Genomic DNA, 288358 nt, shown 5'->3' with positions numbered 1-288358 from the left:
AACAAATGCAAGATATAACATGGGCTATCTCCGCAAGGAGACATCAGATCAGCAAAACGCATGGTTTTTTGGTCTTCGGGGAGGTTGGGGAACATGAATACGTGTTTGTTTTTCGAATTTGCGCTCTATCTGCAAAGGGCACTTTTCTTGCTAAAAGCAGTTTTTCCTAACAAATGCAAGATATAACATGGGCTATCTCCGCAAGGAGACATCAGATCTGCATAACTCATGGTTTTTTTGTCTTCGGTGAGCCGGGGGAACATGAATATGTGTTTGTTTTTCGAATTTGAGCTCTATCTGCAAAGAGCACTTTTCTTGCTAAAAGCAGTTTTTCCTAACAAATGCAAGATATAACAAGGGCTATCTCCGCAAGGAGACATCAGAACTGCAAAACGCATGGTTTTTTTGTCTTCGGGGAGGTTGGGGAACATGAATACGTGTTTGTTTTTCGAATTTGAGCTCTATCTGCAAAGGGCACTTTTCTTGCTAAAAGCAGTTTTTCCTAACAAATGCAAGATATAACATGGGCTATCTCCGCAAGGAGACATCAGATCTGCATAACTCATGGTTTTTTTGTCTTCGGTGAGCCGGGGGAACATGAATATGTGTTTGTTTTTCGAATTTGAGCTCTATCTGCAAAGAGCACTTTTCTTGCTAAAAGCAGTTTTTCCTAACAAATGCAAGATATAACATGGGCTATCTCCGCAAGGAGACATCAGAACTGCAAAACGCATGGTTTTTTTGTCTTCGGGGAGGTTGGGGAACATGAATATGTGTTTGTTTTTCGAATTTGAGCTCTATCTGCAAAGGGCACTTTTCTTTCTAAAAGCAGTTTTTCCTAACAAATGCAAGATATAACATGGGCTATCTCCGCAAGGAGACATCAGATCTGCATAACTCATGGTTTTTTTGTCTTCGGGGAGGTTGGGGAACATGAATACGTGTTTGTTTTTCGAATTTGAGCTCTATCTGCAAAGGGCACTTTTCTTGCTAAAAGCAGTTTTTCCTAACAAATGCAAGATATAACATGGGCTATCTCCGCAAGGAGACATCAGATCTGCATAACTCATGGTTTTTTTGTCTTCGGTGAGCCGGGGGAACATGAATATGTGTTTGTTTTTCGAATTTGAGCTCTATCTGCAAAGAGCACTTTTCTTGCTAAAAGCAGTTTTTCCTAACAAATGCAAGATATAACATGGGCTATCTCCGCAAGGAGACATCAGAACTGCAAAACGCATGGTTTTTTTGTCTTCGGGGAGGTTGGGGAACATGAATATGTGTTTGTTTTTCGAATTTGAGCTCTATCTGCAAAGGGCACTTTTCTTTCTAAAAGCAGTTTTTCCTAACAAATGCAAGATATAACATGGGCTATCTCCGCAAGGAGACATCAGATCTGCATAACTCATGGTTTTTTGGTCTTCGGTGAGCCGGGGGAACATGAATATGTGTTTGTTTTTCGAATTTGAGCTCTATCTGCAATGGGCACTTTTCATGCTATAAACAGTTTTTCCTAACAAATGCAAGATATAACATGGGCTATCTCCGCAAGGAGACATCAGATCTGCCTAACTCATGGTTTTTTTGTCTTCGGTGAGCCGGGGGAACATGAATATGTGTTTGTTTTTCGAATTTGAGCTCTATCTGCAAAGAGCACTTTTCTTGCTAAAAGCAGTTTTTCCTAACAAATGCAAGATATAACATGGGCTATCTCCGCAAGGAGACATCAGATCTGCAAAACGCATGGTTTTTTGGTCTTCGGGGAGGTTGGGGAACATGAATACGTGTTTGTTTTTCGAATTTGAGCTCTATCTGCAAAGGGCACTTTTCTTGCTAAAAGCAGTTTTTCCTAACAAATGCAAGATATAACATGGGCTATCTCCGCAAGGAGACATCAGATCTGCATAACTCATGGTTTTTTTGTATTCGGTGAGCCGGGGGAACATGAATATGTGTTTGTTTTTCGAATTTGAGCTCTATCTGCAATGGGCACTTTTCTTGCTAAAAGCAGTTTTTCCTAACAAATGCAAGATATAACATGGGCTATCTCCGCAAGGAGACATCAGATCTGCATAACTCATGGTTTTTTTGTCTTCGGTGAGCCGGGGGAACATGAATATGTGTTTGTTTTTCGAATTTGAGCTCTATCTGCAAAGAGCACTTTTCTTGCTAAAAGCAGTTTTTCCTAACAAATGCAAGATATAACAAGGGCTATCTCCGCAAGGAGACATCAGAACTGCAAAACGCATGGTTTTTTTGTCTTCGGGGAGGTTGGGGAACATGAATATGTGTTTGTTTTTCGAATTTGAGCTCTATCTGCAAAGGGCACTTTTCTTTCTAAAAGCAGTTTTTCCTAACAAATGCAAGATATAACATGGGCTATCTCCGCAAGGAGACATCAGATCTGCATAACTCATGGTTTTTTGGTCTTCGGTGAGCCGGGGGAACATGAATATGTGTTTGTTTTTCGAATTTGAGCTCTATCTGCAATGGGCACTTTTCATGCTATAAACAGTTTTTCCTAACAAATGCAAGATATAACATGGGCTATCTCCGCAAGGAGACATCAGATCTGCCTAACTCATGGTTTTTTTGTCTTCGGTGAGCCGGGGGAACATGAATATGTGTTTGTTTTTCGAATTTGAGCTCTATCTGCAAAGAGCACTTTTCTTGCTAAAAGCAGTTTTTCCTAACAAATGCAAGATATAACATGGGCTATCTCCGCAAGGAGACATCAGATCTGCAAAACGCATGGTTTTTTGGTCTTCGGGGAGGTTGGGGAACATGAATACGTGTTTGTTTTTCGAATTTGAGCTCTATCTGCAAAGGGCACTTTTCTTGCTAAAAGCAGTTTTTCCTAACAAATGCAAGATATAACATGGGCTATCTCCGCAAGGAGACATCAGATCTGCATAACTCATGGTTTTTTTGTCTTCGGGGAGGTTGGGGAACATGAATACGTGTTTGTTTTTCGAATTTGAGCTCTATCTGCAAAGGGCACTTTTCTTGCTAAAAGCAGTTTTTCCTAACAAATGCAAGATATAACATGGGCTATCTCCGCAAGGAGACATCAGATCTGCATAACTCATGGTTTTTTTGTCTTCGGTGAGCCGGGGGAACATGAATACGTGTTTGTTTTTCGAATTTGAGCTCTATCTGCAAAGGGCACTTTTCTTGCTAAAAGCAGTTTTTCCTAACAAATGCAAGATATAACATGGGCTATCTCCGCAAGGAGACATCAGATCTGCATAACTCATGGTTTTTTTGTCTTCGGGGAGGTTGGGGAACATGAATACGTGTTTGTTTTTCGAATTTGAGCTCTATCTGCAAAGGGCACTTTTCTTGCTAAAAGCAGTTTTTCCTAACAAATGCAAGATATAACATGGGCTATCTCCGCAAGGAGACATCAGATCTGCATAACTCATGGTTTTTTTGTCTTCGGTGAGCCGGGGGAACATGAATATGTGTTTGTTTTTCGAATTTGAGCTCTATCTGCAAAGAGCACTTTTCTTGCTAAAAGCAGTTTTTCCTAACAAATGCAAGATATAACATGGGCTATCTCCGCAAGGAGACATCAGAACTGCAAAACGCATGGTTTTTTTGTCTTCGGGGAGGTTGGGGAACATGAATATGTGTTTGTTTTTCGAATTTGAGCTCTATCTGCAAAGGGCACTTTTCTTTCTAAAAGCAGTTTTTCCTAACAAATGCAAGATATAACATGGGCTATCTCCGCAAGGAGACATCAGATCTGCATAACTCATGGTTTTTTGGTCTTCGGTGAGCCGGGGGAACATGAATATGTGTTTGTTTTTCGAATTTGAGCTCTATCTGCAATGGGCACTTTTCATGCTATAAACAGTTTTTCCTAACAAATGCAAGATATAACATGGGCTATCTCCGCAAGGAGACATCAGATCTGCCTAACTCATGGTTTTTTTGTCTTCGGTGAGCCGGGGGAACATGAATATGTGTTTGTTTTTCGAATTTGAGCTCTATCTGCAAAGAGCACTTTTCTTGCTAAAAGCAGTTTTTCCTAACAAATGCAAGATATAACATGGGCTATCTCCGCAAGGAGACATCAGATCTGCAAAACGCATGGTTTTTTGGTCTTCGGGGAGGTTGGGGAACATGAATACGTGTTTGTTTTTCGAATTTGAGCTCTATCTGCAAAGGGCACTTTTCTTGCTAAAAGCAGTTTTTCCTAACAAATGCAAGATATAACATGGGCTATCTCCGCAAGGAGACATCAGATCTGCATAACTCATGGTTTTTTTGTCTTCGGGGAGGTTGGGGAACATGAATACGTGTTTGTTTTTCGAATTTGAGCTCTATCTGCAAAGGGCACTTTTCTTGCTAAAAGCAGTTTTTCCTAACAAATGCAAGATATAACATGGGCTATCTCCGCAAGGAGACATCAGATCTGCATAACTCATGGTTTTTTTGTCTTTGGTGAGCCGGGGGAACATGAATACGTGTTTGTTTTTCGAATTTGAGCTCTATCTGCAAAGGGCACTTTTCTTGCTAAAAGCAGTTTTTCCTAACAAATGCAAGATATAACATGGGCTATCTCCGCAAGGAGACATCAGATCTGCATAACTCATGGTTTTTTTGTCTTCGGGGAGGTTGGGGAACATGAATACGTGTTTGTTTTTCGAATTTGAGCTCTATCTGCAAAGGGCACTTTTCTTGCTAAAAGCAGTTTTTCCTAACAAATGCAAGATATAACATGGGCTATCTCCGCAAGGAGACATCAGATCTGCATAACTCATGGTTTTTTTGTCTTCGGTGAGCCGGGGGAACATGAATATGTGTTTGTTTTTCGAATTTGAGCTCTATCTGCAAAGAGCACTTTTCTTGCTAAAAGCAGTTTTTCCTAACAAATGCAAGATATAACATGGGCTATCTCCGCAAGGAGACATCAGAACTGCAAAACGCATGGTTTTTTTGTCTTCGGGGAGGTTGGGGAACATGAATATGTGTTTGTTTTTCGAATTTGAGCTCTATCTGCAAAGGGCACTTTTCTTTCTAAAAGCAGTTTTTCCTAACAAATGCAAGATATAACAAGGGCTATCTCCGCAAGGAGACATCAGATCTGCATAACTCATGGTTTTTTTGTCTTCGGTGAGCCGGGGGAACATGAATATGTGTTTGTTTTTCGAATTTGAGCTCTATCTGCAAAGAGCACTTTTCTTGCTAAAAGCAGTTTTTCCTAACAAATGCAAGATATAACATGGGCTATCTCCGCAAGGAGACATCAGAACTGCAAAACGCATGGTTTTTTTGTCTTCGGGGAGGTTGGGGAACATGAATATGTGTTTGTTTTTCGAATTTGAGCTCTATCTGCAAAGGGCACTTTTCTTTCTAAAAGCAGTTTTTCCTAACAAATGCAAGATATAACATGGGCTATCTCCGCAAGGAGACATCAGATCTGCATAACTCATGGTTTTTTGGTCTTCGGTGAGCCGGGGGAACATGAATATGTGTTTGTTTTTCGAATTTGAGCTCTATCTGCAATGGGCACTTTTCATGCTATAAACAGTTTTTCCTAACAAATGCAAGATATAACATGGGCTATCTCCGCAAGGAGACATCAGATCTGCCTAACTCATGGTTTTTTTGTCTTCGGTGAGCCGGGGGAACATGAATATGTGTTTGTTTTTCGAATTTGAGCTCTATCTGCAAAGAGCACTTTTCTTGCTAAAAGCAGTTTTTCCTAACAAATGCAAGATATAACATGGGCTATCTCCGCAAGGAGACATCAGATCAGCAAAACGCATGGTTTTTTGGTCTTCGGGGAGGTTGGGGAACATGAATACGTGTTTGTTTTTCGAATTTGCGCTCTATCTGCAAAGGGCACTTTTCTTGCTAAAAGCAGTTTTTCCTAACAAATGCAAGATATAACATGGGCTATCTCCGCAAGGAGACATCAGATCTGCATAACTCATGGTTTTTTGGTCTTCGGTGAGCCGGGGGAACATGAATATGTGTTTGTTTTTCGAATTTGAGCTCTATCTGCAATGGGCACTTTTCATGCTATAAACAGTTTTTCCTAACAAATGCAAGATATAACATGGGCTATCTCCGCAAGGAGACATCAGATCTGCCTAACTCATGGTTTTTTTGTCTTCGGTGAGCCGGGGGAACATGAATATGTGTTTGTTTTTCGAATTTGAGCTCTATCTGCAAAGAGCACTTTTCTTGCTAAAAGCAGTTTTTCCTAACAAATGCAAGATATAACATGGGCTATCTCCGCAAGGAGACATCAGATCTGCAAAACGCATGGTTTTTTGGTCTTCGGGGAGGTTGGGGAACATGAATACGTGTTTGTTTTTCGAATTTGAGCTCTATCTGCAAAGGGCACTTTTCTTGCTAAAAGCAGTTTTTCCTAACAAATGCAAGATATAACATGGGCTATCTCCGCAAGGAGACATCAGATCTGCATAACTCATGGTTTTTTTGTCTTCGGTGAGCCGGGGGAACATGAATATGTGTTTGTTTTTCGAATTTGAGCTCTATCTGCAAAGAGCACTTTTCTTGCTAAAAGCAGTTTTTCCTAACAAATGCAAGATATAACATGGGCTATCTCCGCAAGGAGACATCAGAACTGCAAAACGCATGTTTTTTTTGTCTTCGGGGAGGTTGGGGAACATGAATATGTGTTTGTTTTTCGAATTTGAGCTCTATCTGCAAAGGGCACTTTTCTTTCTAAAAGCAGTTTTTCCTAACAAATGCAAGATATAACATGGGCTATCTCCGCAAGGAGACATCAGATCTGCATAACTCATGGTTTTTTGGTCTTCGGTGAGCCGGGGGAACATGAATATGTGTTTGTTTTTCGAATTTGAGCTCTATCTGCAATGGGCACTTTTCATGCTATAAACAGTTTTTCCTAACAAATGCAAGATATAACATGGGCTATCTCCGCAAGGAGACATCAGATCTGCCTAACTCATGGTTTTTTTGTCTTCGGTGAGCCGGGGGAACATGAATATGTGTTTGTTTTTCGAATTTGAGCTCTATCTGCAAAGAGCACTTTTCTTGCTAAAAGCAGTTTTTCCTAACAAATGCAAGATATAACATGGGCTATCTCCGCAAGGAGACATCAGATCTGCAAAACGCATGGTTTTTTGGTCTTCGGGGAGGTTGGGGAACATGAATACGTGTTTGTTTTTCGAATTTGAGCTCTATCTGCAAAGGGCACTTTTCTTGCTAAAAGCAGTTTTTCCTAACAAATGCAAGATATAACATGGGCTATCTCCGCAAGGAGACATCAGATCTGCATAACTCATGGTTTTTTTGTATTCGGTGAGCCGGGGGAACATGAATATGTGTTTGTTTTTCGAATTTGAGCTCTATCTGCAATGGGCACTTTTCTTGCTAAAAGCAGTTTTTCCTAACAAATGCAAGATATAACATGGGCTATCTCCGCAAGGAGACATCAGATCTGCATAACTCATGGTTTTTTTGTCTTCGGTGAGCCGGGGGAACATGAATATGTGTTTGTTTTTCGAATTTGAGCTCTATCTGCAAAGAGCACTTTTCTTGCTAAAAGCAGTTTTTCCTAACAAATGCAAGATATAACAAGGGCTATCTCCGCAAGGAGACATCAGAACTGCAAAACGCATGGTTTTTTTGTCTTCGGGGAGGTTGGGGAACATGAATATGTGTTTGTTTTTCGAATTTGAGCTCTATCTGCAAAGGGCACTTTTCTTTCTAAAAGCAGTTTTTCCTAACAAATGCAAGATATAACATGGGCTATCTCCGCAAGGAGACATCAGATCTGCATAACTCATGGTTTTTTGGTCTTCGGTGAGCCGGGGGAACATGAATATGTGTTTGTTTTTCGAATTTGAGCTCTATCTGCAATGGGCACTTTTCATGCTATAAACAGTTTTTCCTAACAAATGCAAGATATAACATGGGCTATCTCCGCAAGGAGACATCAGATCTGCCTAACTCATGGTTTTTTTGTCTTCGGTGAGCCGGGGGAACATGAATATGTGTTTGTTTTTCGAATTTGAGCTCTATCTGCAAAGAGCACTTTTCTTGCTAAAAGCAGTTTTTCCTAACAAATGCAAGATATAACATGGGCTATCTCCGCAAGGAGACATCAGATCTGCAAAACGCATGGTTTTTTGGTCTTCGGGGAGGTTGGGGAACATGAATACGTGTTTGTTTTTCGAATTTGAGCTCTATCTGCAAAGGGCACTTTTCTTGCTAAAAGCAGTTTTTCCTAACAAATGCAAGATATAACATGGGCTATCTCCGCAAGGAGACATCAGATCTGCATAACTCATGGTTTTTTTGTCTTCGGGGAGGTTGGGGAACATGAATACGTGTTTGTTTTTCGAATTTGAGCTCTATCTGCAAAGGGCACTTTTCTTGCTAAAAGCAGTTTTTCCTAACAAATGCAAGATATAACATGGGCTATCTCCGCAAGGAGACATCAGATCTGCATAACTCATGGTTTTTTTGTCTTCGGTGAGCCGGGGGAACATGAATACGTGTTTGTTTTTCGAATTTGAGCTCTATCTGCAAAGGGCACTTTTCTTGCTAAAAGCAGTTTTTCCTAACAAATGCAAGATATAACATGGGCTATCTCCGCAAGGAGACATCAGATCTGCATAACTCATGGTTTTTTTGTCTTCGGGGAGGTTGGGGAACATGAATACGTGTTTGTTTTTCGAATTTGAGCTCTATCTGCAAAGGGCACTTTTCTTGCTAAAAGCAGTTTTTCCTAACAAATGCAAGATATAACATGGGCTATCTCCGCAAGGAGACATCAGATCTGCATAACTCATGGTTTTTTTGTCTTCGGTGAGCCGGGGGAACATGAATATGTGTTTGTTTTTCGAATTTGAGCTCTATCTGCAAAGAGCACTTTTCTTGCTAAAAGCAGTTTTTCCTAACAAATGCAAGATATAACATGGGCTATCTCCGCAAGGAGACATCAGAACTGCAAAACGCATGGTTTTTTTGTCTTCGGGGAGGTTGGGGAACATGAATATGTGTTTGTTTTTCGAATTTGAGCTCTATCTGCAAAGGGCACTTTTCTTTCTAAAAGCAGTTTTTCCTAACAAATGCAAGATATAACATGGGCTATCTCCGCAAGGAGACATCAGATCTGCATAACTCATGGTTTTTTGGTCTTCGGTGAGCCGGGGGAACATGAATATGTGTTTGTTTTTCGAATTTGAGCTCTATCTGCAATGGGCACTTTTCATGCTATAAACAGTTTTTCCTAACAAATGCAAGATATAACATGGGCTATCTCCGCAAGGAGACATCAGATCTGCCTAACTCATGGTTTTTTTGTCTTCGGTGAGCCGGGGGAACATGAATATGTGTTTGTTTTTCGAATTTGAGCTCTATCTGCAAAGAGCACTTTTCTTGCTAAAAGCAGTTTTTCCTAACAAATGCAAGATATAACATGGGCTATCTCCGCAAGGAGACATCAGATCTGCAAAACGCATGGTTTTTTGGTCTTCGGGGAGGTTGGGGAACATGAATACGTGTTTGTTTTTCGAATTTGAGCTCTATCTGCAAAGGGCACTTTTCTTGCTAAAAGCAGTTTTTCCTAACAAATGCAAGATATAACATGGGCTATCTCCGCAAGGAGACATCAGATCTGCATAACTCATGGTTTTTTTGTCTTCGGGGAGGTTGGGGAACATGAATACGTGTTTGTTTTTCGAATTTGAGCTCTATCTGCAAAGGGCACTTTTCTTGCTAAAAGCAGTTTTTCCTAACAAATGCAAGATATAACATGGGCTATCTCCGCAAGGAGACATCAGATCTGCATAACTCATGGTTTTTTTGTCTTCGGTGAGCCGGGGGAACATGAATACGTGTTTGTTTTTCGAATTTGAGCTCTATCTGCAAAGGGCACTTTTCTTGCTAAAAGCAGTTTTTCCTAACAAATGCAAGATATAACATGGGCTATCTCCGCAAGGAGACATCAGATCTGCATAACTCATGGTTTTTTTGTCTTCGGGGAGGTTGGGGAACATGAATACGTGTTTGTTTTTCGAATTTGAGCTCTATCTGCAAAGGGCACTTTTCTTGCTAAAAGCAGTTTTTCCTAACAAATGCAAGATATAACATGGGCTATCTCCGCAAGGAGACATCAGATCTGCATAACTCATGGTTTTTTTGTCTTCGGTGAGCCGGGGGAACATGAATATGTGTTTGTTTTTCGAATTTGAGCTCTATCTGCAAAGAGCACTTTTCTTGCTAAAAGCAGTTTTTCCTAACAAATGCAAGATATAACATGGGCTATCTCCGCAAGGAGACATCAGAACTGCAAAACGCATGGTTTTTTTGTCTTCGGGGAGGTTGGGGAACATGAATATGTGTTTGTTTTTCGAATTTGAGCTCTATCTGCAAAGGGCACTTTTCTTTCTAAAAGCAGTTTTTCCTAACAAATGCAAGATATAACAAGGGCTATCTCCGCAAGGAGACATCAGATCTGCATAACTCATGGTTTTTTTGTCTTCGGTGAGCCGGGGGAACATGAATATGTGTTTGTTTTTCGAATTTGAGCTCTATCTGCAAAGAGCACTTTTCTTGCTAAAAGCAGTTTTTCCTAACAAATGCAAGATATAACATGGGCTATCTCCGCAAGGAGACATCAGAACTGCAAAACGCATGGTTTTTTTGTCTTCGGGGAGGTTGGGGAACATGAATATGTGTTTGTTTTTCGAATTTGAGCTCTATCTGCAAAGGGCACTTTTCTTTCTAAAAGCAGTTTTTCCTAACAAATGCAAGATATAACATGGGCTATCTCCGCAAGGAGACATCAGATCTGCATAACTCATGGTTTTTTGGTCTTCGGTGAGCCGGGGGAACATGAATATGTGTTTGTTTTTCGAATTTGAGCTCTATCTGCAATGGGCACTTTTCATGCTATAAACAGTTTTTCCTAACAAATGCAAGATATAACATGGGCTATCTCCGCAAGGAGACATCAGATCTGCCTAACTCATGGTTTTTTTGTCTTCGGTGAGCCGGGGGAACATGAATATGTGTTTGTTTTTCGAATTTGAGCTCTATCTGCAAAGAGCACTTTTCTTGCTAAAAGCAGTTTTTCCTAACAAATGCAAGATATAACATGGGCTATCTCCGCAAGGAGACATCAGATCAGCAAAACGCATGGTTTTTTGGTCTTCGGGGAGGTTGGGGAACATGAATACGTGTTTGTTTTTCGAATTTGCGCTCTATCTGCAAAGGGCACTTTTCTTGCTAAAAGCAGTTTTTCCTAACAAATGCAAGATATAACATGGGCTATCTCCGCAAGGAGACATCAGAACTGCAAAACGCATGGTTTTTTTGTCTTCGGGGAGGTTGGGGAACATGAATATGTGTTTGTTTTTCGAATTTGAGCTCTATCTGCAAAGGGCACTTTTCTTTCTAAAAGCAGTTTTTCCTAACAAATGCAAGATATAACATGGGCTATCTCCGCAAGGAGACATCAGATCTGCATAACTCATGGTTTTTTGGTCTTCGGTGAGCCGGGGGAACATGAATATGTGTTTGTTTTTCGAATTTGAGCTCTATCTGCAATGGGCACTTTTCATGCTATAAACAGTTTTTCCTAACAAATGCAAGATATAACATGGGCTATCTCCGCAAGGAGACATCAGATCTGCCTAACTCATGGTTTTTTTGTCTTCGGTGAGCCGGGGGAACATGAATATGTGTTTGTTTTTCGAATTTGAGCTCTATCTGCAAAGAGCACTTTTCTTGCTAAAAGCAGTTTTTCCTAACAAATGCAAGATATAACATGGGCTATCTCCGCAAGGAGACATCAGATCAGCAAAACGCATGGTTTTTTGGTCTTCGGGGAGGTTGGGGAACATGAATACGTGTTTGTTTTTCGAATTTGCGCTCTATCTGCAAAGGGCACTTTTCTTGCTAAAAGCAGTTTTTCCTAACAAATGCAAGATATAACATGGGCTATCTCCGCAAGGAGACATCAGATCTGCATAACTCATGGTTTTTTGGTCTTCGGTGAGCCGGGGGAACATGAATATGTGTTTGTTTTTCGAATTTGAGCTCTATCTGCAATGGGCACTTTTCATGCTATAAACAGTTTTTCCTAACAAATGCAAGATATAACATGGGCTATCTCCGCAAGGAGACATCAGATCTGCCTAACTCATGGTTTTTTTGTCTTCGGTGAGCCGGGGGAACATGAATATGTGTTTGTTTTTCGAATTTGAGCTCTATCTGCAAAGAGCACTTTTCTTGCTAAAAGCAGTTTTTCCTAACAAATGCAAGATATAACATGGGCTATCTCCGCAAGGAGACATCAGATCTGCAAAACGCATGGTTTTTTGGTCTTCGGGGAGGTTGAGGAACATGAATACGTGTTTGTTTTTCGAATTTGAGCTCTATCTGCAAAGGGCACTTTTCTTGCTAAAAGCAGTTTTTCCTAACAAATGCAAGATATAACATGGGCTATCTCCGCAAGGAGACATCAGATCTGCATAACTCATGGTTTTTTTGTCTTCGGGGAGGTTGGGGAACATGAATACGTGTTTGTTTTTCGAATTTGAGCTCTATCTGCAAAGGGCACTTTTCTTGCTAAAAGCAGTTTTTCCTAACAAATGCAAGATATAACATGGGCTATCTCCGCAAGGAGACATCAGATCTGCATAACTCATGGTTTTTTTGTCTTCGGTGAGCCGGGGGAACATGAATACGTGTTTGTTTTTCGAATTTGAGCTCTATCTGCAAAGGGCACTTTTCTTGCTAAAAGCAGTTTTTCCTAACAAATGCAAGATATAACATGGGCTATCTCCGCAAGGAGACATCAGATCTGCATAACTCATGGTTTTTTTGTCTTCGGGGAGGTTGGGGAACATGAATACGTGTTTGTTTTTCGAATTTGAGCTCTATCTGCAAAGGGCACTTTTCTTGCTAAAAGCAGTTTTTCCTAACAAATGCAAGATATAACATGGGCTATCTCCGCAAGGAGACATCAGATCTGCATAACTCATGGTTTTTTTGTCTTCGGTGAGCCGGGGGAACATGAATATGTGTTTGTTTTTCGAATTTGAGCTCTATCTGCAAAGAGCACTTTTCTTGCTAAAAGCAGTTTTTCCTAACAAATGCAAGATATAACATGGGCTATCTCCGCAAGGAGACATCAGAACTGCAAAACGCATGGTTTTTTTGTCTTCGGGGAGGTTGGGGAACATGAATATGTGTTTGTTTTTCGAATTTGAGCTCTATCTGCAAAGGGCACTTTTCTTTCTAAAAGCAGTTTTTCCTAACAAATGCAAGATATAACAAGGGCTATCTCCGCAAGGAGACATCAGATCTGCATAACTCATGGTTTTTTTGTCTTCGGTGAGCCGGGGGAACATGAATATGTGTTTGTTTTTCGAATTTGAGCTCTATCTGCAAAGAGCACTTTTCTTGCTAAAAGCAGTTTTTCCTAACAAATGCAAGATATAACATGGGCTATCTCCGCAAGGAGACATCAGAACTGCAAAACGCATGGTTTTTTTGTCTTCGGGGAGGTTGGGGAACATGAATATGTGTTTGTTTTTCGAATTTGAGCTCTATCTGCAAAGGGCACTTTTCTTTCTAAAAGCAGTTTTTCCTAACAAATGCAAGATATAACATGGGCTATCTCCGCAAGGAGACATCAGATCTGCATAACTCATGGTTTTTTGGTCTTCGGTGAGCCGGGGGAACATGAATATGTGTTTGTTTTTCGAATTTGAGCTCTATCTGCAATGGGCACTTTTCATGCTATAAACAGTTTTTCCTAACAAATGCAAGATATAACATGGGCTATCTCCGCAAGGAGACATCAGATCTGCCTAACTCATGGTTTTTTTGTCTTCGGTGAGCCGGGGGAACATGAATATGTGTTTGTTTTTCGAATTTGAGCTCTATCTGCAAAGAGCACTTTTCTTGCTAAAAGCAGTTTTTCCTAACAAATGCAAGATATAACATGGGCTATCTCCGCAAGGAGACATCAGATCAGCAAAACGCATGGTTTTTTGGTCTTCGGGGAGGTTGGGGAACATGAATACGTGTTTGTTTTTCGAATTTGCGCTCTATCTGCAAAGGGCACTTTTCTTGCTAAAAGCAGTTTTTCCTAACAAATGCAAGATATAACATGGGCTATCTCCGCAAGGAGACATCAGATCTGCATAACTCATGGTTTTTTGGTCTTCGGTGAGCCGGGGGAACATGAATATGTGTTTGTTTTTCGAATTTGAGCTCTATCTGCAATGGGCACTTTTCATGCTATAAACAGTTTTTCCTAACAAATGCAAGATATAACATGGGCTATCTCCGCAAGGAGACATCAGATCTGCCTAACTCATGGTTTTTTTGTCTTCGGTGAGCCGGGGGAACATGAATATGTGTTTGTTTTTCGAATTTGAGCTCTATCTGCAAAGAGCACTTTTCTTGCTAAAAGCAGTTTTTCCTAACAAATGCAAGATATAACATGGGCTATCTCCGCAAGGAGACATCAGATCTGCAAAACGCATGGTTTTTTGGTCTTCGGGGAGGTTGGGGAACATGAATACGTGTTTGTTTTTCGAATTTGAGCTCTATCTGCAAAGGGCACTTTTCTTGCTAAAAGCAGTTTTTCCTAACAAATGCAAGATATAACATGGGCTATCTCCGCAAGGAGACATCAGATCTGCATAACTCATGGTTTTTTTGTCTTCGGGGAGGTTGGGGAACATGAATACGTGTTTGTTTTTCGAATTTGAGCTCTATCTGCAAACGGCACTTTTCTTGCTAAAAGCAGTTTTTCCTAACAAATGCAAGATATAACATGGGCTATCTCCGCAAGGAGACATCAGATCTGCATAACTCATGGTTTTTTTGTCTTCGGTGAGCCGGGGGAACATGAATACGTGTTTGTTTTTCGAATTTGAGCTCTATCTGCAAAGGGCACTTTTCTTGCTAAAAGCAGTTTTTCCTAACAAATGCAAGATATAACATGGGCTATCTCCGCAAGGAGACATCAGATCTGCATAACTCATGGTTTTTTTGTCTTCGGGGAGGTTGGGGAACATGAATACGTGTTTGTTTTTCGAATTTGAGCTCTATCTGCAAAGGGCACTTTTCTTGCTAAAAGCAGTTTTTCCTAACAAATGCAAGATATAACATGGGCTATCTCCGCAAGGAGACATCAGATCTGCATAACTCATGGTTTTTTTGTCTTCGGTGAGCCGGGGGAACATGAATATGTGTTTGTTTTTCGAATTTGAGCTCTATCTGCAAAGAGCACTTTTCTTGCTAAAAGCAGTTTTTCCTAACAAATGCAAGATATAACATGGGCTATCTCCGCAAGGAGACATCAGAACTGCAAAACGCATGGTTTTTTTGTCTTCGGGGAGGTTGGGGAACATGAATATGTGTTTGTTTTTCGAATTTGAGCTCTATCTGCAAAGGGCACTTTTCTTTCTAAAAGCAGTTTTTCCTAACAAATGCAAGATATAACATGGGCTATCTCCGCAAGGAGACATCAGATCTGCATAACTCATGGTTTTTTGGTCTTCGGTGAGCCGGGGGAACATGAATATGTGTTTGTTTTTCGAATTTGAGCTCTATCTGCAATGGGCACTTTTCATGCTATAAACAGTTTTTCCTAACAAATGCAAGATATAACATGGGCTATCTCCGCAAGGAGACATCAGATCTGCCTAACTCATGGTTTTTTTGTCTTCGGTGAGCCGGGGGAACATGAATATGTGTTTGTTTTTCGAATTTGAGCTCTATCTGCAAAGAGCACTTTTCTTGCTAAAAGCAGTTTTTCCTAACAAATGCAAGATATAACATGGGCTATCTCCGCAAGGAGACATCAGATCTGCAAAACGCATGGTTTTTTGGTCTTCGGGGAGGTTGGGGAACATGAATACGTGTTTGTTTTTCGAATTTGCGCTCTATCTGCAAAGGGCACTTTTCTTGCTAAAAGCAGTTTTTCCTAACAAATGCAAGATATAACATGGGCTATCTCCGCAAGGAGACATCAGATCTGCATAACTCATGGTTTTTTTGTCTTCGGTGAGCCGGGGGAACATGAATATGTGTTTGTTTTTCGAATTTGAGCTCTATCTGCAATGGGCACTTTTCTTGCTAAAAGCAGTTTTTCCTAACAAATGCAAGATATAACATGGGCTATCTCCGCAAGGAGACATCAGATCTGCATAACTCATGGTTTTTTTGTCTTCGGTGAGCCGGGGGAACATGAATATGTGTTTGTTTTTCGAATTTGAGCTCTATCTGCAAAGAGCACTTTTCTTGCTAAAAGCAGTTTTTCCTAACAAATGCAAGATATAACATGGGCTATCTCCGCAAGGAGACATCAGAACTGCAAAACGCATGGTTTTTTTGTCTTCGGGGAGGTTGGGGAACATGAATATGTGTTTGTTTTTCGAATTTGAGCTCTATCTGCAAAGGGCACTTTTCTTTCTAAAAGCAGTTTTTCCTAACAAATGCAAGATATAACATGGGCTATCTCCGCAAGGAGACATCAGATCTGCATAACTCATGGTTTTTTGGTCTTCGGTGAGCCGGGGGAACATGAATATGTGTTTGTTTTTCGAATTTGAGCTCTATCTGCAATGGGCACTTTTCATGCTATAAACAGTTTTTCCTAACAAATGCAAGATATAACATGGGCTATCTCCGCAAGGAGACATCAGATCTGCCTAACTCATGGTTTTTTTGTCTTCGGGGAGGTTGGGGAACATGAATACGTGTTTGTTTTTCGAATTTGAGCTCTATCTGCAAAGGGCACTTTTCTTGCTAAAAGCAGTTTTTCCTAACAAATGCAAGATATAACATGGGCTATCTCCGCAAGGAGACATCAGATCTGCATAACTCATGGTTTTTTTGTCTTCGGGGAGGTTGGGGAACATGAATACGTGTTTGTTTTTCGAATTTGAGCTCTATCTGCAAAGGGCACTTTTCTTGCTAAAAGCAGTTTTTCCTAACAAATGCAAGATATAACATGGGCTATCTCCGCAAGGAGACATCAGATCTGCATAACTCATGGTTTTTTTGTCTTCGGTGAGCCGGGGGAACATGAATATGTGTTTGTTTTTCGAATTTGAGCTCTATCTGCAATGGGCACTTTTCTTGCTAAAAGCAGTTTTTCCTAACAAATGCAAGATATAACATGGGCTATCTCCGCAAGGAGACATCAGATCTGCATAACTCATGGTTTTTTTGTCTTCGGTGAGCCGGGGGAACATGAATATGTGTTTGTTTTTCGAATTTGAGCTCTATCTGCAAAGAGCACTTTTCTTGCTAAAAGCAGTTTTTCCTAACAAATGCAAGATATAACATGGGCTATCTCCGCAAGGAGACATCAGAACTGCAAAACGCATGGTTTTTTTGTCTTCGGGGAGGTTGGGGAACATGAATATGTGTTTGTTTTTCGAATTTGAGCTCTATCTGCAAAGGGCACTTTTCTTTCTAAAAGCAGTTTTTCCTAACAAATGCAAGATATAACATGGGCTATCTCCGCAAGGAGACATCAGATCTGCATAACTCATGGTTTTTTGGTCTTCGGTGAGCCGGGGGAACATGAATATGTGTTTGTTTTTCGAATTTGAGCTCTATCTGCAATGGGCACTTTTCATGCTATAAACAGTTTTTCCTAACAAATGCAAGATATAACATGGGCTATCTCCGCAAGGAGACATCAGATCTGCATAACTCATGGTTTTTTTGTCTTCGGTGAGCCGGGGGAACATGAATATGTGTTTGTTTTTCGAATTTGAGCTCTATCTGCAATGGGCACTTTTCTTGCTAAAAGCAGTTTTTCCTAACAAATGCAAGATATAACATGGGCTATCTCCGCAAGGAGACATCAGATCTGCATAACTCATGGTTTTTTTGTCTTCGGTGAGCCGGGGGAACATGAATATGTGTTTGTTTTTCGAATTTGAGCTCTATCTGCAATGGGCACTTTTCTTGCTAAAAGCAGTTTTTCCTAACAAATGCAAGATATAACATGGGCTATCTCCGCAAGGAGACATCAGATCTGCATAACTCATGGTTTTTTTGTCTTCGGTGAGCCGGGGGAACATGAATATGTGTTTGTTTTTCGAATTTGAGCTCTATCTGCAAAGAGCACTTTTCTTGCTAAAAGCAGTTTTTCCTAACAAATGCAAGATATAACATGGGCTATCTCCGCAAGGAGACATCAGAACTGCAAAATGCATGGTTTTTTTGTCTTCGGGGAGGTTGGGGAACATGAATATGTGTTTGTTTTTCGAATTTGAGCTCTATCTGCAAAGGGCACTTTTCTTTCTAAAAGCAGTTTTTCCTAACAAATGCAAGATATAACATGGGCTATCTCCGCAAGGAGACATCAGAACTGCAAAACGCATGGTTTTTTTGTCTTCGGGGAGGTTGGGGAACATGAATATGTGTTTGTTTTTCGAATTTGAGCTCTATCTGCAATGGGCACTTTTCATGCTATAAACAGTTTTTCCTAACAAATGCAAGATATAACATGGGCTATCTCCGCAAGGAGACATCAGATCTGCCTAACTCATGGTTTTTTTGTCTTCGGTGAGCCGGGGGAACATGAATATGTGTTTGTTTTTCGAATTTGAGCTCTATCTGCAAAGAGCACTTTTCTTGCTAAAAGCAGTTTTTCCTAACAAATGCAAGATATAACATGGGCTATCTCCGCAAGGAGACATCAGATCTGCAAAACGCATGGTTTTTTGGTCTTCGGGGAGGTTGGGGAACATGAATACGTGTTTGTTTTTCGAATTTGAGCTCTATCTGCAAAGGGCACTTTTCTTGCTAAAAGCAGTTTTTCCTAACAAATGCAAGATATAACATGGGCTATCTCCGCAAGGAGACATCAGATCTTCATAACTCATGGTTTTTTTGTCTTCGGGGAGGTTGGGGAACATGAATACGTGTTTGTTTTTCGAATTTGAGCTCTATCTGCAAAGGGCACTTTTCTTGCTAAAAGCAGTTTTTCCTAACAAATGCAAGATATAACATGGGCTATCTCCGCAAGGAGACATCAGATCTGCATAACTCATGGTTTTTTTGTCTTCGGTGAGCCGGGGGAACATGAATATGTGTTTGTTTTTCGAATTTGAGCTCTATCTGCAAAGAGCACTTTTCTTGCTAAAAGCAGTTTTTCCTAACAAATGCAAGATATAACATGGGCTATCTCCGCAAGGAGACATCAGAACTGCAAAACGCATGGTTTTTTTGTCTTCGGGGAGGTTGGGGAACATGAATATGTGTTTGTTTTTCGAATTTGAGCTCTATCTGCAAAGGGCACTTTTCTTTCTAAAAGCAGTTTTTCCTAACAAATGCAAGATATAACATGGGCTATCTCCGCAAGGAGACATCAGATCTGCATAACTCATGGTTTTTTGGTCTTCGGTGAGCCGGGGGAACATGAATATGTGTTTGTTTTTCGAATTTGAGCTCTATCTGCAATGGGCACTTTTCATGCTATAAACAGTTTTTCCTAACAAATGCAAGATATAACATGGGCTATCTCCGCAAGGAGACATCAGATCTGCCTAACTCATGGTTTTTTTGTCTTCGGTGAGCCGGGGGAACATGAATATGTGTTTGTTTTTCGAATTTGAGCTCTATCTGCAAAGAGCACTTTTCTTGCTAAAAGCAGTTTTTCCTAACAAATGCAAGATATAACATGGGCTATCTCCGCAAGGAGACATCAGATCTGCAAAACGCATGGTTTTTTGGTCTTCGGGGAGGTTGGGGAACATGAATACGTGTTTGTTTTTCGAATTTGAGCTCTATCTGCAAAGGGCACTTTTCTTGCTAAAAGCAGTTTTTCCTAACAAATGCAAGATATAACATGGGCTATCTCCGCAAGGAGACATCAGATCTGCATAACTCATGGTTTTTTTGTCTTCGGTGAGGCGGGGGAACATGAATATGTGTTTGTTTTTCGAATTTGAGCTCTATCTGCAAAGAGCACTTTTCTTGCTAAAAGCAGTTTTTCCTAACAAATGCAAGATATAACATGGGCTATCTCCGCAAGGAGACATCAGAACTGCAAAACGCATGGTTTTTTTGTCTTCGGGGAGGTTGGGGAACATGAATATGTGTTTGTTTTTCGAATTTGAGCTCTATCTGCAAAGGGCACTTTTCTTTCTAAAAGCAGTTTTTCCTAACAAATGCAAGATATAACAAGGGCTATCTCCGCAAGGAGACATCAGATCTGCATAACTCATGGTTTTTTTGTCTTCGGTGAGCCGGGGGAACATGAATATGTGTTTGTTTTTCGAATTTGAGCTCTATCTGCAAAGAGCACTTTTCTTGCTAAAAGCAGTTTTTCCTAACAAATGCAAGATATAACATGGGCTATCTCCGCAAGGAGACATCAGAACTGCAAAACGCATGGTTTTTTTGTCTTCGGGGAGGTTGGGGAACATGAATATGTGTTTGTTTTTCGAATTTGAGCTCTATCTGCAAAGGGCACTTTTCTTTCTAAAAGCAGTTTTTCCTAACAAATGCAAGATATAACATGGGCTATCTCCGCAAGGAGACATCAGATCTGCATAACTCATGGTTTTTTGGTCTTCGGTGAGCCGGGGGAACATGAATATGTGTTTGTTTTTCGAATTTGAGCTCTATCTGCAATGGGCACTTTTCATGCTATAAACAGTTTTTCCTAACAAATGCAAGATATAACATGGGCTATCTCCGCAAGGAGACATCAGATCTGCCTAACTCATGGTTTTTTTGTCTTCGGTGAGCCGGGGGAACATGAATATGTGTTTGTTTTTCGAATTTGAGCTCTATCTGCAAAGAGCACTTTTCTTGCTAAAAGCAGTTTTTCCTAACAAATGCAAGATATAACATGGGCTATCTCCGCAAGGAGACATCAGATCAGCAAAACGCATGGTTTTTTGGTCTTCGGGGAGGTTGGGGAACATGAATACGTGTTTGTTTTTCGAATTTGCGCTCTATCTGCAAAGGGCACTTTTCTTGCTAAAAGCAGTTTTTCCTAACAAATGCAAGATATAACATGGGCTATCTCCGCAAGGAGACATCAGAACTGCAAAACGCATGGTTTTTTTGTCTTCGGGGAGGTTGGGGAACATGAATATGTGTTTGTTTTTCGAATTTGAGCTCTATCTGCAAAGGGCACTTTTCTTTCTAAAAGCAGTTTTTCCTAACAAATGCAAGATATAACATGGGCTATCTCCGCAAGGAGACATCAGATCTGCATAACTCATGGTTTTTTGGTCTTCGGTGAGCCGGGGGAACATGAATATGTGTTTGTTTTTCGAATTTGAGCTCTATCTGCAATGGGCACTTTTCATGCTATAAACAGTTTTTCCTAACAAATGCAAGATATAACATGGGCTATCTCCGCAAGGAGACATCAGATCTGCCTAACTCATGGTTTTTTTGTCTTCGGTGAGCCGGGGGAACATGAATATGTGTTTGTTTTTCGAATTTGAGCTCTATCTGCAAAGAGCACTTTTCTTGCTAAAAGCAGTTTTTCCTAACAAATGCAAGATATAACATGGGCTATCTCCGCAAGGAGACATCAGATCAGCAAAACGCATAGTTTTTTGGTCTTCGGGGAGGTTGGGGAACATGAATACGTGTTTGTTTTTCGAATTTGCGCTCTATCTGCAAAGGGCACTTTTCTTGCTAAAAGCAGTTTTTCCTAACAAATGCAAGATATAACATGGGCTATCTCCGCAAGGAGACATCAGATCTGCATAACTCATGGTTTTTTGGTCTTCGGTGAGCCGGGGGAACATGAATATGTGTTTGTTTTTCGAATTTGAGCTCTATCTGCAATGGGCACTTTTCATGCTATAAACAGTTTTTCCTAACAAATGCAAGATATAACATGGGCTATCTCCGCAAGGAGACATCAGATCTGCCTAACTCATGGTTTTTTTGTCTTCGGTGAGCCGGGGGAACATGAATATGTGTTTGTTTTTCGAATTTGAGCTCTATCTGCAAAGAGCACTTTTCTTGCTAAAAGCAGTTTTTCCTAACAAATGCAAGATATAACATGGGCTATCTCCGCAAGGAGACATCAGATCTGCCTAACTCATGGTTTTTTTGTCTTCGGTGAGCCGGGGGAACATGAATATGTGTTTGTTTTTCGAATTTGAGCTCTATCTGCAAAGAGCACTTTTCTTGCTAAAAGCAGTTTTTCCTAACAAATGCAAGATATAACATGGGCTATCTCCGCAAGGAGACATCAGATCTGCATAACTCATGGTTTTTTTGTCTTCGGTGAGCCGGGGGAACATGAATACGTGTTTGTTTTTCGAATTTGAGCTCTATCTGCAAAGGGCACTTTTCTTGCTAAAAGCAGTTTTTCCTAACAAATGCAAGATATAACATGGGCTATCTCCGCAAGGAGACATCAGATCTGCATAACTCATGGTTTTTTTGTCTTCGGGGAGGTTGGGGAACATGAATACGTGTTTGTTTTTCGAATTTGAGCTCTATCTGCAAAGGGCACTTTTCTTGCTAAAAGCAGTTTTTCCTAACAAATGCAAGATATAACATGGGCTATCTCCGCAAGGAGACATCAGATCTGCATAACTCATGGTTTTTTTGTCTTCGGTGAGCCGGGGGAACATGAATATGTGTTTGTTTTTCGAATTTGAGCTCTATCTGCAAAGAGCACTTTTCTTGCTAAAAGCAGTTTTTCCTAACAAATGCAAGATATAACATGGGCTATCTCCGCAAGGAGACATCAGAACTGCAAAACGCATGGTTTTTTTGTCTTCGGGGAGGTTGGGGAACATGAATATGTGTTTGTTTTTCGAATTTGAGCTCTATCTGCAAAGGGCACTTTTCTTTCTAAAAGCAGTTTTTCCTAACAAATGCAAGATATAACAAGGGCTATCTCCGCAAGGAGACATCAGATCTGCATAACTCATGGTTTTTTTGTCTTCGGTGAGCCGGGGGAACATGAATATGTGTTTGTTTTTCGAATTTGAGCTCTATCTGCAAAGAGCACTTTTCTTGCTAAAAGCAGTTTTTCCTAACAAATGCAAGATATAACATGGGCTATCTCCGCAAGGAGACATCAGAACTGCAAAACGCATGGTTTTTTTGTCTTCGGGGAGGTTGGGGAACATGAATATGTGTTTGTTTTTCGAATTTGAGCTCTATCTGCAAAGGGCACTTTTCTTTCTAAAAGCAGTTTTTCCTAACAAATGCAAGATATAACATGGGCTATCTCCGCAAGGAGACATCAGATCTGCATAACTCATGGTTTTTTGGTCTTCGGTGAGCCGGGGGAACATGAATATGTGTTTGTTTTTCGAATTTGAGCTCTATCTGCAATGGGCACTTTTCATGCTATAAACAGTTTTTCCTAACAAATGCAAGATATAACATGGGCTATCTCCGCAAGGAGACATCAGATCTGCCTAACTCATGGTTTTTTTGTCTTCGGTGAGCCGGGGGAACATGAATATGTGTTTGTTTTTCGAATTTGAGCTCTATCTGCAAAGAGCACTTTTCTTGCTAAAAGCAGTTTTTCCTAACAAATGCAAGATATAACATGGGCTATCTCCGCAAGGAGACATCAGATCAGCAAAACGCATGGTTTTTTGGTCTTCGGGGAGGTTGGGGAACATGAATACGTGTTTGTTTTTCGAATTTGCGCTCTATCTGCAAAGGGCACTTTTCTTGCTAAAAGCAGTTTTTCCTAACAAATGCAAGATATAACATGGGCTATCTCCGCAAGGAGACATCAGATCTGCATAACTCATGGTTTTTTGGTCTTCGGTGAGCCGGGGGAACATGAATATGTGTTTGTTTTTCGAATTTGAGCTCTATCTGCAATGGGCACTTTTCATGCTATAAACAGTTTTTCCTAACAAATGCAAGATATAACATGGGCTATCTCCGCAAGGAGACATCAGATCTGCCTAACTCATGGTTTTTTTGTCTTCGGTGAGCCGGGGGAACATGAATATGTGTTTGTTTTTCGAATTTGAGCTCTATCTGCAAAGAGCACTTTTCTTGCTAAAAGCAGTTTTTCCTAACAAATGCAAGATATAACATGGGCTATCTCCGCAAGGAGACATCAGATCTGCAAAACGCATGGTTTTTTGGTCTTCGGGGAGGTTGGGGAACATGAATACGTGTTTGTTTTTCGAATTTGAGCTCTATCTGCAAAGGGCACTTTTCTTGCTAAAAGCAGTTTTTCCTAACAAATGCAAGATATAACATGGGCTATCTCCGCAAGGAGACATCAGATCTGCATAACTCATGGTTTTTTTGTCTTCGGGGAGGTTGGGGAACATGAATACGTGTTTGTTTTTCGAATTTGAGCTCTATCTGCAAAGGGCACTTTTCTTGCTAAAAGCAGTTTTTCCTAACAAATGCAAGATATAACATGGGCTATCTCCGCAAGGAGACATCAGATCTGCATAACTCATGGTTTTTTTGTCTTCGGTGAGCCGGGGGAACATGAATACGTGTTTGTTTTTCGAATTTGAGCTCTATCTGCAAAGGGCACTTTTCTTGCTAAAAGCAGTTTTTCCTAACAAATGCAAGATATAACATGGGCTATCTCCGCAAGGAGACATCAGATCTGCATAACTCATGGTTTTTTTGTCTTCGGGGAGGTTGGGGAACATGAATACGTGTTTGTTTTTCGAATTTGAGCTCTATCTGCAAAGGGCACTTTTCTTGCTAAAAGCAGTTTTTCCTAACAAATGCAAGATATAACATGGGCTATCTCCGCAAGGAGACATCAGATCTGCATAACTCATGGTTTTTTTGTCTTCGGTGAGCCGGGGGAACATGAATATGTGTTTGTTTTTCGAATTTGAGCTCTATCTGCAAAGAGCACTTTTCTTGCTAAAAGCAGTTTTTCCTAACAAATGCAAGATATAACATGGGCTATCTCCGCAAGGAGACATCAGAACTGCAAAACGCATGGTTTTTTTGTCTTCGGGGAGGTTGGGGAACATGAATATGTGTTTGTTTTTCGAATTTGAGCTCTATCTGCAAAGGGCACTTTTCTTTCTAAAAGCAGTTTTTCCTAACAAATGCAAGATATAACATGGGCTATCTCCGCAAGGAGACATCAGATCTGCATAACTCATGGTTTTTTGGTCTTCGGTGAGCCGGGGGAACATGAATATGTGTTTGTTTTTCGAATTTGAGCTCTATCTGCAATGGGCACTTTTCATGCTATAAACAGTTTTTCCTAACAAATGCAAGATATAACATGGGCTATCTCCGCAAGGAGACATCAGATCTGCCTAACTCATGGTTTTTTTGTCTTCGGTGAGCCGGGGGAACATGAATATGTGTTTGTTTTTCGAATTTGAGCTCTATCTGCAAAGAGCACTTTTCTTGCTAAAAGCAGTTTTTCCTAACAAATGCAAGATATAACATGGGCTATCTCCGCAAGGAGACATCAGATCTGCAAAACGCATGGTTTTTTGGTCTTCGGGGAGGTTGGGGAACATGAATACGTGTTTGTTTTTCGAATTTGCGCTCTATCTGCAAAGGGCACTTTTCTTGCTAAAAGCAGTTTTTCCTAACAAATGCAAGATATAACATGGGCTATCTCCGCAAGGAGACATCAGATCTGCATAACTCATGGTTTTTTTGTCTTCGGTGAGCCGGGGGAACATGAATATGTGTTTGTTTTTCGAATTTGAGCTCTATCTGCAATGGGCACTTTTCTTGCTAAAAGCAGTTTTTCCTAACAAATGCAAGATATAACATGGGCTATCTCCGCAAGGAGACATCAGATCTGCATAACTCATGGTTTTTTTGTCTTCGGTGAGCCGGGGGAACATGAATATGTGTTTGTTTTTCGAATTTGAGCTCTATCTGCAAAGAGCACTTTTCTTGCTAAAAGCAGTTTTTCCTAACAAATGCAAGATATAACATGGGCTATCTCCGCAAGGAGACATCAGAACTGCAAAACGCATGGTTTTTTTGTCTTCGGGGAGGTTGGGGAACATGAATATGTGTTTGTTTTTCGAATTTGAGCTCTATCTGCAAAGGGCACTTTTCTTTCTAAAAGCAGTTTTTCCTAACAAATGCAAGATATAACATGGGCTATCTCCGCAAGGAGACATCAGATCTGCATAACTCATGGTTTTTTGGTCTTCGGTGAGCCGGGGGAACATGAATATGTGTTTGTTTTTCGAATTTGAGCTCTATCTGCAATGGGCACTTTTCATGCTATAAACAGTTTTTCCTAACAAATGCAAGATATAACATGGGCTATCTCCGCAAGGAGACATCAGATCTGCCTAACTCATGGTGTTTTTGTCTTCGGGGAGGTTGGGGAACATGAATACGTGTTTGTTTTTCGAATTTGAGCTCTATCTGCAAAGGGCACTTTTCTTGCTAAAAGCAGTTTTTCCTAACAAATGCAAGATATAACATGGGCTATCTCCGCAAGGAGACATCAGATCTGCATAACTCATGGTTTTTTTGTCTTCGGGGAGGTTGGGGAACATGAATACGTGTTTGTTTTTCGAATTTGAGCTCTATCTGCAAAGGGCACTTTTCTTGCTAAAAGCAGTTTTTCCTAACAAATGCAAGATATAACATGGGCTATCTCCGCAAGGAGACATCAGATCTGCATAACTCATGGTTTTTTTGTCTTCGGTGAGCCGGGGGAACATGAATATGTGTTTGTTTTTCGAATTTGAGCTCTATCTGCAATGGGCACTTTTCTTGCTAAAAGCAGTTTTTCCTAACAAATGCAAGATATAACATGGGCTATCTCCGCAAGGAGACATCAGATCTGCATAACTCATGGTTTTTTTGTCTTCGGTGAGCCGGGGGAACATGAATATGTGTTTGTTTTTCGAATTTGAGCTCTATCTGCAAAGAGCACTTTTCTTGCTAAAAGCAGTTTTTCCTAACAAATGCAAGATATAACATGGGCTATCTCCGCAAGGAGACATCAGAACTGCAAAACGCATGGTTTTTTTGTCTTCGGGGAGGTTGGGGAACATGAATATGTGTTTGTTTTTCGAATTTGAGCTCTATCTGCAAAGGGCACTTTTCTTTCTAAAAGCAGTTTTTCCTAACAAATGCAAGATATAACATGGGCTATCTCCGCAAGGAGACATCAGATCTGCATAACTCATGGTTTTTTGGTCTTCGGTGAGCCGGGGGAACATGAATATGTGTTTGTTTTTCGAATTTGAGCTCTATCTGCAATGGGCACTTTTCATGCTATAAACAGTTTTTCCTAACAAATGCAAGATATAACATGGGCTATCTCCGCAAGGAGACATCAGATCTGCATAACTCATGGTTTTTTTGTCTTCGGTGAGCCGGGGGAACATGAATATGTGTTTGTTTTTCGAATTTGAGCTCTATCTGCAATGGGCACTTTTCTTGCTAAAAGCAGTTTTTCCTAACAAATGCAAGATATAACATGGGCTATCTCCGCAAGGAGACATCAGATCTGCATAACTCATGGTTTTTTTGTCTTCGGTGAGCCGGGGGAACATGAATATGTGTTTGTTTTTCGAATTTGAGCTCTATCTGCAAAGAGCACTTTTCTTGCTAAAAGCAGTTTTTCCTAACAAATGCAAGATATAACATGGGCTATCTCCGCAAGGAGACATCAGAACTGCAAAATGCATGGTTTTTTTGTCTTCGGGGAGGTTGGGGAACATGAATATGTGTTTGTTTTTCGAATTTGAGCTCTATCTGCAAAGGGCACTTTTCTTTCTAAAAGCAGTTTTTCCTAACAAATGCAAGATATAACATGGGCTATCTCCGCAAGGAGACATCAGAACTGCAAAACGCATGGTTTTTTTGTCTTCGGGGAGGTTGGGGAACATGAATATGTGTTTGTTTTTCGAATTTGAGCTCTATCTGCAATGGGCACTTTTCATGCTATAAACACTTTTTCCTAACAAATGCAAGATATAACATGGGCTATCTCCGCAAGGAGACATCAGATCTGCCTAACTCATGGTTTTTTTGTCTTCGGTGAGCCGGGGGAACATGAATATGTGTTTGTTTTTCGAATTTGAGCTCTATCTGCAAAGAGCACTTTTCTTGCTAAAAGCAGTTTTTCCTAACAAATGCAAGATATAACATGGGCTATCTCCGCAAGGAGACATCAGATCTGCAAAACGCATGGTTTTTTGGTCTTCGGGGAGGTTGGGGAACATGAATACGTGTTTGTTTTTCGAATTTGAGCTCTATCTGCAAAGGGCACTTTTCTTGCTAAAAGCAGTTTTTCCTAACAAATGCAAGATATAACATGGGCTATCTCCGCAAGGAGACATCAGATCTTCATAACTCATGGTTTTTTTGTCTTCGGGGAGGTTGGGGAACATGAATACGTGTTTGTTTTTCGAATTTGAGCTCTATCTGCAAAGGGCACTTTTCTTGCTAAAAGCAGTTTTTCCTAACAAATGCAAGATATAACATGGGCTATCTCCGCAAGGAGACATCAGATCTGCATAACTCATGGTTTTTTTGTCTTCGGTGAGCCGGGGGAACATGAATATGTGTTTGTTTTTCGAATTTGAGCTCTATCTGCAAAGAGCACTTTTCTTGCTAAAAGCAGTTTTTCCTAACAAATGCAAGATATAACATGGGCTATCTCCGCAAGGAGACATCAGAACTGCAAAACGCATGGTTTTTTTGTCTTCGGGGAGGTTGGGGAACATGAATATGTGTTTGTTTTTCGAATTTGAGCTCTATCTGCAAAGGGCACTTTTCTTTCTAAAAGCAGTTTTTCCTAACAAATGCAAGATATAACATGGGCTATCTCCGCAAGGAGACATCAGATCTGCATAACTCATGGTTTTTTGGTCTTCGGTGAGCCGGGGGAACATGAATATGTGTTTGTTTTTCGAATTTGAGCTCTATCTGCAATGGGCACTTTTCATGCTATAAACAGTTTTTCCTAACAAATGCAAGATATAACATGGGCTATCTCCGCAAGGAGACATCAGATCTGCCTAACTCATGGTTTTTTTGTCTTCGGTGAGCCGGGGGAACATGAATATGTGTTTGTTTTTCGAATTTGAGCTCTATCTGCAAAGAGCACTTTTCTTGCTAAAAGCAGTTTTTCCTAACAAATGCAAGATATAACATGGGCTATCTCCGCAAGGAGACATCAGATCTGCAAAACGCATGGTTTTTTGGTCTTCGGGGAGGTTGGGGAACATGAATACGTGTTTGTTTTTCGAATTTGAGCTCTATCTGCAAAGGGCACTTTTCTTGCTAAAAGCAGTTTTTCCTAACAAATGCAAGATATAACATGGGCTATCTCCGCAAGGAGACATCAGATCTGCATAACTCATGGTTTTTTTGTCTTCGGTGAGCCGGGGGAACATGAATATGTGTTTGTTTTTCGAATTTGAGCTCTATCTGCAATGGGCACTTTTCTTGCTAAAAGCAGTTTTTCCTAACAAATGCAAGATATAACATGGGCTATCTCCGCAAGGAGACATCAGATCTGCATAACTCATGGTTTTTTTGTCTTCGGTGAGCCGGGGGAACATGAATATGTGTTTGTTTTTCGAATTTGAGCTCTATCTGCAAAGAGCACTTTTCTTGCTAAAAGCAGTTTTTCCTAACAAATGCAAGATATAACATGGGCTATCTCCGCAAGGAGACATCAGATCTGCAAAACGCATGGTTTTTTGGTCTTCGGGGAGGTTGGGGAACATGAATACGTGTTTGTTTTTCGAATTTGAGCTCTATCTGCAAAGGGCACTTTTCTTGCTAAAAGCAGTTTTTCCTAACAAATGCAAGATATAACATGGGCTATCTCCGCAAGGAGACATCAGATCTGCATAACTCATGGTTTTTTTGTCTTCGGTGAGCCGGGGGAACATGAATATGTGTTTGTTTTTCGAATTTGAGCTCTATCTGCAATGGGCACTTTTCTTGCTAAAAGCAGTTTTTCCTAACAAATGCAAGATATAACATGGGCTATCTCCGCAAGGAGACATCAGATCTGCATAACTCATGGTTTTTTTGTCTTCGGTGAGCCGGGGGAACATGAATATGTGTTTGTTTTTCGAATTTGAGCTCTATCTGCAAAGAGCACTTTTCTTGCTAAAAGCAGTTTTTCCTAACAAATGCAAGATATAACATGGGCTATCTCCGCAAGGAGACATCAGAACTGCAAAACGCATGGTTTTTTTGTCTTCGGGGAGGTTGGGGAACATGAATATGTGTTTGTTTTTCGAATTTGAGCTCTATCTGCAATGGGCACTTTTCATGCTATAAACAGTTTTTCCTAACAAATGCAAGATATAACATGGGCTATCTCCGCAAGGAGACATCAGATCTGCCTAACTCATGGTTTTTTTGTCTTCGGTGAGCCGGGGGAACATGAATATGTGTTTGTTTTTCGAATTTGAGCTCTATCTGCAAAGAGCACTTTTCTTGCTAAAAGCAGTTTTTCCTAACAAATGCAAGATATAACATGGGCTATCTCCGCAAGGAGACATCAGATCTGCAAAACGCATGGTTTTTTGGTCTTCGGGGAGGTTGGGGAACATGAATACGTGTTTGTTTTTCGAATTTGAGCTCTATCTGCAAAGGGCACTTTTCTTGCTAAAAGCAGTTTTTCCTAACAAATGCAAGATATAACATGGGCTATCTCCGCAAGGAGACATCAGATCTGCATAACTCATGGTTTTTTTGTCTTCGGGGAGGTTGGGGAACATGAATACGTGTTTGTTTTTCGAATTTGAGCTCTATCTGCAAAGGGCACTTTTCTTGCTAAAAGCAGTTTTTCCTAACAAATGCAAGATATAACATGGGCTATCTCCGCAAGGAGACATCAGATCTGCATAACTCATGGTTTTTTTGTCTTCGGTGAGCCGGGGGAACATGAATATGTGTTTGTTTTTCGAATTTGAGCTCTATCTGCAAAGAGCACTTTTCTTGCTAAAAGCAGTTTTTCCTAACAAATGCAAGATATAACATGGGCTATCTCCGCAAGGAGACATCAGAACTGCAAAACGCATGGTTTTTTTGTCTTCGGGGAGGTTGGGGAACATGAATATGTGTTTGTTTTTCGAATTTGAGCTCTATCTGCAAAGGGCACTTTTCTTTCTAAAAGCAGTTTTTCCTAACAAATGCAAGATATAACATGGGCTATCTCCGCAAGGAGACATCAGATCTGCATAACTCATGGTTTTTTGGTCTTCGGTGAGCCGGGGGAACATGAATATGTGTTTGTTTTTCGAATTTGAGCTCTATCTGCAATGGGCACTTTTCATGCTATAAACAGTTTTTCCTAACAAATGCAAGATATAACATGGGCTATCTCCGCAAGGAGACATCAGATCTGCCTAACTCATGGTTTTTTTGTCTTCGGTGAGCCGGGGGAACATGAATATGTGTTTGTTTTTCGAATTTGAGCTCTATCTGCAAAGAGCACTTTTCTTGCTAAAAGCAGTTTTTCCTAACAAATGCAAGATATAACATGGGCTATCTCCGCAAGGAGACATCAGATCTGCAAAACGCATGGTTTTTTGGTCTTCGGGGAGGTTGGGGAACATGAATACGTGTTTGTTTTTCGAATTTGAGCTCTATCTGCAAAGGGCACTTTTCTTGCTAAAAGCAGTTTTTCCTAACAAATGCAAGATATAACATGGGCTATCTCCGCAAGGAGACATCAGATCTGCATAACTCATGGTTTTTTTGTCTTCGGTGAGCCGGGGGAACATGAATATGTGTTTGTTTTTCGAATTTGAGCTCTATCTGCAATGGGCACTTTTCTTGCTAAAAGCAGTTTTTCCTAACAAATGCAAGATATAACATGGGCTATCTCCGCAAGGAGACATCAGATCTGCATAACTCATGGTTTTTTTGTCTTCGGTGAGCCGGGGGAACATGAATATGTGTTTGTTTTTCGAATTTGAGCTCTATCTGCAAAGAGCACTTTTCTTGCTAAAAGCAGTTTTTCCTAACAAATGCAAGATATAACATGGGCTATCTCCGCAAGGAGACATCAGATCTGCAAAACGCATGGTTTTTTGGTCTTCGGGGAGGTTGGGGAACATGAATACGTGTTTGTTTTTCGAATTTGAGCTCTATCTGCAAAGGGCACTTTTCTTGCTAAAAGCAGTTTTTCCTAACAAATGCAAGATATAACATGGGCTATCTCCGCAAGGAGACATCAGATCTGCATAACTCATGGTTTTTTTGTCTTCGGTGAGCCGGGGGAACATGAATATGTGTTTGTTTTTCGAATTTGAGCTCTATCTGCAATGGGCACTTTTCTTGCTAAAAGCAGTTTTTCCTAACAAATGCAAGATATAACATGGGCTATCTCCGCAAGGAGACATCAGATCTGCATAACTCATGGTTTTTTTGTCTTCGGTGAGCCGGGGGAACATGAATATGTGTTTGTTTTTCGAATTTGAGCTCTATCTGCAAAGAGCACTTTTCTTGCTAAAAGCAGTTTTTCCTAACAAATGCAAGATATAACATGGGCTATCTCCGCAAGGAGACATCAGAACTGCAAAACGCATGGTTTTTTTGTCTTCGGGGAGGTTGGGGAACATGAATATGTGTTTGTTTTTCGAATTTGAGCTCTATCTGCAATGGGCACTTTTCATGCTATAAACAGTTTTTCCTAACAAATGCAAGATATAACATGGGCTATCTCCGCAAGGAGACATCAGATCTGCCTAACTCATGGTTTTTTTGTCTTCGGTGAGCCGGGGGAACATGAATATGTGTTTGTTTTTCGAATTTGAGCTCTATCTGCAAAGAGCACTTTTCTTGCTAAAAGCAGTTTTTCCTAACAAATGCAAGATATAACATGGGCTATCTCCGCAAGGAGACATCAGATCTGCAAAACGCATGGTTTTTTGGTCTTCGGGGAGGTTGGGGAACATGAATACGTGTTTGTTTTTCGAATTTGAGCTCTATCTGCAAAGGGCACTTTTCTTGCTAAAAGCAGTTTTTCCTAACAAATGCAAGATATAACATGGGCTATCTCCGCAAGGAGACATCAGATCTGCATAACTCATGGTTTTTTTGTCTTCGGGGAGGTTGGGGAACATGAATACGTGTTTGTTTTTCGAATTTGAGCTCTATCTGCAAAGGGCACTTTTCTTGCTAAAAGCAGTTTTTCCTAACAAATGCAAGATATAACATGGGCTATCTCCGCAAGGAGACATCAGATCTGCATAACTCATGGTTTTTTTGTCTTCGGTGAGCCGGGGGAACATGAATATGTGTTTGTTTTTCGAATTTGAGCTCTATCTGCAAAGAGCACTTTTCTTGCTAAAAGCAGTTTTTCCTAACAAATGCAAGATATAACATGGGCTATCTCCGCAAGGAGACATCAGAACTGCAAAACGCATGGTTTTTTTGTCTTCGGGGAGGTTGGGGAACATGAATATGTGTTTGTTTTTCGAATTTGAGCTCTATCTGCAAAGGGCACTTTTCTTTCTAAAAGCAGTTTTTCCTAACAAATGCAAGATATAACATGGGCTATCTCCGCAAGGAGACATCAGATCTGCATAACTCATGGTTTTTTGGTCTTCGGTGAGCCGGGGGAACATGAATATGTGTTTGTTTTTCGAATTTGAGCTCTATCTGCAATGGGCACTTTTCATGCTATAAACAGTTTTTCCTAACAAATGCAAGATATAACATGGGCTATCTCCGCAAGGAGACATCAGATCTGCCTAACTCATGGTTTTTTTGTCTTCGGTGAGCCGGGGGAACATGAATATGTGTTTGTTTTTCGAATTTGAGCTCTATCTGCAAAGAGCACTTTTCTTGCTAAAAGCAGTTTTTCCTAACAAATGCAAGATATAACATGGGCTATCTCCGCAAGGAGACATCAGATCTGCAAAACGCATGGTTTTTTGGTCTTCGGGGAGGTTGGGGAACATGAATACATGTTTGTTTTTCGAATTTGAGCTCTATCTGCAAAGGGCACTTTTCTTGCTAAAAGCAGTTTTTCCTAACAAATGCAAGATATAACATGGGCTATCTCCGCAAGGAGACATCAGATCTGCATAACTCATGGTTTTTTTGTCTTCGGTGAGCCGGGGGAACATGAATATGTGTTTGTTTTTCGAATTTGAGCTCTATCTGCAATGGGCACTTTTCTTGCTAAAAGCAGTTTTTCCTAACAAATGCAAGATATAACATGGGCTATCTCCGCAAGGAGACATCAGATCTGCATAACTCATGGTTTTTTTGTCTTCGGTGAGCCGGGGGAACATGAATATGTGTTTGTTTTTCGAATTTGAGCTCTATCTGCAAAGAGCACTTTTCTTGCTAAAAGCAGTTTTTCCTAACAAATGCAAGATATAACATGGGCTATCTCCGCAAGGAGACATCAGAACTGCAAAACGCATGGTTTTTTTGTCTTCGGGGAGGTTGGGGAACATGAATATGTGTTTGTTTTTCGAATTTGAGCTCTATCTGCAAAGGGCACTTTTCTTTCTAAAAGCAGTTTTTCCTAACAAATGCAAGATATAACATGGGCTATCTCCGCAAGGAGACATCAGAACTGCAAAACGCATGGTTTTTTTTGTCTTCGGGGAGGTTGGGGAACATGAATACGTGTTTGTTTTTCGAATTTGAGCTCTATCTGCAAAGGGCACTTTTCTTGCTAAAAGAATTTTTTCCTAACAAATGCAAGATATAACATGGGCTATCTCCGCAAGGAGACATCAGATCTGCATAACTCATGGTTTTTTCGTCTTCGGTGAGCCGGGGGAACATGAATATGTGTTTGTTTTTCGAATTTGAGCTCTATCTGCAAAGAGCACTTTTCTTGCTAAAAGCAGTTTTTCCTAACAAATGCAAGATATAACATGGGCTATCTCCGCAAGGAGACATCAGAACTGCAAAACGCATGGTTTTTTTGTCTTCGGGGAGGTTGGGGAACATGAATATGTGTTTGTTTTTCGAATTTGAGCTCTATCTGCAAAGGGCACTTTTCTTTCTAAAAGCAGTTTTTCCTAACAAATGCAAGATATAACATGGGCTATCTCCGCAAGGAGACATCAGATCTGCATAACTCATGGTTTTTTGGTCTTCGGTGAGCCGGGGGAACATGAATATGTGTTTGTTTTTCGAATTTGAGCTCTATCTGCAATGGGCACTTTTCATGCTATAAACAGTTTTTCCTAACAAATGCAAGATATAACATGGGCTATCTCCGCAAGGAGACATCAGATCTGCCTAACTCATGGTTTTTTTGTCTTCGGTGAGCCGGGGGAACATGAATATGTGTTTGTTTTTCGAATTTGAGCTCTATCTGCAAAGAGCACTTTTCTTGCTAAAAGCAGTTTTTCCTAACAAATGCAAGATATAACATGGGCTATCTCCGCAAGGAGACATCAGATCTGCAAAACGCATGGTTTTTTGGTCTTCGGGGAGGTTGGGGAACATGAATACGTGTTTGTTTTTCGAATTTGAGCTCTATCTGCAAAGGGCACTTTTCTTGCTAAAAGCAGTTTTTCCTAACAAATGCAAGATATAACATGGGCTATCTCCGCAAGGAGACATCAGATCTGCATAACTCATGGTTTTTTGGTCCGGTGAGCCGGGGGAACATGAATATGTGTTTGTTTTTCGAATTTGAGCAATATCTGCAATGGGCACTTTTCTTGCTAAAAGCAGTTTTTCCTAACAAATGCAAGATATAACATGGGCTATCTCCGCAAGGAGACATCAGATCTGCATAACTCATGGTTTTTTTGTCTTCGGTGAGCCGGGGGAACATGAATACGTGTTTGTTTTTCGAATTTGAGCTCTATCTGCAAAGGGCACTTTTCTTGCTAAAAGCAGTTTTTCCTAACAAATGCAAGATATAACATGGGCTATCTCCGCAAGGAGACATCAGATCTGCAAAACGCATGGTTTTTTGGTCTTCGGGGAGGTTGGGGAACATGAATATGTGTTTGTTTTTCGAATTTGAGCTCTATCTGCAATGGGCACTTTTCTTGCTAAAAGCAGTTTTTCCTAACAAATGCAAGATATAACATGGGCTATCTCCGCAAGGAGACATCAGATCTGCATAACTCATGGTTTTTTTGTCTTCGGTGAGCCGGGGGAACATGAATACGTGTTTGTTTTTCGAATTTGAGCTCTATCTGCAAAGGGCACTTTTCTTGCTAAAAGCAGTTTTTCCTAACAAATGCAAGATATAACATGGGCTATCTCCGCAAGGAGACATCAGATCTGCAAAACGCATGGTTTTTTGGTCTTCGGGGAGGTTGGGGAACATGAATACGTGTTTGTTTTTCGAATTTGAGCTCTATCTGCAAAGGGCACTTTTCTTGCTAAAAGCAGTTTTTCCTAACAAATGCAAGATATAACATGGGCTATCTCCGCAAGGAGACATCAGATCTGCATAACTCATGGTTTTTTTGTCTTCGGGGAGGTTGGGGAACATGAATACGTGTTTGTTTTTCGAATTTGAGCTCTATCTGCAAAGGGCACTTTTCTTGCTAAAAGCAGTTTTTCCTAACAAATGCAAGATATAACATGGGCTATCTCCGCAAGGAGACATCAGATCTGCATAACTCATGGTTTTTTTGTCTTCGGTGAGCCGGGGGAACATGAATATGTGTTTGTTTTTCGAATTTGAGCTCTATCTGCAAAGAGCACTTTTCTTGCTAAAAGCAGTTTTTCCTAACAAATGCAAGATATAACATGGGCTATCTCCGCAAGGAGACATCAGAACTGCAAAACGCATGGTTTTTTTTGTCTTCGGGGAGGTTGGGGAACATGAATATGTGTTTGTTTTTCGAATTTGAGCTCTATCTGCAAAGGGCACTTTTCTTTCTAAAAGCAGTTTTTCCTAACAAATGCAAGATATAACATGGGCTATCTCCGCAAGGAGACATCAGATCTGCATAACTCATGGTTTTTTGGTCTTCGGTGAGCCGGGGGAACATGAATATGTGTTTGTTTTTCGAATTTGAGCTCTATCTGCAATGGGCACTTTTCATGCTATAAACAGTTTTTCCTAACAAATGCAAGATATAACATGGGCTATCTCCGCAAGGAGACATCAGATCTGCCTAACTCATGGTTTTTTTGTCTTCGGTGAGCCGGGGGAACATGAATATGTGTTTGTTTTTCGAATTTGAGCTCTATCTGCAAAGAGCACTTTTCTTGCTAAAAGCAGTTTTTCCTAACAAATGCAAGATATAACATGGGCTATCTCCGCAAGGAGACATCAGATCTGCAAAACGCATGGTTTTTTGGTCTTCGGGGAGGTTGGGGAACATGAATACGTGTTTGTTTTTCGAATTTGAGCTCTATCTGCAAAGGGCACTTTTCTTGCTAAAAGCAGTTTTTCCTAACAAATGCAAGATATAACATGGGCTATCTCCGCAAGGAGACATCAGATCTGCATAACTCATGGTTTTTTTGTCTTTGGTGAGCCGGGGGAACATGAATATGTGTTTGTTTTTCGAATTTGAGCTCTATCTGCAATGGGCACTTTTCTTGCTAAAAGCAGTTTTTCCTAACAAATGCAAGATATAACATGGGCTATCTCCGCAAGGAGACATCAGATCTGCATAACTCATGGTTTTTTTGTCTTCGGTGAGCCGGGGGAACATGAATATGTGTTTGTTTTTCGAATTTGAGCTCTATCTGCAAAGAGCACTTTTCTTGCTAAAAGCAGTTTTTCCTAACAAATGCAAGATATAACATGGGCTATCTCCGCAAGGAGACATCAGAACTGCAAAACGCATGGTTTTTTTGTCTTCGGGGAGGTTGGGGAACATGAATATGTGTTTGTTTTTCGAATTTGAGCTCTATCTGCAAAGGGCACTTTTCTTTCTAAAAGCAGTTTTTCCTAACAAATGCAAGATATAACATGGGCTATCTCCGCAAGGAGACATCAGAACTGCAAAACGCATGGTTTTTTTTGTCTTCGGGGAGGTTGGGGAACATGAATACGTGTTTGTTTTTCGAATTTGAGCTCTATCTGCAAAGGGCACTTTTCTTGCTAAAAGCAGTTTTTCCTAACAAATGCAAGATATAACATGGGCTATCTCCGCAAGGAGACATCAGATCTGCATAACTCATGGTTTTTTCGTCTTCGGTGAGCCGGGGGAACATGAATATGTGTTTGTTTTTCGAATTTGAGCTCTATCTGCAAAGAGCACTTTTCTTGCTAAAAGCAGTTTTTCCTAACAAATGCAAGATATAACATGGGCTATCTCCGCAAGGAGACATCAGAACTGCAAAACGCATGGTTTTTTTGTCTTCGGGGAGGTTGGGGAACATGAATATGTGTTTGTTTTTCGAATTTGAGCTCTATCTGCAAAGGGCACTTTTCTTTCTAAAAGCAGTTTTTCCTAACAAATGCAAGATATAACATGGGCTATCTCCGCAAGGAGACATCAGATCTGCATAACTCATGGTTTTTTGGTCTTCGGTGAGCCGGGGGAACATGAATATGTGTTTGTTTTTCGAATTTGAGCTCTATCTGCAATGGGCACTTTTCATGCTATAAACAGTTTTTCCTAACAAATGCAAGATATAACATGGGCTATCTCCGCAAGGAGACATCAGATCTGCCTAACTCATGGTTTTTTTGTCTTCGGTGAGCCGGGGGAACATGAATATGTGTTTGTTTTTCGAATTTGAGCTCTATCTGCAAAGAGCACTTTTCTTGCTAAAAGCAGTTTTTCCTAACAAATGCAAGATATAACATGGGCTATCTCCGCAAGGAGACATCAGATCTGCAAAACGCATGGTTTTTTGGTCTTCGGGGAGGTTGGGGAACATGAATACGTGTTTGTTTTTCGAATTTGAGCTCTATCTGCAAAGGGCACTTTTCTTGCTAAAAGCAGTTTTTCCTAACAAATGCAAGATATAACATGGGCTATCTCCGCAAGGAGACATCAGATCTGCATAACTCATGGTTTTTTTGTCTTTGGTGAGCCGGGGGAACATGAATATGTGTTTGTTTTTCGAATTTGAGCTCTATCTGCAATGGGCACTTTTCTTGCTAAAAGCAGTTTTTCCTAACAAATGCAAGATATAACATGGGCTATCTCCGCAAGGAGACATCAGATCTGCATAACTCATGGTTTTTTTGTCTTCGGTGAGCCGGGGGAACATGAATATGTGTTTGTTTTTCGAATTTGAGCTCTATCTGCAAAGAGCACTTTTCTTGCTAAAAGCAGTTTTTCCTAACAAATGCAAGATATAACATGGGCTATCTCCGCAAGGAGACATCAGAACTGCAAAACGCATGGTTTTTTTGTCTTCGGGGAGGTTGGGGAACATGAATATGTGTTTGTTTTTCGAATTTGAGCTCTATCTGCAAAGGGCACTTTTCTTTCTAAAAGCAGTTTTTCCTAACAAATGCAAGATATAACATGGGCTATCTCCGCAAGGAGACATCAGAACTGCAAAACGCATGGTTTTTTTTGTCTTCGGGGAGGTTGGGGAACATGAATACGTGTTTGTTTTTCGAATTTGAGCTCTATCTGCAAAGGGCACTTTTCTTGCTAAAAGCAGTTTTTCCTAACAAATGCAAGATATAACATGGGCTATCTCCGCAAGGAGACATCAGATCTGCATAACTCATGGTTTTTTCGTCTTCGGTGAGCCGGGGGAACATGAATATGTGTTTGTTTTTCGAATTTGAGCTCTATCTGCAAAGAGCACTTTTCTTGCTAAAAGCAGTTTTTCCTAACAAATGCAAGATATAACATGGGCTATCTCCGCAAGGAGACATCAGAACTGCAAAACGCATGGTTTTTTTGTCTTCGGGGAGGTTGGGGAACATGAATATGTGTTTGTTTTTCGAATTTGAGCTCTATCTGCAAAGGGCACTTTTCTTTCTAAAAGCAGTTTTTCCTAACAAATGCAAGATATAACATGGGCTATCTCCGCAAGGAGACATCAGATCTGCATAACTCATGGTTTTTTGGTCTTCGGTGAGCCGGGGGAACATGAATATGTGTTTGTTTTTCGAATTTGAGCTCTATCTGCAATGGGCACTTTTCATGCTATAAACAGTTTTTCCTAACAAATGCAAGATATAACATGGGCTATCTCCGCAAGGAGACATCAGATCTGCCTAACTCATGGTTTTTTTGTCTTCGGTGAGCCGGGGGAACATGAATATGTGTTTGTTTTTCGAATTTGAGCTCTATCTGCAAAGAGCACTTTTCTTGCTAAAAGCAGTTTTTCCTAACAAATGCAAGATATAACATGGGCTATCTCCGCAAGGAGACATCAGATCTGCAAAACGCATGGTTTTTTGGTCTTCGGGGAGGTTGGGGAACATGAATACGTGTTTGTTTTTCGAATTTGAGCTCTATCTGCAAAGGGCACTTTTCTTGCTAAAAGCAGTTTTTCCTAACAAATGCAAGATATAACATGGGCTATCTCCGCAAGGAGACATCAGATCTGCATAACTCATGGTTTTTTGGTCCGGTGAGCCGGGGGAACATGAATATGTGTTTGTTTTTCGAATTTGAGCAATATCTGCAATGGGCACTTTTCTTGCTAAAAGCAGTTTTTCCTAACAAATGCAAGATATAACATGGGCTATCTCCGCAAGGAGACATCAGATCTGCATAACTCATGGTTTTTTTGTCTTCGGTGAGCCGGGGGAACATGAATACGTGTTTGTTTTTCGAATTTGAGCTCTATCTGCAAAGGGCACTTTTCTTGCTAAAAGCAGTTTTTCCTAACAAATGCAAGATATAACATGGGCTATCTCCGCAAGGAGACATCAGATCTGCAAAACGCATGGTTTTTTGGTCTTCGGGGAGGTTGGGGAACATGAATATGTGTTTGTTTTTCGAATTTGAGCTCTATCTGCAATGGGCACTTTTCTTGCTAAAAGCAGTTTTTCCTAACAAATGCAAGATATAACATGGGCTATCTCCGCAAGGAGACATCAGATCTGCATAACTCATGGTTTTTTTGTCTTCGGTGAGCCGGGGGAACATGAATACGTGTTTGTTTTTCGAATTTGAGCTCTATCTGCAAAGGGCACTTTTCTTGCTAAAAGCAGTTTTTCCTAACAAATGCAAGATATAACATGGGCTATCTCCGCAAGGAGACATCAGATCTGCAAAACGCATGGTTTTTTGGTCTTCGGGGAGGTTGGGGAACATGAATACGTGTTTGTTTTTCGAATTTGAGCTCTATCTGCAAACGGCACTTTTCTTGCTAAAAGCAGTTTTTCCTAACAAATGCAAGATATAACATGGGCTATCTCCGCAAGGAGACATCAGATCTGCATAACTCATGGTTTTTTTGTCTTCGGGGAGGTTGGGGAACATGAATACGTGTTTGTTTTTCGAATTTGAGCTCTATCTGCAAAGGGCACTTTTCTTGCTAAAAGCAGTTTTTCCTAACAAATGCAAGATATAACATGGGCTATCTCCGCAAGGAGACATCAGATCTGCATAACTCATGGTTTTTTTGTCTTCGGTGAGCCGGGGGAACATGAATATGTGTTTGTTTTTCGAATTTGAGCTCTATCTGCAAAGAGCACTTTTCTTGCTAAAAGCAGTTTTTCCTAACAAATGCAAGATATAACATGGGCTATCTCCGCAAGGAGACATCAGAACTGCAAAACGCATGGTTTTTTTGTCTTCGGGGAGGTTGGGGAACATGAATATGTGTTTGTTTTTCGAATTTGAGCTCTATCTGCAAAGGGCACTTTTCTTTCTAAAAGCAGTTTTTCCTAACAAATGCAAGATATAACATGGGCTATCTCCGCAAGGAGACATCAGATCTGCATAACTCATGGTTTTTTGGTCTTCGGTGAGCCGGGGGAACATGAATATGTGTTTGTTTTTCGAATTTGAGCTCTATCTGCAATGGGCACTTTTCATGCTATAAACAGTTTTTCCTAACAAATGCAAGATATAACATGGGCTATCTCCGCAAGGAGACATCAGATCTGCCTAACTCATGGTTTTTTTGTCTTCGGTGAGCTGGGGGAACATGAATATGTGTTTGTTTTTCGAATTTGAGCTCTATCTGCAAAGAGCACTTTTCTTGCTAAAAGCAGTTTTTCCTAACAAATGCAAGATATAACATTGGCTATCTCCGCAAGGAGACATCAGATCTGCAAAACGCATGGTTTTTTGGTCTTCGGGGAGGTTGGGGAACATGAATACGCGTTTGTTTTTCGAATTTGAGCTCTATCTGCAAAGGGCACTTTTCTTGCTAAAAGCAGTTTTTCCTAACAAATGCAAGATATAACATGGGCTATCTCCGCAAGGAGACATCAGATCTGCATAACTCATGGTTTTTTTGTCTTCGGTGAGCCGGGGGAACATGAATACGTGTTTGTTTTTCGAATTTGAGCTCTATCTGCAAAGGGCACTTTTCTTGCTAAAAGCAGTTTTTCCTAACAAATGCAAGATATAATATGGGCTATCTCCGCAAGGAGACATCAGATCTGCATAACTCATGGTTTTTTGGTCTTCGGTGAGCCGGGGGAACATGAATATGTGTTTGTTTTTCGAATTTGAGCTCTATCTGCAAAGGGCACTTTTCTTGCTAAAAGCAGTTTTTCCTAACAAATGCAAGATATAACATGGGCTATCTCCGCAAGGAGACATCAGATCTGCATAACTCATGGTTTTTTGGTCTTCGGGGAGGTTGGGGAACATGAATACGTGTTTGTTTTTCGAATTTGAGCTCTATCTGCAATGGGCACTTTTCTTGCTAAAAGCAGTTTTTCCTAACAAATGCAAGATATAACATGGGCTATCTCCGCAAGGAGACATCAGATCTGCATAACTCATGGTTTTTTTGTCTTCGGTGAGCCGGGGGAACATGAATACGTGTTTGTTTTTCGAATTTGAGCTCTATCTGCAAAGGGCACTTTTCTTGCTAAAAGCAGTTTTTCCTAACAAATGCAAGATATAACATGGGCTATCTCCGCAAGGAGACATCAGATCTGCAAAACGCATGGTTTTTTGGTCTTCGGGGAGGTTGGGGAACATGAATATGTGTTTGTTTTTCGAATTTGAGCTCTATCTGCAATGGGCACTTTTCTTGCTAAAAGCAGTTTTTCCTAACAAATGCAAGATATAACATGGGCTATCTCCGCAAGGAGACATCAGATCTGCATAACTCATGGTTTTTTTGTCTTCGGTGAGCCGGGGGAACATGAATACGTGTTTGTTTTTCGAATTTGAGCTCTATCTGCAGAGGGCACTTTTCTTGCTAAAAGCAGTTTTTCCTAACAAATGCAAGATATAACATGGGCTATCTCCGCAAGGAGACATCAGATCTGCATAACTCATGGTTTTTTGGTCCGGTGAGCTGGGGGAACATGAATATGTGTTTGTTTTTCGAATTTGAGCTCTATCTGCAAAGGGCACTTTTCTTGCTAAAAGCAGTTTTTCCTAACAAATGCAAGATATAACATGGGCTATCTCCGCAAGGAGACATCAGATCTGCATAACTCATGGTTTTTTGGTCTTCGGTGAGCCGGGGGAACATGAATATGTGTTTGTTTTTCGAATTTGAGCAATATCTGCAATGGGCACTTTTCTTGCTAAAAGCAGTTTTTCCTAACAAATGCAAGATATAACATGGGCTATCTCCGCAAGGAGACATCAGATCTGCATAACTCATGGTTTTTTTGTCTTCGGTGAGCCGGGGGAACATGAATACGTGTTTGTTTTTCGAATTTGAGCTCTATCTGCAAAGGGCACTTTTCTTGCTAAAAGCAGTTTTTCCTAACAAATGCAAGATATAACATGGGCTATCTCCGCAAGGAGACATCAGATCTGCAAAACGCATGGTTTTTTGGTCTTCGGGGAGGTTGGGGAACATGAATATGTGTTTGTTTTTCGAATTTGAGCTCTATCTGCAATGGGCACTTTTCTTGCTAAAAGCAGTTTTTCCTAACAAATGCAAGATATAACATGGGCTATCTCCGCAAGGAGACATCAGATCTGCAAAACGCATGGTTTTTTGGTCTTCGGGGAGGTTGGGGAACATGAATATGTGTTTGTTTTTCGAATTTGAGCTCTATCTGCAATGGGCACTTTTCTTGCTAAAAGCAGTTTTTCCTAACAAATGCAAGATATAACATGGGCTATCTCCGCAAGGAGACATCAGATCTGCATAACTCATGGTTTTTTTGTCTTCGGTGAGCCGGGGGAACATGAATACGTGTTTGTTTTTCGAATTTGAGCTCTATCTGCAAAGGGCACTTTTCTTGCTAAAAGCAGTTTTTCCTAACAAATGCAAGATATAACATGGGCTATCTCCGCAAGGAGACATCAGATCTGCAAAACGCATGGTTTTTTGGTCTTCGGGGAGGTTGGGGAACATGAATACGTGTTTGTTTTTCGAATTTGAGCTCTATCTGCAAACGGCACTTTTCTTGCTAAAAGCAGTTTTTCCTAACAAATGCAAGATATAACATGGGCTATCTCCGCAAGGAGACATCAGATCTGCATAACTCATGGTTTTTTTGTCTTCGGGGAGGTTGGGGAACATGAATACGTGTTTGTTTTTCGAATTTGAGCTCTATCTGCAAAGGGCACTTTTCTTGCTAAAAGCAGTTTTTCCTAACAAATGCAAGATATAACATGGGCTATCTCCGCAAGGAGACATCAGATCTGCATAACTCATGGTTTTTTTGTCTTCGGTGAGCCGGGGGAACATGAATATGTGTTTGTTTTTCGAATTTGAGCTCTATCTGCAAAGAGCACTTTTCTTGCTAAAAGCAGTTTTTCCTAACAAATGCAAGATATAACATGGGCTATCTCCGCAAGGAGACATCAGAACTGCAAAACGCATGGTTTTTTTGTCTTCGGGGAGGTTGGGGAACATGAATATGTGTTTGTTTTTCGAATTTGAGCTCTATCTGCAAAGGGCACTTTTCTTTCTAAAAGCAGTTTTTCCTAACAAATGCAAGATATAACATGGGCTATCTCCGCAAGGAGACATCAGATCTGCATAACTCATGGTTTTTTGGTCTTCGGTGAGCCGGGGGAACATGAATATGTGTTTGTTTTTCGAATTTGAGCTCTATCTGCAATGGGCACTTTTCATGCTATAAACAGTTTTTCCTAACAAATGCAAGATATAACATGGGCTATCTCCGCAAGGAGACATCAGATCTGCCTAACTCATGGTTTTTTTGTCTTCGGTGAGCCGGGGGAACATGAATATGTGTTTGTTTTTCGAATTTGAGCTCTATCTGCAAAGAGCACTTTTCTTGCTAAAAGCAGTTTTTCCTAACAAATGCAAGATATAACATTGGCTATCTCCGCAAGGAGACATCAGATCTGCAAAACGCATGGTTTTTTGGTCTTCGGGGAGGTTGGGGAACATGAATACGTGTTTGTTTTTCGAATTTGAGCTCTATCTGCAAAGGGCACTTTTCTTGCTAAAAGCAGTTTTTCCTAACAAATGCAAGATATAACATGGGCTATCTCCGCAAGGAGACATCAGATCTGCATAACTCATGGTTTTTTTGTCTTCGGTGAGCCGGGGGAACATGAATACGTGTTTGTTTTTCAAATTTGAGCTCTATCTGCAAAGGGCACTTTTCTTGCTAAAAGCAGTTTTTCCTAACAAATGCAAGATATAATATGGGCTATCTCCGCAAGGAGACATCAGATCTGCATAACTCATGGTTTTTTGGTCTTCGGTGAGCCGGGGGAACATGAATATGTGTTTGTTTTTCGAATTTGAGCTCTATCTGCAAAGGGCACTTTTCTTGCTAAAAGCAGTTTTTCCTAACAAATGCAAGATATAACATGGGCTATCTCCGCAAGGAGACATCAGATCTGCATAACTCATGGTTTTTTGGTCTTCGGGGAGGTTGGGGAACATGAATACGTGTTTGTTTTTCGAATTTGAGCTCTATCTGCAATGGGCACTTTTCTTGCTAAAAGCAGTTTTTCCTAACAAATGCAAGATATAACATGGGCTATCTCCGCAAGGAGACATCAGATCTGCATAACTCATGGTTTTTTTGTCTTCGGTGAGCCGGGGGAACATGAATACGTGTTTGTTTTTCGAATTTGAGCTCTATCTGCAAAGGGCACTTTTCTTGCTAAAAGCAGTTTTTCCTAACAAATGCAAGATATAACATGGGCTATCTCCGCAAGGAGACATCAGATCTGCAAAACGCATGGTTTTTTGGTCTTCGGGGAGGTTGGGGAACATGAATATGTGTTTGTTTTTCGAATTTGAGCTCTATCTGCAATGGGCACTTTTCTTGCTAAAAGCAGTTTTTCCTAACAAATGCAAGATATAACATGGGCTATCTCCGCAAGGAGACATCAGATCTGCATAACTCATGGTTTTTTTGTCTTCGGTGAGCCGGGGGAACATGAATACGTGTTTGTTTTTCGAATTTGAGCTCTATCTGCAAAGGGCACTTTTCTTGCTAAAAGCAGTTTTTCCTAACAAATGCAAGATATAACATGGGCTATCTCCGCAAGGAGACATCAGATCTGCATAACTCATGGTTTTTTGGTCCGGTGAGCTGGGGGAACATGAATATGTGTTTGTTTTTCGAATTTGAGCTCTATCTGCAAAGGGCACTTTTCTTGCTAAAAGCAGTTTTTCCTAACAAATGCAAGATATAACATGGGCTATCTCCGCAAGGAGACATCAGATCTGCATAACTCATGGTTTTTTGGTCTTCGGTGAGCCGGGGGAACATGAATATGTGTTTGTTTTTCGAATTTGAGCAATATCTGCAATGGGCACTTTTCTTGCTAAAAGCAGTTTTTCCTAACAAATGCAAGATATAACATGGGCTATCTCCGCAAGGAGACATCAGATCTGCATAACTCATGGTTTTTTTGTCTTCGGTGAGCCGGGGGAACATGAATACGTGTTTGTTTTTCGAATTTGAGCTCTATCTGCAAAGGGCACTTTTCTTGCTAAAAGCAGTTTTTCCTAACAAATGCAAGATATAACATGGGCTATCTCCGCAAGGAGACATCAGATCTGCAAAACGCATGGTTTTTTGGTCTTCGGGGAGGTTGGGGAACATGAATATGTGTTTGTTTTTCGAATTTGAGCTCTATCTGCAATGGGCACTTTTCTTGCTAAAAGCAGTTTTTCCTAACAAATGCAAGATATAACATGGGCTATCTCCGCAAGGAGACATCAGATCTGCATAACTCATGGTTTTTTTGTCTTCGGTGAGCCGGGGGAACATGAATACGTGTTTGTTTTTCGAATTTGAGCTCTATCTGCAAAGGGCACTTTTCTTGCTAAAAGCAGTTTTTCCTAACAAATGCAAGATATAACATGGGCTATCTCCGCAAGGAGACATCAGATCTGCAAAACGCATGGTTTTTTGGTCTTCGGGGAGGTTGGGGAACATGAATACGTGTTTGTTTTTCGAATTTGAGCTCTATCTGCAAAGGGCACTTTTCTTGCTAAAAGTTTTTCCTAACAAATGCAAGATATAACATGGGCTATCTCCGCAAGGAGACATCAGATCTGCATAACTCATGGTTTTTTTGTCTTCGGTGAGCCGGGGGAACATGAATACGTGTTTGTTTTTCGAATTTGAGCTCTATCTGCAAAGGGCACTTTTCTTGCTAAAAGCAGTTTTTCCTAACAAATGCAAGATATAACATGGGCTATCTCCGCAAGGAGACATCAGATCTGCATAACTCATGGTTTTTTTGTCTTCGGTGAGCCGGGGGAACATGAATACGTGTTTGTTTTTCGAATTTGAGCTCTATCTGCAAAGGGCACTTTTCTTGCTAAAAGCAGTTTTTCCTAACAAATGCAAGATATAACATGGGCTATCTCCGCAAGGAGACATCAGATCTGCATAACTCATGGTTTTTTGGTCTTCGGTGAGCCGGGGGAACATGAATATGTGTTTGTTTTTCGAATTTGAGCTCTATCTGCAAAGGGCACTTTTCTTGCTAAAAGCAGTTTTTCCTAACAAATGCAAGATATAACATGGGCTATCTCCGCAAGGAGACATCAGATCTGCCTAACTCATGGTTTTTTTGTCTTCGGTGAGCCGGGGGAACATGAATACGTGTTTGTTTTTCGAATTTGAGCTCTATCTGCAAAGGGCACTTTTCTTGCTAAAAGCAGTTTTTCCTAACAAATGCAAGATATAACATGGGCTATCTCCGCAAGGAGACATCAGATCTGCATAACTCATGGTTTTTTTGTCTTCGGTGAGCCGGGGGAACATGAATATGTGTTTGTTTTTCGAATTTGAGCTCTATCTGCAATGGGCACTTTTCATGCTATAAACAGTTTTTCCTAACAAATGCAAGATATAACATGGGCTATCTCCGCAAGGAGACATCAGATCTGCCTAACTCATGGTTTTTTTGTCTTCGGTGAGCCGGGGGAACATGAATATGTGTTTGTTTTTCGAATTTGAGCTCTATCTGCAAAGAGCACTTTTCTTGCTAAAAGCAGTTTTTCCTAACAAATGCAAGATATAACATGGGCTATCTCCGCAAGGAGACATCAGATCTGCAAAACGCATGGTTTTTTGGTCTTCGGGGAGGTTGGGGAACATGAATACGTGTTTGTTTTTCGAATTTGAGCTCTATCTGCAAAGGGCACTTTTCTTGCTAAAAGCAGTTTTTCCTAACAAATGCAAGATATAACATGGGCTATCTCCGCAAGGAGACATCAGATCTGCATAACTCATGGTTTTTTTGTCTTCGGTGAGCCGGGGGAACATGAATATGTGTTTGTTTTTCGAATTTGAGCTCTATCTGCAATGGGCACTTTTCTTGCTAAAAGCAGTTTTTCCTAACAAATGCAAGATATAACATGGGCTATCTCCGCAAGGAGACATCAGATCTGCATAACTCATGGTTTTTTGTCTTCGATGAGCCGGGGGAACATGAATATGTGTTTGTTTTTCGAATTTGAGCTCTATCTGCAAAGAGCACTTTTCTTGCTAAAAGCAGTTTTTCCTAACAAATGCAAGATATAACATGGGCTATCTCCGCAAGGAGACATCAGATCTGCATAACTCATGGTTTTTTTGTCTTCGGGGAGGTTGGGGAACATGAATACGTGTTTGTTTTTCGAATTTGAGCTCTATCTGCAAAGGGCACTTTTCTTGCTAAAAGCAGTTTTTCCTAACAAATGCAAGATATAACATGGGCTATCTCCGCAAGGAGACATCAGATCTGCATAACTCATGGTTTTTTTGTCTTCGGTGAGCCGGGGGAACATGAATATGTGTTTGTTTTTCGAATTTGAGCTCTATCTGCAATGGGCACTTTTCATGCTATAAACAGTTTTTCCTAACAAATGCAAGATATAACATGGGCTATCTCCGCAAGGAGACATCAGATCTGCCTAACTCATGGTTTTTTTGTCTTCGGTGAGCCGGGGGAACATGAATATGTGTTTGTTTTTCGAATTTGAGCTCTATCTGCAAAGAGCACTTTTCTTGCTAAAAGCAGTTTTTCCTAACAAATGCAAGATATAACATGGGCTATCTCCGCAAGGAGACATCAGATCTGCAAAACGCATGGTTTTTTGGTCTTCGGGGAGGTTGGGGAACATGAATACGTGTTTGTTTTTCGAATTTGAGCTCTATCTGCAAAGGGCACTTTTCTTGCTAAAAGCAGTTTTTCCTAACAAATGCAAGATATAACATGGGCTATCTCCGCAAGGAGACATCAGATCTGCATAACTCATGGTTTTTTTGTCTTCGGTGAGCCGGGGGAACATGAATATGTGTTTGTTTTTCGAATTTGAGCTCTATCTGCAATGGGCACTTTTCTTGCTAAAAGCAGTTTTTCCTAACAAATGCAAGATATAACATGGGCTATCTCCGCAAGGAGACATCAGATCTGCATAACTCATGGTTTTTTTGTCTTCGGTGAGCCGGGGGAACATGAATATGTGTTTGTTTTTCGAATTTGAGCTCTATCTGCAAAGAGCACTTTTCTTGCTAAAAGCAGTTTTTCCTAACAAATGCAAGATATAACATGGGCTATCTCCGCAAGGAGACATCAGAACTGCAAAACGCATGGTTTTTTTGTCTTCGGGGAGGTTGGGGAACATGAATATGTGTTTGTTTTTCGAATTTGAGCTCTATCTGCAATGGGCACTTTTCATGCTATAAACAGTTTTTCCTAACAAATGCAAGATATAACATGGGCTATCTCCGCAAGGAGACATCAGATCTGCCTAACTCATGGTTTTTTTGTCTTCGGTGAGCCGGGGGAACATGAATATGTGTTTGTTTTTCGAATTTGAGCTCTATCTGCAAAGAGCACTTTTCTTGCTAAAAGCAGTTTTTCCTAACAAATGCAAGATATAACATGGGCTATCTCCGCAAGGAGACATCAGATCTGCAAAACGCATGGTTTTTTGGTCTTCGGGGAGGTTGGGGAACATGAATACGTGTTTGTTTTTCGAATTTGAGCTCTATCTGCAAAGGGCACTTTTCTTGCTAAAAGCAGTTTTTCCTAACAAATGCAAGATATAACATGGGCTATCTCCGCAAGGAGACATCAGATCTGCATAACTCATGGTTTTTTTGTCTTCGGGGAGGTTGGGGAACATGAATACGTGTTTGTTTTTCGAATTTGAGCTCTATCTGCAAAGGGCACTTTTCTTGCTAAAAGCAGTTTTTCCTAACAAATGCAAGATATAACATGGGCTATCTCCGCAAGGAGACATCAGATCTGCATAACTCATGGTTTTTTTGTCTTCGGTGAGCCGGGGGAACATGAATATGTGTTTGTTTTTCGAATTTGAGCTCTATCTGCAAAGAGCACTTTTCTTGCTAAAAGCAGTTTTTCCTAACAAATGCAAGATATAACATGGGCTATCTCCGCAAGGAGACATCAGAACTGCAAAACGCATGGTTTTTTTGTCTTCGGGGAGGTTGGGGAACATGAATATGTGTTTGTTTTTCGAATTTGAGCTCTATCTGCAAAGGGCACTTTTCTTTCTAAAAGCAGTTTTTCCTAACAAATGCAAGATATAACATGGGCTATCTCCGCAAGGAGACATCAGATCTGCATAACTCATGGTTTTTTGGTCTTCGGTGAGCCGGGGGAACATGAATATGTGTTTGTTTTTCGAATTTGAGCTCTATCTGCAATGGGCACTTTTCATGCTATAAACAGTTTTTCCTAACAAATGCAAGATATAACATGGGCTATCTCCGCAAGGAGACATCAGATCTGCCTAACTCATGGTTTTTTTGTCTTCGGTGAGCCGGGGGAACATGAATATGTGTTTGTTTTTCGAATTTGAGCTCTATCTGCAAAGAGCACTTTTCTTGCTAAAAGCAGTTTTTCCTAACAAATGCAAGATATAACATGGGCTATCTCTGCAAGGAGACATCAGATCTGCAAAACGCATGGTTTTTTGGTCTTCGGGGAGGTTGGGGAACATGAATACGTGTTTGTTTTTCGAATTTGAGCTCTATCTGCAAAGGGCACTTTTCTTGCTAAAAGCAGTTTTTCCTAACAAATGCAAGATATAACATGGGCTATCTCCGCAAGGAGACATCAGATCTGCATAACTCATGGTTTTTTTGTCTTCGGTGAGCCGGGGGAACATGAATATGTGTTTGTTTTTCGAATTTGAGCTCTATCTGCAAAGAGCACTTTTCTTGCTAAAAGCAGTTTTTCCTAACAAATGCAAGATATAACATGGGCTATCTCCGCAAGGAGACATCAGAACTGCAAAACGCATGGTTTTTTTGTCTTCGGGGAGGTTGGGGAACATGAATATGTGTTTGTTTTTCGAATTTGAGCTCTATCTGCAATGGGCACTTTTCATGCTATAAACAGTTTTTCCTAACAAATGCAAGATATAACATGGGCTATCTCCGCAAGGAGACATCAGATCTGCCTAACTCATGGTTTTTTTGTCTTCGGTGAGCCGGGGGAACATGAATATGTGTTTGTTTTTCGAATTTGAGCTCTATCTGCAAAGAGCACTTTTCTTGCTAAAAGCAGTTTTTCCTAACAAATGCAAGATATAACATGGGCTATCTCCGCAAGGAGACATCAGATCTGCAAAACGCATGGTTTTTTGGTCTTCGGGGAGGTTGGGGAACATGAATACGTGTTTGTTTTTCGAATTTGAGCTCTATCTGCAAAGGGCACTTTTCTTGCTAAAAGCAGTTTTTCCTAACAAATGCAAGATATAACATGGGCTATCTCCGCAAGGAGACATCAGATCTGCATAACTCATGGTTTTTTTGTCTTCGGGGAGGTTGGGGAACATGAATACGTGTTTGTTTTTCGAATTTGAGCTCTATCTGCAAAGGGCACTTTTCTTGCTAAAAGCAGTTTTTCCTAACAAATGCAAGATATAACATGGGCTATCTCCGCAAGGAGACATCAGATCTGCATAACTCATGGTTTTTTTGTCTTCGGTGAGCCGGGGGAACATGAATATGTGTTTGTTTTTCGAATTTGAGCTCTATCTGCAAAGAGCACTTTTCTTGCTAAAAGCAGTTTTTCCTAACAAATGCAAGATATAACATGGGCTATCTCCGCAAGGAGACATCAGAACTGCAAAACGCATGGTTTTTTTGTCTTCGGGGAGGTTGGGGAACATGAATATGTGTTTGTTTTTCGAATTTGAGCTCTATCTGCAATGGGCACTTTTCATGCTATAAACAGTTTTTCCTAACAAATGCAAGATATAACATGGGCTATCTCCGCAAGGAGACATCAGATCTGCCTAACTCATGGTTTTTTTGTCTTCGGTGAGCCGGGGGAACATGAATATGTGTTTGTTTTTCGAATTTGAGCTCTATCTGCAAAGAGCACTTTTCTTGCTAAAAGCAGTTTTTCCTAACAAATGCAAGATATAACATGGGCTATCTCCGCAAGGAGACATCAGATCTGCAAAACGCATGGTTTTTTGGTCTTCGGGGAGGTTGGGGAACATGAATACGTGTTTGTTTTTCGAATTTGAGCTCTATCTGCAAAGGGCACTTTTCTTGCTAAAAGCAGTTTTTCCTAACAAATGCAAGATATAACATGGGCTATCTCTGCAAGGAGACATCAGATCTGCATAACTCATGGTTTTTTTGTCTTCGGTGAGCCGGGGGAACATGAATATGTGTTTGTTTTTCGAATTTGAGCTCTATCTGCAATGGGCACTTTTCTTGCTAAAAGCAGTTTTTCCTAACAAATGCAAGATATAACATGGGCTATCTCCGCAAGGAGACATCAGATCTGCATAACTCATGGTTTTTTTGTCTTCGGTGAGCCGGGGGAACATGAATATGTGTTTGTTTTTCGAATTTGAGCTCTATCTGCAAAGAGCACTTTTCTTGCTAAAAGCAGTTTTTCCTAACAAATGCAAGATATAACATGGGCTATCTCCGCAAGGAGACATCAGAACTGCAAAACGCATGGTTTTTTTGTCTTCGGGGAGGTTGGGGAACATGAATATGTGTTTGTTTTTCGAATTTGAGCTCTATCTGCAAAGGGCACTTTTCTTTCTAAAAGCAGTTTTTCCTAACAAATGCAAGATATAACATGGGCTATCTCCGCAAGGAGACATCAGAACTGCAAAACGCATGGTTTTTTTTGTCTTCGGGGAGTTTGGGGAACATGAATACGTGTTTGTTTTTCGAATTTGAGCTCTATCTGCAAAGGGCACTTTTCTTGCTAAAAGCAGTTTTTCCTAACAAATGCAAGATATAACATGGGCTATCTCCGCAAGGAGACATCAGATCTGCATAACTCATGGTTTTTTTGTCTTCGGTGAGCCGGGGGAACATGAATATGTGTTTGTTTTTCGAATTTGAGCTCTATCTGCAAAGAGCACTTTTCTTGCTAAAAGCAGTTTTTCCTAACAAATGCAAGATATAACATGGGCTATCTCCGCAAGGAGACATCAGAACTGCAAAACGCATGGTTTTTTTGTCTTCGGGGAGGTTGGGGAACATGAATATGTGTTTGTTTTTCGAATTTGAGCTCTATCTGCAAAGGGCACTTTTCTTTCTAAAAGCAGTTTTTCCTAACAAATGCAAGATATAACATGGGCTATCTCCGCAAGGAGACATCAGAACTGCAAAACGCATGGTTTTTTTTGTCTTCGGGGAGTTTGGGGAACATGAATACGTGTTTGTTTTTCGAATTTGAGCTCTATCTGCAAAGGGCACTTTTCTTGCTAAAAGCAGTTTTTCCTAACAAATGCAAGATATAACATGGGCTATCTCCGCAAGGAGACATCAGATCTGCATAACTCATGGTTTTTTTGTCTTCGGTGAGCCGGGGGAACATGAATATGTGTTTGTTTTTCGAATTTGAGCTCTATCTGCAAAGAGCACTTTTCTTGCTAAAAGCAGTTTTTCCTAACAAATGCAAGATATAACATGGGCTATCTCCGCAAGGAGACATCAGAACTGCAAAACGCATGGTTTTTTTGTCTTCGGGGAGGTTGGGGAACATGAATATGTGTTTGTTTTTCGAATTTGAGCTCTATCTGCAAAGGGCACTTTTCTTTCTAAAAGCAGTTTTTCCTAACAAATGCAAGATATAACATGGGCTATCTCCGCAAGGAGACATCAGATCTGCATAACTCATGGTTTTTTGGTCTTCGGTGAGCCGGGGGAACATGAATATGTGTTTGTTTTTCGAATTTGAGCTCTATCTGCAATGGGCACTTTTCATGCTATAAACAGTTTTTCCTAACAAATGCAAGATATAACATGGGCTATCTCCGCAAGGAGACATCAGATCTGCATAACTCATGGTTTTTTTGTCTTCGGTGAGCCGGGGGAACATGAATATGTGTTTGTTTTTCGAATTTGAGCTCTATCTGCAATGGGCACTTTTCTTGCTAAAAGCAGTTTTTCCTAACAAATGCAAGATATAACATGGGCTATCTCCGCAAGGAGACATCAGATCTGCATAACTCATGGTTTTTTTGTCTTCGGTGAGCCGGGGGAACATGAATACGTGTTTGTTTTTCGAATTTGAGCTCTATCTGCAAAGGGCACTTTTCTTGCTAAAAGCAGTTTTTCCTAACAAATGCAAGATATAACATGGGCTATCTCCGCAAGGAGACATCAGATCTGCAAAACGCATGGTTTTTTGGTCTTCGGGGAGGTTGGGGAACATGAATATGTGTTTGTTTTTCGAATTTGAGCTCTATCTGCAATGGGCACTTTTCTTGCTAAAAGCAGTTTTTCCTAACAAATGCAAGATATAACATGGGCTATCTCCGCAAGGAGACATCAGATCTGCATAACTCATGGTTTTTTTGTCTTCGGTGAGCCGGGGGAACATGAATACGTGTTTGTTTTTCGAATTTGAGCTCTATCTGCAAAGGGCACTTTTCTTGCTAAAAGCAGTTTTTCCTAACAAATGCAAGATATAACATGGGCTATCTCCGCAAGGAGACATCAGATCTGCAAAACGCATGGTTTTTTGGTCTTCGGGGAGGTTGGGGAACATGAATACGTGTTTGTTTTTCGAATTTGAGCTCTATCTGCAAACGGCACTTTTCTTGCTAAAAGCAGTTTTTCCTAACAAATGCAAGATATAACATGGGCTATCTCCGCAAGGAGACATCAGATCTGCATAACTCATGGTTTTTTTGTCTTCGGGGAGGTTGGGGAACATGAATACGTGTTTGTTTTTCGAATTTGAGCTCTATCTGCAAAGGGCACTTTTCTTGCTAAAAGCAGTTTTTCCTAACAAATGCAAGATATAACATGGGCTATCTCCGCAAGGAGACATCAGATCTGCATAACTCATGGTTTTTTTGTCTTCGGTGAGCCGGGGGAACATGAATATGTGTTTGTTTTTCGAATTTGAGCTCTATCTGCAAAGAGCACTTTTCTTGCTAAAAGCAGTTTTTCCTAACAAATGCAAGATATAACATGGGCTATCTCCGCAAGGAGACATCAGAACTGCAAAACGCATGGTTTTTTTGTCTTCGGGGAGATTGGGGAACATGAATATGTGTTTGTTTTTCGAATTTGAGCTCTATCTGCAAAGGGCACTTTTCTTTCTAAAAGCAGTTTTTCCTAACAAATGCAAGATATAACATGGGCTATCTCCGCAAGGAGACATCAGATCTGCATAACTCATGGTTTTTTGGTCTTCGGTGAGCCGGGGGAACATGAATATGTGTTTGTTTTTCGAATTTGAGCTCTATCTGCAATGGGCACTTTTCATGCTATAAACAGTTTTTCCTAACAAATGCAAGATATAACATGGGCTATCTCCGCAAGGAGACATCAGATCTGCCTAACTCATGGTTTTTTTGTCTTCGGTGAGCCGGGGGAACATGAATATGTGTTTGTTTTTCGAATTTGAGCTCTATCTGCAAAGAGCACTTTTCTTGCTAAAAGCAGTTTTTCCTAACAAATGCAAGATATAACATTGGCTATCTCCGCAAGGAGACATCAGATCTGCAAAACGCATGGTTTTTTGGTCTTCGGGGAGGTTGGGGAACATGAATACGTGTTTGTTTTTCGAATTTGAGCTCTATCTGCAAAGGGCACTTTTCTTGCTAAAAGCAGTTTTTCCTAACAAATGCAAGATATAACATGGGCTATCTCCGCAAGGAGACATCAGATCTGCATAACTCATGGTTTTTTTGTCTTCGGTGAGCCGGGGGAACATGAATACGTGTTTGTTTTTCGAATTTGAGCTCTATCTGCAAAGGGCACTTTTCTTGCTAAAAGCAGTTTTTCCTAACAAATGCAAGATATAATATGGGCTATCTCCGCAAGGAGACATCAGATCTGCATAACTCATGGTTTTTTGGTCTTCGGTGAGCCGGGGGAACATGAATATGTGTTTGTTTTTCGAATTTGAGCTCTATCTGCAAAGGGCACTTTTCTTGCTAAAAGCAGTTTTTCCTAACAAATGCAAGATATAACATGGGCTATCTCCGCAAGGAGACATCAGATCTGCATAACTCATGGTTTTTTGGTCTTCGGGGAGGTTGGGGAACATGAATACGTGTTTGTTTTTCGAATTTGAGCTCTATCTGCAATGGGCACTTTTCTTGCTAAAAGCAGTTTTTCCTAACAAATGCAAGATATAACATGGGCTATCTCCGCAAGGAGACATCAGATCTGCATAACTCATGGTTTTTTGGTCCGGTGAGCTGGGGGAACATGAATATGTGTTTGTTTTTCGAATTTGAGCTCTATCTGCAAAGGGCACTTTTCTTGCTAAAAGCAGTTTTTCCTAACAAATGCAAGATATAACATGGGCTATCTCCGCAAGGAGACATCAGATCTGCATAACTCATGGTTTTTTGGTCTTCGGTGAGCCGGGGGAACATGAATATGTGTTTGTTTTTCGAATTTGAGCAATATCTGCAATGGGCACTTTTCTTGCTAAAAGCAGTTTTTCCTAACAAATGCAAGATATAACATGGGCTATCTCCGCAAGGAGACATCAGATCTGCATAACTCATGGTTTTTTTGTCTTCGGTGAGCCGGGGGAACATGAATACGTGTTTGTTTTTCGAATTTGAGCTCTATCTGCAAAGGGCACTTTTCTTGCTAAAAGCAGTTTTTCCTAACAAATGCAAGATATAACATGGGCTATCTCCGCAAGGAGACATCAGATCTGCAAAACGCATGATTTTTTTGGTCTTCGGGGAGGTTGGGGAACATGAATATGTGTTTGTTTTTCGAATTTGAGCTCTATCTGCAATGGGCACTTTTCTTGCTAAAAGCAGTTTTTCCTAACAAATGCAAGATATAACATGGGCTATCTCCGCAAGGAGACATCAGATCTGCATAACTCATGGTTTTTTTGTCTTCGGTGAGCCGGGGGAACATGAATACGTGTTTGTTTTTCGAATTTGAGCTCTATCTGCAAAGGGCACTTTTCTTGCTAAAAGCAGTTTTTCCTAACAAATGCAAGATATAACATGGGCTATCTCCGCAAGGAGACATCAGATCTGCAAAACGCATGGTTTTTTGGTCTTCGGGGAGGTTGGGGAACATGAATACGTGTTTGTTTTTCGAATTTGAGCTCTATCTGCAAAGGGCACTTTTCTTGCTAAAAGCAGTTTTTCCTAACAAATGCAAGATATAACATGGGCTATCTCCGCAAGGAGACATCAGATCTGCATAACTCATGGTTTTTTTGTCTTCGGTGAGCCGGGGGAACATGAATACGTGTTTGTTTTTCGAATTTGAGCTCTATCTGCAAAGGGCACTTTTCTTGCTAAAAGCAGTTTTTCCTAACAAATGCAAGATATAACATGGGCTATCTCCGCAAGGAGACATCAGATCTGCATAACTCATGGTTTTTTTGTCTTCGGTGAGCCGGGGGAACATGAATACGTGTTTGTTTTTCGAATTTGAGCTCTATCTGCAAAGGGCACTTTTCTTGCTAAAAGCAGTTTTTCCTAACAAATGCAAGATATAACATGGGCTATCTCCGCAAGGAGACATCAGATCTGCATAACTCATGGTTTTTTTGTCTTCGGGGAGGTTGGGGAACATGAATACGTGTTTGTTTTTCGAATTTGAGCTCTATCTGCAAAGGGCACTTTTCTTGCTAAAAGCAGTTTTTCCTAACAAATGCAAGATATAACATGGGCTATCTCCGCAAGGAGACATCAGATCTGCATAACTCATGGTTTTTTTGTCTTCGGTGAGCCGGGGGAACATGAATATGTGTTTGTTTTTCGAATTTGAGCTCTATCTGCAAAGAGCACTTTTCTTGCTAAAAGCAGTTTTTCCTAACAAATGCAAGATATAACATGGGCTATCTCCGCAAGGAGACATCAGATCTGCAAAACGCATGGTTTTTTGGTCTTCGGGGAGGTTGGGGAACATGAATACGTGTTTGTTTTTCGAATTTGAGCTCTATCTGCAAAGGGCACTTTTCTTGCTAAAAGCAGTTTTTCCTAACAAATGCAAGATATAACATGGGCTATCTCCGCAAGGAGACATCAGATCTGCATAACTCATGGTTTTTTTGTCTTCGGGGAGGTTGGGGAACATGAATACGTGTTTGTTTTTCGAATTTGAGCTCTATCTGCAAAGGGCACTTTTCTTGCTAAAAGCAGTTTTTCCTAACAAATGCAAGATATAACATGGGCTATCTCCGCAAGGAGACATCAGATCTGCATAACTCATGGTTTTTTTGTCTTCGGTGAGCCGGGGGAACATGAATACGTGTTTGTTTTTCGAATTTGAGCTCTATCTGCAAAGGGCACTTTTCTTGCTAAAAGCAGTTTTTCCTAACAAATGCAAGATATAACATGGGCTATCTCCGCAAGGAGACATCAGATCTGCATAACTCATGGTTTTTTTGTCTTCGGGGAGGTTGGGGAACATGAATACGTGTTTGTTTTTCGAATTTGAGCTCTATCTGCAAAGGGCACTTTTCTTGCTAAAAGCAGTTTTTCCTAACAAATGCAAGATATAACATGGGCTATCTCCGCAAGGAGACATCAGATCTGCATAACTCATGGTTTTTTTGTCTTCGGTGAGCCGGGGGAACATGAATATGTGTTTGTTTTTCGAATTTGAGCTCTATCTGCAAAGAGCACTTTTCTTGCTAAAAGCAGTTTTTCCTAACAAATGCAAGATATAACATGGGCTATCTCCGCAAGGAGACATCAGAACTGCAAAACGCATGGTTTTTTTGTCTTCGGGGAGGTTGGGGAACATGAATACGTGTTTGTTTTTCGAATTTGAGCTCTATCTGCAAAGGGCACTTTTCTTGCTAAAAGCAGTTTTTCCTAACAAATGCAAGATATAACAAGGGCTATCTCCGCAAGGAGACATCAGATCTGCAAAACGCATGGTTTTTTGGTCTTCGGGGAGGTTGGGGAACATGAATACGTGTTTGTTTTTCGAATTTGAGCTCTATCTGCAAAGGGCACTTTTCTTGCTAAAAGCAGTTTTTCCTAACAAATGCAAGATATAACATGGGCTATCTCCGCAAGGAGACATCAGATCTGCATAACTCATGGTTTTTTTTGTCTTCGGGGAGGTTGGGGAACATGAATACGTGTTTGTTTTTCGAATTTGAGCTCTATCTGCAAAGGGCACTTTTCTTGCTAAAAGCAGTTTTTCCTAACAAATGCAAGATATAACATGGGCTATCTCCGCAAGGAGACATCAGATCTGCATAACTCATGGTTTTTTTGTCTTCGGTGAGCCGGGGGAACATGAATATGTGTTTGTTTTTCGAATTTGAGCTCTATCTGCAAAGAGCACTTTTCTTGCTAAAAGCAGTTTTTCCTAACAAATGCAAGATATAACATGGGCTATCTCCGCAAGGAGACATCAGAACTGCAAAACGCATGGTTTTTTTGTCTTCGGGGAGGTTGGGGAACATGAATATGTGTTTGTTTTTCGAATTTGAGCTCTATCTGCAAAGGGCACTTTTCTTGCTAAAAGCAGTTTTTCCTAACAAATGCAAGATATAACATGGGCTATCTCCGCAAGGAGACATCAGATCTGCATAACGCATGGTTTTTTGGTCTTCGGTGAGCCGGGGGAACATGAATATGTGTTTGTTTTTCGAATTTGAGCTCTATCTGCAATGGGCACTTTTCTTGCTAAAAGCAGTTTTTCCTAACAAATGCAAGATATAACATGGGCTATCTCCGCAAGGAGACATCAGATCTGCATAACTCATGGTTTTTTTGTCTTCGGTGAGCCGGGGGAACATGAATACGTGTTTGTTTTTCGAATTTGAGCTCTATCTGCAAAGGGCACTTTTCTTGCTAAAAGCAGTTTTTCCTAACAAATGCAAGATATAACATGGGCTATCTCCGCAAGGAGACATCAGATCTGCAAAATGCATGGTTTTTTGGTCTTCGGGGAGGTTGGGGAACATGAATACGTGTTTGTTTTTCGAATTTGAGCTCTATCTGCAAAGGGCACTTTTCTTGCTAAAAGCAGTTTTTCCTAACAAATGCAAGATATAACATGGGCTATCTCCGCAAGGAGACATCAGATCTGCATAACTCATGGTTTTTTTGTCTTCGGTGAGCCGGGGGAACATGAATATGTGTTTGTTTTTCGAATTTGAGCTCTATCTGCAAAGAGCACTTTTCTTGCTAAAAGCAGTTTTTCCTAACAAATGCAAGATATAACATGGGCTATCTCCGCAAGGAGACATCAGAACTGCAAAACGCATGGTTTTTTTGTCTTCGGGGAGGTTGGGGAACATGAATATGTGTTTGTTTTTCGAATTTGAGCTCTATCTGCAAAGGGCACTTTTCTTTCTAAAAGCAGTTTTTCCTAACAAATGCAAGATATAACATGGGCTATCTCCGCAAGGAGACATCAGATCTGCATAACTCATGGTTTTTTGGTCTTCGGTGAGCCGGGGGAACATGAATATGTGTTTGTTTTTCGAATTTGAGCTCTATCTGCAATGGGCACTTTTCTTGCTAAAAGCAGTTTTTCCTAACAAATGCAAGATATAACATGGGCTATCTCCGCAAGGAGACATCAGATCTGCATAACTCATGGTTTTTTTGTCTTCGGTGAGCCGGGGGAACATGAATACGTGTTTGTTTTTCGAATTTGAGCTCTATCTGCAAAGGGCACTTTTCTTGCTAAAAGCAGTTTTTCCTAACAAATGCAAGATATAACATGGGCTATCTCCGCAAGGAGACATCAGATCTGCAAAACGCATGGTTTTTTGGTCTTCGGGGAGGTTGGGGAACATGAATACGTGTTTGTTTTTCGAATTTGAGCTCTATCTGCAAAGGGCACTTTTCTTGCTAAAAGCAGTTTTTCCTAACAAATGCAAGATATAACATGGGCTATCTCCGCAAGGAGACATCAGATCTGCATAACTCATGGTTTTTTTGTCTTCGGGGAGGTTGGGGAACATGAATACGTGTTTGTTTTTCGAATTTGAGCTCTATCTGCAAAGGGCACTTTTCTTGCTAAAAGCAGTTTTTCCTAACAAATGCAAGATATAACATGGGCTATCTCCGCAAGGAGACATCAGATCTGCATAACTCATGGTTTTTTTGTCTTCGGTGAGCCGGGGGAACATGAATATGTGTTTGTTTTTCGAATTTGAGCTCTATCTGCAAAGAGCACTTTTCTTGCTAAAAGCAGTTTTTCCTAACAAATGCAAGATATAACATGGGCTATCTCCGCAAGGAGACATCAGAACTGCAAAACGCATGGTTTTTTTGTCTTCGGGGAGGTTGGGGAACATGAATATGTGTTTGTTTTTCGAATTTGAGCTCTATCTGCAAAGGGCACTTTTCTTTCTAAAAGCAGTTTTTCCTAACAAATGCAAGATATAACATGGGCTATCTCCGCAAGGAGACATCAGATCTGCATAACTCATGGTTTTTTGGTCTTCGGTGAGCCGGGGGAACATGAATATGTGTTTGTTTTTCGAATTTGAGCTCTATCTGCAATGGGCACTTTTCATGCTATAAACAGTTTTTCCTAACAAATGCAAGATATAACATGGGCTATCTCCGCAAGGAGACATCAGATCTGCCTAACTCATGGTTTTTTTGTCTTCGGTGAGCCGGGGGAACATGAATATGTGTTTGTTTTTCGAATTTGAGCTCTATCTCCAAAGAGCACTTTTCTTGCTAAAAGCAGTTTTTCCTAACAAATGCAAGATATAACATGGGCTATCTCCGCAAGGAGACATCAGATCTGCAAAACGCATGGTTTTTTGGTCTTCGGGGAGGTTGGGGAACATGAATACGTGTTTGTTTTTCGAATTTGAGCTCTATCTGCAAAGGGCACTTTTCTTGCTAAAAGCAGTTTTTCCTAACAAATGCAAGATATAACATGGGCTATCTCCGCAAGGAGACATCAGATCTGCATAACTCATGGTTTTTTTGTCTTCGGGGAGGTTGGGGAACATGAATACGTGTTTGTTTTTCGAATTTGAGCTCTATCTGCAAAGGGCACTTTTCTTGCTAAAAGCAGTTTTTCCTAACAAATGCAAGATATAACATGGGCTATCTCCGCAAGGAGACATCAGATCTGCATAACTCATGGTTTTTTTGTCTTCGGTGAGCCGGGGGAACATGAATACGTGTTTGTTTTTCGAATTTGAGCTCTATCTGCAAAGGGCACTTTTCTTGCTAAAAGCAGTTTTTCCTAACAAATGCAAGATATAACATGGGCTATCTCCGCAAGGAGACATCAGATCTGCATAACTCATGGTTTTTTTGTCTTCGGGGAGGTTGGGGAACATGAATATGTGTTTGTTTTTCGAATTTGAGCTCTATCTGCAAAGAGCACTTTTCTTGCTAAAAGCAGTTTTTCCTAACAAATGCAAGATATAACATGGGCTATCTCCGCAAGGAGACATCAGATCTGCAAAACGCATGGTTTTTTGGTCTTCGGGGAGGTTGGGGAACATGAATACGTGTTTGTTTTTCGAATTTGAGCTCTATCTGCAAAGGGCACTTTTCTTGCTAAAAGCAGTTTTTCCTAACAAATGCAAGATATAACATGGGCTATCTCCGCAAGGAGACATCAGATCTGCATAACTCATGGTTTTTTTGTCTTCGGGGAGGTTGGGGAACATGAATACGTGTTTGTTTTTCGAATTTGAGCTCTATCTGCAAAGGGCACTTTTCTTGCTAAAAGCAGTTTTTCCTAACAAATGCAAGATATAACATGGGCTATCTCCGCAAGGAGACATCAGATCTTCATAACTCATGGTTTTTTTGTCTTCGGTGAGCCGGGGGAACATGAATACGTGTTTGTTTTTCGAATTTGAGCTCTATCTGCAAAGGGCACTTTTCTTGCTAAAAGCAGTTTTTCCTAACAAATGCAAGATATAACATGGGCTATCTCCGCAAGGAGACATCAGATCTGCATAACTCATGGTTTTTTTGTCTTCGGGGAGGTTGGGGAACATGAATATGTGTTTGTTTTTCGAATTTGAGCTCTATCTGCAAAGAGCACTTTTCTTGCTAAAAGCAGTTTTTCCTAACAAATGCAAGATATAACATGGGCTATCTCCGCAAGGAGACATCAGATCTGCAAAACGCATGGTTTTTTGGTCTTCGGGGAGGTTGGGGAACATGAATACGTGTTTGTTTTTCGAATTTGAGCTCTATCTGCAAAGGGCACTTTTCTTGCTAAAAGCAGTTTTTCCTAACAAATGCAAGATATAACATGGGCTATCTCCGCAAGGAGACATCAGATCTGCATAACTCATGGTTTTTTTGTCTTCGGGGAGGTTGGGGAACATGAATACGTGTTTGTTTTTCGAATTTGAGCTCTATCTGCAAAGGGCACTTTTCTTGCTAAAAGCAGTTTTTCCTAACAAATGCAAGATATAACATGGGCTATCTCCGCAAGGAGACATCAGATCTGCATAACTCATGGTTTTTTTGTCTTCGGTGAGCCGGGGGAACATGAATACGTGTTTGTTTTTCGAATTTGAGCTCTATCTGCAAAGGGCACTTTTCTTGCTAAAAGCAGTTTTTCCTAACAAATGCAAGATATAACATGGGCTATCTCCGCAAGGAGACATCAGATCTGCATAACTCATGGTTTTTTTGTCTTCGGGGAGGTTGGGGAACATGAATACGTGTTTGTTTTTCGAATTTGAGCTCTATCTGCAAAGGGCACTTTTCTTGCTAAAAGCAGTTTTTCCTAACAAATGCAAGATATAACATGGGCTATCTCCGCAAGGAGACATCAGATCTGCATAACTCATGGTTTTTTTGTCTTCGGTGAGCCGGGGGAACATGAATATGTGTTTGTTTTTCGAATTTGAGCTCTATCTGCAAAGAGCACTTTTCTTGCTAAAAGCAGTTTTTCCTAACAAATGCAAGATATAACATGGGCTATCTCCGCAAGGAGACATCAGAACTGCAAAACGCATGGTTTTTTTGTCTTCGGGGAGGTTGGGGAACATGAATACGTGTTTGTTTTTCGAATTTGAGCTCTATCTGCAAAGGGCACTTTTCTTGCTAAAAGCAGTTTTTCCTAACAAATGCAAGATATAACAAGGGCTATCTCCGCAAGGAGACATCAGATCTGCAAAACGCATGGTTTTTTGGTCTTCGGGGAGGTTGGGGAACATGAATACGTGTTTGTTTTTCGAATTTGAGCTCTATCTGCAAAGGGCACTTTTCTTGCTAAAAGCAGTTTTTCCTAACAAATGCAAGATATAACATGGGCTATCTCCGCAAGGAGACATCAGATCTGCACAACTCATGGTTTTTTTGTCTTCGGGGAGGTTGGGGAACATGAATACGTGTTTGTTTTTCGAATTTGAGCTCTATCTGCAAAGGGCACTTTTCTTGCTAAAAGCAGTTTTTCCTAACAAATGCAAGATATAACATGGGCTATCTCCGCAAGGAGACATCAGATCTGCATAACTCATGGTTTTTTTGTCTTCGGTGAGCCGGGGGAACATGAATATGTGTTTGTTTTTCGAATTTGAGCTCTATCTGCAAAGAGCACTTTTCTTGCTAAAAGCAGTTTTTCCTAACAAATGCAAGATATAACATGGGCTATCTCCGCAAGGAGACATCAGAACTGCAAAACGCATGGTTTTTTTGTCTTCGGGGAGGTTGGGGAACATGAATATGTGTTTGTTTTTCGAATTTGAGCTCTATCTGCAAAGGGCACTTTTCTTGCTAAAAGCAGTTTTTCCTAACAAATGCAAGATATAACATGGGCTATCTCCGCAAGGAGACATCAGATCTGCATAACGCATGGTTTTTTGGTCTTCGGTGAGCCGGGGGAACATGAATATGTGTTTGTTTTTCGAATTTGAGCTCTATCTGCAATGGGCACTTTTCTTGCTAAAAGCAGTTTTTCCTAACAAATGCAAGATATAACATGGGCTATCTCCACAAGGAGACATCAGATCTGCATAACTCATGGTTTTTTTGTCTTCGGTGAGCCGGGGGAACATGAATACGTGTTTGTTTTTCGAATTTGAGCTCTATCTGCAAAGGGCACTTTTCTTGCTAAAAGCAGTTTTTCCTAACAAATGCAAGATATAACATGGGCTATCTCCGCAAGGAGACATCAGATCTGCAAAACGCATGGTTTTTTGGTCTTCGGGGAGGTTGGGGAACATGAATACGTGTTTGTTTTTCGAATTTGAGCTCTATCTGCAAAGGGCACTTTTCTTGCTAAAAGCAGTTTTTCCTAACAAATGCAAGATATAACATGGGCTATCTCCGCAAGGAGACATCAGATCTGCATAACTCATGGTTTTTTTGTCTTCGGTGAGCCGGGGGAACATGAATATGTGTTTGTTTTTCGAATTTGAGCTCTATCTGCAAAGAGCACTTTTCTTGCTAAAAGCAGTTTTTCCTAACAAATGCAAGATATAACATGGGCTATCTCCGCAAGGAGACATCAGAACTGCAAAACGCATGGTTTTTTTGTCTTCGGGGAGGTTGGGGAACATGAATATGTGTTTGTTTTTCGAATTTGAGCTCTATCTGCAAAGGGCACTTTTCTTTCTAAAAGCAGTTTTTCCTAACAAATGCAAGATATAACATGGGCTATCTCCGCAAGGAGACATCAGATCTGCATAACTCATGGTTTTTTGGTCTTCGGTGAGCCGGGGGAACATGAATATGTGTTTGTTTTTCGAATTTGAGCTCTATCTGCAATGGGCACTTTTCTTGCTAAAAGCAGTTTTTCCTAACAAATGCAAGATATAACATGGGCTATCTCCGCAAGGAGACATCAGATCTGCATAACTCATGGTTTTTTTGTCTTCGGTGAGCCGGGGGAACATGAATACGTGTTTGTTTTTCGAATTTGAGCTCTATCTGCAAAGGGCACTTTTCTTGCTAAAAGCAGTTTTTCCTAACAAATGCAAGATATAACATGGGCTATCTCCGCAAGGAGACATCAGATCTGCAAAACGCATGGTTTTTTGGTCTTCGGGGAGGTTGGGGAACATGAATACGTGTTTGTTTTTCGAATTTGAGCTCTATCTGCAAAGGGCACTTTTCTTGCTAAAAGCAGTTTTTCCTAACAAATGCAAGATATAACATGGGCTATCTCCGCAAGGAGACATCAGATCTGCATAACTCATGGTTTTTTTGTCTTCGGGGAGGTTGGGGAACACGAATACGTGTTTGTTTTTCGAATTTGAGCTCTATCTGCAAAGGGCACTTTTCTTGCTAAAAGCAGTTTTTCCTAACAAATGCAAGATATAACATGGGCTATCTCCGCAAGGAGACATCAGATCTGCATAACTCATGGTTTTTTTGTCTTCGGTGAGCCGGGGGAACATGAATATGTGTTTGTTTTTCGAATTTGAGCTCTATCTGCAAAGAGCACTTTTCTTGCTAAAAGCAGTTTTTCCTAACAAATGCAAGATATAACATGGGCTATCTCCGCAAGGAGACATCAGAACTGCAAAACGCATGGTTTTTTTGTCTTCGGGGAGGTTGGGGAACATGAATATGTGTTTGTTTTTCGAATTTGAGCTCTATCTGCAAAGGGCACTTTTCTTTCTAAAAGCAGTTTTTCCTAACAAATGCAAGATATAACATGGGCTATCTCCGCAAGGAGACATCAGATCTGCATAACTCATGGTTTTTTGGTCTTCGGTGAGCCGGGGGAACATGAATATGTGTTTGTTTTTCGAATTTGAGCTCTATCTGCAATGGGCACTTTTCATGCTATAAACAGTTTTTCCTAACAAATGCAAGATATAACATGGGCTATCTCCGCAAGGAGACATCAGATCTGCCTAACTCATGGTTTTTTTGTCTTCGGTGAGCCGGGGGAACATGAATATGTGTTTGTTTTTCGAATTTGAGCTCTATCTGCAAAGAGCACTTTTCTTGCTAAAAGCAGTTTTTCCTAACAAATGCAAGATATAACATGGGCTATCTCCGCAAGGAGACATCAGATCTGCAAAACGCATGGTTTTTTGGTCTTCGGGGAGGTTGGGGAACATGAATACGTGTTTGTTTTTCGAATTTGAGCTCTATCTGCAAAGGGCACTTTTCTTGCTAAAAGCAGTTTTTCCTAACAAATGCAAGATATAACATGGGCTATCTCCGCAAGGAGACATCAGATCTGCATAACTCATGGTTTTTTTGTCTTCGGTGAGCCGGGGGAACATGAATATGTGTTTGTTTTTCGAATTTGAGCTCTATCTGCAATGGGCACTTTTCTTGCTAAAAGCAGTTTTTCCTAACAAATGCAAGATATAACATGGGCTATCTCCGCAAGGAGACATCAGATCTGCATAACTCATGGTTTTTTTGTCTTCGGTGAGCCGGGGGAACATGAATATGTGTTTGTTTTTCGAATTTGAGCTCTATCTGCAAAGAGCACTTTTCTTGCTAAAAGCAGTTTTTCCTAACAAATGCAAGATATAACAAGGGCTATCTCCGCAAGGAGACATCAGAACTGCAAAACGCATGGTTTTTTTGTCTTCGGGGAGGTTGGGGAACATGAATATGTGTTTGTTTTTCGAATTTGAGCTCTATCTGCAAAGGGCACTTTTCTTTCTAAAAGCAGTTTTTCCTAACAAATGCAAGATATAACATGGGCTATCTCCGCAAGGAGACATCAGATCTGCATAACTCATGGTTTTTTTGTCTTCGGGGAGGTTGGGGAACATGAATACGTGTTTGTTTTTCGAATTTGAGCTCTATCTGCAAAGGGCACTTTTCTTGCTAAAAGCAGTTTTTCCTAACAAATGCAAGATATAACATGGGCTATCTCCGCAAGGAGACATCAGATCTGCATAACTCATGGTTTTTTTGTCTTCGGTGAGCCGGGGGAACATGAATATGTGTTTGTTTTTCGAATTTGAGCTCTATCTGCAAAGAGCACTTTTCTTGCTAAAAGCAGTTTTTCCTAACAAATGCAAGATATAACATGGGCTATCTCCGCAAGGAGACATCAGAACTGCAAAACGCATGGTTTTTTTGTCTTCGGGGAGGTTGGGGAACATGAATATGTGTTTGTTTTTCGAATTTGAGCTCTATCTGCAAAGGGCACTTTTCTTTCTAAAAGCAGTTTTTCCTAACAAATGCAAGATATAACATGGGCTATCTCCGCAAGGAGACATCAGATCTGCATAACTCATGGTTTTTTGGTCTTCGGTGAGCCGGGGGAACATGAATATGTGTTTGTTTTTCGAATCTGAGCTCTATCTGCAATGGGCACTTTTCATGCTATAAACAGTTTTTCCTAACAAATGCAAGATATAACATGGGCTATCTCCGCAAGGAGACATCAGATCTGCCTAACTCATGGTTTTTTTGTCTTCGGTGAGCCGGGGGAACATGAATATGTGTTTGTTTTTCGAATTTGAGCTCTATCTGCAAAGAGCACTTTTCTTGCTAAAAGCAGTTTTTCCTAACAAATGCAAGATATAACATGGGCTATCTCCGCAAGGAGACATCAGATCTGCAAAACGCATGGTTTTTTGGTCTTCGGGGAGGTTGGGGAACATGAATACGTGTTTGTTTTTCGAATTTGAGCTCTATCTGCAAAGGGCACTTTTCTTGCTAAAAGCAGTTTTTCCTAACAAATGCAAGATATAACATGGGCTATCTCCGCAAGGAGACATCAGATCTGCATAACTCATGGTTTTTTTGTATTCGGTGAGCCGGGGGAACATGAATATGTGTTTGTTTTTCGAATTTGAGCTCTATCTGCAATGGGCACTTTTCTTGCTAAAAGCAGTTTTTCCTAACAAATGCAAGATATAACATGGGCTATCTCCGCAAGGAGACATCAGATCTGCATAACTCATGGTTTTTTTGTCTTCGGTGAGCCGGGGGAACATGAATATGTGTTTGTTTTTCGAATTTGAGCTCTATCTGCAAAGAGCACTTTTCTTGCTAAAAGCAGTTTTTCCTAACAAATGCAAGATATAACAAGGGCTATCTCCGCAAGGAGACATCAGAACTGCAAAACGCATGGTTTTTTTGTCTTCGGGGAGGTTGGGGAACATGAATATGTGTTTGTTTTTCGAATTTGAGCTCTATCTGCAAAGGGCACTTTTCTTTCTAAAAGCAGTTTTTCCTAACAAATGCAAGATATAACATGGGCTATCTCCGCAAGGAGACATCAGATCTGCATAACTCATGGTTTTTTGGTCTTCGGTGAGCCGGGGGAACATGAATATGTGTTTGTTTTTCGAATTTGAGCTCTATCTGCAATGGGCACTTTTCATGCTATAAACAGTTTTTCCTAACAAATGCAAGATATAACATGGGCTATCTCCGCAAGGAGACATCAGATCTGCCTAACTCATGGTTTTTTTGTCTTCGGTGAGCCGGGGGAACATGAATATGTGTTTGTTTTTCGAATTTGAGCTCTATCTGCAAAGAGCACTTTTCTTGCTAAAAGCAGTTTTTCCTAACAAATGCAAGATATAACATGGGCTATCTCCGCAAGGAGACATCAGATCTGCAAAACGCATGGTTTTTTGGTCTTCGGGGAGGTTGGGGAACATGAATACGTGTTTGTTTTTCGAATTTGAGCTCTATCTGCAAAGGGCACTTTTCTTGCTAAAAGCAGTTTTTCCTAACAAATGCAAGATATAACATGGGCTATCTCCGCAAGGAGACATCAGATCTGCATAACTCATGGTTTTTTTGTCTTCGGGGAGGTTGGGGAACATGAATACGTGTTTGTTTTTCGAATTTGAGCTCTATCTGCAAAGGGCACTTTTCTTGCTAAAAGCAGTTTTTCCTAACAAATGCAAGATATAACATGGGCTATCTCCGCAAGGAGACATCAGATCTGCATAACTCATGGTTTTTTTGTCTTCGGTGAGCCGGGGGAACATGAATACGTGTTTGTTTTTCGAATTTGAGCTCTATCTGCAAAGGGCACTTTTCTTGCTAAAAGCAGTTTTTCCTAACAAATGCAAGATATAACATGGGCTATCTCCGCAAGGAGACATCAGATCTGCATAACTCATGGTTTTTTGGTCTTCGGTGAGCCGGGGGAACATGAATATGTGTTTGTTTTTCGAATTTGAGCTCTATCTGCAATGGGCACTTTTCATGCTATAAACAGTTTTTCCTAACAAATGCAAGATATAACATGGGCTATCTCCGCAAGGAGACATCAGATCTGCCTAACTCATGGTTTTTTTGTCTTCGGTGAGCCGGGGGAACATGAATATGTGTTTGTTTTTCGAATTTGAGCTCTATCTGCAAAGAGCACTTTTCTTGCTAAAAGCAGTTTTTCCTAACAAATGCAAGATATAACATGGGCTATCTCCGCAAGGAGACATCAGATCTGCAAAACGCATGGTTTTTTGGTCTTCGGGGAGGTTGGGGAACATGAATACGTGTTTGTTTTTCGAATTTGAGCTCTATCTGCAAAGGGCACTTTTCTTGCTAAAAGCAGTTTTTCCTAACAAATGCAAGATATAACATGGGCTATCTCCGCAAGGAGACATCAGATCTGCATAACTCATGGTTTTTTTGTCTTCGGGGAGGTTGGGGAACATGAATACGTGTTTGTTTTTCGAATTTGAGCTCTATCTGCAAAGGGCACTTTTCTTGCTAAAAGCAGTTTTTCCTAACAAATGCAAGATATAACATGGGCTATCTCCGCAAGGAGACATCAGATCTGCATAACTCATGGTTTTTTTGTCTTCGGTGAGCCGGGGGAACATGAATACGTGTTTGTTTTTCGAATTTGAGCTCTATCTGCAAAGGGCACTTTTCTTGCTAAAAGCAGTTTTTCCTAACAAATGCAAGATATAACATGGGCTATCTCCGCAAGGAGACATCAGATCTGCATAACTCATGGTTTTTTTGTCTTCGGGGAGGTTGGGGAACATGAATACGTGTTTGTTTTTCGAATTTGAGCTCTATCTGCAAAGGGCACTTTTCTTGCTAAAAGCAGTTTTTCCTAACAAATGCAAGATATAACATGGGCTATCTCCGCAAGGAGACATCAGATCTGCATAACTCATGGTTTTTTTGTCTTCGGTGAGCCGGGGGAACATGAATATGTGTTTGTTTTTCGAATTTGAGCTCTATCTGCAAAGAGCACTTTTCTTGCTAAAAGCAGTTTTTCCTAACAAATGCAAGATATAACATGGGCTATCTCCGCAAGGAGACATCAGAACTGCAAAACGCATGGTTTTTTTGTCTTCGGGGAGGTTGGGGAACATGAATATGTGTTTGTTTTTCGAATTTGAGCTCTATCTGCAAAGGGCACTTTTCTTTCTAAAAGCAGTTTTTCCTAACAAATGCAAGATATAACAAGGGCTATCTCCGCAAGGAGACATCAGATCTGCATAACTCATGGTTTTTTTGTCTTCGGTGAGCCGGGGGAACATGAATATGTGTTTGTTTTTCGAATTTGAGCTCTATCTGCAAAGAGCACTTTTCTTGCTAAAAGCAGTTTTTCCTAACAAATGCAAGATATAACATGGGCTATCTCCGCAAGGAGACATCAGAACTGCAAAACGCATGGTTTTTTTGTCTTCGGGGAGGTTGGGGAACATGAATATGTGTTTGTTTTTCGAATTTGAGCTCTATCTGCAAAGGGCACTTTTCTTTCTAAAAGCAGTTTTTCCTAACAAATGCAAGATATAACATGGGCTATCTCCGCAAGGAGACATCAGATCTGCATAACTCATGGTTTTTTGGTCTTCGGTGAGCCGGGGGAACATGAATATGTGTTTGTTTTTCGAATTTGAGCTCTATCTGCAAAGAGCACTTTTCTTGCTAAAAGCAGTTTTTCCTAACAAATGCAAGATATAACATGGGCTATCTCCGCAAGGAGACATCAGATCTGCAAAACGCATGGTTTTTTGGTCTTCGGGGAGGTTGGGGAACATGAATACGTGTTTGTTTTTCGAATTTGAGCTCTATCTGCAAAGGGCACTTTTCTTGCTAAAAGCAGTTTTTCCTAACAAATGCAAGATATAACATGGGCTATCTCCGCAAGGAGACATCAGATCTGCATAACTCATGGTTTTTTTGTCTTCGGTGAGCCGGGGGAACATGAATATGTGTTTGTTTTTCGAATTTGAGCTCTATCTGCAAAGGGCACTTTTCTTTCTAAAAGCAGTTTTTCCTAACAAATGCAAGATATAACATGGGCTATCTCCGCAAGGAGACATCAGATCTGCATAACTCATGGTTTTTTGGTCTTCGGTGAGCCGGGGGAACATGAATATGTGTTTGTTTTTCGAATTTGAGCTCTATCTGCAATGGGCACTTTTCATGCTATAAACAGTTTTTCCTAACAAATGCAAGATATAACATGGGCTATCTCCGCAAGGAGACATCAGATCTGCCTAACTCATGGTTTTTTTGTCTTCGGTGAGCCGGGGGAACATGAATATGTGTTTGTTTTTCGAATTTGAGCTCTATCTGCAATGGGCACCTTTCTTGCTAAAAGCAGTTTTTCCTAACAAATGCAAGATATAACATGGGCTATCTCCGCAAGGAGACATCAGATCTGCATAACTCATGGTTTTTTTGTCTTCGGTGAGCCGGGGGAACATGAATACGTGTTTGTTTTTCGAATTTGAGCTCTATCTGCAAAGGGCACTTTTCTTGCTAAAAGCAGTTTTTCCTAACAAATGCAAGATATAACATGGGCTATCTCCGCAAGGAGACATCAGATCTGCATAACTCATGGTTTTTTTGTCTTCGGGGAGGTTGGGGAACATGAATATGTGTTTGTTTTTCGAATTTGAGCTCTATCTGCAAAGAGCACTTTTCTTGCTAAAAGCAGTTTTTCCTAACAAATGCAAGATATAACATGGGCTATCTCCGCAAGGAGACATCAGATCTGCAAAACGCATGGTTTTTTGGTCTTCGGGGAGGTTGGGGAACATGAATACGTGTTTGTTTTTCGAATTTGAGCTCTATCTGCAAAGGGCACTTTTCTTGCTAAAAGCAGTTTTTCCTAACAAATGCAAGATATAACATGGGCTATCTCCGCAAGGAGACATCAGATCTGCATAACTCATGGTTTTTTTGTCTTCGGTGAGCCGGGGGAACATGAATATGTGTTTGTTTTTCGAATTTGAGCTCTATCTGCAAAGGGCACTTTTCTTTCTAAAAGCAGTTTTTCCTAACAAATGCAAGATATAACATGGGCTATCTCCGCAAGGAGACATCAGATCTGCATAACTCATGGTTTTTTGGTCTTCGGTGAGCCGGGGGAACATGAATATGTGTTTGTTTTTCGAATTTGAGCTCTATCTGCAATGGGCACTTTTCATGCTATAAACAGTTTTTCCTAACAAATGCAAGATATAACATGGGCTATCTCCGCAAGGAGACATCAGATCTGCCTAACTCATGGTTTTTTTGTCTTCGGTGAGCCGGGGGAACATGAATATGTGTTTGTTTTTCGAATTTGAGCTCTATCTGCAATGGGCACTTTTCTTGCTAAAAGCAGTTTTTCCTAACAAATGCAAGATATAACATGGGCTATCTCCGCAAGGAGACATCAGATCTGCATAACTCATGGTTTTTTTGTCTTCGGTGAGCCGGGGGAACATGAATATGTGTTTGTTTTTCGAATTTGAGCTCTATCTGCAAAGAGCACTTTTCTTGCTAAAAGCAGTTTTTCCTAACAAATGCAAGATATAACAAGGGCTATCTCCGCAAGGAGACATCAGAACTGCAAAACGCATGGTTTTTTTGTCTTCGGGGAGGTTGGGGAACATGAATATGTGTTTGTTTTTCGAATTTGAGCTCTATCTGCAAAGGGCACTTTTCTTTCTAAAAGCAGTTTTTCCTAACAAATGCAAGATATAACATGGGCTATCTCCGCAAGGAGACATCAGATCTGCATAACTCATGGTTTTTTGGTCTTCGGTGAGCCGGGGGAACATGAATATGTGTTTGTTTTTCGAATTTGAGCTCTATCTGCAATGGGCACTTTTCATGCTATAAACAGTTTTTCCTAACAAATGCAAGATATAACATGGGCTATCTCCGCAAGGAGACATCAGATCTGCCTAACTCATGGTTTTTTTGTCTTCGGTGAGCCGGGGGAACATGAATATGTGTTTGTTTTTCGAATTTGAGCTCTATCTGCAAAGAGCACTTTTCTTGCTAAAAGCAGTTTTTCCTAACAAATGCAAGATATAACATGGGCTATCTCCGCAAGGAGACATCAGATCTGCAAAACGCATGGTTTTTTGGTCTTCGGGGAGGTTGGGGAACATGAATACGTGTTTGTTTTTCGAATTTGAGCTCTATCTGCAAAGGGCACTTTTCTTGCTAAAAGCAGTTTTTCCTAACAAATGCAAGATATAACATGGGCTATCTCCGCAAGGAGACATCAGATCTGCATAACTCATGGTTTTTTTGTCTTCGGGGAGGTTGGGGAACATGAATACGTGTTTGTTTTTCGAATTTGAGCTCTATCTGCAAAGGGCACTTTTCTTGCTAAAAGCAGTTTTTCCTAACAAATGCAAGATATAACATGGGCTATCTCCGCAAGGAGACATCAGATCTGCATAACTCATGGTTTTTTTGTCTTCGGTGAGCCGGGGGAACATGAATACGTGTTTGTTTTTCGAATTTGAGCTCTATCTGCAAAGGGCACTTTTCTTGCTAAAAGCAGTTTTTCCTAACAAATGCAAGATATAACATGGGCTATCTCCGCAAGGAGACATCAGATCTGCATAACTCATGGTTTTTTTGTCTTCGGGGAGGTTGGGGAACATGAATACGTGTTTGTTTTTCGAATTTGAGCTCTATCTGCAAAGGGCACTTTTCTTGCTAAAAGCAGTTTTTCCTAACAAATGCAAGATATAACATGGGCTATCTCCGCAAGGAGACATCAGATCTGCATAACTCATGGTTTTTTTGTCTTCGGTGAGCCGGGGGAACATGAATATGTGTTTGTTTTTCGAATTTGAGCTCTATCTGCAAAGAGCACTTTTCTTGCTAAAAGCAGTTTTTCCTAACAAATGCAAGATATAACATGGGCTATCTCCGCAAGGAGACATCAGAACTGCAAAACGCATGGTTTTTTTGTCTTCGGGGAGGTTGGGGAACATGAATACGTGTTTGTTTTTCGAATTTGAGCTCTATCTGCAAAGGGCACTTTTCTTTCTAAAAGCAGTTTTTCCTAACAAATGCAAGATATAACATGGGCTATCTCCGCAAGGAGACATCAGATCTGCCTAACTCATGGTTTTTTTGTCTTCGGTGAGCCGGGGGAACATGAATATGTGTTTGTTTTTCGAATTTGAGCTCTATCTGCAAAGAGCACTTTTCTTGCTAAAAGCAGTTTTTCCTAACAAATGCAAGATATAACATGGGCTATCTCCGCAAGGAGACATCAGATCAGCAAAACGCATGGTTTTTTGGTCTTCGGGGAGGTTGGGGAACATGAATACGTGTTTGTTTTTCGAATTTGCGCTCTATCTGCAAAGGGCACTTTTCTTGCTAAAAGCAGTTTTTCCTAACAAATGCAAGATATAACATGGGCTATCTCCGCAAGGAGACATCAGAACTGCAAAACGCATGGTTTTTTTGTCTTCGGGGAGGTTGGGGAACATGAATATGTGTTTGTTTTTCGAATTTGAGCTCTATCTGCAAAGGGCACTTTTCTTTCTAAAAGCAGTTTTTCCTAACAAATGCAAGATATAACATGGGCTATCTCCGCAAGGAGACATCAGATCTGCATAACTCATGGTTTTTTGGTCTTCGGTGAGCCGGGGGAACATGAATATGTGTTTGTTTTTCGAATTTGAGCTCTATCTGCAATGGGCACTTTTCATGCTATAAACAGTTTTTCCTAACAAATGCAAGATATAACATGGGCTATCTCCGCAAGGAGACATCAGATCTGCCTAACTCATGGTTTTTTTGTCTTCGGTGAGCCGGGGGAACATGAATATGTGTTTGTTTTTCGAATTTGAGCTCTATCTGCAAAGAGCACTTTTCTTGCTAAAAGCAGTTTTTCCTAACAAATGCAAGATATAACATGGGCTATCTCCGCAAGGAGACATCAGATCAGCAAAACGCATGGTTTTTTGGTCTTCGGGGAGGTTGGGGAACATGAATACGTGTTTGTTTTTCGAATTTGCGCTCTATCTGCAAAGGGCACTTTTCTTGCTAAAAGCAGTTTTTCCTAACAAATGCAAGATATAACATGGGCTATCTCCGCAAGGAGACATCAGATCTGCATAACTCATGGTTTTTTGGTCTTCGGTGAGCCGGGGGAACATGAATATGTGTTTGTTTTTCGAATTTGAGCTCTATCTGCAATGGGCACTTTTCATGCTATAAACAGTTTTTCCTAACAAATGCAAGATATAACATGGGCTATCTCCGCAAGGAGACATCAGATCTGCCTAACTCATGGTTTTTTTGTCTTCGGTGAGCCGGGGGAACATGAATATGTGTTTGTTTTTCGAATTTGAGCTCTATCTGCAAAGAGCACTTTTCTTGCTAAAAGCAGTTTTTCCTAACAAATGCAAGATATAACATGGGCTATCTCCGCAAGGAGACATCAGATCTGCAAAACGCATGGTTTTTTGGTCTTCGGGGAGGTTGGGGAACATGAATACGTGTTTGTTTTTCGAATTTGAGCTCTATCTGCAAAGGGCACTTTTCTTGCTAAAAGCAGTTTTTCCTAACAAATGCAAGATATAACATGGGCTATCTCCGCAAGGAGACATCAGATCTGCATAACTCATGGTTTTTTTGTCTTCGGGGAGGTTGGGGAACATGAATACGTGTTTGTTTTTCGAATTTGAGCTCTATCTGCAAAGGGCACTTTTCTTGCTAAAAGCAGTTTTTCCTAACAAATGCAAGATATAACATGGGCTATCTCCGCAAGGAGACATCAGATCTGCATAACTCATGGTTTTTTTGTCTTCGGTGAGCCGGGGGAACATGAATACGTGTTTGTTTTTCGAATTTGAGCTCTATCTGCAAAGGGCACTTTTCTTGCTAAAAGCAGTTTTTCCTAACAAATGCAAGATATAACATGGGCTATCTCCGCAAGGAGACATCAGATCTGCATAACTCATGGTTTTTTTGTCTTCGGGGAGGTTGGGGAACATGAATACGTGTTTGTTTTTCGAATTTGAGCTCTATCTGCAAAGGGCACTTTTCTTGCTAAAAGCAGTTTTTCCTAACAAATGCAAGATATAACATGGGCTATCTCCGCAAGGAGACATCAGATCTGCATAACTCATGGTTTTTTTGTCTTCGGTGAGCCGGGGGAACATGAATATGTGTTTGTTTTTCGAATTTGAGCTCTATCTGCAAAGAGCACTTTTCTTGCTAAAAGCAGTTTTTCCTAACAAATGCAAGATATAACATGGGCTATCTCCGCAAGGAGACATCAGAACTGCAAAACGCATGGTTTTTTTGTCTTCGGGGAGGTTGGGGAACATGAATATGTGTTTGTTTTTCGAATTTGAGCTCTATCTGCAAAGGGCACTTTTCTTTCTAAAAGCAGTTTTTCCTAACAAATGCAAGATATAACAAGGGCTATCTCCGCAAGGAGACATCAGATCTGCATAACTCATGGTTTTTTTGTCTTCGGTGAGCCGGGGGAACATGAATATGTGTTTGTTTTTCGAATTTGAGCTCTATCTGCAAAGAGCACTTTTCTTGCTAAAAGCAGTTTTTCCTAACAAATGCAAGATATAACATGGGCTATCTCCGCAAGGAGACATCAGAACTGCAAAACGCATGGTTTTTTTGTCTTCGGGGAGGTTGGGGAACATGAATATGTGTTTGTTTTTCGAATTTGAGCTCTATCTGCAAAGGGCACTTTTCTTTCTAAAAGCAGTTTTTCCTAACAAATGCAAGATATAACATGGGCTATCTCCGCAAGGAGACATCAGATCTGCATAACTCATGGTTTTTTGGTCTTCGGTGAGCCGGGGGAACATGAATATGTGTTTGTTTTTCGAATTTGAGCTCTATCTGCAATGGGCACTTTTCATGCTATAAACAGTTTTTCCTAACAAATGCAAGATATAACATGGGCTATCTCCGCAAGGAGACATCAGATCTGCCTAACTCATGGTTTTTTTGTCTTCGGTGAGCCGGGGGAACATGAATATGTGTTTGTTTTTCGAATTTGAGCTCTATCTGCAAAGAGCACTTTTCTTGCTAAAAGCAGTTTTTCCTAACAAATGCAAGATATAACATGGGCTATCTCCGCAAGGAGACATCAGATCAGCAAAACGCATGGTTTTTTGGTCTTCGGGGAGGTTGGGGAACATGAATACGTGTTTGTTTTTCGAATTTGCGCTCTATCTGCAAAGGGCACTTTTCTTGCTAAAAGCAGTTTTTCCTAACAAATGCAAGATATAACATGGGCTATCTCCGCAAGGAGACATCAGATCTGCATAACTCATGGTTTTTTGGTCTTCGGTGAGCCGGGGGAACATGAATATGTGTTTGTTTTTCGAATTTGAGCTCTATCTGCAATGGGCACTTTTCATGCTATAAACAGTTTTTCCTAACAAATGCAAGATATAACATGGGCTATCTCCGCAAGGAGACATCAGATCTGCCTAACTCATGGTTTTTTTGTCTTCGGTGAGCCGGGGGAACATGAATATGTGTTTGTTTTTCGAATTTGAGCTCTATCTGCAAAGAGCACTTTTCTTGCTAAAAGCAGTTTTTCCTAACAAATGCAAGATATAACATGGGCTATCTCCGCAAGGAGACATCAGATCTGCAAAACGCATGGTTTTTTGGTCTTCGGGGAGGTTGGGGAACATGAATACGTGTTTGTTTTTCGAATTTGAGCTCTATCTGCAAAGGGCACTTTTCTTGCTAAAAGCAGTTTTTCCTAACAAATGCAAGATATAACATGGGCTATCTCCGCAAGGAGACATCAGATCTGCATAACTCATGGTTTTTTTGTCTTCGGGGAGGTTGGGGAACATGAATACGTGTTTGTTTTTCGAATTTGAGCTCTATCTGCAAAGGGCACTTTTCTTGCTAAAAGCAGTTTTTCCTAACAAATGCAAGATATAACATGGGCTATCTCCGCAAGGAGACATCAGATCTGCATAACTCATGGTTTTTTTGTCTTCGGTGAGCCGGGGGAACATGAATACGTGTTTGTTTTTCGAATTTGAGCTCTATCTGCAAAGGGCACTTTTCTTGCTAAAAGCAGTTTTTCCTAACAAATGCAAGATATAACATGGGCTATCTCCGCAAGGAGACATCAGATCTGCATAACTCATGGTTTTTTTGTCTTCGGGGAGGTTGGGGAACATGAATACGTGTTTGTTTTTCGAATTTGAGCTCTATCTGCAAAGGGCACTTTTCTTGCTAAAAGCAGTTTTTCCTAACAAATGCAAGATATAACATGGGCTATCTCCGCAAGGAGACATCAGATCTGCATAACTCATGGTTTTTTTGTCTTCGGTGAGCCGGGGGAACATGAATATGTGTTTGTTTTTCGAATTTGAGCTCTATCTGCAAAGAGCACTTTTCTTGCTAAAAGCAGTTTTTCCTAACAAATGCAAGATATAACATGGGCTATCTCCGCAAGGAGACATCAGAACTGCAAAACGCATGGTTTTTTTGTCTTCGGGGAGGTTGGGGAACATGAATATGTGTTTGTTTTTCGAATTTGAGCTCTATCTGCAAAGGGCACTTTTCTTTCTAAAAGCAGTTTTTCCTAACAAATGCAAGATATAACATGGGCTATCTCCGCAAGGAGACATCAGATCTGCATAACTCATGGTTTTTTGGTCTTCGGTGAGCCGGGGGAACATGAATATGTGTTTGTTTTTCGAATTTGAGCTCTATCTGCAATGGGCACTTTTCATGCTATAAACAGTTTTTCCTAACAAATGCAAGATATAACATGGGCTATCTCCGCAAGGAGACATCAGATCTGCCTAACTCATGGTTTTTTTGTCTTCGGTGAGCCGGGGGAACATGAATATGTGTTTGTTTTTCGAATTTGAGCTCTATCTGCAAAGAGCACTTTTCTTGCTAAAAGCAGTTTTTCCTAACAAATGCAAGATATAACATGGGCTATCTCCGCAAGGAGACATCAGATCAGCAAAACGCATGGTTTTTTGGTCTTCGGGGAGGTTGGGGAACATGAATACGTGTTTGTTTTTCGAATTTGCGCTCTATCTGCAAAGGGCACTTTTCTTGCTAAAAGCAGTTTTTCCTAACAAATGCAAGATATAACATGGGCTATCTCCGCAAGGAGACATCAGATCTGCATAACTCATGGTTTTTTTGTCTTCGGGGAGGTTGGGGAACATGAATACGTGTTTGTTTTTCGAATTTGAGCTCTATCTGCAAAGGGCACTTTTCTTGCTAAAAGCAGTTTTTCCTAACAAATGCAAGATATAACATGGGCTATCTCCGCAAGGAGACATCAGATCTGCATAACTCATGGTTTTTTTGTCTTCGGTGAGCCGGGGGAACATGAATACGTGTTTGTTTTTCGAATTTGAGCTCTATCTGCAAAGGGCACTTTTCTTGCTAAAAGCAGTTTTTCCTAACAAATGCAAGATATAACATGGGCTATCTCCGCAAGGAGACATCAGATCTGCATAACTCATGGTTTTTTTGTCTTCGGGGAGGTTGGGGAACATGAATACGTGTTTGTTTTTCGAATTTGAGCTCTATCTGCAAAGGGCACTTTTCTTGCTAAAAGCAGTTTTTCCTAACAAATGCAAGATATAACATGGGCTATCTCCGCAAGGAGACATCAGATCTGCATAACTCATGGTTTTTTTGTCTTCGGTGAGCCGGGGGAACATGAATATGTGTTTGTTTTTCGAATTTGAGCTCTATCTGCAAAGAGCACTTTTCTTGCTAAAAGCAGTTTTTCCTAACAAATGCAAGATATAACATGGGCTATCTCCGCAAGGAGACATCAGAACTGCAAAACGCATGGTTTTTTTGTCTTCGGGGAGGTTGGGGAACATGAATATGTGTTTGTTTTTCGAATTTGAGCTCTATCTGCAAAGGGCACTTTTCTTTCTAAAAGCAGTTTTTCCTAACAAATGCAAGATATAACATGGGCTATCTCCGCAAGGAGACATCAGATCTGCATAACTCATGGTTTTTTGGTCTTCGGTGAGCCGGGGGAACATGAATATGTGTTTGTTTTTCGAATTTGAGCTCTATCTGCAATGGGCACTTTTCATGCTATAAACAGTTTTTCCTAACAAATGCAAGATATAACATGGGCTATCTCCGCAAGGAGACATCAGATCTGCCTAACTCATGGTTTTTTTGTCTTCGGTGAGCCGGGGGAACATGAATATGTGTTTGTTTTTCGAATTTGAGCTCTATCTGCAAAGAGCACTTTTCTTGCTAAAAGCAGTTTTTCCTAACAAATGCAAGATATAACATGGGCTATCTCCGCAAGGAGACATCAGATCAGCAAAACGCATGGTTTTTTGGTCTTCGGGGAGGTTGGGGAACATGAATACGTGTTTGTTTTTCGAATTTGCGCTCTATCTGCAAAGGGCACTTTTCTTGCTAAAAGCAGTTTTTCCTAACAAATGCAAGATATAACATGGGCTATCTCCGCAAGGAGACATCAGATCTGCATAACTCATGGTTTTTTGGTCTTCGGTGAGCCGGGGGAACATGAATATGTGTTTGTTTTTCGAATTTGAGCTCTATCTGCAATGGGCACTTTTCATGCTATAAACAGTTTTTCCTAACAAATGCAAGATATAACATGGGCTATCTCCGCAAGGAGACATCAGATCTGCCTAACTCATGGTTTTTTTGTCTTCGGTGAGCCGGGGGAACATGAATATGTGTTTGTTTTTCGAATTTGAGCTCTATCTGCAAAGAGCACTTTTCTTGCTAAAAGCAGTTTTTCCTAACAAATGCAAGATATAACATGGGCTATCTCCGCAAGGAGACATCAGATCTGCAAAACGCATGGTTTTTTGGTCTTCGGGGAGGTTGGGGAACATGAATACGTGTTTGTTTTTCGAATTTGAGCTCTATCTGCAAAGGGCACTTTTCTTGCTAAAAGCAGTTTTTCCTAACAAATGCAAGATATAACATGGGCTATCTCCGCAAGGAGACATCAGATCTGCATAACTCATGGTTTTTTTGTCTTCGGGGAGGTTGGGGAACATGAATACGTGTTTGTTTTTCGAATTTGAGCTCTATCTGCAAAGGGCACTTTTCTTGCTAAAAGCAGTTTTTCCTAACAAATGCAAGATATAACATGGGCTATCTCCGCAAGGAGACATCAGATCTGCATAACTCATGGTTTTTTTGTCTTCGGTGAGCCGGGGGAACATGAATATGTGTTTGTTTTTCGAATTTGAGCTCTATCTGCAAAGAGCACTTTTCTTGCTAAAAGCAGTTTTTCCTAACAAATGCAAGATATAACATGGGCTATCTCCGCAAGGAGACATCAGAACTGCAAAACGCATGGTTTTTTTGTCTTCGGGGAGGTTGGGGAACATGAATATGTGTTTGTTTTTCGAATTTGAGCTCTATCTGCAAAGGGCACTTTTCTTTCTAAAAGCAGTTTTTCCTAACAAATGCAAGATATAACAAGGGCTATCTCCGCAAGGAGACATCAGATCTGCATAACTCATGGTTTTTTTGTCTTCGGTGAGCCGGGGGAACATGAATATGTGTTTGTTTTTCGAATTTGAGCTCTATCTGCAAAGAGCACTTTTCTTGCTAAAAGCAGTTTTTCCTAACAAATGCAAGATATAACATGGGCTATCTCCGCAAGGAGACATCAGAACTGCAAAACGCATGGTTTTTTTGTCTTCGGGGAGGTTGGGGAACATGAATATGTGTTTGTTTTTCGAATTTGAGCTCTATCTGCAAAGGGCACTTTTCTTTCTAAAAGCAGTTTTTCCTAACAAATGCAAGATATAACATGGGCTATCTCCGCAAGGAGACATCAGATCTGCATAACTCATGGTTTTTTGGTCTTCGGTGAGCCGGGGGAACATGAATATGTGTTTGTTTTTCGAATTTGAGCTCTATCTGCAATGGGCACTTTTCATGCTATAAACAGTTTTTCCTAACAAATGCAAGATATAACATGGGCTATCTCCGCAAGGAGACATCAGATCTGCCTAACTCATGGTTTTTTTGTCTTCGGTGAGCCGGGGGAACATGAATATGTGTTTGTTTTTCGAATTTGAGCTCTATCTGCAAAGAGCACTTTTCTTGCTAAAAGCAGTTTTTCCTAACAAATGCAAGATATAACATGGGCTATCTCCGCAAGGAGACATCAGATCAGCAAAACGCATGGTTTTTTGGTCTTCGGGGAGGTTGGGGAACATGAATACGTGTTTGTTTTTCGAATTTGCGCTCTATCTGCAAAGGGCACTTTTCTTGCTAAAAGCAGTTTTTCCTAACAAATGCAAGATATAACATGGGCTATCTCCGCAAGGAGACATCAGATCTGCATAACTCATGGTTTTTTGGTCTTCGGTGAGCCGGGGGAACATGAATATGTGTTTGTTTTTCGAATTTGAGCTCTATCTGCAATGGGCACTTTTCATGCTATAAACAGTTTTTCCTAACAAATGCAAGATATAACATGGGCTATCTCCGCAAGGAGACATCAGATCTGCCTAACTCATGGTTTTTTTGTCTTCGGTGAGCCGGGGGAACATGAATATGTGTTTGTTTTTCGAATTTGAGCTCTATCTGCAAAGAGCACTTTTCTTGCTAAAAGCAGTTTTTCCTAACAAATGCAAGATATAACATGGGCTATCTCCGCAAGGAGACATCAGATCTGCAAAACGCATGGTTTTTTGGTCTTCGGGGAGGTTGGGGAACATGAATACGTGTTTGTTTTTCGAATTTGAGCTCTATCTGCAAAGGGCACTTTTCTTGCTAAAAGCAGTTTTTCCTAACAAATGCAAGATATAACATGGGCTATCTCCGCAAGGAGACATCAGATCTGCATAACTCATGGTTTTTTTGTCTTCGGGGAGGTTGGGGAACATGAATACGTGTTTGTTTTTCGAATTTGAGCTCTATCTGCAAAGGGCACTTTTCTTGCTAAAAGCAGTTTTTCCTAACAAATGCAAGATATAACATGGGCTATCTCCGCAAGGAGACATCAGATCTGCATAACTCATGGTTTTTTTGTCTTCGGTGAGCCGGGGGAACATGAATACGTGTTTGTTTTTCGAATTTGAGCTCTATCTGCAAAGGGCACTTTTCTTGCTAAAAGCAGTTTTTCCTAACAAATGCAAGATATAACATGGGCTATCTCCGCAAGGAGACATCAGATCTGCATAACTCATGGTTTTTTTGTCTTCGGGGAGGTTGGGGAACATGAATACGTGTTTGTTTTTCGAATTTGAGCTCTATCTGCAAAGGGCACTTTTCTTGCTAAAAGCAGTTTTTCCTAACAAATGCAAGATATAACATGGGCTATCTCCGCAAGGAGACATCAGATCTGCATAACTCATGGTTTTTTTGTCTTCGGTGAGCCGGGGGAACATGAATATGTGTTTGTTTTTCGAATTTGAGCTCTATCTGCAAAGAGCACTTTTCTTGCTAAAAGCAGTTTTTCCTAACAAATGCAAGATATAACATGGGCTATCTCCGCAAGGAGACATCAGAACTGCAAAACGCATGGTTTTTTTGTCTTCGGGGAGGTTGGGGAACATGAATATGTGTTTGTTTTTCGAATTTGAGCTCTATCTGCAAAGGGCACTTTTCTTTCTAAAAGCAGTTTTTCCTAACAAATGCAAGATATAACATGGGCTATCTCCGCAAGGAGACATCAGATCTGCATAACTCATGGTTTTTTGGTCTTCGGTGAGCCGGGGGAACATGAATATGTGTTTGTTTTTCGAATTTGAGCTCTATCTGCAATGGGCACTTTTCATGCTATAAACAGTTTTTCCTAACAAATGCAAGATATAACATGGGCTATCTCCGCAAGGAGACATCAGATCTGCCTAACTCATGGTTTTTTTGTCTTCGGTGAGCCGGGGGAACATGAATATGTGTTTGTTTTTCGAATTTGAGCTCTATCTGCAAAGAGCACTTTTCTTGCTAAAAGCAGTTTTTCCTAACAAATGCAAGATATAACATGGGCTATCTCCGCAAGGAGACATCAGATCAGCAAAACGCATGGTTTTTTGGTCTTCGGGGAGGTTGGGGAACATGAATACGTGTTTGTTTTTCGAATTTGCGCTCTATCTGCAAAGGGCACTTTTCTTGCTAAAAGCAGTTTTTCCTAACAAATGCAAGATATAACATGGGCTATCTCCGCAAGGAGACATCAGATCTGCATAACTCATGGTTTTTTTGTCTTCGGGGAGGTTGGGGAACATGAATACGTGTTTGTTTTTCGAATTTGAGCTCTATCTGCAAAGGGCACTTTTCTTGCTAAAAGCAGTTTTTCCTAACAAATGCAAGATATAACATGGGCTATCTCCGCAAGGAGACATCAGATCTGCATAACTCATGGTTTTTTTGTCTTCGGTGAGCCGGGGGAACATGAATACGTGTTTGTTTTTCGAATTTGAGCTCTATCTGCAAAGGGCACTTTTCTTGCTAAAAGCAGTTTTTCCTAACAAATGCAAGATATAACATGGGCTATCTCCGCAAGGAGACATCAGATCTGCATAACTCATGGTTTTTTTGTCTTCGGGGAGGTTGGGGAACATGAATACGTGTTTGTTTTTCGAATTTGAGCTCTATCTGCAAAGGGCACTTTTCTTGCTAAAAGCAGTTTTTCCTAACAAATGCAAGATATAACATGGGCTATCTCCGCAAGGAGACATCAGATCTGCATAACTCATGGTTTTTTTGTCTTCGGTGAGCCGGGGGAACATGAATATGTGTTTGTTTTTCGAATTTGAGCTCTATCTGCAAAGAGCACTTTTCTTGCTAAAAGCAGTTTTTCCTAACAAATGCAAGATATAACATGGGCTATCTCCGCAAGGAGACATCAGAACTGCAAAACGCATGGTTTTTTTGTCTTCGGGGAGGTTGGGGAACATGAATATGTGTTTGTTTTTCGAATTTGAGCTCTATCTGCAAAGGGCACTTTTCTTTCTAAAAGCAGTTTTTCCTAACAAATGCAAGATATAACATGGGCTATCTCCGCAAGGAGACATCAGATCTGCATAACTCATGGTTTTTTTGTCTTCGGTGAGCCGGGGGAACATGAATACGTGTTTGTTTTTCGAATTTGAGCTCTATCTGCAAAGGGCACTTTTCTTGCTAAAAGCAGTTTTTCCTAACAAATGCAAGATATAACATGGGCTATCTCCGCAAGGAGACATCAGATCTGCATAACTCATGGTTTTTTTGTCTTCGGGGAGGTTGGGGAACATGAATACGTGTTTGTTTTTCGAATTTGAGCTCTATCTGCAAAGGGCACTTTTCTTGCTAAAAGCAGTTTTTCCTAACAAATGCAAGATATAACATGGGCTATCTCCGCAAGGAGACATCAGATCTGCATAACTCATGGTTTTTTTGTCTTCGGTGAGCCGGGGGAACATGAATATGTGTTTGTTTTTCGAATTTGAGCTCTATCTGCAAAGAGCACTTTTCTTGCTAAAAGCAGTTTTTCCTAACAAATGCAAGATATAACATGGGCTATCTCCGCAAGGAGACATCAGAACTGCAAAACGCATGGTTTTTTTGTCTTCGGGGAGGTTGGGGAACATGAATATGTGTTTGTTTTTCGAATTTGAGCTCTATCTGCAAAGGGCACTTTTCTTTCTAAAAGCAGTTTTTCCTAACAAATGCAAGATATAACATGGGCTATCTCCGCAAGGAGACATCAGATCTGCATAACTCATGGTTTTTTGGTCTTCGGTGAGCCGGGGGAACATGAATATGTGTTTGTTTTTCGAATTTGAGCTCTATCTGCAATGGGCACTTTTCATGCTATAAACAGTTTTTCCTAACAAATGCAAGATATAACATGGGCTATCTCCGCAAGGAGACATCAGATCTGCCTAACTCATGGTTTTTTTGTCTTCGGTGAGCCGGGGGAACATGAATATGTGTTTGTTTTTCGAATTTGAGCTCTATCTGCAAAGAGCACTTTTCTTGCTAAAAGCAGTTTTTCCTAACAAATGCAAGATATAACATGGGCTATCTCCGCAAGGAGACATCAGATCAGCAAAACGCATGGTTTTTTGGTCTTCGGGGAGGTTGGGGAACATGAATACGTGTTTGTTTTTCGAATTTGCGCTCTATCTGCAAAGGGCACTTTTCTTGCTAAAAGCAGTTTTTCCTAACAAATGCAAGATATAACATGGGCTATCTCCGCAAGGAGACATCAGATCTGCATAACTCATGGTTTTTTGGTCTTCGGTGAGCCGGGGGAACATGAATATGTGTTTGTTTTTCGAATTTGAGCTCTATCTGCAATGGGCACTTTTCATGCTATAAACAGTTTTTCCTAACAAATGCAAGATATAACATGGGCTATCTCCGCAAGGAGACATCAGATCTGCCTAACTCATGGTTTTTTTGTCTTCGGTGAGCCAGGGGAACATGAATATGTGTTTGTTTTTCGAATTTGAGCTCTATCTGCAAAGAGCACTTTTCTTGCTAAAAGCAGTTTTTCCTAACAAATGCAAGATATAACATGGGCTATCTCCGCAAGGAGACATCAGATCTGCAAAACGCATGGTTTTTTGGTCTTCGGGGAGGTTGGGGAACATGAATACGTGTTTGTTTTTCGAATTTGAGCTCTATCTGCAAAGGGCACTTTTCTTGCTAAAAGCAGTTTTTCCTAACAAATGCAAGATATAACATGGGCTATCTCCGCAAGGAGACATCAGATCTGCATAACTCATGGTTTTTTTGTCTTCGGGGAGGTTGGGGAACATGAATACGTGTTTGTTTTTCGAATTTGAGCTCTATCTGCAAAGGGCACTTTTCTTGCTAAAAGCAGTTTTTCCTAACAAATGCAAGATATAACATGGGCTATCTCCGCAAGGAGACATCAGATCTGCATAACTCATGGTTTTTTTGTCTTCGGTGAGCCGGGGGAACATGAATATGTGTTTGTTTTTCGAATTTGAGCTCTATCTGCAAAGAGCACTTTTCTTGCTAAAAGCAGTTTTTCCTAACAAATGCAAGATATAACATGGGCTATCTCCGCAAGGAGACATCAGAACTGCAAAACGCATGGTTTTTTTGTCTTCGGGGAGGTTGGGGAACATGAATATGTGTTTGTTTTTCGAATTTGAGCTCTATCTGCAAAGGGCACTTTTCTTTCTAAAAGCAGTTTTTCCTAACAAATGCAAGATATAACAAGGGCTATCTCCGCAAGGAGACATCAGATCTGCATAACTCATGGTTTTTTTGTCTTCGGTGAGCCGGGGGAACATGAATATGTGTTTGTTTTTCGAATTTGAGCTCTATCTGCAAAGAGCACTTTTCTTGCTAAAAGCAGTTTTTCCTAACAAATGCAAGATATAACATGGGCTATCTCCGCAAGGAGACATCAGAACTGCAAAACGCATGGTTTTTTTGTCTTCGGGGAGGTTGGGGAACATGAATATGTGTTTGTTTTTCGAATTTGAGCTCTATCTGCAAAGGGCACTTTTCTTTCTAAAAGCAGTTTTTCCTAACAAATGCAAGATATAACATGGGCTATCTCCGCAAGGAGACATCAGATCTGCATAACTCATGGTTTTTTGGTCTTCGGTGAGCCGGGGGAACATGAATATGTGTTTGTTTTTCGAATTTGAGCTCTATCTGCAATGGGCACTTTTCATGCTATAAACAGTTTTTCCTAACAAATGCAAGATATAACATGGGCTATCTCCGCAAGGAGACATCACATCTGCCTAACTCATGGTTTTTTTGTCTTCGGTGAGCCGGGGGAACATGAATATGTGTTTGTTTTTCGAATTTGAGCTCTATCTGCAAAGAGCACTTTTCTTGCTAAAAGCAGTTTTTCCTAACAAATGCAAGATATAACATGGGCTATCTCCGCAAGGAGACATCAGATCAGCAAAACGCATGGTTTTTTGGTCTTCGGGGAGGTTGGGGAACATGAATACGTGTTTGTTTTTCGAATTTGCGCTCTATCTGCAAAGGGCACTTTTCTTGCTAAAAGCAGTTTTTCCTAACAAATGCAAGATATAACATGGGCTATCTCCGCAAGGAGACATCAGATCTGCATAACTCATGGTTTTTTGGTCTTCGGTGAGCCGGGGGAACATGAATATGTGTTTGTTTTTCGAATTTGAGCTCTATCTGCAATGGGCACTTTTCATGCTATAAACAGTTTTTCCTAACAAATGCAAGATATAACATGGGCTATCTCCGCAAGGAGACATCAGATCTGCCTAACTCATGGTTTTTTTGTCTTCGGTGAGCCGGGGGAACATGAATATGTGTTTGTTTTTCGAATTTGAGCTCTATCTGCAAAGAGCACTTTTCTTGCTAAAAGCAGTTTTTCCTAACAAATGCAAGATATAACATGGGCTATCTCCGCAAGGAGACATCAGATCTGCAAAACGCATGGTTTTTTGGTCTTCGGGGAGGTTGGGGAACATGAATACGTGTTTGTTTTTCGAATTTGAGCTCTATCTGCAAAGGGCACTTTTCTTGCTAAAAGCAGTTTTTCCTAACAAATGCAAGATATAACATGGGCTATCTCCGCAAGGAGACATCAGATCTGCATAACTCATGGTTTTTTTGTCTTCGGGGAGGTTGGGGAACATGAATACGTGTTTGTTTTTCGAATTTGAGCTCTATCTGCAAAGGGCACTTTTCTTGCTAAAAGCAGTTTTTCCTAACAAATGCAAGATATAACATGGGCTATCTCCGCAAGGAGACATCAGATCTGCATAACTCATGGTTTTTTTGTCTTCGGTGAGCCGGGGGAACATGAATACGTGTTTGTTTTTCGAATTTGAGCTCTATCTGCAAAGGGCACTTTTCTTGCTAAAAGCAGTTTTTCCTAACAAATGCAAGATATAACATGGGCTATCTCCGCAAGGAGACATCAGATCTGCATAACTCATGGTTTTTTTGTCTTCGGGGAGGTTGGGGAACATGAATACGTGTTTGTTTTTCGAATTTGAGCTCTATCTGCAAAGGGCACTTTTCTTGCTAAAAGCAGTTTTTCCTAACAAATGCAAGATATAACATGGGCTATCTCCGCAAGGAGACATCAGATCTGCATAACTCATGGTTTTTTTGTCTTCGGTGAGCCGGGGGAACATGAATATGTGTTTGTTTTTCGAATTTGAGCTCTATCTGCAAAGAGCACTTTTCTTGCTAAAAGCAGTTTTTCCTAACAAATGCAAGATATAACATGGGCTATCTCCGCAAGGAGACATCAGAACTGCAAAACGCATGGTTTTTTTGTCTTCGGGGAGGTTGGGGAACATGAATATGTGTTTGTTTTTCGAATTTGAGCTCTATCTGCAAAGGGCACTTTTCTTTCTAAAAGCAGTTTTTCCTAACAAATGCAAGATATAACATGGGCTATCTCCGCAAGGAGACATCAGATCTGCATAACTCATGGTTTTTTGGTCTTCGGTGAGCCGGGGGAACATGAATATGTGTTTGTTTTTCGAATTTGAGCTCTATCTGCAATGGGCACTTTTCATGCTATAAACAGTTTTTCCTAACAAATGCAAGATATAACATGGGCTATCTCCGCAAGGAGACATCAGATCTGCCTAACTCATGGTTTTTTTGTCTTCGGTGAGCCGGGGGAACATGAATATGTGTTTGTTTTTCGAATTTGAGCTCTATCTGCAAAGAGCACTTTTCTTGCTAAAAGCAGTTTTTCCTAACAAATGCAAGATATAACATGGGCTATCTCCGCAAGGAGACATCAGATCTGCAAAACGCATGGTTTTTTGGTCTTCGGGGAGGTTGGGGAACATGAATACGTGTTTGTTTTTCGAATTTGCGCTCTATCTGCAAAGGGCACTTTTCTTGCTAAAAGCAGTTTTTCCTAACAAATGCAAGATATAACATGGGCTATCTCCGCAAGGAGACATCAGATCTGCATAACTCATGGTTTTTTTGTCTTCGGTGAGCCGGGGGAACATGAATATGTGTTTGTTTTTCGAATTTGAGCTCTATCTGCAATGGGCACTTTTCTTGCTAAAAGCAGTTTTTCCTAACAAATGCAAGATATAACATGGGCTATCTCCGCAAGGAGACATCAGATCTGCATAACTCATGGTTTTTTTGTCTTCGGTGAGCCGGGGGAACATGAATATGTGTTTGTTTTTCGAATTTGAGCTCTATCTGCAAAGAGCACTTTTCTTGCTAAAAGCAGTTTTTCCTAACAAATGCAAGATATAACATGGGCTATCTCCGCAAGGAGACATCAGAACTGCAAAACGCATGGTTTTTTTGTCTTCGGGGAGGTTGGGGAACATGAATATGTGTTTGTTTTTCGAATTTGAGCTCTATCTGCAAAGGGCACTTTTCTTTCTAAAAGCAGTTTTTCCTAACAAATGCAAGATATAACATGGGCTATCTCCGCAAGGAGACATCAGATCTGCATAACTCATGGTTTTTTGGTCTTCGGTGAGCCGGGGGAACATGAATATGTGTTTGTTTTTCGAATTTGAGCTCTATCTGCAATGGGCACTTTTCATGCTATAAACAGTTTTTCCTAACAAATGCAAGATATAACATGGGCTATCTCCGCAAGGAGACATCAGATCTGCCTAACTCATGGTTTTTTTGTCTTCGGGGAGGTTGGGGAACATGAATACGTGTTTGTTTTTCGAATTTGAGCTCTATCTGCAAAGGGCACTTTTCTTGCTAAAAGCAGTTTTTCCTAACAAATGCAAGATATAACATGGGCTATCTCCGCAAGGAGACATCAGATCTGCATAACTCATGGTTTTTTTGTCTTCGGTGAGCCGGGGGAACATGAATATGTGTTTGTTTTTCGAATTTGAGCTCTATCTGCAAAGAGCACTTTTCTTGCTAAAAGCAGTTTTTCCTAACAAATGCAAGATATAACATGGGCTATCTCCGCAAGGAGACATCAGAACTGCAAAACGCATGGTTTTTTTGTCTTCGGGGAGGTTGGGGAACATGAATATGTGTTTGTTTTTCGAATTTGAGCTCTATCTGCAAAGGGCACTTTTCTTTCTAAAAGCAGTTTTTCCTAACAAATGCAAGATATAACATGGGCTATCTCCGCAAGGAGACATCAGATCTGCATAACTCATGGTTTTTTGGTCTTCGGTGAGCCGGGGGAACATGAATATGTGTTTGTTTTTCGAATTTGAGCTCTATCTGCAATGGGCACTTTTCATGCTATAAACAGTTTTTCCTAACAAATGCAAGATATAACATGGGCTATCTCCGCAAGGAGACATCAGATCTGCCTAACTCATGGTTTTTTTGTCTTCGGGGAGGTTGGGGAACATGAATACGTGTTTGTTTTTCGAATTTGAGCTCTATCTGCAAAGGGCACTTTTCTTGCTAAAAGCAGTTTTTCCTAACAAATGCAAGATATAACATGGGCTATCTCCGCAAGGAGACATCAGATCTGCATAACTCATGGTTTTTTTGTCTTCGGGGAGGTTGGGGAACATGAATACGTGTTTGTTTTTCGAATTTGAGCTCTATCTGCAAAGGGCACTTTTCTTGCTAAAAGCAGTTTTTCCTAACAAATGCAAGATATAACATGGGCTATCTCCGCAAGGAGACATCAGATCTGCATAACTCATGGTTTTTTTGTCTTCGGTGAGCCGGGGGAACATGAATATGTGTTTGTTTTTCGAATTTGAGCTCTATCTGCAATGGGCACTTTTCTTGCTAAAAGCAGTTTTTCCTAACAAATGCAAGATATAACATGGGCTATCTCCGCAAGGAGACATCAGATCTGCATAACTCATGGTTTTTTTGTCTTCGGTGAGCCGGGGGAACATGAATATGTGTTTGTTTTTCGAATTTGAGCTCTATCTGCAAAGAGCACTTTTCTTGCTAAAAGCAGTTTTTCCTAACAAATGCAAGATATAACATGGGCTATCTCCGCAAGGAGACATCAGATCTGCAAAACGCATGGTTTTTTGGTCTTCGGGGAGGTTGGGGAACATGAATACGTGTTTGTTTTTCGAATTTGAGCTCTATCTGCAAAGGGCACTTTTCTTGCTAAAAGCAGTTTTTCCTAACAAATGCAAGATATAACATGGGCTATCTCCGCAAGGAGACATCAGATCTGCATAACTCATGGTTTTTTTGTCTTCGGGGAGGTTGGGGAACATGAATACGTGTTTGTTTTTCGAATTTGAGCTCTATCTGCAAAGGGCACTTTTCTTGCTAAAAGCAGTTTTTCCTAACAAATGCAAGATATAACATGGGCTATCTCCGCAAGGAGACATCAGATCTGCATAACTCATGGTTTTTTTGTCTTCGGTGAGCCGGGGGAACATGAATACGTGTTTGTTTTTCGAATTTGAGCTCTATCTGCAAAGGGCACTTTTCTTGCTAAAAGCAGTTTTTCCTAACAAATGCAAGATATAACATGGGCTATCTCCGCAAGGAGACATCAGATCTGCATAACTCATGGTTTTTTTGTCTTCGGGGAGGTTGGGGAACATGAATACGTGTTTGTTTTTCGAATTTGAGCTCTATCTGCAAAGGGCACTTTTCTTGCTAAAAGCAGTTTTTCCTAACAAATGCAAGATATAACATGGGCTATCTCCGCAAGGAGACATCAGATCTGCATAACTCATGGTTTTTTTGTCTTCGGTGAGCCGGGGGAACATGAATATGTGTTTGTTTTTCGAATTTGAGCTCTATCTGCAAAGAGCACTTTTCTTGCTAAAAGCAGTTTTTCCTAACAAATGCAAGATATAACATGGGCTATCTCCGCAAGGAGACATCAGAACTGCAAAACGCATGGTTTTTTTGTCTTCGGGGAGGTTGGGGAACATGAATATGTGTTTGTTTTTCGAATTTGAGCTCTATCTGCAAAGGGCACTTTTCTTTCTAAAAGCAGTTTTTCCTAACAAATGCAAGATATAACATGGGCTATCTCCGCAAGGAGACATCAGATCTGCATAACTCATGGTTTTTTGGTCTTCGGTGAGCCGGGGGAACATGAATATGTGTTTGTTTTTCGAATTTGAGCTCTATCTGCAATGGGCACTTTTCATGCTATAAACAGTTTTTCCTAACAAATGCAAGATATAACATGGGCTATCTCCGCAAGGAGACATCAGATCTGCCTAACTCATGGTTTTTTTGTCTTCGGTGAGCCGGGGGAACATGAATATGTGTTTGTTTTTCGAATTTGAGCTCTATCTGCAAAGAGCACTTTTCTTGCTAAAAGCAGTTTTTCCTAACAAATGCAAGATATAACATGGGCTATCTCCGCAAGGAGACATCAGATCTGCAAAACGCATGGTTTTTTGGTCTTCGGGGAGGTTGGGGAACATGAATACGTGTTTGTTTTTCGAATTTGCGCTCTATCTGCAAAGGGCACTTTTCTTGCTAAAAGCAGTTTTTCCTAACAAATGCAAGATATAACATGGGCTATCTCCGCAAGGAGACATCAGATCTGCATAACTCATGGTTTTTTTGTCTTCGGTGAGCCGGGGGAACATGAATATGTGTTTGTTTTTCGAATTTGAGCTCTATCTGCAATGGGCACTTTTCTTGCTAAAAGCAGTTTTTCCTAACAAATGCAAGATATAACATGGGCTATCTCCGCAAGGAGACATCAGATCTGCATAACTCATGGTTTTTTTGTCTTCGGTGAGCCGGGGGAACATGAATATGTGTTTGTTTTTCGAATTTGAGCTCTATCTGCAAAGAGCACTTTTCTTGCTAAAAGCAGTTTTTCCTAACAAATGCAAGATATAACATGGGCTATCTCCGCAAGGAGACATCAGAACTGCAAAACGCATGGTTTTTTTGTCTTCGGGGAGGTTGGGGAACATGAATATGTGTTTGTTTTTCGAATTTGAGCTCTATCTGCAAAGGGCACTTTTCTTTCTAAAAGCAGTTTTTCCTAACAAATGCAAGATATAACATGGGCTATCTCCGCAAGGAGACATCAGATCTGCATAACTCATGGTTTTTTTGTCTTCGGTGAGCCGGGGGAACATGAATACGTGTTTGTTTTTCGAATTTGAGCTCTATCTGCAAAGGGCACTTTTCTTGCTAAAAGCAGTTTTTCCTAACAAATGCAAGATATAACATGGGCTATCTCCGCAAGGAGACATCAGATCTGCATAACTCATGGTTTTTTTGTCTTCGGGGAGGTTGGGGAACATGAATACGTGTTTGTTTTTCGAATTTGAGCTCTATCTGCAAAGGGCACTTTTCTTGCTAAAAGCAGTTTTTCCTAACAAATGCAAGATATAACATGGGCTATCTCCGCAAGGAGACATCAGATCTGCATAACTCATGGTTTTTTTGTCTTCGGTGAGCCGGGGGAACATGAATATGTGTTTGTTTTTCGAATTTGAGCTCTATCTGCAAAGAGCACTTTTCTTGCTAAAAGCAGTTTTTCCTAACAAATGCAAGATATAACATGGGCTATCTCCGCAAGGAGACATCAGAACTGCAAAACGCATGGTTTTTTTGTCTTCGGGGAGGTTGGGGAACATGAATATGTGTTTGTTTTTCGAATTTGAGCTCTATCTGCAAAGGGCACTTTTCTTTCTAAAAGCAGTTTTTCCTAACAAATGCAAGATATAACATGGGCTATCTCCGCAAGGAGACATCAGATCTGCATAACTCATGGTTTTTTGGTCTTCGGTGAGCCGGGGGAACATGAATATGTGTTTGTTTTTCGAATTTGAGCTCTATCTGCAATGGGCACTTTTCATGCTATAAACAGTTTTTCCTAACAAATGCAAGATATAACATGGGCTATCTCCGCAAGGAGACATCAGATCTGCCTAACTCATGGTTTTTTTGTCTTCGGTGAGCCGGGGGAACATGAATATGTGTTTGTTTTTCGAATTTGAGCTCTATCTGCAAAGAGCACTTTTCTTGCTAAAAGCAGTTTTTCCTAACAAATGCAAGATATAACATGGGCTATCTCCGCAAGGAGACATCAGATCTGCAAAACGCATGGTTTTTTGGTCTTCGGGGAGGTTGGGGAACATGAATACGTGTTTGTTTTTCGAATTTGCGCTCTATCTGCAAAGGGCACTTTTCTTGCTAAAAGCAGTTTTTCCTAACAAATGCAAGATATAACATGGGCTATCTCCGCAAGGAGACATCAGATCTGCATAACTCATGGTTTTTTTGTCTTCGGTGAGCCGGGGGAACATGAATATGTGTTTGTTTTTCGAATTTGAGCTCTATCTGCAATGGGCACTTTTCTTGCTAAAAGCAGTTTTTCCTAACAAATGCAAGATATAACATGGGCTATCTCCGCAAGGAGACATCAGATCTGCATAACTCATGGTTTTTTTGTCTTCGGTGAGCCGGGGGAACATGAATATGTGTTTGTTTTTCGAATTTGAGCTCTATCTGCAAAGAGCACTTTTCTTGCTAAAAGCAGTTTTTCCTAACAAATGCAAGATATAACATGGGCTATCTCCGCAAGGAGACATCAGAACTGCAAAACGCATGGTTTTTTTGTCTTCGGGGAGGTTGGGGAACATGAATATGTGTTTGTTTTTCGAATTTGAGCTCTATCTGCAAAGGGCACTTTTCTTTCTAAAAGCAGTTTTTCCTAACAAATGCAAGATATAACATGGGCTATCTCCGCAAGGAGACATCAGATCTGCATAACTCATGGTTTTTTGGTCTTCGGTGAGCCGGGGGAACATGAATATGTGTTTGTTTTTCGAATTTGAGCTCTATCTGCAATGGGCACTTTTCATGCTATAAACAGTTTTTCCTAACAAATGCAAGATATAACATGGGCTATCTCCGCAAGGAGACATCAGATCTGCCTAACTCATGGTTTTTTTGTCTTCGGGGAGGTTGGGGAACATGAATACGTGTTTGTTTTTCGAATTTGAGCTCTATCTGCAAAGGGCACTTTTCTTGCTAAAAGCAGTTTTTCCTAACAAATGCAAGATATAACATGGGCTATCTCCGCAAGGAGACATCAGATCTGCATAACTCATGGTTTTTTTGTCTTCGGTGAGCCGGGGGAACATGAATATGTGTTTGTTTTTCGAATTTGAGCTCTATCTGCAAAGAGCACTTTTCTTGCTAAAAGCAGTTTTTCCTAACAAATGCAAGATATAACATGGGCTATCTCCGCAAGGAGACATCAGAACTGCAAAACGCATGGTTTTTTTGTCTTCGGGGAGGTTGGGGAACATGAATATGTGTTTGTTTTTCGAATTTGAGCTCTATCTGCAAAGGGCACTTTTCTTTCTAAAAGCAGTTTTTCCTAACAAATGCAAGATATAACATGGGCTATCTCCGCAAGGAGACATCAGATCTGCATAACTCATGGTTTTTTGGTCTTCGGTGAGCCGGGGGAACATGAATATGTGTTTGTTTTTCGAATTTGAGCTCTATCTGCAATGGGCACTTTTCATGCTATAAACAGTTTTTCCTAACAAATGCAAGATATAACATGGGCTATCTCCGCAAGGAGACATCAGATCTGCCTAACTCATGGTTTTTTTGTCTTCGGGGAGGTTGGGGAACATGAATACGTGTTTGTTTTTCGAATTTGAGCTCTATCTGCAAAGGGCACTTTTCTTGCTAAAAGCAGTTTTTCCTAACAAATGCAAGATATAACATGGGCTATCTCCGCAAGGAGACATCAGATCTGCATAACTCATGGTTTTTTTGTCTTCGGGGAGGTTGGGGAACATGAATACGTGTTTGTTTTTCGAATTTGAGCTCTATCTGCAAAGGGCACTTTTCTTGCTAAAAGCAGTTTTTCCTAACAAATGCAAGATATAACATGGGCTATCTCCGCAAGGAGACATCAGATCTGCATAACTCATGGTTTTTTTGTCTTCGGTGAGCCGGGGGAACATGAATATGTGTTTGTTTTTCGAATTTGAGCTCTATCTGCAATGGGCACTTTTCTTGCTAAAAGCAGTTTTTCCTAACAAATGCAAGATATAACATGGGCTATCTCCGCAAGGAGACATCAGATCTGCATAACTCATGGTTTTTTTGTCTTCGGTGAGCCGGGGGAACATGAATATGTGTTTGTTTTTCGAATTTGAGCTCTATCTGCAAAGAGCACTTTTCTTGCTAAAAGCAGTTTTTCCTAACAAATGCAAGATATAACATGGGCTATCTCCGCAAGGAGACATCAGATCTGCAAAACGCATGGTTTTTTGGTCTTCGGGGAGGTTGGGGAACATGAATACGTGTTTGTTTTTCGAATTTGAGCTCTATCTGCAAAGGGCACTTTTCTTGCTAAAAGCAGTTTTTCCTAACAAATGCAAGATATAACATGGGCTATCTCCGCAAGGAGACATCAGATCTGCATAACTCATGGTTTTTTTGTCTTCGGGGAGGTTGGGGAACATGAATACGTGTTTGTTTTTCGAATTTGAGCTCTATCTGCAAAGGGCACTTTTCTTGCTAAAAGCAGTTTTTCCTAACAAATGCAAGATATAACATGGGCTATCTCCGCAAGGAGACATCAGATCTGCATAACTCATGGTTTTTTTGTCTTCGGTGAGCCGGGGGAACATGAATACGTGTTTGTTTTTCGAATTTGAGCTCTATCTGCAAAGGGCACTTTTCTTGCTAAAAGCAGTTTTTCCTAACAAATGCAAGATATAACATGGGCTATCTCCGCAAGGAGACATCAGATCTGCATAACTCATGGTTTTTTTGTCTTCGGGGAGGTTGGGGAACATGAATACGTGTTTGTTTTTCGAATTTGAGCTCTATCTGCAAAGGGCACTTTTCTTGCTAAAAGCAGTTTTTCCTAACAAATGCAAGATATAACATGGGCTATCTCCGCAAGGAGACATCAGATCTGCATAACTCATGGTTTTTTTGTCTTCGGTGAGCCGGGGGAACATGAATATGTGTTTGTTTTTCGAATTTGAGCTCTATCTGCAAAGAGCACTTTTCTTGCTAAAAGCAGTTTTTCCTAACAAATGCAAGATATAACATGGGCTATCTCCGCAAGGAGACATCAGAACTGCAAAACGCATGGTTTTTTTGTCTTCGGGGAGGTTGGGGAACATGAATATGTGTTTGTTTTTCGAATTTGAGCTCTATCTGCAAAGGGCACTTTTCTTTCTAAAAGCAGTTTTTCCTAACAAATGCAAGATATAACATGGGCTATCTCCGCAAGGAGACATCAGATCTGCATAACTCATGGTTTTTTGGTCTTCGGTGAGCCGGGGGAACATGAATATGTGTTTGTTTTTCGAATTTGAGCTCTATCTGCAATGGGCACTTTTCATGCTATAAACAGTTTTTCCTAACAAATGCAAGATATAACATGGGCTATCTCCGCAAGGAGACATCAGATCTGCCTAACTCATGGTTTTTTTGTCTTCGGTGAGCCGGGGGAACATGAATATGTGTTTGTTTTTCGAATTTGAGCTCTATCTGCAAAGAGCACTTTTCTTGCTAAAAGCAGTTTTTCCTAACAAATGCAAGATATAACATGGGCTATCTCCGCAAGGAGACATCAGATCTGCAAAACGCATGGTTTTTTGGTCTTCGGGGAGGTTGGGGAACATGAATACGTGTTTGTTTTTCGAATTTGCGCTCTATCTGCAAAGGGCACTTTTCTTGCTAAAAGCAGTTTTTCCTAACAAATGCAAGATATAACATGGGCTATCTCCGCAAGGAGACATCAGATCTGCATAACTCATGGTTTTTTTGTCTTCGGTGAGCCGGGGGAACATGAATATGTGTTTGTTTTTCGAATTTGAGCTCTATCTGCAATGGGCACTTTTCTTGCTAAAAGCAGTTTTTCCTAACAAATGCAAGATATAACATGGGCTATCTCCGCAAGGAGACATCAGATCTGCATAACTCATGGTTTTTTTGTCTTCGGTGAGCCGGGGGAACATGAATATGTGTTTGTTTTTCGAATTTGAGCTCTATCTGCAAAGAGCACTTTTCTTGCTAAAAGCAGTTTTTCCTAACAAATGCAAGATATAACATGGGCTATCTCCGCAAGGAGACATCAGAACTGCAAAACGCATGGTTTTTTTGTCTTCGGGGAGGTTGGGGAACATGAATATGTGTTTGTTTTTCGAATTTGAGCTCTATCTGCAAAGGGCACTTTTCTTTCTAAAAGCAGTTTTTCCTAACAAATGCAAGATATAACATGGGCTATCTCCGCAAGGAGACATCAGATCTGCATAACTCATGGTTTTTTGGTCTTCGGTGAGCCGGGGGAACATGAATATGTGTTTGTTTTTCGAATTTGAGCTCTATCTGCAATGGGCACTTTTCATGCTATAAACAGTTTTTCCTAACAAATGCAAGATATAACATGGGCTATCTCCGCAAGGAGACATCAGATCTGCCTAACTCATGGTTTTTTTGTCTTCGGGGAGGTTGGGGAACATGAATACGTGTTTGTTTTTCGAATTTGAGCTCTATCTGCAAAGGGCACTTTTCTTGCTAAAAGCAGTTTTTCCTAACAAATGCAAGATATAACATGGGCTATCTCCGCAAGGAGACATCAGATCTGCATAACTCATGGTTTTTTTGTCTTCGGGGAGGTTGGGGAACATGAATACGTGTTTGTTTTTCGAATTTGAGCTCTATCTGCAAAGGGCACTTTTCTTGCTAAAAGCAGTTTTTCCTAACAAATGCAAGATATAACATGGGCTATCTCCGCAAGGAGACATCAGATCTGCATAACTCATGGTTTTTTTGTCTTCGGTGAGCCGGGGGAACATGAATATGTGTTTGTTTTTCGAATTTGAGCTCTATCTGCAATGGGCACTTTTCTTGCTAAAAGCAGTTTTTCCTAACAAATGCAAGATATAACATGGGCTATCTCCGCAAGGAGACATCAGATCTGCATAACTCATGGTTTTTTTGTCTTCGGTGAGCCGGGGGAACATGAATATGTGTTTGTTTTTCGAATTTGAGCTCTATCTGCAAAGAGCACTTTTCTTGCTAAAAGCAGTTTTTCCTAACAAATGCAAGATATAACATGGGCTATCTCCGCAAGGAGACATCAGAACTGCAAAACGCATGGTTTTTTTGTCTTCGGGGAGGTTGGGGAACATGAATATGTGTTTGTTTTTCGAATTTGAGCTCTATCTGCAAAGGGCACTTTTCTTTCTAAAAGCAGTTTTTCCTAACAAATGCAAGATATAACATGGGCTATCTCCGCAAGGAGACATCAGATCTGCATAACTCATGGTTTTTTGGTCTTCGGTGAGCCGGGGGAACATGAATATGTGTTTGTTTTTCGAATTTGAGCTCTATCTGCAATGGGCACTTTTCATGCTATAAACAGTTTTTCCTAACAAATGCAAGATATAACATGGGCTATCTCCGCAAGGAGACATCAGATCTGCATAACTCATGGTTTTTTTGTCTTCGGTGAGCCGGGGGAACATGAATATGTGTTTGTTTTTCGAATTTGAGCTCTATCTGCAATGGGCACTTTTCTTGCTAAAAGCAGTTTTTCCTAACAAATGCAAGATATAACATGGGCTATCTCCGCAAGGAGACATCAGATCTGCATAACTCATGGTTTTTTTGTCTTCGGTGAGCCGGGGGAACATGAATATGTGTTTGTTTTTCGAATTTGAGCTCTATCTGCAATGGGCACTTTTCTTGCTAAAAGCAGTTTTTCCTAACAAATGCAAGATATAACATGGGCTATCTCCGCAAGGAGACATCAGATCTGCATAACTCATGGTTTTTTTGTCTTCGGTGAGCCGGGGGAACATGAATATGTGTTTGTTTTTCGAATTTGAGCTCTATCTGCAAAGAGCACTTTTCTTGCTAAAAGCAGTTTTTCCTAACAAATGCAAGATATAACATGGGCTATCTCCGCAAGGAGACATCAGAACTGCAAAATGCATGGTTTTTTTGTCTTCGGGGAGGTTGGGGAACATGAATATGTGTTTGTTTTTCGAATTTGAGCTCTATCTGCAAAGGGCACTTTTCTTTCTAAAAGCAGTTTTTCCTAACAAATGCAAGATATAACATGGGCTATCTCCGCAAGGAGACATCAGAACTGCAAAACGCATGGTTTTTTTGTCTTCGGTGAGCCGGGGGAACATGAATATGTGTTTGTTTTTCGAATTTGAGCTCTATCTGCAAAGAGCACTTTTCTTGCTAAAAGCAGTTTTTCCTAACAAATGCAAGATATAACATGGGCTATCTCCGCAAGGAGACATCAGATCTGCAAAACGCATGGTTTTTTGGTCTTCGGGGAGGTTGGGGAACATGAATACGTGTTTGTTTTTCGAATTTGAGCTCTATCTGCAAAGGGCACTTTTCTTGCTAAAAGCAGTTTTTCCTAACAAATGCAAGATATAACATGGGCTATCTCCGCAAGGAGACATCAGATCTTCATAACTCATGGTTTTTTTGTCTTCGGGGAGGTTGGGGAACATGAATACGTGTTTGTTTTTCGAATTTGAGCTCTATCTGCAAAGGGCACTTTTCTTGCTAAAAGCAGTTTTTCCTAACAAATGCAAGATATAACATGGGCTATCTCCGCAAGGAGACATCAGATCTGCATAACTCATGGTTTTTTTGTCTTCGGTGAGCCGGGGGAACATGAATATGTGTTTGTTTTTCGAATTTGAGCTCTATCTGCAAAGAGCACTTTTCTTGCTAAAAGCAGTTTTTCCTAACAAATGCAAGATATAACATGGGCTATCTCCGCAAGGAGACATCAGAACTGCAAAACGCATGGTTTTTTTGTCTTCGGGGAGGTTGGGGAACATGAATATGTGTTTGTTTTTCGAATTTGAGCTCTATCTGCAAAGGGCACTTTTCTTTCTAAAAGCAGTTTTTCCTAACAAATGCAAGATATAACATGGGCTATCTCCGCAAGGAGACATCAGATCTGCATAACTCATGGTTTTTTGGTCTTCGGTGAGCCGGGGGAACATGAATATGTGTTTGTTTTTCGAATTTGAGCTCTATCTGCAATGGGCACTTTTCATGCTATAAACAGTTTTTCCTAACAAATGCAAGATATAACATGGGCTATCTCCGCAAGGAGACATCAGATCTGCCTAACTCATGGTTTTTTTGTCTTCGGGGAGGTTGGGGAACATGAATACGTGTTTGTTTTTCGAATTTGAGCTCTATCTGCAAAGGGCACTTTTCTTGCTAAAAGCAGTTTTTCCTAACAAATGCAAGATATAACATGGGCTATCTCCGCAAGGAGACATCAGATCTGCATAACTCATGGTTTTTTTGTCTTCGGGGAGGTTGGGGAACATGAATACGTGTTTGTTTTTCGAATTTGAGCTCTATCTGCAAAGGGCACTTTTCTTGCTAAAAGCAGTTTTTCCTAACAAATGCAAGATATAACATGGGCTATCTCCGCAAGGAGACATCAGATCTGCATAACTCATGGTTTTTTTGTCTTCGGTGAGCCGGGGGAACATGAATATGTGTTTGTTTTTCGAATTTGAGCTCTATCTGCAATGGGCACTTTTCTTGCTAAAAGCAGTTTTTCCTAACAAATGCAAGATATAACATGGGCTATCTCCGCAAGGAGACATCAGATCTGCATAACTCATGGTTTTTTTGTCTTCGGTGAGCCGGGGGAACATGAATATGTGTTTGTTTTTCGAATTTGAGCTCTATCTGCAAAGAGCACTTTTCTTGCTAAAAGCAGTTTTTCCTAACAAATGCAAGATATAACATGGGCTATCTCCGCAAGGAGACATCAGAACTGCAAAACGCATGGTTTTTTTGTCTTCGGGGAGGTTGGGGAACATGAATATGTGTTTGTTTTTCGAATTTGAGCTCTATCTGCAAAGGGCACTTTTCTTTCTAAAAGCAGTTTTTCCTAACAAATGCAAGATATAACATGGGCTATCTCCGCAAGGAGACATCAGATCTGCATAACTCATGGTTTTTTGGTCTTCGGTGAGCCGGGGGAACATGAATATGTGTTTGTTTTTCGAATTTGAGCTCTATCTGCAATGGGCACTTTTCATGCTATAAACAGTTTTTCCTAACAAATGCAAGATATAACATGGGCTATCTCCGCAAGGAGACATCAGATCTGCATAACTCATGGTTTTTTTGTCTTCGGTGAGCCGGGGGAACATGAATATGTGTTTGTTTTTCGAATTTGAGCTCTATCTGCAATGGGCACTTTTCTTGCTAAAAGCAGTTTTTCCTAACAAATGCAAGATATAACATGGGCTATCTCCGCAAGGAGACATCAGATCTGCATAACTCATGGTTTTTTTGTCTTCGGTGAGCCGGGGGAACATGAATATGTGTTTGTTTTTCGAATTTGAGCTCTATCTGCAATGGGCACTTTTCTTGCTAAAAGCAGTTTTTCCTAACAAATGCAAGATATAACATGGGCTATCTCCGCAAGGAGACATCAGATCTGCATAACTCATGGTTTTTTTGTCTTCGGTGAGCCGGGGGAACATGAATATGTGTTTGTTTTTCGAATTTGAGCTCTATCTGCAAAGAGCACTTTTCTTGCTAAAAGCAGTTTTTCCTAACAAATGCAAGATATAACATGGGCTATCTCCGCAAGGAGACATCAGAACTGCAAAATGCATGGTTTTTTTGTCTTCGGGGAGGTTGGGGAACATGAATATGTGTTTGTTTTTCGAATTTGAGCTCTATCTGCAAAGGGCACTTTTCTTTCTAAAAGCAGTTTTTCCTAACAAATGCAAGATATAACATGGGCTATCTCCGCAAGGAGACATCAGAACTGCAAAACGCATGGTTTTTTTGTCTTCGGTGAGCCGGGGGAACATGAATATGTGTTTGTTTTTCGAATTTGAGCTCTATCTGCAAAGAGCACTTTTCTTGCTAAAAGCAGTTTTTCCTAACAAATGCAAGATATAACATGGGCTATCTCCGCAAGGAGACATCAGATCTGCAAAACGCATGGTTTTTTGGTCTTCGGGGAGGTTGGGGAACATGAATACGTGTTTGTTTTTCGAATTTGAGCTCTATCTGCAAAGGGCACTTTTCTTGCTAAAAGCAGTTTTTCCTAACAAATGCAAGATATAACATGGGCTATCTCCGCAAGGAGACATCAGATCTTCATAACTCATGGTTTTTTTGTCTTCGGGGAGGTTGGGGAACATGAATATGTGTTTGTTTTTCGAATTTGAGCTCTATCTGCAATGGGCACTTTTCATGCTATAAACAGTTTTTCCTAACAAATGCAAGATATAACATGGGCTATCTCCGCAAGGAGACATCAGATCTGCCTAACTCATGGTTTTTTTGTCTTCGGTGAGCCGGGGGAACATGAATATGTGTTTGTTTTTCGAATTTGAGCTCTATCTGCAAAGAGCACTTTTCTTGCTAAAAGCAGTTTTTCCTAACAAATGCAAGATATAACATGGGCTATCTCCGCAAGGAGACATCAGATCTGCAAAACGCATGGTTTTTTGGTCTTCGGGGAGGTTGGGGAACATGAATACGTGTTTGTTTTTCGAATTTGAGCTCTATCTGCAAAGGGCACTTTTCTTGCTAAAAGCAGTTTTTCCTAACAAATGCAAGATATAACATGGGCTATCTCCGCAAGGAGACATCAGATCTGCCTAACTCATGGTTTTTTTGTCTTCGGTGAGCCGGGGGAACATGAATATGTGTTTGTTTTTCGAATTTGAGCTCTATCTGCAATGGGCACTTTTCTTGCTAAAAGCAGTTTTTCCTAACAAATGCAAGATATAACATGGGCTATCTCCGCAAGGAGACATCAGATCTGCATAACTCATGGTTTTTTTGTCTTCGGTGAGCCGGGGGAACATGAATATGTGTTTGTTTTTCGAATTTGAGCTCTATCTGCAAAGAGCACTTTTCTTGCTAAAAGCAGTTTTTCCTAACAAATGCAAGATATAACATGGGCTATCTCCGCAAGGAGACATCAGATCTGCAAAACGCATGGTTTTTTGGTCTTCGGGGAGGTTGGGGAACATGAATACGTGTTTGTTTTTCGAATTTGAGCTCTATCTGCAAAGGGCACTTTTCTTGCTAAAAGCAGTTTTTCCTAACAAATGCAAGATATAACATGGGCTATCTCCGCAAGGAGACATCAGATCTGCATAACTCATGGTTTTTTTGTCTTCGGTGAGCCGGGGGAACATGAATATGTGTTTGTTTTTCGAATTTGAGCTCTATCTGCAATGGGCACTTTTCTTGCTAAAAGCAGTTTTTCCTAACAAATGCAAGATATAACATGGGCTATCTCCGCAAGGAGACATCAGATCTGCATAACTCATGGTTTTTTTGTCTTCGGTGAGCCGGGGGAACATGAATATGTGTTTGTTTTTCGAATTTGAGCTCTATCTGCAAAGAGCACTTTTCTTGCTAAAAGCAGTTTTTCCTAACAAATGCAAGATATAACATGGGCTATCTCCGCAAGGAGACATCAGAACTGCAAAACGCATGGTTTTTTTGTCTTCGGGGAGGTTGGGGAACATGAATATGTGTTTGTTTTTCGAATTTGAGCTCTATCTGCAATGGGCACTTTTCATGCTATAAACAGTTTTTCCTAACAAATGCAAGATATAACATGGGCTATCTCCGCAAGGAGACATCAGATCTGCCTAACTCATGGTTTTTTTGTCTTCGGTGAGCCGGGGGGAACATGAATATGTGTTTGTTTTTCGAATTTGAGCTCTATCTGCAAAGAGCACTTTTCTTGCTAAAAGCAGTTTTTCCTAACAAATGCAAGATATAACATGGGCTATCTCCGCAAGGAGACATCAGATCTGCAAAACGCATGGTTTTTTGGTCTTCGGGGAGGTTGGGGAACATGAATACGTGTTTGTTTTTCGAATTTGAGCTCTATCTGCAAAGGGCACTTTTCTTGCTAAAAGCAGTTTTTCCTAACAAATGCAAGATATAACATGGGCTATCTCCGCAAGGAGACATCAGATCTGCATAACTCATGGTTTTTTTGTCTTCGGTGAGCCGGGGGAACATGAATATGTGTTTGTTTTTCGAATTTGAGCTCTATCTGCAAAGGGCACTTTTCTTTCTAAAAGCAGTTTTTCCTAACAAATGCAAGATATAACATGGGCTATCTCCGCAAGGAGACATCAGATCTGCATAACTCATGGTTTTTTGGTCTTCGGTGAGCCGGGGGAACATGAATATGTGTTTGTTTTTCGAATTTGAGCTCTATCTGCAATGGGCACTTTTCATGCTATAAACAGTTTTTCCTAACAAATGCAAGATATAACATGGGCTATCTCCGCAAGGAGACATCAGATCTGCCTAACTCATGGTTTTTTTGTCTTCGGTGAGCCGGGGGAACATGAATATGTGTTTGTTTTTCGAATTTGAGCTCTATCTGCAAAGAGCACTTTTCTTGCTAAAAGCAGTTTTTCCTAACAAATGCAAGATATAACATGGGCTATCTCCGCAAGGAGACATCAGATCTGCAAAACGCATGGTTTTTTGGTCTTCGGGGAGGTTGGGGAACATGAATACGTGTTTGTTTTTCGAATTTGAGCTCTATCTGCAAAGGGCACTTTTCTTGCTAAAAGCAGTTTTTCCTAACAAATGCAAGATATAACATGGGCTATCTCCGCAAGGAGACATCAGATCTGCATAACTCATGGTTTTTTTGTCTTCGGTGAGCCGGGGGAACATGAATATGTGTTTGTTTTTCGAATTTGAGCTCTATCTGCAATGGGCACTTTTCTTGCTAAAAGCAGTTTTTCCTAACAAATGCAAGATATAACATGGGCTATCTCCGCAAGGAGACATCAGATCTGCATAACTCATGGTTTTTTTGTCTTCGGTGAGCCGGGGGAACATGAATATGTGTTTGTTTTTCGAATTTGAGCTCTATCTGCAAAGAGCACTTTTCTTGCTAAAAGCAGTTTTTCCTAACAAATGCAAGATATAACATGGGCTATCTCCGCAAGGAGACATCAGAACTGCAAAACGCATGGTTTTTTTGTCTTCGGGGAGGTTGGGGAACATGAATATGTGTTTGTTTTTCGAATTTGAGCTCTATCTGCAAAGGGCACTTTTCTTTCTAAAAGCAGTTTTTCCTAACAAATGCAAGATATAACATGGGCTATCTCCGCAAGGAGACATCAGAACTGCAAAACGCATGGTTTTTTTTGTCTTCGGGGAGGTTGGGGAACATGAATACGTGTTTGTTTTTCGAATTTGAGCTCTATCTGCAAAGGGCACTTTTCTTGCTAAAAGCAGTTTTTCCTAACAAATGCAAGATATAACATGGGCTATCTCCGCAAGGAGACATCAGATCTGCATAACTCATGGTTTTTTCGTCTTCGGTGAGCCGGGGGAACATGAATATGTGTTTGTTTTTCGAATTTGAGCTCTATCTGCAAAGAGCACTTTTCTTGCTAAAAGCAGTTTTTCCTAACAAATGCAAGATATAACATGGGCTATCTCCGCAAGGAGACATCAGAACTGCAAAACGCATGGTTTTTTTGTCTTCGGGGAGGTTGGGGAACATGAATATGTGTTTGTTTTTCGAATTTGAGCTCTATCTGCAAAGGGCACTTTTCTTTCTAAAAGCAGTTTTTCCTAACAAATGCAAGATATAACATGGGCTATCTCCGCAAGGAGACATCAGATCTGCATAACTCATGGTTTTTTGGTCTTCGGTGAGCCGGGGGAACATGAATATGTGTTTGTTTTTCGAATTTGAGCTCTATCTGCAATGGGCACTTTTCATGCTATAAACAGTTTTTCCTAACAAATGCAAGATATAACATGGGCTATCTCCGCAAGGAGACATCAGATCTGCCTAACTCATGGTTTTTTTGTCTTCGGTGAGCCGGGGGAACATGAATATGTGTTTGTTTTTCGAATTTGAGCTCTATCTGCAAAGAGCACTTTTCTTGCTAAAAGCAGTTTTTCCTAACAAATGCAAGATATAACATGGGCTATCTCCGCAAGGAGACATCAGATCTGCAAAACGCATGGTTTTTTGGTCTTCGGGGAGGTTGGGGAACATGAATACGTGTTTGTTTTTCGAATTTGAGCTCTATCTGCAAAGGGCACTTTTCTTGCTAAAAGCAGTTTTTCCTAACAAATGCAAGATATAACATGGGCTATCTCCGCAAGGAGACATCAGATCTGCATAACTCATGGTTTTTTTGTCTTCGGTGAGCCGGGGGAACATGAATATGTGTTTGTTTTTCGAATTTGAGCTCTATCTGCAATGGGCACTTTTCTTGCTAAAAGCAGTTTTTCCTAACAAATGCAAGATATAACATGGGCTATCTCCGCAAGGAGACATCAGATCTGCATAACTCATGGTTTTTTTGTCTTCGGTGAGCCGGGGGAACATGAATATGTGTTTGTTTTTCGAATTTGAGCTCTATCTGCAAAGAGCACTTTTCTTGCTAAAAGCAGTTTTTCCTAACAAATGCAAGATATAACATGGGCTATCTCCGCAAGGAGACATCAGAACTGCAAAACGCATGGTTTTTTTGTCTTCGGGGAGGTTGGGGAACATGAATATGTGTTTGTTTTTCGAATTTGAGCTCTATCTGCAAAGGGCACTTTTCTTTCTAAAAGCAGTTTTTCCTAACAAATGCAAGATATAACATGGGCTATCTCCGCAAGGAGACATCAGAACTGCAAAACGCATGGTTTTTTTTGTCTTCGGGGAGGTTGGGGAACATGAATACGTGTTTGTTTTTCGAATTTGAGCTCTATCTGCAAAGGGCACTTTTCTTGCTAAAAGCAGTTTTTCCTAACAAATGCAAGATATAACATGGGCTATCTCCGCAAGGAGACATCAGATCTGCATAACTCATGGTTTTTTCGTCTTCGGTGAGCCGGGGGAACATGAATATGTGTTTGTTTTTCGAATTTGAGCTCTATCTGCAAAGAGCACTTTTCTTGCTAAAAGCAGTTTTTCCTAACAAATGCAAGATATAACATGGGCTATCTCCGCAAGGAGACATCAGAACTGCAAAACGCATGGTTTTTTTGTCTTCGGGGAGGTTGGGGAACATGAATATGTGTTTGTTTTTCGAATTTGAGCTCTATCTGCAAAGGGCACTTTTCTTTCTAAAAGCAGTTTTTCCTAACAAATGCAAGATATAACATGGGCTATCTCCGCAAGGAGACATCAGATCTGCATAACTCATGGTTTTTTGGTCTTCGGTGAGCCGGGGGAACATGAATATGTGTTTGTTTTTCGAATTTGAGCTCTATCTGCAATGGGCACTTTTCATGCTATAAACAGTTTTTCCTAACAAATGCAAGATATAACATGGGCTATCTCCGCAAGGAGACATCAGATCTGCCTAACTCATGGTTTTTTTGTCTTCGGTGAGCCGGGGGAACATGAATATGTGTTTGTTTTTCGAATTTGAGCTCTATCTGCAAAGAGCACTTTTCTTGCTAAAAGCAGTTTTTCCTAACAAATGCAAGATATAACATGGGCTATCTCCGCAAGGAGACATCAGATCTGCAAAACGCATGGTTTTTTGGTCTTCGGGGAGGTTGGGGAACATGAATACGTGTTTGTTTTTCGAATTTGAGCTCTATCTGCAAAGGGCACTTTTCTTGCTAAAAGCAGTTTTTCCTAACAAATGCAAGATATAACATGGGCTATCTCCGCAAGGAGACATCAGATCTGCATAACTCATGGTTTTTTGGTCCGGTGAGCCGGGGGAACATGAATATGTGTTTGTTTTTCGAATTTGAGCAATATCTGCAATGGGCACTTTTCTTGCTAAAAGCAGTTTTTCCTAACAAATGCAAGATATAACATGGGCTATCTCCGCAAGGAGACATCAGATCTGCAAAACGCATGGTTTTTTGGTCTTCGGGGAGGTTGGGGAACATGAATATGTGTTTGTTTTTCGAATTTGAGCTCTATCTGCAATGGGCACTTTTCTTGCTAAAAGCAGTTTTTCCTAACAAATGCAAGATATAACATGGGCTATCTCCGCAAGGAGACATCAGATCTGCATAACTCATGGTTTTTTTGTCTTCGGTGAGCCGGGGGAACATGAATACGTGTTTGTTTTTCGAATTTGAGCTCTATCTGCAAAGGGCACTTTTCTTGCTAAAAGCAGTTTTTCCTAACAAATGCAAGATATAACATGGGCTATCTCCGCAAGGAGACATCAGATCTGCAAAACGCATGGTTTTTTGGTCTTCGGGGAGGTTGGGGAACATGAATACGTGTTTGTTTTTCGAATTTGAGCTCTATCTGCAAAGGGCACTTTTCTTGCTAAAAGCAGTTTTTCCTAACAAATGCAAGATATAACATGGGCTATCTCCGCAAGGAGACATCAGATCTGCATAACTCATGGTTTTTTTGTCTTCGGGGAGGTTGGGGAACATGAATACGTGTTTGTTTTTCGAATTTGAGCTCTATCTGCAAAGGGCACTTTTCTTGCTAAAAGCAGTTTTTCCTAACAAATGCAAGATATAACATGGGCTATCTCCGCAAGGAGACATCAGATCTGCATAACTCATGGTTTTTTTGTCTTCGGTGAGCCGGGGGAACATGAATATGTGTTTGTTTTTCGAATTTGAGCTCTATCTGCAAAGAGCACTTTTCTTGCTAAAAGCAGTTTTTCCTAACAAATGCAAGATATAACATGGGCTATCTCCGCAAGGAGACATCAGAACTGCAAAACGCATGGTTTTTTTGTCTTCGGGGAGGTTGGGGAACATGAATATGTGTTTGTTTTTCGAATTTGAGCTCTATCTGCAAAGGGCACTTTTCTTTCTAAAAGCAGTTTTTCCTAACAAATGCAAGATATAACATGGGCTATCTCCGCAAGGAGACATCAGATCTGCATAACTCATGGTTTTTTGGTCTTCGGTGAGCCGGGGGAACATGAATATGTGTTTGTTTTTCGAATTTGAGCTCTATCTGCAATGGGCACTTTTCATGCTATAAACAGTTTTTCCTAACAAATGCAAGATATAACATGGGCTATCTCCGCAAGGAGACATCAGATCTGCCTAACTCATGGTTTTTTTGTCTTCGGTGAGCCGGGGGAACATGAATATGTGTTTGTTTTTCGAATTTGAGCTCTATCTGCAAAGAGCACTTTTCTTGCTAAAAGCAGTTTTTCCTAACAAATGCAAGATATAACATGGGCTATCTCCGCAAGGAGACATCAGATCTGCAAAACGCATGGTTTTTTGGTCTTCGGGGAGGTTGGGGAACATGAATACGTGTTTGTTTTTCGAATTTGAGCTCTATCTGCAAAGGGCACTTTTCTTGCTAAAAGCAGTTTTTCCTAACAAATGCAAGATATAACATGGGCTATCTCCGCAAGGAGACATCAGATCTGCATAACTCATGGTTTTTTTGTCTTCGGTGAGCCGGGGGAACATGAATATGTGTTTGTTTTTCGAATTTGAGCTCTATCTGCAATGGGCACTTTTCTTGCTAAAAGCAGTTTTTCCTAACAAATGCAAGATATAACATGGGCTATCTCCGCAAGGAGACATCAGATCTGCATAACTCATGGTTTTTTTGTCTTCGGTGAGCCGGGGGAACATGAATATGTGTTTGTTTTTCGAATTTGAGCTCTATCTGCAAAGAGCACTTTTCTTGCTAAAAGCAGTTTTTCCTAACAAATGCAAGATATAACATGGGCTATCTCCGCAAGGAGACATCAGAACTGCAAAACGCATGGTTTTTTTGTCTTCGGGGAGGTTGGGGAACATGAATATGTGTTTGTTTTTCGAATTTGAGCTCTATCTGCAAAGGGCACTTTTCTTTCTAAAAGCAGTTTTTCCTAACAAATGCAAGATATAACATGGGCTATCTCCGCAAGGAGACATCAGAACTGCAAAACGCATGGTTTTTTTTGTCTTCGGGGAGGTTGGGGAACATGAATACGTGTTTGTTTTTCGAATTTGAGCTCTATCTGCAAAGGGCACTTTTCTTGCTAAAAGCAGTTTTTCCTAACAAATGCAAGATATAACATGGGCTATCTCCGCAAGGAGACATCAGATCTGCATAACTCATGGTTTTTTGGTCTTCGGTGAGCCGGGGGAACATGAATATGTGTTTGTTTTTCGAATTTGAGCAATATCTGCAATGGGCACTTTTCTTGCTAAAAGCAGTTTTTCCTAACAAATGCAAGATATAACATGGGCTATCTCCGCAAGGAGACATCAGATCTGCATAACTCATGGTTTTTTTGTCTTCGGTGAGCCGGGGGAACATGAATACGTGTTTGTTTTTCGAATTTGAGCTCTATCTGCAAAGGGCACTTTTCTTGCTAAAAGCAGTTTTTCCTAACAAATGCAAGATATAACATGGGCTATCTCCGCAAGGAGACATCAGATCTGCAAAACGCATGGTTTTTTGGTCTTCGGGGAGGTTGGGGAACATGAATATGTGTTTGTTTTTCGAATTTGAGCTCTATCTGCAATGGGCACTTTTCTTGCTAAAAGCAGTTTTTCCTAACAAATGCAAGATATAACATGGGCTATCTCCGCAAGGAGACATCAGATCTGCATAACTCATGGTTTTTTTGTCTTCGGTGAGCCGGGGGAACATGAATACGTGTTTGTTTTTCGAATTTGAGCTCTATCTGCAAAGGGCACTTTTCTTGCTAAAAGCAGTTTTTCCTAACAAATGCAAGATATAACATGGGCTATCTCCGCAAGGAGACATCAGATCTGCAAAACGCATGGTTTTTTGGTCTTCGGGGAGGTTGGGGAACATGAATATGTGTTTGTTTTTCGAATTTGAGCTCTATCTGCAAAGGGCACTTTTCTTTCTAAAAGCAGTTTTTCCTAACAAATGCAAGATATAACATGGGCTATCTCCGCAAGGAGACATCAGATCTGCATAACTCATGGTTTTTTGGTCTTCGGTGAGCCGGGGGAACATGAATATGTGTTTGTTTTTCGAATTTGAGCTCTATCTGCAATGGGCACTTTTCATGCTATAAACAGTTTTTCCTAACAAATGCAAGATATAACATGGGCTATCTCCGCAAGGAGACATCAGATCTGCCTAACTCATGGTTTTTTTGTCTTCGGTGAGCTGGGGGAACATGAATATGTGTTTGTTTTTCGAATTTGAGCTCTATCTGCAAAGAGCACTTTTCTTGCTAAAAGCAGTTTTTCCTAACAAATGCAAGATATAACATTGGCTATCTCCGCAAGGAGACATCAGATCTGCAAAACGCATGGTTTTTTGGTCTTCGGGGAGGTTGGGGAACATGAATACGCGTTTGTTTTTCGAATTTGAGCTCTATCTGCAAAGGGCACTTTTCTTGCTAAAAGCAGTTTTTCCTAACAAATGCAAGATATAACATGGGCTATCTCCGCAAGGAGACATCAGATCTGCATAACTCATGGTTTTTTTGTCTTCGGTGAGCCGGGGGAACATGAATACGTGTTTGTTTTTCGAATTTGAGCTCTATCTGCAAAGGGCACTTTTCTTGCTAAAAGCAGTTTTTCCTAACAAATGCAAGATATAATATGGGCTATCTCCGCAAGGAGACATCAGATCTGCATAACTCATGGTTTTTTGGTCTTCGGTGAGCCGGGGGAACATGAATATGTGTTTGTTTTTCGAATTTGAGCTCTATCTGCAAAGGGCACTTTTCTTGCTAAAAGCAGTTTTTCCTAACAAATGCAAGATATAACATGGGCTATCTCCGCAAGGAGACATCAGATCTGCATAACTCATGGTTTTTTGGTCTTCGGGGAGGTTGGGGAACATGAATACGTGTTTGTTTTTCGAATTTGAGCTCTATCTGCAATGGGCACTTTTCTTGCTAAAAGCAGTTTTTCCTAACAAATGCAAGATATAACATGGGCTATCTCCGCAAGGAGACATCAGATCTGCATAACTCATGGTTTTTTTGTCTTCGGTGAGCCGGGGGAACATGAATACGTGTTTGTTTTTCGAATTTGAGCTCTATCTGCAAAGGGCACTTTTCTTGCTAAAAGCAGTTTTTCCTAACAAATGCAAGATATAACATGGGCTATCTCCGCAAGGAGACATCAGATCTGCAAAACGCATGGTTTTTTGGTCTTCGGGGAGGTTGGGGAACATGAATATGTGTTTGTTTTTCGAATTTGAGCTCTATCTGCAATGGGCACTTTTCTTGCTAAAAGCAGTTTTTCCTAACAAATGCAAGATATAACATGGGCTATCTCCGCAAGGAGACATCAGATCTGCATAACTCATGGTTTTTTTGTCTTCGGTGAGCCGGGGGAACATGAATACGTGTTTGTTTTTCGAATTTGAGCTCTATCTGCAAAGGGCACTTTTCTTGCTAAAAGCAGTTTTTCCTAACAAATGCAAGATATAACATGGGCTATCTCCGCAAGGAGACATCAGATCTGCATAACTCATGGTTTTTTGGTCCGGTGAGCTGGGGGAACATGAATATGTGTTTGTTTTTCGAATTTGAGCTCTATCTGCAAAGGGCACTTTTCTTGCTAAAAGCAGTTTTTCCTAACAAATGCAAGATATAACATGGGCTATCTCCGCAAGGAGACATCAGATCTGCATAACTCATGGTTTTTTGGTCTTCGGTGAGCCGGGGGAACATGAATATGTGTTTGTTTTTCGAATTTGAGCAATATCTGCAATGGGCACTTTTCTTGCTAAAAGCAGTTTTTCCTAACAAATGCAAGATATAACATGGGCTATCTCCGCAAGGAGACATCAGATCTGCATAACTCATGGTTTTTTTGTCTTCGGTGAGCCGGGGGAACATGAATACGTGTTTGTTTTTCGAATTTGAGCTCTATCTGCAAAGGGCACTTTTCTTGCTAAAAGCAGTTTTTCCTAACAAATGCAAGATATAACATGGGCTATCTCCGCAAGGAGACATCAGATCTGCAAAACGCATGGTTTTTTGGTCTTCGGGGAGGTTGGGGAACATGAATATGTGTTTGTTTTTCGAATTTGAGCTCTATCTGCAATGGGCACTTTTCTTGCTAAAAGCAGTTTTTCCTAACAAATGCAAGATATAACATGGGCTATCTCCGCAAGGAGACATCAGATCTGCAAAACGCATGGTTTTTTGGTCTTCGGGGAGGTTGGGGAACATGAATATGTGTTTGTTTTTCGAATTTGAGCTCTATCTGCAATGGGCACTTTTCTTGCTAAAAGCAGTTTTTCCTAACAAATGCAAGATATAACATGGGCTATCTCCGCAAGGAGACATCAGATCTGCATAACTCATGGTTTTTTTGTCTTCGGTGAGCCGGGGGAACATGAATACGTGTTTGTTTTTCGAATTTGAGCTCTATCTGCAAAGGGCACTTTTCTTGCTAAAAGCAGTTTTTCCTAACAAATGCAAGATATAACATGGGCTATCTCCGCAAGGAGACATCAGATCTGCAAAACGCATGGTTTTTTGGTCTTCGGGGAGGTTGGGGAACATGAATACGTGTTTGTTTTTCGAATTTGAGCTCTATCTGCAAACGGCACTTTTCTTGCTAAAAGCAGTTTTTCCTAACAAATGCAAGATATAACATGGGCTATCTCCGCAAGGAGACATCAGATCTGCATAACTCATGGTTTTTTTGTCTTCGGGGAGGTTGGGGAACATGAATACGTGTTTGTTTTTCGAATTTGAGCTCTATCTGCAAAGGGCACTTTTCTTGCTAAAAGCAGTTTTTCCTAACAAATGCAAGATATAACATGGGCTATCTCCGCAAGGAGACATCAGATCTGCATAACTCATGGTTTTTTTGTCTTCGGTGAGCCGGGGGAACATGAATATGTGTTTGTTTTTCGAATTTGAGCTCTATCTGCAAAGAGCACTTTTCTTGCTAAAAGCAGTTTTTCCTAACAAATGCAAGATATAACATGGGCTATCTCCGCAAGGAGACATCAGAACTGCAAAACGCATGGTTTTTTTGTCTTCGGGGAGGTTGGGGAACATGAATATGTGTTTGTTTTTCGAATTTGAGCTCTATCTGCAAAGGGCACTTTTCTTTCTAAAAGCAGTTTTTCCTAACAAATGCAAGATATAACATGGGCTATCTCCGCAAGGAGACATCAGATCTGCATAACTCATGGTTTTTTGGTCTTCGGTGAGCCGGGGGAACATGAATATGTGTTTGTTTTTCGAATTTGAGCTCTATCTGCAATGGGCACTTTTCATGCTATAAACAGTTTTTCCTAACAAATGCAAGATATAACATGGGCTATCTCCGCAAGGAGACATCAGATCTGCCTAACTCATGGTTTTTTTGTCTTCGGTGAGCCGGGGGAACATGAATATGTGTTTGTTTTTCGAATTTGAGCTCTATCTGCAAAGAGCACTTTTCTTGCTAAAAGCAGTTTTTCCTAACAAATGCAAGATATAACATTGGCTATCTCCGCAAGGAGACATCAGATCTGCAAAACGCATGGTTTTTTGGTCTTCGGGGAGGTTGGGGAACATGAATACGTGTTTGTTTTTCGAATTTGAGCTCTATCTGCAAAGGGCACTTTTCTTGCTAAAAGCAGTTTTTCCTAACAAATGCAAGATATAACATGGGCTATCTCCGCAAGGAGACATCAGATCTGCATAACTCATGGTTTTTTTGTCTTCGGTGAGCCGGGGGAACATGAATACGTGTTTGTTTTTCAAATTTGAGCTCTATCTGCAAAGGGCACTTTTCTTGCTAAAAGCAGTTTTTCCTAACAAATGCAAGATATAATATGGGCTATCTCCGCAAGGAGACATCAGATCTGCATAACTCATGGTTTTTTGGTCTTCGGTGAGCCGGGGGAACATGAATATGTGTTTGTTTTTCGAATTTGAGCTCTATCTGCAAAGGGCACTTTTCTTGCTAAAAGCAGTTTTTCCTAACAAATGCAAGATATAACATGGGCTATCTCCGCAAGGAGACATCAGATCTGCATAACTCATGGTTTTTTGGTCTTCGGGGAGGTTGGGGAACATGAATACGTGTTTGTTTTTCGAATTTGAGCTCTATCTGCAATGGGCACTTTTCTTGCTAAAAGCAGTTTTTCCTAACAAATGCAAGATATAACATGGGCTATCTCCGCAAGGAGACATCAGATCTGCATAACTCATGGTTTTTTTGTCTTCGGTGAGCCGGGGGAACATGAATACGTGTTTGTTTTTCGAATTTGAGCTCTATCTGCAAAGGGCACTTTTCTTGCTAAAAGCAGTTTTTCCTAACAAATGCAAGATATAACATGGGCTATCTCCGCAAGGAGACATCAGATCTGCAAAACGCATGGTTTTTTGGTCTTCGGGGAGGTTGGGGAACATGAATATGTGTTTGTTTTTCGAATTTGAGCTCTATCTGCAATGGGCACTTTTCTTGCTAAAAGCAGTTTTTCCTAACAAATGCAAGATATAACATGGGCTATCTCCGCAAGGAGACATCAGATCTGCATAACTCATGGTTTTTTTGTCTTCGGTGAGCCGGGGGAACATGAATACGTGTTTGTTTTTCGAATTTGAGCTCTATCTGCAAAGGGCACTTTTCTTGCTAAAAGCAGTTTTTCCTAACAAATGCAAGATATAACATGGGCTATCTCCGCAAGGAGACATCAGATCTGCATAACTCATGGTTTTTTGGTCCGGTGAGCTGGGGGAACATGAATATGTGTTTGTTTTTCGAATTTGAGCTCTATCTGCAAAGGGCACTTTTCTTGCTAAAAGCAGTTTTTCCTAACAAATGCAAGATATAACATGGGCTATCTCCGCAAGGAGACATCAGATCTGCATAACTCATGGTTTTTTGGTCTTCGGTGAGCCGGGGGAACATGAATATGTGTTTGTTTTTCGAATTTGAGCAATATCTGCAATGGGCACTTTTCTTGCTAAAAGCAGTTTTTCCTAACAAATGCAAGATATAACATGGGCTATCTCCGCAAGGAGACATCAGATCTGCATAACTCATGGTTTTTTTGTCTTCGGTGAGCCGGGGGAACATGAATACGTGTTTGTTTTTCGAATTTGAGCTCTATCTGCAAAGGGCACTTTTCTTGCTAAAAGCAGTTTTTCCTAACAAATGCAAGATATAACATGGGCTATCTCCGCAAGGAGACATCAGATCTGCAAAACGCATGGTTTTTTGGTCTTCGGGGAGGTTGGGGAACATGAATATGTGTTTGTTTTTCGAATTTGAGCTCTATCTGCAATGGGCACTTTTCTTGCTAAAAGCAGTTTTTCCTAACAAATGCAAGATATAACATGGGCTATCTCCGCAAGGAGACATCAGATCTGCATAACTCATGGTTTTTTTGTCTTCGGTGAGCCGGGGGAACATGAATACGTGTTTGTTTTTCGAATTTGAGCTCTATCTGCAAAGGGCACTTTTCTTGCTAAAAGCAGTTTTTCCTAACAAATGCAAGATATAACATGGGCTATCTCCGCAAGGAGACATCAGATCTGCAAAACGCATGGTTTTTTGGTCTTCGGGGAGGTTGGGGAACATGAATACGTGTTTGTTTTTCGAATTTGAGCTCTATCTGCAAAGGGCACTTTTCTTGCTAAAAGTTTTTCCTAACAAATGCAAGATATAACATGGGCTATCTCCGCAAGGAGACATCAGATCTGCATAACTCATGGTTTTTTTGTCTTCGGTGAGCCGGGGGAACATGAATACGTGTTTGTTTTTCGAATTTGAGCTCTATCTGCAAAGGGCACTTTTCTTGCTAAAAGCAGTTTTTCCTAACAAATGCAAGATATAACATGGGCTATCTCCGCAAGGAGACATCAGATCTGCATAACTCATGGTTTTTTTGTCTTCGGTGAGCCGGGGGAACATGAATACGTGTTTGTTTTTCGAATTTGAGCTCTATCTGCAAAGGGCACTTTTCTTGCTAAAAGCAGTTTTTCCTAACAAATGCAAGATATAACATGGGCTATCTCCGCAAGGAGACATCAGATCTGCATAACTCATGGTTTTTTGGTCTTCGGTGAGCCGGGGGAACATGAATATGTGTTTGTTTTTCGAATTTGAGCTCTATCTGCAAAGGGCACTTTTCTTGCTAAAAGCAGTTTTTCCTAACAAATGCAAGATATAACATGGGCTATCTCCGCAAGGAGACATCAGATCTGCCTAACTCATGGTTTTTTTGTCTTCGGTGAGCCGGGGGAACATGAATACGTGTTTGTTTTTCGAATTTGAGCTCTATCTGCAAAGGGCACTTTTCTTGCTAAAAGCAGTTTTTCCTAACAAATGCAAGATATAACATGGGCTATCTCCGCAAGGAGACATCAGATCTGCATAACTCATGGTTTTTTTGTCTTCGGTGAGCCGGGGGAACATGAATATGTGTTTGTTTTTCGAATTTGAGCTCTATCTGCAATGGGCACTTTTCATGCTATAAACAGTTTTTCCTAACAAATGCAAGATATAACATGGGCTATCTCCGCAAGGAGACATCAGATCTGCCTAACTCATGGTTTTTTTGTCTTCGGTGAGCCGGGGGAACATGAATATGTGTTTGTTTTTCGAATTTGAGCTCTATCTGCAAAGAGCACTTTTCTTGCTAAAAGCAGTTTTTCCTAACAAATGCAAGATATAACATGGGCTATCTCCGCAAGGAGACATCAGATCTGCAAAACGCATGGTTTTTTGGTCTTCGGGGAGGTTGGGGAACATGAATACGTGTTTGTTTTTCGAATTTGAGCTCTATCTGCAAAGGGCACTTTTCTTGCTAAAAGCAGTTTTTCCTAACAAATGCAAGATATAACATGGGCTATCTCCGCAAGGAGACATCAGATCTGCATAACTCATGGTTTTTTTGTCTTCGGTGAGCCGGGGGAACATGAATATGTGTTTGTTTTTCGAATTTGAGCTCTATCTGCAATGGGCACTTTTCTTGCTAAAAGCAGTTTTTCCTAACAAATGCAAGATATAACATGGGCTATCTCCGCAAGGAGACATCAGATCTGCATAACTCATGGTTTTTTGTCTTCGATGAGCCGGGGGAACATGAATATGTGTTTGTTTTTCGAATTTGAGCTCTATCTGCAAAGAGCACTTTTCTTGCTAAAAGCAGTTTTTCCTAACAAATGCAAGATATAACATGGGCTATCTCCGCAAGGAGACATCAGATCTGCATAACTCATGGTTTTTTTGTCTTCGGGGAGGTTGGGGAACATGAATACGTGTTTGTTTTTCGAATTTGAGCTCTATCTGCAAAGGGCACTTTTCTTGCTAAAAGCAGTTTTTCCTAACAAATGCAGGATATAACATGGGCTATCTCCGCAAGGAGACATCAGATCTGCATAACTCATGGTTTTTTTGTCTTCGGTGAGCCGGGGGAACATGAATATGTGTTTGTTTTTCGAATTTGAGCTCTATCTGCAATGGGCACTTTTCATGCTATAAACAGTTTTTCCTAACAAATGCAAGATATAACATGGGCTATCTCCGCAAGGAGACATCAGATCTGCCTAACTCATGGTTTTTTTGTCTTCGGTGAGCCGGGGGAACATGAATATGTGTTTGTTTTTCGAATTTGAGCTCTATCTGCAAAGAGCACTTTTCTTGCTAAAAGCAGTTTTTCCTAACAAATGCAAGATATAACATGGGCTATCTCCGCAAGGAGACATCAGATCTGCAAAACGCATGGTTTTTTGGTCTTCGGGGAGGTTGGGGAACATGAATACGTGTTTGTTTTTCGAATTTGAGCTCTATCTGCAAAGGGCACTTTTCTTGCTAAAAGCAGTTTTTCCTAACAAATGCAAGATATAACATGGGCTATCTCCGCAAGGAGACATCAGATCTGCATAACTCATGGTTTTTTTGTCTTCGGTGAGCCGGGGGAACATGAATATGTGTTTGTTTTTCGAATTTGAGCTCTATCTGCAATGGGCACTTTTCTTGCTAAAAGCAGTTTTTCCTAACAAATGCAAGATATAACATGGGCTATCTCCGCAAGGAGACATCAGATCTGCATAACTCATGGTTTTTTTGTCTTCGGTGAGCCGGGGGAACATGAATATGTGTTTGTTTTTCGAATTTGAGCTCTATCTGCAAAGAGCACTTTTCTTGCTAAAAGCAGTTTTTCCTAACAAATGCAAGATATAACATGGGCTATCTCCGCAAGGAGACATCAGAACTGCAAAACGCATGGTTTTTTTGTCTTCGGGGAGGTTGGGGAACATGAATATGTGTTTGTTTTTCGAATTTGAGCTCTATCTGCAATGGGCACTTTTCATGCTATAAACAGTTTTTCCTAACAAATGCAAGATATAACATGGGCTATCTCCGCAAGGAGACATCAGATCTGCCTAACTCATGGTTTTTTTGTCTTCGGTGAGCCGGGGGAACATGAATATGTGTTTGTTTTTCGAATTTGAGCTCTATCTGCAAAGAGCACTTTTCTTGCTAAAAGCAGTTTTTCCTAACAAATGCAAGATATAACATGGGCTATCTCCGCAAGGAGACATCAGATCTGCAAAACGCATGGTTTTTTGGTCTTCGGGGAGGTTGGGGAACATGAATACGTGTTTGTTTTTCGAATTTGAGCTCTATCTGCAAAGGGCACTTTTCTTGCTAAAAGCAGTTTTTCCTAACAAATGCAAGATATAACATGGGCTATCTCCGCAAGGAGACATCAGATCTGCATAACTCATGGTTTTTTTGTCTTCGGGGAGGTTGGGGAACATGAATACGTGTTTGTTTTTCGAATTTGAGCTCTATCTGCAAAGGGCACTTTTCTTGCTAAAAGCAGTTTTTCCTAACAAATGCAAGATATAACATGGGCTATCTCCGCAAGGAGACATCAGATCTGCATAACTCATGGTTTTTTTGTCTTCGGTGAGCCGGGGGAACATGAATATGTGTTTGTTTTTCGAATTTGAGCTCTATCTGCAAAGAGCACTTTTCTTGCTAAAAGCAGTTTTTCCTAACAAATGCAAGATATAACATGGGCTATCTCCGCAAGGAGACATCAGAACTGCAAAACGCATGGTTTTTTTGTCTTCGGGGAGGTTGGGGAACATGAATATGTGTTTGTTTTTCGAATTTGAGCTCTATCTGCAAAGGGCACTTTTCTTTCTAAAAGCAGTTTTTCCTAACAAATGCAAGATATAACATGGGCTATCTCCGCAAGGAGACATCAGATCTGCATAACTCATGGTTTTTTGGTCTTCGGTGAGCCGGGGGAACATGAATATGTGTTTGTTTTTCGAATTTGAGCTCTATCTGCAATGGGCACTTTTCATGCTATAAACAGTTTTTCCTAACAAATGCAAGATATAACATGGGCTATCTCCGCAAGGAGACATCAGATCTGCCTAACTCATGGTTTTTTTGTCTTCGGTGAGCCGGGGGAACATGAATATGTGTTTGTTTTTCGAATTTGAGCTCTATCTGCAAAGAGCACTTTTCTTGCTAAAAGCAGTTTTTCCTAACAAATGCAAGATATAACATGGGCTATCTCTGCAAGGAGACATCAGATCTGCAAAACGCATGGTTTTTTGGTCTTCGGGGAGGTTGGGGAACATGAATACGTGTTTGTTTTTCGAATTTGAGCTCTATCTGCAAAGGGCACTTTTCTTGCTAAAAGCAGTTTTTCCTAACAAATGCAAGATATAACATGGGCTATCTCCGCAAGGAGACATCAGATCTGCATAACTCATGGTTTTTTTGTCTTCGGTGAGCCGGGGGAACATGAATATGTGTTTGTTTTTCGAATTTGAGCTCTATCTGCAAAGAGCACTTTTCTTGCTAAAAGCAGTTTTTCCTAACAAATGCAAGATATAACATGGGCTATCTCCGCAAGGAGACATCAGAACTGCAAAACGCATGGTTTTTTTGTCTTCGGGGAGGTTGGGGAACATGAATATGTGTTTGTTTTTCGAATTTGAGCTCTATCTGCAATGGGCACTTTTCATGCTATAAACAGTTTTTCCTAACAAATGCAAGATATAACATGGGCTATCTCCGCAAGGAGACATCAGATCTGCCTAACTCATGGTTTTTTTGTCTTCGGTGAGCCGGGGGAACATGAATATGTGTTTGTTTTTCGAATTTGAGCTCTATCTGCAAAGAGCACTTTTCTTGCTAAAAGCAGTTTTTCCTAACAAATGCAAGATATAACATGGGCTATCTCCGCAAGGAGACATCAGATCTGCAAAACGCATGGTTTTTTGGTCTTCGGGGAGGTTGGGGAACATGAATACGTGTTTGTTTTTCGAATTTGAGCTCTATCTGCAAAGGGCACTTTTCTTGCTAAAAGCAGTTTTTCCTAACAAATGCAAGATATAACATGGGCTATCTCCGCAAGGAGACATCAGATCTGCATAACTCATGGTTTTTTTGTCTTCGGGGAGGTTGGGGAACATGAATACGTGTTTGTTTTTCGAATTTGAGCTCTATCTGCAAAGGGCACTTTTCTTGCTAAAAGCAGTTTTTCCTAACAAATGCAAGATATAACATGGGCTATCTCCGCAAGGAGACATCAGATCTGCATAACTCATGGTTTTTTTGTCTTCGGTGAGCCGGGGGAACATGAATATGTGTTTGTTTTTCGAATTTGAGCTCTATCTGCAAAGAGCACTTTTCTTGCTAAAAGCAGTTTTTCCTAACAAATGCAAGATATAACATGGGCTATCTCCGCAAGGAGACATCAGAACTGCAAAACGCATGGTTTTTTTGTCTTCGGGGAGGTTGGGGAACATGAATATGTGTTTGTTTTTCGAATTTGAGCTCTATCTGCAATGGGCACTTTTCATGCTATAAACAGTTTTTCCTAACAAATGCAAGATATAACATGGGCTATCTCCGCAAGGAGACATCAGATCTGCCTAACTCATGGTTTTTTTGTCTTCGGTGAGCCGGGGGAACATGAATATGTGTTTGTTTTTCGAATTTGAGCTCTATCTGCAAAGAGCACTTTTCTTGCTAAAAGCAGTTTTTCCTAACAAATGCAAGATATAACATGGGCTATCTCCGCAAGGAGACATCAGATCTGCAAAACGCATGGTTTTTTGGTCTTCGGGGAGGTTGGGGAACATGAATACGTGTTTGTTTTTCGAATTTGAGCTCTATCTGCAAAGGGCACTTTTCTTGCTAAAAGCAGTTTTTCCTAACAAATGCAAGATATAACATGGGCTATCTCTGCAAGGAGACATCAGATCTGCATAACTCATGGTTTTTTTGTCTTCGGTGAGCCGGGGGAACATGAATATGTGTTTGTTTTTCGAATTTGAGCTCTATCTGCAATGGGCACTTTTCTTGCTAAAAGCAGTTTTTCCTAACAAATGCAAGATATAACATGGGCTATCTCCGCAAGGAGACATCAGATCTGCATAACTCATGGTTTTTTTGTCTTCGGTGAGCCGGGGGAACATGAATATGTGTTTGTTTTTCGAATTTGAGCTCTATCTGCAAAGAGCACTTTTCTTGCTAAAAGCAGTTTTTCCTAACAAATGCAAGATATAACATGGGCTATCTCCGCAAGGAGACATCAGAACTGCAAAACGCATGGTTTTTTTGTCTTCGGGGAGGTTGGGGAACATGAATATGTGTTTGTTTTTCGAATTTGAGCTCTATCTGCAAAGGGCACTTTTCTTTCTAAAAGCAGTTTTTCCTAACAAATGCAAGATATAACATGGGCTATCTCCGCAAGGAGACATCAGAACTGCAAAACGCATGGTTTTTTTTGTCTTCGGGGAGGTTGGGGAACATGAATACGTGTTTGTTTTTCGAATTTGAGCTCTATCTGCAAAGGGCACTTTTCTTGCTAAAAGCAGTTTTTCCTAACAAATGCAAGATATAACATGGGCTATCTCCGCAAGGAGACATCAGATCTGCATAACTCATGGTTTTTTTGTCTTCGGTGAGCCGGGGGAACATGAATATGTGTTTGTTTTTCGAATTTGAGCTCTATCTGCAAAGAGCACTTTTCTTGCTAAAAGCAGTTTTTCCTAACAAATGCAAGATATAACATGGGCTATCTCCGCAAGGAGACATCAGAACTGCAAAACGCATGGTTTTTTTGTCTTCGGGGAGGTTGGGGAACATGAATATGTGTTTGTTTTTCGAATTTGAGCTCTATCTGCAAAGGGCACTTTTCTTTCTAAAAGCAGTTTTTCCTAACAAATGCAAGATATAACATGGGCTATCTCCGCAAGGAGACATCAGATCTGCAAAACGCATGGTTTTTTGGTCTTCGGGGAGGTTGGGGAACATGAATACGTGTTTGTTTTTCGAATTTGAGCTCTATCTGCAAAGGGCACTTTTCTTGCTAAAAGCAGTTTTTCCTAACAAATGCAAGATATAACATGGGCTATCTCCGCAAGGAGACATCAGATCTGCATAACTCATGGTTTTTTGGTCCGGTGAGCCGGGGGAACATGAATATGTGTTTGTTTTTCGAATTTGAGCAATATCTGCAATGGGCACTTTTCTTGCTAAAAGCAGTTTTTCCTAACAAATGCAAGATATAACATGGGCTATCTCCGCAAGGAGACATCAGATCTGCATAACTCATGGTTTTTTTGTCTTCGGTGAGCCGGGGGAACATGAATACGTGTTTGTTTTTCGAATTTGAGCTCTATCTGCAAAGGGCACTTTTCTTGCTAAAAGCAGTTTTTCCTAACAAATGCAAGATATAACATGGGCTATCTCCGCAAGGAGACATCAGATCTGCAAAACGCATGGTTTTTTGGTCTTCGGGGAGGTTGGGGAACATGAATATGTGTTTGTTTTTCGAATTTGAGCTCTATCTGCAAAGGGCACTTTTCTTGCTAAAAGCAGTTTTTCCTAACAAATGCAAGATATAACATGGGCTATCTCCGCAAGGAGACATCAGATCTGCAAAACGCATGGTTTTTTGGTCTTCGGGGAGGTTGGGGAACATGAATACGTGTTTGTTTTTCGAATTTGAGCTCTATCTGCAAACGGCACTTTTCTTGCTAAAAGCAGTTTTTCCTAACAAATGCAAGATATAACATGGGCTATCTCCGCAAGGAGACATCAGATCTGCATAACTCATGGTTTTTTTGTCTTCGGGGAGGTTGGGGAACATGAATACGTGTTTGTTTTTCGAATTTGAGCTCTATCTGCAAAGGGCACTTTTCTTGCTAAAAGCAGTTTTTCCTAACAAATGCAAGATATAACATGGGCTATCTCCGCAAGGAGACATCAGATCTGCATAACTCATGGTTTTTTTGTCTTCGGTGAGCCGGGGGAACATGAATATGTGTTTGTTTTTCGAATTTGAGCTCTATCTGCAAAGAGCACTTTTCTTGCTAAAAGCAGTTTTTCCTAACAAATGCAAGATATAACATGGGCTATCTCCGCAAGGAGACATCAGAACTGCAAAACGCATGGTTTTTTTGTCTTCGGGGAGGTTGGGGAACATGAATATGTGTTTGTTTTTCGAATTTGAGCTCTATCTGCAAAGGGCACTTTTCTTTCTAAAAGCAGTTTTTCCTAACAAATGCAAGATATAACATGGGCTATCTCCGCAAGGAGACATCAGATCTGCATAACTCATGGTTTTTTGGTCTTCGGTGAGCCGGGGGAACATGAATATGTGTTTGTTTTTCGAATTTGAGCTCTATCTGCAATGGGCACTTTTCATGCTATAAACAGTTTTTCCTAACAAATGCAAGATATAACATGGGCTATCTCCGCAAGGAGACATCAGATCTGCCTAACTCATGGTTTTTTTGTCTTCGGTGAGCCGGGGGAACATGAATATGTGTTTGTTTTTCGAATTTGAGCTCTATCTGCAAAGAGCACTTTTCTTGCTAAAAGCAGTTTTTCCTAACAAATGCAAGATATAACATTGGCTATCTCCGCAAGGAGACATCAGATCTGCAAAACGCATGGTTTTTTGGTCTTCGGGGAGGTTGGGGAACATGAATACGTGTTTGTTTTTCGAATTTGAGCTCTATCTGCAAAGGGCACTTTTCTTGCTAAAAGCAGTTTTTCCTAACAAATGCAAGATATAACATGGGCTATCTCCGCAAGGAGACATCAGATCTGCATAACTCATGGTTTTTTTGTCTTCGGTGAGCCGGGGGAACATGAATACGTGTTTGTTTTTCGAATTTGAGCTCTATCTGCAAAGGGCACTTTTCTTGCTAAAAGCAGTTTTTCCTAACAAATGCAAGATATAATATGGGCTATCTCCGCAAGGAGACATCAGATCTGCATAACTCATGGTTTTTTGGTCTTCGGTGAGCCGGGGGAACATGAATATGTGTTTGTTTTTCGAATTTGAGCTCTATCTGCAAAGGGCACTTTTCTTGCTAAAAGCAGTTTTTCCTAACAAATGCAAGATATAACATGGGCTATCTCCGCAAGGAGACATCAGATCTGCATAACTCATGGTTTTTTGGTCTTCGGGGAGGTTGGGGAACATGAATACGTGTTTGTTTTTCGAATTTGAGCTCTATCTGCAATGGGCACTTTTCTTGCTAAAAGCAGTTTTTCCTAACAAATGCAAGATATAACATGGGCTATCTCCGCAAGGAGACATCAGATCTGCATAACTCATGGTTTTTTGGTCCGGTGAGCTGGGGGAACATGAATATGTGTTTGTTTTTCGAATTTGAGCTCTATCTGCAAAGGGCACTTTTCTTGCTAAAAGCAGTTTTTCCTAACAAATGCAAGATATAACATGGGCTATCTCCGCAAGGAGACATCAGATCTGCATAACTCATGGTTTTTTGGTCTTCGGTGAGCCGGGGGAACATGAATATGTGTTTGTTTTTCGAATTTGAGCAATATCTGCAATGGGCACTTTTCTTGCTAAAAGCAGTTTTTCCTAACAAATGCAAGATATAACATGGGCTATCTCCGCAAGGAGACATCAGATCTGCATAACTCATGGTTTTTTTGTCTTCGGTGAGCCGGGGGAACATGAATACGTGTTTGTTTTTCGAATTTGAGCTCTATCTGCAAAGGGCACTTTTCTTGCTAAAAGCAGTTTTTCCTAACAAATGCAAGATATAACATGGGCTATCTCCGCAAGGAGACATCAGATCTGCAAAACGCATGATTTTTTTGGTCTTCGGGGAGGTTGGGGAACATGAATATGTGTTTGTTTTTCGAATTTGAGCTCTATCTGCAATGGGCACTTTTCTTGCTAAAAGCAGTTTTTCCTAACAAATGCAAGATATAACATGGGCTATCTCCGCAAGGAGACATCAGATCTGCATAACTCATGGTTTTTTTGTCTTCGGTGAGCCGGGGGAACATGAATACGTGTTTCTTTTTCGAATTTGAGCTCTATCTGCAAAGGGCACTTTTCTTGCTAAAAGCAGTTTTTCCTAACAAATGCAAGATATAACATGGGCTATCTCCGCAAGGAGACATCAGATCTGCAAAACGCATGGTTTTTTGGTCTTCGGGGAGGTTGGGGAACATGAATACGTGTTTGTTTTTCGAATTTGAGCTCTATCTGCAAAGGGCACTTTTCTTGCTAAAAGCAGTTTTTCCTAACAAATGCAAGATATAACATGGGCTATCTCCGCAAGGAGACATCAGATCTGCATAACTCATGGTTTTTTTGTCTTCGGTGAGCCGGGGGAACATGAATACGTGTTTGTTTTTCGAATTTGAGCTCTATCTGCAAAGGGCACTTTTCTTGCTAAAAGCAGTTTTTCCTAACAAATGCAAGATATAACATGGGCTATCTCCGCAAGGAGACATCAGATCTGCATAACTCATGGTTTTTTTGTTTTCGGTGAGCCGGGGGAACATGAATACGTGTTTGTTTTTCGAATTTGAGCTCTATCTGCAAAGGGCACTTTTCTTGCTAAAAGCAGTTTTTCCTAACAAATGCAAGATATAACATGGGCTATCTCCGCAAGGAGACATCAGATCTGCATAACTCATGGTTTTTTGGTCTTCGGTGAGCCGGGGGAACATGAATATGTGCTTGTTTTTCGAATTTGAGCTCTATCTGCAAAGGGCACTTTTCTTGCTAAAAGCAGTTTTTCCTAACAAATGCAAGATATAACATGGGCTATCTCCGCAAGGAGACATCAGATCTGCATAACTCATGGTTTTTTGGTCTTCGGGGAGGTTGGGGAACATGAATACGTGTTTGTTTTTCGAATTTGAGCTCTATCTGCAATGGGCACTTTTCTTGCTAAAAGCAGTTTTTCCTAACAAATGCAAGATATAACATGGGCTATCTCCGCAAGGAGACATCAGATCTGCATAACTCATGGTTTTTTTGTCTTCGGTGAGCCGGGGGAACATGAATACGTGTTTGTTTTTCGAATTTGAGCTCTATCTGCAAAGGGCACTTTTCTTGCTAAAAGCAGTTTTTCCTAACAAATGCAAGATATAACATGGGCTATCTCCGCAAGGAGACATCAGATCTGCAAAACGCATGGTTTTTTGGTCTTCGGGGAGGTTGGGGAACATGAATATGTGTTTGTTTTTCGAATTTGAGCTCTATCTGCAATGGGCACTTTTCTTGCTAAAAGCAGTTTTTCCTAACAAATGCAAGATATAACATGGGCTATCTCCGCAAGGAGACATCAGATCTGCATAACTCATGGTTTTTTTGTCTTCGGTGAGCCGGGGGAACATGAATACGTGTTTGTTTTTCGAATTTGAGCTCTATCTGCAAAGGGCACTTTTCTTGCTAAAAGCAGTTTTTCCTAACAAATGCAAGATATAACATGGGCTATCTCCGCAAGGAGACATCAGATCTGCATAACTCATGGTTTTTTGGTCCGGTGAGCCGGGGGAACATGAATATGTGTTTGTTTTTCGAATTTGAGCTCTATCTGCAAAGGGCACTTTTCTTGCTAAAAGCAGTTTTTCCTAACAAATGCAAGATATAACATGGGCTATCTCCGCAAGGAGACATCAGATCTGCATAACTCATGGTTTTTTGGTCTTCGGTGAGCCGGGGGAACATGAATATGTGTTTGTTTTTCGAATTTGAGCAATATCTGCAATGGGCACTTTTCTTGCTAAAAGCAGTTTTTCCTAACAAATGCAAGATATAACATGGGCTATCTCCGCAAGGAGACATCAGATCTGCATAACTCATGGTTTTTTTGTCTTTGGTGAGCCGGGGGAACATGAATACGTGTTTGTTTTTCGAATTTGAGCTCTATCTGCAAAGGGCACTTTTCTTGCTAAAAGCAGTTTTTCCTAACAAATGCAAGATATAACATGGGCTATCTCCGCAAGGAGACATCAGATCTGCATAACTCATGGTTTTTTTGTCTTCGGTGAGCCGGGGGAACATGAATACGTGTTTGTTTTTCGAATTTGAGCTCTATCTGCAAAGGGCACTTTTCTTGCTAAAAGCAGTTTTTCCTAACAAATGCAAGATATAACATGGGCTATCTCCGCAAGGAGACATCAGATCTGCAAAACGCATGGTTTTTTGGTCTTCGGGGAGGTTGGGGAACATGAATATGTGTTTGTTTTTCGAATTTGAGCTCTATCTGCAATGGGCACTTTTCTTGCTAAAAGCAGTTTTTCCTAACAAATGCAAGATATAACATGGGCTATCTCCGCAAGGAGACATCAGATCTGCATAACTCATGGTTTTTTTGTCTTCGGTGAGCCGGGGGAACATGAATACGTGTTTGTTTTTCGAATTTGAGCTCTATCTGCAAAGGGCACTTTTCTTGCTAAAAGCAGTTTTTCCTAACAAATGCAAGATATAACATGGGCTATCTCCGCAAGGAGACATCAGATCTGCAAAACGCATGGTTTTTTGGTCTTCGGGGAGGTTGGGGAACATGAATATGTGTTTGTTTTTCGAATTTGAGCTCTATCTGCAATGGGCACTTTTCTTGCTAAAAGCAGTTTTTCCTAACAAATGCAAGATATAACATGGGCTATCTCCGCAAGGAGACATCAGATCTGCATAACTCATGGTTTTTTTGTCTTCGGTGAGCCGGGGGAACATGAATACGTGTTTGTTTTTCGAATTTGAGCTCTATCTGCAAAGGGCACTTTTCTTGCTAAAAGCAGTTTTTCCTAACAAATGCAAGATATAACATGGGCTATCTCCGCAAGGAGACATCAGATCTGCATAACTCATGGTTTTTTTGTCTTCGGTGAGCCGGGGGAACATGAATACGTGTTTGTTTTTCGAATTTGAGCTCTATCTGCAAAGGGCACTTTTCTTGCTAAAAGCAGTTTTTCCTAACAAATGCAAGATATAACATGGGCTATCTCCGCAAGGAGACATCAGATCTGCATAACTCATGGTTTTTTTGTCTTCGGTGAGCCGGGGGAACATGAATACGTGTTTGTTTTTCGAATTTGAGCTCTATCTGCAAAGGGCACTTTTCTTGCTAAAAGCAGTTTTTCCTAACAAATGCAAGATATAACATGGGCTATCTCCGCAAGGAGACATCAGATCTGCATAACTCATGGTTTTTTTGTCTTTGGTGAGCCGGGGGAACATGAATACGTGTTTGTTTTTCGAATTTGAGCTCTATCTGCAAAGGGCACTTTTCTTGCTAAAAGCAGTTTTTCCTAACAAATGCAAGATATAACATGGGCTATCTCCGCAAGGAGACATCAGATCTGCATAACTCATGGTTTTTTTGTCTTTGGTGAGCCGGGGGAACATGAATACGTGTTTGTTTTTCGAATTTGAGCTCTATCTGCAAAGGGCACTTTTCTTGCTAAAAGCAGTTTTTCCTAACAAATGCAAGATATAACATGGGCTATCTCCGCAAGGAGACATCAGATCTGCATAACTCATGGTTTTTTTGTCTTCGGTGAGCCGGGGGAACATGAATACGTGTTTGTTTTTCGAATTTGAGCTCTATCTGCAAAGGGCACTTTTCTTGCTAAAAGCAGTTTTTCCTAACAAATGCAAGATATAACATGGGCTATCTCCGCAAGGAGACATCAGATCTGCAAAACGCATGGTTTTTTGGTCTTCGGGGAGGTTGGGGAACATGAATATGTGTTTGTTTTTCGAATTTGAGCTCTATCTGCAATGGGCACTTTTCTTGCTAAAAGCAGTTTTTCCTAACAAATGCAAGATATAACATGGGCTATCTCCGCAAGGAGACATCAGATCTGCATAACTCATGGTTTTTTTGTCTTCGGTGAGCCGGGGGAACATGAATACGTGTTTGTTTTTCGAATTTGAGCTCTATCTGCAAAGGGCACTTTTCTTGCTAAAAGCAGTTTTTCCTAACAAATGCAAGATATAACATGGGCTATCTCCGCAAGGAGACATCAGATCTGCAAAACGCATGGTTTTTTGGTCTTCGGGGAGGTTGGGGAACATGAATATGTGTTTGTTTTTCGAATTTGAGCTCTATCTGCAATGGGCACTTTTCTTGCTAAAAGCAGTTTTTCCTAACAAATGCAAGATATAACATGGGCTATCTCCGCAAGGAGACATCAGATCTGCATAACTCATGGTTTTTTTGTCTTCGGTGAGCCGGGGGAACATGAATACGTGTTTGTTTTTCGAATTTGAGCTCTATCTGCAAAGGGCACTTTTCTTGCTAAAAGCAGTTTTTCCTAACAAATGCAAGATATAACATGGGCTATCTCCGCAAGGAGACATCAGATCTGCAAAACGCATGGTTTTTTGGTCTTCGGGGAGGTTGGGGAACATGAATATGTGTTTGTTTTTCGAATTTGAGCTCTATCTGCAATGGGCACTTTTCTTGCTAAAAGCAGTTTTTCCTAACAAATGCAAGATATAACATGGGCTATCTCCGCAAGGAGACATCAGATCTGCATAACTCATGGTTTTTTTGTCTTCGGTGAGCCGGGGGAACATGAATACGTGTTTGTTTTTCGAATTTGAGCTCTATCTGCAAAGGGCACTTTTCTTGCTAAAAGCAGTTTTTCCTAACAAATGCAAGATATAACATGGGCTATCTCCGCAAGGAGACATCAGATCTGCATAACTCATGGTTTTTTGGTCCGGTGAGCCGGGGGAACATGAATATGTGTTTGTTTTTCGAATTTGAGCTCTATCTGCAAAGGGCACTTTTCTTGCTAAAAGCAGTTTTTCCTAACAAATGCAAGATATAACATGGGCTATCTCCGCAAGGAGACATCAGATCTGCATAACTCATGGTTTTTTGGTCTTCGGTGAGCCGGGGGAACATGAATATGTGTTTTTTTTTCGAATTTGAGCAATATCTGCAATGGGCACTTTTCTTGCTAAAAGCAGTTTTTCCTAACAAATGCAAGATATAACATGGGCTATCTCCGCAAGGAGACATCAGATCTGCATAACTCATGGTTTTTTTGTCTTTGGTGAGCCGGGGGAACATGAATACGTGTTTGTTTTTCGAATTTGAGCTCTATCTGCAAAGGGCACTTTTCTTGCTAAAAGCAGTTTTTCCTAACAAATGCAAGATATAACATGGGCTATCTCCGCAAGGAGACATCAGATCTGCATAACTCATGGTTTTTTTGTCTTCGGTGAGCCGGGGGAACATGAATACGTGTTTGTTTTTCGAATTTGAGCTCTATCTGCAAAGGGCACTTTTCTTGCTAAAAGCAGTTTTTCCTAACAAATGCAAGATATAACATGGGCTATCTCCGCAAGGAGACATCAGATCTGCAAAACGCATGGTTTTTTGGTCTTCGGGGAGGTTGGGGAACATGAATATGTGTTTGTTTTTCGAATTTGAGCTCTATCTGCAATGGGCACTTTTCTTGCTAAAAGCAGTTTTTCCTAACAAATGCAAGATATAACATGGGCTATCTCCGCAAGGAGACATCAGATCTGCATAACTCATGGTTTTTTTGTCTTCGGTGAGCCGGGGGAACATGAATACGTGTTTGTTTTTCGAATTTGAGCTCTATCTGCAAAGGGCACTTTTCTTGCTAAAAGCAGTTTTTCCTAACAAATGCAAGATATAACATGGGCTATCTCCGCAAGGAGACATCAGATCTGCAAAACGCATGGTTTTTTGGTCTTCGGGGAGGTTGGGGAACATGAATATGTGTTTGTTTTTCGAATTTGAGCTCTATCTGCAATGGGCACTTTTCTTGCTAAAAGCAGTTTTTCCTAACAAATGCAAGATATAACATGGGCTATCTCCGCAAGGAGACATCAGATCTGCATAACTCATGGTTTTTTTGTCTTCGGTGAGCCGGGGGAACATGAATACGTGTTTGTTTTTCGAATTTGAGCTCTATCTGCAAAGGGCACTTTTCTTGCTAAAAGCAGTTTTTCCTAACAAATGCAAGATATAACATGGGCTATCTCCGCAAGGAGACATCAGATCTGCAAAACGCATGGTTTTTTGGTCTTCGGGGAGGTTGGGGAACATGAATACGTGTTTGTTTTTCGAATTTGAGCTCTATCTGCAAAGGGCACTTTTCTTGCTAAAAGCAGTTTTTCCTAACAAATGCAAGATATAACATGGGCTATCTCCGCAAGGAGACATCAGATCTGCATAACTCATGGTTTTTTTGTCTTCGGTGAGCCGGGGGAACATGAATACGTGTTTGTTTTTCGAATTTGAGCTCTATCTGCAAAGGGCACTTTTCTTGCTAAAAGCAGTTTTTCCTAACAAATGCAAGATATAACATGGGCTATCTCCGCAAGGAGACATCAGATCTGCATAACTCATGGTTTTTTTGTCTTCGGTGAGCCGGGGGAACATGAATACGTGTTTGTTTTTCGAATTTGAGCTCTATCTGCAAAGGGCACTTTTCTTGCTAAAAGCAGTTTTTCCTAACAAATGCAAGATATAACATGGGCTATCTCCGCAAGGAGACATCAGATCTGCAAAACGCATGGTTTTTTGGTCTTCGGGGAGGTTGGGGAACATGAATATGTGTTTGTTTTTCGAATTTGAGCTCTATCTGCAATGGGCACTTTTCTTGCTAAAAGCAGTTTTTCCTAACAAATGCAAGATATAACATGGGCTATCTCCGCAAGGAGACATCAGATCTGCATAACTCATGGTTTTTTTGTCTTCGGTGAGCCGGGGGAACATGAATACGTGTTTGTTTTTCGAATTTGAGCTCTATCTGCAAAGGGCACTTTTCTTGCTAAAAGCAGTTTTTCCTAACAAATGCAAGATATAACATGGGCTATCTCCGCAAGGAGACATCAGATCTGCAAAACGCATGGTTTTTTGGTCTTCGGGGAGGTTGGGGAACATGAATATGTGTTTGTTTTTCGAATTTGAGCTCTATCTGCAATGGGCACTTTTCTTGCTAAAAGCAGTTTTTCCTAACAAATGCAAGATATAACATGGGCTATCTCCGCAAGGAGACATCAGATCTGCATAACTCATGGTTTTTTTGTCTTCGGTGAGCCGGGGGAACATGAATACGTGTTTGTTTTTCGAATTTGAGCTCTATCTGCAAAGGGCACTTTTCTTGCTAAAAGCAGTTTTTCCTAACAAATGCAAGATATAACATGGGCTATCTCCGCAAGGAGACATCAGATCTGCAAAACGCATGGTTTTTTGGTCTTCGGGGAGGTTGGGGAACATGAATACGTGTTTGTTTTTCGAATTTGAGCTCTATCTGCAAAGGGCACTTTTCTTGCTAAAAGCAGTTTTTCCTAACAAATGCAAGATATAACATGGGCTATCTCCGCAAGGAGACATCAGATCTGCATAACTCATGGTTTTTTGGTCTTCGGGGAGGTTGGGGAACATGAATACGTGTTTGTTTTTCGAATTTGAGCTCTATCTGCAAAGGGCACTTTTCTTGCTAAAAGCAGTTTTTCCTAACAAATGCAAGATATAACATGGGCTATCTCCGCAAGGAGACATCAGATCTGCATAACTCATGGTTTTTTTGTCTTCGGTGAGCCGGGGGAACATGAATACGTGTTTGTTTTTCGAATTTGAGCTCTATCTGCAAAGGGCACTTTTCTTGCTAAAAGCAGTTTTTCCTAACAAATGCAAGATATAACATGGGCTATCTCCGCAAGGAGACATCAGATCTGCATAACTCATGGTTTTTTGGTCTTCGGTGAGCCGGGGGAACATGAATATGTGTTTGTTTTTCGTATTTGAGCTCTATCTGCAAAGGGCACTTTTCTTGCTAAAAGCAGTTTTTCCTAACAAATGCAAGATATAACATGGGCTATCTCCGCAAGGAGACATCAGATCTGCATAACTCATGGTTTTTTGGTCTTCGGGGAGGTTGGGGAACATGAATACGTGTTTGTTTTTCGAATTTGAGCTCTATCTGCAATGGGCACTTTTCTTGCTAAAAGCAGTTTTTCCTAACAAATGCAAGATATAACATGGGCTATCTCCGCAAGGAGACATCAGATCTGCATAACTCATGGTTTTTTTGTCTTCGGTGAGCCGGGGGAACATGAATACGTGTTTGTTTTTCGAATTTGAGCTCTATCTGCAAAGGGCACTTTTCTTGCTAAAAGCAGTTTTTCCTAACAAATGCAAGATATAACATGGGCTATCTCCGCAAGGAGACATCAGATCTGCAAAACGCATGGTTTTTTGGTCTTCGGGGAGGTTGGGGAACATGAATATGTGTTTGTTTTTCGAATTTGAGCTCTATCTGCAATGGGCACTTTTCTTGCTAAAAGCAGTTTTTCCTAACAAATGCAAGATATAACATGGGCTATCTCCGCAAGGAGACATCAGATCTGCATAACTCATGGTTTTTTTGTCTTCGGTAAGCCGGGGGAACATGAATACGTGTTTGTTTTTCGAATTTGAGCTCTATCTGCAAAGGGCACTTTTCTTGCTAAAAGCAGTTTTTCCTAACAAATGCAAGATATAACATGGGCTATCTCCGCAAGGAGACATCAGATCTGCATAACTCATGGTTTTTTGGTCCGGTGAGCCGGGGGAACATGAATATGTGTTTGTTTTTCGAATTTGAGCTCTATCTGCAATGGGCACTTTTCTTGCTAAAAGCAGTTTTTCCTAACAAATGCAAGATATAACATGGGCTATCTCCGCAAGGAGACATCAGATCTGCATAACTCATGGTTTTTTTGTCTTCGGTGAGCCGGGGGAACATGAATATGTGTTTGTTTTTCGAATTTGAGCTCTATCTGCAAAGAGCACTTTTCTTGCTAAAAGCAGTTTTTCCTAACAAATGCAAGATATAACATGGGCTATCTCCGCAAGGAGACATCAGATCTGCAAAACGCATGGTTTTTTGGTCTTCGGGGAGGTTGGGGAACATGAATACGTGTTTGTTTTTCGAATTTGAGCTCTATCTGCAAAGGGCACTTTTCTTGCTAAAAGCAGTTTTTCCTAACAAATGCAAGATATAACATGGGCTATCTCCGCAAGGAGACATCAGATCTGCATAACTCATGGTTTTTTTGTCTTCGGGGAGGTTGGGGAACATAAATACGTGTTTGTTTTTCGAATTTGAGCTCTATCTGCAAAGGGCACTTTTCTTGCTAAAAGCAGTTTTTCCTAACAAATGCAAGATATAACATGGGCTATCTCCGCAAGGAGACATCAGATCTGCATAACTCATGGTTTTTTTGTCTTCGGTGAGCCGGGGGAACATGAATATGTGTTTGTTTTTCGAATTTGAGCTCTATCTGCAAAGAGCACTTTTCTTGCTAAAAGCAGTTTTTCCTAACAAATGCAAGATATAACATGGGCTATCTCCGCAAGGAGACATCAGAACTGCAAAACGCATGGTTTTTTTGTCTTCGGGGAGGTTGGGGAACATGAATATGTGTTTGTTTTTCGAATTTGAGCTCTATCTGCAATGGGCACTTTTCATGCTATAAACAGTTTTTCCTAACAAATGCAAGATATAACATGGGCTATCTCCGCAAGGAGACATCAGATCTGCCTAACTCATGGTTTTTTTGTCTTCGGTGAGCCGGGGGAACATGAATATGTGTTTGTTTTTCGAATTTGAGCTCTATCTGCAAAGAGCACTTTTCTTGCTAAAAGCAGTTTTTCCTAACAAATGCAAGATATAACATGGGCTATCTCCGCAAGGAGACATCAGATCTGCAAAACGCATGGTTTTTTGGTCTTCGGGGAGGTTGGGGAACATGAATACGTGTTTGTTTTTCGAATTTGAGCTCTATCTGCAAAGGGCACTTTTCTTGCTAAAAGCAGTTTTTCCTAACAAATGCAAGATATAACATGGGCTATCTCCGCAAGGAGACATCAGATCTGCATAACTCATGGTTTTTTTGTCTTCGGTGAGCCGGGGGAACATGAATATGTGTTTGTTTTTCGAATTTGAGCTCTATCTGCAATGGGCACTTTTCTTGCTAAAAGCAGTTTTTCCTAACAAATGCAAGATATAACATGGGCTATCTCCGCAAGGAGACATCAGATCTGCATAACTCATGGTTTTTTTGTCTTCGGTGAGCCGGGGGAACATGAATATGTGTTTGTTTTTCGAATTTGAGCTCTATCTGCAAAGAGCACTTTTCTTGCTAAAAGCAGTTTTTCCTAACAAATGCAAGATATAACATGGGCTATCTCCGCAAGGAGACATCAGAACTGCAAAACGCATGGTTTTTTTGTCTTCGGGGAGGTTGGGGAACATGAATATGTGTTTGTTTTTCGAATTTGAGCTCTATCTGCAAAGGGCACTTTTCTTTCTAAAAGCAGTTTTTCCTAACAAATGCAAGATATAACATGGGCTATCTCCGCAAGGAGACATCAGAACTGCAAAACGCATGGTTTTTTTTGTCTTCGGGGAGGTTGGGGAACATGAATACGTGTTTGTTTTTCGAATTTGAGCTCTATCTGCAAAGGGCACTTTTCTTGCTAAAAGCAGTTTTTCCTAACAAATGCAAGATATAACATGGGCTATCTCCACAAGGAGACATCAGATCTGCATAACTCATGGTTTTTTTGTCTTCGGTGAGCCGGGGGAACATGAATATGTGTTTGTTTTTCGAATTTGAGCTCTATCTGCAAAGAGCACTTTTCTTGCTAAAAGCAGTTTTTCCTAACAAATGCAAGATATAACATGGGCTATCTCCGCAAGGAGACATCAGAACTGCAAAACGCATGGTTTTTTTGTCTTCGGGGAGGTTGGGGAACATGAATATGTGTTTGTTTTTCGAATTTGAGCTCTATCTGCAAAGGGCACTTTTCTTTCTAAAAGCAGTTTTTCCTAACAAATGCAAGATATAACATGGGCTATCTCCGCAAGGAGACATCAGATCTGCAAAACGCATGGTTTTTTGGTCTTCGGGGAGGTTGGGGAACATGAATACGTGTTTGTTTTTCGAATTTGAGCTCTATCTGCAAAGGGCACTTTTCTTGCTAAAAGCAGTTTTTCCTAACAAATGCAAGATATAACATGGGCTATCTCCGCAAGGAGACATCAGATCTGCATAACTCATGGTTTTTTTGTCTTCGGTGAGCCGGGGGAACATGAATACGTGTTTGTTTTTCGAATTTGAGCAATATCTGCAATGGGCACTTTTCTTGCTAAAAGCAGTTTTTCCTAACAAATGCAAGATATAACATGGGCTATCTCCGCAAGGAGACATCAGATCTGCATAACTCATGGTTTTTTTGTCTTCGGTGAGCCGGGGGAACATGAATACGTGTTTGTTTTTCGAATTTGAGCTCTATCTGCAAAGGGCACTTTTCTTGCTAAAAGCAGTTTTTCCTAACAAATGCAAGATATAACATGGGCTATCTCCGCAAGGAGACATCAGATCTGCAAAACGCATGGTTTTTTGGTCTTCGGGGAGGTTGGGGAACATGAATATGTGTTTGTTTTTCGAATTTGAGCTCTATCTGCAATGGGCACTTTTCTTGCTAAAAGCAGTTTTTCCTAACAAATGCAAGATATAACATGGGCTATCTCCGCAAGGAGACATCAGATCTGCATAACTCATGGTTTTTTTGTCTTCGGTGAGCCGGGGGAACATGAATACGTGTTTGTTTTTCGAATTTGAGCTCTATCTGCAAAGGGCACTTTTCTTGCTAAAAGCAGTTTTTCCTAACAAATGCAAGATATAACATGGGCTATCTCCGCAAGGAGACATCAGATCTGCAAAACGCATGGTTTTTTGGTCTTCGGGGAGGTTGGGGAACATGAATACGTGTTTGTTTTTCGAATTTGAGCTCTATCTGCAAACGGCACTTTTCTTGCTAAAAGCAGTTTTTCCTAACAAATGCAAGATATAACATGGGCTATCTCCGCAAGGAGACATCAGATCTGCATAACTCATGGTTTTTTTGTCTTCGGGGAGGTTGGGGAACATGAATACGTGTTTGTTTTTCGAATTTGAGCTCTATCTGCAAAGGGCACTTTTCTTGCTAAAAGCAGTTTTTCCTAACAAATGCAAGATATAACATGGGCTATCTCCGCAAGGAGACATCAGATCTGCATAACTCATGGTTTTTTTGTCTTCGGTGAGCCGGGGGAACATGAATATGTGTTTGTTTTTCGAATTTGAGCTCTATCTGCAAAGAGCACTTTTCTTGCTAAAAGCAGTTTTTCCTAACAAATGCAAGATATAACATGGGCTATCTCCGCAAGGAGACATCAGAACTGCAAAACGCATGGTTTTTTTGTCTTCGGGGAGGTTGGGGAACATGAATATGTGTTTGTTTTTCGAATTTGAGCTCTATCTGCAAAGGGCACTTTTCTTTCTAAAAGCAGTTTTTCCTAACAAATGCAAGATATAACATGGGCTATCTCCGCAAGGAGACATCAGATCTGCATAACTCATGGTTTTTTGGTCTTCGGTGAGCCGGGGGAACATGAATATGTGTTTGTTTTTCGAATTTGAGCTCTATCTGCAATGGGCACTTTTCATGCTATAAACAGTTTTTCCTAACAAATGCAAGATATAACATGGGCTATCTCCGCAAGGAGACATCAGATCTGCCTAACTCATGGTTTTTTTGTCTTCGGTGAGCCGGGGGAACATGAATATGTGTTTGTTTTTCGAATTTGAGCTCTATCTGCAAAGAGCACTTTTCTTGCTAAAAGCAGTTTTTCCTAACAAATGCAAGATATAACATTGGCTATCTCCGCAAGGAGACATCAGATCTGCAAAACGCATGGTTTTTTGGTCTTCGGGGAGGTTGGGGAACATGAATACGTGTTTGTTTTTCGAATTTGAGCTCTATCTGCAAAGGGCACTTTTCTTGCTAAAAGCAGTTTTTCCTAACAAATGCAAGATATAACATGGGCTATCTCCGCAAGGAGACATCAGATCTGCATAACTCATGGTTTTTTTGTCTTCGGTGAGCCGGGGGAACATGAATACGTGTTTGTTTTTCGAATTTGAGCTCTATCTGCAAAGGGCACTTTTCTTGCTAAAAGCAGTTTTTCCTAACAAATGCAAGATATAATATGGGCTATCTCCGCAAGGAGACATCAGATCTGCATAACTCATGGTTTTTTGGTCTTCGGTGAGCCGGGGGAACATGAATATGTGTTTGTTTTTCGAATTTGAGCTCTATCTGCAAAGGGCACTTTTCTTGCTAAAAGCAGTTTTTCCTAACAAATGCAAGATATAACATGGGCTATCTCCGCAAGGAGACATCAGATCTGCATAACTCATGGTTTTTTGGTCTTCGGGGAGGTTGGGGAACATGAATACGTGTTTGTTTTTCGAATTTGAGCTCTATCTGCAATGGGCACTTTTCTTGCTAAAAGCAGTTTTTCCTAACAAATGCAAGATATAACATGGGCTATCTCCGCAAGGAGACATCAGATCTGCATAACTCATGGTTTTTTTTGTCTTCGGTGAGCCGGGGGAACATGAATACGTGTTTGTTTTTCGAATTTGAGCTCTATCTGCAAAGGGCACTTTTCTTGCTAAAAGCAGTTTTTCCTAACAAATGCAAGATATAACATGGGCTATCTCCGCAAGGAGACATCAGATCTGCAAAACGCATGGTTTTTTGGTCTTCGGGGAGGTTGGGGAACATGAATATGTGTTTGTTTTTCGAATTTGAGCTCTATCTGCAATGGGCACTTTTCTTGCTAAAAGCAGTTTTTCCTAACAAATGCAAGATATAACATGGGCTATCTCCGCAAGGAGACATCAGATCTGCATAACTCATGGTTTTTTTGTCTTCGGTGAGCCGGGGGAACATGAATACGTGTTTGTTTTTCGAATTTGAGCTCTATCTGCAAAGGGCACTTTTCTTGCTAAAAGCAGTTTTTCCTAACAAATGCAAGATATAACATGGGCTATCTCCGCAAGGAGACATCAGATCTGCATAACTCATGGTTTTTTGGTCCGGTGAGCTGGGGGAACATGAATATGTGTTTGTTTTTCGAATTTGAGCTCTATCTGCAAAGGGCACTTTTCTTGCTAAAAGCAGTTTTTCCTAACAAATGCAAGATATAACATGGGCTATCTCCGCAAGGAGACATCAGATCTGCATAACTCATGGTTTTTTGGTCTTCGGTGAGCCGGGGGAACATGAATATGTGTTTGTTTTTCGAATTTGAGCAATATCTGCAATGGGCACTTTTCTTGCTAAAAGCAGTTTTTCCTAACAAATGCAAGATATAACATGGGCTATCTCCGCAAGGAGACATCAGATCTGCATAACTCATGGTTTTTTTGTCTTCGGTGAGCCGGGGGAACATGAATACGTGTTTGTTTTTCGAATTTGAGCTCTATCTGCAAAGGGCACTTTTCTTGCTAAAAGCAGTTTTTCCTAACAAATGCAAGATATAACATGGGCTATCTCCGCAAGGAGACATCAGATCTGCAAAACGCATGATTTTTTTGGTCTTCGGGGAGGTTGGGGAACATGAATATGTGTTTGTTTTTCGAATTTGAGCTCTATCTGCAATGGGCACTTTTCTTGCTAAAAGCAGTTTTTCCTAACAAATGCAAGATATAACATGGGCTATCTCCGCAAGGAGACATCAGATCTGCATAACTCATGGTTTTTTTGTCTTCGGTGAGCCGGGGGAACATGAATACGTGTTTGTTTTTCGAATTTGAGCTCTATCTGCAAAGGGCACTTTTCTTGCTAAAAGCAGTTTTTCCTAACAAATGCAAGATATAACATGGGCTATCTCCGCAAGGAGACATCAGATCTGCAAAACGCATGGTTTTTTGGTCTTCGGGGAGGTTGGGGAACATGAATACGTGTTTGTTTTTCGAATTTGAGCTCTATCTGCAAAGGGCACTTTTCTTGCTAAAAGCAGTTTTTCCTAACAAATGCAAGATATAACATGGGCTATCTCCGCAAGGAGACATCAGATCTGCATAACTCATGGTTTTTTTGTCTTCGGTGAGCCGGGGGAACATGAATACGTGTTTGTTTTTCGAATTTGAGCTCTATCTGCAAAGGGCACTTTTCTTGCTAAAAGCAGTTTTTCCTAACAAATGCAAGATATAACATGGGCTATCTCCGCAAGGAGACATCAGATCTGCATAACTCATGGTTTTTTTGTCTTCGGTGAGCCGGGGGAACATGAATACGTGTTTGTTTTTCGAATTTGAGCTCTATCTGCAAAGGGCACTTTTCTTGCTAAAAGCAGTTTTTCCTAACAAATGCAAGATATAACATGGGCTATCTCCGCAAGGAGACATCAGATCTGCATAACTCATGGTTTTTTGGTCTTCGGTGAGCCGGGGGAACATGAATACGTGTTTGTTTTTCGAATTTGAGCTCTATCTGCAAAGGGCACTTTTCTTGCTAAAAGCAGTTTTTCCTAACAAATGCAAGATATAACATGGGCTATCTCCGCAAGGAGACATCAGATCTGCAAAACGCATGGTTTTTTGGTCTTCGGGGAGGTTGGGGAACATGAATACGTGTTTGTTTTTCGAATTTGAGCTCTATCTGCAAAGGGCACTTTTCTTGCTAAAAGCAGTTTTTCCTAACAAATGCAAGATATAACATGGGCTATCTCCGCAAGGAGACATCAGATCTGCATAACTCATGGTTTTTTTGTCTTCGGTGAGCCGGGGGAACATGAATACGTGTTTGTTTTTCGAATTTGAGCTCTATCTGCAAAGGGCACTTTTCTTGCTAAAAGCAGTTTTTCCTAACAAATGCAAGATATAACATGGGCTATCTCCGCAAGGAGACATCAGATCTGCATAACTCATGGTTTTTTTGTCTTCGGTGAGCCGGGGGAACATGAATACGTGTTTGTTTTTCGAATTTGAGCTCTATCTGCAAAGGGCACTTTTCTTGCTAAAAGCAGTTTTTCCTAACAAATGCAAGATATAACATGGGCTATCTCCGCAAGGAGACATCAGATCTGCATAACTCATGGTTTTTTGGTCTTCGGTGAGCCGGGGGAACATGAATATGTGTTTGTTTTTCGAATTTGAGCTCTATCTGCAAAGGGCACTTTTCTTGCTAAAAGCAGTTTTTCCTAACAAATGCAAGATATAACATGGGCTATCTCCGCAAGGAGACATCAGATCTGCATAACTCATGGTTTTTTTGTCTTCGGTGAGCCGGGGGAACATGAATACGTGTTTGTTTTTCGAATTTGAGCTCTATCTGCAAAGGGCACTTTTCTTGCTAAAAGCAGTTTTTCCTAACAAATGCAAGATATAACATGGGCTATCTCCGCAAGGAGACATCAGATCTGCAAAACGCATGGTTTTTTGGTCTTCGGGGAGGTTGGGGAACATGAATATGTGTTTGTTTTTCGAATTTGAGCTCTATCTGCAATGGGCACTTTTCTTGCTAAAAGCAGTTTTTCCTAACAAATGCAAGATATAACATGGGCTATCTCCGCAAGGAGACATCAGATCTGCATAACTCATGGTTTTTTTGTCTTCGGTGAGCCGGGGGAACATGAATACGTGTTTGTTTTTCGAATTTGAGCTCTATCTGCAAAGGGCACTTTTCTTGCTAAAAGCAGTTTTTCCTAACAAATGAAAGATATAACATGGGCTATCTCCGCAAGGAGACATCAGATCTGCATAACTCATGGTTTTTTGGTCCGGTGAGCCGGGGGAACATGAATATGTGTTTGTTTTTCGAATTTGAGCTCTATCTGCAAAGGGCACTTTTCTTGCTAAAAGCAGTTTTTCCTAACAAATGCAAGATATAATATGGGCTATCTCCGCAAGGAGACATCAGATCTGCATAACTCATGGTTTTTTGGTCTTCGGTGAGCCGGGGGAACATGAATATGTGTTTGTTTTTCGAATTTGAGCTCTATCTGCAAAGGGCACTTTTCTTGCTAAAAGCAGTTTTTCCTAACAAATGCAAGATATAACATGGGCTATCTCCGCAAGGAGACATCAGATCTGCATAACTCATGGTTTTTTGGTCTTCGGGGAGGTTGGGGAACATGAATACGTGTTTGTTTTTCGAATTTGAGCTCTATCTGCAATGGGCACTTTTCTTGCTAAAAGCAGTTTTTCCTAACAAATGCAAGATATAACATGGGCTATCTCCGCAAGGAGACATCAGATCTGCATAACTCATGGTTTTTTTTGTCTTCGGTGAGCCGGGGGAACATGAATACGTGTTTGTTTTTCGAATTTGAGCTCTATCTGCAAAGGGCACTTTTCTTGCTAAAAGCAGTTTTTCCTAACAAATGCAAGATATAACATGGGCTATCTCCGCAAGGAGACATCAGATCTGCAAAACGCATGGTTTTTTGGTCTTCGGGGAGGTTGGGGAACATGAATATGTGTTTGTTTTTCGAATTTGAGCTCTATCTGCAATGGGCACTTTTCTTGCTAAAAGCAGTTTTTCCTAACAAATGCAAGATATAACATGGGCTATCTCCGCAAGGAGACATCAGATCTGCATAACTCATGGTTTTTTTGTCTTCGGTGAGCCGGGGGAACATGAATACGTGTTTGTTTTTCGAATTTGAGCTCTATCTGCAAAGGGCACTTTTCTTGCTAAAAGCAGTTTTTCCTAACAAATGCAAGATATAACATGGGCTATCTCCGCAAGGAGACATCAGATCTGCATAACTCATGGTTTTTTGGTCCGGTGAGCTGGGGGAACATGAATATGTGTTTGTTTTTCGAATTTGAGCTCTATCTGCAAAGGGCACTTTTCTTGCTAAAAGCAGTTTTTCCTAACAAATGCAAGATATAACATGGGCTATCTCCGCAAGGAGACATCAGATCTGCATAACTCATGGTTTTTTGGTCTTCGGTGAGCCGGGGGAACATGAATATGTGTTTGTTTTTCGAATTTGAGCAATATCTGCAATGGGCACTTTTCTTGCTAAAAGCAGTTTTTCCTAACAAATGCAAGATATAACATGGGCTATCTCCGCAAGGAGACATCAGATCTGCATAACTCATGGTTTTTTTGTCTTCGGTGAGCCGGGGGAACATGAATACGTGTTTGTTTTTCGAATTTGAGCTCTATCTGCAAAGGGCACTTTTCTTGCTAAAAGCAGTTTTTCCTAACAAATGCAAGATATAACATGGGCTATCTCCGCAAGGAGACATCAGATCTGCAAAACGCATGATTTTTTTGGTCTTCGGGGAGGTTGGGGAACATGAATATGTGTTTGTTTTTCGAATTTGAGCTCTATCTGCAATGGGCACTTTTCTTGCTAAAAGCAGTTTTTCCTAACAAATGCAAGATATAACATGGGCTATCTCCGCAAGGAGACATCAGATCTGCATAACTCATGGTTTTTTTGTCTTCGGTGAGCCGGGGGAACATGAATACGTGTTTGTTTTTCGAATTTGAGCTCTATCTGCAAAGGGCACTTTTCTTGCTAAAAGCAGTTTTTCCTAACATATGCAAGATATAACATGGGCTATCTCCGCAAGGAGACATCAGATCTGCAAAACGCATGGTTTTTTGGTCTTCGGGGAGGTTGGGGAACATGAATACGTGTTTGTTTTTCGAATTTGAGCTCTATCTGCAAAGGGCACTTTTCTTGCTAAAAGCAGTTTTTCCTAACAAATGCAAGATATAACATGGGCTATCTCCGCAAGGAGACATCAGATCTGCATAACTCATGGTTTTTTTGTCTTCGGTGAGCCGGGGGAACATGAATACGTGTTTGTTTTTCGAATTTGAGCTCTATCTGCAAAGGGCACTTTTCTTGCTAAAAGCAGTTTTTCCTAACAAATGCAAGATATAACATGGGCTATCTCCGCAAGGAGACATCAGATCTGCATAACTCATGGTTTTTTTGTCTTCGGTGAGCCGGGGGAACATGAATACGTGTTTGTTTTTCGAATTTGAGCTCTATCTGCAAAGGGCACTTTTCTTGCTAAAAGCAGTTTTTCCTAACAAATGCAAGATATAACATGGGCTATCTCCGCAAGGAGACATCAGATCTGCATAACTCATGGTTTTTTGGTCTTCGGTGAGCCGGGGGAACATGAATATGTGTTTGTTTTTCGAATTTGAGCTCTATCTGCAAAGGGCACTTTTCTTGCTAAAAGCAGTTTTTCCTAACAAATGCAAGATATAACATGGGCTATCTCCGCAAGGAGACATCAGATCTGCATAACTCATGGTTTTTTGGTCTTCGGGGAGGTTGGGGAACATGAATACGTGTTTGTTTTTCGAATTTGAGCTCTATCTGCAATGGGCACTTTTCTTGCTAAAAGCAGTTTTTCCTAACAAATGCAAGATATAACATGGGCTATCTCCGCAAGGAGACATCAGATCTGCATAACTCATGGTTTTTTTGTCTTCGGTGAGCCGGGGGAACATGAATACGTGTTTGTTTTTCGAATTTGAGCTCTATCTGCAAAGGGCACTTTTCTTGCTAAAAGCAGTTTTTCCTAACAAATGCAAGATATAACATGGGCTATCTCCGCAAGGAGACATCAGATCTGCAAAACGCATGGTTTTTTGGTCTTCGGGGAGGTTGGGGAACATGAATATGTGTTTGTTTTTCGAATTTGAGCTCTATCTGCAATGGGCACTTTTCTTGCTAAAAGCAGTTTTTCCTAACAAATGCAAGATATAACATGGGCTATCTCCGCAAGGAGACATCAGATCTGCATAACTCATGGTTTTTTTGTCTTCGGTGAGCCGGGGGAACATGAATACGTGTTTGTTTTTCGAATTTGAGCTCTATCTGCAAAGGGCACTTTTCTTGCTAAAAGCAGTTTTTCCTAACAAATGCAAGATATAACATGGGCTATCTCCGCAAGGAGACATCAGATCTGCATAACTCATGGTTTTTTGGTCCGGTGAGCCGGGGGAACATGAATATGTGTTTGTTTTTCGAATTTGAGCTCTATCTGCAAAGGGCACTTTTCTTGCTAAAAGCAGTTTTTCCTAACAAATGCAAGATATAACATGGGCTATCTCCGCAAGGAGACATCAGATCTGCATAACTCATGGTTTTTTGGTCTTCGGTGAGCCGGGGGAACATGAATACGTGTTTGTTTTTCGAATTTGAGCTCTATCTGCAAAGGGCACTTTTCTTGCTAAAAGCAGTTTTTCCTAACAAATGCAAGATATAACATGGGCTATCTCCGCAAGGAGACATCAGATCTGCAAAACGCATGGTTTTTTGGTCTTCGGGGAGGTTGGGGAACATGAATATGTGTTTGTTTTTCGAATTTGAGCTCTATCTGCAAAGGGCACTTTTCTTGCTAAAAGCAGTTTTTCCTAACAAATGCAAGATATAACATGGGCTATCTCCGCAAGGAGACATCAGATCTGCATAACTCATGGTTTTTTGGTCTTCGGGGAGGTTGGGGAACATGAATACGTGTTTGTTTTTCGAATTTGAGCTCTATCTGCAATGGGCACTTTTCTTGCTAAAAGCAGTTTTTCCTAACAAATGCAAGATATAACATGGGCTATCTCCGCAAGGAGACATCAGATCTGCATAACTCATGGTTTTTTTTGTCTTCGGTGAGCCGGGGGAACATGAATACGTGTTTGTTTTTCGAATTTGAGCTCTATCTGCAAAGGGCACTTTTCTTGCTAAAAGCAGTTTTTCCTAACAAATGCAAGATATAACATGGGCTATCTCCGCAAGGAGACATCAGATCTGCAAAACGCATGGTTTTTTGGTCTTCGGGGAGGTTGGGGAACATGAATATGTGTTTGTTTTTCGAATTTGAGCTCTATCTGCAATGGGCACTTTTCTTGCTAAAAGCAGTTTTTCCTAACAAATGCAAGATATAACATGGGCTATCTCCGCAAGGAGACATCAGATCTGCATAACTCATGGTTTTTTTGTATTCGGTGAGCCGGGGGAACATGAATACGTGTTTGTTTTTCGAATTTGAGCTCTATCTGCAAAGGGCACTTTTCTTGCTAAAAGCAGTTTTTCCTAACAAATGCAAGATATAACATGGGCTATCTCCGCAAGGAGACATCAGATCTGCATAACTCATGGTTTTTTGGTCCGGTGAGCTGGGGGAACATGAATATGTGTTTGTTTTTCGAATTTGAGCTCTATCTGCAATGGGCACTTTTCTTGCTAAAAGCAGTTTTTCCTAACAAATGCAAGATATAACATGGGCTATCTCCGCAAGGAGACATCAGATCTGCATAACTCATGGTTTTTTTGTCTTCGGTGAGCCGGGGGAACATGAATACGTGTTTGTTTTTCGAATTTGAGCTCTATCTGCAAAGGGCACTTTTCTTGCTAAAAGCAGTTTTTCCTAACAAATGCAAGATATAACATGGGCTATCTCCGCAAGGAGACATCAGATCTGCAAAACGCATGATTTTTTTGGTCTTCGGGGAGGTTGGGGAACATGAATATGTGTTTGTTTTTCGAATTTGAGCTCTATCTGCAATGGGCACTTTTCTTGCTAAAAGCAGTTTTTCCTAACAAATGCAAGATATAACATGGGCTATCTCCGCAAGGAGACATCAGATCTGCATAACTCATGGTTTTTTTGTCTTCGGTGAGCCGGGGGAACATGAATACGTGTTTGTTTTTCGAATTTGAGCTCTATCTGCAAAGGGCACTTTTCTTGCTAAAAGCAGTTTTTCCTAACAAATGCAAGATATAACATGGGCTATCTCCGCAAGGAGACATCAGATCTGCAAAACGCATGGTTTTTTGGTCTTCGGGGAGGTTGGGGAACATGAATACGTGTTTGTTTTTCGAATTTGAGCTCTATCTGCAAAGGGCACTTTTCTTGCTAAAAGCAGTTTTTCCTAACAAATGCAAGATATAACATGGGCTATCTCCGCAAGGAGACATCAGATCTGCATAACTCATGGTTTTTTTGTCTTCGGTGAGCCGGGGGAACATGAATACGTGTTTGTTTTTCGAATTTGAGCTCTATCTGCAAAGGGCACTTTTCTTGCTAAAAGCAGTTTTTCCTAACAAATGCAAGATATAACATGGGCTATCTCCGCAAGGAGACATCAGATCTGCATAACTCATGGTTTTTTTGTCTTCGGTGAGCCGGGGGAACATGAATACGTGTTTGTTTTTCGAATTTGAGCTCTATCTGCAAAGGGCACTTTTCTTGCTAAAAGCAGTTTTTCCTAACAAATGCAAGATATCACATGGGCTATCTCCGCAAGGAGACATCAGATCTGCATAACTCATGGTTTTTTGGTCTTCGGTGAGCCGGGGGAACATGAATATGTGTTTGTTTTTCGAATTTGAGCTCTATCTGCAAAGGGCACTTTTCTTGCTAAAAGCAGTTTTTCCTAACAAATGCAAGATATAACATGGGCTATCTCCGCAAGGAGACATCAGATCTGCATAACTCATGGTTTTTTGGTCTTCGGGGAGGTTGGGGAACATGAATACGTGTTTGTTTTTCGAATTTGAGCTCTATCTGCAATGGGCACTTTTCTTGCTAAAAGCAGTTTTTCCTAACAAATGCAAGATATAACATGGGCTATCTCCGCAAGGAGACATCAGATCTGCATAACTCATGGTTTTTTTGTCTTCGGTGAGCCGGGGGAACATGAATACGTGTTTGTTTTTCGAATTTGAGCTCTATCTGCAAAGGGCACTTTTCTTGCTAAAAGCAGTTTTTCCTAACAAATGCAAGATATAACATGGGCTATCTCCGCAAGGAGACATCAGATCTGCAAAACGCATGGTTTTTTGGTCTTCGGGGAGGTTGGGGAACATGAATATGTGTTTGTTTTTCGAATTTGAGCTCTATCTGCAATGGGCACTTTTCTTGCTAAAAGCAGTTTTTCCTAACAAATGCAAGATATAACATGGGCTATCTCCGCAAGGAGACATCAGATCTGCATAACTCATGGTTTTTTTGTCTTCGGTGAGCCGGGGGAACATGAATACGTGTTTGTTTTTCGAATTTGAGCTCTATCTGCAAAGGGCACTTTTCTTGCTAAAAGCAGTTTTTCCTAACAAATGCAAGATATAACATGGGCTATCTCCGCAAGGAGACATCAGATCTGCATAACTCATGGTTTTTTGGTCCGGTGAGCCGGGGGAACATGAATATGTGTTTGTTTTTCGAATTTGAGCTCTATCTGCAAAGGGCACTTTTCTTGCTAAAAGCAGTTTTTCCTAACAAATGCAAGATATAACATGGGCTATCTCCGCAAGGAGACATCAGATCTGCATAACTCATGGTTTTTTGGTCTTCGGTGAGCCGGGGGAACATGAATATGTGTTTGTTTTTCGAATTTGAGCAATATCTGCAATGGGCACTTTTCTTGCTAAAAGCAGTTTTTCCTAACAAATGCAAGATATAACATGGGCTATCTCCGCAAGGAGACATCAGATCTGCATAACTCATGGTTTTTTTGTCTTCGGTGAGCCGGGGGAACATGAATACGTGTTTGTTTTTCGAATTTGAGCTCTATCTGCAAAGGGCACTTTTCTTGCTAAAAGCAGTTTTTCCTAACAAATGCAAGATATAACATGGGCTATCTCCGCAAGGAGACATCAGATCTGCATAACTCATGGTTTTTTTGTCTTCGGTGAGCCGGGGGAACATGAATACGTGTTTGTTTTTCGAATTTGAGCTCTATCTGCAAAGGGCACTTTTCTTGCTAAAAGCAGTTTTTCCTAACAAATGCAAGATATAACATGGGCTATCTCCGCAAGGAGACATCAGATCTGCAAAACGCATGGTTTTTTGGTCTTCGGGGAGGTTGGGGAACATGAATATGTGTTTGTTTTTCGAATTTGAGCTCTATCTGCAATGGGCACTTTTCTTGCTAAAAGCAGTTTTTCCTAACAAATGCAAGATATAACATGGGCTATCTCCGCAAGGAGACATCAGATCTGCATAACTCATGGTTTTTTTGTCTTCGGTGAGCCGGGGGAACATGAATACGTGTTTGTTTTTCGAATTTGAGCTCTATCTGCAAAGGGCACTTTTCTTGCTAAAAGCAGTTTTTCCTAACAAATGCAAGATATAACATGGGCTATCTCCGCAAGGAGACATCAGATCTGCAAAACGCATGGTTTTTTGGTCTTCGGGGAGGTTGGGGAACATGAATATGTGTTTGTTTTTCGAATTTGAGCTCTATCTGCAATGGGCACTTTTCTTGCTAAAAGCAGTTTTTCCTAACAAATGCAAGATATAACAAGGGCTATCTCCGCAAGGAGACATCAGATCTGCATAACTCATGGTTTTTTTGTCTTCGGTGAGCCGGGGGAACATGAATACGTGTTTGTTTTTCGAATTTGAGCTCTATCTGCAAAGGGCACTTTTCTTGCTAAAAGCAGTTTTTCCTAACAAATGCAAGATATAACATGGGCTATCTCCGCAAGGAGACATCAGATCTGCAAAACGCATGGTTTTTTGGTCTTCGGGGAGGTTGGGGAACATGAATACGTGTTTGTTTTTCGAATTTGAGCTCTATCTGCAAAGGGCACTTTTCTTGCTAAAAGCAGTTTTTCCTAACAAATGCAAGATATAACATGGGCTATCTCCGCAAGGAGACATCAGATCTGCATAACTCATGGTTTTTTGGTCTTCGGGGAGGTTGGGGAACATGAATACGTGTTTGTTTTTCGAATTTGAGCTCTATCTGCAAAGGGCACTTTTCTTGCTAAAAGCAGTTTTTCCTAACAAATGCAAGATATAACATGGGCTATCTCCGCAAGGAGACATCAGATCTGCATAACTCATGGTTTTTTTGTCTTCGGTGAGCCGGGGGAACATGAATACGTGTTTGTTTTTCGAATTTGAGCTCTATCTGCAAAGGGCACTTTTCTTGCTAAAAGCAGTTTTTCCTAACAAATGCAAGATATAACATGGGCTATCTCCGCAAGGAGACATCAGATCTGCATAACTCATGGTTTTTTGGTCTTCGGTGAGCCGGGGGAACATGAATATGTGTTTGTTTTTCGTATTTGAGCTCTATCTGCAAAGGGCACTTTTCTTGCTAAAAGCAGTTTTTCCTAACAAATGCAAGATATAACATGGGCTATCTCCGCAAGGAGACATCAGATCTGCATAACTCATGGTTTTTTGGTCTTCGGGGAGGTTGGGGAACATGAATACGTGTTTGTTTTTCGAATTTGAGCTCTATCTGCAATGGGCACTTTTCTTGCTAAAAGCAGTTTTTCCTAACAAATGCAAGATATAACATGGGCTATCTCCGCAAGGAGACATCAGATCTGCATAACTCATGGTTTTTTTGTCTTCGGTGAGCCGGGGGAACATGAATACGTGTTTGTTTTTCGAATTTGAGCTCTATCTGCAAAGGGCACTTTTCTTGCTAAAAGCAGTTTTTCCTAACAAATGCAAGATATAACATGGGCTATCTCCGCAAGGAGACATCAGATCTGCAAAACGCATGGTTTTTTGGTCTTCGGGGAGGTTGGGGAACATGAATATGTGTTTGTTTTTCGAATTTGAGCTCTATCTGCAATGGGCACTTTTCTTGCTAAAAGCAGTTTTTCCTAACAAATGCAAGATATAACATGGGCTATCTCCGCAAGGAGACATCAGATCTGCATAACTCATGGTTTTTTTGTCTTCGGTAAGCCGGGGGAACATGAATACGTGTTTGTTTTTCGAATTTGAGCTCTATCTGCAAAGGGCACTTTTCTTGCTAAAAGCAGTTTTTCCTAACAAATGCAAGATATAACATGGGCTATCTCCGCAAGGAGACATCAGATCTGCATAACTCATGGTTTTTTGGTCCGGTGAGCCGGGGGAACATGAATATGTGTTTGTTTTTCGAATTTGAGCTCTATCTGCAATGGGCACTTTTCTTGCTAAAAGCAGTTTTTCCTAACAAATGCAAGATATAACATGGGCTATCTCCGCAAGGAGACATCAGATCTGCATAACTCATGGTTTTTTTGTCTTCGGTGAGCCGGGGGAACATGAATACGTGTTTGTTTTTCGAATTTGAGCTCTATCTGCAAAGGGCACTTTTCTTGCTAAAAGCAGTTTTTCCTAACAAATGCAAGATATAACATGGGCTATCTCCGCAAGGAGACATCAGATCTGCAAAACGCATGGTTTTTTGGTCTTCGGGGAGGTTGGGGAACATGAATATGTGTTTGTTTTTCGAATTTGAGCTCTATCTGCAATGGGCACTTTTCTTTCTAAAAGCAGTTTTTCCTAACAAATGCAAGATATAACATGGGCTATCTCCGCAAGGAGACATCAGATCTGCATAACTCATGGTTTTTTGGTCTTCGGTGAGCCGGGGGAACATGAATATGTGTTTGTTTTTCGAATTTGAGCTCTATCTGCAATGGGCACTTTTCATGCTATAAACAGTTTTTCCTAACAAATGCAAGATATAACATGGGCTATCTCCGCAAGGAGACATCAGATCTGCATAACTCATGGTTTTTTTGTCTTCGGTGAGCCGGGGGAACATGAATATGTGTTTGTTTTTCGAATTTGAGCTCTATCTGCAAAGAGCACTTTTCTTGCTAAAAGCAGTTTTTCCTAACAAATGCAAGATATAACATGGGCTATCTCCGCAAGGAGACATCAGATCTGCAAAACGCATGGTTTTTTGGTCTTCGGGGAGGTTGGGGAACATGAATACGTGTTTGTTTTTCGAATTTGAGCTCTATCTGCAAAGGGCACTTTTCTTGCTAAAAGCAGTTTTTCCTAACAAATGCAAGATATAACATGGGCTATCTCCGCAAGGAGACATCAGATCTGCATAACTCATGGTTTTTTTGTCTTCGGGGAGGTTGGGGAACATGAATACGTGTTTGTTTTTCGAATTTGAGCTCTATCTGCAAAGGGCACTTTTCTTGCTAAAAGCAGTTTTTCCTAACAAATGCAAGATATAACATGGGCTATCTCCGCAAGGAGACATCAGATCTGCATAACTCATGGTTTTTTTGTCTTCGGTGAGCCGGGGGAACATGAATACGTGTTTGTTTTTCGAATTTGAGCTCTATCTGCAAAGGGCACTTTTCTTGCTAAAAGCAGTTTTTCCTAACAAATGCAAGATATAACATGGGCTATCTCCGCAAGGAGACATCAGATCTGCATAACTCATGGTTTTTTTGTCTTCGGGGAGGTTGGGGAACATGAATACGTGTTTGTTTTTCGAATTTGAGCTCTATCTGCAAAGGGCACTTTTCTTGCTAAAAGCAGTTTTTCCTAACAAATGCAAGATATAACATGGGCTATCTCCGCAAGGAGACATCAGATCTGCATAACTCATGGTTTTTTTGTCTTCGGTGAGCCGGGGGAACATGAATATGTGTTTGTTTTTCGAATTTGAGCTCTATCTGCAAAGAGCACTTTTCTTGCTAAAAGCAGTTTTTCCTAACAAATGCAAGATATAACATGGGCTATCTCCGCAAGGAGACATCAGAACTGCAAAACGCATGGTTTTTTTGTCTTCGGGGAGGTTGGGGAACATGAATATGTGTTTGTTTTTCGAATTTGAGCTCTATCTGCAAAGGGCACTTTTCTTTCTAAAAGCAGTTTTTCCTAACAAATGCAAGATATAACATGGGCTATCTCCGCAAGGAGACATCAGATCTGCATAAGTCATGGTTTTTTGGTCTTCGGTGAGCCGGGGGAACATGAATATGTGTTTGTTTTTCGAATTTGAGCTCTATCTGCAATGGGCACTTTTCATGCTATAAACAGTTTTTCCTAACAAATGCAAGATATAACATGGGCTATCTCCGCAAGGAGACATCAGATCTGCCTAACTCATGGTTTTTTTGTCTTCGGTGAGCCGGGGGAACATGAATATGTGTTTGTTTTTCGAATTTGAGCTCTATCTGCAAAGAGCACTTTTCTTGCTAAAAGCAGTTTTTCCTAACAAATGCAAGATATAACATGGGCTATCTCCGCAAGGAGACATCAGATCTGCAAAACGCATGGTTTTTTGGTCTTCGGGGAGGTTGGGGAACATGAATACATGTTTGTTTTTCGAATTTGAGCTCTATCTGCAAAGGGCACTTTTCTTTCTAAAAGCAGTTTTTCCTAACAAATGCAAGATATAACATGGGCTATCTCCGCAAGGAGACATCAGATCTGCCTAACTCATGTTTTTTTTGTCTTCGGTGAGCCGGGGGAACATGAATATGTGTTTGTTTTTCGAATTTGAGCTCTATCTGCAAAGAGCACTTTTCTTGCTAAAAGCAGTTTTTCCTAACAAATGCAAGATATAACATGGGCTATCTCCGCAAGGAGACATCAGATCTGCAAAACGCATGGTTTTTTGGTCTTCGGGGAGGTTGGGGAACATGAATACGTGTTTGTTTTTCGAATTTGAGCTCTATCTGCAAAGGGCACTTTTCTTGCTAAAAGCAGTTTTTCCTAACAAATGCAAGATATAACATGGGCTATCTCCGCAAGGAGACATCAGATCTGCATAACTCATGGTTTTTTTGTCTTCGGTGAGCCGGGGGAACATGAATACGTGTTTGTTTTTCGAATTTGAGCTCTATCTGCAAAGGGCACTTTTCTTGCTAAAAGCAGTTTTTCCTAACAAATGCAAGATATAACATGGGCTATCTCCGCAAGGAGACATCAGATCTGCATAACTCATGGTTTTTTGGTCCGGTGAGCCGGGGGAACATGAATATGTGTTTGTTTTTCGAATTTGAGCAATATCTGCAATGGGCACTTTTCTTGCTAAAAGCAGTTTTTCCTAACAAATGCAAGATATAACATGGGCTATCTCCGCAAGGAGACATCAGATCTGCATAACTCATGGTTTTTTGGTCTTCGGGGAGGTTGGGGAACATGAATACGTGTTTGTTTTTCGAATTTGAGCTCTATCTGCAAAGGGCACTTTTCTTGCTAAAAGCAGTTTTTCCTAACAAATGCAAGATATAACATGGGCAATCTCCGCAAGGAGACATCAGATCTGCATAACTCATGGTTTTTTTGTCTTCGGTGAGCCGGGGGAACATGAATATGTGTTTGTTTTTCGAATTTGAGCTCTATCTGCAATGGGCACTTTTCTTGCTAAAAGCAGTTTTTCCTAACAAATGCAAGATATAACATGGGCTATCTCCGCAAGGAGACATCAGATCTGCATAACTCATGGTTTTTTTGTCTTCGGTGAGCCGGGGGAACATGAATATGTGTTTGTTTTTCGAATTTGAGCTCTATCTGCAAAGAGCACTTTTCTTGCTAAAAGCAGTTTTTCCTAACAAATGCAAGATATAACATGGGCTATCTCCGCAAGGAGACATCAGAACTGCAAAACGCATGGTTTTTTTTGTCTTCGGGGAGGTTGGGGAACATGAATATGTGTTTGTTTTTCGAATTTGAGCTCTATCTGCAAAGGGCACTTTTCTTTCTAAAAGCAGTTTTTCCTAACAAATGCAAGATATAACATGGGCTATCTCCGCAAGGAGACATCAGAACTGCAAAACGCATGGTTTTTTTGTCTTCGGGGAGGTTGGGGAACATGAATATGTGTTTGTTTTTCGAATTTGAGCTCTATCTGCAAAGGGCACTTTTCTTTCTAAAAGCAGTTTTTCCTAACAAATGCAAGATATAACATGGGCTATCTCCGCAAGGAGACATCAGATCTGCCTAACTCATGTTTTTTTTGTCTTCGGTGAGCCGGGGGAACATGAATATGTGTTTGTTTTTCGAATTTGAGCTCTATCTGCAAAGAGCACTTTTCTTGCTAAAAGCAGTTTTTCCTAACAAATGCAAGATATAACATGGGCTATCTCCGCAAGGAGACATCAGATCTGCAAAACGCATGGTTTTTTGGTCTTCGGGGAGGTTGGGGAACATGAATACGTGTTTGTTTTTCGAATTTGAGCTCTATCTGCAAAGGGCACTTTTCTTGCTAAAAGCAGTTTTTCCTAACAAATGCAAGATATAACATGGGCTATCTCCGCAAGGAGACATCAGATCTGCATAACTCATGGTTTTTTTGTCTTCGGTGAGCCGGGGGAACATGAATACGTGTTTGTTTTTCGAATTTGAGCTCTATCTGCAAAGGGCACTTTTCTTGCTAAAAGCAGTTTTTCCTAACAAATGCAAGATATAACATGGGCTATCTCCGCAAGGAGACATCAGATCTGCATAACTCATGGTTTTTTGGTCCGGTGAGCCGGGGGAACATGAATATGTGTTTGTTTTTCGAATTTGAGCAATATCTGCAATGGGCACTTTTCTTGCTAAAAGCAGTTTTTCCTAACAAATGCAAGATATAACATGGGCTATCTCCGCAAGGAGACATCAGATCTGCATAACTCATGGTTTTTTTGTCTTCGGTGAGCCGGGGGAACATGAATACGTGTTTGTTTTTCGAATTTGAGCTCTATCTGCAAAGGGCACTTTTCTTGCTAAAAGCAGTTTTTCCTAACAAATGCAAGATATAACATGGGCTATCTCCGCAAGGAGACATCAGATCTGCATAACTCATGGTTTTTTTGTCTTCGGTGAGCCGGGGGAACATGAATATGTGTTTGTTTTTCGAATTTGAGCTCTATCTGCAAAGAGCACTTTTCTTGCTAAAAGCAGTTTTTCCTAACAAATGCAAGATATAACATGGGCTATCTCCGCAAGGAGACATCAGAACTGCAAAACGCATGGTTTTTTTGTCTTCGGGGAGGTTGGGGAACATGAATATGTGTTTGTTTTTCGAATTTGAGCTCTATCTGCAAAGGGCACTTTTCTTTCTAAAAGCAGTTTTTCCTAACAAATGCAAGATATAACATGGGCTATCTCCGCAAGGAGACATCAGATCTGCATAACTCATGGTTTTTTGGTCTTCGGTGAGCCGGGGGAACATGAATATGTGTTTGTTTTTCGAATTTGAGCTCTATCTGCAATGGGCACTTTTCATGCTATAAACAGTTTTTCCTAACAAATGCAAGATATAACATGGGCTATCTCCGCAAGGAGACATCAGATCTGCCTAACTCATGGTTTTTTTGTCTTCGGTGAGCCGGGGGAACATGAATATGTGTTTGTTTTTCGAATTTGAGCTCTATCTGCAAAGAGCACTTTTCTTGCTAAAAGCAGTTTTTCCTAACAAATGCAAGATATAACATGGGCTATCTCCGCAAGGAGACATCAGATCTGCAAAACGCATGGTTTTTTGGTCTTCGGGGAGGTTGGGGAACATGAATACGTGTTTGTTTTTCGAATTTGAGCTCTATCTGCAAAGGGCACTTTTCTTGCTAAAAGCAGTTTTTCCTAACAAATGCAAGATATAACATGGGCTATCTCCGCAAGGAGACATCAGATCTGCATAACTCATGGTTTTTTTGTCTTCGGTGAGCCGGGGGAACATGAATATGTGTTTGTTTTTCGAATTTGAGCTCTATCTGCAATGGGCACTTTTCTTGCTAAAAGCAGTTTTTCCTAACAAATGCAAGATATAACATGGGCTATCTCCGCAAGGAGACATCAGATCTGCATAACTCATGGTTTTTTTGTCTTCGGTGAGCCGGGGGAACATGAATACGTGTTTGTTTTTCGAATTTGAGCTCTATCTGCAAAGGGCACTTTTCTTGCTAAAAGCAGTTTTTCCTAACAAATGCAAGATATAACATGGGCTATCTCCGCAAGGAGACATCAGATCTGCATAACTCATGGTTTTTTTGTCTTCGGTGAGCCGGGGGAACATGAATATGTGTTTGTTTTTCGAATTTGAGCTCTATCTGCAAAGAGCACTTTTCTTGCTAAAAGCAGTTTTTCCTAACAAATGCAAGATATAACATGGGCTATCTCCGCAAGGAGACATCAGAACTGCAAAACGCATGGTTTTTTTGTCTTCGGGGAGGTTGGGGAACATGAATATGTGTTTGTTTTTCGAATTTGAGCTCTATCTGCAAAGGGCACTTTTCTTTCTAAAAGCAGTTTTTCCTAACAAATGCAAGATATAACATGGGCTATCTCCGCAAGGAGACATCAGATCTGCATAACTCATGGTTTTTTGGTCTTCGGTGAGCCGGGGGAACATGAATATGTGTTTGTTTTTCGAATTTGAGCTCTATCTGCAATGGGCACTTTTCATGCTATAAACAGTTTTTCCTAACAAATGCAAGATATAACATGGGCTATCTCCGCAAGGAGACATCAGATCTGCCTAACTCATGGTTTTTTTGTCTTCGGTGAGCCGGGGGAACATGAATATGTGTTTGTTTTTCGAATTTGAGCTCTATCTGCAAAGAGCACTTTTCTTGCTAAAAGCAGTTTTTCCTAACAAATGCAAGATATAACATGGGCTATCTCCGCAAGGAGACATCAGATCTGCAAAACGCATGGTTTTTTGGTCTTCGGGGAGGTTGGGGAACATGAATACGTGTTTGTTTTTCGAATTTGAGCTCTATCTGCAAAGGGCACTTTTCTTGCTAAAAGCAGTTTTTCCTAACAAATGCAAGATATAACATGGGCTATCTCCGCAAGGAGACATCAGATCTGCATAACTCATGGTTTTTTTGTCTTCGGTGAGCCGGGGGAACATGAATACGTGTTTGTTTTTCGAATTTGAGCTCTATCTGCAAAGGGCACTTTTCTTGCTAAAAGCAGTTTTTCCTAACAAATGCAAGATATAACATGGGCTATCTCCGCAAGGAGACATCAGATCTGCATAACTCATGGTTTTTTTGTCTTCGGGGAGGTTGGGGAACATGAATACGTGTTTGTTTTTCGAATTTGAGCTCTATCTGCAAAGGGCACTTTTCTTGCTAAAAGCAGTTTTTCCTAACAAATGCAAGATATAACATGGGCTATCTCCGCAAGGAGACATCAGATCTGCATAACTCATGGTTTTTTTGTCTTCGGTGAGCCGGGGGAACATGAATATGTGTTTGTTTTTCGAATTTGAGCTCTATCTGCAAAGAGCACTTTTCTTGCTAAAAGCAGTTTTTCCTAACAAATGCAAGATATAACATGGGCTATCTCCGCAAGGAGACATCAGAACTGCAAAACGCATGGTTTTTTTGTCTTCGGGGAGGTTGGGGAACATGAATATGTGTTTGTTTTTCGAATTTGAGCTCTATCTGCAAAGGGCACTTTTCTTTCTAAAAGCAGTTTTTCCTAACAAATGCAAGATATAACATGGGCTATCTCCGCAAGGAGACATCAGATCTGCATAACTCATGGTTTTTTGGTCTTCGGTGAGCCGGGGGAACATGAATATGTGTTTGTTTTTCGAATTTGAGCTCTATCTGCAATGGGCACTTTTCATGCTATAAACAGTTTTTCCTAACAAATGCAAGATATAACATGGGCTATCTCCGCAAGGAGACATCAGATCTGCCTAACTCATGGTTTTTTTGTCTTCGGTGAGCCGGGGGAACATGAATATGTGTTTGTTTTTCGAATTTGAGCTCTATCTGCAAAGAGCACTTTTCTTGCTAAAAGCAGTTTTTCCTAACAAATGCAAGATATAACATGGGCTATCTCCGCAAGGAGACATCAGATCTGCAAAACGCATGGTTTTTTGGTCTTCGGGGAGGTTGGGGAACATGAATACGTGTTTGTTTTTCGAATTTGAGCTCTATCTGCAAAGGGCACTTTTCTTGCTAAAAGCAGTTTTTCCTAACAAATGCAAGATATAACATGGGCTATCTCCGCAAGGAGACATCAGATCTGCATAACTCATGGTTTTTTTGTCTTCGGTGAGCCGGGGGAACATGAATATGTGTTTGTTTTTCGAATTTGAGCTCTATCTGCAATGGGCACTTTTCTTGCTAAAAGCAGTTTTTCCTAACAAATGCAAGATATAACATGGGCTATCTCCGCAAGGAGACATCAGATCTGCATAACTCATGGTTTTTTTGTCTTCGGTGAGCCGGGGGAACATGAATATGTGTTTGTTTTTCGAATTTGAGCTCTATCTGCAAAGAGCACTTTTCTTGCTAAAAGCAGTTTTTCCTAACAAATGCAAGATATAACATGGGCTATCTCCGCAAGGAGACATCAGAACTGCAAAACGCATGGTTTTTTTGTCTTCGGGGAGGTTGGGGAACATGAATATGTGTTTGTTTTTCGAATTTGAGCTCTATCTGCAAAGGGCACTTTTCTTTCTAAAAGCAGTTTTTCCTAACAAATGCAAGATATAACATGGGCTATCTCCGCAAGGAGACATCAGATCTGCATAACTCATGGTTTTTTGGTCTTCGGTGAGCCGGGGGAACATGAATATGTGTTTGTTTTTCGAATTTGAGCTCTATCTGCAATGGGCACTTTTCATGCTATAAACAGTTTTTCCTAACAAATGCAAGATATAACATGGGCTATCTCCGCAAGGAGACATCAGATCTGCCTAACTCATGTTTTTTTTGTCTTCGGTGAGCCGGGGGAACATGAATATGTGTTTGTTTTTCGAATTTGAGCTCTATCTGCAAAGAGCACTTTTCTTGCTAAAAGCAGTTTTTCCTAACAAATGCAAGATATAACATGGGCTATCTCCGCAAGGAGACATCAGATCTGCAAAACGCATGGTTTTTTGGTCTTCGGGGAGGTTGGGGAACATGAATACGTGTTTGTTTTTCGAATTTGAGCTCTATCTGCAAAGGGCACTTTTCTTGCTAAAAGCAGTTTTTCCTAACAAATGCAAGATATAACATGGGCTATCTCCGCAAGGAGACATCAGATCTGCATAACTCATGGTTTTTTTGTCTTCGGTGAGCCGGGGGAACATGAATACGTGTTTGTTTTTCGAATTTGAGCTCTATCTGCAAAGGGCACTTTTCTTGCTAAAAGCAGTTTTTCCTAACAAATGCAAGATATAACATGGGCTATCTCCGCAAGGAGACATCAGATCTGCATAACTCATGGTTTTTTGGTCCGGTGAGCCGGGGGAACATGAATATGTGTTTGTTTTTCGAATTTGAGCAATATCTGCAATGGGCACTTTTCTTGCTAAAAGCAGTTTTTCCTAACAAATGCAAGATATAACATGGGCTATCTCCGCAAGGAGACATCAGATCTGCATAACTCATGGTTTTTTTGTCTTCGGTGAGCCGGGGGAACATGAATATGTGTTTGTTTTTCGAATTTGAGCTCTATCTGCAAAGAGCACTTTTCTTGCTAAAAGCAGTTTTTCCTAACAAATGCAAGATATAACATGGGCTATCTCCGCAAGGAGACATCAGAACTGCAAAACGCATGGTTTTTTTGTCTTCGGGGAGGTTGGGGAACATGAATATGTGTTTGTTTTTCGAATTTGAGCTCTATCTGCAAAGGGCACTTTTCTTTCTAAAAGCAGTTTTTCCTAACAAATGCAAGATATAACATGGGCTATCTCCGCAAGGAGACATCAGATCTGCATAACTCATGGTTTTTTGGTCTTCGGTGAGCCGGGGGAACATGAATATGTGTTTGTTTTTCGAATTTGAGCTCTATCTGCAATGGGCACTTTTCATGCTATAAACAGTTTTTCCTAACAAATGCAAGATATAACATGGGCTATCTCCGCAAGGAGACATCAGATCTGCCTAACTCATGGTTTTTTTGTCTTCGGTGAGCCGGGGGAACATGAATATGTGTTTGTTTTTCGAATTTGAGCTCTATCTGCAAAGAGCACTTTTCTTGCTAAAAGCAGTTTTTCCTAACAAATGCAAGATATAACATGGGCTATCTCCGCAAGGAGACATCAGATCTGCAAAACGCATGGTTTTTTGGTCTTCGGGGAGGTTGGGGAACATGAATACGTGTTTGTTTTTCGAATTTGAGCTCTATCTGCAAAGGGCACTTTTCTTGCTAAAAGCAGTTTTTCCTAACAAATGCAAGATATAACATGGGCTATCTCCGCAAGGAGACATCAGATCTGCATAACTCATGGTTTTTTTGTCTTCGGTGAGCCGGGGGAACATGAATATGTGTTTGTTTTTCGAATTTGAGCTCTATCTGCAATGGGCACTTTTCTTGCTAAAAGCAGTTTTTCCTAACAAATGCAAGATATAACATGGGCTATCTCCGCAAGGAGACATCAGATCTGCATAACTCATGGTTTTTTTGTCTTCGGTGAGCCGGGGGAACATGAATATGTGTTTGTTTTTCGAATTTGAGCTCTATCTGCAAAGAGCACTTTTCTTGCTAAAAGCAGTTTTTCCTAACAAATGCAAGATATAACATGGGCTATCTCCGCAAGGAGACATCAGAACTGCAAAACGCATGGTTTTTTTGTCTTCGGGGAGGTTGGGGAACATGAATATGTGTTTGTTTTTCGAATTTGAGCTCTATCTGCAAAGGGCACTTTTCTTTCTAAAAGCAGTTTTTCCTAACAAATGCAAGATATAACATGGGCTATCTCCGCAAGGAGACATCAGATCTGCATAACTCATGGTTTTTTGGTCTTCGGTGAGCCGGGGGAACATGAATATGTGTTTGTTTTTCGAATTTGAGCTCTATCTGCAATGGGCACTTTTCATGCTATAAACAGTTTTTCCTAACAAATGCAAGATATAACATGGGCTATCTCCGCAAGGAGACATCAGATCTGCCTAACTCATGGTTTTTTTGTCTTCGGTGAGCCGGGGGAACATGAATATGTGTTTGTTTTTCGAATTTGAGCTCTATCTGCAAAGAGCACTTTTCTTGCTAAAAGCAGTTTTTCCTAACAAATGCAAGATATAACATGGGCTATCTCCGCAAGGAGACATCAGATCTGCAAAACGCATGGTTTTTTGGTCTTCGGGGAGGTTGGGGAACATGAATACGTGTTTGTTTTTCGAATTTGAGCTCTATCTGCAAAGGGCACTTTTCTTGCTAAAAGCAGTTTTTCCTAACAAATGCAAGATATAACATGGGCTATCTCCGCAAGGAGACATCAGATCTGCATAACTCATGGTTTTTTTGTCTTCGGGGAGGTTGGGGAACATGAATACGTGTTTGTTTTTCGAATTTGAGCTCTATCTGCAAAGGGCACTTTTCTTGCTAAAAGCAGTTTTTCCTAACAAATGCAAGATATAACATGGGCTATCTCCGCAAGGAGACATCAGATCTGCATAACTCATGGTTTTTTTGTCTTCGGTGAGCCGGGGGAACATGAATATGTGTTTGTTTTTCGAATTTGAGCTCTATCTGCAAAGAGCACTTTTCTTGCTAAAAGCAGTTTTTCCTAACAAATGCAAGATATAACATGGGCTATCTCCGCAAGGAGACATCAGAACTGCAAAACGCATGGTTTTTTTGTCTTCGGGGAGGTTGGGGAACATGAATATGTGTTTGTTTTTCGAATTTGAGCTCTATCTGCAAAGGGCACTTTTCTTTCTAAAAGCAGTTTTTCCTAACAAATGCAAGATATAACATGGGCTATCTCCGCAAGGAGACATCAGATCTGCATAACTCATGGTTTTTTGGTCTTCGGTGAGCCGGGGGAACATGAATATGTGTTTGTTTTTCGAATTTGAGCTCTATCTGCAATGGGCACTTTTCATGCTATAAACAGTTTTTCCTAACAAATGCAAGATATAACATGGGCTATCTCCGCAAGGAGACATCAGATCTGCCTAACTCATGGTTTTTTTGTCTTCGGTGAGCCGGGGGAACATGAATATGTGTTTGTTTTTCGAATTTGAGCTCTATCTGCAAAGAGCACTTTTCTTGCTAAAAGCAGTTTTTCCTAACAAATGCAAGATATAACATGGGCTATCTCCGCAAGGAGACATCAGATCTGCAAAACGCATGGTTTTTTGGTCTTCGGGGAGGTTGGGGAACATGAATACGTGTTTGTTTTTCGAATTTGAGCTCTATCTGCAAAGGGCACTTTTCTTGCTAAAAGCAGTTTTTCCTAACAAATGCAAGATATAACATGGGCTATCTCCGCAAGGAGACATCAGATCTGCATAACTCATGGTTTTTTTGTCTTCGGTGAGCCGGGGGAACATGAATATGTGTTTGTTTTTCGAATTTGAGCTCTATCTGCAATGGGCACTTTTCTTGCTAAAAGCAGTTTTTCCTAACAAATGCAAGATATAACATGGGCTATCTCCGCAAGGAGACATCAGATCTGCATAACTCATGGTTTTTTTGTCTTCGGTGAGCCGGGGGAACATGAATATGTGTTTGTTTTTCGAATTTGAGCTCTATCTGCAAAGGGCACTTTTCTTTCTAAAAGCAGTTTTTCCTAACAAATGCAAGATATAACATGGGCTATCTCCGCAAGGAGACATCAGATCTGCAAAACGCATGGTTTTTTGGTCTTCGGGGAGGTTGGGGAACATGAATACGTGTTTGTTTTTCGAATTTGAGCTCTATCTGCAAAGGGCACTTTTCTTGCTAAAAGCAGTTTTTCCTAACAAATGCAAGATATAACATGGGCTATCTCCGCAAGGAGACATCAGATCTGCATAACTCATGGTTTTTTTGTCTTCGGTGAGCCGGGGGAACATGAATACGTGTTTGTTTTTCGAATTTGAGCTCTATCTGCAAAGGGCACTTTTCTTGCTAAAAGCAGTTTTTCCTAACAAATGCAAGATATAACATGGGCTATCTCCGCAAGGAGACATCAGATCTGCATAACTCATGGTTTTTTTGTCTTCGGGGAGGTTGGGGAACATGAATACGTGTTTGTTTTTCGAATTTGAGCTCTATCTGCAAAGGGCACTTTTCTTGCTAAAAGCAGTTTTTCCTAACAAATGCAAGATATAACATGGGCTATCTCCGCAAGGAGACATCAGATCTGCATAACTCATGGTTTTTTTGTCTTCGGTGAGCCGGGGGAACATGAATATGTGTTTGTTTTTCGAATTTGAGCTCTATCTGCAAAGAGCACTTTTCTTGCTAAAAGCAGTTTTTCCTAACAAATGCAAGATATAACATGGGCTATCTCCGCAAGGAGACATCAGATCTGCAAAACGCATGGTTTTTTGGTCTTCGGGGAGGTTGGGGAACATGAATACGTGTTTGTTTTTCGAATTTGAGCTCTATCTGCAAAGGGCACTTTTCTTGCTAAAAGCAGTTTTTCCTAACAAATGCAAGATATAACATGGGCTATCTCCGCAAGGAGACATCAGATCTGCATAACTCATGGTTTTTTTGTCTTCGGTGAGCCGGGGGAACATGAATATGTGTTTGTTTTTCGAATTTGAGCTCTATCTGCAATGGGCACTTTTCTTGCTAAAAGCAGTTTTTCCTAACAAATGCAAGATATAACATGGGCTATCTCCGCAAGGAGACATCAGATCTGCATAACTCATGGTTTTTTTGTCTTCGATGAGCCGGGGGAACATGAATATGTGTTTGTTTTTCGAATTTGAGCTCTATCTGCAAAGAGCACTTTTCTTGCTAAAAGCAGTTTTTCCTAACAAATGCAAGATATAACATGGGCTATCTCCGCAAGGAGACATCAGAACTGCAAAACGCATGGTTTTTTTGTCTTCGGGGAGGTTGGGGAACATGAATATGTGTTTGTTTTTCGAATTTGAGCTCTATCTGCAAAGGGCACTTTTCTTTCTAAAAGCAGTTTTTCCTAACAAATGCAAGATATAACATGGGCTATCTCCGCAAGGAGACATCAGATCTGCATAACTCATGGTTTTTTGGTCTTCGGTGAGCCGGGGGAACATGAATATGTGTTTGTTTTTCGAATTTGAGCTCTATCTGCAATGGGCACTTTTCATGCTATAAACAGTTTTTCCTAACAAATGCAAGATATAACATGGGCTTTCTCCGCAAGGAGACATCAGATCTGCCTAACTCATGTTTTTTTTGTCTTCGGTGAGCCGGGGGAACATGAATATGTGTTTGTTTTTCGAATTTGAGCTCTATCTGCAAAGAGCACTTTTCTTGCTAAAAGCAGTTTTTCCTAACAAATGCAAGATATAACATGGGCTATCTCCGCAAGGAGACATCAGATCTGCAAAACGCATGGTTTTTTGGTCTTCGGGGAGGTTGGGGAACATGAATACGTGTTTGTTTTTCGAATTTGAGCTCTATCTGCAAAGGGCACTTTTCTTGCTAAAAGCAGTTTTTCCTAACAAATGCAAGATATAACATGGGCTATCTCCGCAAGGAGACATCAGATCTGCATAACTCATGGTTTTTTTGTCTTCGGTGAGCCGGGGGAACATGAATACGTGTTTGTTTTTCGAATTTGAGCTCTATCTGCAAAGGGCACTTTTCTTGCTAAAAGCAGTTTTTCCTAACAAATGCAAGATATAACATGGGCTATCTCCGCAAGGAGACATCAGATCTGCATAACTCATGGTTTTTTGGTCCGGTGAGCCGGGGGAACATGAATATGTGTTTGTTTTTCGAATTTGAGCAATATCTGCAATGGGCACTTTTCTTGCTAAAAGCAGTTTTTCCTAACAAATGCAAGATATAACATGGGCTATCTCCGCAAGGAGACATCAGATCTGCATAACTCATGGTTTTTTTGTCTTCGGTGAGCCGGGGGAACATGAATACGTGTTTGTTTTTCGAATTTGAGCTCTATCTGCAAAGGGCACTTTTCTTGCTAAAAGCAGTTTTTCCTAACAAATGCAAGATATAACATGGGCTATCTCCGCAAGGAGACATCAGATCTGCATAACTCATGGTTTTTTTGTCTTCGGGGAGGTTGGGGAACATGAATACGTGTTTGTTTTTCGAATTTGAGCTCTATCTGCAAAGGGCACTTTTCTTGCTAAAAGCAGTTTTTCCTAACAAATGCAAGATATAACATGGGCTATCTCCGCAAGGAGACATCAGATCTGCATAACTCATGGTTTTTTTGTCTTCGGTGAGCCGGGGGAACATGAATATGTGTTTGTTTTTCGAATTTGAGCTCTATCTGCAAAGAGCACTTTTCTTGCTAAAAGCAGTTTTTCCTAACAAATGCAAGATATAACATGGGCTATCTCCGCAAGGAGACATCAGAACTGCAAAACGCATGGTTTTTTTGTCTTCGGGGAGGTTGGGGAACATGAATATGTGTTTGTTTTTCGAATTTGAGCTCTATCTGCAAAGGGCACTTTTCTTTCTAAAAGCAGTTTTTCCTAACAAATGCAAGATATAACATGGGCTATCTCCGCAAGGAGACATCAGATCTGCATAACTCATGGTTTTTTGGTCTTCGGTGAGCCGGGGGAACATGAATATGTGTTTGTTTTTCGAATTTGAGCTCTATCTGCAATGGGCACTTTTCTTGCTAAAAGCAGTTTTTCCTAACAAATGCAAGATATAACATGGGCTATCTCCGCAAGGAGACATCAGATCTGCATAACTCATGGTTTTTTTGTCTTCGGTGAGCCGGGGGAACATGAATACGTGTTTGTTTTTCGAATTTGAGCTCTATCTGCAAAGGGCACTTTTCTTGCTAAAAGCAGTTTTTCCTAACAAATGCAAGATATAACATGGGCTATCTCCGCAAGGAGACATCAGATCTGCATAACTCATGGTTTTTTGGTCCGGTGAGCCGGGGGAACATGAATATGTGTTTGTTTTACGAATTTGAGCTCTATCTGCAAAGGGCACTTTTCTTGCTAAAAGCAGTTTTTCCTAACAAATGCAAGATATAACATGGGCTATCTCCGCAAGGAGACATCAGATCTGCATAACTCATGGTTTTTTGGTCTTCGGTGAGCCGGGGGAACATGAATATGTGTTTGTTTTTCGAATTTGAGCTCTATCTGCAATGGGCACTTTTCATGCTATAAACAGTTTTTCCTAACAAATGCAAGATATAACATGGGCTTTCTCCGCAAGGAGACATCAGATCTGCCTAACTCATGTTTTTTTTGTCTTCGGTGAGCCGGGGGAACATGAATATGTGTTTGTTTTTCGAATTTGAGCTCTATCTGCAAAGAGCACTTTTCTTGCTAAAAGCAGTTTTTCCTAACAAATGCAAGATATAACATGGGCTATCTCCGCAAGGAGACATCAGATCTGCAAAACGCATGGTTTTTTGTTCTTCGGGGAGGTTGGGGAACATGAATACGTGTTTGTTTTTCGAATTTGAGCTCTATCTGCAAAGGGCACTTTTCTTGCTAAAAGCAGTTTTTCCTAACAAATGCAAGATATAACATGGGCTATCTCCGCAAGGAGACATCAGATCTGCATAACTCATGGTTTTTTTGTCTTCGGTGAGCCGGGGGAACATGAATACGTGTTTGTTTTTCGAATTTGAGCTCTATCTGCAAAGGGCACTTTTCTTGCTAAAAGCAGTTTTTCCTAACAAATGCAAGATATAACATGGGCTATCTCCGCAAGGAGACATCAGATCTGCATAACTCATGGTTTTTTGGTCCGGTGAGCCGGGGGAACATGAATATGTGTTTGTTTTTCGAATTTGAGCAATATCTGCAATGGGCACTTTTCTTGCTAAAAGCAGTTTTTCCTAACAAATGCAAGATATAACATGGGCTATCTCCGCAAGGAGACATCAGATCTGCATAACTCATGGTTTTTTTGTCTTCGGTGAGCCGGGGGAACATGAATACGTGTTTGTTTTTCGAATTTGAGCTCTATCTGCAAAGGGCACTTTTCTTGCTAAAAGCAGTTTTTCCTAACAAATGCAAGATATAACATGGGCTATCTCCGCAAGGAGACATCAGAACTGCAAAACGCATGGTTTTTTTGTCTTCGGGGAGGTTGGGGAACATGAATATGTGTTTGTTTTTCGAATTTGAGCTCTATCTGCAAAGGGCACTTTTCTTTCTAAAAGCAGTTTTTCCTAACAAATGCAAGATATAACATGGGCTATCTCCGCAAGGAGACATCAGATCTGCATAACTCATGGTTTTTTGGTCTTCGGTGAGCCGGGGGAACATGAATATGTGTTTGTTTTTCGAATTTGAGCTCTATCTGCAATGGGCACTTTTCTTGCTAAAAGCAGTTTTTCCTAACAAATGCAAGATATAACATGGGCTATCTCCGCAAGGAGACATCAGATCTGCATAACTCATGGTTTTTTTGTCTTCGGGGAGGTTGGGGAACATGAATACGTGTTTGTTTTTCGAATTTGAGCTCTATCTGCAAAGGGCACTTTTCTTGCTAAAAGCAGTTTTTCCTAACAAATGCAAGATATAACATGGGCTATCTCCGCAAGGAGACATCAGATCTGCATAACTCATGGTTTTTTTGTCTTCGGTGAGCCGGGGGAACATGAATATGTGTTTGTTTTTCGAATTTGAGCTCTATCTGCAAAGAGCACTTTTCTTGCTAAAAGCAGTTTTTCCTAACAAATGCAAGATATAACATGGGCTATCTCCGCAAGGAGACATCAGAACTGCAAAACGCATGGTTTTTTTGTCTTCGGGGAGGTTGGGGAACATGAATATGTGTTTGTTTTTCGAATTTGAGCTCTATCTGCAAAGGGCACTTTTCTTTCTAAAAGCAGTTTTTCCTAACAAATGCAAGATATAACATGGGCTATCTCCGCAAGGAGACATCAGATCTGCATAACTCATGGTTTTTTGGTCTTCGGTGAGCCGGGGGAACATGAATATGTGTTTGTTTTTCGAATTTGAGCTCTATCTGCAATGGGCACTTTTCATGCTATAAACAGTTTTTCCTAACAAATGCAAGATATAACATGGGCTATCTCCGCAAGGAGACATCAGATCTGCCTAACTCATGGTTTTTTTGTCTTCGGTGAGCCGGGGGAACATGAATATGTGTTTGTTTTTCGAATTTGAGCTCTATCTGCAAAGAGCACTTTTCTTGCTAAAAGCAGTTTTTCCTAACAAATGCAAGATATAACATGGGCTATCTCCGCAAGGAGACATCAGATCTGCAAAACGCATGGTTTTTTGGTCTTCGGGGAGGTTGGGGAACATGAATACGTGTTTGTTTTTCGAATTTGAGCTCTATCTGCAAAGGGCACTTTTCTTGCTAAAAGCAGTTTTTCCTAACAAATGCAAGATATAACATGGGCTATCTCCGCAAGGAGACATCAGATCTGCATAACTCATGGTTTTTTTGTCTTCGGTGAGCCGGGGGAACATGAATATGTGTTTGTTTTTCGAATTTGAGCTCTATCTGCAATGGGCACTTTTCTTGCTAAAAGCAGTTTTTCCTAACAAATGCAAGATATAACATGGGCTATCTCCGCAAGGAGACATCAGATCTGCATAACTCATGGTTTTTTTGTCTTCGGTGAGCCGGGGGAACATGAATATGTGTTTGTTTTTCGAATTTGAGCTCTATCTGCAAAGAGCACTTTTCTTGCTAAAAGCAGTTTTTCCTAACAAATGCAAGATATAACATGGGCTATCTCCGCAAGGAGACATCAGAACTGCAAAACGCATGGTTTTTTTGTCTTCGGGGAGGTTGGGGAACATGAATATGTGTTTGTTTTTCGAATTTGAGCTCTATCTGCAAAGGGCACTTTTCTTTCTAAAAGCAGTTTTTCCTAACAAATGCAAGATATAACATGGGCTATCTCCGCAAGGAGACATCAGATCTGCATAACTCATGGTTTTTTGGTCTTCGGTGAGCCGGGGGAACATGAATATGTGTTTGTTTTTCGAATTTGAGCTCTATCTGCAATGGGCACTTTTCATGCTATAAACAGTTTTTCCTAACAAATGCAAGATATAACATGGGCTATCTCCGCAAGGAGACATCAGATCTGCCTAACTCATGGTTTTTTTGTCTTCGGTGAGCCGGGGGAACATGAATATGTGTTTGTTTTTCGAATTTGAGCTCTATCTGCAAAGAGCACTTTTCTTGCTAAAAGCAGTTTTTCCTAACAAATGCAAGATATAACATGGGCTATCTCCGCAAGGAGACATCAGATCTGCAAAACGCATGGTTTTTTGGTCTTCGGGGAGGTTGGGGAACATGAATACGTGTTTGTTTTTCGAATTTGAGCTCTATCTGCAAAGGGCACTTTTCTTGCTAAAAGCAGTTTTTCCTAACAAATGCAAGATATAACATGGGCTATCTCCGCAAGGAGACATCAGATCTGCATAACTCATGGTTTTTTTGTCTTCGGGGAGGTTGGGGAACATGAATACGTGTTTGTTTTTCGAATTTGAGCTCTATCTGCAAAGGGCACTTTTCTTGCTAAAAGCAGTTTTTCCTAACAAATGCAAGATATAACATGGGCTATCTCCGCAAGGAGACATCAGATCTGCATAACTCATGGTTTTTTTGTCTTCGGTGAGCCGGGGGAACATGAATACGTGTTTGTTTTTCGAATTTGAGCTCTATCTGCAAAGGGCACTTTTCTTGCTAAAAGCAGTTTTTCCTAACAAATGCAAGATATAACATGGGCTATCTCCGCAAGGAGACATCAGATCTGCATAACTCATGGTTTTTTTGTCTTCGGGAAGGTTGGGGAACATGAATACGTGTTTGTTTTTCGAATTTGAGCTCTATCTGCAAAGGGCACTTTTCTTGCTAAAAGCAGTTTTTCCTAACAAATGCAAGATATAACATGGGCTATCTCCGCAAGGAGACATCAGATCTGCATAACTCATGGTTTTTTTGTCTTCGGTGAGCCGGGGGAACATGAATATGTGTTTGTTTTTCGAATTTGAGCTCTATCTGCAAAGAGCACTTTTCTTGCTAAAAGCAGTTTTTCCTAACAAATGCAAGATATAACATGGGCTATCTCCGCAAGGAGACATCAGAACTGCAAAACGCATGGTTTTTTTGTCTTCGGGGAGGTTGGGGAACATGAATATGTGTTTGTTTTTCGAATTTGAGCTCTATCTGCAAAGGGCACTTTTCTTTCTAAAAGCAGTTTTTCCTAACAAATGCAAGATATAACATGGGCTATCTCCGCAAGGAGACATCAGATCTGCATAACTCATGGTTTTTTGGTCTTCGGTGAGCCGGGGGAACATGAATATGTGTTTGTTTTTCGAATTTGAGCTCTATCTGCAATGGGCACTTTTCATGCTATAAACAGTTTTTCCTAACAAATGCAAGATATAACATGGGCTATCTCCGCAAGGAGACATCAGATCTGCCTAACTCATGGTTTTTTTGTCTTCGGTGAGCCGGGGGAACATGAATATGTGTTTGTTTTTCGAATTTGAGCTCTATCTGCAAAGAGCACTTTTCTTGCTAAAAGCAGTTTTTCCTAACAAATGCAAGATATAACATGGGCTATCTCCGCAAGGAGACATCAGATCTGCAAAACGCATGGTTTTTTGGTCTTCGGGGAGGTTGGGGAACATGAATACGTGTTTGTTTTTCGAATTTGAGCTCTATCTGCAAAGGGCACTTTTCTTGCTAAAAGCAGTTTTTCCTAACAAATGCAAGATATAACATGGGCTATCTCCGCAAGGAGACATCAGATCTGCATAACTCATGGTTTTTTTGTCTTCGGTGAGCCGGGGGAACATGAATATGTGTTTGTTTTTCGAATTTGAGCTCTATCTGCAATGGGCACTTTTCTTGCTAAAAGCAGTTTTTCCTAACAAATGCAAGATATAACATGGGCTATCTCCGCAAGGAGACATCAGATCTGCATAACTCATGGTTTTTTTGTCTTCGGTGAGCCGGGGGAACATGAATATGTGTTTGTTTTTCGAATTTGAGCTCTATCTGCAAAGGGCACTTTTCTTGCTAAAAGCAGTTTTTCCTAACAAATGCAAGATATAACATGGGCTATCTCCGCAAGGAGACATCAGATCTGCATAACTCATGGTTTTTTTGTCTTCGGTGAGCCGGGGGAACATGAATATGTGTTTGTTTTTCGAATTTGAGCTCTATCTGCAATGGGCACTTTTCTTGCTAAAAGCAGTTTTTCCTAACAAATGCAAGATATAACATGGGCTATCTCCGCAAGGAGACATCAGATCTGCATAACTCATGGTTTTTTTGTCTTCGGTGAGCCGGGGGAACATGAATATGTGTTTGTTTTTCGAATTTGAGCTCTATCTGCAAAGAGCACTTTTCTTGCTAAAAGCAGTTTTTCCTAACAAATGCAAGATATAACATGGGCTATCTCCGCAAGGAGACATCAGAACTGCAAAACGCATGGTTTTTTTGTCTTCGGGGAGGTTGGGGAACATGAATATGTGTTTGTTTTTCGAATTTGAGCTCTATCTGCAAAGGGCACTTTTCTTTCTAAAAGCAGTTTTTCCTAACAAATGCAAGATATAACATGGGCTATCTCCGCAAGGAGACATCAGATCTGCATAACTCATGGTTTTTTTGTCTTCGGGGAGGTTGGGGAACATGAATACGTGTTTGTTTTTCGAATTTGAGCTCTATCTGCAAAGGGCACTTTTCTTGCTAAAAGCAGTTTTTCCTAACAAATGCAAGATATAACATGGGCTATCTCCGCAAGGAGACATCAGATCTGCATAACTCATGTTTTTTTTGTCTTCGGTGAGCCGGGGGAACATGAATATGTGTTTGTTTTTCGAATTTGAGCTCTATCTGCAAAGAGCACTTTTCTTGCTAAAAGCAGTTTTTCCTAACAAATGCAAGATATAACATGGGCTATCTCCGCAAGGAGACATCAGAACTGCAAAACGCATGGTTTTTTTTGTCTTCGGGGAGGTTGGGGAACATGAATATGTGTTTGTTTTTCGAATTTGAGCTCTATCTGCAAAGGGCACTTTTCTTTCTAAAAGCAGTTTTTCCTAACAAATGCAAGATATAACATGGGCTATCTCCGCAAGGAGACATCAGATCTGCATAACTCATGGTTTTTTGGTCTTCGGTGAGCCGGGGGAACATGAATATGTGTTTGTTTTTCGAATTTGAGCTCTATCTGCAATGGGCACTTTTCATGCTATAAACTGTTTTTCCTAACAAATGCAAGATATAACATGGGCTATCTCCGCAAGGAGACATCAGATCTGCCTAACTCATGTTTTTTTTGTCTTCGGTGAGCCGGGGGAACATGAATATGTGTTTGTTTTTCGAATTTGAGCTCTATCTGCAAAGAGCACTTTTCTTGCTAAAAGCAGTTTTTCCTAACAAATGCAAGATATAACATGGGCTATCTCCGCAAGGAGACATCAGATCTGCAAAACGCATGGTTTTTTGGTCTTCGGGGAGGTTGGGGAACATGAATACGTGTTTGTTTTTCGAATTTGAGCTCTATCTGCAAAGGGCACTTTTCTTGCTAAAAGCAGTTTTTCCTAACAAATGCAAGATATAACATGGGCTATCTCCGCAAGGAGACATCAGATCTGCATAACTCATGGTTTTTTTGTCTTCGGGGAGGTTGGGGAACATGAATACGTGTTTGTTTTTCGAATTTGAGCTCTATCTGCAAAGGGCACTTTTCTTGCTAAAAGCAGTTTTTCCTAACAAATGCAAGATATAACATGGGCTATCTCCGCAAGGAGACATCAGATCTGCATAACTCATGGTTTTTTTGTCTTCGGTGAGCCGGGGGAACATGAATATGTGTTTGTTTTTCGAATTTGAGCTCTATCTGCAATGGGCACTTTTCTTGCTAAAAGCAGTTTTTCCTAACAAATGCAAGATATAACATGGGCTATCTCCGCAAGGAGACATCAGATCTGCATAACTCATGGTTTTTTTGTCTTCGGTGAGCCGGGGGAACATGAATATGTGTTTGTTTTTCGAATTTGAGCTCTATCTGCAAAGAGCACTTTTCTTGCTAAAAGCAGTTTTTCCTAACAAATGCAAGATATAACATGGGCTATCTCCGCAAGGAGACATCAGAACTGCAAAACGCATGGTTTTTTTGTCTTCGGGGAGGTTGGGGAACATGAATATGTGTTTGTTTTTCGAATTTGAGCTCTATCTGCAAAGGGCACTTTTCTTTCTAAAAGCAGTTTTTCCTAACAAATGCAAGATATAACATGGGCTATCTCCGCAAGGAGACATCAGATCTGCATAACTCATGGTTTTTTGGTCTTCGGTGAGCCGGGGGAACATGAATATGTGTTTGTTTTTCGAATTTGAGCTCTATCTGCAATGGGCACTTTTCATGCTATAAACAGTTTTTCCTAACAAATGCAAGATATAACATGGGCTATCTCCGCAAGGAGACATCAGATCTGCATAACTCATGGTTTTTTTGTCTTCGGTGAGCTGGGGGAACATGAATATGTGTTTGTTTTTCGAATTTGAGCTCTATCTGCAATGGGCACTTTTCTTGCTAAAAGCGGTTTTTCCTAACAAATGCAAGATATAACATGGGCTATCTCCGCAAGGAGACATCAGATCTGCATAACTCATGGTTTTTTTGTCTTCGGTGAGCCGGGGGAACATGAATATGTGTTTGTTTTTCGAATTTGAGCTCTATCTGCAATGGGCACTTTTCTTGCTAAAAGCAGTTTTTCCTAACAAATGCAAGATATAACATGGGCTATCTCCGCAAGGAGACATCAGATCTGCATAACTCATGGTTTTTTTGTCTTCGGTGAGCCGGGGGAACATGAATATGTGTTTGTTTTTCGAATTTGAGCTCTATCTGCAAGAGCACTTTTCTTGCTAAAAGCAGTTTTTCCTAACAAATTGAAGATATAACATGGGCTATCTCCGCAAGGAGACATCAGAACTGCAAAATGCATGGTTTTTTTGTCTTCGGGGAGGTTGGGGAACATGAATATGTGTTTGTTTTTCGAATTTGAGCTCTATCTGCAAAGGGCACTTTTCTTTCTAAACGCAGTTTTTCCTAACAAATGCAAGATATAACATGGGCTATCTCCGCAAGGAGACATCAGAACTGCAAAACGCATGGTTTTTTTGTCTTCGGGGAGGTTGGGGAACATGAATATGTGTTTGTTTTTCGAATTTGAGCTCTATCTGCAATGGGCACTTTTCATGCTATAAACAGTTTTTCCTAACAAATGCAAGATATAACATGGGCTATCTCCGCAAGGAGACATCAGATCTGCCTAACTCATGGTTTTTTTGTCTTCGGTGAGCCGGGGGAACATGAATATGTGTTTGTTTTTCGAATTTGAGCTCTATCTGCAAAGAGCACTTTTCTTGCTAAAAGCAGTTTTTCCTAACAAATGCAAGATATAACATGGGCTATCTCCGCAAGGAGACATCAGATCTGCAAAACGCATGGTTTTTTGGTCTTCGGGGAGGTTGGGGAACATGAATACGTGTTTGTTTTTCGAATTTGAGCTCTATCTGCAAAGGGCACTTTTCTTGCTAAAAGCAGTTTTTCCTAACAAATGCAAGATATAACATGGGCTATCTCCGCAAGGAGACATCAGATCTGCATAACTCATGGTTTTTTTGTCTTCGGGGAGGTTGGGGAACATGAATACGTGTTTGTTTTTCGAATTTGAGCTCTATCTGCAAAGGGCACTTTTCTTGCTAAAAGCAGTTTTTCCTAACAAATGCAAGATATAACATGGGCTATCTCCGCAAGGAGACATCAGATCTGCATAACTCATGGTTTTTTTGTCTTCGGTGAGCCGGGGGAACATGAATATGTGTTTGTTTTTCGAATTTGAGCTCTATCTGCAAAGAGCACTTTCCTTGCTAAAAGCAGTTTTTCCTAACAAATGCAAGATATAACATGGGCTATCTCAGCAAGGAGACATCAGAACTGCAAAACGCATGGTTTTTTTGTCTTCGGGGAGGTTGGGGAACATGAATATGTGTTTGTTTTTCGAATTTGAGCTCTATCTGCAAAGGGCACTTTTCTTTCTAAAAGCAGTTTTTCCTAACAAATGCACGATATAACATGGGCTATCTCCGCAAGGAGACATCAGATCTGCATAACTCATGGTTTTTTGGTCTTCGGTGAGCCGGGGGAACATGAATATGTGTTTGTTTTTCGAATTTGAGCTCTATCTGCAATGGGCACTTTTCATGCTATAAACAGTTTTTCCTAACAAATGCAAGATATAACATGGGCTATCTCCGCAAGGAGACATCAGATCTGCCTAACTCATGGTTTTTTTGTCTTCGGTGAGCCGGGGGAACATGAATATGTGTTTGTTTTTCGAATTTGAGCTCTATCTGCAAAGAGCACTTTTCTTGCTAAAAGCAGTTTTTCCTAACAAATGCAAGATATAACATGGGCTATCTCCGCAAGGAGACATCAGAACTGCAAAACGCATGGTTTTTTTGTCTTCGGGGAGGTTGGGGAACATGAATATGTGTTTGTTTTTCGAATTTGAGCTCTATCTGCAATGGGCACTTTTCATGCTATAAACAGTTTTTCCTAACAAATGCAAGATATAACATGGGCTATCTCCGCAAGGAGACATCAGATCTGCCTAACTCATGGTTTTTTTGTCTTCGGTGAGCCGGGGGAACATGAATATGTGTTTGTTTTTCGAATTTGAGCTCTATCTGCAAAGGGCACTTTTCTTGCTAAAAGCAGTTTTTCCTAACAAATGCAAGATATAACATGGGCTATCTCCGCAAGGAGACATCAGATCTGCATAACGCATGGTTTTTTTGTCTTCGGGGAGGTTGGGGAACATGAATACGTGTTTGTTTTTCGAATTTGAGCTCTATCTGCAAAGGGCACTTTTCTTGCTAAAAGCAGTTTTTCCTAACAAATGCAAGATATAACATGGGCTATCTCCGCAAGGAGACATCAGATCTGCATAACTCATGGTTTTTTTGTCTTCGGTGAGCCGGGGGAACATGAATATGTGTTTGTTTTTCGAATTTGAGCTCTATCTGCAAAGAGCACTTTTCTTGCTAAAAGCAGTTTTTCCTAACAAATGCAAGATATAACATGGGCTATCTCCGCAAGGAGACATCAGAACTGCAAAACGCATGGTTTTTTTGTCTTCGGGGAGGTTGGGGAACATGAATATGTGTTTGTTTTTCGAATTTGAGCTCTATCTGCAAAGGGCACTTTTCTTTCTAAAAGCAGTTTTTCCTAACAAATGCAAGATATAACATGGGCTATCTCCGCAAGGAGACATCAGATCTGCATAACTCATGGTTTTTTTGTCTTCGGTGAGCCGGGGGAACATGAATATGTGTTTGTTTTTCGAATTTGAGCTCTATCTGCAATGGGCACTTTTCATGCTATAAACAGTTTTTCCTAACAAATGCAAGATATAACATGGGCTATCTCCGCAAGGAGACATCAGATCTGCCTAACTCATGGTTTTTTTGTCTTCGGTGAGCCGGGGGAACATGAATATGTGTTTGTTTTTCGAATTTGAGCTCTATCTGCAAAGAGCACTTTTCTTGCTAAAAGCAGTTTTTCCTAACAAATGCAAGATATAACATGGGCTATCTCCGCAAGGAGACATCAGATCTGCAAAACGCATGGTTTTTTGGTCTTCGGGGAGGTTGGGGAACATGAATACGTGTTTGTTTTTCGAATTTGAGCTCTATCTGCAAAGGGCACTTTTCTTGCTAAAAGCAGTTTTTCCTAACAAATGCAAGATATAACATGGGCTATCTCCGCAAGGAGACATCAGATCTGCATAACTCATGGTTTTTTTGTCTTCGGTGAGCCGGGGGAACATGAATATGTGTTTGTTTTTCGAATTTGAGCTCTATCTGCAATGGGCACTTTTCTTGCTAAAAGCAGTTTTTCCTAACAAATGCAAGATATAACATGGGCTATCTCCGCAAGGAGACATCAGATCTGCATAACTCATGGTTTTTTTGTCTTCGGTGAGCCGGGGGAACATGAATATGTGTTTGTTTTTCGAATTTGAGCTCTATCTGCAAAGAGCACTTTTCTTGCTAAAAGCAGTTTTTCCTAACAAATGCAAGATATAACATGGGCTATCTCCGCAAGGAGACATCAGAACTGCAAAACGCATGGTTTTTTTTTGTCTTCGGGGAGGTTGGGGAACATGAATATGTGTTTGTTTTTCGAATTTGAGCTCTATCTGCAAAGGGCACTTTTCTTTCTAAAAGCAGTTTTTCCTAACAAATGCAAGATATAACATGGGCTATCTCCGCAAGGAGACATCAGAACTGCAAAACGCATGGTTTTTTTTGTCTTCGGGGAGGTTGGGGAACATGAATACGTGTTTGTTTTTCGAATTTGAGCTCTATCTGCAAAGGGCACTTTTCTTGCTAAAAGCAGTTTTTCCTAACAAATTCAAGATATAACATGGGCTATCTCCGCAAGGAGACATCAGATCTGCCTAACTCATGGTTTTTTTGTCTTCGGTGAGCCGGGGGAACATGAATATGTGTTTGTTTTTCGAATTTGAGCTCTATCTGCAAAGAGCACTTTTCTTGCTAAAAGCAGTTTTTCCTAACAAATGCAAGATATAACATGGGCTATCTCCGCAAGGAGACATCAGAACTGCAAAACGCATGGTTTTTTTGTCTTCGGGGAGGTTGGGGAACATGAATATGTGTTTGTTTTTCGAATTTGAGCTCTATCTGCAAAGGGCACTTTTCTTTCTAAAAGCAGTTTTTCCTAACAAATGCAAGATATAACATGGGCTATCTCCGCAAGGAGACATCAGATCTGCATAACTCATGGTTTTTTGGTCTTCGGTGAGCCGGGGGAACATGAATATGTGTTTGTTTTTCGAATTTGAGCTCTATCTGCAATGGGCACTTTTCATGCTATAAACAGTTTTTCCTAACAAATGCAAGATATAACATGGGCTATCTCCGCAAGGAGACATCAGATCTGCCTAACTCATGGTTTTTTTGTCTTCGGTGAGCCGGGGGAACATGAATATGTGTTTGTTTTTCGAATTTGAGCTCTATCTGCAAAGAGCACTTTTCTTGCTAAAAGCAGTTTTTCCTAACAAATGCAAGATATAACATGGGCTATCTCCGCAAGGAGACATCAGATCTGCAAAACGCATGGTTTTTTGGTCTTCGGGGAGGTTGGGGAACATGAATACGTGTTTGTTTTTCGAATTTGAGCTCTATCTGCAAAGGGCACTTTTCTTGCTAAAAGCAGTTTTTCCTAACAAATGCAAGATATAACATGGGCTATCTCCGCAAGGAGACATCAGATCTGCATAACTCATGGTTTTTTTGTCTTCGGTGAGCCGGGGGAACATGAATATGTGTTTGTTTTTCGAATTTCAGCTCTATCTGCAATGGGCACTTTTCTTGCTAAAAGCAGTTTTTCCTAACAAATGCAAGATATAACATGGGCTATCTCCGCAAGGAGACATCAGAACTGCAAAACGCATGGTTTTTTTGTCTTCGGGGAGGTTGGGGAACATGAATATGTGTTTGTTTTTCGAATTTGAGCTCTATCTGCAAAGGGCACTTTTCTTTCTAAAAGCAGTTTTTCCTAACAAATGCAAGATATAACATGGGCTATCTCCGCAAGGAGACATCAGATCTGCATAACTCATGGTTTTTTTGTCTTCGGTGAGCCGGGGGAACATGAATATGTGTTTGTTTTTCGAATTTGAGCTCTATCTGCAATGGGCACTTTTCATGCTATAAACAGTTTTTCCTAACAAATGCAAGATATAACATGGGCTATCTCCGCAAGGAGACATCAGATCTGCCTAACTCATGGTTTTTTTGTCTTCGGTGAGCCGGGGGAACATGAATATGTGTTTGTTTTTTGAATTTGAGCTCTATCTGCAAAGAGCACTTTTCTTGCTAAAAGCAGTTTTTCCTAACAAATGCAAGATATAACATGGGCTATCTCCGCAAGGAGACATCAGATCTGCAAAACGCATGGTTTTTTGGTCTTCGGGGAGGTTGGGGAACATGAATATGTGTTTGTTTTTCGAATTTGAGCTCTATCTGCAAAGGGCACTTTTCTTTCTAAAAGCAGTTTTTCCTAACAAATGCAAGATATAACATGGGCTATCTCCGCAAGGAGACATCAGAACTGCAAAACGCATGGTTTTTTTTGTCTTCGGGGAGGTTGGGGAACATGAATACGTGTTTGTTTTTCGAATTTGAGCTCTATCTGCAAAGGGCACTTTTCTTGCTAAAAGCAGTTTTTCCTAACAAATTCAAGATATAACATGGGCTATCTCCGCAAGGAGACATCAGATCTGCCTAACTCATGGTTTTTTTGTCTTCGGTGAGCCGGGGGAACATGAATATGTGTTTGTTTTTCGAATTTGAGCTCTATCTGCAAAGAGCACTTTTCTTGCTAAAAGCAGTTTTTCCTAACAAATGCAAGATATAACATGGGCTATCTCCGCAAGGAGACATCAGAACTGCAAAACGCATGGTTTTTTTGTCTTCGGGGAGGTTGGGGAACATGAATATGTGTTTGTTTTTCGAATTTGAGCTCTATCTGCAAAGGGCACTTTTCTTTCTAAAAGCAGTTTTTCCTAACAAATGCAAGATATAACATGGGCTATCTCCGCAAGGAGACATCAGATCTGCATAACTCATGGTTTTTTGGTCTTCGGTGAGCCGGGGGAACATGAATATGTGTTTGTTTTTCGAATTTGAGCTCTATCTGCAATGGGCACTTTTCATGCTATAAACAGTTTTTCCTAACAAATGCAAGATATAACATGGGCTATCTCCGCAAGGAGACATCAGATCTGCCTAACTCATGGTTTTTTTGTCTTCGGTGAGCCGGGGGAACATGAATATGTGTTTGTTTTTCGAATTTGAGCTCTATCTGCAAAGAGCACTTTTCTTGCTAAAAGCAGTTTTTCCTAACAAATGCAAGATATAACATGGGCTATCTCCGCAAGGAGACATCAGATCTGCAAAACGCATGGTTTTTTGGTCTTCGGGGAGGTTGGGGAACATGAATACGTGTTTGTTTTTCGAATTTGAGCTCTATCTGCAAAGGGCACTTTTCTTGCTAAAAGCAGTTTTTCCTAACAAATGCAAGATATAACATGGGCTATCTCCGCAAGGAGACATCAGATCTGCATAACTCATGGTTTTTTTGTCTTCGGTGAGCCGGGGGAACATGAATATGTGTTTGTTTTTCGAATTTGAGCTCTATCTGCAATGGGCACTTTTCTTGCTAAAAGCAGTTTTTCCTAACAAATGCAAGATATAACATGGGCTATCTCCGCAAGGAGACATCAGAACTGCAAAACGCATGGTTTTTTTGTCTTCGGGGAGGTTGGGGAACATGAATATGTGTTTGTTTTTCGAATTTGAGCTCTATCTGCAAAGGGCACTTTTCTTTCTAAAAGCAGTTTTTCCTAACAAATGCAAGATATAACATGGGCTATCTCCGCAAGGAGACATCAGATCTGCATAACTCATGGTTTTTTTGTCTTCGGTGAGCCGGGGGAACATGAATATGTGTTTGTTTTTCGAATTTGAGCTCTATCTGCAATGGGCACTTTTCATGCTATAAACAGTTTTTCCTAACAAATGCAAGATATAACATGGGCTATCTCCGCAAGGAGACATCAGATCTGCCTAACTCATGGTTTTTTTGTCTTCGGTGAGCCGGGGGAACATGAATATGTGTTTGTTTTTCGAATTTGAGCTCTATCTGCAAAGAGCACTTTTCTTGCTAAAAGCAGTTTTTCCTAACAAATGCAAGATATAACATGGGCTATCTCCGCAAGGAGACATCAGATCTGCAAAACGCATGGTTTTTTGGTCTTCGGGGAGGTTGGGGAACATGAATACGTGTTTGTTTTTCGAATTTGAGCTCTATCTGCAAAGGGCACTTTTCTTGCTAAAAGCAGTTTTTCCTAACAAATGCAAGATATAACATGGGCTATCTCCGCAAGGAGACATCAGATCTGCATAACTCATGGTTTTTTTGTCTTCGGTGAGCCGGGGGAACATGAATATGTGTTTGTTTTTCGAATTTGAGCTCTATCTGCAATGGGCACTTTTCTTGCTAAAAGCAGTTTTTCCTAACAAATGCAAGATATAACATGGGCTATCTCCGCAAGGAGACATCAGATCTGCATAACTCATGGTTTTTTTGTCTTCGGTGAGCCGGGGGAACATGAATATGTGTTTGTTTTTCGAATTTGAGCTCTATCTGCAAAGAGCACTTTTCTTGCTAAAAGCAGTTTTTCCTAACAAATGCAAGATATAACATGGGCTATCTCCGCAAGGAGACATCAGAACTGCAAAACGCATGGTTTTTTTTGTCTTCGGGGAGGTTGGGGAACATGAATATGTGTTTGTTTTTCGAATTTGAGCTCTATCTGCAAAGGGCACTTTTCTTTCTAAAAGCAGTTTTTCCTAACAAATGCAAGATATAACATGGGCTATCTCCGCAAGGAGACATCAGAACTGCAAAACGCATGGTTTTTTTTGTCTTCGGGGAGGTTGGGGAACATGAATACGTGTTTGTTTTTCGAATTTGAGCTCTATCTGCAAAGGGCACTTTTCTTGCTAAAAGCAGTTTTTCCTAACAAATGCAAGATATAACATGGGCTATCTCCGCAAGGAGACATCAGATCTGCATAACTCATGGTTTTTTTGTCTTCGGTGAGCCGGGGGAACATGAATATGTGTTTGTTTTTCGAATTTGAGCTCTATCTGCAAAGAGCACTTTTCTTGCTAAAAGCAGTTTTTCCTAACAAATGCAAGATATAACATGGGCTATCTCCGCAAGGAGACATCAGAACTGCAAAACGCATGGTTTTTTTGTCTTCGGGGAGGTTGGGGAACATGAATATGTGTTTGTTTTTCGAATTTGAGCTCTATCTGCAAAGGGCACTTTTCTTTCTAAAAGCAGTTTTTCCTAACAAATGCAAGATATAACATGGGCTATCTCCGCAAGGAGACATCAGATCTGCATAACTCATGGTTTTTTGGTCTTCGGTGAGCCGGGGGAACATGAATATGTGTTTGTTTTTCGAATTTGAGCTCTATCTGCAATGGGCACTTTTCATGCTATAAACAGTTTTTCCTAACAAATGCAAGATATAACATGGGCTATCTCCGCAAGGAGACATCAGATCTGCCTAACTCATGGTTTTTTTGTCTTCGGTGAGCCGGGGGAACATGAATATGTGTTTGTTTTTCGAATTTGAGCTCTATCTGCAAAGAGCACTTTTCTTGCTAAAAGCAGTTTTTCCTAACAAATGCAAGATATAACATGGGCTATCTCCGCAAGGAGACATCAGATCTGCAAAACGCATGGTTTTTTGGTCTTCGGGGAGGTTGGGGAACATGAATACGTGTTTGTTTTTCGAATTTGAGCTCTATCTGCAAAGGGCACTTTTCTTGCTAAAAGCAGTTTTTCCTAACAAATGCAAGATATAACATGGGCTATCTCCGCAAGGAGACATCAGATCTGCATAACTAATGGTTTTTTTGTCTTCGGTGAGCCGGGGGAACATGAATATGTGTTTGTTTTTCGAATTTGAGCTCTATCTGCAATGGGCACTTTTCTTGCTAAAAGCAGTTTTTCCTAACAAATGCAAGATATAACATGGGCTATCTCCGCAAGGAGACATCAGATCTGCATAACTCATGGTTTTTTTGTCTTCGGTGAGCCGGGGGAACATGAATATGTGTTTGTTTTTCGAATTTGAGCTCTATCTGCAAAGAGCACTTTTCTTGCTAAAAGCAGTTTTTCCTAACAAATGCAAGATATAACATGGGCTATCTCCGCAAGGAGACATCAGAACTGCAAAACGCATGGTTTTTTTGTCTTCGGGGAGGTTGGGGAACATGAATATGTGTTTGTTTTTCGAATTTGAGCTCTATCTGCAAAGGGCACTTTTCTTTCTAAAAGCAGTTTTTCCTAACAAATGCAAGATATAACATGGGCTATCTCCGCAAGGAGACATCAGATCTGCATAACTCATGGTTTTTTGGTCTTCGGTGAGCCGGGGGAACATGAATATGTGTTTGTTTTTCGAATTTGAGCTCTATCTGCAATGGGCACTTTTCATGCTATAAACAGTTTTTCCTAACAAATGCAAGATATAACATGGGCTATCTCCGCAAGGAGACATCAGATCTGCATAACTCATGGTTTTTTTGTCTTCGGTGAGCCGGGGGAACATGAATATGTGTTTGTTTTTCGAATTTGAGCTCTATCTGCAATGGGCACTTTTCTTGCTAAAAGCAGTTTTTCCTAACAAATGCAAGATATAACATGGGCTATCTCCGCAAGGAGACATCAGAACTGCAAAATGCATGGTTTTTTTGTCTTCGGGGAGGTTGGGGAACATGAATATGTGTTTGTTTTTCGAATTTGAGCTCTATCTGCAAAGGGCACTTTTCTTTCTAAAAGCAGTTTTTCCTAACAAATGCAAGATATAACATGGGCTATCTCCGCAAGGAGACATCAGAACTGCAAAACGCATGGTTTTTTTGTCTTCGGGGAGGTTGGGGAACATGAATATGTGTTTGTTTTTCGAATTTGAGCTCTATCTGCAATGGGCACTTTTCATGCTATAAACAGTTTTTCCTAACAAATGCAAGATATAACATGGGCTATCTCCGCAAGGAGACATCAGATCTGCAAAACGCATGGTTTTTTGGTCTTCGGGGAGGTTGGGGAACATGAATACGTGTTTGTTTTTCGAATTTGAGCTCTATCTGCAAAGGGCACTTTTCTTGCTAAAAGCAGTTTTTCCTAACAAATGCAAGATATAACATGGGCTATCTCCGCAAGGAGACATCAGATCTGCATAACTCATGGTTTTTTTGTCTTCGGGGAGGTTGGGGAACATGAATACGTGTTTGTTTTTCGAATTTGAGCTCTATCTGCAAAGGGCACTTTTCTTGCTAAAAGCAGTTTTTCCTAACAAATGCAAGATATAACATGGGCTATCTCCGCAAGGAGACATCAGATCTGCATAACTCATGGTTTTTTTGTCTTCGGTGAGCCGGGGGAACATGAATATGTGTTTGTTTTTCGAATTTGAGCTCTATCTGCAATGGGCACTTTTCTTGCTAAAAGCAGTTTTTCCTAACAAATGCAAGATATAACATGGGCTATCTCCGCAAGGAGACATCAGATCTGCATAACTCATGGTTTTTTTGTCTTCGGTGAGCCGGGGGAACATGAATATGTGTTTGTTTTTCGAATTTGAGCTCTATCTGCAAAGAGCACTTTTCTTGCTAAAAGCAGTTTTTCCTAACAAATGCAAGATATAACATGGGCTATCTCCGCAAGGAGACATCAGAACTGCAAAACGCATGGTTTTTTTTGTCTTCGGGGAGGTTGGGGAACATGAATATGTGTTTGTTTTTCGAATTTGAGCTCTATCTGCAAAGGGCACTTTTCTTTCTAAAAGCAGTTTTTCCTAACAAATGCAAGATATAACATGGGCTATCTCCGCAAGGAGACATCAGATCTGCATAACTCATGGTTTTTTGGTCTTCGGTGAGCCGGGGGAACATGAATATGTGTTTGTTTTTCGAATTTGAGCTCTATCTGCAATGGGCACTTTTCATGCTATAAACAGTTTTTCCTAACAAATGCAAGATATAACATGGGCTATCTCCGCAAGGAGACATCAGATCTGCATAACTCATGGTTTTTTTGTCTTCGGTGAGCCGGGGGAACATGAATATGTGTTTGTTTTTCGAATTTGAGCTCTATCTGCAATGGGCACTTTTCTTGCTAAAAGCAGTTTTTCCTAACAAATGCAAGATATAACATGGGCTATCTCCGCAAGGAGACATCAGATCTGCATAACTCATGGTTTTTTTGTCTTCGGTGAGCCGGGGGAACATGAATATGTGTTTGTTTTTCGAATTTGAGCTCTATCTGCAATGGGCACTTTTCTTGCTAAAAGCAGTTTTTCCTAACAAATGCAAGATATAACATGGGCTATCTCCGCAAGGAGACATCAGATCTGCATAACTCATGGTTTTTTTGTCTTCGGTGAGCCGGGGGAACATGAATATGTGTTTGTTTTTCGAATTTGAGCTCTATCTGCAAGAGCACTTTTCTTGCTAAAAGCAGTTTTTCCTAACAAATGCAAGATATAACATGGGCTATCTCCGCAAGGAGACATCAGAACTGCAAAATGCATGGTTTTTTTGTCTTCGGGGAGGTTGGGGAACATGAATATGTGTTTGTTTTTCGAATTTGAGCTCTATCTGCAAAGGGCACTTTTCTTTCTAAAAGCAGTTTTTCCTAACAAATGCAAGATATAACATGGGCTATCTCCGCAAGGAGACATCAGAACTGCAAAACGCATGGTTTTTTTGTCTTCGGGGAGGTTGGGGAACATGAATATGTGTTTGTTTTTCGAATTTGAGCTCTATCTGCAATGGGCACTTTTCATGCTATAAACAGTTTTTCCTAACAAATGCAAGATATAACATGGGCTATCTCCGCAAGGAGACATCAGATCTGCCTAACTCATGGTTTTTTTGTCTTCGGTGAGCCGGGGGAACATGAATATGTGTTTGTTTTTCGAATTTGAGCTCTATCTGCAAAGAGCACTTTTCTTGCTAAAAGCAGTTTTTCCTAACAAATGCAAGATATAACATGGGCTATCTCCGCAAGGAGACATCAGATCTGCAAAACGCATGGTTTTTTGGTCTTCGGGGAGGTTGGGGAACATGAATACGTGTTTGTTTTTCGAATTTGAGCTCTATCTGCAAAGGGCACTTTTCTTGCTAAAAGCAGTTTTTCCTAACAAATGCAAGATATAACATGGGCTATCTCCGCAAGGAGACATCAGATCTGCATAACTCATGGTTTTTTTGTCTTCGGGGAGGTTGGGGAACATGAATACGTGTTTGTTTTTCGAATTTGAGCTCTATCTGCAAAGGGCACTTTTCTTGCTAAAAGCAGTTTTTCCTAACAAATGCAAGATATAACATGGGCTATCTCCGCAAGGAGACATCAGATCTGCATAACTCATGGTTTTTTTGTCTTCGGTGAGCCGGGGGAACATGAATATGTGTTTGTTTTTCGAATTTGAGCTCTATCTGCAAAGAGCACTTTTCTTGCTAAAAGCAGTTTTTCCTAACAAATGCAAGATATAACATGGGCTATCTCCGCAAGGAGACATCAGATCTGCAAAACGCATGGTTTTTTGGTCTTCGGGGAGGTTGGGGAACATGAATACGTGTTTGTTTTTCGAATTTGAGCTCTATCTGCAAAGGGCACTTTTCTTGCTAAAAGCAGTTTTTCCTAACAAATGCAAGATATAACATGGGCTATCTCCGCAAGGAGACATCAGATCTGCATAACTCATGGTTTTTTTGTCTTCGGTGAGCCGGGGGAACATGAATATGTGTTTGTTTTTCGAATTTGAGCTCTATCTGCAATGGGCACTTTTCTTGCTAAAAGCAGTTTTTCCTAACAAATGCAAGATATAACATGGGCTATCTCCGCAAGGAGACATCAGATCTGCATAACTCATGGTTTTTTTGTCTTCGGTGAGCCGGGGGAACATGAATATGTGTTTGTTTTTCGAATTTGAGCTCTATCTGCAAAGAGCACTTTTCTTGCTAAAAGCAGTTTTTCCTAACAAATGCAAGATATAACATGGGCTATCTCCGCAAGGAGACATCAGAACTGCAAAACGCATGGTTTTTTTTGTCTTCGGGGAGGTTGGGGAACATGAATATGTGTTTGTTTTTCGAATTTGAGCTCTATCTGCAAAGGGCACTTTTCTTTCTAAAAGCAGTTTTTCCTAACAAATGCAAGATATAACATGGGCTATCTCCGCAAGGAGACATCAGATCTGCATAACTCATGGTTTTTTGGTCTTCGGTGAGCCGGGGGAACATGAATATGTGTTTGTTTTTCGAATTTGAGCTCTATCTGCAATGGGCACTTTTCATGCTATAAACAGTTTTTCCTAACAAATGCAAGATATAACATGGGCTATCTCCGCAAGGAGACATCAGATCTGCATAACTCATGGTTTTTTTGTCTTCGGTGAGCCGGGGGAACATGAATATGTGTTTGTTTTTCGAATTTGAGCTCTATCTGCAATGGGCACTTTTCTTGCTAAAAGCAGTTTTTCCTAACAAATGCAAGATATAACATGGGCTATCTCCGCAAGGAGACATCAGATCTGCATAACTCATGGTTTTTTTGTCTTCGGTGAGCCGGGGGAACATGAATATGTGTTTGTTTTTCGAATTTGAGCTCTATCTGCAATGGGCACTTTTCTTGCTAAAAGCAGTTTTTCCTAACAAATGCAAGATATAACATGGGCTATCTCCGCAAGGAGACATCAGATCTGCATAACTCATGGTTTTTTTGTCTTCGGTGAGCCGGGGGAACATGAATATGTGTTTGTTTTTCGAATTTGAGCTCTATCTGCAAGAGCACTTTTCTTGCTAAAAGCAGTTTTTCCTAACAAATGCAAGATATAACATGGGCTATCTCCGCAAGGAGACATCAGAACTGCAAAATGCATGGTTTTTTTGTCTTCGGGGAGGTTGGGGAACATGAATATGTGTTTGTTTTTCGAATTTGAGCTCTATCTGCAAAGGGCACTTTTCTTTCTAAAAGCAGTTTTTCCTAACAAATGCAAGATATAACATGGGCTATCTCCGCAAGGAGACATCAGAACTGCAAAACGCATGGTTTTTTTGTCTTCGGGGAGGTTGGGGAACATGAATATGTGTTTGTTTTTCGAATTTGAGCTCTATCTGCAATGGGCACTTTTCATGCTATAAACAGTTTTTCCTAACAAATGCAAGATATAACATGGGCTATCTCCGCAAGGAGACATCAGATCTGCCTAACTCATGGTTTTTTTGTCTTCGGTGAGCCGGGGGAACATGAATATGTGTTTGTTTTTCGAATTTGAGCTCTATCTGCAAAGAGCACTTTTCTTGCTAAAAGCAGTTTTTCCTAACAAATGCAAGATATAACATGGGCTATCTCCGCAAGGAGACATCAGATCTGCAAAACGCATGGTTTTTTGGTCTTCGGGGAGGTTGGGGAACATGAATACGTGTTTGTTTTTCGAATTTGAGCTCTATCTGCAAAGGGCACTTTTCTTGCTAAAAGCAGTTTTTCCTAACAAATGCAAGATATAACATGGGCTATCTCCGCAAGGAGACATCAGATCTGCATAACTCATGGTTTTTTTGTCTTCGGGGAGGTTGGGGAACATGAATACGTGTTTGTTTTTCGAATTTGAGCTCTATCTGCAAAGGGCACTTTTCTTGCTAAAAGCAGTTTTTCCTAACAAATGCAAGATATAACATGGGCTATCTCCGCAAGGAGACATCAGATCTGCATAACTCATGGTTTTTTTGTCTTCGGTGAGCCGGGGGAACATGAATATGTGTTTGTTTTTCGAATTTGAGCTCTATCTGCAAAGAGCACTTTTCTTGCTAAAAGCAGTTTTTCCTAACAAATGCAAGATATAACATGGGCTATCTCCGCAAGGAGACATCAGAACTGCAAAACGCATGGTTTTTTTGTCTTCGGGGAGGTTGGGGAACATGAATATGTGTTTGTTTTTCGAATTTGAGCTCTATCTGCAAAGGGCACTTTTCTTTCTAAAAGCAGTTTTTCCTAACAAATGCAAGAGATAACATGGGCTATCTCCGCAAGGAGACATCAGATCTGCAAAACAAATGGTTTTTTGGTCTTCGGTGAGCCGGGGGAACATGAATATGTGTTTGTTTTTCGAATTTGAGCTCTATCTGCAATGGGCACTTTTCATGCTATAAACAGTTTTTCCTAACAAATGCAAGATATAACATGGGCTATCTCCGCAAGGAGACATCAGATCTGCCTAACTCATGGTTTTTTTGTCTTCGGTGAGCCGGGGGAACATGAATATGTGTTTGTTTTTCGAATTTGAGCTCTATCTGCAAAGAGCACTTTTCTTGCTAAAAGCAGTTTTTCCTAACAAATGCAAGATATAACATGGGCTATCTCCGCAAGGAGACATCAGAACTGCAAAACGCATGGTTTTTTTGTCTTCGGGGAGGTTGGGGAACATGAATATGTGTTTGTTTTTCGAATTTGAGCTCTATCTGCAATGGGCACTTTTCATGCTATAAACAGTTTTTCCTAACAAATGCAAGATATAACATGGGCTATCTCCGCAAGGAGACATCAGATCTGCCTAACTCATGGTTTTTTTGTCTTCGGTGAGCCGGGGGAACATGAATATGTGTTTGTTTTTCGAATTTGAGCTCTATCTGCAAAGAGCACTTTTCTTGCTAAAAGCAGTTTTTCCTAACAAATGCAAGATATAACATGGGCTATCTCCGCAAGGAGACATCAGATCTGCAAAACGCATGGTTTTTTGGTCTTCGGGGAGGTTGGGGAACATGAATACGTGTTTGTTTTTCGAATTTGAGCTCTATCTGCAAAGGGCACTTTTCTTGCTAAAAGCAGTTTTTCCTAACAAATGCAAGATATAACATGGGCTATCTCCGCAAGGAGACATCAGATCTGCATAACTCATGGTTTTTTTGTCTTCGGGGAGGTTGGGGAACATGAATACGTGTTTGTTTTTCGAATTTGAGCTCTATCTGCAAAGAGCACTTTTCTTGCTAAAAGCAGTTTTTCCTAACAAATGCAAGATATAACATGGGCTATCTCCGCAAGGAGACATCAGATCTGCATAACTCATGGTTTTTTTGTCTTCGGTGAGCCGGGGGAACATGAATATGTGTTTGTTTTTCGAATTTGAGCTCTATCTGCAAAGAGCACTTTTCTTGCTAAAAGCAGTTTTTCCTAACAAATGCAAGATATAACATGGGCTATCTCCGCAAGGAGACATCAGAACTGCAAAACGCATGGTTTTTTTGTCTTCGGGGAGGTTGGGGAACATGAATATGTGTTTGTTTTTCGAATTTGAGCTCTATCTGCAAAGGGCACTTTTCTTTCTAAAAGCAGTTTTTCCTAACAAATGCAAGATATAACATGGGCTATCTCCGCAAGGAGACATCAGATCTGCCTAACTCATGGTTTTTTTGTCTTCGGTGAGCCGGGGGAACATGAATATGTGTTTGTTTTTCGAATTTGAGCTCTATCTGCAATGGGCACTTTTCATGCTATAAACAGTTTTTCCTAACAAATGCAAGATATAACATGGGCTATCTCCGCAAGGAGACATCAGATCTGCCTAACTCATCGTTTTTTTGTCTTCGGTGAGCCGGGGGAACATGAATATGTGTTTGTTTTTCGAATTTGAGCTCTATCTGCAAAGAGCACTTTTCTTGCTAAAAGCAGTTTTTCCTAACAAATGCAAGATATAACATGGGCTATCTCCGCAAGGAGACATCAGATCTGCAAAACGCATGGTTTTTTGGTCTTCGGGGAGGTTGGGGAACATGAATACGTGTTTGTTTTTCGAATTTGAGCTCTATCTGCAAAGGGCACTTTTCTTGCTAAAAGCAGTTTTTCCTAACAAATGCAAGATATAACATGGGCTATCTCCGCAAGGAGACATCAGATCTGCATAACTCATGGTTTTTTTGTCTTCGGTGAGCCGGGGGAACATGAATATGTGTTTGTTTTTCGAATTTGAGCTCTATCTGCAATGGGCACTTTTCTTGCTAAAAGCAGTTTTTCCTAACAAATGCAAGATATAACATGGGCTATCTCCGCAAGGAGACATCAGATCTGCATAACTCATGGTTTTTTTGTCTTCGGTGAGCCGGGGGAACATGAATATGTGTTTGTTTTTCGAATTTGAGCTCTATCTGCAAAGAGCACTTTTCTTGCTAAAAGCAGTTTTTCCTAACAAATGCAAGATATAACATGGGCTATCTCCGCAAGGAGACATCAGAACTGCAAAACGCATGGTTTTTTTTGTCTTCGGGGAGGTTGGGGAACATGAATATGTGTTTGTTTTTCGAATTTGAGCTCTATCTGCAAAGGGCACTTTTCTTTCTAAAAGCAGTTTTTCCTAACAAATGCAAGATATAACATGGGCTATCTCCGCAAGGAGACATCAGAACTGCAAAACGCATGGTTTTTTTTGTCTTCGGGGAGGTTGGGGAACATGAATACGTGTTTGTTTTTCGAATTTGAGCTCTATCTGCAAAGGGCACTTTTCTTGCTAAAAGCAGTTTTTCCTAACAAATGCAAGATATAACATGGGCTATCTCCGCAAGGAGACATCAGATCTGCATAACTCATGGTTTTTTTGTCTTCGGTGAGCCGGGGGAACATGAATATGTGTTTGTTTTTCGAATTTGAGCTCTATCTGCAAAGAGCACTTTTCTTGCTAAAAGCAGTTTTTCCTAACAAATGCAAGATATAACATGGGCTATCTCCGCAAGGAGACATCAGAACTGCAAAACGCATGGTTTTTTTGTCTTCGGGGAGGTTGGGGAACATGAATATGTGTTTGTTTTTCGAATTTGAGCTCTATCTGCAAAGGGCACTTTTCTTTCTAAAAGCAGTTTTTCCTAACAAATGCAAGATATAACATGGGCTATCTCCGCAAGGAGACATCAGATCTGCATAACTCATGGTTTTTTGGTCTTCGGTGAGCCGGGGGAACATGAATATGTGTTTGTTTTTCGAATTTGAGCTCTATCTGCAATGGGCACTTTTCATGCTATAAACAGTTTTTCCTAACAAATGCAAGATATAACATGGGCTATCTCCGCAAGGAGACATCAGATCTGCCTAACTCATGGTTTTTTTGTCTTCGGTGAGCCGGGGGAACATGAATATGTGTTTGTTTTTCGAATTTGAGCTCTATCTGCAAAGAGCACTTTTCTTGCTAAAAGCAGTTTTTCCTAACAAATGCAAGATATAACATGGGCTATCTCCGCAAGGAGACATCAGATCTGCAAAACGCATGGTTTTTTGGTCTTCGGGGAGGTTGGGGAACATGAATACGTGTTTGTTTTTCGAATTTGAGCTCTATCTGCAAAGGGCACTTTTCTTGCTAAAAGCAGTTTTTCCTAACAAATGCAAGATATAACATGGGCTATCTCCGCAAGGAGACATCAGATCTGCATAACTCATGGTTTTTTTGTCTTCGGGGAGGTTGGGGAACATGAATACGTGTTTGTTTTTCGAATTTGAGCTCTATCTGCAAAGGGCACTTTTCTTGCTAAAAGCAGTTTTTCCTAACAAATGCAAGATATAACATGGGCTATCTCCGCAAGGAGACATCAGATCTGCATAACTCATGGTTTTTTTGTCTTCGGTGAGCCGGGGGAACATGAATATGTGTTTGTTTTTCGAATTTGAGCTCTATCTGCAATGGGCACTTTTCTTGCTAAAAGCAGTTTTTCCTAACAAATGCAAGATATAACATGGGCTATCTCCGCAAGGAGACATCAGATCTGCATAACTCATGGTTTTTTTGTCTTCGGTGAGCCGGGGGAACATGAATATGTGTTTGTTTTTCGAATTTGAGCTCTATCTGCAAAGAGCACTTTTCTTGCTAAAAGCAGTTTTTCCTAACAAATGCAAGATATAACATGGGCTATCTCCGCAAGGAGACATCAGAACTGCAAAACGCATGGTTTTTTTTGTCTTCGGGGAGGTTGGGGAACATGAATATGTGTTTGTTTTTCGAATTTGAGCTCTATCTGCAAAGGGCACTTTTCTTTCTAAAAGCAGTTTTTCCTAACAAATGCAAGATATAACATGGGCTATCTCCGCAAGGAGACATCAGATCTGCATAACTCATGGTTTTTTGGTCTTCGGTGAGCCGGGGGAACATGAATATGTGTTTGTTTTTCGAATTTGAGCTCTATCTGCAATGGGCACTTTTCATGCTATAAACAGTTTTTCCTAACAAATGCAAGATATAACATGGGCTATCTCCGCAAGGAGACATCAGATCTGCATAACTCATGGTTTTTTTGTCTTCGGTGAGCCGGGGGAACATGAATATGTGTTTGTTTTTCGAATTTGAGCTCTATCTGCAATGGGCACTTTTCTTGCTAAAAGCAGTTTTTCCTAACAAATGCAAGATATAACATGGGCTATCTCCGCAAGGAGACATCAGATCTGCATAACTCATGGTTTTTTTGTCTTCGGTGAGCCGGGGGAACATGAATATGTGTTTGTTTTTCGAATTTGAGCTCTATCTGCAATGGGCACTTTTCTTGCTAAAAGCAGTTTTTCCTAACAAATGCAAGATATAACATGGGCTATCTCCGCAAGGAGACATCAGATCTGCATAACTCATGGTTTTTTTGTCTTCGGTGAGCCGGGGGAACATGAATATGTGTTTGTTTTTCGAATTTGAGCTCTATCTGCAAGAGCACTTTTCTTGCTAAAAGCAGTTTTTCCTAACAAATGCAAGATATAACATGGGCTATCTCCGCAAGGAGACATCAGAACTGCAAAATGCATGGTTTTTTTGTCTTCGGGGAGGTTGGGGAACATGAATATGTGTTTGTTTTTCGAATTTGAGCTCTATCTGCAAAGGGCACTTTTCTTTCTAAAAGCAGTTTTTCCTAACAAATGCAAGATATAACATGGGCTATCTCCGCAAGGAGACATCAGAACTGCAAAACGCATGGTTTTTTTGTCTTCGGGGAGGTTGGGGAACATGAATATGTGTTTGTTTTTCGAATTTGAGCTCTATCTGCAATGGGCACTTTTCATGCTATAAACAGTTTTTCCTAACAAATGCAAGATATAACATGGGCTATCTCCGCAAGGAGACATCAGATCTGCCTAACTCATGGTTTTTTTGTCTTCGGTGAGCCGGGGGAACATGAATATGTGTTTGTTTTTCGAATTTGAGCTCTATCTGCAAAGAGCACTTTTCTTGCTAAAAGCAGTTTTTCCTAACAAATGCAAGATATAACATGGGCTATCTCCGCAAGGAGACATCAGATCTGCAAAACGCATGGTTTTTTGGTCTTCGGGGAGGTTGGGGAACATGAATACGTGTTTGTTTTTCGAATTTGAGCTCTATCTGCAAAGGGCACTTTTCTTGCTAAAAGCAGTTTTTCCTAACAAATGCAAGATATAACATGGGCTATCTCCGCAAGGAGACATCAGATCTGCATAACTCATGGTTTTTTTGTCTTCGGGGAGGTTGGGGAACATGAATACGTGTTTGTTTTTCGAATTTGAGCTCTATCTGCAAAGGGCACTTTTCTTGCTAAAAGCAGTTTTTCCTAACAAATGCAAGATATAACATGGGCTATCTCCGCAAGGAGACATCAGATCTGCATAACTCATGGTTTTTTTGTCTTCGGTGAGCCGGGGGAACATGAATATGTGTTTGTTTTTCGAATTTGAGCTCTATCTGCAAAGAGCACTTTTCTTGCTAAAAGCAGTTTTTCCTAACAAATGCAAGATATAACATGGGCTATCTCCGCAAGGAGACATCAGAACTGCAAAACGCATGGTTTTTTTGTCTTCGGGGAGGTTGGGGAACATGAATATGTGTTTGTTTTTCGAATTTGAGCTCTATCTGCAAAGGGCACTTTTCTTTCTAAAAGCAGTTTTTCCTAACAAATGCAAGAGATAACATGGGCTATCTCCGCAAGGAGACATCAGATCTGCAAAACAAATGGTTTTTTGGTCTTCGGTGAGCCGGGGGAACATGAATATGTGTTTGTTTTTCGAATTTGAGCTCTATCTGCAATGGGCACTTTTCATGCTATAAACAGTTTTTCCTAACAAATGCAAGATATAACATGGGCTATCTCCGCAAGGAGACATCAGATCTGCCTAACTCATGGTTTTTTTGTCTTCGGTGAGCCGGGGGAACATGAATATGTGTTTGTTTTTCGAATTTGAGCTCTATCTGCAAAGAGCACTTTTCTTGCTAAAAGCAGTTTTTCCTAACAAATGCAAGATATAACATGGGCTATCTCCGCAAGGAGACATCAGAACTGCAAAACGCATGGTTTTTTTGTCTTCGGGGAGGTTGGGGAACATGAATATGTGTTTGTTTTTCGAATTTGAGCTCTATCTGCAATGGGCACTTTTCATGCTATAAACAGTTTTTCCTAACAAATGCAAGATATAACATGGGCTATCTCCGCAAGGAGACATCAGATCTGCCTAACTCATGGTTTTTTTGTCTTCGGTGAGCCGGGGGAACATGAATATGTGTTTGTTTTTCGAATTTGAGCTCTATCTGCAAAGAGCACTTTTCTTGCTAAAAGCAGTTTTTCCTAACAAATGCAAGATATAACATGGGCTATCTCCGCAAGGAGACATCAGATCTGCAAAACGCATGGTTTTTTGGTCTTCGGGGAGGTTGGGGAACATGAATACGTGTTTGTTTTTCGAATTTGAGCTCTATCTGCAAAGGGCACTTTTCTTGCTAAAAGCAGTTTTTCCTAACAAATGCAAGATATAACATGGGCTATCTCCGCAAGGAGACATCAGATCTGCATAACTCATGGTTTTTTTGTCTTCGGGGAGGTTGGGGAACATGAATACGTGTTTGTTTTTCGAATTTGAGCTCTATCTGCAAAGAGCACTTTTCTTGCTAAAAGCAGTTTTTCCTAACAAATGCAAGATATAACATGGGCTATCTCCGCAAGGAGACATCAGATCTGCATAACTCATGGTTTTTTTTGTCTTCGGTGAGCCGGGGGAACATGAATATGTGTTTGTTTTTCGAATTTGAGCTCTATCTGCAAAGAGCACTTTTCTTGCTAAAAGCAGTTTTTCCTAACAAATGCAAGATATAACATGGGCTATCTCCGCAAGGAGACATCAGAACTGCAAAACGCATGGTTTTTTTGTCTTCGGGGAGGTTGGGGAACATGAATATGTGTTTGTTTTTCGAATTTGAGCTCTATCTGCAAAGGGCACTTTTCTTTCTAAAAGCAGTTTTTCCTAACAAATGCAAGATATAACATGGGCTATCTCCGCAAGGAGACATCAGATCTGCCTAACTCATGGTTTTTTTGTCTTCGGTGAGCCGGGGGAACATGAATATGTGTTTGTTTTTCGAATTTGAGCTCTATCTGCAATGGGCACTTTTCATGCTATAAACAGTTTTTCCTAACAAATGCAAGATATAACATGGGCTATCTCCGCAAGGAGACATCAGATCTGCCTAACTCATCGTTTTTTTGTCTTCGGTGAGCCGGGGGAACATGAATATGTGTTTGTTTTTCGAATTTGAGCTCTATCTGCAAAGAGCACTTTTCTTGCTAAAAGCAGTTTTTCCTAACAAATGCAAGATATAACATGGGCTATCTCCGCAAGGAGACATCAGATCTGCAAAACGCATGGTTTTTTGGTCTTCGGGGAGGTTGGGGAACATGAATACGTGTTTGTTTTTCGAATTTGAGCTCTATCTGCAAAGGGCACTTTTCTTGCTAAAAGCAGTTTTTCCTAACAAATGCAAGATATAACATGGGCTATCTCCGCAAGGAGACATCAGATCTGCATAACTCATGGTTTTTTTGTCTTCGGTGAGCCGGGGGAACATGAATATGTGTTTGTTTTTCGAATTTGAGCTCTATCTGCAATGGGCACTTTTCTTGCTAAAAGCAGTTTTTCCTAACAAATGCAAGATATAACATGGGCTATCTCCGCAAGGAGACATCAGATCTGCATAACTCATGGTTTTTTTGTCTTCGGTGAGCCGGGGGAACATGAATATGTGTTTGTTTTTCGAATTTGAGCTCTATCTGCAAAGAGCACTTTTCTTGCTAAAAGCAGTTTTTCCTAACAAATGCAAGATATAACATGGGCTATCTCCGCAAGGAGACATCAGAACTGCAAAACGCATGGTTTTTTTTGTCTTCGGGGAGGTTGGGGAACATGAATATGTGTTTGTTTTTCGAATTTGAGCTCTATCTGCAAAGGGCACTTTTCTTTCTAAAAGCAGTTTTTCCTAACAAATGCAAGATATAACATGGGCTATCTCCGCAAGGAGACATCAGAACTGCAAAACGCATGGTTTTTTTTGTCTTCGGGGAGGTTGGGGAACATGAATACGTGTTTGTTTTTCGAATTTGAGCTCTATCTGCAAAGGGCACTTTTCTTGCTAAAAGCAGTTTTTCCTAACAAATGCAAGATATAACATGGGCTATCTCCGCAAGGAGACATCAGATCTGCATAACTCATGGTTTTTTTGTCTTCGGTGAGCCGGGGGAACATGAATATGTGTTTGTTTTTCGAATTTGAGCTCTATCTGCAAAGAGCACTTTTCTTGCTAAAAGCAGTTTTTCCTAACAAATGCAAGATATAACATGGGCTATCTCCGCAAGGAGACATCAGAACTGCAAAACGCATGGTTTTTTTGTCTTCGGGGAGGTTGGGGAACATGAATATGTGTTTGTTTTTCGAATTTGAGCTCTATCTGCAAAGGGCACTTTTCTTTCTAAAAGCAGTTTTTCCTAACAAATGCAAGATATAACATGGGCTATCTCCGCAAGGAGACATCAGATCTGCATAACTCATGGTTTTTTGGTCTTCGGTGAGCCGGGGGAACATGAATATGTGTTTGTTTTTCGAATTTGAGCTCTATCTGCAATGGGCACTTTTCATGCTATAAACAGTTTTTCCTAACAAATGCAAGATATAACATGGGCTATCTCCGCAAGGAGACATCAGATCTGCCTAACTCATGGTTTTTTTGTCTTCGGTGAGCCGGGGGAACATGAATATGTGTTTGTTTTTCGAATTTGAGCTCTATCTGCAAAGAGCACTTTTCTTGCTAAAAGCAGTTTTTCCTAACAAATGCAAGATATAACATGGGCTATCTCCGCAAGGAGACATCAGATCTGCAAAACGCATGGTTTTTTGGTCTTCGGGGAGGTTGGGGAACATGAATACGTGTTTGTTTTTCGAATTTGAGCTCTATCTGCAAAGGGCACTTTTCTTGCTAAAAGCAGTTTTTCCTAACAAATGCAAGATATAACATGGGCTATCTCCGCAAGGAGACATCAGATCTGCATAACTCATGGTTTTTTTGTCTTCGGTGAGCCGGGGGAACATGAATATGTGTTTGTTTTTCGAATTTGAGCTCTATCTGCAATGGGCACTTTTCTTGCTAAAAGCAGTTTTTCCTAACAAATGCAAGATATAACATGGGCTATCTCCGCAAGGAGACATCAGATCTGCATAACTCATGGTTTTTTTGTCTTCGGTGAGCCGGGGGAACATGAATATGTGTTTGTTTTTCGAATTTGAGCTCTATCTGCAAAGAGCACTTTTCTTGCTAAAAGCAGTTTTTCCTAACAAATGCAAGATATAACATGGGCTATCTCCGCAAGGAGACATCAGAACTGCAAAACGCATGGTTTTTTTGTCTTCGGGGAGGTTGGGGAACATGAATATGTGTTTGTTTTTCGAATTTGAGCTCTATCTGCAAAGGGCACTTTTCTTTCTAAAAGCAGTTTTTCCTAACAAATGCAAGATATAACATGGGCTATCTCCGCAAGGAGACATCAGATCTGCATAACTCATGGTTTTTTGGTCTTCGGTGAGCCGGGGGAACATGAATATGTGTTTGTTTTTCGAATTTGAGCTCTATCTGCAATGGGCACTTTTCATGCTATAAACAGTTTTTCCTAACAAATGCAAGATATAACATGGGCTATCTCCGCAAGGAGACATCAGATCTGCATAACTCATGGTTTTTTTGTCTTCGGTGAGCCGGGGGAACATGAATATGTGTTTGTTTTTCGAATTTGAGCTCTATCTGCAATGGGCACTTTTCTTGCTAAAAGCAGTTTTTCCTAACAAATGCAAGATATAACATGGGCTATCTCCGCAAGGAGACATCAGAACTGCAAAATGCATGGTTTTTTTGTCTTCGGGGAGGTTGGGGAACATGAATATGTGTTTGTTTTTCGAATTTGAGCTCTATCTGCAAAGGGCACTTTTCTTTCTAAAAGCAGTTTTTCCTAACAAATGCAAGATATAACATGGGCTATCTCCGCAAGGAGACATCAGAACTGCAAAACGCATGGTTTTTTTGTCTTCGGGGAGGTTGGGGAACATGAATATGTGTTTGTTTTTCGAATTTGAGCTCTATCTGCAATGGGCACTTTTCATGCTATAAACAGTTTTTCCTAACAAATGCAAGATATAACATGGGCTATCTCCGCAAGGAGACATCAGATCTGCCTAACTCATGGTTTTTTTGTCTTCGGTGAGCCGGGGGAACATGAATATGTGTTTGTTTTTCGAATTTGAGCTCTATCTGCAAAGAGCACTTTTCTTGCTAAAAGCAGTTTTTCCTAACAAATGCAAGATATAACATGGGCTATCTCCGCAAGGAGACATCAGATCTGCAAAACGCATGGTTTTTTGGTCTTCGGGGAGGTTGGGGAACATGAATACGTGTTTGTTTTTCGAATTTGAGCTCTATCTGCAAAGGGCACTTTTCTTGCTAAAAGCAGTTTTTCCTAACAAATGCAAGATATAACATGGGCTATCTCCGCAAGGAGACATCAGATCTGCATAACTCATGGTTTTTTTGTCTTCGGGGAGGTTGGGGAACATGAATACGTGTTTGTTTTTCGAATTTGAGCTCTATCTGCAAAGGGCACTTTTCTTGCTAAAAGCAGTTTTTCCTAACAAATGCAAGATATAACATGGGCTATCTCCGCAAGGAGACATCAGATCTGCATAACTCATGGTTTTTTTGTCTTCGGTGAGCCGGGGGAACATGAATATGTGTTTGTTTTTCGAATTTGAGCTCTATCTGCAAAGAGCACTTTTCTTGCTAAAAGCAGTTTTTCCTAACAAATGCAAGATATAACATGGGCTATCTCCGCAAGGAGACATCAGAACTGCAAAACGCATGGTTTTTTTTGTCTTCGGGGAGGTTGGGGAACATGAATATGTGTTTGTTTTTCGAATTTGAGCTCTATCTGCAAAGGGCACTTTTCTTTCTAAAAGCAGTTTTTCCTAACAAATGCAAGATATAACATGGGCTATCTCCGCAAGGAGACATCAGATCTGCATAACTCATGGTTTTTTGGTCTTCGGTGAGCCGGGGGAACATGAATATGTGTTTGTTTTTCGAATTTGAGCTCTATCTGCAATGGGCACTTTTCATGCTATAAACAGTTTTTCCTAACAAATGCAAGATATAACATGGGCTATCTCCGCAAGGAGACATCAGATCTGCCTAACTCATGGTTTTTTTGTCTTCGGTGAGCCGGGGGAACATGAATATGTGTTTGTTTTTCGAATTTGAGCTCTATCTGCAAAGAGCACTTTTCTTGCTAAAAGCAGTTTTTCCTAACAAATGCAAGATATAACATGGGCTATCTCCGCAAGGAGACATCAGATCTGCAAAACGCATGGTTTTTTGGTCTTCGGGGAGGTTGGGGAACATGAATACGTGTTTGTTTTTCGAATTTGAGCTCTATCTGCAAAGGGCACTTTTCTTGCTAAAAGCAGTTTTTCCTAACAAATGCAAGATATAACATGGGCTATCTCCGCAAGGAGACATCAGATCTGCATAACTCATGGTTTTTTTGTCTTCGGTGAGCCGGGGGAACATGAATATGTGTTTGTTTTTCGAATTTGAGCTCTATCTGCAATGGGCACTTTTCTTGCTAAAAGCAGTTTTTCCTAACAAATGCAAGATATAACATGGGCTATCTCCGCAAGGAGACATCAGATCTGCATAACTCATGGTTTTTTTGTCTTCGGTGAGCCGGGGGAACATGAATATGTGTTTGTTTTTCGAATTTGAGCTCTATCTGCAAAGAGCACTTTTCTTGCTAAAAGCAGTTTTTCCTAACAAATGCAAGATATAACATGGGCTATCTCCGCAAGGAGACATCAGAACTGCAAAACGCATGGTTTTTTTGTCTTCGGGGAGGTTGGGGAACATGAATATGTGTTTGTTTTTCGAATTTGAGCTCTATCTGCAAAGGGCACTTTTCTTTCTAAAAGCAGTTTTTCCTAACAAATGCAAGATATAACATGGGCTATCTCCGCAAGGAGACATCAGAACTGCAAAACGCATCGTTTTTTTTGTCTTCGGGGAGGTTGGGGAACATGAATACGTGTTTGTTTTTCGAATTTGAGCTCTATCTGCAAAGGGCACTTTTCTTGCTAAAAGCAGTTTTTCCTAACAAATGCAAGATATAACATGGGCTATCTCCGCAAGGAGACATCAGATCTGCATAACTCATGGTTTTTTTGTCTTCGGTGAGCCGGGGGAACATGAATATGTGTTTGTTTTTCGAATTTGAGCTCTATCTGCAAAGAGCACTTTTCTTGCTAAAAGCAGTTTTTCCTAACAAATGCAAGATATAACATGGGCTATCTCCGCAAGGAGACATCAGAACTGCAAAACGCATGGTTTTTTTGTCTTCGGGGAGGTTGGGGAACATGAATATGTGTTTGTTTTTCGAATTTGAGCTCTATCTGCAAAGGGCACTTTTCTTTCTAAAAGCAGTTTTTCCTAACAAATGCAAGATATAACATGGGCTATCTCCGCAAGGAGACATCAGATCTGCATAACTCATGGTTTTTTTTGTCTTCGGGGAGGTTGGGGAACATGAATACGTGTTTGTTTTTCGAATTTGAGCTCTATCTGCAAAGGGCACTTTTCTTGCTAAAAGCAGTTTTTCCTAACAAATGCAAGATATAACATGGGCTATCTCCGCAAGGAGACATCAGATCTGCATAACTCATGGTTTTTTTGTCTTCGGTGAGCCGGGGGAACATGAATATGTGTTTGTTTTTCGAATTTGAGCTCTATCTGCAAAGAGCACTTTTCTTGCTAAAAGCAGTTTTTCCTAACAAATGCAAGATATAACATGGGCTATCTCCGCAAGGAGACATCAGAACTGCAAAACGCATGGTTTTTTTGTCTTCGGGGAGGTTGGGGAACATGAATATGTGTTTGTTTTTCGAATTTGAGCTCTATCTGCAAAGGGCACTTTTCTTTCTAAAAGCAGTTTTTCCTAACAAATGCAAGATATAACATGGGCTATCTCCGCAAGGAGACATCAGATCTGCATAACTCATGGTTTTTTGGTCTTCGGTGAGCCGGGGGAACATGAATATGTGTTTGTTTTTCGAATTTGAGCTCTATCTGCAATGGGCACTTTTCATGCTATAAACAGTTTTTCCTAACAAATGCAAGATATAACATGGGCTATCTCCGCAAGGAGACATCAGATCTGCCTAACTCATGGTTTTTTTGTCTTCGGTGAGCCGGGGGAACATGAATATGTGTTTGTTTTTCGAATTTGAGCTCTATCTGCAAAGAGCACTTTTCTTGCTAAAAGCAGTTTTTCCTAACAAATGCAAGATATAACATGGGCTATCTCCGCAAGGAGACATCAGATCTGCAAAACGCATGGTTTTTTGGTCTTCGGGGAGGTTGGGGAACATGAATACGTGTTTGTTTTTCGAATTTGAGCTCTATCTGCAAAGGGCACTTTTCTTGCTAAAAGCAGTTTTTCCTAACAAATGCAAGATATAACATGGGCTATCTCCGCAAGGAGACATCAGATCTGCATAACTCATGGTTTTTTTGTCTTCGGTGAGCCGGGGGAACATGAATATGTGTTTGTTTTTCGAATTTGAGCTCTATCTGCAATGGGCACTTTTCTTGCTAAAAGCAGTTTTTCCTAACAAATGCAAGATATAACATGGGCTATCTCCGCAAGGAGACATCAGATCTGCATAACTCATGGTTTTTTTGTCTTCGGTGAGCCGGGGGAACATGAATATGTGTTTGTTTTTCGAATTTGAGCTCTATCTGCAAAGAGCACTTTTCTTGCTAAAAGCAGTTTTTCCTAACAAATGCAAGATATAACATGGGCTATCTCCGCAAGGAGACATCAGAACTGCAAAACGCATGGTTTTTTTGTCTTCGGGGAGGTTGGGGAACATGAATATGTGTTTGTTTTTCGAATTTGAGCTCTATCTGCAAAGGGCACTTTTCTTTCTAAAAGCAGTTTTTCCTAACAAATGCAAGATATAACATGGGCTATCTCCGCAAGGAGACATCAGATCTGCATAACTCATGGTTTTTTGGTCTTCGGTGAGCCGGGGGAACATGAATATGTGTTTGTTTTTCGAATTTGAGCTCTATCTGCAATGGGCACTTTTCATGCTATAAACAGTTTTTCCTAACAAATGCAAGATATAACATGGGCTATCTCCGCAAGGAGACATCAGATCTGCATAACTCATGGTTTTTTTGTCTTCGGTGAGCCGGGGGAACATGAATATGTGTTTGTTTTTCGAATTTGAGCTCTATCTGCAATGGGCACTTTTCTTGCTAAAAGCAGTTTTTCCTAACAAATGCAAGATATAACATGGGCTATCTCCGCAAGGAGACATCAGATCTGCATAACTCATGGTTTTTTGTCTTCGGTGAGCCGGGGGAACATGAATATGTGTTTGTTTTTCGAATTTGAGCTCTATCTGCAAAGAGCACTTTTCTTGCTAAAAGCAGTTTTTCCTAACAAATGCAAGATATAACATGGGCTATCTCCGCAAGGAGACATCAGAACTGCAAAACGCATGGTTTTTTTTGTCTTCGGGGAGGTTGGGGAACATGAATATGTGTTTGTTTTTCGAATTTGAGCTCTATCTGCAAAGGGCACTTTTCTTTCTAAAAGCAGTTTTTCCTAACAAATGCAAGATATAACATGGGCTATCTCCGCAAGGAGACATCAGAACTGCAAAACGCATGGTTTTTTTGTCTTCTGGGGAGGTTGGGGAACATGAATATGTGTTTGTTTTTCGAATTTGAGCTCTATCTGCAATGGGCACTTTTCATGCTATAAACAGTTTTTCCTAACAAATGCAAGATATAACATGGGCTATCTCCGCAAGGAGACATCAGATCTGCCTAACTCATGGTTTTTTTGTCTTCGGTGAGCCGGGGGAACATGAATATGTGTTTGTTTTTCGAATTTGAGCTCTATCTGCAAAGAGCACTTTTCTTGCTAAAAGCAGTTTTTCCTAACAAATGCAAGATATAACATGGGCTATCTCCGCAAGGAGACATCAGATCTGCATAACTCATGGTTTTTTTGTCTTCGGTGAGCCGGGGGAACATGAATACGTTTTTGTTTTTCGAATTTGAGCTCTATCTGCAAAGGGCACTTTTCTTGCTAAAAGCAGTTTTTCCTAACAAATGCAAGATATAACATGGGCTATCTCCGCAAGGAGACATCAGATCTGCATAACTCATGGTTTTTTGGTCTTCGGTGAGCCGGGGGAACATGAATATGTGTTTGTTTTTCGAATTTGAGCTCTATGTGCAAAGGGCACTTTTCTTGCTAAAAGCAGTTTTTCCTAACAAATGCAAGATATAACATGGGCTATCTCCGCAAGGAGACATCAGATCTGCATAACTCATGGTTTTTTTGTCTTCGGTGAGCCGGGGGAACATGAATACGTTTTTGTTTTTCGAATTTGAGCTCTATCTGCAATGGGCACTTTTCTTGCTAAAAGCAGTTTTTCCTAACAAATGCAAGATATAACATGGGCTATCTCCGCAAGGAGACATCAGATCTGCATAACTCATGGTTTTTTTGTCTTCGGTGAGCCGGGGGAACATGAATATGTGTTTGTTTTTCGAATTTGAGCTCTATCTGCAATGGGCACTTTTCATGCTATAAACAGTTTTTCCTAACAAATGCAAGATATAACATGGGCTATCTCCGCAAGGAGACATCAGATCTGCATAACTCATGGTTTTTTTGTCTTCGGTGAGCCGGGGGAACATGAATATGTGTTTGTTTTTCGAATTTGAGCTCTATCTGCAATGGGCACTTTTCTTGCTAAAAGCAGTTTTTCCTAACAAATGCAAGATATAACATGGGCTATCTCCGCAAGGAGACATCAGATCTGCATAACTCATGGTTTTTTTGTCTTCGGTGAGCCGGGGGAACATGAATATGTGTTTGTTTTTCGAATTTGAGCTCTATCTGCAATGGGCACTTTTCTTTCTAAAAGCAGTTTTTCCTAACAAATGCAAGATATAACATGGGCTATCTCCGCAAGGAGACATCAGATCTGCATAACTCATGGTTTTTTTTGTCTTCGGGGAGGTTGGGGAACATGAATACGTGTTTGTTTTTCGAATTTGAGCTCTATCTGCAAAGGGCACTTTTCTTGCTAAAAGCAGTTTTTCCTAACAAATGCAAGATATAACATGGGCTATCTCCGCAAGGAGACATCAGATCTGCATAACTCATGGTTTTTTTGTCTTCGGTGAGCCGGGGGAACATGAATATGTGTTTGTTTTTCGAATTTGAGCTCTATCTGCAAAGAGCACTTTTCTTGCTAAAAGCAGTTTTTCCTAACAAATGCAAGATATAACATGGGCTATCTCCGCAAGGAGACATCAGATCTGCCTAACTCATGGTTTTTTTGTCTTCGGTGAGCCGGGGGAACATGAATATGTGTTTGTTTTTCGAATTTGAGCTCTATCTGCAAAGAGCACTTTTCTTGCTAAAAGCAGTTTTTCCTAACAAATGCAAGATATAACATGGGCTATCTCCGCAAGGAGACATCAGATCTGCAAAACGCATGGTTTTTTGGTCTTCGGGGAGGTTGGGGAACATGAATACGTGTTTGTTTTTCGAATTTGAGCTCTATCTGCAAAGGGCACTTTTCTTGCTAAAAGCAGTTTTTCCTAACAAATGCAAGATATAACATGGGCTATCTCCGCAAGGAGACATCAGATCTGCATAACTCATGGTTTTTTTGTCTTCGGTGAGCCGGGGGAACATGAATATGTGTTTGTTTTTCGAATTTGAGCTCTATCTGCAATGGGCACTTTTCTTGCTAAAAGCAGTTTTTCCTAACAAATGCAAGATATAACATGGGCTATCTCCGCAAGGAGACATCAGATCTGCATAACTCATGGTTTTTTTGTCTTCGGTGAGCCGGGGGAACATGAATATGTGTTTGTTTTTCGAATTTGAGCTCTATCTGCAAAGAGCACTTTTCTTGCTAAAAGCAGTTTTTCCTAACAAATGCAAGATATAACATGGGCTATCTCCGCAAGGAGACATCAGAACTGCAAAACGCATGGTTTTTTTGTCTTCGGGGAGGTTGGGGAACATGAATATGTGTTTGTTTTTCGAATTTGAGCTCTATCTGCAAAGGGCACTTTTCTTTCTAAAAGCAGTTTTTCCTAACAAATGCAAGATATAACATGGGCTATCTCCGCAAGGAGACATCAGATCTGCATAACTCATGGTTTTTTGGTCTTCGGTGAGCCGGGGGAACATGAATATGTGTTTGTTTTTCGAATTTGAGCTCTATCTGCAATGGGCACTTTTCATGCTATAAACAGTTTTTCCTAACAAATGCAAGATATAACATGGGCTATCTCCGCAAGGAGACATCAGATCTGCCTAACTCATGGTTTTTTTGTCTTCGGTGAGCCGGGGGAACATGAATATGTGTTTGTTTTTCGAATTTGAGCTCTATCTGCAAAGAGCACTTTTCTTGCTAAAAGCAGTTTTTCCTAACAAATGCAAGATATAACATGGGCTATCTCCGCAAGGAGACATCAGATCTGCAAAACGCATGGTTTTTTGGTCTTCGGGGAGGTTGGGGAACATGAATACGTGTTTGTTTTTCGAATTTGAGCTCTATCTGCAAAGGGCACTTTTCTTGCTAAAAGCAGTTTTTCCTAACAAATGCAAGATATAACATGGGCTATCTCCGCAAGGAGACATCAGATCTGCATAACTCATGGTTTTTTTGTCTTCGGTGAGCCGGGGGAACATGAATATGTGTTTGTTTTTCGAATTTGAGCTCTATCTGCAATGGGCACTTTTCTTGCTAAAAGCAGTTTTTCCTAACAAATGCAAGATATAACATGGGCTATCTCCGCAAGGAGACATCAGATCTGCATAACTCATGGTTTTTTTGTCTTCGGTGAGCCGGGGGAACATGAATATGTGTTTGTTTTTCGAATTTGAGCTCTATCTGCAAAGAGCACTTTTCTTGCTAAAAGCAGTTTTTCCTAACAAATGCAAGATATAACATGGGCTATCTCCGCAAGGAGACATCAGAACTGCAAAACGCATGGTTTTTTTGTCTTCGGGGAGGTTGGGGAACATGAATATGTGTTTGTTTTTCGAATTTGAGCTCTATCTGCAAAGGGCACTTTTCTTTCTAAAAGCAGTTTTTCCTAACAAATGCAAGATATAACATGGGCTATCTCCGCAAGGAGACATCAGATCTGCATAACTCATGGTTTTTTGGTCTTCGGTGAGCCGGGGGAACATGAATATGTGTTTGTTTTTCGAATTTGAGCTCTATCTGCAATGGGCACTTTTCATGCTATAAACAGTTTTTCCTAACAAATGCAAGATATAACATGGGCTATCTCCGCAAGGAGACATCAGATCTGCATAACTCATGGTTTTTTTGTCTTCGGTGAGCCGGGGGAACATGAATATGTGTTTGTTTTTCGAATTTGAGCTCTATCTGCAATGGGCACTTTTCTTGCTAAAAGCAGTTTTTCCTAACAAATGCAAGATATAACATGGGCTATCTCCGCAAGGAGACATCAGATCTGCATAACTCATGGTTTTTTGTCTTCGGTGAGCCGGGGGAACATGAATATGTGTTTGTTTTTCGAATTTGAGCTCTATCTGCAAAGAGCACTTTTCTTGCTAAAAGCAGTTTTTCCTAACAAATGCAAGATATAACATGGGCTATCTCCGCAAGGAGACATCAGAACTGCAAAACGCATGGTTTTTTTTGTCTTCGGGGAGGTTGGGGAACATGAATATGTGTTTGTTTTTCGAATTTGAGCTCTATCTGCAAAGGGCACTTTTCTTTCTAAAAGCAGTTTTTCCTAACAAATGCAAGATATAACATGGGCTATCTCCGCAAGGAGACATCAGAACTGCAAAACGCATGGTTTTTTTGTCTTCTGGGGAGGTTGGGGAACATGAATATGTGTTTGTTTTTCGAATTTGAGCTCTATCTGCAATGGGCACTTTTCATGCTATAAACAGTTTTTCCTAACAAATGCAAGATATAACATGGGCTATCTCCGCAAGGAGACATCAGATCTGCCTAACTCATGGTTTTTTTGTCTTCGGTGAGCCGGGGGAACATGAATATGTGTTTGTTTTTCGAATTTGAGCTCTATCTGCAAAGAGCACTTTTCTTGCTAAAAGCAGTTTTTCCTAACAAATGCAAGATATAACATGGGCTATCTCCGCAAGGAGACATCAGATCTGCATAACTCATGGTTTTTTTGTCTTCGGTGAGCCGGGGGAACATGAATACGTTTTTGTTTTTCGAATTTGAGCTCTATCTGCAAAGGGCACTTTTCTTGCTAAAAGCAGTTTTTCCTAACAAATGCAAGATATAACATGGGCTATCTCCGCAAGGAGACATCAGATCTGCATAACTCATGGTTTTTTGGTCTTCGGTGACCCGGGGGAACATGAATATGTGTTTGTTTTTCGAATTTGAGCTCTATGTGCAAAGGGCACTTTTCTTGCTAAAAGCAGTTTTTCCTAACAAATGCAAGATATAACATGGGCTATCTCCGCAAGGAGACATCAGATCTGCATAACTCATGGTTTTTTTGTCTTCGGTGAGCCGGGGGAACATGAATACGTTTTTGTTTTTCGAATTTGAGCTCTATCTGCAATGGGCACTTTTCTTGCTAAAAGCAGTTTTTCCTAACAAATGCAAGATATAACATGGGCTATCTCCGCAAGGAGACATCAGATCTGCATAACTCATGGTTTTTTTGTCTTCGGTGAGCCGGGGGAACATGAATATGTGTTTGTTTTTCGAATTTGAGCTCTATCTGCAATGGGCACTTTTCATGCTATAAACAGTTTTTCCTAACAAATGCAAGATATAACATGGGCTATCTCCGCAAGGAGACATCAGATCTGCATAACTCATGGTTTTTTTGTCTTCGGTGAGCCGGGGGAACATGAATATGTGTTTGTTTTTCGAATTTGAGCTCTATCTGCAATGGGCACTTTTCTTGCTAAAAGCAGCTTTTCCTAACAAATGCAAGATATAACATGGGCTATCTCCGCAAGGAGACATCAGATCTGCATAACTCATGGTTTTTTTGTCTTCGGTGAGCCGGGGGAACATGAATATGTGTTTGTTTTTCGAATTTGAGCTCTATCTGCAATGGGCACTTTTCTTGCTAAAAGCAGTTTTTCCTAACAAATGCAAGATATAACATGGGCTATCTCCGCAAGGAGACATCAGATCTGCATAACTCATGGTTTTTTTGTCTTCGGTGAGCCGGGGGAACATGAATATGTGTTTGTTTTTCGAATTTGAGCTCTATCTGCAAAGAGCACTTTTCTTGCTAAAAGCAGTTTTTCCTAACAAATGCAAGATATAACATGGGCTATCTCCGCAAGGAGACATCAGAACTGCAAAACGCATGGTTTTTTTGTCTTCGGGGAGGTTGGGGAACATGAATATGTGTTTGTTTTTCGAATTTGAGCTCTATCTGCAAAGGGCACTTTTCTTTCTAAAAGCAGTTTTTCCTAACAAATGCAAGATATAACATGGGCTATCTCCGCAAGGAGACATCAGATCTGCATAACTCATGGTTTTTTGGTCTTCGGTGAGCCGGGGGAACATGAATATGTGTTTGTTTTTCGAATTTGAGCTCTATCTGCAATGGGCACTTTTCATGCTATAAACAGTTTTTCCTAACAAATGCAAGATATAACATGGGCTATCTCCGCAAGGAGACATCAGATCTGCATAACTCATGGTTTTTTTGTCTTCGGTGAGCCGGGGGAACATGAATATGTGTTTGTTTTTCGAATTTGAGCTCTATCTGCAATGGGCACTTTTCTTGCTAAAAGCAGTTTTTCCTAACAAATGCAAGATATAACATGGGCTATCTCCGCAAGGAGACATCAGATCTGCATAACTCATGGTTTTTTGTCTTCGGTGAGCCGGGGGAACATGAATATGTGTTTGTTTTTCGAATTTGAGCTCTATCTGCAAAGAGCACTTTTCTTGCTAAAAGCAGTTTTTCCTAACAAATGCAAGATATAACATGGGCTATCTCCGCAAGGAGACATCAGAACTGCAAAACGCATGGTTTTTTTTGTCTTCGGGGAGGTTGGGGAACATGAATATGTGTTTGTTTTTCGAATTTGAGCTCTATCTGCAAAGGGCACTTTTCTTTCTAAAAGCAGTTTTTCCTAACAAATGCAAGATATAACATGGGCTATCTCCGCAAGGAGACATCAGAACTGCAAAACGCATGGTTTTTTTGTCTTCTGGGGAGGTTGGGGAACATGAATATGTGTTTGTTTTTCGAATTTGAGCTCTATCTGCAATGGGCACTTTTCATGCTATAAACAGTTTTTCCTAACAAATGCAAGATATAACATGGGCTATCTCCGCAAGGAGACATCAGATCTGCCTAACTCATGGTTTTTTTGTCTTCGGTGAGCCGGGGGAACATGAATATGTGTTTGTTTTTCGAATTTGAGCTCTATCTGCAAAGAGCACTTTTCTTGCTAAAAGCAGTTTTTCCTAACAAATGCAAGATATAACATGGGCTATCTCCGCAAGGAGACATCAGATCTGCATAACTCATGGTTTTTTTGTCTTCGGTGAGCCGGGGGAACATGAATACGTTTTTGTTTTTCGAATTTGAGCTCTATCTGCAAAGGGCACTTTTCTTGCTAAAAGCAGTTTTTCCTAACAAATGCAAGATATAACATGGGCTATCTCCGCAAGGAGACATCAGATCTGCATAACTCATGGTTTTTTGGTCTTCGGTGACCCGGGGGAACATGAATATGTGTTTGTTTTTCGAATTTGAGCTCTATGTGCAAAGGGCACTTTTCTTGCTAAAAGCAGTTTTTCCTAACAAATGCAAGATATAACATGGGCTATCTCCGCAAGGAGACATCAGATCTGCATAACTCATGGTTTTTTTGTCTTCGGTGAGCCGGGGGAACATGAATACGTTTTTGTTTTTCGAATTTGAGCTCTATCTGCAATGGGCACTTTTCTTGCTAAAAGCAGTTTTTCCTAACAAATGCAAGATATAACATGGGCTATCTCCGCAAGGAGACATCAGATCTGCATAACTCATGGTTTTTTTGTCTTCGGTGAGCCGGGGGAACATGAATATGTGTTTGTTTTTCGAATTTGAGCTCTATCTGCAATGGGCACTTTTCATGCTATAAACAGTTTTTCCTAACAAATGCAAGATATAACATGGGCTATCTCCGCAAGGAGACATCAGATCTGCATAACTCATGGTTTTTTTGTCTTCGGTGAGCCGGGGGAACATGAATATGTGTTTGTTTTTCGAATTTGAGCTCTATCTGCAATGGGCACTTTTCTTGCTAAAAGCAGCTTTTCCTAACAAATGCAAGATATAACATGGGCTATCTCCGCAAGGAGACATCAGATCTGCATAACTCATGGTTTTTTTGTCTTCGGTGAGCCGGGGGAACATGAATATGTGTTTGTTTTTCGAATTTGAGCTCTATCTGCAATGGGCACTTTTCTTGCTAAAAGCAGTTTTTCCTAACAAATGCAAGATATAACATGGGCTATCTCCGCAAGGAGACATCAGATCTGCATAACTCATGGTTTTTTTGTCTTCGGTGAGCCGGGGGAACATGAATATGTGTTTGTTTTTCGAATTTGAGCTCTATCTGCAAAGAGCACTTTTCTTGCTAAAAGCAGTTTTTCCTAACAAATGCAAGATATAACATGGGCTATCTCCGCAAGGAGACATCAGAACTGCAAAACGCATGGTTTTTTTGTCTTCGGGGAGGTTGGGGAACATGAATATGTGTTTGTTTTTCGAATTTGAGCTCTATCTGCAAAGGGCACTTTTCTTTCTAAAAGCAGTTTTTCCTAACAAATGCAAGATATAACATGGGCTATCTCCGCAAGGAGACATCAGAACTGCAAAACGCATGGTTTTTTTGTCTTCGGGGAGGTTGGGGAACATGAATATGTGTTTGTTTTTCGAATTTGAGCTCTATCTGCAATGGGCACTTTTCATGCTATAAACAGTTTTTCCTAACAAATGCAAGATATAACATGGGCTATCTCCGCAAGGAGACATCAGATCTGCCTAACTCATGGTTTTTTTGTCTTCGGTGAGCCGGGGGAACATGAATATGTGTTTGTTTTTCGAATTTGAGCTCTATCTGCAAAGGGCACTTTTCTTGCTAAAAGCAGTTTTTCCTAACAAATGCAAGATATAACATGGGCTATCTCCGCAAGGAGACATCAGATCTGCATAACTCATGGTTTTTTTGTCTTCGGTGAGCCGGGGGAACATGAATACGTGTTTGTTTTTCGAATTTGAGCTCTATCTGCAAAGGGCACTTTTCTTGCTAAAAGCAGTTTTTCCTAACAAATGCAAGATATAACATGGGCTATCTCCGCAAGGAGACATCAGATCTGCATAACTCATGGTTTTTTTGTCTTCGGTGAGCCGGGGGAACATGAATACGTTTTTGTTTTTCGAATTTGAGCTCTATCTGCAATGGGCACTTTTCTTGCTAAAAGCAGTTTTTCCTAACAAATGCAAGATATAACATGGGCTATCTCCGCAAGGAGACATCAGATCTGCATAACTCATGGTTTTTTTGTCTTCGGTGAGCCGGGGGAACATGAATATGTGTTTGTTTTTCGAATTTGAGCTCTATCTGCAATGGGCACTTTTCATGCTATAAACAGTTTTTCCTAACAAATGCAAGATATAACATGGGCTATCTCCGCAAGGAGACATCAGATCTGCATAACTCATGGTTTTTTTGTCTTCGGTGAGCCGGGGGAACATGAATATGTGTTTGTTTTTCGAATTTGAGCTCTATCTGCAATGGGCACTTTTCTTGCTAAAAGCAGCTTTTCCTAACAAATGCAAGATATAACATGGGCTATCTCCGCAAGGAGACATCAGATCTGCATAACTCATGGTTTTTTTGTCTTCGGTGAGCCGGGGGAACATGAATATGTGTTTGTTTTTCGAATTTGAGCTCTATCTGCAATGGGCACTTTTCTTGCTAAAAGCAGTTTTTCCTAACAAATGCAAGATATAACATGGGCTATCACCGCAAGGAGACATCAGATCTGCATAACTCATGGTTTTTTTGTCTTCGGTGAGCCGGGGGAACATGAATATGTGTTTGTTTTTCGAATTTGAGCTCTATCTGCAAAGAGCACTTTTCTTGCTAAAAGCAGTTTTTCCTAACAAATGCAAGATATAACATGGGCTATCTCCGCAAGGAGACATCAGAACTGCAAAACGCATGGTTTTTTTGTCTTCGGGGAGGTTGGGGAACATGAATATGTGTTGGTTTTTCGAATTTGAGCTCTATCTGCAAAGGGCACTTTTCTTTCTAAAAGCAGTTTTTCCTAACAAATGCAAGATATAACATGGGCTATCTCCGCAAGGAGACATCAGAACTGCAAAACGCATGGTTTTTTTGTCTTCGGGGAGGTTGGGGAACATGAATATGTGTTTGTTTTTCGAATTTGAGCTCTATCTGCAATGGGCACTTTTCATGCTATAAACAGTTTTTCCTAACAAATGCAAGATATAACATGGGCTATCTCCGCAAGGAGACATCAGATCTGCCTAACTCATGGTTTTTTTGTCTTCGGTGAGCCGGGGGAACATGAATATGTGTTTGTTTTTCGAATTTGAGCTCTATCTGCAAAGGGCACTTTTCTTGCTAAAAGCAGTTTTTCCTAACAAATGCAAGATATAACATGGGCTATCTCCGCAAGGAGACATCAGATCTGCAAAACGCATGGTTTTTTGGTCTTCGGGGAGGTTGGGGAACATGAATACGTGTTTGTTTTTCGAATTTGAGCTCTATCTGCAAAGGGCACTTTTCTTGCTAAAAGCAGTTTTTCCTAACAAATGCAAGATATAACATGGGCTATCTCCGCAAGGAGACATCAGATCTGCATAACTCATGGTTTTTTTGTCTTCGGTGAGCCGGGGGAACATGAATACGTGTTTGTTTTTCGAATTTGAGCTCTATCTGCAAAGGGCACTTTTCTTGCTAAAAGCAGTTTTTCCTAACAAATGCAAGATATAACATGGGCTATCTCCGCAAGGAGACATCAGATCTGCATAACTCATGGTTTTTTGGTCTTCGGTGAGCCGGGGGAACATGAATATGTGTTTGTTTTTCGAATTTGAGCTCTATCTGCAAAGGGCACTTTTCTTGCTAAAAGCAGTTTTTCCTAACAAATGCAAGATATAACATGGGCTATCTCCGCAAGGAGACATCAGAACTGCATAACTCATGGTTTTTTTGTCTTCGGTGAGCCGGGGGAACATGAATACGTGTTTGTTTTTCGAATTTGAGCTCTATCTGCAAAGGGCACTTTTCTTGCTAAAAGCAGTTTTTCCTAACAAATGCAAGATATAACATGGGCTATCTCCGCAAGGAGACATCAGATCTGCATAACTCATGGTTTTTTGGTCTTCGGTGAGCCGGGGGAACATGAATATGTGTTTGTTTTTCGAATTTGAGCTCTATGTGCAAAGGGCACTTTTCTTGCTAAAAGCAGTTTTTCCTAACAAATGCAAGATATAACATGGGCTATCTCCGCAAGGAGACATCAGATCTGCATAACTCATGGTTTTTTGGTCTTCGGTGAGCCGGGGGAACATGAATATGTGTTTGTTTTTCGAATTTGAGCTCTATCTGCAATGGGCACTTTTCTTGCTAAAAGCAGTTTTTCCTAACAAATGCAAGATATAACATGGGCTATCTCCGCAAGGAGACATCAGATCTGCATAACTCATGGTTTTTTTGTCTTCGGTGAGCCGGGGGAACATGAATATGTGTTTGTTTTTCGAATTTGAGCTCTATCTGCAAAGAGCACTTTTCTTGCTAAAAGCAGTTTTTCCTAACAAATGCAAGATATAACATGGGCTATCTCCGCAAGGAGACATCAGAACTGCAAAACGCATGGTTTTTTTGTCTTTGGGGAGGTTGGGGAACATGAATATGTGTTTGTTTTTCGAATTTGAGCTCTATCTGCAAAGGGCACTTTTCTTTCTAAAAGCAGTTTTTCCTAACAAATGCAAGATATAACATGGGCTATCTCCGCAAGGAGACATCAGATCTGCATAACTCATGGTTTTTTGGTCTTCAGTGAGCCGGGGGAACATGAATATGTGTTTGTTTTTCGAATTTGAGCTCTATCTGCAATGGGCACTTTTCATGCTATAAACAGTTTTTCCTAACAAATGCAAGATATAACATGGGCTATCTCCGCAAGGAGACATCAGATCTGCATAACTCATGGTTTTTTTGTCTTCGGTGAGCCGGGGGAACATGAATATGTGTTTGTTTTTCGAATTTGAGCTCTATCTGCAATGGGCACTTTTCTTGCTAAAAGCAGTTTTTCCTAACAAATGCAAGATATAACATGGGCTATCTCCGCAAGGAGACATCAGATCTGCATAACTCATGGTTTTTTTGTCTTCGGTGAGCCGGGGGAACATGAATATGTGTTTGTTTTTCGAATTTGAGCTCTATCTGCAATGGGCACTTTTCTTGCTAAAAGCAGTTTTTCCTAACAAATGCAAGATATAACATGGGCTATCTCCGCAAGGAGACATCAGATCTGCATAACTCATGGTTTTTTTGTCTTCGGTGAGCCGGGGGAACATGAATATGTGTTTGTTTTTCGAATTTGAGCTCTATCTGCAAAGAGCACTTTTCTTGCTAAAAGCAGTTTTTCCTAACAAATGCAAGATATAACATGGGCTATCTCCGCAAGGAGACATCAGAACTGCAAAACGCATGGTTTTTTTGTCTTCGGGGAGGTTGGGGAACATGAATATGTGTTTGTTTTTCGAATTTGAGCTCTATCTGCAAAGGGCACTTTTCTTTCTAAAAGCAGTTTTTCCTAACAAATGCAAGATATAACATGGGCTATCTCCGCAAGGAGACATCAGAACTGCAAAACGCATGGTTTTTTTGTCTTCGGGGAGGTTGGGGAACATGAATATGTGTTTGTTTTTCGAATTTGAGCTCTATCTGCAATGGGCACTTTTCATGCTATAAACAGTTTTTCCTAACAAATGCAAGATATAACATGGGCTATCTCCGCAAGGAGACATCAGATCTGCCTAACTCATGGTTTTTTTGTCTTCGGTGAGCCGGGGGAACATGAATATGTGTTTGTTTTTCGAATTTGAGCTCTATCTGCAAAGAGCACTTTTCTTGCTAAAAGCAGTTTTTCCTAACAAATGCAAGATATAACATGGGCTATCTCCGCAAGGAGACATCAGATCTGCATAACTCATGGTTTTTTTGTCTTCGGTGAGCCGGGGGAACATGAATACGTGTTTGTTTTTCGAATTTGAGCTCTATCTGCAAAGGGCACTTTTCTTGCTAAAAGCAGTTTTTCCTAACAAATGCAAGATATAACATGGGCTATCTCCGCAAGGAGACATCAGATCTGCAAAACGCATGGTTTTTTGGTCTTCGGGGAGGTTGGGGAACATGAATACGTGTTTGTTTTTGGAATTTGAGCTCTATCTGCAAAGGGCACTTTTCTTGCTAAAAGCAGTTTTTCCTAACAAATGCAAGATATAACATGGGCTATCTCCGCAAGGAGACATCAGATCTGCATAACTCATGGTTTTTTGGTCTTCGGTGAGCCGGGGGAACATGAATATGTGTTTGTTTTTCGAATTTGAGCTCTATCTGCAAAGGGCACTTTTCTTGCTAAAAGCAGTTTTTCCTAACAAATGCAAGATATAACATGGGCTATCTCCGCAAGGAGACATCAGAACTGCATAACTCATGGTTTTTTTGTCTTCGGTGAGCCGGGGGAACATGAATACGTGTTTGTTTTTCGAATTTGAGCTCTATCTGCAAAGGGCACTTTTCTTGCTAAAAGCAGTTTTTCCTAACAAATGCAAGATATAACATGGGCTATCTCCGCAAGGAGACATCAGATCTGCATAACTCATGGTTTTTTGGTCTTCGGTGAGCCGGGGGAACATGAATATGTGTTTGTTTTTCGAATTTGAGCTCTATCTGCAAAGGGCACTTTTCTTGCTAAAAGCAGTTTTTCCTAACAAATGCAAGATATAACATGGGCTATCTCCGCAAGGAGACATCAGATCTGCATAACTCATGGTTTTTTTTGTCTTCGGTGAGCCGGGGGAACATGAATATGTGTTTGTTTTTCGAATTTGAGCTCTATCTGCAAAGGGCACTTTTCTTGCTAAAAGCAGTTTTTCCTAACAAATGCAAGATATAACATGGGCTATCTCCGCAAGGAGACATCAGAACTGCAAAACGCATGGTTTTTTGGTCTTCGGGGAGGTTGGGGAACATGAATACGTGTTTGTTTTTCGAATTTGAGCTCTATCTGCAAAGGGCACTTTTCTTGCTAAAAGCAGTTTTTCCTAACAAATGCAAGATATAACATGGGCTATCTCCGCAAGGAGACATCAGATCTGCAAAACTCATGGTTTTTTGGTCTTCGGTGAGCCGGGGGAACATGAATATGTGTTTGTTTTTCGAATTTGAGCTCTATCTGCAATGGGCACTTTTCATGCTATAAACAGTTTTTCCTAACAAATGCAAGATATAACATGGGCTATCTCCGCAAGGAGACATCAGATCTGCATAACTAATGTTTTTTTTGTCTTCGGTGAGCCGGGGGAACATGAATATGTGTTTGTTTTTCGAATTTGAGCTCTATCTGCAAAGAGCACTTTTCTTGCTAAAAGCAGTTTTTCCTAACAAATGCAAGATATAACATGGGCTATCTCCGCAAGGAGACATCAGATCTGCAAAACGCATGGTTTTTTGGTCTTCGGGGAGGTTGGGGAACATGAATACGTGTTTGTTTTTCGAATTTGAGCTCTATCTGCAAAGGGCACTTTTCTTGCTAAAAGCAGTTTTTCCTAACAAATGCAAGATATAACATGGGCTATCTCCGCAAGGAGACATCAGATCTGCATAACTCATGGTTTTTTTGTCTTCGGTGAGCCGGGGGAACATGAATACGTGTTTGTTTTTCGAATTTGAGCTCTATCTGCAAAGGGCACTTTTCTTGCTAAAAGCAGTTTTTCCTAACAAATGCAAGATATAACATGGGCTATCTCCGCAAGGAGACATCAGATCTGCATAACTCATGGTTTTTTTGTCTTCGGTGAGCCGGGGGAACATGAATACGTGTTTGTTTTTCGAATTTGAGCTCTATCTGCAAAGGGCACTTTTCTTGCTAAAAGCAGTTTTTCCTAACAAATGCAAGATATAACATGGGCTATCTCCGCAAGGAGACATCAGATCTGCATAACTCATGGTTTTTTGGTCTTCGGTGAGCCGGGGGAACATGAATATGTTTTTCGAATTTGAGCTCTATGTGCAAAGGGCACTTTTCTTGCTAAAAGCAGTTTTTCCTAACAAATGCAAGATATAACATGGGCTATCTCCGCAAGGAGACATCAGATCTGCATAACTCATGGTTTTTTGGTCTTCGGTGAGCCGGGGGAACATGAATATGTGTTTGTTTTTCGAATTTGAGCTCTATCTGCAATGGGCACTTTTCTTGCTAAAAGCAGTTTTTCCTAACAAATGCAAGATATAACATGGGCTATCTCCGCAAGGAGACATCAGATCTGCATAACTCATGGTTTTTTTGTCTTCAGTGAGCCGGGGGAACATGAATACGTGTTTGTTTTTCGAATTTGAGCTCTATCTGCAAAGGGCACTTTTCTTGCTAAAAGCAGTTTTTCCTAACAAATGCAAGATATAACATGGGCTATCTCCGCAAGGAGACATCAGATCTACAAAACGCATGGTTTTTTGGTCTTCGGGGAGGTTGGGGAACATGAATACGTGTTTGTTTTTCGAATTTGAGCTCTATCTGCAAAGGGCACTTTTCTTGCTAAAAGCAGTTTTTCCTAACAAATGCAAGATATAACATGGGCTATCTCCGCAAGGAGACATCAGATCTGCATAACTCATGGTTTTTTTGTCTTCGGTGAGCCGGGGGAACATGAATACGTGTTTGTTTTTCGAATTTGAGCTCTATCTGCAAAGGGCACTTTTCTTGCTAAAAGCAGTTTTTCCTAACAAATGCAAGATATAACATGGGCTATCTCCGCAAGGAGACATCAGATCTGCATAACTCATGGTTTTTTGGTCTTCGGTGAGCCGGGGGAACATGAATATGTGTTTGTTTTTCGAATTTGAGCTCTATCTGCAAAGGGCACTTTTCTTGCTAAAAGCAGTTTTTCCTAACAAATGCAAGATATAACATGGGCTATCTCCGCAAGGAGACATCAGAACTGCATAACTCATGGTTTTTTTGTCTTCGGTGAGCCGGGGGAACATGAATACGTGTTTGTTTTTCGAATTTGAGCTCTATCTGCAAAGGGCACTTTTCTTGCTAAAAGCAGTTTTTCCTAACAAATGCAAGATATAACATGGGCTATCTCCGCAAGGAGACATCAGATCTGCATAACTCATGGTTTTTTGGTCTTCGGTGAGCCGGGGGAACATGAATATGTGTTTGTTTCTCGAATTTGAGCTCTATCTGCAAAGGGCACTTTTCTTGCTAAAAGCACTTTTTCCTAACAAATGCAAGATATAACATGGGCTATCTCCGCAAGGAGACATCAGATCTGCATAACTCATGGTTTTTTTGTCTTCGGTGAGCCGGGGGAACATGAATATGTGTTTGTTTTTCGAATTTGAGCTCTATCTGCAAAGGGCACTTTTCTTGCTAAAAGCAGTTTTTCCTAACAAATGCAAGATATAACATGGGCTATCTCCGCAAGGAGACATCAGAACTGCAAAACGCATGGTTTTTTGGTCTTCGGGGAGGTTGGGGAACATGAATACGTGTTTGTTTTTCGAATTTGAGCTCTATCTGCAAAGGGCACTTTTCTTGCTAAAAGCAGTTTTTCCTAACAAATGCAAGATATAACATGGGCTATCTCCGCAAGGAGACATCAGATCTGCAAAACTCATGGTTTTTTGGTCTTCGGTGAGCCGGGGGAACATGAATATGTGTTTGTTTTTCGAATTTGAGCTCTATCTGCAATGGGCACTTTTCATGCTATAAACAGTTTTTCCTAACAAATGCAAGATATAACATGGGCTATCTCCGCAAGGAGACATCAGATCTGCATAACTCATGGTTTTTTGGTCTTCGGTGAGCCGGGGGAACATGAATATGTGTTTGTTTTTCGAATTTGAGCTCTATGTGCAAAGGGCACTTTTCTTGCTAAAAGCAGTTTTTCCTAACAAATGCAAGATATAACATGGGCTATCTCCGCAAGGAGACATCAGATCTGCATAACTCATGGTTTTTTGGTCTTCGGTGAGCCGGGGGAACATGAATATGTGTTTGTTTTTCGAATTTGAGCTCTATCTGCAATGGGCACTTTTCTTTCTAAAAGCAGTTTTTCCTAACAAATGCAAGATATAACATGGGCTATCTCCGCAAGGAGACATCAGATCTGCATAACTCATGGTTTTTTGGTCTTCGGTGAGCCGGGGGAACATGAATACGTGTTTGTTTTTCGAATTTGAGCTCTATCTGCAAAGGGCACTTTTCTTGCTAAAAGCAGTTTTTCCTAACAAATGCAAGATATAACATGGGCTATCTCCGCAAGGAGACATCAGATCTGCAAAACGCATGGTTTTTTGGTCTTCGGGGAGGTTGGGGAACATGAATACGTGTTTGTTTTTCGAATTTGAGCTCTATCTGCAAAGGGCACTTTTCTTGCTAAAAGCAGTTTTTCCTAACAAATGCAAGATATAACATGGGCTATCTCCGCAAGGAGACATCAGATCTGCAAAACTCATGGTTTTTTTGTCTTCGGTGAGCCGGGGGAACATGAATACGTGTTTGTTTTTCGAATTTGAGCTCTATCTGCAAAGGGCACTTTTCTTGCTAAAAGCAGTTTTTCCTAACAAATGCAAGATATAACATGGGCTATCTCCGCAAGGAGACATCAGATCTGCATAACTCATGGTTTTTTGGTCTTCGGTGAGCCGGGGGAACATGAATATGTGTTTGTTTTTCGAATTTGAGCTTTATCTGCAAAGGGCACTTTTCTTGCTAAAAGCAGTTTTTCCTAACAAATGCAAGATATAACATGGGCTATCTCCGCAAGGAGACATCAGAACTGCATAACATGGTTTTTTTGTCTTTGGTGAGCCGGGGGAACATGAATACGTGTTTGTTTTTCGAATTTGAGCTCTATCTGCAAAGGGCACTTTTCTTGTTAAAAGCAGTTTTTCCTAACAAATGCAAGATATAACATGGGCTATCTCCGCAAGGAGACATCAGATCTGCATAACTCATGGTTTTTTGGTCTTCGGTGAGCCGGGGGAACATGAATATGTGTTTGTTTTTCGAATTTGAGCTCTATCTGCAAAGGGCACTTTTCTTGCTAAAAGCAGTTTTTCCTAACAAATGCAAGATATAACATGGGCTATCTCCGCAAGGAGACATCAGATCTGCATAACTCATGGTTTTTTTGTCTTCGGTGAGCCGGGGGAACATGAATATGTGTTTGTTTTTCGAATTTGAGCTCTATCTGCAAAGGGCACTTTTCTTGCTAAAAGCAGTTTTTCCTAACAAATGCAAGATATAACATGGGCTATCTCCGCAAGGAGACATCAGATCTGCAAAACGCATGGTTTTTTGGTCTTCGGGGAGGTTGGGGAACATGAATACGTGTTTGTTTTTCGAATTTGAGCTCTATCTGCAAAGGGCACTTTTCTTGCTAAAAGCAGTTTTTCCTAACAAATGCAAGATATAACATGGGCTATCTCCGCAAGGAGACATCAGATCTGCATAACTCATGGTTTTTTGGTCTTCGGTGAGCCGGGGGAACATGAATATGTGTTTGTTTTTCGAATTTGAGCTCTATCTGCAATGGTCACTTTTCATGCTATAAACAGTTTTTCCTAACAAATGCAAGATATAACATGGGCATCTCTGCAAGTAGACATCAGATCTGCATAACTCATGGTTCTTTTGTCTTCGGTGAGCCGGGGGAACATGAATACGTGTTTGTTTTTCGAATTTGAGCTCTATCTGCAAAGGGCACTTTTCTTGCTAAAAGCAGTTTTTCCTAACAAATGCAAGATATAACATGGGCTATCTCCGCAAGGAGACATCAGATCTGCAAAACGCATGGTTTTTTGGTCTTCGGGGAGGATGGGGAACATGAATACGTGTTTGTTTTTCGAATTTGAGCTCTATCTGCAAAGGGCACTTTTCTTGCTAAAAGCAGTTTTTCCTAACAAATGCAAGATATAACATGGGCTATCTCCGCAAGGAGACATCAGATCTGCATAACTCATGGTTTTTTTGTCTTCGGTGAGCCGGGGGAACATGAATACGTGTTTGTTTTTCGAATTTGAGCTCTATCTGCAAAGGACATTTTTCTTGCTAAAAGCAGTTTTTCCTAACAAATGCAAGATATAACATGGGCTATCTCCGCAAGGAGACATCAGATCTGCATAACTCAAGGTTTTTTGGTCTTCGGTGAGCCGGGGGAACATGAATATGTGTTTGTTTTTCGAATTTGAGCTCTATCTGCAAAGGGCACTTTTCTTGCTAAAAGCAGTTTTTCCTAACAAATGCAAGATATAACATGGGCTATCTCCGCAAGGAGACATCAGATCTGCATAACTCATGGTTTTTTGGTCTTTGGTGAGCCGGGGGAACATGAATATGTGTTTGTTTTTCGAATTTGAGCTCTATCTGCAATGGGCACTTTTCTTGCTAAAAGCAGTTTTTCCTAACAAATGCAAGATATAACATGGGCTATCTCCGCAAGGAGACATCAGATCTGCATAACTCATGGTTTTTTGGTCTTCGGTGAGCCGGGGGAACATGAATATGTGTTTGTTTTTCGAATTTGAGCTCTATCTGCAATGGGCACTTTTCATGCTATAAACAGTTTTTCCTAACAAATGCAAGATATAACATGGGCTATCTCCGCAAGGAGACATCAGATCTGCAAAACTCATGGTTTTTTTGTCTTCGGTGAGCCGGGGGAACATGAATATGTGTTTGTTTTTCGAATTTGAGCTCTATCTGCAAAGGGCACTTTTCTTGCTAAAAGCAGTTTTTCCTAACAAATGCAAGATATAACATGGGCTATCTCCGCAAGGAGACATCAGATCTGCAAAACGCATGGTTTTTTGGTCTTCGGGGAGGTTGGGGAACATGAATACGTGTTTGTTTTTCGAATTTGAGCTCTATCTGCAAAGGGCACTTTTCTTGCTAAAAGCAGTTTTTCCTAACAAATGCAAGATATAACATGGGCTATCTCCGCAAGGAGACATCAGATCTGCATAACTCATGGTTTTTTGGTCTTCGGTGAGCCGGGGGAACATGAATATGTGTTTGTTTTTCGAATTTGAGCTCTATCTGCAAAGAGCACTTTTCTTGCTAAAAGCAGTTTTTCCTAACAAATGCAAGATATAACATGGGCTATCTCCGCAAGGAGACATCAGAACTGCAAAACGCATGGTTTTTTGGTCTTCGGGGAGGTTGGGGAACATGAATACGTGTTTGTTTTTCGAATTTGAGCTCTATCTGCAAAGGGCACTTTTCTTGCTAAAAGCAGTTTTTCCTAACAAATGCAAGATATAACATGGGCTATCTCCGCAAGGAGACATCAGATCTGCATAACTCATGGTTTTTTGGTCTTCGGTGAGCCGGGGGAACATGAATATGTGTTTGTTTTTCGAATTTGAGCTCTATCTGCAATGGGCACTTTTCATGCTATAAACAGTTTTTCCTAACAAATGCAAGATATAACATGGGCTATCTCCGCAAGGAGACATCAGATCTGCAAAAAGCATGGTTTTTTGGTCTTCGGGGAGGTTGGGGAACATGAATACGTGTTTGTTTTTCGAATTTGAGCTCTATCTGCAAAGGGCACTTTTCTTGCTAAAAGCAGTTTTTCCTAACAAATGCAAGATATAACATGGGCTATCTCCGCAAGGAGACATCAGATCTGCATAACTCATGGTTTTTTTGTCTTCGGTGAGCCGGGGGAACATGAATACGTGTTTGTTTTTCGAATTTGAGCTCTATCTGCAAAGGGCACTTTTCTTGCTAAAAGCAGTTTTTCCTAACAAATGCAAGATATAACATGGGCTATCTCCGCAAGGAGACATCAGATCTGCAAAACGCATGGTTTTTTGGTCTTCGGGGAGGTTGGGGAACATGAATACGTGTTTGTTTTTCGAATTTGAGCTCTATCTGCAAAGGGCACTTTTCTTGCTAAAAGCAGTTTTTCCTAACAAATGCAAGATATAACATGGGCTATCTCCGCAAGGAGACATCAGATCTGCATAACTCATGGTTTTTTTGTCTTCGGTGAGCCGGGGGAACATGAATACGTGTTTGTTTTTCGAATTTGAGCTCTATCTGCAAAGGGCACTTTTCTTGCTAAAAGCAGTTTTTCCTAACAAATGCAAGATATAACATGGGCTATCTCCGCAAGGAGACATCAGATCTGCATAACTCATGGTTTTTTTGTCTTCGGTGAGCCGGGGGAACATGAATACGTGTTTGTTTTTCGAATTTGAGCTCTATCTGCAAAGGGCACTTTTCTTGCTAAAAGCAGTTTTTCCTAACAAATTCAAGATATAACATGGGCTATCTCCGCAAGGAGACATCAGATCTGCATAACTCATGGTTTTTTGGTCTTCGGTGAGCCGGGGGAACATGAATACGTGTTTGTTTTTCGAATTTGAGCTCTATCTGCAAAGGGCACTTTTCTTGCTAAAAGCAGTTTTTCCTAACAAATGCAAGATATAACATGGGCTATCTCCGCAAGGAGACATCAGATCTGCATAACTCATGGTTTTTTGGTCTTCGGTGAGCCGGGGGAACATGAATATCTGTTTGTTTTTCGAATTTGAGCTCTATCTGCAAAGGGCACTTTTCTTGCTAAAAGCAGTTTTTCCTAACAAATGCAAGATATAACATGGGCTATCTCCGCAAGGAGACATCAGAACTGCAAAACGCATGGTTTTTTGGTCTTCGGGGAGGTTGGGGAACATGAATACGTGTTTGTTTTTCGAATTTGAGCTCTATCTGCAAAGGGCACTTTTCTTGCTAAAAGCAGTTTTTCCTAACAAATGCAAGATATAACATGGGCTATCTCCGCAAGGAGACATCAGAACTGCATAACATGGTTTTTTTGTCTTTGGTGAGCCGGGGGAACATGAATACGTGTTTGTTTTTCGAATTTGAGCTCTATCTGCAAAGGGCACTTTTCTTGTTAAAAGCAGTTTTTCCTAACAAATGCAAGATATAACATGGGCTATCTCCGCAAGGAGACATCAGATCTGCATAACTCATGGTTTTTTGGTCTTCGGTGAGCCGGGGGAACATGAATATGTGTTTGTTTTTCGAATTTGAGCTCTATCTGCAAAGGGCACTTTTCTTGCTAAAAGCAGTTTTTCCTAACAAATGCAAGATATAACATGGGCTATCTCCGCAAGGAGACATCAGATCTGCATAACTCATGGTTTTTTTGTCTTCGGTGAGCCGGGGGAACATGAATATGTGTTTGTTTTTCGAATTTGAGCTCTATCTGCAAAGGGCACTTTTCTTGCTAAAAGCAGTTTTTCCTAACAAATGCAAGATATAACATGGGCTATCTCCGCAAGGAGACATCAGATCTGCAAAACGCATGGTTTTTTGGTCTTCGGGGAGGTTGGGGAACATGAATACGTGTTTGTTTTTCGAATTTGAGCTCTATCTGCAAAGGGCACTTTTCTTGCTAAAAGCAGTTTTTCCTAACAAATGCAAGATATAACATGGGCTATCTCCGCAAGGAGACATCAGATCTGCATAACTCATGGTTTTTTGGTCTTCGGTGAGCCGGGGGAACATGAATATGTGTTTGTTTTTCGAATTTGAGCTCTATCTGCAATGGGCACTTTTCATGCTATAAACAGTTTTTCCTAACAAATGCAAGATATAACATGGGCATCTCTGCAAGTAGACATCAGATCTGCATAACTCATGGTTTTTTTGTCTTCGGTGAGCCGGGGGAACATGAATACGTGTTTGTTTTTCGAATTTGAGCTCTATCTGCAAAGGGCACTTTTCTTGCTAAAAGCAGTTTTTCCTAACAAATGCAAGATATAACATGGGCTATCTCCGCAAGGAGACATCAGATCTGCAAAACGCATGGTTTTTTGGTCTTCGGGGAGGATGGGGAACATGAATACGTGTTTGTTTTTCGAATTTGAGCTCTATCTGCAAAGGGCACTTTTCTTGCTAAAAGCAGTTTTTCCTAACAAATGCAAGATATAACATGGGCTATCTCCGCAAGGAGACATCAGATCTGCATAACTCATGGTTTTTTTGTCTTCGGTGAGCCGGGGGAACATGAATACGTGTTTGTTTTTCGAATTTGAGCTCTATCTGCAAAGGACATTTTTCTTGCTAAAAGCAGTTTTTCCTAACAAATGCAAGATATAACATGGGCTATCTCCGCAAGGAGACATCAGATCTGCATAACTCAAGGTTTTTTGGTCTTCGGTGAGCCGGGGGAACATGAATATGTGTTTGTTTTTCGAATTTGAGCTCTATCTGCAAAGGGCACTTTTCTTGCTAAAAGCAGTTTTTCCTAACAAATGCAAGATATAACATGGGCTATCTCCGCAAGGAGACATCAGATCTGCATAACTCATGGTTTTTTGGTCTTTGGTGAGCCGGGGGAACATGAATATGTGTTTGTTTTTCGAATTTGAGCTCTATCTGCAATGGGCACTTTTCTTGCTAAAAGCAGTTTTTCCTAACAAATGCAAGATATAACATGGGCTATCTCCGCAAGGAGACATCAGATCTGCATAACTCATGGTTTTTTGGTCTTCGGTGAGCCGGGGGAACATGAATATGTGTTTGTTTTTCGAATTTGAGCTCTATCTGCAATGGGCACTTTTCATGCTATAAACAGTTTTTCCTAACAAATGCAAGATATAACATGGGCTATCTCCGCAAGGAGACATCAGATCTGCATAACTCATGGTTTTTTTGTCTTCGGTGAGCCGGGGGAACATGAATATGTGTTTGTTTTTCGAATTTGAGCTCTATCTGCAAAGGGCACTTTTCTTGCTAAAAGCAGTTTTTCCTAACAAATGCAAGATATAACATGGGCTATCTCCGCAAGGAGACATCAGATCTGCAAAACGCATGGTTTTTTGGTCTTCGGGGAGGTTGGGGAACATGAATACGTGTTTGTTTTTCGAATTTGAGCTCTATCTGCAAAGGGCACTTTTCTTGCTAAAAGCAGTTTTTCCTAACAAATGCAAGATATAACATGGGCTATCTCCGCAAGGAGACATCAGATCTGCATAACTCATGGTTTTTTGGTCTTCGGTGAGCCGGGGGAACATGAATATGTGTTTGTTTTTCGAATTTGAGCTCTATCTGCAAAGAGCACTTTTCTTGCTAAAAGCAGTTTTTCCTAACAAATGCAAGATATAACATGGGCTATCTCCGCAAGGAGACATCAGAACTGCAAAACGCATGGTTTTTTGGTCTTCGGGGAGGTTGGGGAACATGAATACGTGTTTGTTTTTCGAATTTGAGCTCTATCTGCAAAGGGCACTTTTCTTGCTAAAAGCAGTTTTTCCTAACAAATGCAAGATATAACATGGGCTATCTCCGCAAGGAGACATCAGATCTGCATAACTCATGGTTTTTTGGTCTTCGGTGAGCCGGGGGAACATGAATATGTGTTTGTTTTTCGAATTTGAGCTCTATCTGCAATGGGCACTTTTCATGCTATAAACAGTTTTTCCTAACAAATGCAAGATATAACATGGGCTATCTCCGCAAGGAGACATCAGATCTGCAAAAAGCATGGTTTTTTGGTCTTCGGGGAGGTTGGGGAACATGAATACGTGTTTGTTTTTCGAATTTGAGCTCTATCTGCAAAGGGCACTTTTCTTGCTAAAAGCAGTTTTTCCTAACAAATGCAAGATATAACATGGGCTATCTCCGCAAGGAGACATCAGATCTGCATAACTCATGGTTTTTTTGTCTTCGGTGAGCCGGGGGAACATGAATACGTGTTTGTTTTTCGAATTTGAGCTCTATCTGCAAAGGGCACTTTTCTTGCTAAAAGCAGTTTTTCCTAACAAATGCAAGATATAACATGGGCTATCTCCGCAAGGAGACATCAGATCTGCAAAACGCATGGTTTTTTGGTCTTCGGGGAGGTTGGGGAACATGAATACGTGTTTGTTTTTCGAATTTGAGCTCTATCTGCAAAGGGCACTTTTCTTGCTAAAAGCAGTTTTTCCTAACAAATGCAAGATATAACATGGGCTATCTCCGCAAGGAGACATCAGATCTGCATAACTCATGGTTTTTTTGTCTTCGGTGAGCCGGGGGAACATGAATACGTGTTTGTTTTTCGAATTTGAGCTCTATCTGCAAAGGGCACTTTTCTTGCTAAAAGCAGTTTTTCCTAACAAATGCAAGATATAACATGGGCTATCTCCGCAAGGAGACATCAGATCTGCATAACTCATGGTTTTTTTGTCTTCGGTGAGCCGGGGGAACATGAATACGTGTTTGTTTTTCGAATTTGAGCTCTATCTGCAAAGGGCACTTTTCTTGCTAAAAGCAGTTTTTCCTAACAAATGCAAGATATAACATGGGCTATCTCCGCAAGGAGACATCAGATCTGCAAAACGCATGGTTTTTTGGTCTTCGGGGAGGTTGGGGAACATGAATACGTGTTTGTTTTTCGAATTTGAGCTCTATCTGCAAAGGGCACTTTTCTTGCTAAAAGCAGTTTTTCCTAACAAATGCAAGATATAACATGGGCTATCTCCGCAAGGAGACATCAGATCTGCATAACTCATGGTTTTTTTGTCTTCGGTGAGCCGGGGGAACATGAATACGTGTTTGTTTTTCGAATTTGAGCTCTATCTGCAAAGGGCACTTTTCTTGCTAAAAGCAGTTTTTCCTAACAAATGCAAGATATAACATGGGCTATCTCCGCAAGGAGACATCAGATCTGCATAACTCATGGTTTTTTGGTCTTCGGTGAGCCGGGGGAACATGAATATCTGTTTGTTTTTCGAATTTGAGCTCTATCTGCAAAGGGCACTTTTCTTGCTAAAAGCAGTTTTTCCTAACAAATGCAAGATATAACATGGGCTATCTCCGCAAGGAGACATCAGAACTGCAAAACGCATGGTTTTTTGGTCTTCGGGGAGGTTGGGGAACATGAATACGTGTTTGTTTTTCGAATTTGAGCTCTATCTGCAAAGGGCACTTTTCTTGCTAAAAGCAGTTTTTCCTAACAAATGCAAGATATAACATGGGCTATCTCCGCAAGGAGACATCAGATCTGCATAACTCATGGTTTTTTTGTCTTCGGTGAGCCGGGGGAACATGAATATGTGTTTGTTTTTCGAATTTGAGCTCTATCTGCAAAGGGCACTTTTCTTGCTAAAAGCAGTTTTTCCTAACAAATGCAAGATATAACATGGGCTATCTCCGCAAGGAGACATCAGATCTGCATAACTCATGGTTTTTTGGTCTTCGGTGAGCCGGGGGAACATGAATATGTGTTTGTTTTTCGAATTTGAGCTCTATCTGCAAAGGGCACTTTTCTTGCTAAAAGCAGTTTTTCCTAACAAATGCAAGATATAACATGGGCTATCTCCGCAAGGAGACATCAGATCTGCATAACTCATGGTTTTTTTGTCTTCGGTGAGCCTGGGGAACATGAATACGTGTTTGTTTTTCAAAATTTGAGCTCTATCTGCAAAGGGCACTTTTCTTGCTAAAAGCAGTTTTTCCTAACAAATGCAAGATATAACATGGGCTATCTCCGCAAGGAGACATCAGATCTGCAAAACGCATGGTTTTTTGGTCTTCGGGGAGGTTGGGGAACATGAATACGTGTTTGTTTTTCGAATTTGAGCTCTATCTGCAAAGGGCACTTTTCTTGCTAAAAGCAGTTTTTCCTAACAAATGCAAGATATAACATGGGCTATCTCCGCAAGGAGACATCAGATCTGCATAACTCATGGTTTTTTGGTCTTCGGTGAGCCGGGGGAACATGAATATGTGTTTGTTTTTCGAATTTGAGCTCTATCTGCAAAGGGCACTTTTCTTGCTAAAAGCAGTTTTTCCTAACAAATGCAAGATATAACATGGGCTATCTCCGCAAGGAGACATCAGAACTGCAAAACGCATGGTTTTTTGGTCTTCGGGGAGGTTGGGGAACATGAATATGTGTTTGTTTTTCGAATTTGAGCTCTATCTGCAATGGGCACTTTTCTTGCTAAAAGCAGTTTTTCCTAACAAATGCAAGATATAACATGGGCTATCTCCGCAAGGAGACATCAGATCTGCATAACTCATGGTTTTTTGGTCTTCGGTGAGCCGGGGGAACATGAATATGTGTTTGTTTTTCGAATTTGAGCTCTATCTGCAATGGGCACTTTTCATGCTATAAACAGTTTTTCCTAACAAATGCAAGATATAACATGGGCTATCTCCGCAAGGAGACATCAGATCTGCATAACTCATGGTTTTTTTGTCTTCGGTGAGCCGGGGGAACATGAATATGTGTTTGTTTTTCGAATTTGAGCTCTATCTGCAAAGGGCACTTTTCTTGCTAAAAGCAGTTTTTCCTAACAAATGCAAGATATAACATGGGCTATCTCCGCAAGGAGACATCAGATCTGCATAACTCATGGTTTTTTTGTCTTCGGTGAGCCGGGGGAACATGAATACGTGTTTGTTTTTCGAATTTGAGCTCTATCTGCAAAGGGCACTTTTCTTGCTAAAAGCAGTTTTTCCTAACAAATGCAAGATATAACATGGGCTATCTCCGCAAGGAGACATCAGATCTGCAAAACGCATGGTTTTTTGGTCTTCGGGGAGGTTGGGGAACATGAATACGTGTTTGTTTTTCGAATTTGAGCTCTATCTGCAAAGGGCACTTTTCTTGCTAAAAGCAGTTTTTCCTAACAAATGCAAGATATAACATGGGCTATCTCCGCAAGGAGACATCAGATCTGCATAACTCATGGTTTTTTTGTCTTCGGTGAGCCGGGGGAACATGAATACGTGTTTGTTTTTCAAAATTTGAGCTCTATCTGCAAAGGGCACTTTTCTTGCTAAAAGCAGTTTTTCCTAACAAATGCAAGATATAACATGGGCTATCTCCGCAAGGAGACATCAGATCTGCAAAACGCATGGTTTTTTGGTCTTCGGGGAGGTTGGGGAACATGAATACGTGTTTGTTTTTCGAATTTGAGCTCTATCTGCAAAGGGCACTTTTCTTGCTAAAAGCAGTTTTTCCTAACAAATGCAAGATATAACATGGGCTATCTCCGCAAGGAGACATCAGATCTGCATAACTCATGGTTTTTTGGTCTTCGGTGAGCCGGGGGAACATGAATATGTGTTTGTTTTTCGAATTTGAGCTCTATCTGCAAAGGGCACTTTTCTTGCTAAAAGCAGTTTTTCCTAACAAATGCAAGATATAACATGGGCTATCTCCGCAAGGAGACATCAGAACTGCAAAACGCATGGTTTTTTGGTCTTCGGGGAGGTTGGGGAACATGAATATGTGTTTGTTTTTCGAATTTGAGCTCTATCTGCAATGGGCACTTTTCTTGCTAAAAGCAGTTTTTCCTAACAAATGCAAGATATAACATGGGCTATCTCCGCAAGGAGACATCAGATCTGCATAACTCATGGTTTTTTGGTCTTCGGTGAGCCGGGGGAACATGAATATGTGTTTGTTTTTCGAATTTGAGCTCTATCTGAAATGGGCACTTTTCATGCTATAAACAGTTTTTCCTAACAAATGCAAGATATAACATGGGCTATCTCCGCAAGGAGACATCAGATCTGCATAACTCATGGTTTTTTTGTCTTCGGTGAGCCGGGGGAACATGAATATGTGTTTGTTTTTCGAATTTGAGCTCTATCTGCAAAGGGCACTTTTCTTGCTAAAAGCAGTTTTTCCTAACAAATGCAAGATATAACATGGGCTATCTCCGCAAGGAGACATCAGATCTGCATAACTCATGGTTTTTTTGTCTTCGGTGAGCCGGGGGAACATGAATACGTGTTTGTTTTTCGAATTTGAGCTCTATCTGCAAAGGGCACTTTTCTTGCTAAAAGCAGTTTTTCCTAACAAATGCAAGATATAACATGGGCTATCTCCGCAAGGAGACATCAGATCTGCAAAACGCATGGTTTTTTGGTCTTCGGGGAGGTTGGGGAACATGAATACGTGTTTGTTTTTCGAATTTGAGCTCTATCTGCAAAGGGCACTTTTCTTGCTAAAAGCAGTTTTTCCTAACAAATGCAAGATATAACATGGGCTATCTCCGCAAGGAGACATCAGATCTGCATAACTCATGGTTTTTTTGTCTTCGGTGAGCCGGGGGAACATGAATACGTGTTTGTTTTTCGAATTTGAGCTCTATCTGCAAAGGGCACTTTTCTTGCTAAAAGCAGTTTTTCCTAACAAATGCAAGATATAACATGGGCTATCTCCGCAAGGAGACATCAGATCTGCATAACTCATGGTTTTTTGGTCTTCGGTGAGCCGGGGGAACATGAATATGTGTTTGTTTTTCGAATTTGAGCTCTATCTGCAAAGGGCACTTTTCTTGCTAAAAGCAGTTTTTCCTAACAAATGCAAGATATAACATGGGCTATCTCCGCAAGGAGACATCAGAACTGCAAAACGCATGGTTTTTTGGTCTTCGGGGAGGTTGGGGAACATGAATATGTGTTTGTTTTTCGAATTTGAGCTCTATCTGCAATGGGCACTTTTCTTGCTAAAAGCAGTTTTTCCTAACAAATGCAAGATATAACATGGGCTATCTCCGCAAGGAGACATCAGATCTGCATAACTCATGGTTTTTTGGTCTTCGGTGAGCTGGGGGAACATGAATATGTGTTTGTTTTTCGAATTTGAGCTCTATCTGCAATGGGCACTTTTCATGCTATAAACAGTTTTTCCTAACAAATGCAAGATATAACATGGGCTATCTCCGCAAGGAGACATCAGATCTGCATAACTCATGGTTTTTTTGTCTTCGGTGAGCCGGGGGAACATGAATATGTGTTTGTTTTTCGAATTTGAGCTCTATCTGCAAAGGGCACTTTTCTTGCTAAAAGCAGTTTTTCCTAACAAATGCAAGATATAACATGGGCTATCTCCGCAAGGAGACATCAGATCTGCAAAACGCATGGTTTTTTGGTCTTCGGGGAGGTTGGGGAACATGAATACGTGTTTGTTTTTCGAATTTGAGCTCTATCTGCAAAGGGCACTTTTCTTGCTAAAAGCAGTTTTTCCTAACAAATGCAAGATATAACATGGGCTATCTCCGCAAGGATACATCAGATCTGCATAACTCATGGTTTTTTGGTCTTCGGTGAGCCGGGGGAACATGAATATGTGTTTGTTTTTCGAATTTGAGCTCTATCTGCAAAGAGCACTTTTCTTGCTAAAAGCAGTTTTTCCTAACAAATGCAAGATATAACATGGGCTATCTCCGCAAGGAGACATCAGAACTGCAAAACGCATGGTTTTTTGGTCTTCGGGGAGGTTGGGGAACATGAATACGTGTTTGTTTTTCGAATTTGAGCTCTATCTGCAAAGGGCACTTTTCTTGCTAAAAGCAGTTTTTCCTAACAAATGCAAGATATAACATGGGCTATCTCCGCAAGGAGACATCAGATCTGCATAACTCATGGTTTTTTGGTCTTCGGTGAGCCGGGGGAACATGAATATGTGTTTGTTTTTCGAATTTGAGCTCTATCTGCAATGGGCACTTTTCATGCTATAAACAGTTTTTCCTAACAAATGCAAGATATAACATGGGCTATCTCCGCAAGGAGACATCAGATCTGCATAACTCATGGTTTTTTTGTCTTCGGTGAGCCGGGGGAACATGAATATGTGTTTGTTTTTCGAATTTGAGCTCTATCTGCAAAGAGCACTTTTCTTGCTAAAAGCAGTTTTTCCTAACAAATGCAAGATATAACATGGGCTATCTCCGCAAGGAGACATCAGATCTGCAAAACGCATGGTTTTTTGGTCTTCGGGGAGGTTGGGGAACATGAATACGTGTTTGTTTTTCGAATTTGAGCTCTATCTGCAAAGGGCACTTTTCTTGCTAAAAGCAGTTTTTCCTAACAAATGCAAGATATAACATGGGCTATCTCCGCAAGGAGACATCAGAACTGCAAAACGCATGCTTTTTTGGTCTTCGGGGAGGTTGGGGAACATGAATACGTGTTTGTTTTTCGAATTTGAGCTCTATCTGCAAAGGGCACTTTTCTTGCTAAAAGCAGTTTTTCCTAACAAATGCAAGATATAACATGGGCTATCTCCGCAAGGAGACATCAGATCTGCATAACTCATGGTTTTTTGGTCTTCGGTGAGCCGGGGGAACATGAATATGTGTTTGTTTTTCGAATTTGAGCTCTATCTGCAATGGGCACTTTTCATGCTATAAACAGTTTTTCCTAACAAATGCAAGATATAACATGGGCTATCTCCGCAAGGAGACATCAGATCTGCATAACTCATGGTTTTTTTGTCTTCGGTGAGCCGGGGGAACATGAATATGTGTTTGTTTTTCGAATTTGAGCTCTATCTGCAAAGAGCACTTTTCTTGCTAAAAGCAGTTTTTCCTAACAAATGCAAGATATAACATGGGCTATCTCCGCAAGGAGACATGAGATCTGCAAAACGCATGGTTTTTTGGTCTTCGGGGAGGTTGGGGAACATGAATACGTGTTTGTTTTTCGAATTTGAGCTCTATCTGCAAAGGGCACTTTTCTTGCTAAAAGCAGTTTTTCCTAACAAATGCAAGATATAACATGGGCTATCTCCGCAAGGAGACATCAGATCTGCATAACTCATGGTTTTTTTGTCTTCGGTGAGCCGGGGGAACATGAATACATGTTTGTTTTTCGAATTTGAGCTCTATCTGCAAAGGGCACTTTTCTTGCTAAAAGCAGTTTTTCCTAACAAATGCAAGATATAACATGGGCTATCTCCGCAAGGAGACATCAGATCTGCAAAACGCATGGTTTTTTGGTCTTCGGGGAGGTTGGGGAACATGAATATGTGTTTGTTTTTCGAATTTGAGCTCTATCTGCAATGGGCACTTTTCTTGCTAAAAGCAGTTTTTCCTAACAAATGCAAGATATAACATGGGCTATCTCCGCAAGGAGACATCAGATCTGCATAACTCATGGTTTTTTGGTCTTCGGTGAGCCGGGGGAACATGAATATGTGTTTGTTTTTCGAATTTGAGCTCTATCTGCAATGGGCACTTTTCATGCTATAAACAGTTTTTCCTAACAAATGCAAGATATAACATGGGCTATCTCCGCAAGGAGACATCAGATCTGCATAACTCATGGTTTTTTTGTCTTCGGTGAGCCGGGGGAACATGAATATGTGTTTGTTTTTCGAATTTGAGCTCTATCTGCAAAGGGCACTTTTCTTGCTAAAAGCAGTTTTTCCTAACAAATGCAAGATATAACATGGGCTATCTCCGCAAGGAGACATCAGATCTGCATAACTCATGGTTTTTTGGTCTTCGGTGAGCCGGGGGAACATGAATATGTGTTTGTTTTTCGAATTTGAGCTCTATCTGCAAAGGGCACTTTTCTTGCTAAAAGCAGTTTTTCCTAACAAATGCAAGATATAACATGGGCTATCTCCGCAAGGAGACATCAGAACTGCAAAACGCATGGTTTTTTGGTCTTCGGGGAGGTTGGGGAACATGAATATGTGTTTGTTTTTCGAATTTGAGCTCTATCTGCAATGGGCACTTTTCTTGCTAAAAGCAGTTTTTCCTAACAAATGCAAGATATAACATGGGCTATCTCCGCAAGGAGACATCAGATCTGCATAACTCATGGTTTTTTGGTCTTCGGTGAGCCGGGGGAACATGAATATGTGTTTGTTTTTCGAATTTGAGCTCTATCTGCAATGGGCACTTTTCTTGCTAAAAGCAGTTTTTCCTAACAAATGCAAGATATAACATGGGCTATCTCCGCAAGGAGACATCAGATCTGCATAACTCATGGTTTTTTTGTCTTCGGTGAGCCGGGGGAACATGAATACGTGTTTGTTTTTCGAATTTGAGCTCTATCTGCAAAGGGCACTTTTCTTGCTAAAAGCAGTTTTTCCTAACAAATGCAAGATATAACATGGGCTATCTCCGCAAGGAGACATCAGATCTGCAAAACGCATGGTTTTTTGGTCTTCGGGGAGGTTGGGGAACATGAATACGTGTTTGTTTTTCGAATTTGAGCTCTATCTGCAAAGGGCACTTTTCTTGCTAAAAGCAGTTTTTCCTAACAAATGCAAGATATAACATGGGCTATCTCCGCAAGGAGACATCAGATCTGCATAACTCATGGTTTTTTTGTCTTCGGTGAGCCGGGGGAACATGAATACGTGTTTGTTTTTCGAATTTGAGCTCTATCTGCAAAGGGCACTTTTCTTGCTAAAAGCAGTTTTTCCTAACAAATGCAAGATATAACATGGGCTATCTCCGCAAGGAGACATCAGATCTGCATAACTCATGGTTTTTTGGTCTTCGGTGAGCCGGGGGAACATGAATATGTGTTTGTTTTTCGAATTTGAGCTCTATCTGCAATGGGCACTTTTCTTGCTAAAAGCAGTTTTTCCTAACAAATGCAAGATATAACATGGGCTATCTCCGCAAGGAGACATCAGATCTGCATAACTCATGGTTTTTTTTGTCTTCGGGGAGGTTGGGGAACATGAATATGTGTTTGTTTTTCGAATTTGAGCTCTATCTGCAATGGGCACTTTTCTTGCTAAAAGCAGTTTTTCCTAACAAATGCAAGATATAACATGGGATATCTCCGCAAGGAGACATCAGATCTGCATAACTCATGGTTTTTTGGTCTTCGGTGAGCCGGGGGAACATGAATATGTGTTTGTTTTTCGAATTTGAGCTCTATCTGCAATGGGCACTTTTCATGCTATAAACAGTTTTTCCTAACAAATGCAAGATATAACATGGGCTATCTCCGCAAGGAGACATCAGATCTGCATAACTCATGGTTTTTTTGTCTTCGGTGAGCCGGGGGAACATGAATATGTGTTTGTTTTTCGAATTTGAGCTCTATCTGCAAAGGGCACTTTTCTTGCTAAAAGCAGTTTTTCCTAACAAATGCAAGATATAACATGGGCTATCTCCGCAAGGAGACATCAGATCTGCAAAACGCATGGTTTTTTGGTCTTCGGGGAGGTTGGGGAACATGAATACGTGTTTGTTTTTCGAATTTGAGCTCTATCTGCAAAGGGCACTTTTCTTGCTAAAAGCAGTTTTTCCTAACAAATGCAAGATATAACATGGGCTATCTCCGCAAGGAGACATCAGATCTGCATAACTCATGGTTTTTTGGTCTTCGGTGAGCCGGGGGAACATGAATATGTGTTTGTTTTTCGAATTTGAGCTCTATCTGCAAAGAGCACTTTTCTTGCTAAAAGCAGTTTTTCCTAACAAATGCAAGATATAACATGGGCTATCTCCGCAAGGAGACATCAGAACTGCAAAACGCATGGTTTTTTGGTCTTCTGGGAGGTTGGGGAACATGAATACGTGTTTGTTTTTCGAATTTGAGCTCTATCTGCAAAGGGCACTTTTCTTGCTAAAAGCAGTTTTTCCTAACAAATGCAAGATATAACATGGGCTATCTCCGCAAGGAGACATCAGATCTGCATAACTCATGGTTTTTTGGTCTTCGGTGAGCCGGGGGAACATGAATATGTGTTTGTTTTTCGAATTTGAGCTCTATCTGCAATGGGCACTTTTCATGCTATAAACAGTTTTTCCTAACAAATGCAAGATATAACATGGGCTATCTCCGCAAGGAGACATCAGATCTGCATAACTCATGGTTTTTTTGTCTTCGGTGAGCCGGGGGAACATGAATATGTGTTTGTTTTTCGAATTTGAGCTCTATCTGCAAAGAGCACTTTTCTTGCTAAAAGCAGTTTTTCCTAACAAATGCAAGATATAACATGGGCTATCTCCGCAAGGAGACATCAGATCTGCAAAACGCATGGTTTTTTGGTCTTCGGGGAGGTTGGGGAACATGAATACGTGTTTGTTTTTCGAATTTGAGCTCTATCTGCAAAGGGCACTTTTCTTGCTAAAAGCAGTTTTTCCTAACAAATGCAAGATATAACATGGGCTATCTCCGCAAGGAGACATCAGATCTGCATAACTCATGGTTTTTTTGTCTTCGGTGAGCCGGGGGAACATGAATACGTGTTTGTTTTTCGAATTTGAGCTCTATCTGCAAAGGGCACTTTTCTTGCTAAAAGCAGTTTTTCCTAACAAATGCAAGATATAACATGGGCTATCTCCGCAAGGAGACATCAGATCTGCATAACTCATGGTTTTTTGGTCTTCGGTGAGCCGGGGGAACATGAATATGTGTTTGTTTTTCGAATTTGAGCTCTATCTGCAATGGGCACTTTTCTTGCTAAAAGCAGTTTTTCCTAACAAATGCAAGATATAACATGGGCTATCTCCGCAAGGAGACATCAGATCTGCATAACTCATGGTTTTTTTTGTCTTCGGGGAGGTTGGGGAACATGAATATGTGTTTGTTTTTCGAATTTGAGCTCTATCTGCAATGGGCACTTTTCTTGCTAAAAGCAGTTTTTCCTAACAAATGCAAGATATAACATGGGATATCTCCGCAAGGAGACATCAGATCTGCATAACTCATGGTTTTTTGGTCTTCGGTGAGCCGGGGGAACATGAATATGTGTTTGTTTTTCGAATTTGAGCTCTATCTGCAATGGGCACTTTTCATGCTATAAACAGTTTTTCCTAACAAATGCAAGATATAACATGGGCTATCTCCGCAAGGAGACATCAGATCTGCATAACTCATGGTTTTTTTGTCTTCGGTGAGCCGGGGGAACATGAATATGTGTTTGTTTTTCGAATTTGAGCTCTATCTGCAAAGGGCACTTTTCTTGCTAAAAGCAGTTTTTCCTAACAAATGCAAGATATAACATGGGCTATCTCCGCAAGGAGACATCAGATCTGCAAAACGCATGGTTTTTTGGTCTTCGGGGAGGTTGGGGAACATGAATACGTGTTTGTTTTTCGAATTTGAGCTCTATCTGCAAAGGGCACTTTTCTTGCTAAAAGCAGTTTTTCCTAACAAATGCAAGATATAACATGGGCTATCTCCGCAAGGAGACATCAGATCTGCATAACTCATGGTTTTTTGGTCTTCGGTGAGCCGGGGGAACATGAATATGTGTTTGTTTTTCGAATTTGAGCTCTATCTGCAAAGAGCACTTTTCTTGCTAAAAGCAGTTTTTCCTAACAAATGCAAGATATAACATGGGCTATCTCCGCAAGGAGACATCAGAACTGCAAAACGCATGGTTTTTTGGTCTTCTGGGAGGTTGGGGAACATGAATACGTGTTTGTTTTTCGAATTTGAGCTCTATCTGCAAAGGGCACTTTTCTTGCTAAAAGCAGTTTTTCCTAACAAATGCAAGATATAACATGGGCTATCTCCGCAAGGAGACATCAGATCTGCATAACTCATGGTTTTTTGGTCTTCGGTGAGCCGGGGGAACATGAATATGTGTTTGTTTTTCGAATTTGAGCTCTATCTGCAATGGGCACTTTTCATGCTATAAACAGTTTTTCCTAACAAATGCAAGATATAACATGGGCTATCTCCGCAAGGAGACATCAGATCTGCAAAACGCATGGTTTTTTGGTCTTCGGGGAGGTTGGGGAACATGAATACGTGTTTGTTTTTCGAATTTGAGCTCTATCTGCAAAGGGCACTTTTCTTGCTAAAAGCAGTTTTTCCTAACAAATGCAAGATATAACATGGGCTATCTCCGCAAGGAGACATCAGATCTGCATAACTCATGGTTTTTTTGTCTTCGGTGAGCCGGGGGAACATGAATACATGTTTGTTTTTCGAATTTGAGCTCTATCTGCAAAGGGCACTTTTCTTGCTAAAAGCAGTTTTTCCTAACAAATGCAAGATATAACATGGGCTATCTCCGCAAGGAGACATCAGATCTGCAAAACGCATGGTTTTTTGGTCTTCGGGGATGTTGGGGAACATGAATACGTGTTTGTTTTTCGAATTTGAGCTCTATCTGCAAAGGGCACTTTTCTTGCTAAAAGCAGTTTTTCCTAACAAATGCAAGATATAACATGGGCTATCTCCGCAAGGAGACATCAGATCTGCATAACTCATGGTTTTTTTGTCTTCGGTGAGCCGGGGGAACATGAATACGTGTTTGTTTTTCGAATTTGAGCTCTATCTGCAAAGGGCACTTTTCTTGCTAAAAGCAGTTTTTCCTAACAAATGCAAGATATAACATGGGCTATCTCCGCAAGGAGACATCAGATCTGCATAACTCATGGTTTTTTTGTCTTCGGTGAGCCGGGGGAACATGAATACGTGTTTGTTTTTCGAATTTGAGCTCTATCTGCAAAGGGCACTTTTCTTGCTAAAAGCAGTTTTTCCTAACAAATGCAAGATATAACATGGGCTATCTCCGCAAGGAGACATCAGATCTGCAAAACGCATGGTTTTTTGGTCTTCGGGGAGGTTGGGGAACATGAATACGTGTTTGTTTTTCGAATTTGAGCTCTATCTGCAAAGGGCACTTTTCTTGCTAAAAGCAGTTTTTCCTAACAAATGCAAGATATAACATGGGCTATCTCCGCAAGGAGACATCAGATCTGCATAACTCATGGTTTTTTTGTCTTCGGTGAGCCGGGGGAACATGAATACGTGTTTGTTTTTCGAATTTGAGCTCTATCTGCAAAGGGCACTTTTCTTGCTAAAAGCAGTTTTTCCTAACAAATGCAAGATATAACATGGGCTATCTCCGCAAGGAGACATCATATCTGCATAACCCATGGTTTTTTGGTCTTCGGTGAGCCGGGGGAACATGAATATGTGTTTGTTTTTCGAATTTGAGCTCTATCTGCAAAGGGCACTTTTCTTGCTAAAAGCAGTTTTTCCTAACAAATGCAAGATATAACATGGGCTATCTCCGCAAGGAGACATCAGAACTGCAAAACGCATGGTTTTTTGGTCTTCGGGGAGGTTGGGGAACATGAATACGTGTTTGTTTTTCGAATTTGAGCTCTATCTGCAAAGGGCACTTTTCTTGCTAAAAGCAGTTTTTCCTAACAAATGCAAGATATAACATGGGCTATCTCCGCAAGGAGACATCAGATCTGCATAACTCATGGGTTTTTTGTCTTCGGTGAGCCAGGGGAACATGAATATGTGTTTGTTTTTTGAATTTGAGCTCTATCTGCAAAGAGCACTTTTCTTGCTAAAAGCAGTTTTTCCTAAAAAATGCAAGATATAACATGGGCTATCTCCGCAAGGAGACATCAGATCTGCAAAACGCATGGTTTTTTGGTCTTCGGGGAGGTTGGGGAACATGAATACGTGTTTGTTTTTCGAATTTGAGCTCTATCTGCAAAGGGCACTTTTCTTGCTAAAAGCAGTTTTTCCTAACAAATGCAAGATATAACATGGGCTATCTCCGCAAGGAGACATCAGATCTGCATAACTCATGGTTTTTTTGTCTTCGGTGAGCCGGGGGAACATGAATACGTGTTTGTTTTTCGAATTTGAGCTCTATCTGCAAAGGGCACTTTTCTTGCTAAAAGCAGTTTTTCCTAACAAATGCAAGATATAACATGGGCTATCTCCGCAAGGAGACATCAGATCTGCAAAACGCATGGTTTTTTGGTCTTTGGGGAGGTTGGGGAACATGAATACGTGTTTGTTTTTCGAATTTGAGCTCTATCTGCAAAGGGCACTTTTCTTGCTAAAAGCAGTTTTTCCTAACAAATGCAAGATATAACATGGGCTATCTCCGCAAGGAGACATCAGATCTGCATAACTCATGGTTTTTTTGTCTTCGGTGAGCCGGGGGAACATGAATACGTGTTTGTTTTTCGAATTTGAGCTCTATCTGCAAAGGGCACTTTTCTTGCTAAAAGCAGTTTTTCCTAACAAATGCAAGATATAACATGGGCTATCTCCGCAAGGAGACATCATATCTGCATAAATCATGGTTTTTTGGTCTTCGGTGAGCCGGTGGAACATGAATATGTGTTTGTTTTTCGAATTTGAGCTCTATCTGCAAAGGGCACTTTTCTTGCTAAAAGCAGTTTTTCCTAACAAATGCAAGATATAACATGGGCTATCTCCGCAAGGAGACATCAGATCTGCATAACTCATGGTTTTTTTGTCTTCGGTGAGCCGGGGGAACATGAATACGTGTTTGTTTTTCGAATTTGAGCTCTATCTCCAAAGGGCACTTTTCTTGCTAAAAGCAGTTTTTCCTAACAAATGCAAGATATAACATGGGCTATCTCCGCAAGGAGACATCAGATCTGCAAAACGCATGGTTTTTTGGTCTTCGGGGAGGTTGGGGAACATGAATACGTGTTTGTTTTTCGAATTTGAGCTCTATCTGCAAAGGGCACTTTTCTTGCTAAAAGCAGTTTTTCCTAACAAATGCAAGATATAACATGGGCTATCTCCGCAAGGAGACATCAGATCTGCATAACTCATGGTTTTTTTGTCTTCGGTGAGCCGGGGGAACATGAATACATGTTTGTTTTTCGAATTTGAGCTCTATCTGCAAAGGGCACTTTTCTTGCTAAAAGCAGTTTTTCCTAACAAATGCAAGATATAACATGGGCTATCTCCGCAAGGAGACATCAGATCTGCATAACTCATGGTTTTTTGGTCTTCGGTGAGCAGGGGGAACATGAATATGTGTTTGTTTTTCGAATTTGAGCTCTATCTGCAAAGGGCACTTTTCTTGCTAAAAGCAGTTTTTCCTAACAAATGCAAGATATAACATGGGCTATCTCCGCAAGGAGACATCAGATCTGCAAAACGCATGGTTTTTTGGTCTTCGGGGAGGTTGGGGAACATGAATACGTGTTTGTTTTTCGAATTTGAGCTCTATCTGCAAAGGGCACTTTTCTTGCTAAAAGCAGTTTTTCCTAACAAATGCAAGATATAACATGGGCTATCTCCGCAAGGAGACATCAGATCTGCATAACTCATGGTTTTTTGGTCTTCGGTGAGCCGGGGGAACATGAATATGTGTTTGTTTTTCGAATTTGAGCTCTATCTGCAAAGAGCACTTTTCTTGCTAAAAGCAGTTTTTCCTAACAAATGCAAGATATAACATGGGCTATCTCCGCAAGGAGACATCAGAACTGCAAAACGCATGGTTTTTTGGTCTTCTGGGAGGTTGGGGAACATGAATACGTGTTTGTTTTTCGAATTTGAGCTCTATCTGCAAAGGGCACTTTTCTTGCTAAAAGCAGTTTTTCCTAACAAATGCAAGATATAACATGGGCTATCTCCGCAAGGAGACATCAGATCTGCATGACTCATGGTTTTTTGGTCTTCGGTGAGCCGGGGGAACATGAATATGTGTTTGTTTTTCGAATTTGAGCTCTATCTGCAATGGGCACTTTTCATGCTATAAACAGTTTTTCCTAACAAATGCAAGATATAACATGGGCTATCTCCGCAAGGAGACATCAGATCTGCATAACTCATGGTTTTTTTGTCTTCGGTGAGCCGGGGGAACATGAATATGTGTTTGTTTTTCGAATTTGAGCTCTATCTGCAAAGAGCACTTTTCTTGCTAAAAGCAGTTTTTCCTAACAAATGCAAGATATAACATGGGCTATCTCCGCAAGGAGACATCAGATCTGCAAAACGCATGGTTTTTTGGTCTTCGGGGAGGTTGGGGAACATGAATACGTGTTTGTTTTTCGAATTTGAGCTCTATCTGCAAAGGGCACTTTTCTTGCTAAAAGCAGTTTTTCCTAACAAATGCAAGATATAACATGGGCTATCTCCGCAAGGAGACATCAGAACTGCAAAACGCATGGTTTTTTGGTCTTCGGGGAGGTTGGGGAACATGAATACGTGTTTGTTTTTCGAATTTGAGCTCTATCTGCAAAGGGCACTTTTCTTGCTAAAAGCAGTTTTTCCTAACAAATGCAAGATATAACATGGGCTATCTCCGCAAGGAGACATCAGATCTGCATAACTCATGGTTTTTTGGTCTTCGGTGAGCCGGGGGAACATGAATATGTGTTTGTTTTTCGAATTTGAGCTCTATCTGCAATGGGCACTTTTCATGCTATAAACAGTTTTTCCTAACAAATGCAAGATATAACATGGGCTATCTCCGCAAGGAGACATCAGATCTGCATAACTCATGGTTTTTTTGTCTTCGGTGAGCCGGGGGAACATGAATATGTGTTTGTTTTTCGAATTTGAGCTCTATCTGCAAAGAGCACTTTTCTTGCTAAAAGCAGTTTTTCCTAACAAATGCAAGATATAACATGGGCTATCTCCGCAAGGAGACATCAGATCTGCAAAACGCATGGTTTTTTGGTCTTCGGGGAGGTTGGGGAACATGAATACGTGTTTGTTTTTCGAATTTGAGCTCTATCTGCAAAGGGCACTTTTCTTGCTAAAAGCAGTTTTTCCTAACAAATGCAAGATATAACATGGGCTATCTCCGCAAGGAGACATCAGATCTGCATAACTCATGGTTTTTTTGTCTTCGGTGAGCCGGGGGAACATGAATACATGTTTGTTTTTCGAATTTGAGCTCTATCTGCAAAGGGCACTTTTCTTGCTAAAAGCAGTTTTTCCTAACAAATGCAAGATATAACATGGGCTATCTCCGCAAGGAGACATCAGATCTGCAAAACGCATGGTTTTTTGGTCTTCGGGGATGTTGGGGAACATGAATACGTGTTTGTTTTTCGAATTTGAGCTCTATCTGCAAAGGGCACTTTTCTTGCTAAAAGCAGTTTTTCCTAACAAATGCAAGATATAACATGGGCTATCTCCGCAAGGAGACATCAGATCTGCATAACTCATGGTTTTTTTGTCTTCGGTGAGCCGGGGGAACATGAATACGTGTTTGTTTTTCGAATTTGAGCTCTATCTGCAAAGGGCACTTTTCTTGCTAAAAGCAGTTTTTCCTAACAAATGCAAGATATAACATGGGCTATCTCCGCAAGGAGACATCAGATCTGCATAACTCATGGTTTTTTTGTCTTCGGTGAGCCGGGGGAACATGAATACGTGTTTGTTTTTCGAATTTGAGCTCTATCTGCAAAGGGCACTTTTCTTGCTAAAAGCAGTTTTTCCTAACAAATGCAAGATATAACATGGGCTATCTCCGCAAGGAGACATCAGATCTGCAAAACGCATGGTTTTTTGGTCTTCGGGGAGGTTGGGGAACATGAATACGTGTTTGTTTTTCGAATTTGAGCTCTATCTGCAAAGGGCACTTTTCTTGCTAAAAGCAGTTTTTCCTAACAAATGCAAGATATAACATGGGCTATCTCCGCAAGGAGACATCAGATCTGCATAACTCATGGTTTTTTTGTCTTCGGTGAGCCGGGGGAACATGAATACGTGTTTGTTTTTCGAATTTGAGCTCTATCTGCAAAGGGCACTTTTCTTGCTAAAAGCAGTTTTTCCTAACAAATGCAAGATATAACATGGGCTATCTCCGCAAGGAGACATCAGATCTGCATAACCCATGGTTTTTTGGTCTTCGGTGAGCCGGGGGAACATGAATATGTGTTTGTTTTTCGAATTTGAGCTCTATCTGCAAAGGGCAGTTTTCTTGCTAAAAGCAGTTTTTCCTAACAAATGCAAGATATAACATGGGCTATCTCCGCAAGGAGACATCAGAACTGCAAAAATCATGGTTTTTTGGTCTTCGGGGAGGTTGGGGAACATGAATACGTGTTTGTTTTTCGAATTTGAGCTCTATCTGCAAAGGGCACTTTTCTTGCTAAAAGCAGTTTTTCCTAACAAATGCAAGATATAACATGGGCTATCTCCGCAAGGAGACATCAGATCTGCATAACTCATGGGTTTTTTGTCTTCGGTGAGCCAGGGGAACATGAATATGTGTTTGTTTTTCGAATTTGAGCTCTATCTGCAAAGAGCACTTTTCTTGCTAAAAGCAGTTTTTCCTAACAAATGCAAGATATAACATGGGCTATCTCCGCAAGGAGACATCAGATCTGCAAAACGCATGGTTTTTTGGTCTTCGGGGAGGTTGGGGAACATGAATACGTGTTTGTTTTTCGAATTTGAGCTCTATCTGCAAAGGGCACTTTTCTTGCTAAAAGCAGTTTTTCCTAACAAATGCAAGATATAACATGGGCTATCTCCGCAAGGAGACATCAGATCTGCATAACTCATGGTTTTTTTGTCTTCGGTGAGCCGGGGGAACATGAATACGTGTTTGTTTTTCGAATTTGAGCTCTATCTGCAAAGGGCACTTTTCTTGCTAAAAGCAGTTTTTCCTAACAAATGCAAGATATAACATGGGCTATCTCCGCAAGGAGACATCAGATCTGCAAAACACATGGTTTTTTGGTCTTTGGGGAGGTTGGGGAACATGAATACGTGTTTGTTTTTCGAATTTGAGCTCTATCTGCAAAGGGCACTTTTCTTGCTAAAAGCAGTTTTTCCTAACAAATGCAAGATATAACATGGGCTATCTCCGCAAGGAGACATCAGATCTGCATAACTCATGGTTTTTTTGTCTTCGGTGTGCCGGGGGAACATGAATACGTGTTTGTTTTTCGAATTTGAGCTCTATCTGCAAAGGGCACTTTTCTTGCTAAAAGCAGTTTTTCCTAACAAATGCAAGATATAACATGGGCTATCTCCGCAAGGAGACATCATATCTGCATAAATCATGGTTTTTTTGGTCTTCGGTGAGCCGGTGGAACATGAATATGTGTTTGTTTTTCGAATTTGAGCTCTATCTGCAAAGGGCACTTTTCTTGCTAAAAGCAGTTTTTCCTAACAAATGCAAGATATAACATGGGCTATCTCCGCAAGGAGACATCAGATCTGCATAACTCATGGTTTTTTTGTCTTCGGTGAGCCGGGGGAACATGAATACGTGTTTGTTTTTCGAATTTGAGCTCTATCTCCAAAGGGCACTTTTCTTGCTAAAAGCAGTTTTTCCTAACAAATGCAAGATATAACATGGGCTATCTCCGCAAGGAGACATCAGATCTGCAAAACGCATGGTTTTTTGGTCTTCGGGGAGGTTGGGGAACATGAATACGTGTTTGTTTTTCGAATTTGAGCTCTATCTGCAAAGGGCACTTTTCTTGCTAAAAGCAGTTTTTCCTAACAAATGCAAGATATAACATGGGCTATCTCCGCAAGGAGACATCAGATCTGCATAACTCATGGTTTTTTTGTCTTCGGTGAGCCGGGGGAACATGAATACATGTTTGTTTTTCGAATTTGAGCTCTATCTGCAAAGGGCACTTTTCTTGCTAAAAGCAGTTTTTCCTAACAAATGCAAGATATAACATGGGCTATCTCCGCAAGGAGACATCAGATCTGCATAACTCATGGTTTTTTGGTCTTCGGTGAGCAGGGGGAACATGAATATGTGTTTGTTTTTCGAATTTGAGCTCTATCTGCAAAGGGCACTTTTCTTGCTAAAAGCAGTTTTTCCTAACAAATGCAAGATATAACATGGGCTATCTCCGCAAGGAGACATCAGAACTGCAAAACGCATGGTTTTTTGGTCTTCGGGGAGGTTGGGGAACATGAATACGTGTTTGTTTTTCGAATTTGAGCTCTATCTGCAAAGGGCACTTTTCTTGCTAAAAGCAGTTTTTCCTAACAAATGCAAGATATAACATGGGCTATCTCCGCAAGGAGACATCAGATCTGCATAACTCATGGTTTTTTTGTCTTCAGTGAGACGGGGGAACATGAATACGTGTTTGTTTTTCAAATTTGAGCTCTATCTGCAAAGGGCACTTTTCTTGCTAAAAGCAGTTTTTCCTAACAAATGCAAGATATAACATGGGCTATCTCCGCAAGGAGACATCAGATCTGCAAAACGCATGGTTTTTTGGTCTTCGGGGAGGTTGGGGAACATGAATACGTGTTTGTTTTTCGAATTTGAGCTCTATCTGCAAAGGGCACTTTTCTTGCTAAAAGCAGTTTTTCCTAACAAATGCAAGATATAACATGGGCTATCTCCGCAAGGAGACATCAGATCTGCATAACTCATGGTTTTTTTGTCTTCGGTGAGCCGGGGGAACATGAATACGTGTTTGTTTTTCGAATTTGAGCTCTATCTGCAAAGGGCACTTTTCTTGCTAAAAGCAGTTTTTCCTAACAAATGCAAGATATAACATGGGCTATCTCCGCAAGGAGACATCAGATCTGCATAACTCATGGTTTTTTTGTCTTCGGTGAGCCGGGGGAACATGAATACGTGTTTGTTTTTCGAATTTGAGCTCTATCTGCAAAGGGCACTTTTCTTGCTAAAAGCAGTTTTTCCTAACAAATGCAAGATATAACATGGGCTATCTCCGCAAGGAGACATCAGATCTGCATAACTCATGGTTTTTTGGTCTTCGGTGAGCCGGGGGAACATGAATATGTGTTTGTTTTTCGAATTTGAGCTCTATCTGCAATGGGCACTTTTCATGCTATAAACAGTTTTTCCTAACAAATGCAAGATATAACATGGGCTATCTCCGCAAGGAGACATCAGATCTGCATAACTCATGGTTTTTTTTGTCTTCGGTGAGCCGGGGGAACATGAATATGTGTTTGTTTTTCGAATTTGAGCTCTATCTGCAAAGGGCACTTTTCTTGCTAAAAGCAGTTTTTCCTAACAAATGCAAGATATAACATGGGCTATCTCCGCAAGGAGACATCAGATCTGCAAAACGCATGGTTTTTTGGTCTTCGGGGAGGTTGGGGAACATGAATACGTGTTTGTTTTTCGAATTTGAGCTCTATCTGCAAAGGGCACTTTTCTTGCTAAAAGCAGTATTTCCTAACAAATGCAAGATATAACATGGGCTATCTCCGCAAGGAGACATCAGATCTGCATAACTCATGGTTTTTTGGTCTTCGGTGAGCCGGGGGAACATGAATATGTGTTTGTTTTTCGAATTTGAGCTCTATCTGCAAAGAGCACTTTTCTTGCTAAAAGCAGTTTTTCCTAACAAATGCAAGATATAACATGGGCTATCTCCGCAAGGAGACATCAGAACTGCAAAACGCATGGTTTTTTGGTCTTCGGTGAGCCGGGGGAACATGAATATGTGTTTGTTTTTCGAATTTGAGCTCTATCTGCAAAGAGCACTTTTCTTGCTAAAAGCAGTTTTTCCTAACAAATGCAAGATATAACATGGGCTATCTCCGCAAGGAGACATCAGAACTGCAAAACGCATGGTTTTTTGGTCTTCGGGGAGGTTGGGGAACATGAATACGTGTTTGTTTTTCGAATTTGAGCTCTATCTGCAAAGGGCACTTTTCTTGCTAAAAGCAGTATTTCCTAACAAATGCAAGATATAACATGGGCTATCTCCGCAAGGAGACATCAGATCTGCATAACTCATGGTTTTTTGGTCTTCGGTGAGCCGGGGGAACATGAATATGTGTTTGTTTTTCGAATTTGAGCTCTATCTGCAAAGAGCACTTTTCTTGCTAAAAGCAGTTTTTCCTAACAAATGCAAGATATAACATGGGCTATCTCCGCAAGGAGACATCAGAACTGCAAAACGCATGGTTTTTTGGTCTTCGGGGAGGTTGGGGAACATGAATACGTGTTTGTTTTTCGAATTTGAGCTCTATCTGCAAAGGGCACTTTTCTTGCTAAAAGCAGTTTTTCCTAACAAATGCAAGATATAACATGGGCTATCTCCGCAAGGAGACATCAGATCTGCATAACTCATGGTTTTTTTTGTCTTCGGTGAGCCGGGGGAACATGAATATGTGTTTGTTTTTCGAATATGAGCTCTATCTGCAAAGAGCACTTTTCTTGCTAAAAGCAGTTTTTCCTAACAAATGCAAGATATAACATGGGCTATCTCCGCAAGGAGACATCAGATCTGCAAAACGCATGGTTTTTTGGTCTTCGGGGAGGTTGGGGAACATGAATACGTGTTTGTTTTTCGAATTTGAGCTCTATCTGCAAAGGGCACTTTTCTTGCTAAAAGCAGTTTTTCCTAACAAATGCAAGATATAACATTGGCTATCTCCGCAAGGAGACATCAGATCTGCATAACTCATGGTTTTTTGGTCTTCGGTGAGCCGGGGGAACATGAATATGTGTTTGTTTTTCGAATTTGAGCTCTATCTGCAAAGGGCACTTTTCTTGCTAAAAGCAGTTTTTCCTAACAAATGCAAGATATAACATGGGCTATCTCCGCAAGGAGACATCAGATCTGCATAACTCATGGTTTTTTTGTCTTCGGTGAGCCGGGGGAACATGAATACGTGTTTGTTTTTCGAATTTGAGCTCTATCTGCAAAGGGCACTTTTCTTGCTAAAAGCAGTTTTTCCTAACAAATGCAAGATATAACATGGGCTATCTCCGCAAGGAGACATCAGATCTGCATAACTCATGGTTTTTTGGTCTTCGGTGAGCCGGGGGAACATGAATATGTGTTTGTTTTTCGAATTTGAGCTCTATCTGCAAAGGGCACTTTTCTTGCTAAAAGCAGTTTTTCCTAACAAATGCAAGATATAACATGGGCTATCTCCGCAAGGAGACATCAGAACTGCAAAACGCATGGTTTTTTGGTCTTTGGGGAGGTTGGGGAACATGAATACGTGTTTGTTTTTCGAATTTGAGCTCTATCTGCAAAGGGCACTTTTCTTGCTAAAAGCAGTTTTTCCTAACAAATGCAAGATATAACATGGGCTATCTCCGCAAAGAGACATCAGATCTGCATAACTCATGGTTTTTTGGTCTTCGGTGAGCCGGGGGAACATAATATGTGTTTGGTTTTCGAATTTGAGCTCTATCTGCAAAGAGCAATTTTCTTGCTAAAAGCAGTTTTTCCTAACAAATGCAAGATATAACATGGGCTATCTCCGCAAGGAGACATCAGAACTGCAAAACGCATGGTTTTTTGGTCTTCGGGGAGGTTGGGGAACATGAATACGTGTTTGTTTTTCGAATTTGAGCTCTATCTGCAAAGGGCACTTTTCTTGCTAAAAGCAGTTTTTCCTAACAAATGCAAGATATAACATGGGCTATCTCCGCAAGGAGACATCAGATCTGCATAACTCATGGTTTTTTGGTCTTCGGTGAGCCGGGGGAACATGAATATGTGTTTGTTTTTCGAATTTGAGCTCTATCTGCAAAGGGCACTTTTCTTGCTAAAAGCAGTTTTTCCTAACAAATGCAAGATATAACATGGGCTATCTCCGCAAGGAGACATCAGATCTGCATAACTCATGGTTTTTCTGTCTTCGGTGAGCCGGGGGAACATGAATACGTGTTTGTTTTTCGAATTTGAGCTCTATCTGCAAAGGGCACTTTTCTTGCTAAAAGCAGTTTTTCCTAACAAATGCAAGATATAACATGGGCTATCTCCGCAAGGAGACATCAGATCTGCATAACTCATGGTTTTTTTGTCTTCGGTGAGCCAGGGGAACATGAATACGTGTTTGTTTTTCGAATTTGAGCTCTATCTGCAAAGGGCACTTTTCTTGCTAAAAGCAGTTTTTCCTAACAAATGCAAGATATAACATGGGCTATCTCCGCAAGGAGACATCAGATCTGCATAACTCATGGTTTTTTGGTCTTCGGTGAGCCGGGGGAACATGAATATGTGTTTGTTTTTCGAATTTGAGCTCTATCTGCAAAGGGCACTTTTCTTGCTAAAAGCAGTTTTTCCTAACAAATGCAAGATATAACATGGGCTATCTCCGCAAGGAGACATCAGAACTGCAAAACGCATGGTTTTTTGGTCTTCGGGGAGGTTGGGGAACATGAATATGTGTTTGTTTTTCGAATTTGAGCTCTATCTGCAATGGGCACTTTTCTTGCTAAAAGCAGTTTTTCCTAACAAATGCAAGATATAACATGGGCTATCTCCGCAAGGAGACATCAGATCTGCATAACTCATGGTTTTTTTGTCTTCGGTGAGCCGGGGGAACATGAATATGTGTTTGTTTTTCGAATTTGAGCTCTATCTGCAAAGGGCACTTTTCTTGCTAAAAGCAGTTTTTCCTAAGAAATGCAAGATATAACATGGGCTATCTCCGCAAGGAGACATCAGATCTGCAAAACGCATGGTTTTTTGGTCTTCGGGGAGGTTGGGGAACATGAATACGTGTTTGTTTTTCGAATTTGAGCTCTATCTGCAAAGGGCACTTTTCTTGCTAAAAGCAGTTTTTCCTAACAAATGCAAGATATAACATGGGCTATCTCCGCAAGGAGACATCAGATCTGCATAACTCATGGTTTTTTGGTCTTCGGGGAGCCGGGGGAACATGAATATGTGTTTGTTTTTCGAATTTGAGCTCTATCTGCAATGGGCACTTTTCATGCTAAAAGCAGTTTTTCCTAACAAATGCAAGATATAACATGGGCTATCTCCGCAAGGAGACATCAGATCTGCATAACTCATGGTTTTTTGGTCTTCGGTGAGCCGGGGGAACATGAATATGTGTTTGTTTTTCGAATTTGAGCTCTATCTGCAAAGAGCACTTTTCTTGCTAAAAGCAGTTTTTCCTAACAAATGCAAGATATAACATGGGCTATCTCCGCAAGGAGACATCAGATCTGCAAAACGCATGGTTTTTTGGTCTTCGGGGAGGTTGGGGACCATGAATACGTGTTTGTTTTTCGAATTTGAGCTCTATCTGCAAAGGGCACTTTTCTTGCTAAAAGCAGTTTTTCCTAACAAATGCAAGATATAACATGGGCTATCTCCGCAAGGAGACATCAGATCTGCATAACTCATGGTTTTTTTGTCTTCGGTGAGCCGGGGGAACATGAATACGTGTTTGTTTTTCCAATTTGAGCTCTATCTGCAAAGGGCACTTTTCTTGCTAAAAGCAGTTTTTCCTAACAAATGCAAGATATAACATGGGCTATCTCCGCAAGGAGACATCAGATCTGCATAACTCATGGTTTTTTGGTCTTCGGTGAGCCGGGGGAACATGAATACGTGTTTGTTTTTCGAATTTGAGCTCTATCTGCAAAGGGCACTTTTCTTGCTAAAAGCAGTTTTTCCTAACAAATGCAAGATATAACATGGGCTATCTCCGCAAGGAGACATCAGATCTGCATAACTCATGGTTTTTTGGTCTTCGGTGAGCCGGGGGAACATGAATACGTGTTTGTTTTTCGAATTTGAGCTCTATCTGCAAAGGGCACTTTTCTTGCTAAAAGCAGTTTTTCCTAACAAATGCAAGATATAACATGGGCTATCTCCGCAAGGAGACATCAGATCTGCATAACTCATGGTTTTTTGGTCTTCGGTGAGCCGGGGGAACATGAATATGTGTTTGTTTTTCGAATTTGAGCTCTATCTGCAAAGGGCACTTTTCTTGCTAAAAGCAGTTTTTCCTAACAAATGCAAGATATAACATGGGCTATCTCCGCAAGGAGACATCAGAACTGCAAAACGCATGGTTTTTTGGTCTTCGGGGAGGTTGGGGAACATGAATACGTGTTTGTTTTTCGAATTTGAGCTCTATCTGCAAAGGGCACTTTTCTTGCTAAAAGCAGTTTTTCCTAACAAATGCAAGATATAACATGGGCTATCTCCGCAAGGAGACATCAGATCTGCATAACTCATGGTTTTTTTGTCTTCGGTGAGCCAGGGGAACATGAATATGTGTTTGTTTTTCGAATTTGAGCTCTATCTGCAAAGAGCACTTTTCTTGCTAAAAGCAGTTTTTCCTAACAAATGCAAGATATAACATGGGCTATCTCCGCAAGGAGACATCAGATCTGCAAAACGCATGGTTTTTTGGTCTTCGGGGAGGTTGGGGAACATGAATACGTGTTTGTTTTTCGAATTTGAGCTCTATCTGCAAAGGGCACTTTTCTTGCTAAAAGCAGTTTTTCCTAACAAATGCAAGATATAACATGGGCTATCTCCGCAAGGAGACATCAGATCTGCATAACTCATGGTTTTTTTGTCTTCGGTGAGCCGGGGGAACATGAATACGTGTTTGTTTTTCGAATTTGAGCTCTATCTGCAAAGGGCACTTTTCTTGCTAAAAGCAGTTTTTCCTAACAAATGCAAGATATAACATGGGCTATCTCCGCAAGGAGACATCAGATCTGCATAACTCATGGTTTTTTGGTCTTCGGTGAGCCGGGGGAACATGAATATGTGTTTGTTTTTCGAATTTGAGCTCTATCTGCAAAGGGCACTTTTCTTGCTAAAAGCAGTTTTTCCTAACAAATGCAAGATATAACATGGGCTATCTCCGCAAGGAGACATCAGAACTGCAAAACGCATGGTTTTTTGGTCTTCGGGGAGGTTGGGGAACATGAATACGTGTTTGTTTTTCGAATTTGAGCTCTATCTGCAAAGGGCACTTTTCTTGCTAAAAGCAGTTTTTCCTAACAAATGCAAGATATAACATGGGCTATCTCCGCAAGGAGACATCAGATCTGCATAACTCATGGTTTTTTTGTCTTCGGTGAGCCAGGGGAACATGAATATGTGTTTGTTTTTCGAATTTGAGCTCTATCTGCAAAGAGCACTTTTCTTGCTAAAAGCAGTTTTTCCTAACAAATGCAAGATATAACATGGGCTATCTCCGCAAGGAGACATCAGATCTGCAAAACGCATGGTTTTTTGGTCTTCGGGGAGGTTGGGGAACATGAATACGTGTTTGTTTTTCGAATTTGAGCTCTATCTGCAAAGGGCACTTTTCTTGCTAAAAGCAGTTTTTCCTAACAAATGCAAGATATAACATGGGCTATCTCCGCAAGGAGACATCAGATCTGCATAACTCATGGTTTTTTTGTCTTCGGTGAGCCGGGGGAACATGAATACGTGTTTGTTTTTCGAATTTGAGCTCTATCTGCAAAGGGCACTTTTCTTGCTAAAAGCAGTTTTTCCTAACAAATGCAAGATATAACATGGGCTATCTCCGCAAGGAGACATCAGATCTGCAAAACGCATGGTTTTTTGGTCTTCGGGGAGGTTGGGGAACATGAATACGTGTTTGTTTTTCGAATTTGAGCTCTATCTGCAAAGAGCACTTTTCTTGCTAAAAGCAGTTTTTCCTAACAAATGCAAGATATAACATGGGCTATCTCCGCAAGGAGACATCAGATCTGCATAACTCATGGTTTTTTTGTCTTCGGTGAGCCGGGGGAACATGAATACATGTTTGTTTTTCGAATTTGAGCTCTATCTGCAAAGGGCACTTTTCTTGCTAAAAGCAGTTTTTCCTAACAAATGCAAGATATAACATGGGCTATCTCCGCAAGGAGACATCAGATCTGCATAACTCATGGTTTTTTTGTCTTCGGTGAGCCGGGGGAACATGAATATGTGTTTGTTTTTCGAATTTGAGCTCTATCTGCAAAGAGCACTTTTCTTGCTAAAAGCAGTTTTTCCTAACAAATGCAAGATATAACATGGGCTATCTCCGCAAGGAGACATCAGATCTGCAAAACGCATGGTTTTTTGGTCTTCGGGGAGGTTGGGGAACATGAATACGTGTTTGTTTTTCGAATTTGAGCTCTATCTGCAAAGGGCACTTTTCTTGCTAAAAGCAGTTTTTCCTAACAAATGCAAGATATAACATGGGCTATCTCCGCAAGGAGACATCAGATCTGCATAACTCATGGTTTTTTTGTCTTCGGTGAGCCGGGGGAACATGAATACGTGTTTGTTTTTCCAATTTGAGCTCTATCTGCAAAGGGCACTTTTCTTGCTAAAAGCAGTTTTTCCTAACAAATGCAAGATATAACATGGGCTATCTCCGCAAGGAGACATCAGATCTGCATAACTCATGGTTTTTTTGTCTTCGGTGAGCCGGGGGAACATGAATACGTGTTTGTTTTTCGAATTTGAGCTCTATCTGCAAAGGGCACTTTTCTTGCTAAAAGCAGTTTTTCCTAACAAATGCAAGATATAACATGGGCTATCTCCGCAAGGAGACATCAGATCTGCATAACTCATGGTTTTTTTGTCTTCGGTGAGCCGGGGGAACATGAATACGTGTTTGTTTTTCGAATTTGAGCTCTATCTGCAAAGGGCACTTTTCTTGCTAAAAGCAGTTTTTCCTAACAAATGCAAGATATAACATGGGCTATCTCCGCAAGGAGACATCAGATCTGCATAACTCATGGTTTTTTGGTCTTCGGTGAGCCGGGGGAACATGAATATGTGTTTGTTTTTCGAATTTGAGCTCTATCTGCAAAGGGCACTTTTCTTGCTAAAAGCAGTTTTTCCTAACAAATGCAAGATATAACATGGGCTATCTCCGCAAGGAGACATCAGAACTGCAAAACGCATGGTTTTTTGGTCTTCGGGGAGGTTGGGGAACATGAATACGTGTTTGTTTTTCGAATTTGAGCTCTATCTGCAAAGGGCACTTTTCTTGCTAAAAGCAGTTTTTCCTAACAAATGCAAGATATAACATGGGCTATCTCCGCAAGGAGACATCAGATCTGCATAACTCATGGTTTTTTTGTCTTCGGTGAGCCAGGGGAACATGAATATGTGTTTGTTTTTCGAATTTGAGCTCTATCTGCAAAGAGCACTTTTCTTGCTAAAAGCAGTTTTTCCTAACAAATGCAAGATATAACATGGGCTATCTCCGCAAGGAGACATCAGATCTGCAAAACGCATGGTTTTTTGGTCTTCGGGGAGGTTGGGGAACATGAATACGTGTTTGTTTTTCGAATTTGAGCTCTATCTGCAAAGGGCACTTTTCTTGCTAAAAGCAGTTTTTCCTAACAAATGCAAGATATAACATGGGCTATCTCCGCAAGGAGACATCAGATCTGCATAACTCATGGTTTTTTTGTCTTCGGTGAGCCGGGGGAACATGAATACGTGTTTGTTTTTCGAATTTGAGCTCTATCTGCAAAGGGCACTTTTCTTGCTAAAAGCAGTTTTTCCTAACAAATGCAAGATATAACATGGGCTATCTCCGCAAGGAGACATCAGATCTGCAAAACGCATGGTTTTTTGGTCTTCGGGGAGGTTGGGGAACATGAATACGTGTTTGTTTTTCGAATTTGAGCTCTATCTGCAAAGAGCACTTTTCTTGCTAAAAGCAGTTTTTCCTAACAAATGCAAGATATAACATGGGCTATCTCCGCAAGGAGACATCAGATCTGCATAACTCATGGTTTTTTTGTCTTCGGTGAGCCGGGGGAACATGAATACATGTTTGTTTTTCGAATTTGAGCTCTATCTGCAAAGGGCACTTTTCTTGCTAAAAGCAGTTTTTCCTAACAAATGCAAGATATAACATGGGCTATCTCCGCAAGGAGACATCAGATCTGCATAACTCATGGTTTTTTGGTCTTCGGTGAGCCGGGGGAACATGAATATGTGTTTGTTTTTCGAATTTGAGCTCTATCTGCAAAGGGCACTTTTCTTGCTAAAAGCAGTTTTTCCTAACAAATGCAAGATATAACATGGGCTATCTCCGCAAGGAGACATCAGAACTGCAAAACGCATGGTTTTTTGGTCTTCGGGGAGGTTGGGGAACATGAATACGTGTTTGTTTTTCGAATTTGAGCTCTATCTGCAAAGGGCACTTTTCTTGCTAAAAGCAGTTTTTCCTAACAAATGCAAGATATAACATGGGCTATCTCCGCAAGGAGACATCAGATCTGCATAACTCATGGTTTTTTTGTCTTCAGTGAGCCGGGGGAACATGAATACGTGTTTGTTTTTCGAATTTGAGCTCTATCTGCAAAGGGCACTTTTCTTGCTAAAAGCAGTTTTTCCTAACAAATGCAAGATATAACATGGGCTATCTCCGCAAGGAGACATCAGATCTGCAAAACGCATGGTTTTTTGGTCTTCGGGGAGGTTGGGGAACATGAATACGTGTTTGTTTTTCGAATTTGAGCTCTATCTGCAAAGGGCACTTTTCTTGCTAAAAGCAGTTTTTCCTAACAAATGCAAGATATAACATGGGCTATCTCCGCAAGGAGACATCAGATCTGCATAACTCATGGTTTTTTTGTCTTCGGTGAGCCGGGGGAACATGAATACGTGTTTCTTTTTCGAATTTGAGCTCTATCTGCAAAGGGCACTTTTCTTGCTAAAAGCAGTTTTTCCTAACAAATGCAAGATATAACATGGGCTATCTCCGCAAGGAGACATCAGATCTGCATAACTCATGGTTTTTTTGTCTTCGGTGAGCCGGGGGAACATGAATACGTGTTTGTTTTTCGAATTTGAGCTCTATCTGCAAAGGGCACTTTTCTTGCTAAAAGCAGTTTTTCCTAACAAATGCAAGATATAACATGGGCTATCTCCGCAAGGAGACATCAGATCTGCATAACTCATGGTTTTTTGGTCTTCGGTGAGCCGGGGGAACATGAATATGTGTTTGTTTTTCGAATTTGAGCTCTATCTGCAAAGGGCACTTTTCTTGCTAAAAGCAGTTTTTCCTAACAAATGCAAGATATAACATGGGCTATCTCCGCAAGGAGACATCAGAACTGCAAAACGCATGGTTTTTTGGTCTTCGGGGAGGTTGGGGAACATGAATATGTGTTTGTTTTTCGAATTTGAGCTCTATCTGCAATGGGCACTTTTCTTGCTAAAAGCAGTTTTTCCTAACAAATGCAAGATATAACATGGGCTATCTCCGCAAGGAGACATCAGAACTGCAAAACGCATGGTTTTTTGGTCTTCGGGGAGGTTGGGGAACATGAATATGTGTTTGTTTTTCGAATTTGAGCTCTATCTGCAATGGGCACTTTTCTTGCTAAAAGCAGTTTTTCCTAACAAATGCAAGATATAACATGGGCTATCTCCGCAAGGAGACATCAGATCTGCATAACTCATGGTTTTTTGGTCTTCGGTGAGCCGGGGGAACATGAATATGTGTTTGTTTTTCGAATTTGAGCTCTATCTGCAATGGGCACTTTTCATGCTATAAACAGTTTTTCCTAACAAATGCAAGATATAACATGGGCTATCTCCGCAAGGAGACATCAGATCTGCATAACTCATGGTTTTTTTGTCTTCAGTGAGCCGGGGGAACATGAATATGTGTTTGTTTTTCGAATTTGAGCTCTATCTGCAAATGGCACTTTTGTTGCTAAAAGCAGTTTTTCCTAACAAATGCAAGATATAACATGGGCTATCTCCGCAAGGAGACATCAGATCTGCATAACTCATGGTTTTTTTGTCTTCGGTGAGCCAGGGGAACATGAATATGTGTTTGTTTTTCGAATTTGAGCTCTATCTGCAAAGAGCACTTTTCTTGCTAAAAGCAGTTTTTCCTAACAAATGCAAGATATAACATGGGCTATCTCCGCAAGGAGACATCAGATCTGCAAAACGCATGGTTTTTTGGTCTTCGGGGAGGTTGGGGAACATGAATACGTGTTTGTTTTTCGAATTTGAGCTCTATCTGCAAAGGGCACTTTTCTTGCTAAAAGCAGTTTTTCCTAACAAATGCAAGATATAACATGGGCTATCTCCGCAAGGAGACCAGATCTGCATAACTCATGGTTTTTTTGTCTTCGGTGAGCCGGGGGAACATGAATACGTGTTTGTTTTTCGAATTTGAGCTCTATCTGCAAAGGGCACTTTTCTTGCTAAAAGCAGTTTTTCCTAACAAATGCAAGATATAACATGGGCTATCTCCGCAAGGAGACATCAGATCTGCAAAACGCATGGTTTTTTGGTCTTCGGGGAGGTTGGGGAACATGAATACGTGTTTGTTTTTCGAATTTGAGCTCTATCTGCAAAGGGCACTTTTCTTGCTAAAAGCAGTTTTTCCTAACAAATGCAAGATATAACATGGGCTATCTCCGCAAGGAGACATCAGATCTGCATAACTCATGGTTTTTTGGTCTTCAGTGAGCCGGGGGAACATGAATATGTGTTTGTTTTTCGAATTTGAGCTCTATCTGCAAAGGGCACTTTTCTTGCTAAAAGCAGTTTTTCCTAACAAATGCAAGATATAACATGGGCTATCTCCGCAAGGAGACATCAGATCTGCATAACTCATGGTTTTTTTGTCTTCGGTGAGCCGGGGGAACATGAATACGTGTTTGTTTTTCGAATTTGAGCTCTATCTGCAAAGGGCACTTTTCTTGCTAAAAGCAGTTTTTCCTAACAAATGCAAGATATAACATGGGCTATCTCCGCAAGGAGACATCAGATCTGCAAAACGCATGGTTTTTTGGTCTTCGGGGAGGTTGGGGAACATGAATACGTGTTTGTTTTTCGAATTTGAGCTCTATCTGCAAAGGGCACTTTTCTTGCTAAAAGCAGTTTTTCCTAACAAATGCAAGATATAACATGGGCTATCTCCGCAAGGAGACATCAGATCTGCATAACTCATGGTTTTTTTGTCTTCGGTGAGCCGGGGGAACATGAATACGTGTTTGTTTTTCGAATTTGAGCTCTATCTGCAAAGGGCATTTTTCTTGCTAAAAGCAGTTTTTCCTAACAAATGCAAGATATAACATGGGCTATCTCTGCAAGGAGACATCAGATCTGCATAACTCATGGTTTTTTGGTCTTCGGTGAGCCGGGGGAACATGAATATGTGTTTGTTTTTCGAATTTGAGCTCTATCTGCAAAGGGCACTTTTCTTGCTAAAAGCAGTTTTTCCTAACAAATGCAAGATATAACATGGGCTATCTCCGCAAGGAGACATCAGAACTGCAAAACGCATGGTTTTTTGGTCTTCGGGGAGGTTGGGGAACATGAATACGTGTTTGTTTTTCGAATTTGAGCTCTATCTGCAAAGGGCACTTTTCTTGCTAAAAGCAGTTTTTCCTAACAAATGCAAGATATAACATGGGCTATCTCCGCAAGGAGACATCAGATCTGCATAACTCATGGTTTTTTTGTCTTCGGTGAGCCAGGGGAACATGAATATGTGTTTGTTTTTCGAATTTGAGCTCTATCTGCAAAGAGCACTTTTCTTGCTAAAAGCAGTTTTTCCTAACAAATGCAAGATATAACATGGGCTATCTCCGCAAGGAGACATCAGATCTGCAAAACGCATGGTTTTTTGGTCTTCGGGGAGGTTGGGGAACATGAATACGTGTTTGTTTTTCGAATTTGAGCTCTATCTGCAAAGGGCACTTTTCTTGCTAAAAGCAGTTTTTCCTAACAAATGCAAGATATAACATGGGATATCTCCGCAAGGAGACATCAGATCTGCAAAACGCATGGTTTTTTGGTCTTCGGGGAGGTTGGGGAACATGAATACGTGTTTGTTTTTCGAATTTGAGCTCTATCTGCAAAGGGCACTTTTCTTGCTAAAAGCAGTTTTTCCTAACAAATGCAAGATATAACATGGGCTATCTCCGCAAGGAGACATCAGATCTGCATAACTCATGGTTTTTTTGTCTTCGGTGAGCCGGGGGAACATGAATACGTGTTTGTTTTTCGAATTTGAGCTCTATCTGCAAAGGGCACTTTTCTTGCTAAAAGCAGTTTTTCCTAACAAATGCAAGATATAACATGGGCTATCTCCGCAAGGAGACATCAGATATGCATAACTCATGGTTTTTTGGTCTTCGGTGAGCCGGGGGAACATGAATATGTGTTTGTTTTTCGAATTTGAGCTCTATCTGCAAAGGGCACTTTTCTTGCTAAAAGCAGTTTTTCCTAACAAATGCAAGATATAACATGGGCTATCTCCGCAAGGAGACATCAGATCTGCAAAACGCATGGTTTTTTGGTCTTCGGGGAGGTTGGGGAACATGAATACGTGTTTGTTTTTCGAATTTGAGCTCTATCTGCAAAGGGCACTTTTCTTGCTAAAAGCAGTTTTTCCTAACAAATGCAAGATATAACATGGGCTATCTCCGCAAGGAGACATCAGATCTGCATAACTCATGGTTTTTTTGTCTTCGGTGAGCCGGGGGAACATGAATACGTGTTTGTTTTTCGAATTTGAGCTCTTTCTGCAAAGGGCACTTTTCTTGCTAAAAGCAGTTTTTCCTAACAAATGCAAGATATAACATGGGCTATCTCCGCAAGGAGACATCAGATCTGCATAACTCATGGTTTTTTGGTCTTCGGTGAGCCGGGGGAACATGAATACGTGTTTGTTTTTCGAATTTGAGCTCTATCTGCAAAGGGCACTTTTCTTGCTAAAAGCAGTTTTTCCTAACAAATGCAAGATATAACATGGGCTATCTCCGCAAGGAGACATCAGAACTGCAAAACGCATGGTTTTTTTGTCTTCGGTGAGCTGGGGGAACATGAATACGTGTTTGTTTTTCGAATTTGAGCTCTATCTGCAAAGGGCACTTTTCTTGCTAAAAGCAGTTTTTCCTAACAAATGCAAGATATAACATGGGCTATCTCCGCAAGGAGACATCAGATCTGCAAAACGCATGGTTTTTTGGTCTTCGGGGAGGTTGGGGAACATGAATACGTGTTTGTTTTTCGAATTTGAGCTCTATCTGCAAAGGGCACTTTTCTTGCTAAAAGCAGTTTTTCCTAACAAATGCAAGATATAACATGGGCTATCTCCGCAAGGAGACATCAGATCTGCATAACTCATGGTTTTTTTGTCTTCGGTGAGCCGGGGGAACATGAATACGTGTTTGTTTTTCGAATTTGAGCTCTATCTGCAAAGGGCACTTTTCTTGCTAAAAGCAGTTTTTCCTAACAAATGCAAGATATAACATGGGCTATCTCCGCAAGGAGACATCAGATCTGCATAACTCATGGTTTTTTGGTCTTCGGTGAGCCGGGGGAACATGAATATGTGTTTGTTTTTCGAATTTGAGCTCTATCTGCAAAGGGCACTTTTCTTGCTAAAAGCAGTTTTTCCTAACAAATGCAAGATATAACATGGGCTATCTCCGCAAGGAGACATCAGATCTGCAAAACGCATGGTTTTTTGGACTTCGGGGAGTTTGGGGAACATGAATACGTGTTTGTTTTTCGAATTTGAGCTCTATCTGCAAAGGGCACTTTTCTTTCTAAGCAGTTTTTCCTAACAAATGCAAGATATAACATGGGCTATCTCCGCAAGGAGACATCAGATCTGCAAAACGCATGGTTTTTTGGTCTTTGGGGAGGCAGGGGAACATGAATACATTTTTGTTTTTTGAATTCGAGCTCTATCTGCAATGGGCACTTTTCATGCTCTAAGCGGTTTTTCCTAACAAATGCAAGATATAACATTGGCTATCTCCGCAAGGATACTTCAGATCTGCAAAATTCATGGTTTTTTCGTCCTCGGGGAGGCAGGGGAACATGAATACGTTTTTCTTTTTCGAATTGGAGCTCTATCTGCAATGGGCACTTTTCATGCTATAAGCAGTTTTTCCTAACAAATGCAAGATATTACATGGGCTATCTCCACAAAGAGACACCAGATCTTGGTTTTTTGGTCTTCGGGGAGGCAGGGGAACCGGAATATGTGTTTTTTTTTTGAATTTGAGCTCTATCTGCAATGGGCACTTTTCATGTTATAAGCAGTTTTTCTTAACAAATGCAAGACATAACGGGCTATCTCCGCAAGGAGACATCAGATCTGCAAAACTCATGTTTTTTTGGTCTTCGGTGAGCCGGGTGAACATGAATACGTGTTTGTTTTTCAAATTTGAGCTCTATCTGCAATGGGCACTTTTCATACTATAAGCAGTTTTTCCTAACAAATGCAAGATATAGCATGGGCTATCTCCGCAAGGAGACATCAGATCTGCAAAACTCATGGTTTTTTGGTCTTCGGGGAGGCAGGGGAACATGAATACGTGTTTGTTTTTTGAATTTGAGCTCTATCTGCAATGGGCACTTTTCATGCTATAAGCAGTTTTTCCTAACAAATGCAAGATATAACATGGGCTATCTCCGCAAGGAGACATCAGATCTACAAAAGTCATGGTTTTTTGGTCTTCGGGGAGGCAGGGGAACATGAATACGTGTTTGTTTTTTGAATTTGAGCTCTATCTGCAATGGGCACTTTTCATGCTATAAGCAGTTTTTCCTAACAAATGCAAGATATAACATGGGCTATCTCCGCAAGGAGACATCAGATCTACAAAAGTCATGGTTGATTGGTCTTCGGGGAGGTGGGGGAAGATGAATATGTGTTTGTTTTGTGAATTTGAGCTCTATCTGCAATGGGCACTTTTCATGCTATAAGCAGTTTTTCCTAACAAATGCAAGATAAAGCATGGGCTATCACCGCAAGGAAACTTCAGTTCTGCAAAATTCTTGGTTTTTTGGTCTTCGGGGAGAAAGGGGAACATGAATACGTGTTTGTTTTGCGAATTTGAGCTCTATGTGCAATGGGCACTTTTCATGTTATAAGCAGTTTTTCTTAACAAATGCAAGATATAGCATGGGCTATCTCCGCAAGGAAACTTCAGATCTGCAAAACTCATGGTTTTTTGGTCTTCGGTGAGCCGGGGGAACATGAATACGTGTTTGTTTTTTGAATTCGAGCTCTATTTGCAATGGGCACTTTTCATGCTATAAGCAGTTTTTCCTAACAAATGCAAGATATAACATTGGCTATCTCCGCAAGGATACTTCAGATCTGCTAAATTCATGGTTTTTTGTTGTTCGGTGAGCCGGGGGAACATGAATACGTGTTTATTTTTCAAATTTGAGCTCTATCTGCAATGGGCACTTTTCATACTATAAGCAGTTTTTCCTAACAAATGTAAGATATAGCATGGGCTATCTCCGCAAGGAAACTTCAGATCTGCAAAAGTCATGGTTTTTTGGTCTTTGGGGAGGCAGGGGAACATGAATACGTTTTTGTTTTTTGAATTCGAGCTCTATCTGCAATGGGCACTTTTCATGCTCTAAGCGGTTTTTCCTAACAAATGCAAGATATAACATTGGCTATCTCCGCAAGGATACTTCAGATCTGCAAAATTCATGGTTTTTTCGTCTTCGGGGAGGCAGGGGAACATGAATACGTTTTTCTTTTTCGAATTGGAGCTCTATCTGCAATGGGCACTTTTCATGCTATAAGCAGTTTTTCCTAACAAATGCAAGATATTACATGGGCTATCTCCACAAGGAGACACCAGATCTTGGTTTTTTGGTCTTCGGGGAGGCAGGGGAACCGGAATATGTGTTTTTTTTTTTAATTTGAGCTCTATCTGCAATGGGCACTTTTCATGTTATAAGCAGTTTTTCTTAACAAATGCAAGACATAACGGGCTATCTCCGCAAGGAGACATCAGATCTGCAAAACTCATGTTTTTTTGGTCTTCGGTGAGCCGGGTGAACATGAATACGTGTTTGTTTTTCAAATTTGAGCTCTATCTGCAATGGGCACTTTTCATACTATAAGCAGTTTTTCCTAACAAATGCAAGATATAGCATGGGCTATCTCCGCAAGGAAACTTCAGATCTGCAAAAGTCATGGTTTTTTGGACTTCGGGGAGGCAGGGGAACAGGAATGTGTGTTTGTTTTTCGAATTTGAGCTCATTCTGCAATGGGCACTTTTCATACTATAAGCAGTTTTTCCTAACAAATGCAAGATATAGCATGGGCTATCTCCGCAAAGAAACTTGAGATCTGCAAAACTCATGGTTTTTTGGTCTTCGGGGAGGCAGGGGAACATGAATATGTGTTTGTTTTGCGAATTTGAGCTCTATCTGCAATGGGCACTTTTCATGCTATAAGCAGTTTTTCCTAACAAATGCAAGATATTACATGGGCTATCTCCACAAGGAGACATCAGACCTTGGTTTTTTGGTCTTCGGGGAGGCAGGGGAACAGGAATATGTGTTTGTTTTTCGAATTTGAGCTCTATCTGCAATGGCCACTTTTCATGCTATAAGCAGTTTTTCCTAACAAATGCAGGATATAGCATGGGCTATCACCGCAAGGAGACATCAGATCTGCAAAACTCATGGTTCTTTGGTGTTCGGTGAACCGGGGGAACATTAATATGTGTTTGTTTTGTGAATTTGAGCTCTATCTGCAATGGGCACTTTTCATGTTATAAGCAGTTTTTCCTAACAAATGCAAGATATAACATGGGCTTTCTCCGCAAGGAGACATCAGATCTGCAAAATTCATGGTTTTTTCGTCTTCGGGGAGGCAGGGGAACATGAATACGTTTTTCTTTTTCGAATTGGAGCTCTATCTGCAATGGGCACTTTTCATGCTATAAGCAGTTTTTCCTAACAAATGCAAGATATTACATGGGCTATCTCCACAAGGAGACACCAGATCTTGGTTTTTTGGTCTTCGGGGAGGCAGGGGAACCGGAATATGTGTTTTTTTTTTGAATTTGAGCTCTATCTGCAATGGGCACTTTTCATGTTATAAGCAGTTTTTCTTAACAAATGCAAGACATAACGGGCTATCTCCGCAAGGAGACATCAGATCTGCAAAACTCATGTTTTTTTGGTCTTCGGTGAGCTGGGTGAACATGAATACGTGTTTGTTTTTCAAATTTGAGCTCTATCTGCAATGGGCACTTTTCATACTATAAGCAGTTTTTCCTAACAAATGCAAGATATAGCATGGGCTATCTCCGCAAGGAGACATCAGATCTTCAAAACTCATGGTTTTTTGGTCTTCGGGGAGGCAGGGGAACATGAATACGTGTTTGTTTTTTGAATTTGAGCTCTATCTGCAATGGGCACTTTTCATGCTATAAGCAGTTTTTCCTAACAAATGCAAGATATAACATGGGCTATCTCCGCAAGGAGACATCAGATCTACAAAAGTCATGGTTGATTGGTCTTCGGGGAGGTGGGGGAAGATGAATATGTGTTTGTTTTGTGAATTTGAGCTCTATCTGCAATGGGCACTTTTCATGCTATAAGCAGTTTTTCCTAACAAATGCAAGATAAAGCATGGGCTATCACCGCAAGGAAACTTCAGTTCTGCAAAATTCTTGGTTTTTTGGTCTTCGGGGAGAAAGGGGAACATGAATACGTGTTTGTTTTGCGAATTTGAGCTCTATGTGCAATGGGCACTTTTCATGTTATAAGCAGTTTTTCTTAACAAATGCAAGATATAGCATGGGCTATCTCCGCAAGGAAACTTCAGATCTGCAAAACTCATGGTTTTTTGGTCTTCGGTGAGCCGGGGGAACATGAATACGTGTTTGTTTTTTGAATTCGAGCTCTATTTGCAATGGGCACTTTTCATGCTATAGGCAGTTTTTCCTAACAAATGCAAGATATAACATTGGCTATCTCCGCAAGGATACTTCAGATCTGCAAAATTCATGGTTTTTCGTCTTCGGGGAGGCAGGGGAACATGAATACGTTTTTGTTTTTCGAATTTGAGCTCTATCTGCAATGGGCACTTTTCATGCTATAAGCAGTTTTTCCTAAAAAAAGCAAGATATAACATTGGCTATCTCCGCAAGGAGACATCAGATCTGCAACAGTCTTGGTTTTTTGGTCTTCTGGGAGGCAGGGGAACAGGAATATGTGTTTGTTTTTCGAATTTGAGCTCTTTCTGCAGTGGGCACTTTTCATACTATAAGCAGTTTTTCCTAACAAATGCAAGATATAACATGGGCTATCTCCGCAAGGAGACATCAGATCTGCAAAAGTCATGGTTGATTGGTCTTCGGGGAGGTGGGGGAACATGAATATGTGTTTGTTTTGTGAATTTGAGCTCTATCTGCAATGGGCACCTTTCATGCTATAAGCAGTTTTTCCTAACAAATGCAAGATATAGCATGGGCTATCACCGCAAGGAAACTTCAGATCTGCAAAAGTCTTGGTTTTTTGGTCTTCGGGGAGGAAGGGGAACAGGAATATGTGTTTGTTTTTTGAATTTGAGCTCTATGTGCAATGGGCACTTTTCATGCTATAAGCAGTTTTTACTAACTAATGCAAGATATAACATGGGCTATCTCCGCAAGGAGACATCAGATCTGCAAAACTCATGGTTTTTTGGTCTTCGGTGAGCCGGGGGAACATGAATACGTGTTTGTTTTTCAAATTTGAGCTCTATCTGCAATGGGCACCTTTCATACTATAAGCAGTTTTTCCTAACAAATGCAAGATATAGCATGGGTTATCTCCGCAAAGAAACTTCAGATCTGCAAAAGTCATGGTTTTTTGGTCTTCGGGGAGGCAGGGGAACATGAATACGTTTTTGTTTTTTGAATTCGAGCTCTATCTGCAATGGGCACTTTTCATGCTCTAAGCAGTTTTTCCTAACAAATGCAAGATATAACATTAGCTATCTCCACATGGATACTTCAGATCTGCAAAATTCATGGTTTTTTCGTCTTCGGGGAGGCAGGGGAACATGAATACGTTTTTGTTTTTTGAATTTGAGCTCTATCTGCAATGGGCACTTTTCATGCTATAAGCAGTTTTTCCTAACAAATGCAAGATATAACATGGGCTATCTCCGCAAGGAGACATCAGATCTGCAACAGTCTTGGTTTTTTGGTCTTCGGGGAGGCAGGGGAACAGCAATATGTGTTTGTTTTTCGAATTTGAGCTCTTTCTCCAGTGGGCACTTTTCATACTATAAGCAGTTTTTCCTAACAAATGCAAGATATAGCATGGGCTATCTCCGCAAAGAAACTTCAGATCTGCAAAACTCATGGTTTTTTGGTCTTCGGGGAGGTACGGGAACATGAATATGTTTTTGTTTTTCAAATTTGAGCTCTATCTGCAATGGGCACTTTTTATACTATAAGCAGTTTTTCCTAACAAATGCAAGATATAGCATGGGCTATCTCCGCAAGGAAACTTCAGATCTGCAAAAGTCTTGGTATTTTTGTCTTCGAGGAGGCAGGGGAACAGGAATATGTGTTTGTTTTTCGAATTTGAGCTCTATCTGCAATGGGCACTTTTCATGTTATAAGCAGTTTTTCTTAACAAATGCAAGATATAACATGGGCTATCACCGCAAGGAGATATCAGATCTGCAAAACTCATGGTTTTTTGGTCTTCGGTGAGCCGGGGGAACATGAATACGTGTTTGTTTTTCAAATTTGAGCTCTATCTGCAATGGGCACTTTTCATAGTATAAGCAGTTTTTCCTAACAAATGCAAGATATAACATGGGCTATCTCCGCAAGGAGACATCAGATCTGCAACAGTCTTGGTTTTTTGGTCTTCGGGGAGGCAGGGGAACAGGAATATGTGTTTGTTTTTCGAATTTGAGCTCTTTCTGCAATGGGCACTTTTCATACTATAAGCAGTTTTTCCTAACAAATGCAAGATATAGCATGGGCTATCTCCGCAAAGAAACTTCAGATCTGCAAAAGTCATGGTTTTTTGGTCTTTGGGGAGGCAGGGGAACATGAATACGTTTTTGTTTTTTGAATTCGAGCTCTATCTGCAATGGGCACTTTTCATGCTCTAAGCGGTTTTTCCTAACAAATGCAAGATATTACATGGGCTATCTCCACAAGGAGACACCAGATCTTGGTTTTTTGGTCTTCGGGGAGGCAGGGGAACCGGAATATGTGTTTTTTTTTTGAATTTGAGCTCTATCTGCAATGGGCACTTTTCATGTTATAAGCAGTTTTTCTTAACAAATGCAAGACATAACGGGCTATCTCCGCAAGGAGACATCAGATCTGCAAAACTCATGTTTTTTTGGTCTTCGGTGAGCCGGGTGAACATGAATACGTGTTTGTTTTTCAAATTTGAGCTCTATCTGCAATGGGCACTTTTCATACTATAAGCAGTTTTTCCTAACAAATGCAAGATATAGCATGGGCTATCTCCGCAAGGAGACATCGGATCTGCAAAACTCATGGTTTTTTGGTCTTCGGGGAGGCAGGGGAACATGAATACGTGTTTGTTTTTTGAATTTGAGCTCTATCTGCAATGGGCACTTTTCATGCTATAAGCAGTTTTTCCTAACAAATGCAAGATATAACATGTGCTATCTCCGCAAGGAGACATCAGATCTACAAAAGTCATGGTTTTTTGGTCTTCGGGGAGGCAGGGGAACATGAATACGTGTTTGTTTTTTGAATTTGAGCTCTATCTGCAATGGGCACTTTTCATGCTATAAGCAGTTTTTCCTAACAAATGCAAGATATAACATGGGCTATCTCCCCAAGGAGACATCAGATCTACAAAAGTCATGGTTGATTGGTCTTCGGGGAGATGGGGGAAGATGAATATGTGTTTGTTTTGTGAATTTGAGCTCTATCTGCAATGGGCACTTTTCATGCTATAAGCAGTTTTTCCTAACAAATGCATGATATAGCATGGGCTATCTCCACAAGGAAACTTCAGATCTGCAAAAGTCTTGGTTTTTTTTGTCTTCGAGGAGGCAGGGGAACAGGAATATGTGTTTGTTTTTCGAATTTGAGCTCTATCTGCAATGGGCACTTTTCATGTTATAAGCAGTTTTTCTTAACAAATACAAGATATAACATGGGCTATCACTGCAAGGAGACATCAGATCTGCAAAACTCATGGTTTTTTGGTCTTCGGTGAGCCAGGGGAACATGAATACATGTTTGTTTTTCAAATTTGAGCTCTATCTGTAATGGGCAGTTTTCATAGTATAAGCAGTTTTTCCTAACAAATGCAAGATATAGCATGGGCTATCTCCACAAGGAAACTTCAGATCTGCAAAAGTCATGGTTTTTTGGTCTTCGGGGAGGCAGGGGAACATAAATACGTGTTTGTTTTTTGAATTTGAGCTCTATCTGCAATGGGCACTTTTCATGCTATAAGCAGTTTTTCCTAACAAATGCAAGATATAACATGGGCTATCTCCGCAAGGAGACATCAGATCTGCAAAAGTCATGGTTGATTGGTCTTCGGGGAGGTGGGGGAACATGAATATGTGTTTGTTTTGTGAATTTGAGCTCTATCTGCAATGGCCACTTTTCATGCTATAAGCAGTTTTTCCTAACAAATGCAAGATATAGCATGGGCTATCACCGCAAGGAAACTTCAGATCTGCAAAAGTCTTGGTTTTTTGGTCTTCGGGGAGGAAGGGGAACAGGAATATGTGTTTGTTTTTTGAATTTGAGCTCTATGTGCAATGGGCAATTTTCATGCTATAAGCAGTTTTAACTAACAAATGCAAGATATAACATGGGCTATCTCTGCAAGGAGACATCAGATCTGCAAAACTCATGGTTTTTTGGTCTTCGGTGAGCCGGGGGAACATGAATACGTGTTTGTTTTTCAAATTTGAGCTCTATCTGCAATGGGCACTTTTCATACTATAAGCAGTTTTTCCTAACAAATTCAAGATATAGCATGGGCTATCTCCGCAAAGAAACTTCAGATCTGCAAAAGTCATGGTTTTTTGGTCTTCGGGGAGGCAGGGGAACATGAATACGTTTTTGTTTTTTGAATTCGAGCTCTATCTGCAATGGGCACTTTTCATACTATAAGCAGTTTTTCCTAACAAATGCAAGATATAGCATGGGCTATCTCCGCAAAGAAACTTCAGATCTGCAAAAGTCATGGTTTTTTGGTCTTCGGGGAGGCAGGGGAACATGAATACGTTTTTGTTTTTTGAATTCGAGTTCTATCTGCAATGGGCACTTTTCATGCTCTAAGCAGTTTTTCCTAACAAATGCAAGATATAACATTAGCTATCTCCACAAGGATACTTCAGATCTGCAAAATTCATGGTTTTTTCGTCTTCGGGGAGGCAGGGGAACATGAATACGTTCTTGTTTTTCGAATTTGAGCTCTATCTGCAATGGGCACTTTTCATGCTATAAGCAGTTTTTCCTAACAAATGCAAGATATAGCATGGGCTATCTCCGCAAAGAAACTTCAGATCTGCAAAACTCATGGTTTTTTGGTCTTCGGGGAGGTAGGGGAACATGAATATGTTTTTGTTTTTCAAATTTGAGCTCTATCTGCAATGGGCACTTTTCATACTATAAGCAGTTTTTCCTAACAAATGCATGATATAGCATGGGCTATCTCCGCAAGGAAACTTCAGATCTGCAAAAGTCTTGGTTTTTTTTGTCTTTGAGGAGGCAGGGGAACAGGAATATGTGTTTGTTTTTCGAATTTGAGCTCTATCTGCAATGGGCACTTTTCATGTTATAAGCAGTTTTTCTTAACAAATGCAAGATATAACATGGGCTATCACCGCAAGGAGATATCAGATCTGCAAAACTCATGGTTTTTTGGTCTTCGGTGAGCCGGGGGAACATGAATACGTGTTTGTTTTTCAAATTTGAGCTCTATCTGCAATGGGCACTTTTCATACTATAAGCAGTTTTTCCTAACAAATGCAAGATATAGCATGGGCTATCTCCGCAAAGAAACTTCAGATCTGCAAAAGTCATGGTTTTTTGGTCTTCGGGGAGGCAGGGGAACAGGAATATGTGTTTGTTTTTCGAATTTGAGCTCTTTCTGCAATGGGCACTTTTCATACTATAAGCAGTTTTTCCTAACAAATGCAAGATATAGCATGCACTATCTCCGCAAGGAAACTTCAGATCTGCAAAAGTCTTGGTTTTTTGTCTTCGGGGAGGCAGGGGAACAGGAATATGTGTTTGTTTTTCGAATTTGAGCTCTATGTGCAATGGGCACTTTTCATGCTATAAGCAGTTTTTCCTAACAAATGCAAGATATAACATGGGCTATCTCCGCAAGGATACTTCAGATCTGCAAAATTCATGGTTTTTTCGTCTTCGGGGAGGCTGGGGAACATGAATACGTTTTTGTTTTTCGAATTTGAGCTCTATCTGCAATGGGGACTTTTCATGCTATAAGCAGTTTTTCCTAACAAATGCAAGATATAACATGGGCTATCTCCGCAAGGAGACATCAGATCTGCAACAGTCTTGGTTTTTTGGTCTTCGGGGAGGCAGGGGAACAGGAATATGTGTTTGTTTTTCGAATTTGAGCTCTTTCTGCAATGGGCACTTTTCATACCATAAGCAGTTTTTCCTAACAAATGCAAGATATAGCATGGGCTATCTCCGCAAAGAAACTTCAGATCTGCAAAACTCATGGTTTTTTGGTCTTCGGGGAGGCAGGGGAACATGAATATGTGTTTGTTTTGCGAATTTGAGCTCTATCTGCAATGGGCACTTTTCATGCTATAAGCAGTTTTTCCTAACAAATGCAAGATATTACATGGGCTATCTCCACAAGGAGACATCAGATCTTGGTTTTTTGGTCTTCGGGGAGGCAGGGGAACAGGAATATGTGTTTGTTTTTCGAATTTGAGCTCTATCTGCAATGGCCACTTTTCATGCTATAAGCAGTTTTTCCTAACAAATGCAAGATATAACATGGGCTATCTCCGCAAGGAGACATCAGATCTGCAAAAGTCATCGTTGATTGGTCTTCGGGGAGGTGGGGGAACATGAATATGTGTTTGTTTTGTGAATTTGAGCTCTATCTGCAATGGGCACTTTTCCTGCTATAAGCAGTTTTTCCTAACAAATGCAGGATATAGCATGGGCTATCACCGCAAGGAGACATCAGATCTGCAAAACTCATGGTTCTTTGGTGTTCGGTGAACCGGGGGAACATGAATATGTGTTTGTTTTGTGAATTTGAGCTCTATCTGCAATGGGCACTTTTCATGTTATAAGCAGTTTTTCCTAACAAATGCAAGATATAACATGGGCTTTCTCCGCAAGGAGACATCAGATCTGCAAAACTCATGGTTTTTTGGTGTTCGGTGAGCCGGGGGAACATGAATACGTGTTTATTTTTCAAATTTGAGCTCTATCTGCAATGGGCACTTTTCATACTATAAGCAGTTTTTCCTAACAAATGTAAGATATAGCATGGGCTATCTCCGCAAGGAAACTTCAGATCTGCAAAAGTCATGGTTTTTTGGTCTTTGGGGAGGCAGGGGAACATGAATACGTTTTTGTTTTTTGAATTCGAGCTCTATCTGCAATGGGCACTTTTCATGCTCTAAGCGGTTTTTCCTAACAAATGCAAGATATTACATGGGCTATCTCCACAAGGAGACACCAGATCTTGGTTTTTTGTTCTTCGGGGAGGCAGGGGAACCGGAATATGTGTTTTTTTTTTGAATTTGAGCTCTATCTGCAATGGGCACTTTTCATGTTATAAGCAGTTTTTCTTAACAAATGCAAGACATAACGGGCTATCTCCGCAAGGAGACATCAGATCTGCAAAACTCATGTTTTTTTGGTCTTCGGTGAGCCGGGTGAACATGAATACGTGTTTGTTTTTCAAATTTGAGCTCTATCTGCAATGGGCACTTTTCATACTATAAGCAGTTTTTCCTAACAAATGCAAGATATAGCATGGGCTATCTCCGCAAGGAGACATCAGATCTGCAAAACTCATGGTTTTTTGGTCTTCGGGGAGGCAGGGGAACATGAATACGTGTTTGTTTTTTGAATTTGAGCTCTATCTGCAATGGGCACTTTTCATGCTATAAGCAGTTTTTCCTAACAAATGCAAGATATAACATGTGCTATCTCCGCAAGGAGACATCAGATCTACAAAAGTCATGGTTTTTTGGTCTTCGGGGAGGCAGGGGAACATGAATACGTGTGTGTTTTTTGAATTTGAGCTCTATCTGCAATGGGCACTTTTCATGCTATAAGCAGTTTTTCCTAACAAATGCAAGATATAACATGGGCTATCTCCCCAAGGAGACATCAGATCTACAAAAGTCATGGTTGATTGGTCTTCGGGGAGATGGGGGAAGATGAATATGTGTTTGTTTTGTGAATTTGAGCTCTATCTGCAATGGGCACTTTTCATGCTATAAGCAGTTTTTCCTAACAAATGCAAGATAAAGCATGGGCTATCACCGCAAGGAAACTTCAGTTCTGCAAAATTCTTGGTTTTTTGGTCTTCGGGGAGAAAGGGGAACATGAATACGTGTTTGTTTTGCGAATTTGAGCTCTATGTGCAATGGGCACTTTTCATGTTATAAGCAGTTTTTCTTAACAAATGCAAGATATAGCATGGGCTATCTCCGCAAGGAAACTTCAGATCTGCAAAAGTAATGGTTTTTTGGTCTTTGGGGAGGCAGGGGAACATGAATACGTTTTTGTTTTTTGAATTCGAGCTCTATCTGCAATGGGCACTTTTCATGCTCTAAGCGGTTTTTCCTAACAAATGCAAGATATAACATTGGCTATCTCCGCAAGGATACTTCAGATCTGCAAAATTCATGGTTTTTTCGTCTTTGGGGAGGCAGGGGAACATGAATACGTTTTTCTTTTTCGAATTGGAGCTCTATCTGCAATGGGCACTTTTCATGCTATAAGCAGTTTTTCCTAACAAATGCAAGATATTACATGGGCTATCTCCACAAGGAGACACCAGATCTTGGTTTTTTGGTCTTCGGGGAGGCAGGGGAACCGGAATATGTGTTTTTTTTTTGAATTTGAGCTCTATCTGCAATGGGCACTTTTCATGTTATAAGCAGTTTTTCCTAACAAATGCAAGATATAACATGGGCTATCTCCGCAAGGAGACATCAGATCTGCAAAAGTCATCGTTGATTGGTCTTCGGGGAGGTGGGGGAACATGAATATGTGTTTGTTTTGTGAATTTGAGCTCTATCTGCAATGGGCACTTTTCATGTTATAAGCAGTTTTTCCTAACAAATGCAAGATATAACATGGGCTTTCTCCGCAAGGAGACATCAGATCTGCAAAACTCATGGTTTTTTGGTGTTCGGTGAGCCGGGGGAACATGAATACGTGTTTATTTTTCAAATTTGAGCTCTATCTGCAATGGGCACTTTTCATACTATAAGCAGTTTTTCCTAACAAATGTAAGATATAGCATGGGCTATCTCCGCAAGGAAACTTCAGATCTGCAAAAGTCATGGTTTTTTGGTCTTTGGGGAGGCAGGGGAACATGAATACGTTTTTGTTTTTTGAATTCGAGCTCTATCTGCAATGGGCACTTTTCATGCTCTAAGCGGTTTTTCCTAACAAATGCAAGATATTACATGGGCTATCTCCACAAGGAGACACCAGATCTTGGTTTTTTGTTCTTCGGGGAGGCAGGGGAACCGGAATATGTGTTTTTTTTTTGAATTTGAGCTCTATCTGCAATGGGCACTTTTCATGTTATAAGCAGTTTTTCTTAACAAATGCAAGACATAACGGGCTATCTCCGCAAGGAGACATCAGATCTGCAAAACTCATGTTTTTTTGGTCTTCGGTGAGCCGGGTGAACATGAATACGTGTTTGTTTTTCAAATTTGAGCTCTATCTGCAATGGGCACTTTTCATACTATAAGCAGTTTTTCCTAACAAATGCAAGATATAGCATGGGCTATCTCCGCAAGGAGACATCAGATCTGCAAAACTCATGGTTTTTTGGTCTTCGGGGAGGCAGGGGAACATGAATACGTGTTTGTTTTTTGAATTTGAGCTCTATCTGCAATGGGCACTTTTCATGCTATAAGCAGTTTTTCCTAACAAATGCAAGATATAACATGTGCTATCTCCGCAAGGAGACATCAGATCTACAAAAGTCATGGTTTTTTGGTCTTCGGGGAGGCAGGGGAACATGAATACGTGTTTGTTTTTTGAATTTGAGCTCTATCTGCAATGGGCACTTTTCATGCTATAAGCAGTTTTTCCTAACAAATGCAAGATATAACATGGGCTATCTCCCCAAGGAGACATCAGATCTACAAAAGTCATGGTTGATTGGTCTTCGGGGAGATGGGGGAAGATGAATATGTGTTTGTTTTGTGAATTTGAGCTCTATCTGCAATGGGCACTTTTCATGCTATAAGCAGTTTTTCCTAACAAATGCAAGATAAAGCATGGGCTATCACCGCAAGGAAACTTCAGTTCTGCAAAATTCTTGGTTTTTTGGTCTTCGGGGAGAAAGGGGAACATGAATACGTGTTTGTTTTGCGAATTTGAGCTCTATGTGCAATGGGCACTTTTCATGTTATAAGCAGTTTTTCTTAACAAATGCAAGATATAGCATGGGCTATCTCCGCAAGGAAACTTCAGATCTGCAAAAGTCATGGTTTTTTGGTCTTTGGGGAGGCAGGGGAACATGAATACGTTTTTGTTTTTTGAATTCGAGCTCTATCTGCAATGGGCACTTTTCATGCTCTAAGCGGTTTTTCCTAACAAATGCAAGATATAACATTGGCTATCTCCGCAAGGATACTTCAGATCTGCAAAATTCATGGTTTTTTCGTCTTTGGGGAGGCAGGGGAACATGAATACGTTTTTCTTTTTCGAATTGGAGCTCTATCTGCAATGGGCACTTTTCATGCTATAAGCAGTTTTTCCTAACAAATGCAAGATATTACATGGGCTATCTCCACAAGGAGACACCAGATCTTGGTTTTTTGGTCTTCGGGGAGGCAGGGGAACCGGAATATGTGTTTTTTTTTTGAATTTGAGCTCTATCTGCAATGGGCACTTTTCATGTTATAAGCAGTTTTTCTTAACAAATGCAAGACATAACGGGCTATCTCCGCAAGGAGACATCAGATCTGCAAAACTCATGTTTTTTTGGTGTTCGGTGAGCCGGGTGAACATGAATACGTGTTTGTTTTTCAAATTTGAGCTCTATCTGCAATGGGCACTTTTCATACTATAAGCAGTTTTTCCTAACAAATGCAAGATATAGCATGGGCTATCTCCGCAAGGAAACTTCAGATCTGCAAAAGTCATGGTTTTTTGGACTTCGGGGAGGCAGGGGAACAGGAATGTGTGTTTGTTTTTCGAATTTGAGCTCTTTCTGCAATGGGCACTTTTCATACTATAAGCAGTTTTTCCTAACAAATGCAAGATATAGCATGGGCTATCTCCGCAAAGAAACTTCAGATCTGCAAAACTCATGGTTTTTTGGTCTTCGGGGAGGCAGGGGAACATGAATATGTGTTTGTTTTGCGAATATGAGCTCTATCTGCAATGGGCACTTTTCATGCTATAAGCAGTTTTTCCTAACAAATGCAAGATATTACATGGGCTATCTCCACAAGGAGACATCAGATCTTGGTTTTTTGGTCTTCGGGGAGGCAGGGGAACAGGAATATGTGTTTGTTTTTCGAATTTGAGCTCTATCTGCAATGGCCACTTTTCATGCTATAAGCAGTTTTTCCTAACAAATGCAAGATATTACATGGGCTATCTCCACAAGGAGACACCAGATCTTGGTTTTTTGGTCTTCGGGGAGGCAGGGGAACCGGAATATGTGTTTTTTTTTTGAATTTGAGCTCTATCTGCAATGGGCACTTTTCATGTTATAAGCAGTTTTTCATAACAAATGCAAGACATAACGGGCTATCTCCGCAAGGAGACATCAGATCTGCAAAACTCATGTTTTTTTGGTCTTCGGTGAGCCGGGTGAACATGAATACGTGTTTGTTTTTCAAATTTGAGCTCTATCTGCAATGGGCACTTTTCATACTATAAGCAGTTTTTCCTAACAAATGCAAGATATAGCATGGGCTATCTCCGCAAGGAAACTTCAGATCTGCAAAAGTCATGGTTTTTTGGACTTCGGGGAGGCAGGGGAACAGGAATATGTGTTTGTTTTGCGAATATGAGCTCTATCTGCAATGGGCACTTTTCATGCTATAAGCAGTTTTTCCTAACAAATGCAAGATATTACAAGGGCTATCTCCACAAGGAGACATCAGATCTTGGTTTTTTGGTCTTCGGGGAGGCAGGGGAACAGGAATATGTGTTTGTTTTTCGAATTTGAGCTCTATCTGCAATGGCCACTTTTCATGCTATAAGCAGTTTTTCCTAACAAATGCAGGATATAGCATGGGCTATCACCGCAAGGAGACATCAGATCTGCAAAACTCATGGTTCTTTGGTGTTCGGTGAACCGGGGGAACATTAATATGTGTTTGTTTTGTGAATTTGAGCTCTATCTGCAATGGGCACTTTTCATGTTATAAGCAGTTTTTCCTAACAAATGCAAGATATAACATGGGCTTTCTCCGCAAGGAGACATCAGATCTGCAAAACTCATGGTTTTTTGGTGTTCGGTGAGCCGGGGGAACATGAATACGTGTTTATTTTTCAAATTGGAGCTCTATCTGCAATGGGCACTTTTCATACTATAAGCAGTTTTTCCTAACAAATGTAAGATATAGCATGGGCTATCTCCGCAAGGAAACTTCAGATCTGCAAAAGTCATGGTTTTTTGGTCTTTGGGGAGGCAGGGGAACATGAATACGTTTTTGTTTTTTGAATTCGAGCTCTATCTGCAATGGGCACTTTTCATGCTCTAAGCGGTTTTTCCTAACAAATGCAAGATATAACATTGGCTATCTCCGCAAGGATACTTCAGATCTGCAAAATTCATGGTTTTTTCGTCTTCGGGGAGGCAGGGGAACATGAATACGTTTTTCTTTTTCGAATTGGAGCTCTATCTGCAATTGGCACTTTTCATGCTATAAGCAGTTTTTCCTAACAAATGCAAGATATAACATGGGCTATCTCCGCAAGGAGACATCAGATCTGCAACAGTCTTGGTTTTTTGGTCTTCGGGGAGGCAGGGGAACAGCAATATGTGTTTGTTTTTCGAATTTGAGCTCTTTCTCCAGTGGGCACTTTTCATACTATAAGCAGTTTTTCCTAACAAATGCAAGATATAGCATGGGCTATCTCCGCAAAGAAACTTCAGATCTGCAAAACTCATGGTTTTTTGGTCTTCGGGGAGGTACGGGAACATGAATATGTTTTTGTTTTTCAAATTTGAGCTCTATCTGCAATGGGCACTTTTTATACTATAAGCAGTTTTTCCTAACAAATGCAAGATATAGCATGGGCTATCTCCGCAAGGAAACTTCAGATCTGCAAAAGTCTTGGTATTTTTGTCTTCGAGGAGGCAGGGGAACATAAATACGTGTTTGTTTTTTGAATTTGAGCTCTATCTGCAATGGGCACTTTTCATGCTATAAGCAGTTTTTCCTAACAAATGCAAGATATAACATGGGCTATCACCGCAAGGAGATATCAGATCTGCAAAACTCATGGTTTTTTGGTCTTCGGTGAGCCGGGGGAACATGAATACGTGTTTGTTTTTCAAATTTGAGCTCTATCTGCAATGGGCACTTTTCATAGTATAAGCAGTTTTTCCTAACAAATGCAAGATATAGCATGGGCTATCACCGCAAGGAAACTTCAGATCTGCAAAAGTCTTGGTTTTTTGGTCTTCGGGGAGGAAGGGGAACAGGAATATGTGTTTGTTTTTTGAATTTGAGCTCTATGTGCAATGGGCAATTTTCATGCTATAAGCAGTTTTAACTAACAAATGCAAGATATAACATGGGCTATCTCTGCAAGGAGACATCAGATCTGCAAAACTCATGGTTTTTTGGTCTTCGGTGAGCCGGGGGAACATGAATACGTGTTTGTTTTTCAAATTTGAGCTCTATCTGCAATGGGCACTTTTCATACTATAAGCAGTTTTTCCTAACAAATTCAAGATATAGCATGGGCTATCTCCGCAAAGAAACTTCAGATCTGCAAAAGTCATGGTTTTTTGGTCTTCGGGGAGGCAGGGGAACATGAATACGTTTTTGTTTTTTGAATTCGAGCTCTATCTGCAATGGGCACTTTTCATACTATAAGCAGTTTTTCCTAACAAATGCAAGATATAGCATGGGCTATCTCCGCAAAGAAACTTCAGATCTGCAAAAGTCATGGTTTTTTGGTCTTCGGGGAGGCAGGGGAACATGAATACGTTTTTGTTTTTTGAATTCGAGTTCTATCTGCAATGGGCACTTTTCATGCTCTAAGCAGTTTTTCCTAACAAATGCAAGATATAACATGGGCTATCACCGCAAGGAGATATCAGATCTGCAAAACTCATGGTTTTTTGGTCTTCGGTGAGCCGGGGGAACATGAATACGTGTTTGTTTTTCAAATTTGAGCTCTATCTGCAATGGGCACTTTTCATAGTATAAGCAGTTTTTCCTAACAAATGCAAGATATAGCATGGGCTATCACCGCAAGGAAACTTCAGATCTGCAAAAGTCTTGGTTTTTTGGTCTTCGGGGAGGAAGGGGAACAGGAATATGTGTTTGTTTTTTGAATTTGAGCTCTATGTGCAATGGGCAATTTTCATGCTATAAGCAGTTTTAACTAACAAATGCAAGATATAACATGGGCTATCTCTGCAAGGAGACATCAGATCTGCAAAACTCATGGTTTTTTGGTCTTCGGTGAGCCGGGGGAACATGAATACGTGTTTGTTTTTCAAATTTGAGCTCTATCTGCAATGGGCACTTTTCATACTATAAGCAGTTTTTCCTAACAAATTCAAGATATAGCATGGGCTATCTCCGCAAAGAAACTTCAGATCTGCAAAAGTCATGGTTTTTTGGTCTTCGGGGAGGCAGGGGAACATGAATACGTTTTTGTTTTTTGAATTCGAGCTCTATCTGCAATGGGCACTTTTCATACTATAAGCAGTTTTTCCTAACAAATGCAAGATATAGCATGGGCTATCTCCGCAAAGAAACTTCAGATCTGCAAAAGTCATGGTTTTTTGGTCTTCGGGGAGGCAGGGGAACATGAATACGTTTTTGTTTTTTGAATTCGAGTTCTATCTGCAATGGGCACTTTTCATGCTCTAAGCAGTTTTTCCTAACAAATGCAAGATATAACATTAGCTATCTCCACAAGGATACTTCAGATCTGCAAAATTCATGGTTTTTTCGTCTTCGGGGAGGCAGGGGAACATGAATACGTTTTTGTTTTTCGAATTTGAGCTCTATCTGCAATGGGCACTTTTCATGCTATAAGCAGTTTTTCCTAACAAATGCAAGATATAGCATGGGCTATCTCCGCAAAGAAACTTCAGATCTGCAAAACTCATGGTTTTTTGGTCTTCGGGGAGGTAGGGGAACATGAATATGTTTTTGTTTTTCAAATTTGAGCTCTATCTGCAATGGGCACTTTTCATACTATAAGCAGTTTTTCCTAACAAATGCATGATATAGCATGGGCTATCTCCGCAAGGAAACTTCAGATCTGCAAAAGTCTTGGTTTTTTTTGTCTTTGAGGAGGCAGGGGAACAGGAATATGTGTTTGTTTTTCGAATTTGAGCTCTATCTGCAATGGGCACTTTTCATACTATAAGCAGTTTTTCCTAACAAATGCAAGATATAGCATGCACTATCTCCGCAAGGAAACTTCAGATCTGCAAAAGTCTTGGTTTTTTGTCTTCGGGGAGGCAGGGGAACAGGAATATGTGTTTGTTTTTCGAATTTGAGCTCTATGTGCAATGGGCACTTTTCATGCTATAAGCAGTTTTTCCTAACAAATGCAAGATATAACATGGGCTATCTCCGCAAGGATACTTCAGATCTGCAAAATTCATGGTTTTTTCGTCTTCGGGGAGGCTGGGGAACATGAATACGTTTTTGTTTTTCGAATTTGAGCTCTATCTGCAATGGGGACTTTTCATGCTATAAGCAGTTTTTCCTAACAAATGCAAGATATAACATGGGCTATCTCCGCAAGGAGACATCAGATCTGCAACAGTCTTGGTTTTTTGGTCTTCGGGGAGGCAGGGGAACAGGAATATGTGTTTGTTTTTCGAATTTGAGCTCTTTCTGCAATGGGCACTTTTCATACTATAAGCAGTTTTTCCTAACAAATGCAAGATATAGCATGGGCTATCTCCGCAAAGAAACTTCAGATCTGCAAAACTCATGGTTTTTTGGTCTTCGGGGAGGCAGGGGAACATGAATATGTGTTTGTTTTGCGAATTTGAGCTCTATCTGCAATGGGCACTTTTCATGCTATAAGCAGTTTTTCCTAACAAATGCAAGATATTACATGGGCTATCTCCACAAGGAGACATCAGATCTTGGTTTTTTGGTCTTCGGGGAGGCAGGGGAACAGGAATATGTGTTTGTTTTTCGAATTTGAGCTCTATCTGCAATGGCCACTTTTCATGCTATAAGCAGTTTTTCCTAACAAATGCAAGATATAACATGGGCTATCTCCGCAAGGAGACATCAGATCTGCAAAAGTCATCGTTGATTGGTCTTCGGGGAGGTGG

The sequence above is a fragment of the Vipera ursinii genome (assembly GCF_947247035.1).
Source record: "Vipera ursinii genome assembly, chromosome: 4".
NCBI lineage: Eukaryota > Metazoa > Chordata > Lepidosauria > Squamata > Viperidae > Vipera > Vipera ursinii.
Note: the sequence above shows the minus strand (reverse complement) of the source record.